This window comes from Bos mutus, chromosome 8 (genome assembly GCF_027580195.1).
Source record: "Bos mutus isolate GX-2022 chromosome 8, NWIPB_WYAK_1.1, whole genome shotgun sequence".
Taxonomy (NCBI): domain Eukaryota; kingdom Metazoa; phylum Chordata; class Mammalia; order Artiodactyla; family Bovidae; genus Bos; species Bos mutus.
The window spans coordinates 51,136,016-51,424,373 of NC_091624.1; the positions used below are offsets into that span (position 1 = coordinate 51,136,016).

At 47.4% G+C, this 288,358-nt stretch overlaps 2 protein-coding genes across 3 annotated transcripts in view; one reads left to right on the forward strand and one right to left on the reverse strand.

Annotated features, from left to right (window-relative positions):
• ZCCHC7 (zinc finger CCHC-type containing 7) overlaps positions 1-5,961 on the reverse strand; it is a 257,650-nt gene extending 251,689 nt beyond the window's left edge. The window contains exons 1-2 of one of the 2 annotated variants that reach the window (XM_070375637.1): positions 5,843-5,961; positions 1-76 (exon numbers count right to left, since the gene is read on the reverse strand). The exon at positions 1-76 is cut by the window's left edge and continues 556 nt beyond it. In XM_070375637.1, the coding sequence (XP_070231738.1) occupies positions 1-54 (54 nt within the window). In that variant the 5' untranslated portion in view covers positions 55-76; positions 5,843-5,961. Of the gene's footprint in view, positions 77-5,838 lie in introns of both variants that reach the window. The other variant, XM_005911148.2, reaches the window with a different exon arrangement.
• Positions 5,962-44,411: 38,450 nt separating this feature from the next.
• Positions 44,412-224,928, forward strand: PAX5 (paired box 5). The gene is made up of 10 exons (XM_070375639.1): positions 44,412-45,513; positions 51,226-51,391; positions 56,461-56,658; positions 64,617-64,681; positions 68,198-68,326; positions 104,614-104,789; positions 144,977-145,106; positions 181,080-181,181; positions 211,051-211,137; positions 218,112-224,928. Exons 1-10 carry the CDS (start codon positions 45,471-45,473, stop codon positions 218,189-218,191), a joined length of 1,176 nt encoding a protein of 391 aa, XP_070231740.1. The 5' UTR covers positions 44,412-45,470; the 3' UTR covers positions 218,192-224,928.
• The last annotated feature ends 63,430 nt before the right edge of the window (positions 224,929-288,358 follow it).

The following is a 288,358-nucleotide window of genomic DNA, read 5'->3' on the forward strand; positions in this document are numbered from 1 at the left end:
ACGATAAAGCTCATCTTCATATGCTTCTATGGTCTCATAACCACCAAACATCATGGAAAGTCAGTAAACCTTGATGCTGTAAAAAAGAAAGTCACACAAAGAATATATTTTAACAGCTCGGATCATGCCTGTTTAGTCCATAACGATACCACCTCTTAGATCTAACTTTTGTGAAGGTCATCAGTTTTCTCAATGACATATTAAAAAAGATCCTTCTCTTAGGGTAGTACCATTTTTCAAAGCTTTCTAAATTCTGTTATGACCCACTCTAATGATGCCCATCCCTCCCAAATGAAAATTACTACTAACAACAGAGTTACAATTATATAATATTAATGGAAATGTCATATTTCACAAGTATGTTAGAAAGAAAAAACAGGCTGAGATCCACTGTTTCAGGCATCCATCATTTTTTTCCAAAATACTAAAAATCACAAAAATATTTTAGATCATTCTCACTACTATTCCATCCATTTATCAACTTTTCCCTGGTTCTGTATCCATCTTTTCGGGTGTACATTCTCACAGGAATATTACTTCAATTATAACTGAAATCTACAAAAGACATAATTATCTTATTTACTGCCTTGGTATATATTTTTATTCTCAATTAAAAAATTAATCCTATGGCTTCCTGATCTTTGGCCAAAAGAATACATAAAAATACCTAATAGGGAGTTCCCTGGCAATCCAGTGGTTAGGATTTGGCTCTTTCACTACCGTAGGCTCAGGTTCAATCCCTGGTGGGGGAACTAAGACCCCACAAGCCACACGGTGCAGCTAAAAATTTTAAAAATATGATAAACCTTAGTTTGTTTCTGTGCTACCTATAAAGATATGTATGAAATACAAACTAATCAAAGACCTAAAATTGAGGTAAAACTCAGCTTTAGGAGCACTTTACTTTCCTACTGTGGCTCAGATGGTGGCTCAGATGGTAGACTTCCCTGGTGGCGCATATGGTAAAGCATCTGCCTACAATGCGGGAGACCTGGGTTCAATCCCTGGGTCAGGAAGACCCCCTGGAGAAGGAAATAGCAACCCACTCCAGTAGTCTTGCCTGGAAAATCCCATGGACAGAGGAGCCTGGTAGGCTACAGTCCATGGGGTTGCAAAGAGTCGGACACAACTGAACGATTTCACTTTACTTTCCTACTGTAAGTATGTTAAAACCTGCTCATCTCTCATTTCAGTTTAAATATTATTAATACTTCTTCATAGAAGCTTTCCTTGACCCACCAGGCTAAATTGTCTCGCCTTTAAAGGTTTCCACATCATTTCAAAACATTCACATTTCTAATTACTAATACAATGTAAATTTCCCATAAGCACAGAGCACACACCCCAGGAGGGCAGGAACTATATTGCTAAGTCGTTTTAGTCGTGTCCGACTCTGTGCAACCCCATAGACGGCAGCCCATGGCTCCCCCGTCCCTGGGATTCTCCAGGCAAGAACACTGGAGTGGGCTGCCATTTCCTTCTCCAATGCATGAAAGTAAAAAGTGAAAGTGAAGTTGCTCAGTCGTGTCCGACTCTTAGTGACCCCATGGACTGCAGCCTACCAGGCTCCTCTGTCCATGGGATTTTCCAGGCAAGAGTACTGGAGTGGGGTGCCATTGCCTTCTCCACTATATGCACTTTATTCAACAACGGATCCCCAAGGCCACACGGAGTAACTGGCATTTATCAAGGTTTCTATCAATGGCTGTTGACTAATGAATGAATATATGAATAATATCATCAGGAATTTGTTTAAAAGCGCTAATAAATCTAATATGTGCCTTGTGCTAGTGCTCAGTCGATCAGTCGTGTCTGCCTCTTTGCAGCCCCATGGACTGTAGCCTGCCAGGTTCCTCTGTCCACAGGATTTTCCAGGCAAGTATATTGGAGTGGGTTGCCATGCCCTCCTGCAGGGGATCTTCCCAACCCAGGGATCAAACCTGCGTCTGCTGCACTGACAGGCAGATTGTTTGCCACTGAGCCACCTGGGAAGCCCTTAATATGTGTCTAAAATATGAACATTATGATGAGATGAATTTTGTAGTTGTCTCCGACTATTCCAAAGATTCTCATATTATCAACCAAAAATCTACACAGATGTTTTGATTAGGTACTAATGGAACACTGATCAAAAAGAAAGTGCTGGAAAAAAAAACCCTTTTTGTTAAAAAATCATGGACAGTCTAGAGAACAATTAATAATGATAATTTATCCTTTCTACTCTGCTTTTAGCTACAAAGTATTTATAAAGACTAGTTGTTTTCTTAGCTCTCTGCCCAAAATGTTAGGGTACTTCTGGTGATACAACCTGCTGATTCCAAGAATCAAATGAACAAGAGGCAAAAATGTACTACACCCATGCTGGAGTTTCTTGTTTTACAGAAACAAACAAACTTTTGCTGTACACTTTAAACCTTTACAATGTTGTGTGCCAATTATATCTCAATAAAGCTGGGGTGGGGGGAGGATGATCAAAAGTTCTGAGTCAACAATACTATATGACATATTTGAAGGCTAATCAGAGTGTAAATCTTACACATTCTAATCACACACAAAAAAGGCAAATATGTGAGGTGATGGATGTGTTTGTTAATTAACCTTAATGCAGTAATCATTTCACAATATATACATACATCAAATCACTATGTTGTACACTTTAAACATACACAATGTTATTTGTCAATTCATCTCAGTAAAGTTGGGGGTACCCATCTCTCTATGCCTTTTTTTTTTCCTTCTAAAAGGTACAATATATCTGTTCCCTTCTTGCACTGTCCTTCAGGTTGCTATGCTGTTGTTGTCATACAAGTTGAATGTGGCTGTCTGAATGATAATACTCATAGCATTTATCAGTTTATATTGAAATGTTAGCCTCAGAGGAATTCAAATAAAAGATGAATCCTTTCCTTTTTATTTAATAGGTAAATTAATTCTAAAAGAAGTCAAAGGAATTATGCTTCCTTCAAAATCCTCACTGGATCCATCCTGAGGATCCAGTGTGGACTTAAGATAAAACATAATTCCAGTGCAGCACAGAAAAAATTAAAGAGCTAAATTACAGAGTTATAAATTTGTACTACTCTGGAGCCATCCCAAAGGAAAGGGATTAAGAATAAATAGAGCCATAGGCACACCTGTGAATGTATGCCAAAAATAAACTACAAAAATAAAATAAAAACAGACTTCCTTGGGTCTAAGGGTTTATCTCTTTCCCTGAAATGTAGAAAATGAATTTAACAATTTAGCCCCTATGGCATTTAAGAGGATTTTGTACCTTCTGTACTGAAAACTGTGCTCAGCATAACCTGCTCTTCTATTTATGTAGCTTATATTTGCCAGAGTAAAGGTTTGCCTGAGGCTGTGTTGGTTTATGTTACTACCTTAATTACACTCAAATGCATTAATTTTCTTTTTTTATGTATACTCAGAGGACAAATATGAAAAAATATACATGTCTCTAACTTTTAATTTAGAAGGACTTCTCAGCTTTTTTATTATTGTACACAATTCTCAAGCATATTTAACTAGATAACAAAGGCCCTATGAGAGTCACAAAATTTTAAATCTGGAAGAGACTTTTCAGAGAATCTCATACAATCTTCTCAATTTATGTATAAGGAAACTTAGGTCCAAAGAAATAAAGAGGCCTATCCAAAGTTATTTACCTGGTTAAGAAACACATTTCCCTGATTCTCAACCAAATGTTCACTAACATTAAAAAATTAACAACTTCAAATAAAGATTAAAAAAAAAAAATTCCTTCAAAGCTATATATGCATTGGTTTTAACACCTAAATTTATCTCACAAATATCCACTTTATTTCCCAGTAGAGTTTAAAAACTATGAAAGAGGCATTTTAACTGGAAAGAAAAGCATACATTATCAGTTTACTATCCAAGAACATCCCAAGTTTGTATTCAGACAATAAATAGCAATGCCACAACCAAAAAAGATGGCTCTTACATAAGAGAGAAACTGCAAAGCCTCTCGCCTTTCAAAAGTAGGAGCAGTATTCATTCACTGAAATTTTTTAAACTAGACAACTTAAAGCTTATTTAAGCTTTCAGATTTTACTATACAATCTTTAAAACCAACATTTCTACTCTTACAGTCTACTAACTGGTCACTTCTTTGGAAGGAATGATGCTAAAGCTGAAACTCCAGTACTTTGGCCACCTCATGCAAAGAGTTGACTCATTGGAAAAGACTCTGATGCTGGGAGGGATTGGGGGCAGGAGGAGAAGGGGACGACAGAGGATGAGATGGCTGGATGGCACCACTGACTTGATGGATGTGAGTCTGAGTGAACTCCGGGAGTTGGTGATGGACAGGGAGGCCTGGCGTGTGCGATTCATGGGGTCTCAAAAGAGTCGGACGTGACTGAGCAACTGAACTGAACTGGTCACTTCAGTCTTATTTCTTTTCAAAGAACTTTTAGCCTGTGTTTCTTTCTGATGAGACAGTTATCCATCTCAAGGAAATTTAAATGAAATTCACATCTTGATTTTAAGCCTAGCTTTCATTAGAACATGATTAACAGTTTAATTTTAACTTAAAATTTCTGACTTACTCTTAGTGAGCTATCCTGACAGTGACAGATTTGAAACACTACTGACTCTAGTGTTATATTTTCTGTCCACTCTTCAAATAAGATTTTCACTAGGAAGTAAATCAAACTGAGATAGAGAATCCAAATGTGGGAAACAATGGTCACAAAAAAAGTCAGAATACAAGATGTTGGTAGGAGAAAATAATGCTTAATTTATTCAGACAAGTCCAGCTGTTCCTGAGATAAAGTCTTTACAGGATAACTAATTTTATCACAACACTTCCTTCACCCTCAGCCTTTTTCCTTTTGCTACACAGTTATCTTAATCTTTGAAGCTATTTTACAAGCCTCACTTTCATGTCTTCCTTGGTTAATTCCCCACTCTCAGATTCTCTTGAAAGCAGCCATAGTGAGCTGTCCTCAAAGCACAATACTGTCTGAAATATACACAGCCTAAATATTTAAAACCCAAAGAGTTTTGGAAGAGACCTGAAAGTCATTAAATTGAACGCTCTCATTTTATACATAGAGAAACAGGCTCTGAGAAGCTTATTTATTCATTGAGCCTAAAAGATCTCCTAATTCAATCCTGTAATCTGAAATTAAGGTAAATACACGCTAAAAAGATTTCTAAGAATTTTCGACTCGCCAGCGCCGAGTTGGTGGTGGAGCCGCCCCCGGAACTCAGGCCTACTGCCTCTCACTCAGCCAGTTTTCCCACAACACCTGCAGCTCCTAAAGTTTAAGTTAACTGCCGGCTCCCAGGATGTGAAGGATAAAAGGAAGGCATCAGCGAGCACAGCGCAGGTCTCCTTGTTTCACATGCGGGAAGGGGCCCAATCCTCGAAATTTTTCTGTCCCAACAGCTGCAGCTGTTGCTTCTGACAGCTGAGGTTGGATTTGGTCCAAGACTGTTCGGTTCTCAAACGCCGACCTCTCTTCACGTTTAACTGACAGACCCGCTTTCCTAAAAGAGGAATCTCGGGGTTGTGGAGGTAAAGTAGGCAGAAACGCCACTCCCCACCAAGGCCACGGGCGCTCAGCCATTTCTGAACCACAGCCTCAGGCCTCGGAGCGGCAGAGAAGCGGACACCACAGCGGGTCCGCGGAGTCGCGTGGGGCAGAGATCGACTGAGAGGCCACGAGACGAGCCCCGCCACGAGTGAGGGAAGAACAGGGACACGGAGGCCGGCGAAGAGACACGCGCTAGTTCCACAGCCTAGTGGGGAGGCGGAGGGCGGGCAGGGGGCACCCCGGCCATGGACACCTTGGGGTCCGTCACACATACTCACTGCCGCGGCTGCGACCAGGAAGCACCAACCAGGAACCAAAACGCGTAGAGGGACGGGGAGGGGCGAAGACAAATGAGGTAAGGAAACGGCGTCCGCGCGGACCCACGAGGAGGGAAGGCACTTCCGGTGAAAACAGAGCTCCTGGAAGTCGTCTTCTGTCCCCGCCCACTCCTCGCCACCAGTAGACGTGCGTAACAACTATTAACCCTTTGCCTTCCCCGCATATAGTCTTTTATTTGTTTGCCTTTGTTTGCTCAGGACTTGCCTGAGCACGTGAAAGAAACGGCTTCTTTCACAAGTATCTAGGCTGAATCTGTGTTAGGGAATAGCATGTTTGAATGACCTGCACAGGTGATATGCTACTTACCGAGCCAAATGGGGGAGAGTTAGCACTTTCCTTGCTGGAGATAAACACTACATCTCCCATGATGCTCCAGGGCGAGGTTTAGGCCAGGTTCCGCCTTCTCCCAGATCTCGGGGGACACCCTCCTTGTGCCACGTGGCGCGGGAGCGGACGGAGAGCCAGGTGCTGGACGAGCCAGGTACAGCAGGAGGCTTGGCTGACGGATCCGGGGAACCTCAGACAGGGAAAAGCCTCTTTGAGAGCGCCTGGCTTCTAGATCCTTCTCTCTTGAGCCAGGTGATCTTAGGCAAGCCCCTTCCATGTCTAAGTTGAAGTTGAACTTAGTTTACACTGGAGCGCTTTCGGCTCTTTTTTATACTATAATAGAAGACAACATTTAATTCTTTGCGAACCCTTAAGAACTGCATGCTTGCTAAAGATTGAAGTCAGTACTGGTCCTTTGGAAGCCTCAGGCAGCTACAGATTGTGTTGGGAGTCCCTGACTTCAGGTTCCTCTTCTCGCAAATTATTTTCATTATAAACTCACTGTCCATCTTTATCAATTCGTTGGCCCTTGACAACAGGCTTGAAAGATAATCTTTAACATTGATTAGTTTTGCCAACATTTATTTGAACATATAAAGGAATCCTAAAGGAAATCAGTCCTGAATATTCATTGGAAGGACTGATGCTGAAGCTGATGAAACTCCAATACTTTGGCCACCTGATGCGAAGAACTGACTCATTTGAAAAGACCCTGATGCTGGGAAAGATCGAAGGCGAGAGGAGAAGGGGACGACAGAGGATGAGATGGTTGGATGGCATCACCAACTCAATGGACATGAGTTTGAGTAAGCTTCAGGAGTTGGTGATGGACAGGGAAGTCTGGTGTGCTGCAGTCCATGGGGTTGCAAAGAGTCGGACATGACTCTTTGCAACCCCATATGATGTTGAACATATGTTAAGAGCCAGACAGTGTTAGCAATTGCAGATATAATAGTAAAATTTTTAAAAATCTCTGGTCTAATAGAGCTAGAGTCTACCAAAGAAGCAGAATACAAATAGTTAATTATAGTCAGAGTTTGATCTGGAAAATAATTAGAAATGTTAGTTAACATTATGGTAAGTGCTAGGAAGGAAGACAGGATACAGTGAAAAGATAAAATTGGAGGACCCACCCATTTTGCAGGAAGCCCAGGTAGTGCGGTGGTAAAGATTCCACCTGCCAGTGCAGGAGATGCAGGAGACAGGGGTTCAATCCCTGGGTGGGGAAGATCCCCTGGAATAGGAAATGGCATCCTGCTCTAGTATTCTTGCCTGGAAAATTCCATGGACAGAGTGACCTGGCTGGACTTGCCTGAGCACACGTGCATACACACACACACACAGATTTTGCAGAGGAGGAAACAGGCCAAGAAATGGGCCACAGAAATTACTAGATTGTTAGGTAATGTGTATTTGTGTGGGAAAAAAAATGTTCTCTTTTAAAAAACAATATACTGAGCTTTTATCAAGTGTTAGTCTTATGTCTATAAATTTACTACATATAAACTTTGAAATTTTAACAACTATTTGAGGTTGAGAGTTTTAAAAAAGGAAACAGATTCAGAGGCTAAGTAACTTGCCCAAGGCCACAAAGTTAAGAAATGTTCCTATTTACTGTGCCCAGTTCTCCCACTATTACTCCTGCACTCAACAAAGATTTGGTATGTTCATACGCTTAAAAATGCTTCAATTACTCCTGGCAGGTTATGTCATAAAACCTAGAGTTCTTTGGATAGCATGAAGAACACTTCATGAGCTGACATCTGCCTACTTCTTCACTGCCAAGCTGAAGACTGGGCAGTTGCTGCAACAACACTATGTTCTATCCTACCTTTGCCTTTACAGAGAGCACCCCTACAGCCTATAAAGTCCACCCTACTCTGCTGAACACTGGGTCTTCAGGGAAACTTTCCAACTCAGACAGAACAAACATGCCTTCCCTGGGCTTCCCTACACTTTGGAGAAAGCTCCATCAAGGCAGTTGTGTTTCTCTTAAAATTGTCTCCTAACTGGAGGATGGGCTCCCAGAAAACAGAAATAGATGTTTTGTCTTTGTATCTTCACCAGCTAACATAGTGCTTGACAGAAAACACTCAGCAATGGTGTTAAAGGAATATGGATATGGATCCAGCTGTTGGTTCAGTGGGAAACCTTGTCATGACTCCAAATAACTGGAATGCAGTGTAGTGCTCCATGATACTAAGATGATATAAAGAGCTACAGGGAGCCCAGGGATGTGGAGATTTCTAACCAACGAGAGTAGTGTATATATACACACAGCCTGCCTTTACATGGTGAGATCTCATTTAGATGGCTCATTAGAAATCATGAGAATTAGTCTCCTATTGTGATGGGGAAACTGAAACCAACAAGGGAAGAGATCTGCTGAGAGTCACCTGGCAGAGGCAGAACTGTATGTGTCATCCAGGTCTCTGAGGCTCTCCCCACACATAGTATTTCTCTTTCTACCTCACACTGTCTCTGGTCCACACCTCTTGAGATCACAGGTGGCAGCATGCATGAATATCCTGGAGCCTCTCTTACAGAGAATGTTCTAAAGAATCCATTTATTTGAGAAAGGAAGCACCTGCTTTCCCCAGGGCAATGGCAGTACTCCATCAACAGTGAGCAGCTAAACTGGGGTAACCAGGACATGGCAGAAAGCTGCTACAAAGGGCAGGCAAGGTGGGGGGATATAGGGGGAAATGGGTGAGGGACCAGGACATGGCAGAAAGCTGCTGCAGAGGGCAGGCAAGTTGGGGGGATATAGGGGGAAATAGGTGAGGGACCAGGACATGGCAGACAGCTGCTGCAGAGGGCAGGCAAGATCGGGGATATAGGGGAGCAGGATCTGGGTAAGTGACTTGTCCTTACCCTTCCATTGCAGACAGAGGTGCTACCTCCTTTATTTTCTTCTAGTACCTAGAACCTCTGAAAAATCACTAATCATTTTGACCTTTTACCAGTTGCCTTTCCATTCCTATCCTTTCATGGAAAGTCTACCATGTAACAGGCCCTTGTGAGCCACTTAGGTGTATTGTTTCTCAGATATATTGTAAGGGAGTATTAGCCCATTTCATTAGTGTGGAAACTGTGAGTTGGTGAGGTCATGTTACTTCCTCTAAATTGCACAGCTGGGATTCAAACTCAAGTCTTGTGTCAATCCAAAACCTATGGTCTTTTTCTATACCCAAAGCTGCCATTCAAAACTAAACTCCTCAAGGGTGAAAATTGTGATGAACTGCTCCTGTCTTCCCAGCACTTAACCCAAGGCAGAGTACCCAGAGATAGCAAGTTCCCAGAGATCGCTTGTGGATGAGTGGATTCAGTGTGGAATGTTTGCCAAATGAAGACCTGGGTGCAGTTTGAACAGTGTTATGAAACAGCAAAGGAGGGAGCAGCTGACTGCCTAGGGTAAGTAAAGAAGCCTCCTTCTGCAGAGGAGGGGGCCAAGTAAGTGGTTAGTAAAACAAGTCCAACATCCTAACTGCAAAGAACACCAACAGGCCATTCACAGAAGAAATCCAAAAGGCTGTGAACTATAATCAGAGGTATTCAGCATCACTAATAATCAGAAAAATGCAAATGACCTCATACACTGTGGATAGAAATACCAATTGGAAAAGCCTTTTAAGGGAGCTAGTTGACAGGATCCATCAAAATTGTGAACTATGTTCTTAAATATATGTAGAAAGATTGTGATAGAAAGAAAGGAAAACAACATAAATACTCATCAAAGGTTTAGTTGTTTGGTCGTGTCCAACTCTTATGACCCCATGGTCTACAGGCTCCACTGTCCATGGGATTCTCCAAGGCAAGAATACTGGAGTGATTTGTCATTTCCTTCTCCAGGGGATCTTCCCAACCCAGGGATTGAACCCGGGTCTCTTGTGTTGCAGGCAGACTCTTTACCAACTGAGTCTTAGGGCATGAAATAAACAAGGATATAGCTATACTATTTTTTTTTTTTTATATTATGCTGCTTTTAAAAGAACGTGATAAATCTGAATATACTTACGTAGAAAGATCTCCAAGACATACAGTTAAGTGAAATAGACAAATTGCAGAGCAGTAGGTATATTATGAGGAGAAGGCAATGGCAACCCACTCCAGTACTCTTGCCTGGGAAATTCCATGGACAGAGGAGCCTGGTAGGTTACAGTCCATGGGGTCGCAAAGAGTCGGACACGACTGAGCGACTTCACTTTCACTTTTCACTTTCATGCACCGAAGAAGGAAATAGCAACCCACTCCAGTATTCTTGCCTGGAGAATCCCAGGGATGGGAGCCTGGTGGGCTGCTGTCTATGGGGTGACACAGAGTCGGACAGACTGAAGTGACTTAGCAGCAGCAGCAGCAGGTATATTATGAACTCATTTTTGTTATAGTTTATAAAGATTCTGTGTGGCTATATATAGATATGTCTTTATATAAATGCCTAGAGAAAATACTAGATGGATGCCAATCTATAACAGTGATTACTGACTTCTGAAGAAGGGAGTGGGAGTGGAAGGGAAGAAAGAGGGGCTTTCACTTAAAGTGAGAGAGAGATGTAATTCACTGGGAAGAACACATCACTTCTGTGGTACTCCTACCAAAGCGCATAAGCTGAATATAATCATGAGGAAACTGTGAGACAAAAACAAATGGAGAGATATTCTACAAAATACTTGACCCTTCAAACATTTCATAAATGTCAGTGTCATAAAAACAATGACAGAGAACTATCCTGCATTAAAGGAAAATAAAAGAGACATGATACATAATAAATTCAATGTGTGATCTGGGACTTTCTTTTGCCATAAAGGATATTATTGGGACAATTGGCAAAATCCAAATAAAGCTAGATTTGATGACACTGCTGTGTAGCTGTTTCTTCTGATTTTTTTTTTTTTCTGGATTTGGGCCCCATACCCCACAGTCCATTATATTTGTATTATAGTTATGTAAGAGAATGTGTGTGCTCAGTCACATCCGATTCGTTGTGACCACATGGACAATAGCCCACCAGGCTCCTCTGTCTGTGGGATTATCCTGGCAAGAATCCAGGTGTGGGTTGCCATTTCCTCCTCTGGGAGATCTTCCTGACCCAGAGATGAAACGCTCGTCTCTTATGTTTCCTGCATTGGTAGGCAGCTTCTTTACCAGTGAGCCATCTGGCAATCCCTGTGTAAGAGAATGTCCTTGTCTTTTTAGACTGTATAATCTGAAGTACTTGCAGGAAAGGACATCATGTCTGAAACTGATTCTCAAGTGATTCAGAAAAAAATTGTGTTGGAGGCAAAGGAAAGGAAGAGAGAAGGGAGAATGATAACACAAATGTGATAAAAAGTTAACATTTGGGGATTCTGGGTAAAAGGTATTTGAGAATTCTTTGTACTCATTTTGCAATTTATATTTAAGTCTAAAATTATGTCAAAATATAAAAGTAAAACTGAAAAGAAAAAGAGTTTACTAGATAGAGAAGGCAGGAGGATCTTCTGGCAAAGGAATAAAATAAGCAAAGAAAACTGGTAAGTGTGACTCTCACACTGAGAAACAATCAGTGACTCCCACTGTCTAGAACGTGGCATGACATGGGGAGATTGGGAGATGAGGGAGGGTAGGAATGATGAGCAACATAATCCCCAAATGGACCCAGTTCCCTGCTCCCTAAGATTAGAAAAGAAGATTAAGTCTTCTTTATGGGGGGCTTGCCTGGTGGTCCAGTGGTTAAGACTTCCAATGCAGGGGATGCAGGTTTGATCCCTGGTCAGGGAGCTAAGATCCTGCATGCCTCTCAGCCGAAAAACCAAAACATAAAACAGAAGCAATATTGTAACAAATTATACAAAGACTTTAAAAATGGTCCACATTAAAAAAAAAAGTACTTAAAAAAAAAAAGCCTTATTCAAGCCCTGAAAAAAGAAACTTGAGTTCTTATGGCTACCCTGTCATTTCATTGACAATTTCTCTTCATCCAGTGACTGTAGAATAAGAAACTCTAGAACAGTGGCTCAAAGGGACATCTAGGACAACAGGTCCATCGTTTTACAGAAGGGAAATCTAGGACCCAAAATGAAGTCAGAGTTTGCAAGTACCCAGTGAAAATGTTAGCGCTGGCTTCCAGTTCATAGTCCGTCATTCTTTCAGCTGCACCCAATTCTGAAAGGTTAAAGCAGAAATAGAGACTGGTAAGTGAAATGACTGAATGTTACCCTTTAAAGTTGGGATGTTTTTCATTTGCCAAAAATAATAGACAACGTCAGTACAGTTTTAAAATGTAATTATAGAAACTGTGTAACTTAAAGCCCAAATGGGAAGCGATATTAATTCAGGCTCCTAGTCTGAAGCAGCAATCAAGGTGATTCTCAGGAATTCTCAATGACATTGGTACCCATCTGGATTTGTTGAAAAGTTTAACATCCTTTTTTATTATTCATGATTTTTCAGTTCTTCAAATTGCAAGGTGACGGAGAGAGCACACAATTTTCATCCAGGCTATGAAATCATTCCTGAAAATTTAGACATTCATATCAATGGCTTTTAATTTTTCCTGGAGACTGCTTTTCCTTATAAAATCATGAAATTTTAAAAATATATACCATAAATCAAACTATGTAAGTAATAATAGTCTCACTATGTTAATATTCTAGGGATAGGGAGCTAGTATTTCAAGGATCTACTCTCATTCATTATTATTCCTAGTTGGATTTGTGCCTCAAGGCTTATATCTAAGTGACTGTATAATGAACATTGACTAGCAAGACTTTTGAGATCCTAAGCTATTTAAGAATCATCAGATTCCATAAAAGAAATCTCAAAGCATGTCATCAATAATATGAGGTTAGGGACTTCCCTGGTGGTCCAGTGGTTAAGACTCTGAGCCCCTACTGCAGGGGGCATGAGTTCAATCCCTGGTGAGAGAAGTTCTGTTATGGAGAATATACATGGAGAGTCTTTTGAGGGTCTTAGAAGAACGAAAGTAACATTAAGGTTTGAGGGATTTTAGTACTTTCATGCATTGGAGAAGGAAATGGCAACCCACTCCAGTGTTCTTGCCTGGAGAATCCCAGGGACGGGGGAGCCTGGTGGGCTGCCGTCTATGGGGTCGCACAGAGTCGGACACAACTGAAGCGACTTAGCAGCAGCAGCAGCAGCAGTGTGTTTTTAAGAGAGACCTGAGCATGTTTGTAGCTGTGGAAAAATAGAAAAGAAACTGGAAAGGCAGGGAAGACTTGAAAATGATCAATCCGGTGACCTGCCAAGGCAGACAGGAGAGGATTGGGATTGACAGTTTCTCAAACTTGTAATGTGCACACAAATCACTTGGGGATCTTGTTAAAATTCAGATTCTGATTTAGTAGGTCTGGGTGGGGCAGAAGATTTTCCATTTCTAACAAGATCCCCGGTGAAGCTGATGCTGCTGGTCTGTGAACCACACATCAGGTAGCAGACGGTTAGAGTTCTGAATTGTAATTGCGCGTTCATTTGTATTTCCCTCCTGACCCAGAAGTGGAATCCTTCCAGATAATCCCTATTGCCTAACACAGTACCTGTCATAGAAAAGTTTGTTGAAAGCATTGAATGTATGAAGATGTGCATCTGCCATTATCTGTAATTACGGAAAAATGAGGAGGAACCCTAAAAGTCCAATGACACAAGAATAGATAAGTAAATTTTAGCACAAGTATACTTTGGAATATCCTTAAGTAATTTAATTGGTCTTTGTGAAGCCTATATGATAATATGGGGAAATTTTTATGATAAAAAACTTAGAAAATGTGAATTTTTACTTATATGATAGCCACTGTATGAAATTATGCATTTGGGCAAGGTATTTGTTGATGTTATAAAAATTCAGGTGAAAAATAACTTTTACATATGAAAGAAATCCAACGTGGATATTCTAACTGTAGAAAATAAAAATAGATGAGTAACTCCTCCCACTGTTGTTTTGATTGGGTTTGTATATATGTTTAAATATATATGATATATTAACTTTTCTTTGTACAGTCATTCTTTTATTCTGACTTGAAAGCTTTCTTCCTTTGTCTCTTCTTTCCTTCCTTTTCGTTCCTTTACTTTTGCTTCCCCTCTCCCTCCCTCTTCTTAAGACATCTCTCCCTTAAGGAATTCCCATTCCCAGTGATATCTCATCAAAGGAGCACATGAATAGCTGACATTATGTAATGCTTTGACATGTGGCATTCCCAAGGCATTACCCCACCCCTGATGCAGAATAAGTTGTCAGAGCATGAAATTGGTATTTTTACATATTCTTAATGTACAGATGTCAGTCTGAAAACCATTCACTAGTATTATGATTACATTCTTTGTCTCATTTTCTTTCTATGCCAAGATCTGTTCTTGTGATTTCTTTTCTTCTGGGAGTTTCAAAGAGGGAAGACAAAACTTTAATAATCCAGCTTATTGATTCTGCCAAAAAGGTAAAAGTAAACTTTTAGGTCTCATTTTTGGCAATAATACTGCTGACACGCTAGCAAAGATGTAGCAAGAAAGACCAGATGCAAGCAGGAAATATTTCCAATCAGTGGCCCACTTGGTTCCTCAGTGTGTTACAAATCAAATCTACTTGCAGTTTACAAGCTTGTTAGTCTTTTAATCACAGAAATGAATGACCTAGGCTTATGGAAAAAATAGCATGTCTAAAAACAGGAAATATACAAGGTAAGAATGGAAGGGATTTAGGGACAGTCCTGATCATCTTCCATTATACTCAGTAATGCCCCTTCAGATCCCTGACTACAGGCATCCAGTGTCTGTTAACACCTTCAGTGATGGACATCTCACTACCTCACAAAGCAATCTGCTGCATACTTGGACAGCTGGTAAATGCTGTCTAGCATTCTTTTCCCCTTCTGATAACAGCACCAAGTTGCTTGGGGGAACAGCTACTTCTTTATGCCAAGTGGTTCTAACAGGATGTGGGTTTGCCCTCACATCCCTCCTGGCCTCTCCTCTGCCCTTCTTTGTATGGCAGAGAGGAGGGGACTAACCCCAGAAGTCCTTAGTCCCAGACTCCCATGTTAGCTGAGTTTTGGTGGGTCTGATCAATGGGAGGCATTGGCAGGAGATTGGAGGGGGAAGAAAGGGAGAAGCCAAGATATTTGTGTCCCCCTCTGTATAGGGAGAGATGGATTCAGAGTCCTGTACTGTAGCTGCATTTCTTCCATGGCTTAGATCCAACTCCCACTGCACAGACCCACCGTGGTCCACTGGGTGACCCCTCCAGCACCATCACCTCTCATCCCTTCAATTTAGAATTAGCAATAGCCTGCTAATATCTGGGTTGCTTCACTATTCTCATGAAGGCTCCTGAAGCCTTTCCATCCATTGTGTATAACCAATAAATTCCCTCTATTCAGAATACTTTCTGTTTCCTAGTTGGATACTATCTGATATGGTTTACATGTGACCAGGCCTGACAATCAGCTCCTATTTCCAGCCAAGTGGTTGGCTTGGTTCTGGGCATTGACCTATCAAAGTCCTTCTCTGAGGCTGTGTATATGCTTTTCAATGAGGTTCACTGAGATTGGGTAGAGTAGGAATTGAAGCTATGTCTGCAATGCCCAGCTGCACAGTGAGAGAACTAAGCTAGTACAAAGCCAGAACCAGCAAGGAGTGGTGAGACATCCAACAACACTCTCAAACTCTACCCTGAACTACCCATTTACATCAACTCAAATAGTCTCTTTTTTTCCTTAGGTTTCCTTGATTTGGGCTTCTGTGTCTTATTTTCCTTGATTTGGGGCTCACAGCCCCCAAGTAAACCTCACAGTGACAGACTTAGTTGGTAGAAAAATATTTGAGGAATATTCTACTTAGTTGGTAGAAAAAATATTTGAGGAATATTCTACTTAGTTGGTAGAAAAAATATTTGAGGAAGCTCAAATCTACTTCTCCATAGCCTCCCCCATCATCAGCCTGATTCTCAGTTCTGGGGAGTCCAATATTCTTGGCTCCTTCCCATCTATGCAGCTCTTCTGACCTCCAGCATGGGTCCAGGCCACCCTATTTTCCCCGCCCAGATCCCTCTTCCTTCCCAGTATCTGATGTCTCTCCTGGTTCCCGCTGCTTCTCACAGTCACTCTTCAGACCTGCTGCTGACTCATCCTTGCTGCTCTTCTCTGAGATGTGCAGTTGGCAGAAGATTCTGACTCCAGGAACTAGTCAGAAGGTCTCCTGACCTTCCCTGTCAAAGGGGCATTTGATGACTCTAAAGGCAGCCTTTGTGTTTCCCTCACCTTCCTCTTCGCAGGACCTCAGACCCCTCCGTTATGTCACAGAGAGGTCCCTGGGGAGAGATGAAACTGCCAGCTGAGCAGGGACCAGGCCACAAACGGCCTTGAATATCATGCTAAGGATTACTCTGATGAACCAGAGAAGCATAGAAAAGTCTTAAACAGCATCTTACTTTTCTTCATTGTAAGCCCACATCCCCAGCTATATCCTTTTCAGAGCATCAAAGGAATAAACATTCTCACTTCTGTCTTCTCCTGTCCTCTGCTTTCTATCTGATGCCTCTCATTGGCTGAACCAAAAAAAAAAGTACAAGGACAAGAAGGTCTGGTTGATGGCATCTACAGAGGTTGGCCTGTAAGGGCACCCAGCAGAGGCGAGGTTAGAGAGTGGGTCTGGAAGAACATCCATCTCTCTTGAAAACATGAAGCACCCTCTGAAAAAGGGTAAGAATCACAAATATAGAAAAGAGAGAGATTCTAGATATGAAATTCTGTCTAGAGCATTTGAACTGGGCCTTGAAGATCTTTGACAGGTGCAGATAAGAAAAGGATCCTCCAGGAAAAGGAAGCAGAAGTTCAGGAACCAAAAGCTCTAAGTATAGCATGGCCAGAGAGGAGGACAATAGACAAGAGAGAGGAGGAGTATATGTTTACTGGAGGGTGGCATCCAGAAGAAAGGTGGGATAGGCACAAAGGTAGATGGGGCTAGACTACAAGAGCCCAGACTCTGGAGCTGGATTCCTTGCTTCAAATCCCAGCTCAGCAATTTGCAATCTGTGACCCTGAGCATGTTACTTAACCTCTCTGCTTCAGTTTCCTTCTCTGTAAAATGAGGATGATGCTAGTATGTACATGATAATAAATGCTTTGCAAGATTGTTGTGAAGACTGAATGAATGAAAATATAGGAAGCACTTATATAGAATACGAGCTTCCCTGGTGGCTTAGCAGTAAAGAATCTGCCTGCAATGCAGGAGACACAGGAGATGCAGGTTCAAACCCTAGGTCAGAAAGATCCAGAAGGGAATAGCAACACACTCCAGTATTCTTGCCTGGAGAATTCCATGGACAGAAGAGGCTGGCGGGCTATACTCCATGGGGTCTCAAAGAGTTGGACACGACAGAGCAACTAACACTATATAGAATATAGAACAGAGCCTAGCAATACATGGGTGAGTGTTAAATATTAAGTGTTAGCTGCTGCTGCTGCTGCTGCTGCTGCTGCTGACATTATGAGGGCTACCTGCATTTAGTGCCTAGGGTACAGTTCCTAGAATAACCCAAGATCTCAGAATGTTCCTAATGCAACCCGTGCAACAGATTCTGCCTCCTCAGCATCACCTGGCTTGTTCACATACCCGTGAAGTAGTATGGAGTAAAGCCATCAAGAAAACTGCATTACCCACTCTTGTTTCAAGACAACCAGGTAGTAATTCATTGGAAAATGTTGAGGACACAGGCCTGGGGATCAGGAGACCCAGGTTCCAACCTGAGCTCCGCCGCTAATTCAGTAGGTGACCTTGGGCACGTCCCTTCCGCTCTCTGGACTTCAGTTTTTGACCCTCTGTAAAATGACGGGGGAGGATTATGATGATGTCTTAGGAGCTCTCTTCCAGCTCCATCATTCTGTGATTCTAAATCCCTTTATAACAAACTCTAGGAGAGGAGATTTGCTCTTGCAAATGGAGTGTAAAGTTAATCCTGCCTGTGCTGAGGCTAACTAATGTGCCTGTGTGGTTTATCCTACTTCATTAAACCCGGCCTCCCCACAGAGCAATGCACAAGGCAGCTCAGGCAGGTAACACTGAAGTGTTACTGAACTGGGGCTCTTCATGGAAAGTGATTTCCCCACTCTTTCTCAGGTTTATCAACACAAAGCCTGTAGCCCCCATTTTCCACACTGTTACTTTGCCACATGTGTGGATTCAGACCTGATCATAAGTATGGCAGATTGGGTCTTGAAACCACATTTGTGTGTGCCCACCTCACCCTGCCGCCACCAGCTGCAGGCAATGCCATCATTTTTCATGTGACGAAACCAGAGCTCAGACAAGCTATGGGACTTGCTGGTGAAGGCACAAGGGCTGATGTCTGAGGTAGGAAGGGAGGGCAGTGCTGCTGTTTGTAGAGTGAATGCTCACTAAGTAGTGGGGAAAAAAAAGGAAGGTAATTGGGAAGCTCTGAGGTTATGTCCCCAAGTGGAAAAACTTCCCCTAGGATCTTTATACTTTGTAAAAGATTCCCAAGTCACTTTTCCCTAAGAAGAACAGAGTCTTTTTCTTTTTTGAGAAAAGTATTTACTGAATTTGTTACAATATTGCTTACGTTTTATGTTTTAGTTTTTTGGCCACAAGGCATATGGGATCTTAGCTCTTTAACCAGGGATGGAACCCGAACTCCTGCATTGGAAGGTGAAGTCTTAACCACTGGACCAGCAGGGAAGCCCCAGCAGAGTCTTTTTCTAAGACATTCTAGATTGTCTCTTGAGGACAAAATTGAACAGTAACCATGTTGGACTCCCTCAGTTTTCCTTCTTTAATTGTGACAGATACTGAAAAATGTGCTTCCCTGGTGGCTCAGATGGTAAAGAATCTACCCACAATATGGGAGACTGGGTCCAGTCCCTGGGTTGGGAAGATCTCCTGGAGAAGGGAATGGCAACCCACTCCAATATTCTTGCCTGGAGAGTTCCATGGACAGAGGAGCCCGGTGGGCTACAGTCCATGGGGTCGCAGAGTTGACATGACTGACTGACTAACACACTGAAAAATACATAAAGAACATGTGTGTAGTTTAATGAATGAAGCAAATGCTGGTAACCCCTACTCCAGTCAGGAAATAAAGTATGACATTGGGTAAAAGAGGAAACACACAGAGTATACACCCAATATGATCCCATTCATATGAAGTTAGAAAACTGACAAAGAGCTCTGTTTGGGCAAAGGGACCAAGCTGTTAGCTCACTCCTATGCAGTCTGTAGATGTGACAAGCCTCCCTCCACCTCACTGAGCACGGACCCCACTGAGGACCAAGAGGCACTGAATGTTAGGGCTGGAGCCTAACATTCAGTGCCTCAGGTGACTTTCACTCACTCACCTGTTCATTTATTCCTCAGATGCTTTGTGGGTCTCACTATCAATACACAGGGGCATCTGGGCTGAGAATGGCGGAGAGTCTGCTGCTGCTGCTGCTAAGTCACTTCAGTCATGTCCAACTCTGTGTGACCCCATAGACGGCAGCCCACCAGGCTCCTCTGTCCTTGGGATTCTCCAGGCAAGAACGCTGGAGTGGGTTGCCATTTCCTTCTCCAATGCATGAAAGTGAAAAGTGAAAGTGAAGTCACTCAGTCGTGTCTGACTCTTCACGACCCCATGGACTGCAGCCTACCAGGCTCCTCCGTCTATGGGAGTTTCCAGGCAAGAGTACTGGAGTGGGTTGCTGCCTGGAGATATAGATCCTTCCACAAAGGAGAAAGAAAAGCTGAAATGAATTGGGTTTCAAATGGGGGGAAAACAATGAGGGACTTGGAAGTGCCAGGCTGTCAGCCCTCTTGGCTCTTATTCAGGAAAGTGCCAGATAGAGCAGAGCTTACCATGAGGGAGGGGCCAGAAGAGGTACTCTTGGCCTCAGAAAGAATGAGTAGGTTACTGCAGATGGCCGCAACCAGCCTTCATGCCAATCTCTGTTTTTGAAAGTGAACTAGATGGCAGTTTATATGCAGATGGAGATTCCCAATGGGGTCAGAAATTGGGCTCTGGAACATCAGAAAGGAAGGACCTTCTGACATTGCCTGGTTCAGAGACCTTGTTTTGTGAATGAAGAGACAGATTCAGAGTGTAGTGACGTTTGGGCCTTCATCTGTCAAAGAACTAGAATCCAGGTTCCTGGCACCATAAATGGTTCTTTTTCTTGGCTCAGATGAAAGCAACAGTATTTTCCAAGATGGGTTTTTAGAATCATGGGGTTTTATGGCCATGAAATCAGGAAGAAACAACCTAAGACCTGGAAAAGATCTTGGTAATCTGTCTAGTCCAGTGAGGATCAAACCAGACTAGTCATCAAATCACCTGAGAAACTTATTTTCTTAAGTCTTATTTAAATTTGTTACAATATTGCTTCTGTTTAATGTTTTAGTTTTTTTTAACAGTAAAGTATGCGGGAATCTTAGCTCCCTGACCAGGAATAGAACCTGTGTCCCCTGCACTGAAAAGCAAAGTCTTAACCACTGGACCACCAGGGAAGTCCCTGAGGAACTTATTTTTTAAAATACAGACCCTGGGACAGTGACCCTTAGAAACTGGAGTTTTAAAGGACTGGGATTTAGTGAAACAGCTTGGCCACCTGTGTTCTTTTAAAGACCCCCCCGCCCCCCAGTTGATTCTGATGGGACATTCACATGCCTAGAAAACTCTGTCCAATTGACAGAGGGAGAAACTGAGGCTCAGATTAGGGGAGGCAGAGTGACTGTCCAAGGTCACATCTCATTTCACCACGAACTCTTCAACTTTCCAGAGATAGCTGGTCCAGGCTGCATATGAGCGTATATATTAATAGCATTTCCCCTCCACTATTGTTTTCCTGGTTGACACCTTTTATTTTTTGCAGCAGCTTAAAAGATTCCTAGCCAAGCTGCAAGGCACTCAGATTTGTGCAGTGTTTACAATGACTTTGTTGTTCATTAAACAAATTTACCCAGACTAACCCAACATGAAAGAAATCATCATGTTTACAGTGAAATCCTGACACAAATACGTGTAACAAAGACAGACAAACACACATAAACCTGGATGCCAAGTGGGACATGATTTACTGCCGCATCCAATTTTTCTCATTAGAACTTGTTTTATTTGAACATGACTCAGTACCCCGTGTAAATGCGAGGTTGTTAATCTTATTACTATATGGAAAACAAATTAATTAGTATGCATGCTATTGGAGATGAGTTGTAAGGTTGGTGTTGGAAAGATTAGGAAAATACACTCATTACTCCAAATGATATCTGATATACATGTCTGATTCCACTTTAAGACTGGTTCTGATATATGGGCAACCAATATAGCTAATAAAAATGAAGCTTTTGTGCCTAGCATCTAAATGTTGATATTGGCCAGATACAGATATCCAGGGCTTCTTTGCTTTAAAACAAAGGTCAGTGTGATGAGTAACAGCTTGGCGCTATCCCTCAGCTGAGACTCTCCTGCCTCAGTTACCTTCCCAGGTTACAGCTCCTACCCCAAACCACACCTACCTGAGAGGGATCTTTTCTTTCTTCCACATGCCCACCACACTTTGTGTGTTTCTCGTGAGCAATTCCTACCTCTTTTAGGGATCATAATGAAGATACCTCATTTTTTCCAGGAATCTGTGTGCCCTTGAGGGTGGAGACTATATTCCAGTTGGAGATTCAAATATTGATCAGAACACCATGCTACAGAAACAAACAATGGGAAAGTTCTTTATGCACCAGCATGTGACACCAAGCTATATTGTTAAGTGTACACTGATGAACTACCTCTGGACGTATTCTGGGAACACTGATTGCCAGATTGGGATGGGACCTGAGTGGTTGAGGGAACAGATAAGAAGAGGCTCTTCCTCAGATTCCTTTTGTACCTTTGAAATTTGAGCCATGTGTATGTACTACTGAGTCGAAAAATATATAACAAATATTAAATTTATACATAAGATCTAGTAAAAAAAATATTTGCTCAAAAACCACCTAAAAAATCCCACCAAAATAAATAAATAAAAGCAAATGTCATTTGGAGTACTAAAGACTTTTAATTAATAAACTTGTTTTTTAACTCGATATTACCAGACTTATTTCACCATGGAGCTTCAAAAGAAACATAAGGTATCCAGTGTTTCCCAAATAGTTTTGACTCTGAAATAGTCACAGTATTACTAGCTCAGAAAACACAATGGACCCACTAATGTGCTGAGGCAACATTTTAAACCAGAAGGTAGAAAATGAGGTGGATACTGACTCTGCTGCCAACTCTGAATAAACCTGAGCAAGTCCTTTCTCCTCTCAGGGACTCAGCTTTGTCATCTCTAAAATAAGACAAATGGATGAGATTATCTCTGATGTTCCTTCAAGCTCTGAAGTTCAGAGTTTCTCTGGCAAGAATATACCAAAGATCTCCCCCAAAGTGAGCCCATGCTTTGAGTAGCAGTTGGAAGCAAGAAGGTCTATGATGCTTGCTTAAAAAGAAATTACAAATATGGGATTTCCCTGGAAGTGCAGTGGTTAAGACTCAGTCTGGTCCAGAAACTGAGATTCCTGCTACCAAGATTCCTGAAAGCCACGCAAAACAGCCAAAGGAGAAAAAAAAGTTGCAAATTTACTTGATGTGGATATATTTTCCCAGCTTCTCCAAAAACCCGAGGGAGTAATAAACACCCCAGGATGTGCCATGCAGTTATAAGAAACCAATCACAAAACTTTGATTCACTACAAATAATGATATCACAAAAATCTCGGCACTTCCACTAACTCACTGGGCAGTTCAATTCAGTCTCTCAGTTGTGTCCAACTCTTTTTGACCCCATGGACAGCAGCACGCCAGGCTTCTCTGTCCATCACCAACTCCTGGAGCTTGCTCAAACTCATGTCCATTGAGTTGGTGATGCCATCCAACCGTCTTATCCTTTGTCACCCCTTCTCCTCCTGCCTTCAATCTTTCTCAGCATCAGGGTCTTTTCCAATGAGTCAGTTCTTCACATCAAGTGGCCAAAGTATTGGAGCTTCAGCTTCAGTATCAGTCCTTCCAATGAATATTCAGGACTGATTTCCTTTAGGATGGACTGGTTTGATCTCCTTGCAGTCCAAGGCACTCGCAAGAATCTTCTCCAACACCACAGTTCAAAAGCATCAATTCTTCAGAGCTCAGCTTTCTTTATAGTCCAACTCTCACATCCATACATGCATACTGGAAAAACCATAGCTTTGACTAGATGGACCTTTGTCGGTAAAGTAATGTCTCTGCTTTTTAATATGCTGTCTAGGTTGGTCATAGCTTTTCTTCCAAGGAGCAAGCATCTTTTAATTTCATGGCTGCAGTTACCATCTGCAGTGATTTTGGAGCCCAAGAAAATAAAGAGCATCCTTTATTTTCTGGGGCTCACTGGGCATCCGTGGGCAAAACCAGGAATTGAGACTCAGTTTCCTCAGCTATAAAGTGGGTATAGAAGTAGCTCTGCTGCTTTCCTCACATTCTTGGCAAAGACATTTAATTTATGACAGCAATACAGATAAGAGAGTAGAGAACTGGTGACAGGTTTGTCAAACCATTTATTTAAGGGGTAAAATAAAATTGCTCCTTATCACATCATCTTTCATTTGTTAGTAGATTTCCTTTAGTTGAGGCAAGGGAATGGTATGAAATTATAGCACTCATCCATTATTGGAGGCAAAATAAATTTATAAAAGCCTTTTGCAAAGTGATTTTCCCATAGGTATCAAGAACCATGCAAAGGCCCTCTGACCTAGCAAATCTAGATCTGGGGATTTTAGGAGATTGAAAAAAAAAAAAGAGAAAGTGAGAGATATGAAGACATGCACTTTGGGATTATCTGTGATAGTGAAAATTTGAGTCTTCCTAAATACACAATACTAAGGAATGACATATCCATTTAAAATGGTATTAAGCAGCCATTAAAATAATTATTTTATGAAATATTATGAAAATGCTATTTTAAATGATAATTATGAAGACAATGTGGAATTATAATGATAAACTGTTAAGTGAGAAACCTGAATACAAAGCGGTAACTACACTAATAAATTACCTGTGTCAATTTAACTAGCATGTAAGTCAGGACAGAAGAGAAACACTGAGCAGTTCATTTGTTAGGATGGTAGGATTACGGATAATTTTCTGTCCTTTTAATTTCCTTTATTGTTGTAACATTGTGAACTAAATAAAAATCTTGAAAAAATACAATGAAAGCAACAGATAGTTACATTTTGTTGTATCCTTCATAAATCCTTTCACTGAAGAAAGGGATTAAATGTGGCTTACCATCACAAATTATAAAATAAGACCCGCATATTGCATTTCCTCTAGACCTTCCTACCCTTCTAAGAATAAATTAAAATATAAACAGTAGGGTTGATTTTTTTTTAATCCAAGATTATCTCATTATTCTACTTAAAACATATAGAGAAAGAAAATGCACTCTTTTTTTCTTTTGGATTAAAAGTTTCCCCAGCCAGTTTCAGATGTCTGTTCCTCTCTGTCTTGTCAACGGGGCCTGGGTTCCCCATTGTTACCTTATATATTTCTCAACCTGCCAGGCTTCCACTCAGATGGATAGAGAGTGGTGAAGAAGGTCCAGTCAGATCAAAGGGACCCCAACTGATCCTGCCTTGTGAAATGGTAGTGTAAATTTTTACCCAGGCTTTCCCCCAGGTGTGTTGTTAGGATCCCCTGAGATAAAGTGTTAGAAAGTCACCAAAGTACTTTATAAACCCTCAAAAACTGTGTCCAGGTACATCTTTTTAAGAGTCAGTGTGGCAGAGGGGTAGAATCTGGGTGAGGGTGAGTGGGGGAGGGAGGAGGACTGGGTTCTAGGGAAGCGGTGTAGTGTTAGCAGTTAAGAAATCTGGCTTTGGGAACTTCCCTGGTGGTACAGTAGGTAAGAATCCACTTGCCAATGCAGGGGACACAGGTTCAATCCTTCATCCAGGATGATTCCACATGCTGTGGAGCAACTCAGTCCATGCTCTAGAGCCCTCGAGCAGAAACTACCTGAAGCCCATGCGCCTAGAACCTGTGCTCCACAGGAAGAGAAGTCACTGCAAGAAGAAGACCAAGCACTGCAACTAGAGAGTAGCCCTGCTCACTGCAACTAGAGAAGGCTTGTGTGTAGCAACAAATACCCAGCGCAACAAAAAATTAATTAATTAAAATTTTTAAAAAAGAAATTTGGCTGTGAATTCAGAACTGGCTTTCAAATTCCAGCTCTGCCATCTCCTAACTCTGTGATCCTGGGCAAGTTTCTGTGTCTCTGAGCGTCAGAGTTCAGACTGGACCCAACTCATAGTGACAATGTATGTGAAACACAGTGACCTGTAAACAGTGAGCATTAAAGAAATGTCAGTTATGCTTATTAGTCCTGCCTCTCCCTCTAACTCAGTATGGCACCTTTGTCAGTTCTGTTTTCTTTGGGCCTTAATGCTTCCACCTGTCAAACAGGGGCAAGCTGCTGGATTCAATGGTCTTCCAGGGCTATCACAGGAACAGTGCTTTCATAGTGGTGGTTGTAACACTGTCCTTTTAAAGACAGACTTGGGTGGAATCTGTAGTCAATGGGAACACAGCTATGGGAATGGGATTCCAGAATGTTCTGCAGATTAGACTTTCAGGTCCATAATCCCACTCTTGCTTAACTCCTGAATATACTTACCCCAGATGACATCCCAAGACCACCACTTCTAGCTGGGATTACTTGTCCAGTCACATAGAAGAGACATTGAAACCCTCTCCCTAACACCCTGCACTGTCTAAGCAGATATTTTCCAAGAAAAGTTTATACCACCTTGTTTGTTCTTTCCTGAGGGCCACGACTAGGACCAGAGGACAAAAGGGCAGAACTAGGACCAGTGGACAGATGCTGCATGGAGGCCACTGCATGTTCAATGAAGGAAAGGACTTCCTGGCAGCCATTCCATTAATACCAGTTTCAAAAGGGGCTAGTAATCTCACTGTCCCTGGAGCTATTCAAGCTCAGGCTCAATGATTATTTACTGGGGTGCTATAGAGAGGAAGAACGCTCAAATTACTGCACAATTGCACTGATCTCACACGCTAGGAAAGTAATGCTCAAAATTCTCCAAGCCAAGCTTCAGCAATATGTGAACTGTGAACTTCCAGATGTTCAAGCTGGTTTTAGAAAAGGCAGAGGAACCAGAAATCAAATTGCCAACATCCACTGGATCATCGAAAAAGCAAGAGAGTTCCAGAAAAACATCTATTTCTGCTTTATTGACTATGCCAAAGCCTTTGACTGTGTGGATCACAATAAACTGTGGAAAATTCTGAAAGAAATGGGAATATCAGACCACCTGACCTGCCTCTTGAGAAACCTATATGCAGGTCAGGAAGCAACAGTTAGAACTGGACATGGAACAACAGACTGGTTCCAAATTGAGAAAGGAGTATGTCAAGGCTGTATATTGTCACCCTGCTTATTTAACTTCTATGCAGAGTACATCATGAGAAATGCTGGGCTGGAAGAAGCACAAGCTGGAATCAAGATTGCCGGGAGAAATATCAATAACCTCAGATATGCAGATGACACCACCTTTATGGCAGAAAGTGAAGAGGAACTAAAACACCTCTTGATGAAAGTGAAAGAGGAGAGTGAAAAAGTTAGCTTAAAACTCAACATTCAGAAAACGAAGATCATGGCATCTGGTCCCATCACTTCATGGGAAATAGATAGGGAAACAGTGGAAACAGTGTCAGACTTTATTTTTTGGGGCTCCAAAATCACGGCAGATGGTGACTGCAGCCATGAAATTAAAAGACGCTTACTCCTTGGAAGGAGGGTTATGACCAACCTAGATGGCATATTGAAAAGCAGAGACATTACTTTGTCAACAAAGGTCCGTCTAGTCAAGGCTATGGTTTTTCCAGTGGTCATGTATGGATGTGAGAGTTGGACTGTGAAGAAGGCTGAGCGCCAAAGAATTGATGCTTTTGAACTGTGGTGTTGGAGAAGACTCTTGAGAGTCCCTTGGACTGCAAGGAGATCCAACCAGTCCATTCTAAAGGAGATCAGTCCTGGGTGTTCTTTGGAAGAAATGATGCTAAAGCTGAAACTCCAATACTTTGACCACCTCATGTGAAGAGTTGACTCATTGGAAAAGACCCTGATGCTGGGAGGGATTGGGGACAGGAGGAGAAGGGGACGACAGAGGATGAGATGGCTAGATGGCATCACTGACTCGATGGACGTGAGGTTGAGTGAACTCCGGGAGTTGGTGATGGACAGAGAGGCCTGGGGTGCTACAATTCATGGGGTCACAAAGAGTCGGACACGACTGAGCAACTGAACTGAGAGAAGCCAGACTAAATACAACTCATACAATGTAATGTGGCTCACTACCCCAATTCCCTGTGCAATTAATGAATTATTTACTAATTTATTACTTAATTAATAATATATTAATTGATAAACTCCTAGTTGTACCATCTTACAGGTTCTGGCCTTTTTTGGCTTCTCTGTGAAAAGAATGCCCACTGGAGGACTCCTGGGGTTAGGGGTTAGTGGAGAATCAGATAGAATGCATGACTTATGTCTCATCTTTTCTGAATTTTCTTTCCCACAGAATGAAATTTTTTCTATAAAGCATAAGATACGTATGTGAATATGTGTGTGTGTGTGTGTGTGTACAGTAGAGTTCACCTCACTAATGTATTATTGACTGGATTATGTCTTTTCATTTTCCATCTAGAATCTAAGGTTTTCTTCCCTTTTCAGTTCCACCCAGCTGTGTTTTTTATCCCCCCAGAAATTCTACATCCAACACTGTCTTTTCAGAAATTTAGCAGCAATTTCATGACAGCTGTTAACCTATGGCTCTCAGATGTGCTTGAGTTGAATTTTTTGTTCTTTGCTTTCTCTCTTGAAGTGCCAGTAAAGGATACTTCGAAAAGAACTGCACAATTTTTCAACACATGAGTACTGTCGGCTTCTTCCTATACAAACCTTCACTCATCACTCCTGTCAAATACTGGGCCATCCACTCCTCTACCAAAGGAGAAATATATTTAGCCAACCAAAAAACATTTTCTTTGAACAGCCTTGGGGAATCTAAACCCATTGTAATAATACTTCATGAAACAAGTGCCCAGTTTCTTCACAACAGACCTGAGAAGTAGACTGAGTGAATGGCAATTAATCTCCCAATGGGGAGATTAATAGGGTAACAAACTGAGGGACAGAGGTAAAGCCATACTGTTAGGATATGGTATAGCAGGACCTAGACTTATGGAACACAGAGGCCCAGTCCACAGAGGATTTCCCCTTCACCACATTCATTCACTCCTGACTCACAAATGAGCATTTGACACTGTTCCTGTTATCAGGACAGAAAGTAAAAGGGCAAACTGCTACAATAGTGTGACAAAGGCATAGTGTGGGGCCCACTGAGAGCTTGCTATGTTCACTCATGGAGTGTATAAGGCAGATGCAGCAGCCCACAGAAGCAGGCAGCAGTGACCTGTGCTTAACCAGAAGGGCTCAACAGGAAAGAGAGTCTTGCAGAGATCAGAAGGAAATTCAGATGTTCCTGTGGGTGCCAACTGCAAATCTTAAGATTGCTCTCCTTGGGGACTGTGTTTCCTGAGTCAGTCTGAAGCTCAGTCCCATACCACTAAATCAGGCTCTCTGGAGTTGGGGCCCAAAGATCTGCACATGACTCCTTTCACACTGAAGTTTAGAAGCTACTGTCATCAGGGAACTGAGTGACTTACTGCCAGAAGAGCTGGGGTCCCAGAGGTAGAGCCCTGACTGTGAGAACTGGACACAGCATTCCATCTCAGACACACAGGGCCACAGACAGGAGAGAGATCAGGGCTGTGTGGCCTGAGCAGTGAGGGGTAACCACCAGCTGGAGCTTCATTTCCTAAGATGCATGAGGAACATACCAGGCTGATGTGGGATTTTGTTTGTTTTATTTTCTTTTTCCAGGCTGTTTTTTGTTTTTTAATGAATGCTGTAGATTTTCCCAGGGCAAAACATGGAAAACTGATAGAAATTAGGCTTTCCTGTGTTTCTCTTCTTGGTCCTAGAGCCTTTCTCCTATCTCTTCCTTTGATAGGTCCACTCCATATGGGAAGGAGAGAATCTGACAGTCTCAGGGAAGGTGTGGCAGAGGCTTGCCCACCTTACTCAGCGTCTTTGCCCCACTCCCCACACTTCACTGTGAATTCCTCCCCTCAGAATCATTTACCATTCCTATCACCCCTGAGCCCTTAGTCAACTCTTCTCATGTGGTTTCCATCGTTGTTTCATCCCTAAGTCGTGTCCGACTCTTTACAACCGTGTGGACTGTAGCCTGCCAGGCTCCTCTATCCATTGGATTTCCAGGCAAGAATACTGGAGTGGGTTGTCATTTCCTTTTCCAAACCGAACCTGGATTTCCTGAATTGGCAGGTGGATTCTTTACCAATGAACCACCAGGAAAACCAGCTCTTCTCATAGTATTTGACATACATTGGGTTGGCAAAAAAGCTTGTTCAGGTTTTTCTGTTACAGAGTTTGGAAAAACCCAAACTTACTGGCCAGCACAATATGTTGCTCTCCAGCAGTCTCACCTGCAAAATGGGGACATTAATTATGCTTCCTGTGTCATTACAGTACGTCTCCTACATTTGAATGAGTTCCATTCTGAGAACGCTTTCCTAAGTCCAGTTTGTTTGTAAGGCCAACAAAGTTAGCCTAAGTCCCCAACTATCCGCTATACAATCAGCTATGAAGGACTGTACTAGAACAGGTTGATAATAATTTTCACACAAATAATGCATAGTAAACAAACAAATAATAAAGAAAACATTTTTAATCTTACAGTACAGTATCTTGAAAAGTACAGTAGTACAGTAGCACAGCTGGGCACATTCGTGCAACTTGAAGGTCTGTCTGTATGTAGGGAACTTAATATATGTATCTAGCAAAGTCCTACTCACCCTTCAACACTCACAGAGGTCACGTCCCCAGCAGGGTCTCCTCTGGCCTCCCCCTTTCCAGAGTCTGGTTTGACCACCCTGATGGGATTTCCCACAGTCCCCTTTGGTGACATCCATCCACACACTCTTACAGTTTACGTAGAGGTCTGTCTCCTCTCTGGACAGGATCTGGGGCTCAAGTGACATCATGTTGGGGCTCTTGACAGGATTGGGCACTGCTTCCTGGCGTCACTGCCTAGAGACTCCCAGAGGGCACCTCTGTACGCATTCTAACCCTCCTTTCTGGCACTCCTGACAGTAGAGGGCACTGTATTGGCCCCTAAGATTGAGGGGACAGGGCACCCCAGGACCTTAGGCATCAAATTCTCCCATATGCATTAGGAGAGAGAGTGGAGGGCTATCCACTTGGAGTGTGTGGCCCTTCTGGACCTGGAAGCATGCTGCTACCCCCAACACCCACCCCCAACCCCTGCCCCCAGCAACCACTGTGCTGGCTGGAAACAGCTCCCTCTTGGGTGGCCAAAAGGGCTTGAGGGACAGAGCTTTCCTCTGGGTCTCCAAAAGCTGTCCTGGCTGGTACAGCCTGGGCACTGGGCCTGCACTGAGGGCCTCAGGGGGAAATAGAGGAACCAAGCATTTGCTAGACAGGCTTTGGACCTGGGACAAAACCCAGCTCCAAGCTTAATTAAAAAGAGTGCTTAATCCCTCCCCCAACAAATGCAGATCTCCCACAAAGGAGAACAGGAACACCAGTGGCCAGGAAGACCCGAAGCCTTACAAACAAGCACTTCGGGCTGAGTAGGGCAGCTCCTCTATGATCTAATACAATGACTATTGTCAAAGAGGGCTGTTTTTCCATGTTTTTGTATCCTTTTCTTCACATTTTCTTTTGCCACCTAATTTCATGCATCAGAGGTCAAAAGACAAAAGGTCAGGCTTGGTTTAGAGGCAGCAAACTCCCCACCACCAGGAACGTGTGTCCAAAGGAGTGCTTTGAGGCACCGCCTGGCGACACCGCAGGTTTCCATCCCTGCCTAATTCTCTTTTGTCACTTCATGGGGTACAGGAGTCTACATGCAAATTGCATGAGACATGAGACACCAACTGCAATACCAAACTAGGATAAAAATTGCCCCCCTTTCAGTTCACCAAGCTGGTTCTATCTCACACCTTATTTTTCAGAATTTGTACCTAACAGGAAGCCCATCTTTGAATTCTCTATCTGCCTATGCACAAAAGAAGCCCCCCATATTATATATATATTATAACTATTATATATATAAACATATGCTGATAATACAAAATCTGGATATATGTTACTTAATTTTTTTCTGGGAGAATTTATACAGATGTCGCCAGAAAATTACCAACACTTGTCCTAAAAATTGCTTTCATTGAAATTTTAGCAGCATTTTAGTATAAATAATTTAGTATGATTCTTTTCATATGAATAGTTTGTCCTAGACCCCCAATCTTTTCAATGCTCCATTTTGGATTCTTCACTACTAATAGTGGATTGTTAGTTTTCTTGTGTGATGTGTAGACACTTTTGTGAATACCAAGAATACAGCATCATGATTTGCCACTAGAAATATTTTCATGATTAAGGGGGAAAACAACTTTCTCATTCTATTCTATGTTCATAAGCTCCTCATACCAACTTGATATGCCAAATGACTTTCATCTGCCTGAAAATAAATTAGGGGACATCTTTAATTTTTCTTATTGCTGACAATTTTTTAGTCGACTGGCATTCAGTGTTGAAGGTTTGGCTCCCACCTCAAATACAAAGTAAAAGAGAATATAAGCACTTTTGGGAAGTGTCTCTGGAGGTTGCTAGACAATGGACTGGCTATCCTGCTCACTTCAAAGCCCCTTTGGACCTAAGCCTAGCTCCTTTCCCCCATCTTATTCTGGGTTGAGTCCTGGAGGAAGCTGCCAACAAATAACTAGTCAATTTGTTAAAAACAGGTAATCAGCAGCAAATCTGAAAGAATTCTAGAGCACACAGTTTTATTTCAGGCATGCTCTTAAATCCAGACTTTTTATCCTGCCGTCCGCTTTCTTCTCCATACAACATCCCCTCAAAAGAAATATAAAAATCAGTCCAAAACCTACCACAAGTACTCACTTGGCAATTTGCAAGGTCACCCTACAGGCTCCAGGGAAAACACCCCACTCTTGCTGTGATCCTCTGTCACAGCTCTGAAGTTATTACAGAAAAATGGAGAATGAAGCAAGCAAGAACATTAAAGCACCTACTTACAGGGGCTCTTCACCTCCATTTAACATTCTGATCTGTGTCCAAAAACTCTAAGAATCGTTTAACCCGTGCACGCACTCAAAATCGCTTGTGAAGTAGGCTCCTTTATGTTCCTGTACTTCATGGAATCAAATTATATCACATTAAAATGTTATTAGTTTAAAACATATTAAATAAATGCAAGTCCGGGTTGGGGCATGAATATTTAAAGCTCACATTACATTACACGGAGAAACAGCAGAAGAAAAAGGGGGTGGGGAAAGCTAACAGTTCATCGTATAAATATTGGTAGAAGTAAAACATCCTACATATAAATTTTCTTTGGCAAAATATGATTTTATTACTTACAAATGGTATTGTTAAATTTAAAAGGATATATAAGAAGAAATAAACTGATTTACACTGTTTTCAATCTGAAATAATCAGAGTGCCAGTAAATCTTTTCAGTGCCCCGTTTTGGGTTCTTAGGTAATACTAGAGGGTTGCTGGGACTTGTTGGCAAAATTTAAATGCAACTGACTCCCTGTTTTCCATATTCATATAATTGTGAATGTAATCACAGGATAGTGAATTTTATCTCAGAATTCTCCAAGAGTTGCCCTCAAATCGCGTCCCTGTACACAGCATTCACTTGACGTCTGCCATGTGTACCTGTGCGCTGGAAACCAGTCGTGGAACTGAACTGAGTCGATTTCAGTTGAAATGAACCCATTCAAATAACCCGAGTCTGCGCTGTTTGAGGCTTCTCTCAATAACACTTCTAATTAAAGAAAGAACGACAGTAAGGTAAAGCAAGAATAGCAATAACCCACTATGAGCCTCAGATTCCCTAAAGACAGCCCCAATCGGGTTTTCTAGCACTACGCCTGTGTTTCTGGGTGGCAAGCCGCTAGCACATGGTGTCCCAGCGAACCAGCAGCCAGAGTTCGAAGCCCTTTTTGTGCAGAGTACCCCAATGCCAGTAGGAATGGGTGCTTCAACCCAAACTATTCTTCAGCCCTTTTGCACCGCGGGCACCGCTGGAAAACCAGCATCGGCGGCTGGCCTGCGCTGCGCGTTTTTTGCGCTCTGCGGCCGGGGAGTTAGTTGCTAGTGAAGAGGCGCCCCTATTCACCCGGGCGCCGCCCCTGGGCAAGCCCCAAGTTTAGGCCGTACGGAACCTACTCGTCGGGATTTAGCGTCCACTCTCAATCCTGACACCATCCAGACCCAGCAAACGTAGCGGGGCGGGGCTGGGTATCAGCGGCGCCTCCTGCGGAAGGTGCGGTGCCACGTGCGCGCTGCACGGACCCCGAATCCCGCGAGTTCCGCAGTGGCCTCAGCCGCTCCCAGAACTGGGCCCCCAGCTTTAGGGCGGGGCCTCTTCCTAGCTTCTAGGCTGGTTGTCGATTCCCACCCGCCCTCAGGGTAGGCTCCAGCCCAGAGCCACAGGGCCGGAGTCGTTCCCCGCGGCTGCTCCCAGGGCTCGCGCAGAGAGAGGCCCATCGGCTGACCGCGGTGGGCCAACCTTTCCTGGAGTCCGGGCTGCGGGTCTCGGGGTGGCGCAGGGCCGGAAATCGAGCCTCAGTCTTGGCTCCACAAACCCTGGAGTCTTGGGTGTTTCTGGCCGCAGAGCAGAGCCTAGACTCCTCGCCTCCCGACGTCGGCCTCCCAGTCCCTGGGATGCAGCGTTTTAGCTGGAGGGAAGTTCGCTGTGTGCCTAGGCCAACCTCTTCTGCGACTCTTTTCCTGTCACTCTCTGTTCTCGGTTTCTGCTTTCTCCCTCTCACGGAATGCCAGTGCGCGCGGGGGGCCTTGGAGGACTCTCCGCACCAACCCCTTTCCTGGGTCTCCAATCTATCTTTCCGCACAGTCTTGTCTCTCCCTCTCCAGATTTCTTTCTCTATAGATTCTCCCCGCACTTCCTCGCCGGTCTGCCTCTCTAAATGTGCCTCTCCTTTTCTCCCCGGTGTAGCATTAAACAAATCCAGGTGTATCGAGGTTGAAGAAGTTCCGGCGACGTGGAAATAAAAACAAAAAACAAACAAACAAAAATCCTTATTCTGTCCTTGGGACATTTCCGGTCACTACAGTTTGGCTTCCCCTTGAGATGGTGCCAGCACTGATTCTGCCACGCAGGCCGCTGCTACCGAGGCGCGGGCTCGCTCGCTCTCTAGCTGAGTATGTGTATATTTGAGTGTGGATTTGTGTGTCGATGGTGAACTGGGGCAAGTTCTCCAAACCGAAAGCTGAGCGGAGTGGGGTTTCTAGGATTCTAGGGCTACGGGCAAGTGAGATCGGGGATTTTTCGGGGGCCCAGATGCCGATATGCGCCTAGAGTCGGAGCATCCGTAGCCCCTTGTCCAGTATATCTAGGGCCGCAGCGTCAATTCCGGGTCCCCCGAAGAGATTCGCCACCTTCTCCGCGGCAGGGAGCGGCCTTCGGTCCAACGCCGCGAGTGTCCCGGAGGTCCGAAGCAGGCTGGCCAGGCACAAGGGGAGGTCGATCAACAACGGATAGGGTGGGCAAGGGGATGGCGATTGGGCCTGGGTACCCCAAGTGGGGGGGGGGGGGCTGTGAATTATTCTGGGCACTGGTGCCACACGACCGGCGAGGTTACCAGTGAGGGCGGGCGCCCCCTCGGGAACGCACATTTGTTCCGCGTTGGTCTGGAGCGCTCAGAGTACAGCGCGGTGGTGCCGGGGTCAGGTATTGCCGAGCACCACGAATCCAAGGCTCTTGGTGCTTGGCTTAATCCTCTGCCCTTCCTGGATGAGGACAGGAATCAAGTAGTGACCAGTGTCCCCTCCCTAATCCAAAACCCCCCACAAAGCTAAACACACACGCAATACTCACCAAAGCATCCCACAAACACAAAAACTGAAGCCAACATACGAAAACATAAGCCAAAACCTTCATTAAACGCACTGCACATAAAAACAAAATCAAAATCGAAGAAAACGAAACACATACAAACACCAAATTCACCTAACGCAGAACACACAAACGACCCCCACTAGTACAAAATAAAAAAAAAAAAAAATCAAAACACCGCGCAGAATGAACAGCCTTTCAAACGACACACAATGACAGCCTACAAGGACAAAGTACAATACGCACACAAAAATCAAAACACAAGACAGAAAACAAAATCCACCCCAAAGACCAAGATTCACAGCGCAAAACCCGCTAAAATGAAATCCACGAAAAACCAACACACAAAACACCAGCAACAAAAGACTCTCAGATAATGAAAAGAAAACAAACAAAACCAAAACAAACCTTATAAATAGAAAAACAACAACAACAACCCAAACAACTCCCGTGCCCAGCCCAGGGTGAGATGTCAATTCCGGGAGGGCTTTAGATCTCCATGCGCAGAAGGCCGCTCCTCCCGGCTCAGCCTCCCGGCGCGGGCTAGGCGGGAGGGCGGGAAGCAGGGCCTGGGCCCGGTTGCCGAGGGAGAGTCCAGCGCTCGGAGGTGCCCAAAAATCTAGTCTCTGGGGCAGCGACCCGTACCCGTAGGCTGCAGGAAGAGGCGGCGCAGGGGGACTGCGCAGACTACTTGGGGGATGGGGGTGGGGGAGGGGGCCGCCGGGGAATCCACAGCCACGTTTCCGATTGTGGCGAAATCGGCTCAGTGGATAAGTAATGTCCGGTTCCCGCGCCCCCCGCCCCCCTTTTCTCGAGCTCCGGGCTCTTCCCCCTAGGTTGCGGCCCATCCTCGTGACCACCCCCTCCAAAAAACAAACAACACTCTCTCTGAGGACGACTCACTTTTGGAAACTGCATTGTCCGGCGGGCCAAGAGTCCTCCTGCGGATCTCTCCCCCGCCCGCAGAGAACCTTGCCCCTGTGACCACCCCGCAGCGGGGCCCCACGGGCTTCCAGTGGCCAAGCCAAGCAGCTGGACTCGGGACTGGGACTAGAAAGGGGAGGGAAGTCTTGAGCCCGGGCAGAAGAGAGCGGGCTGAACATGCCAAACCTCTGCCCGGTCTCTCGGGCTGATGTCCCCTATGAAATCAAGTCTTGGGGCTCCGGGACACCGCAACGGCTCGGGGCTGGAGGGCAAGGGGATTCCACTTATGGGCCGGGGTAAGATGTCCGGAACTCCCGACAACCCTCAGGACCTCCTGAGTTGGTTCTGCTCAGCGCCGGTTCTCCCAAGAGGAGGCCCGGATTTTATCTCCAACATTTCACAGCTTACCGTCTGTGCTCCCGTCCAGGATGGGACAGGGTGTGTAGTGGGGTGTTTTGGGGGTTCTGGCTCTGCCCTAGACTCAGCAATAGTATTACAGCTGCAGATTGGGTGGGAATGAAGTGGCTGAGAACTCTGGGGTGCGGGCGCCGCCCTAGGGGTGACTCTGAGGAAACTGGGACGCCTCTCTCTGCCTGGCAACACTGCTTGCCTCTAAAGCCTTTCCAAATTGCACCTACTTGGGAGGGTGGCTAATTTCTTAAAAAACAAAAACGTGGCCTGAACCCTCTTACATGGCGGGGTTTGCACCTAAAGGGGTCACCGGCCTCGCGCACCGAACAGAGGGCCACGACACCCAGACTCAGAGATTTGTAGAAGTTGCGGCCGCGAGGCCAGGGCTCCCGACTCGCCTATGGTCGGCCTCTTGCCGTTAGAGTGCAGGCTAGCGCCCGGCTCTGTTGAAGCCTTCCTTCCCTCCCCCACCAACCCCCTATAAAAGTCCAGGGCGGCACGGCGGCGGTACTGCTGCTCTCCCGGCCTCCTGCATTGCTCCGGCCCGACCCGGCCCGCCCCGTCTGGCCCGCTGAGCAGGCAGGGCCGAAGAACACGGACACCCTTTCCCAGTTCGGGGCCTGCAGTGCGGGGTGGCACGCTGGGGGCGCGGCGTGTCTGGGGACATCTTGTGATGTTGGCGAGAACAGGACATGATCTCACATGGCGAGAAGCTCTTTAGTTCCTTAATCATTTCACGGTGCCTTCGGACGCTTTTTTTCCACCTAAAACGTTTAGTTTCAGCTCAGTGATCAGCTACCCCAGCTCGGCGGGGGAGCGGAAGGCTTGAATTATTCCGACCTGTGAGCGGCCCCTGACACCAAAAAAAAAAAAAAAAAAAAGCACAAAAAAGTGGAAACTTTTTTTCCCTGTCCATTACATCAAGTTCTGAAAAATCAAAATGGATTTAGAGAAAAATTACCCGACTCCTCGGACCGGCAGGACAGGTAGGACCGCGATACGCGCTCTAGGCTTGCTAACTCAAGAGACCCAGCGGGGCGCTGGTCCTCAAACACTTCGGCCCTGGGGGAGGGGGTGCGCCTCATTTTCGCAAGGATTTTGACTGCGCGTCTGTCTGCGGCACGTTTCTCTTCAACAATCTGTTCACACACTTCTGATTCAGTTCAAGTGCTTGTGAGTTTGCGTGTGTTTTTCTCTCTTTCTGAAGTTTCATGTGGATGGATATCAGGGGGTCTGAAAATTTGGGTCTGTGTGTTTACATAGGGGCTCAGAATGTGCCTGAGTGACAATGACAATTTGTGTGTCCCTTTATATATATATATATGTACATATGTACATATATGTGTATGTAGAGGAAGTGTGTGTGTTGAATCTATGTGCATGTGTGTGTGTGTATTTATATTCATGAATCTGTTAGTATTTGTTTATGAGTTGCTGTTCCTGGGTACTGTTCTTTTGAGTATCCAAAATGTATGTCTATGTGTGGCTATATTTGTGTAAAATTTTGCTGAGTGTCTGTACATCTACTCCTTTGAGGGTCTGTGTTCACCTGTCACAATTCAAGTGATTCTGGAAGTGAGAATAAGATGGTTACACTAACGCCTCCATTTTTGGATGTCAGCCGCTGTTCACTGGGCATATACCAATGTATACAAAAGTGCCTGCCTCTAGACACAAAGATAGATCTGGGACCTGTGGGGGTCTGTTGTACTAAGCCTGCCATCAGTCAGGCTCAGGTTCCGTTCTGTTGCGAGAACAGGAGTAGAGGTGTGCAGCCCTTCAATGTGTGGGTACACTGCTTCACTCTTTAGGTACTATTGAGCCTACCATTTATACAAAAGGGTCTTCTGTTGCAGGCACAACCCTGGCAGATGAGAGGAGGCAGCCTACCTATAAGCTAGTTGTGACTTTTCTAGGGATCCCCAGCCTGCCTTAACTCTTACCTAGATGAGCCTCTGACACTGGGGTGTGTGTGTGCATGTCCGCATGCACACACACATGCTCAGGTTTTATCTTGTGGGTGCCAGGAAAAGAGTGAAAGTAGGTATGACCTGTGTGTCTAACTGGGGCACCCAGCTCTGAACCTGTATATGCACAGGCAGGCCTTTCTAGCACAGAGCCTGGTGTGCCTCCCACAGTTCCAGGCAGTGGGTAGCAGTGGGTGTTTATGTCGGAGAGGAAGTGGCAGGCTGCAGGAAGCTCCTGTCTGCCCTGAGGTAAAAGCCAGGTACGGGTGCCTCTTTCACTCATTAGGCCAAAAGTGCTAAACCCCCATCCAAACACACTTCTGGCCCTGACAGAACTCCATTCCCCATATCCCTGTGCTTCTGAGTCCCTACCTCCACCTTCCCTAAGTACGGGTCAAAAAGGCGGGAGGTGGGGGGTGAACTTGTATCTGGAAACCCAGAACAATTCCCTAGGCTCATATGTGTTTCCAAAATCATGACTGAAGAGAAGTGAGGGCAGAAATCTAAGAGGCAGGGAAATGAAGAAGGTTCCCCAGGGTGACGGCACAGGAAAGGGAACCTGGAAACCCCCTTTGCTCCACCCCAACTCTCCCCACTACTCCCTTAGGAGGTGAGACTCCAGAAGCATCTGCACTGGGGACTGGGGGGTGTGCATGTGTTGGGAGTGGGTCAAAAGCCTGAGAGGATGCTCGAGAGGGTCTGTGTGGCTGGCCTGGCTGCCTCTCTAGACAAGCTGTCTACAAAGACTGTAATTCATGGCGGTCGATGGGCTCTTTGATTAGTTCAATCGCCTGAATAATCGTTTAATCAATAAAGCATTTCCTTCCTCTTCAAGACAGGCCTGGGTGGGGCTGGGGACCGCAGGCCTGGCCAGTTTAAAAATCTGGGGAGCCACGCCCCTCTTCACCTTTCGGTTGGATGAGGGCCCTGCCTGGGAAAGGATGATATCTCAGGTAACACTACACTTGCACCTGTCTGCTCTGGCCCGCAGCACGGGTGGGGAATAAAAGATAGCTGAGAAACTGCCCAGGTTGGGGGCGTCCAGGTCTAGTTTGGAGATTTTTGCTTGGGTGTCTCTTCCTCCCAACTTCAAGGCTTTTTATGGGTCGCTTGATGGCCCTTTACGTCCTTCAGAACTGTATTCCATGCCTTCACTCAACCTCACTTTCCCCATCTGAACGATGGGGAAGGCATATCTGGTCTTCTAGCTTAAGTCCAAGATCTGGTGAGATCCTACCTGAACAAGGAGCCACTTAGGCATATTCTTGTCTAGCCTCTTCCTTGTGGTACCAAAAAAGGGAAAACTGAGGTCCAGAAAGGGGCAGGGACTTATTTGAGATCACACAGAAGGAAGTATGGAAGGAGTAGGACTAGAAGATAATTCTTCCGCCCTTAAACCTCTTATTCTTGCTTGAAAAGGCAATAGAGCCCCATGCGCCCCCCACCCCCCGCCCATGGAGAAAAATGACAATTAGGCAAGTTAGCTGAGGCGGGGGTTAAAGAATCCCAAGACCAGGGAGAGCAGGGTAGGCTGAACACTGCATTCGTGGACCTTGGCATCAATTCCCCTAGCTCTGGAATGAGCCTGGTGGGATAATACCCTCTACCCATGGATCTTCATCTTTCAGAACCTTGAAAGATCTCATCTCAGGGATTCTTTTCAGACACATGAGGAAGCTGAGCAGGAAGCACCTTTGGGATAAATAAAGGTAGTCCCAGAATTCTTGGCCTTTGAGGTATGGTGGTAATGATAAAACCTGACAAAGGCACTTTACATAGTTTTTGAAAAATATGATTTAATTCTCCCCTTTTTCTCCCACTTCAACCATTCTTACAAACAGACTTGGGCCAGGCAGAGTAGACCTCTGATCCAGGAGAAAGGAATCATGCAGGAAATGGCTCTGAACCAACTTGCTGTGTAACTTAGGGTCAGTTGCTTTCTCTCTTTGATGCTTTTAAAATGAGGATTAGAAGGGACCCACCAAGTTAGGATAGCATTGCTCAGGCATCTCTGGCTTTCTGGAATTGAGCAACCAATATGAGCCCTGTAGGCCTCGCTTTACCCAAAATAGGAACAGGGAGATGGGCTGGACTTGGGCTGCAGGAGTCGATCTTAGGCCCAGTGAGTGCTATAGCAGCCCCAACCCACAGGCACAACTGGGTGGCCCAGGAGAAAGCAGAAGAGAGGTGGGGAGGAAGAGTGTTCCGGGTACAGTCAGGTTTGTGTATGGAGACTGAGGTGGATGTTCCTCTGAAGGTGGTTTCTCAAACATTTTTCTGAATGGGCTTTCTTTCAATAGCAAAACTTTCAAAGGCAATTCGATTTACACAAATTAAATTTCTTTCTGGAAGTTTTCCTTTCCCCATCTCCTGCCTCCTTCGCTTAGTATAGGGCCTGGCCCTAAGTCGTGCCTGGGGAATGAAACTACAAGGCCGTTGCATACAGCAACGCCCTACCGCATTCAGCACAGCAGCTTAGAGACCAGCTCCCTGATAACTTGTCTCTCCTAGACCCAGACTTGTGAGCTGGGAAAGCTTTTGGAGGCAGGACTAGGAGCGGTGCTGGAATTGCTGTGTTATCCCAGGATAGTCAAGTAACTTTTCTGGGCCACCATTTGGTGGACTATAAGGCTGGGTTAGGGGGCCAGGATATCTGATGGTGCCTCTTGGTGTTAGAAGATCAGGGATGCTGGCCCACTCAGGCGGCTGTGAATAATCTCCTATCCGGAGGTACACGCCCTCCCCGCTGTGCACCACAAGGTGGAAAGTGGGCTGCTTTTGCAGCCCAGGTTAGGTTGCCCAACACCGTCCAGAAGCCCAAAAGCCTTCTGTGCAAAATGGAAATCTGACCCATTCCTGTTTGAGTGATATATTAATATGTGGTTCTATTCAACCCTGGCAGTGCTTTGGGGGGAGATTCAGTCCAAGCTGCCTGGTATCAGAAGGAAAACCGGTTTGTATTGACATATCCTATCTGGGTTCCCTCCTCCTCCACCACCCCCTGCCCCCCCAAAAAACAACTCTCCACATGCCAAGAGTGGCTCTGGAGAAACCCTTCTGAGAAAGAGGTTTCTGGTTCACAGCCTTTCCTCTATCCTGGACATGCTATGTGACCTTGGACAAGTAGCCTCTTGTCTTGGCCTCAGGTTTCATATCTATAAAATGGGGAAGACATAGCCTCACGGCCCTTTGAGCTGTAAGACTTCAGAATCTGAGTTTCTAGGCCTGAAATAGAGCAGAGCTGGAAGTGGAGGTGTCTCTGACTGCTTCCCTCAGGGCTTTCCCATACTCCCGCCTCTCTGGTGGCGGGGGGGGGGGGTGGTGCGGCGGGCAGAACTGCCGTGTCGAATTCTTAGTCCACTTTTGATCCATCAAGCGCCACCGGGTGGAGTGAACTCGGGAACCCTAACTCAATCCTGGTTTCTCTGTGTAGTTTTGATCTTCCAGCTCCTAGGCGAGGAGGGTGTGGTGGAAGATCAGGACAGGCTGGGTTCCGGACAAAGAAGAGATAATGTTGCCCCACCCCAGTGCCTACAGCAGCCTCCTGGGCTCCCAGAGGATTTCCTGGGTCTGTTTTCTGCAGCTGTGCCCTGGAGGGGTTGGGGACAGTGTCACTACTGGAAACTTATCTACCCTTCAGGAGCAGCTGGATCTGGGACAGGAACAGAAGATGGTTCTGAGGGCTGATCTGGTTCTGAGTGTGAGAAATTGGACAGAGGTAGAGAGAAGGGTGATGGCACCCCACTCCAGTACTCTTGCCTAGAAAATCCCATGAACAGAGGAGCCTGGTAGGCTGCAGTCCATGGGGTTGTGAAGAGTCAGACACGACTGAGTGACTTCACTTTCACTTTTCACTTTCCTGCATTGGAGAAGGAAATGGCAACCCACTCCAGTGTTCTTGCCTGGAGAATCCCAGGGGCGGGGGAGCCTGGTGGGCTGCCGTCTATGGGGTCGCACAGAATCAGACACGACTGAAGCGACTTAGCAGCAACAGCAGAGAGAAGGGTAACTGAAATAAAGAATGTCCTGGGAGTCCTCCCAGGGTCAACTGGTGCTCTGTCTTCCTTACAAGTCCAGATCCAGAGCAGACATCTCAGAGCCCTTGTTTCAGTGGATTTATGTGTAATATTAGAAGATCATTGCTTGTGAATTTGAAATAGTGGGTCTTGGATCAACTCCCACGAGCTGCTGGGCAAGGGGAGTCTTCAGTTACTCTTCCTGTCCTGGGTGCCAGCAAACGTAGGCACACACAGAACTGTTGCCTCCTGGGTGAAGAATGGCTATCACATGCTTCCATTTCAAAGTCCAGTTCCTTTGCCTGTGGTCCCAGGGCCTCACACTCCTGGGAAACTGATTCTTGCTGGTCAAAAACCTTGCCTTTCTGGACCAAAAAAGGTCTGCTAGAAATCCACCCATTTTTGTCTTAAAAACGACAAGCACTTCCCCAGGAGAGGAAAAGTCGGGTTTTCTCGACAACTGAAAGCTACAGTGTAATAACACGTTTAGCGCGCCTCTGCATGGCCCTTGCAGACTGAATACGCCTATTCGCCCACCCACCCGCTCCAGAGACTCTCATTAGCACTGGACGGGATAGGGTTTATTCAGGTCTTGCTGCGGAGGCAGATTTGCCCGTGCAGACAGAAGTCTTCAGCTGGGCGCATCATTAGCCCCCAAAGCATCTGGCAACTCCTGTCTGAGGCTGGAAAGAGAGACTCGGGGCTCAGTGCTTGGACTACGTTGTCCAAAGCCCCAGATGGACACCCCCCCACCCCCCGCAAAAGAGCATCCTGGTTACTAACTTTAAAGGATTGTGAGATGTTCCCCCAACCTCATGTCTCTCTGTATGGTTAGCTCAGAATTGAGAGTTCTTCAGTTAGAGCAGGGGAGGAGGGTGGACGATGAGGCAGCAGCGTCAGCGGCGCTTGATAAAATTATGAAATGTTTCCACTGGAAGGAGAGCCTTCATTAAAAACTAGGTAGGAGAGGGAAATGGCAACCCACTCCAGTGTTCTTGCCTGGAGAATCCCAGGGACGGGGGAGCCTGGCGGGCTGCCGTCTATGGGGTCGCACAGAGTCGAACACGACTGAAGCGACTTAGCAGCAGCAGCAGCTGCAGCAGCAGGACAACTCTTATTTTACAGACGAGGAAACTGAGGTCAGAGCGGAGCAGATGTGCACAAGCTACGTTTCCATTGCAAGTCTGATGGTGCTTAGATTGAAAGTTAGATCTCTACTGAGCTCCTTGTTTTCCTCCAACATCCGTTGTGTGTGTGTGTTTGTGCACGCGCGCGTGTTTTCTGGAGACTGTTTCCCCAACCACGCTCCCCACCCGCCATCCTCGCCTAGGCTGCCCTCAATCCCTCAGGGCATTTTAGGGTCCCAGTGCTGCGGCTGGGAGGTCAGGCTCCCGCCGGATCTGCTGCGGGACTCTCCTGGCGCTGTGTGGATCCCCGTCCCCTTCCCCCAATTTGCACTCCGCTAGGCCTTCGCCCCGCGCGTTTGTCAATGAACGTGGCGCCGCCGCCTGGGCCCCGCCCTCCATTCTCTCCCATTGCCCAGGTATCGGCTAATCAGGCGGAGCCCGCCGGTTGCTCAGCCAATGGGGTGGTGTCTCGGGTCAGAGCCGGCTGCCACTGCTCTGATTGGTTTGATGAAGCGTGATTGGCAGATTAGCCCCCGCCCCGCCCCCGCCCGGAGGGAGGCTGAGCCCCGGGCGGCGCTGTCCACACGCAGCGGGTCCTGAAAGCGGCTCCGGGGCGGCGCGGTGGCGCACTCTGCGCGCCGAGCAGGCGGAGGGCTAGCGCCGAAGGCGGAGGTGGTGGCAGCAGCGCTGGCAGTCAAAGCCGACAGAGGCTGCGTCTCAGCACCGGCAGTCCCGGCGGCTTTGGTCTAGGGAACCTCTCGGTCTCTTCTCTGTCCCTCGCTCTACGCCTGGGGTAGGCGCGGCGGCCGTCCCGGAAGAGGCAACTGAAAGACGTTCGAACCAGACCACCCCCCCACCCCACCCCCGAGAGAAAGCGGCGGAAGCTCGAAGAGTTGGTGGGTGCGAGACAAATACTCCGACGAGGACGAGACTGTTGCTGTTGTCCCCATTCGTGGTCCCGGCGATGAGGGAGCAGCCGGGCCCGCGGGAACTTTGAAAGCGTTGGGTCCCAGGGTGTGAGGGCTGCAGGCTCCCGGGGACTCCGGAGTCTTGGCCCCAGCGTCAGTGGCGTAAGCGTCTCAGAACCCGCCCGGACCCCAGCGCCGCCAGAGAGGAAGTTCTTTGCAACTTCGTCGGAGACGTCGGAGAGCCGAGAGGAGAGAAGCTGAAGCGGCACGTCCGAGCCCAGAGACTCAACGCAGCAGAGAGAGAAAGGATCCGGTGGAGACAGAGGGATCGAGAAGAGACTCCAGAGGCAGCGAAGCCGCGGAACCAGCCTGGCCGCCCGCGGGCCTCGCTGCGCCCCGAGTGAAGTCAAGGGCTGTGTGTCCCACAGGCCTCCTTAGAGCCGCTCCTACCGGCGGCCGGGCGGGGGGGCTCCAGGCGGTCCCGGAGGCGGGCCCCTGAACTATGCCCCCGAAGCTGCGGGTGCTTTAGTCGTAGCTACCCCGGGCCGGGTGCGGAGCCGCCGCCTGAGCCAGCCCGGGAGGGAAGCCACCGGGAGTTGGGTGAACAGCTCCGGGCCGGACTGCACTAGCGCCGTTTCCCGCCTCTAGGCGCAGATCTCGGCGATCTCCGGCAGAGCGGTTCTGAGAGAGGCTCCGAAGCTCCAGCAGTGTTTTCTGAACCCAGCTCGCACAGTTCCCGGCCTGGCGGCGCGGCTCCGTAGCCTCGCTGGGCAGCCCCTTGGCGCCGGGAGGCGGCAGCGTGGGCCGGCCTGCAGTCTGGAGCGCCCCGATGGAAATACACTGTAAGCACGACCCGTTTGCATCCATGCATAGTAAGTAGGCGGCGAGCTCGCTTCTCTCACTCTCCCGCCGGGATAGGGTTGGTGGTTCCAGACCGCGGGGCAGGTACTAAGGATGGGAGGACCCAGGACTTCTGTGGCCGCGCTGTCAAGTTTGTAAAGTGCGAGGCTCCCAGGCAGGGGATGTGGAGCAAAGCGCGTGGTCGACCCGGCCAGGAGCACCTGGCACCGGGAATCCCGCCTCCAGCAACCGGTAGTGTACGCAGCCAGTTGCATCTTTTCCGGGGCTCAGGCAGCAACATCGCAGTGTGCCGGGAGAATCGGGACTCGGACCTGGAGAGAGCTTTGGGCCGGGCCAGTTGGAGGGCATGAAGTTGTAGGGAGAGGTCACTCTGAGTCTCAGCGCCCCGCACCCTACACCCGATGGCGCCTTTTTCACCCGTAGGGCTGAGCAAGACTGGGGCTTGGAGAGAAAGTGGGGCCCCAGCAGTGCCTCTGGGCTTGTATGTCTGGAGGAAGAGGTTGCGAGCTAAGCGAGAACACCAGGTCCAGAGCTCCAAAGGCATTCTGGAGGTGAGGAGTGGGATTTGAAAAATCAACGAAGTAGCGGACCCTGAGCTGAGCTTCTGCTTAGAAGCCGCCAGTTCATGCAGAGACCCTTAAAGACACTATCAAGTCCTTCTGTGCAGGACGCTTGCCTCATGATGGCTTCTCCCCTTAAAAACAAAACAAAACAAAACAAAATAGAAGAAGAAGCCAATTAGTCACCATTCAGGCGCCCTCGTCTTCTGAAAGACACCGCGTGTGTAGGAGACGGGGAAGGGTCATTTTGGGCGCAGGCGAGGCCAGCCGCTGCCTGACCCGTCGGGATCTGCAGTTCACCCACTAGCACAGCCTCCTGTGAGATGAGCGCTCCTCTCACGGTGAGTTAACGCCGGATTAGATTCGGAAATTTCGAGGAAATTCCAAGTGGAACGAATCGTATTTTCCTTCAGAGCTGCTGTGGAGCTGGGAGCAAGACGCCAGGCTTCGGCAGCATTCAGCCGGGTGCCCAGCTCCGGCCCCCACGGGCCGCAGGTCAGGGAGTTGCTTCCGCGCCGGGAGCCTTCAGACAGCGCCGGATCCTGCTTACCTAGCCTTAGGTCCCCTATTTAACAAAGGCAGCCGAGACCCGGCTGGAGAGAAGGCGAGCTTCCCGGTGAAGATGTCCGTTCCTGCCCCGGAGGCCGAATGGCCTGATAGGCAGGGAAATGCTGATCTAGGCTGTGGGGACTGGCTACGGGCAAATCAGTTTCTCTTTGTGTCCAATTTCCCGAGTCCGAGGTCATTCACCAAAGCCGTGGGGAGATTTTCGAAGAGAAGCCGCTAGCTAGGATCCCAGCCTAAATAACTCCTCACCGCTTGGGGCCTATGCCAAAACGGTTTCCAGTCCGTAGTGACCCCAGCGCCCCCAGCAGCCGTCTCCTGTACAGACTTAGCCGGGCTCTGGGGAAGCTCTGATCTCGCAGACTGAGCCAGGAAAGCAAAGGAGTTTCTGTCAATACTCTGAGATGTGACCAAGCCTTTAGCTCGGTCAAGGAGCGATTTGAGGACAAAATGGGGAGGGCTGCTCTTGCGCTTCTGTCGTTGCCTGTGGGAATCTACTCTTCCCTTCTGCACAGAGCCTGGCTGCCCAGAGGTTGTGCCCAGGCGCTCGGACAGATAGCATCAAGACCTGGTGGTCTCAAGGCCGTGCATGGGGGTAAAGAAGGTAGCTTCTTCTAGGTGTGGGTTAGCCAACCACTAATGCCCCTCTCTATCCCTCCTCCTCCGGGCTCTCATCTGCCCATTCCTTCGGAAGTGCTCCCTCCTCCCATTTTCAATTTTCCCTGCAGCACGGTGGGGGCTGGGCCCCAGCCCGCTTAGCTTCCAGAGCTGTCTTCTCTGAAAGTGCCCTTGATCCTGATTTCCAAAGCTATTTGTTTCCATAACATAGGCTCCACTTTCGAGCCCCAATTTTTTTTTTAGTTTGAGTAGAGGGGTGCGTAGTAGATCCTGAGAGGTTGCCTGGTAAGTAGGGGCTCAGACCTACTTGTCTTTCTTCCTCACTCTGGTCAGTTTCTTACCACCCCAACTCCTTTCCCCTCTCGCCCACTGAAGCTGGCTGGCTTCCGTGGATAGCTGGTATAGGGGGAGGGGCAGGCACTGCCAGGGTGTGGGCTTCTGAGTTTTTTTGTCCCCACCCCCAGCTATGGTTACCAGTTACAAAGCACTTTTATAGCCAGTCTCCTAACCAACTGTCTTCTAAACTTTCAGCTACATCCATTTTACAGAGAACGATACTGAGGTCAGAGAGACAAAAGGACTGACAGGAAATTCCCAGGGACAGTGCTGGAGGCAGTCTTTTGAGGATTCACGAAAGGGGAAGAGAGGGACTCAGATTCCAGAGAGTAGGCAGTGGCCACCTGGATGGCTACACATAATTGCAAGGCACTGTCTGTCTAATTTAACTATGTCTGTATCCATGGCCCTACTGTCCATGTGTGCCAGCACCTATCAGTTCGAGAGTCCAGTAAGATTTCATTCCTGCCCTTTCCTGTGTTCCTGTTTGCATTTTTGTGTGTCCCCTTAATTATCTTCTCTGATATTAATAGGAGGAATTTCAATGACCCTGTGGATCCTGGAGTTCAATCTACCATTGAGTCAGCACAGACCCTTTCCCCAAGACCCTATGCCCAGACATGGTCATTGTGGGTGTGGACAGTGGGGACCCTGGTGGGTAGCATGTTCTTATCAAGGCCTGAGGAGCATCTGTGGAGGCCAGCCCCTTCCAGACCAGAGCCACAAAAGTCCCAAGGGCATCTGGTATTCATCCCTTCCCCCCTGCCCTCCCCTCCTCCAAACCCTGCTCTATGTGTCCTGTGGGGGCGGGGCTGTGATCCTCTTGTATCTGCGTGTCAGTTTCTTGGTCTTTGCCTTGATTTATTGCATCTGTCTCTGTGTCAGTGTCTCTCTGAAAATTCTACTTGGTCCTGAAAAGTGTAGCTGAGTCTGTGTCTCCCCCCAGCACCTCCCATGTGATGAACCCTCACTGTACTCCAGTGTGTTGGAAGTAGAGACTGGGACTTGGCTTCTCTGAGGAAGTGCAGGGTGGGAGCTGGGGTCCCAGAAAACAAAGGTCCCCCCTCCACAGATGTCCCTTTTTCTTCCAAATACCCCCTTGTTGGGCTTCCTCCATTTTTCTCTTCTTTCATCTTGCCTCCCCCTGTATACACTACATTCACCTTCCCCCCACCCCCTCTTTGCCCCATTCCAGCCAATCCATCCCTTTTTCTCCTTCTCCTAACCTGAGCTTCCCTTCCAGGCACTCTCCTTCCTGTCTCATCTCATCGAGTCTCTGATCTTTGTACACTTGCCCTCACACCACTTTTTCTGGTTTCTTTCTCCATCCTCTTGCCTCCCTTCTCTCGGGTTTCTGATTTTGCTTCTTTCCAATCTTGGAGTAAATGAGAGACATTGCCTACTCAGATGACACTTTTAATTTACCAACCCACCCCCCTTGACATGTTCTCTCAGAGGCAGAGAGGGCCTAGAGTTTTTGGGAGCCTTTCCAGGAAGTTGAGGGATGCAGGGGGTCTCCAGGTTATCCTGGGTCTGGTGTCAGCTGTGGATACAAGGATCAGAATCTACAAGAGCATTTGTAGCCTGACCTTTGTGGTTAAAACTAGAGGGTGTGGGGACTTGCTGTCACCTAGAGTGTCTCATCCTTGGGTTTTTCCCCATAATACAAATGGTCTCCAAAGATCACAAATGTCCTGCAGGACTGTTTTCGAAATTTAAATCCTCCAAAGATTGCTACCATGTTTTGGGCAGAAAATTTAAATTGCCAGTAGTATAGGGAACAAGCCATTGCAGATGCCCCCGGTGCCTGGACTAATAGATTGTCTCAAAAGTGTGCTAGGTGCTTTTAGCTTTCTTTTTGTCCTCTCAGTTTTTAATTTACTTGCTTCTTAAATCCAGCCTGTTATTGAAAGATCCATACAACCCTTTTTTATTAGGTGCTCCCAACCCCAGAACAAAGCTTTCTTAAGACCCTTCAAGGGTGGCTGTAGTCTTTCTGTTTTAGGTGAACTATGCAGTTGTGTTCCTAACTGTAAAATTCTGTTCAGGATGGTTTTCCTTTTTCTGATGTCTGGAGTGTTTTAGAACAATCTAAACTGATTAAAGCTCATTTTGAAAATCAGAGAAAAATTCAGCTTAGAACTCGAATTAAGTACTGTTATCTATAAAAAATTTTCCCCCCATGAAATTAGCCTGAGTTTGAAAATTTGGGGAAATGTTCAATTTGGACTCTCATGGGAAAATTCAGTGAATTGCTTTGGCAGTTTTTAGGAAATAGGTTATGTTATGGGTAGTTTTGTCCTCTATTTCAGATATTGTTCATGAACCTGGATAGTAGTTCAGTGGGGAATAGCTGAGATGAGGTGGCTATTTTATGTGTTGGAGTATATGTGTGTGTGTGTGTGTGTGTGTGTGTGTGACCTCTGAGATGCCCTGGCTTCCCTGGTACAACCCAGTCCCTGCAAAGTCCCAGGTTAGGAGATTGCCTCTTCTTGGTCTCTGAGCTGTCAGCAGCACTGGAAATTCTTGGACTTGGCTTCTGTCTTTTGACAGTCCTCAATGATGTCAGTTAGTGGCTGATTAACAGCTACAAGGTCGATGATGTTGCTACACTGGATCACTCTGTGTTTACTGGTTTGGCTCTTCATTTACTTGGATCTCTGTTTCCATCCAGATGAACCTTGATGTTTTTACAAGAATGGAGCTTATTGGGTGGAGGAGATACTTTCCCAGACTCTTTTTACTTAAAGTCCATCCCAGAACCCTTGTACAATCTGGGACTCAGAAGCCTCCTCCGGCTTCTTTATTTTCCCTGAACCAACATAAAGCTGCTTGTCAATTGCAAAACACTCCAAAAATTCCAGGGAAACTCCTTTATAACAAATTCTGATACAGTGGAGTGAAATGTGATCCTTTGACCTATTTCTTTTGTGTGCTCTGAGAGGGTACAGTGGTCAAGTCTGCATGTCAGCCTCACTTTATTTTTTTGCCATCTTGATTGAGGTATGAGCCTCACCTTCTTAAAGAAAGGATTTTTATCAAGGCAGTGGTTTGGGTTTGTCTGGGCAATCTGCAGATACTATTAAAAAAAAATTTTTTTTTTAATCCTTAGCTCTTGAATCAGATTGCTGATTTAAAAAACATTCCCCTGTCCCCGAGATCTAGGTTTATTAAAGCAATCCTTTTCACTTTTAGAGATATCTGTTAAAAGGGAAAGAGTTTTATTAAAAAAAAACTCTTTACATTTTATGTATTTTTAAATGTATTTTCTCCCTAGGATCTATCTTAGACCTCTGCATCGTGTATAATAATAAGTTCTGTCCCAAGCACAGATTGAGGTCTTCATATATTCCATTGTTTAAAAAAATTACAAAGAAAATGCTAGCAACTAAACGAAACACAGTATGAGGATGCTTACCATCATAGCCCAGTTGACTGGCTGAAGAAGGACAAAGGCTAAGGTTAATTTCAAAAAGCAGTCTGAGGTGTTCATGTAGCCTGTGTGATCAGACCCCAGGCTCAAGATAGCCAGCCCGCTGCCATTTCTGATCAGAGGGACTGTGGGTCCTCAAAGCGGCACTTCTTTTCCTTCACGACTGGTTCTAACCACCCTTTCCCTTGCCTTTTATTTCTGATCTGTTTCAGGACATGGAGGAGTGAATCAGCTTGGGGGGGTTTTTGTGAATGGACGGCCACTCCCGGATGTAGTCCGCCAAAGGATAGTGGAACTTGCTCATCAAGGCGTCAGGCCCTGTGACATCTCCAGGCAGCTTCGAGTCAGCCATGGTTGTGTCAGCAAAATTCTTGGCAGGTAAAGGCAGGAGCTTCAGGCTTCCCTTGATTTTTCAAATAATAACCTAAAACATGACCCAGCAGCTGTCCAATGTGGTAGTGTCATAGTGAGAATCATGGTGGCACTTCTTCCACATGCACAGTACTTTGGACTTTGCAGAGCCCTTTTGAGGCCATTCAATTCAAAGTAACCCCAGGAAACCTTTGTTGCAGAATGGATTGTCTCAGTTAGAAGGGGTAACATGTTTTCTGAAAGCCTGGTGAATTATTCCTAAGAACCCAGGAATAAGAGGTTCTTGGGAATTCCCCTATCTATATTTGGTGCCTGAGCAGGGCTGGGTGGAAAATCCACAAGTTATAAAATCACATAACCAGACTTCAATGTTTCATTTTAATGTTTTCAAAAAGCACATTCCATTTTTAAAAGTCAGCTGTCATTTTCAGTTCTGGGTTATCATCTAGCTTATTATTTTGGGCTGCAGTGTTTTCCTTCTATATGTTTTGTTTCCTTCATAGTGGCAGGCATCCTAAATATATATGAAATTTAGAGAGGAAACAAACAAACAAACAAACAAACACCAACTCTCAAATTAGACAGTTGAAAGTTGCCACTTGACCCTGCAATTTGCTGCAAGAAGAATACCAACAATGCCAATTCTCCCAAAGGGCTCTGTAGCCTCTTAACACACCTGTTTATTTTCTTGGGTGAGATGGTCCAAGAAAGCTTGTTTTGAGATGAGGAGACAAATTGTAGAGGGCAAAATGAGTGACTCAGATGCTTCCAGCCAATCAGCACTCAGGCTGGGAAGAGGCCTTAAGAATTCTGAGACCGTCTGCATCTCGCTGCACCCCAAAACCAAAGCGGCAAGTATGTTTCCAGGCAAGTGAAGTTGTTATAGGTCTGCCCTGGCAGTCAGGAACATTCTTGGGTTTAGCTGTCAGTACTCTCTCAGGATTTCTCTTGCAGGTCAGAAAACAGGCTTTGGCCTGTAGCTTGTGTTATAGTTTGAGAACAGATGGCTGAGTGGAAAATAAATATTTTGAAGTATGTCAGTGCCATTGTGACTTTCTGCTTACTCTTTCCCACCTGCTGGAATTTAAGACATTCTCTCGGATGGAGGGAATAACAGTTTTTAAACTTGAGAAGACTTGCTGGAGGCCAAGAGAAGTTTCAGGGCCAGGGGGTCTGGCAGCACCTTTAGAGACCATATCCCCCTGTTTATTCCTCATGCTCCCAACCATACCAGTTCATCCCAGCCATGGAGGCTGTGCGCATGGTATTCTTGTTAGAAAGTGATTTTAGGCAACAGGATGAGAACGAAAAAGGAAAAAAAAAAAAAACAACTAGAGGAGAGGGAGATAGAGAAAAGAGAAAGAAAAGAAACAGAAAAGAAATGGATTGATTCAAAAAGAGAGAAATAGAAAGAGAAATAAAGAAGATAGAAAGAGAAAGGAGAACGATATCTCAGAGCATTTCAGCATCAGACTTGGAGGGCCGAGGGATCTTCGATGTCTTCCTGGGAAGCCTTCTCATTGTATGGAGGTGGAGAGAGAGAAAAAGGAGGCCCTTTCTTTGTTTTTGCTGAGATGTCTTTGCTGAGCCGACATTTTGCTTGCTATTTGGAATCTTCTCAGAGCGAGATGCTGAGCCCTTCTCAGAGGGAACATCCAGATGCCGGGTCCTCATGTTCTGGTGCCCAGGAGCCCTCCACATCTTCCTTGGGGGACTAAAGGACACAGGGACCCTCCCAGGCCCAGCCAGCAGCCTCCCGCGGCCCGGAATAGATTTGTCACTAGGTAGAGTGGCACTCGGAAGTTATGCGCCGCTCCGGTGCCTGGCCGTTTAAGTTGTCAACAATAAATTGGAATTTCATAGCTCATTATTTTCATAACTAAGAACCACAGTGGACAAAATGTCACTCTAATTAGAACTGCCTTTTAAGAAACAAGTTCAGCCCTAAAACAGGGTGACTGGGAATTTCTGAACTGGGCTTGTTCCATCCACTGATTTTTTTTTTTTTTTTAATTTTTCGGTCACTGAAGAATTTGATGGGCACACACGGGGTGACAGATTGTGGAGAGCGTGTGGTGTGTGGTGGCCGTGGTTTTCAGAGGCTGCGTGGCGAGGCAGGCAGGGTCCCTGGGGCAGTCCGAGGCATCTCAGGAAGGTGGCGGTCTGCCAGGAGTGTGGCATTCAGTCCACAGAGCTCAAGGCTCTGGAGGGGCTCAGAGGGAGAGCCCAGTGGCATGTGAGACCCATTTACATCCATCCAGAAAGCTGGGCTGTTGTCTTCTTTCACTGAAGCCTGGCTGGGAGGTTCATGCCATTTGGAATTGGGTGGTATGTTACATAGTAATAAACACTCAGAGGATTTTAATCCACAACACATGCTCTTTCTGTTTTGCAAAGCTTTTTCTTAACCACTCTGCATTTCTGTCTTCATGATGGCACTGCAAGGCAGGCCAGGCAAACATCCTCCCCTTATTATACAAATGGGATAACTGAGGTCCAGAGAGGCTAAGTGAGTTGATCGGGGTCACACTGTGAATTAGTATCAGAGCCACTGACTGGCATCTGTACCTCTTGACTCTCAAACTAATGCTCCTTGCACCAAACCACACTGTGGGTTAGTGGCTATTGTTCGTCTTGTCGTGTATAAGTCCTGCGTGGCTGTTTTGCTGAGGTGAAAGGGTGGTTATTGAGATGAAAGGGTAGTCAGATCCTCACTTGACACAGTTGCCAGTTGGGGTTTTCTGGAGTGTCAGGGCTGGCTTCTAAGTGCCTGGACTATGCGTCAGACAAAAGGAAGACCTCCTGTGTCAGGATCATAGACTTGTACGGTTGGCAGTGCTCAAATGGGATGGAGAGAGAGTCCTGGGCACTGCCACCCCCAGCCATGCAAGTGGGGCGAGTACTGGGGGTGGTGAGGGCTACATCCTGCCACCCTCTCAGAGTTTCTGCATGGATTTTGCAGTCCCATTGGGCTAACATATTTTGAGCACGGGGTGTTCTATGTGTCAGAACGCCCATCCCAAGACAGTGCGTGTCCTAACAGACCCTCTGTGACTATAGATGGAGTGAATAAGAGACATGCACACGAAAATGGCTGGTAAACAGTAGAGCTGTCTGTAATTTCAAGGGATCTTTATTATTAGTACTAATGTCAATTAATTTTTATAACTAAAGCAGCAGCTTGTTCTAGTGAGAAGAGCACTGGATTCAGAGTCAGGTTTGAAAGCCTGGGACTGTTTCTAAGTTCCAAAAGGGGGTTAGGCAAGGATTTAATCTTCTGATCATCGGTTTTCCCTTTGATTACATAAAATCTTGCTGGCCTCTCAGGACTGTGAGAATCAAGATAATTCGAGGAAGACTCTGTAAACTTTAAGGCACTGCGCCTGAATAATGAGATGCTGTGTTGTAGTAACAGATAATTTTCTGTTGTAAAATTGAAAGGATCTGCTGAATCTGCCAAGATTGCTGTATGCTGTGATTTAGATACTTTTTAGACTTCTGGCAAAAAAAAGTTTTTTCTTGGATATTTCTAAAAACCTGTTTGTGACTAATAGACTTTTATCAATTATAGAAAGAGGGAGCATAGACTGAGTTTTGCTTTATGGTCCACAAATTTGTGCATGACAGTCTTCTCAATGGAAAATAAAATTTGTGCATCCATATCACTGTTCCCAAATGGTTTCTTCTGTTTCTAGGATATTCACTAACTTGGCCCTAACCAGACTTACCCAAGCTGAGAATTTCAGCATCTCTTTCAATGGAACCACTCATTGTCCTGTGTTATCTTTCCTACCCATCATAGACCCACCTTTGCTTATTGTAAACTCGTTAGGTTTAAATTTTTTCAGTCATCTCTAAAATGTCTTTTTTATTAAAAAAATTTTTTTCCCAAATACAAGATAATCTCCTTTTCAAGAGGAAGTCAAAAATTCCTCTGTAAATGTTGAGAGAGACATCCAGTGAAGGCTTAGATTCAGAAAAGAAATCAAGTAATTTTTTTCCCCTGAAATGATCTTTCATGGCTCTCTTCTCCCTGGTTTCGGTTTTACTGTAAAACCCTGACATCCTATTTGCGTTAACGAGGAAGAGCTGATAGCATGGAAATGTCCTTAGAAACAGCGATTTACCTCAGAGGAGGTCCCTGGAAGAGCTGCAGTGACTTGTGGTTGGTTGGTTTTTTTTTTGATTGCTTGCGTTTTGACTTATGTGTAACTCATATTGCCAGTTAATTCTGGAATCTGACATTCTTTTAAATTTTATGCCAGGGTTATTGTTTTTCTCTTATGGAAAAAGAAGTTAAGCAGGTGAGTCTGCTAGGGAATGGGAGAGCCAACGAAAGAAAGACACAAGGCAACTTTCTGGGGAAATTTTAGCTCAGAAGGCTGGGCCACAGTCCTGGTTTGGCCCTGGGTCTTGGGTGACCCTGGGCAAGCCAGGTAACCTCTATGGGTCTGTTTTATGTCTGTAGATGGAGGCCTGTTTGTATAATCATTCACGCATTCAGCCATTCAAAACTGAATGTTGTACTTTAGAAATTAAAAATTATGTGTTTTAGAGGTGTTGTGGGGATCAAATGGGAAAACCAATTGGAAAGTTTTCTGTGAATTATCAAGTGGTAGATAAATGTGACAATTAATTAATTAAGGCTGAGCATTCTGACTAGAACTATCCAATGGAAATGTAATGTAAGCCATGTAGGAGGTTTAAAGTTTTCTAGTCGTACATTAGAAAAGGAAAAAGTAACAGGTACAATTACTTTTAATTGTATACTTTATTTAATCCATATATTAAAAAGATGATCATTTCAACATATAACCAATGGAAAACACATTACTGAGATTTTGACTTTATTTTTGTACTAGTTTTTGAAAACCTGATATGTATTTGATGCTTAGAGGACATGTCAATTCAAACAGATCACTTTCCAAACGTTCAAAGGCCACATTCACGGCCAGTGGCTACATATGAGATAGCACAGATCTGGGCATTTCCTGGACAGAGTAGTCCATTATTTTGTTACCAATGTCCATTTTTCTGGTTTCTCATGGCTAAACTCCTTTCTCCTTGGGTCGTAGGTATTATGAGACAGGGAGCATCAAGCCTGGGGTAATTGGAGGATCCAAACCAAAGGTCGCCACACCCAAAGTGGTGGAAAAAATCGCTGAGTATAAACGCCAAAATCCCACCATGTTTGCCTGGGAGATCAGGGACCGGCTGCTGGCGGAACGGGTGTGTGACAATGACACAGTGCCCAGCGTCAGTTCCATCAACAGGTGAGTGGCTAGTGCCTTTGGGAAGCTGAGGGTCTGGGTGGGGTGGAAATGCCAGTGGCTATGCACGTGCCTTTCCTGAAGATCTGGTCTCTCCTTTCACCAAGTCCCCACAGGCATTATCAGTCAGGAGGGATGTGCACAGGGCTGGATGGGTCTCTCTATCACTCTTCTCTCCAAAGTAGGCGGAAGTCCTAAGCCCAGGGAGAGGAGGCTATGCCAGCACCCGGCTGCTGCAAATTTTTCTGACTCCGGTGTCATTTCCATTACTCCCTCCACTACCTGTCTCTGCATGTGGAGCACTCAACAATGAAATGTCCTGTTAGGTCTTCACAAACGTTGCTTCCTTGCAAGCCAGTCCCCAAGGTTAGCACTGGCCCACCTCAGAGCTTCCCAGGAGGAAAATCTTTGCCTCCAGTTTGGGCAGAGGTTGAGACACTGAGTGTGGGGAACAGAGCCTGGACTTGCAGTTGGGAGATTTCAGCTCCCTTCAGATTTGTCAGGCCTGCCACAAACTCAGAGTGTGACCTTGACAAGGCTCTTATCTCTCTGAGAGCCCAGGATTTGGTGGTACTGATATGGGTCTGTGATTTCCAAGAGTGACATCCAGGATGCTAAGATGTTGTGCAGTTAGGGGGTTGCCTTCTCCTCGGTTGCCCTGAATCTCACCCTTGGACAGAAAGAACCAGAGAGATGCCTTAAGTACCAGGCAGAGGATCTTCTTGGGAGGGCTTTCTTTTATCCAGTCTGGTCCAGAATACATCCAACGGAGCTTTCAGAACTGAATTCCTGAAAGAATGTTTTCTATTGTAGGAGGTGTGGTCTCAACTCCATTGAAACCCGTAGAGTCAAGGATGTAGTTGTGAGATGACAGAAATGATGGTTCTCTAAACCCCACAAAGAAAAACGAAGCCAGCAGACTGAAAACCTGAATAGTTCCCATTTCTCCAAGGTCATGCCCTGCTCTTGTCAGTGCAGAGCCTGCCTGGGCACAGGGGACCCCTGCAGCAAAATGAGGTGGTCAAACCAGACTATTTCTAAGATCCCCTCTGGTCCTGACAGTTGTTGATTCCATGATGACTCAAATGCACAGAATCACCGTGTGAATGTTCATGTTGGTATTTAGAGTCCTGCTATCTCATAAACCATTAGCCTGATTTTTTTCTCTCAGCAAACTTTACTTTGGCTCTGACATCCCCCAAGGTACCACGAAGAGCGAGAGGAATCAGACATACGATCTATCTCTTAGTTTCTGTTCTAGAGGGGCTCCTTGTCCAGGAAGGGGTTCTAGCTTTCACTGAGGGGTCTGGACAGCCTGACAAAGGCACAAAATTGCTGGAGAGGGAGCAATTATTGTGGTGGGTTTGCCGTGCCATATGGTGCTAAGTCGCTTCAGTCACTGTCCGACTTTTTGGGACCCTGTGGATGGACTGTGGCCTGCCAGGATCCTCTGTCCTTGGGATTCTTCAGACAAGAATACTGGAGTAGGTTTTTAGGGGGCTTGTGGGGGAATAACTCCAGTTCTTTCTGGAGGGGGTCTGTATGCTTTTAGAGTCCCCTACTTCCAGCTCTTGGAAAGTTTTCCATGACACAAGGCAACGTGACTTTTCCCCCTTACCTGTGCCTTCAAAAACCTTAACATGGAGTGAGGCGTGAGCTGCTCAGAGTGGTGAAGGAACAGAGCAGTTTCCATAAAACTGGTGGTCAGGCTCTGGGGACCCAGAGACTTTTCAATCTAGGTTACACAGGTGGTTTCAAAGATAACTCAGGTGGCCCGTGGAGGTCATAAACTCCAGTGCCGACGTGGAGCCAGGCGGGTGGTGCCATGGGGGCAGTGGCTCAGGTATAAGGCAGCCAGAAAGGTTGGGTCTGTACAAACTAGGAACACAAGCTGTATTGAAGGGGCAGTTGTCTCTCGGTTCCAACTGAAAGCCGCTGGGCATGTGGGCCCGGTGGTAGCCCGATTTTTTCCGTTCTTAAAGAGAATCCAAAAAAAAAGAGAAGAGAATCCAGAAACTAGCCCTTGTTTGTGTGTGTGTGTGTGTGTGTGTGTGTGTGTATGAAATCGCTATACCTTTAAACAGTGGCAACTAATGTCAATGAGAAAATGCCTTTGCAGGACAAGCACAAATCATTTGCTGGCCCTAGCTTCTATCTTCTGTCATCCTGGAAGGAAAACTGTTTTTTGAATGTCCTTGAGAAAAATAAAACTAGCACATCAAACCAGTGATAGTGAACTTTACAAACTACCTCTCCCCAGTTATGGTAAAGAACTAATATTTCCTTATAAAATAAGTTTATTTAAATAAAAAAGTACGTTATTTGAAAGAAGCATATAAAGCAAACCGAGCACAGTGATTACAGATGTGCTGAAGGTTGTGAAGGGGGTACTTGAAGGAGTGTCCAGGGAAATCACAGCTCAGCTGGTGCTTTGTATCCCGAGTGGTGCTGTGGGGGGCGTCAGGCTGCTAGTTGCTGGGCCATGGCTAGCCTCAGGGCTCCCCATGGTGTCCCAGCCCACATGGTGGCCCAGTGGCCCCACTGGCTGTGCCTCTAAGGGGCTTCCACATCTGTAATCTCCGACAACCTCAAGGCTTAACTCTCTTGTGACAAGTATAGAAACTAAGGCCCAGGATCTATTCACAGTGCACAGGAGTGCACAGGAACTATGACTTTGAGCTTGATGTGGGGTGGAGCCCAGGTCCCCTGATGGGAAGAAAAGGGCTGTTTCTTTCCTCCACTCCCGGGTAGGACTCTGCCAGTGCAGAACTGAGAACTGAGGAACTGTGAGGAGAGAGACAAGGAGAAGCAGTCATCCCCACTGCCTTCCCACTCCCTTCCCCAGCTTTGCAGCCTGGATGCTTTGCTGCCTGTCTGTAGGCTTCCTCTGTGATCTATAGCCTTTTCCTGTGCTTCTTTCTGGGGCTCCTCCTGGGAGCACTCTCTGGCTCCTCACCACATTCTTCAATGAGAGCTCTTTGGTGTCTTTAGCAACAGACCGTGCAATGCAAATAAACTAAGGGCGGCAGGTGGGGAGGGGGGTGGCAGTCTTGTGTCTTGTGTGACTGCTTTCCCCTACCCACACCCTCACAAAGCCTGAGCCATCCCAGTACACAGTTTTATTTTCCATATAAAGATCCCACTGCATTCTAACAGATGCAGCTTCTAAGTAACTGTCTTGCAAATGTTGTGTAAGAGGTCCGTAGCTCCCTCTCCCAGCCCCTGCTTCCCTGGGAGGTAATGTCTCTCACTGCTCCACTACTTCAAACAACTAGGGAGGGAGGGGGTGGCTGGATCAGTAGCTATTCTGGGGGCCACAGTGCCTTCTCCCCGCCCACCAGAAGTGTGTGAACTCCTGCTGCCTTCTGGGGATTCTGCCTGGGAAGCTATGACTGACTGGGGTGAAGCAACACTGAACCAGTTGTGCTGGGATTGTGGGAGATTTCCTGGGACACAAACCATCATGTTTGTGTGACTTCTTAAGGACAAATACATGCTGGGATGCTCACAACCTGCAGGAAGGACGCTTGGAACCCAACCTGAGACAGTTGGAGGAGACTCTCCTAGAGCTGAGCCCAATGCCGGGGGTGAGGGGATGGATGGAGTCTTCCTTCTTTGTTTGTTCCAGTCCCATGGCTCTAAACTGAGCAGCACTCCCAGCCTAGAGGGGCAGCCCTATTTAGCTCCAGCCGTGGTTGTCCTGTGAGAATGTGGGGCCAGTATTCTGGGTGTTCTGATTTTTCAGGAGAAGCTAGAAATTCATGTATTCATGTAAAGCTCCCAACTTACCAATATTGACAACTAATTCAAATGAAAATAAATGTACTCTGCAGGCCAAACGCACCTAGTCCAGCGATGGGTGTGGCCTGGGGATGACCCTTTATAAACTCTATTCTTCAGCCTAACTTGGGCAGCAAGTTCATCCCTTTCCTCTTTCTTCTCCATGTCAGTTGCAGGCCTGCCTGTCACCTGTGGGCTCTCTGCAGCTTGGCTGCTGTCTTGAAGCTTGGACCCTTAGTTTTTGCATTCTTAGTATAGATGATGGCCCAAGATTCTTTCTGCACCTATGCACCAATGGCAGTTTGATCAGTGCAGTAAACATGGGTATTTCTTCAGCCCTATAACTTCATTTCTTCTTTTAAGGCAACACGATTTTCTTTCAGTGGAATTTTGTATGTGGTGGTGGGGGCGGGGTGGTGGCTGGGGGTGATAGTGACAAGACTTAGCCTTTCCAAGCAGTGAGGGTGATGTTGAAATGGGACCCTTGCCAATGTCTGTAATATCTAAAGCTGCTCAGACTTGGAATCTTTGGATTCTAGATGGACTTTGAATCCAGCTAGGCTTTATGTGTTATGTAGGAAGTATTTAGTCCCTCTGCTAAAGTCCCACCTCCTTTGAATGTGGCTCAAAGAAAAGTGCCCAGGCATGGGAGCTGATTTGCCATGTGACCTTGGGCAGGCCATTTGAACACTCTGGGCTTTAGTTTCCTTATTTGTAGGAATTCTTTGATTGTTGAGCTTCCTCCCCCATTGGACCATCTAGAATGATCCTATGGCATTCAAGGTCAGGCAAAGTAAAGTAAAGGCTATACCTCTTAGTACTGACTGTCAATTAGCCCCAATTGTCTCTGGTTTAGAAAAGTCCAGAGTGTGACTCTTATGGTGATGAGTCCTGATGTTAATTTTTTGTTTTTTAAGAATCACTCTAATTCAATTACAGTGTTGTTCTTCCAACTCCCATTTCTTCTCCGTGGAAGATGATGCTCTTTGTTCTCTTTCTGGCAGCTGCTGCAGGCAGATGGGCAGAATCTCTGTCTCTGGAGATACCTTTGAAGGGTTCCCTACAGTTCAGGTCCCCCTGTAAAAGACAGCCCTGCCACAGCCTTAAAATAGGGTGTGGGGATGGCTACCTCCCCTCCCCAGCTCCCAAGGGGATCCCATGTGTTTTTAAGGCATTTGTGGAAAATATGAACCTTTTAAGGTTGAAGCTAGTCATTAATCTTTATGAAGATACCAATGAAAATAACAACAGCTAACATTTATCGAGAATTTACTATGCAGCAACCACTGGTCTAAGTACTTAATTAATTCTCATAATAACCCTATGAGGCAAGAATGATTCTTAGTCTCTTTTTTGCAGATGAAAAAATTGAGGTAGAGAGGTTAAGAAACTTGCCCAAGGTCGTGCAGCTGGCAGATTGTAAAACTGGTGTTCAAACTCTAGAAGTCTGGGTCTGGGACCTGCTTACCCCACTGCAGCTGCTGCTCAATGATTTATAACAACTGATTATGTTTTACCAACAATTTATAACTATTTTTAAAGAAAAATAAGGAAAATATAATTTTCTTTGCTTATGTACAAATTTAATGGAAAACAATGCTTTCAAAATTAGGACCTTATGCTGGACTTCAATGGGAAATAGTTGCAATATATTTTACTATATGTTTGTATATATATAAATCAAAATATAGATAAATATAGTTAAATCTTGCATCTCCATATATATTCACACATCTAGTGATATATATATAGACACAGACACATGTATACACAGAGAAGGTGACATACACAGACATCCCCAAATTAGGTCAGGTGCTAGCTTAATTCCTGTAGAGTCTAAAAAACTGCCTCACTCCTAGGTCTTTGTTAACACATTCCCTGTTTGCTTAGTCAAAATAAGTGGTTTGAATATTGGAGAAAACAAATAAGCAAACACTGTGAGGATATTTGAGGCAAAACATTGCTGACTCAACAGAAAACAGCAAAAGGCCCTCTGCAGAGCTCAGGTGGCCTGGGCTTCAGAGATCCCATGGCTGGGCTGTGGTGTGAACAGAAACATCCATTCCAGGCTGTCAGCTGAGGATGCTGAGTGCCTTGCATGCCCAGCGTTGAGCTGTGCGATCACAGAGAGCAGGGGCCAAGGCCTGATGAATTTTAGAAGAGGCATCTGCCATTTTTCTTCTCCCTTTCCTGGTGCACAAGCTGGAGACCAGTGCAGCCTGAAACAAACTTCCATAAAGAATGTTCTGAAATGTGAAAAAGTTTCTTATATGAAGCTGAGTGAACAGAGCAGGACATAGAATTGTACACATGGTTTAATCCTGATTTAACTAAGAAAAAAATGGATATTTCCAAATGCACATGGGAAGGCGAGCATAAAGGAAATACACCAAAATGTGGTCTTAGATGTCTTCCTTATACTTGTCCAAATAGTCTACCATGAGCACAAAGGACTTTTATAATTAGGAAGCACTCTAGTAAATGTTCTTTAAAAGGTCACAGTTGGAGGCTGGGATAGAACTTTTCTAAAGAAGCTGAACATTTTATTACCATCCACCCTTCTCCTAAATGCCAGGGGAGGAATCTTCTTGCAGACCCCAAGTAACTTCTGGCCTGGCCCTGGTCAGCCGCTCCCTAGTGGCTCAGTTGGTAAAGAATCTGCCTGCAATCCAGGAGACGAGGGTTTGATCCCTGGCTCAGGAAGATCCCCTGGAGAACCCACTCTAGTATTCTTGTCTGGAGAATCCCAGGCAAGTCAATCCCTGACTCCTTTGCAACCCCATGGACTGTAGCCTGCCAGCTTCCTCTGTCCATGAAATTTTCCAGGCAAGAATAGTGGAGCAGGTTGCCATTTCCTCCTCCAGGGTATCTTTCCAACCCAGGGATCGAACCTGCTTCTCCTGTGTCTCCTGCACTGAACAGAGGAGCCTGGTGGGCTACAGTCCATGGGATTACCAAGGGTCAGACATGACTGTGCAACTAACTCACTTTCACTTCACTTTGTTCAGCTGCTTTACAATGCATTGGGTTCGGGGGTCTCATGAAGGCCTCACGTGTTGTCCCAGCTGGAAATTTACTAAAAGCCCAAGGTTCTGCTGAAGGGCATCAGAGCTGCCCGGTAGCAAAGGGAAGGTGCCGCTGCTATTGATCATTTTATACACTGGGCTTTATGATAAGATTTTTTTTCTAAAAAGGATGGATTAAAGTAAGCAAAGAGTGGTCTGTTCCAATCCCCTCATTGTATTGAGGCCCCCACAGTGGAATGGACTTGCCCAGGATTATAATCAAGTTTATGTTAGAACTAGAGCGAGGTCTCTGGGAAGACCATGCAGGACAACCCTGGCTCCAGCTCTGTAGAGCCTTTCCACTGTTTTGTGTAATTCAGTCTTCCTCTTAGCCAAGCCAAGCCAGAGTCAAAGTGGCAGCACTTTAACCCTTTCCAGTTTTGTAGCAACATTCACACTGCTCCCCTCACCCCCTTGATAATTTCTGATGTGTGTGTGTGTGTGCTCAGTAGCTCAGTCATATCTGACTCTTTTGTGATCCCATGGACTGTAGCCTGCCAGCCTCCTCTGTGCATGGAATTTTCCAGGCAAGAATAGTGGAGCAGGTTGCCATTTCCTCCTCTAGAGTATCTTCCCAACGCAGGGATTGAACCTGCGTCTCCTGTGTCTCCTGCATCGGCAGACAGATTCTTAACCACTGTGCCACCTGGCAGGGATGTTATTCTTCCTGTGGCTTTCTAAGGGAGAGAAACCAAAATGTGAGAGCTGCCAGGGGACAGGGAGGTCACCAGGTTCAGCGGCTTTATCCCACAAATGGAAGGTTGAGGTCCAGGGAAGGGAAGAAACTTTCTAACTTGCTCAGTGAGTTCCTGATGGAGCTGAAGCTGCTCCAAGAACAGGGTGACTATTTGTAATATTAACACACCAATCTCTTCCTACAGAAGAGGCAGTCGAGGCCCAAAGAAGGGTGCCAGTTACCCAAAGACACCCAGGGAGGTAGGGGTGGAGCTAGAACTAACCTATAATTTTTCCAAACCCCCAGTTCCAGACCTGGATTTATAATCTGTCCCCACTTCCACGACCCAACTTGATATGGGTTTCTGGCATTGCTACTTGAGATCTCTTCTCCACTGTGATGGTAAATAGCATTTTTTTGTTTTTCTCAATTGTTCACAGGATCATCCGGACAAAAGTACAGCAGCCACCCAACCAGCCGGTCCCAGCTTCCAGTCACAGCATAGGTAAGAAGAACTTTTAAAAAAAAATTTAAAAATCTAATGGGCTCCAAGTACTCAAAAGAACTTTTAATCATTCTTATGGACAGATAATTCTGCATAAAACACTTCGGCACACGTACTAATGCGCCTTCTTTGTCATTCTCCAAGGGCTGAACCTGGTAAATGAATTTTATAAATACTGCTAAAAGGTTTTGAATTTTACTGATTATTATGATAAATAGCTTTCACCATGAGACAGAAAATTGAAATCTAAGCCAAAAAAAAAAAATCCACTAATGGGGGTCTATAGAATGTCAGATAATTAAAGTAATAAATCAAGAAAGGGATACTTATTCATAACATTTTCTGCATCATTAGTCAGTAAGTAGTTTTGAATGTGTTTTTTTCTTCTACCAACCAGCCCTTCAACAATTCTTTGTGCACTTGCAGTCTTGAGTGAAGATGTGGCAAAACTTCCTAAACTTTCTTTCTCTCTCTCTTTTGCTTCGATCTCATTGCTCCATGAACTGTCAAGGGCTGCCACTGGGGTTTCTGACACTCACGGGTGAAGTCTGACAGTGACCAAGGAGGGGAGTTATATTTCCTATTACTCAGGAATTCAGAAGTTTCCCTTGCTTTCCCTTCCCTGCAAAGTTCCTGAGATGAAAGTGACGTGTTTCTACTCAAGGTGTATTATTTCTCCACCTGGGATAAGGGAAACACCTCTGGTTAGCTGGGAGAAAGTGTGAAGATCTCTGATTGCTTATGGTTGCCTCTTTGCATCAAAGTAAGACAGAATTCCTCCTTTACATAAAATAATTCTTCATTTAGTAATCCATCCAAAAAGCATTGGCTAAGTCCCTGCTATGCAACCTGTTGTGGAGACTAACATTATAAAGGGGGTAGGACAAAATCCCCCGTTCTCAAGGGCTTCTTGGTCTAGTGGGGACTATCACAAAGAGCCCAGGTTTTGACAGATGTTTTCAGACTTCCCTGGTGGCTCTGTGGTAGAATCCGCCTGCCAATGCAGTTTGATCCCTGAGTTGAGAAGAGCTCCCTCTGCACCGCTGCCCCCCCCCCAAAGGAAAAGGCTTCTGGCTCCAGTATTCTTGCCTGGGAAATCCCATGGACAGAGGAGCCTGATGGGCTACAGTCCATGGGATCACAAAGGGTCAGACATGACTTAGCGACTAAACAACAACAACAATTACAAAGAGAAGTTTGCAAATACTGAGATCAGGCTCAAAAAGAGAGTACAGGGTGCTGTGGGAACAGAAGAGAGGGATGGACCAGCTGTGCTGAGCTGGAGTGAAGAGGATTGAGGGAAGTTTCTGGGGAAATATCTGTGTCTGAGATTTCATTTGCAGCTTTAACTATTTCAGGTCCTATAGCAATGACTACTAAGGGTAACTGATAATATTCTTTCAATTGGGTTAGAGGAATAATTCCACTTGACAGTCAGTGGAATGCATAATCTCAGAAATTTGTATAAAAACCATATCTTATGTGTGTGCCGCCCCTAATAGTTTATAAACTTATCAAAGAGTGAGGAAATGGAAGCTTTAGAGAGATGAAATAACTAGCCCTCGGTCACATGGCCAGTAAGTAGAGAAGCCAGAATTGGAACCTGGGTCTTTTGAGCTAAGTGTGATCACAAAATATTGGAACCAATGTCATCAGCTCTGTTAGCAACATGGTGAACCTTGGTTACAAGCGGTTGTTGTTGTTTAAAGTATCAAATGACTTGTGATCTTCTTTCTTCCTCTGTTCTTTGCACCTTAACACAAAAAAGGTTGTGAGATTTGCATAAATCTATTTTGAGGCGCTTCTTCTGGTGAAGGAAAAGAGAAGTTAACGATTTCTACTTCTGTGTCTCCTAAGGAAGATCTAAAATCAAACTCAACTATGAGAAGAAAGCTCTGTTCCCCTTAGGTCTGGAGGGGCAAAAGCTGGATGTGCTCCAAGGAAAGCAACAAACAGCTTCTCAACGGATCACCTCCATCTCCAGTCCTTTCTTATGCTTTAGAGTCAAAAGCAGCTCCACCTGCCTCCAGCTAGTTACAGCCAAAGGAAATGTGCCTGAGATCGGTCTACAGGTTTTAATGAACCGAGAAAGAATTCCCACAGCCCAGAAATGGAAATTCAGCTGTACGGCTTGAGAGGCCCTTGATGACCGAAGGGTCTCCCTCTTAGATTCTGGGGCCAGGAGTTAATGTGAAACTTGCTGAAACCTCCCCTCCCCCATTCTTATTCTTAGGAACTTAAATATTAATACCTCAGTCACAGTAAATCATCGACCCACGTTTTGGGGCGGAAGAAATCTAGACTTTAAACCAGATGACCCAAGGCTGAGCCCTGGTGCTACTGCTTATTAGTGAGATGACCTTGAGCCAATCACTTTGCCGTATGGAGGCTCAGTTTCCTCACTTGATAAATGAGAATGAATAATAGCATTCAGTTATTGCAAGCATCAAACGAAAAGTACATTATTCATGTGAAGCATATTATTGTTTTTTCATTATTCATTAGTGAGGAGCAGATTACTACAGGGCTTAAGACTTTAGTTCTTGGGTTCCAGTCACTGCACTGTCTCATTAGCTGTGTGACCTTGGGCAAGTCACTTACCTTCTCTGAGCCTTGGTTCCTTTACCTTTCCAGTGACCTAACTTATAAGTTTGTTCTCAGAATCAAATATGATAATGCAAGAATGCCTGGGACAGAGTAAGTTCTCAGAAAAGATTAACATTATTATACATCAATGTATATAACATAGAGTATATTTATATATATATATAGAGAGAGAGACTTCCTTGGTAGCTCAGAGGGTAAAGCATCTGTCTACAATGCAGGAGACCCAGGTTTGATCCCTGGGACGGGAAGATCCCCTGGAGAAGGAAATGGCAACCCACTCCAGTACTCTTGCCTGGAAAATCCCATGGACAGAGGACAGAGGACAGACTGGTAGGCTACAGTCCATGGGGTCTTAAAGAGTTGGACACAACTGAACAATTTCACTTTCACTTTTAATATTATATAACTAATATTAAAATCCAGGTAAACTGGAAGGAGAATAAGACAGTGAGGAACTATTAAAAAAGAGACAGTCTTCATTAGGTGCTTTGCTGGCTATGTGTGTGAGTGTGCAGATATTTATGTCTGCGTGGATGGGTGGATGTGTAAATAGGCAGTGAGCCTGCCTAAGTAGTAAGTTGTTTTTTTTAGCACTGGCTGGCTGTGGGCTCCAGCTCCCCAGTTTCTCTGCTCCATCCCCCTGCTTCCTGCATCCTTGGATAGGCTGGGTTTGAGTTCCTTTCACCGCTGTCAGTTCTCTTGGGAGGGGGGCGCTCTTATCTTCCAGGTGTGGCTGCTGTTCTGGGGGAGGCATCCTTAGCACGCCCCCACCCTCTCCGCTCGGTCCACCAAGCTGGTGTTGGGGGAGTGCCTTTGTTTTTGCCGGATTGTTGGGGCCCAACCTTCCTCCTCCCGGGAGCCGCCCCCTAGCCTCCTGCGGGGCCCTGACCGTCCTCTTCCTCTGCGCAGTGTCCACGGGCTCCGTGACGCAGGTGTCCTCGGTGAGCACGGACTCGGCTGGCTCCTCCTACTCCATCAGCGGCATCCTGGGCATCACATCCCCCAGCGCCGACACCAACAAGCGCAAGAGAGACGAAGGTAAGAGACGCCGCGCACAGTCGGGGATGGACCCACCGGCTCTGAGGGATCTGTTTCCAGGCCCTTGGTCAGGGGCGGGAGCACAGATGACTGCTATGCGCTCCCCTTATCTGCAGAGCTCTGGAGGCGCCGGGCCCAGCCCCAACCTGACCCTGGGGGAAGGGGCTAAGCCTTCTGTGAGAGGACGAGGGGCCCGGCTGGGACTGGACTTCTCCCTGGCCTCCTCCCATCTTCACCCTTTGGAGGGAAAGGCAGTCCTGGCCTAACTCCATGGCCTGTGCTTTGCCACCTCTAAGAAGCCGGTCCCTTGGCAGATGTGATGCCCAAAGGCAGGGTGTGGGGGTATGAGCACAGCAGCAATGGCCCCTTTTGGGGGGACCCCTCAGGAGAGGAAGGATCTGGGCATAGTGAGAGGGGCACACCTCCTGTAGTAGGCTTATCGAGTGGGGTCTCTCCCAGGCCTTCAGCGTGGTGCTGGGAGAGGGGTGGTTGAGGAAGTGAATAATCTCATCTCTGCCCTTAGGGCCTGGAAGGAAGGAGTGCAGGGGCCTCCCAGGGATTAAATAGATGTCCATCTTCTGTGTTGGTTTTTCTCAACCTTCAGTATGCTGCCCAGGCCTCCAGAACTGGCTGCCTCTGTCCCAAACACTGGCCCACCTTAACCCTGATCTCCTTTCCCTGGATGGGCTGCCAGTTTGGGCTGACATTACTGGGTCTGAGAGGAGGAATGATCCCCTGGGAGTCTGTAAAACCTCCATCAGGAAAGGAAAGAAAAAAAAAAGGCCAGGGTCTAGGGCCTGAGAGCAGCGTGACAGAAATCTTGATTCAATTACTCAGTTCTTTGGCACAATTCCCCTTCTCAACTCCCTGTAAGGGGTGTATGTTCTGTGTGAGCACGTGCCTAAGTACTTAAGACTCATAACTAGAAAACTGAGTCGGCCCAGTGGTGGATCAGCGCCTGGTCCGTGTGTTCCAGGCCATGCAGGAGCTGGGCCCACGGCCTCTGTGTCGAGCTATGGAAGATGATCCATGGCTTTTGGAAACTGCTTCATCTCTTTCTCCCTGCTCCTGATGTCAACAGATGTCAGAAGTCTTTTACTTGGTGGTTTGCTGTGCCATGTTCCTGCAGGGGACAGTGGGCCTACCATCTCTGTTGGTTTATGGGGCTGATGGTGTCATCTTTTCATTGTCACCTGGACTCACTGCAGTTGTGCCGAAGCTGGAGCCTGCTGTGTTTGATCATGTGAAGGGGCGGGTATTTGAGGCTCCCTCAGAGGCCGAGGGATAGAGGCAGAGTTTTGAAGAGGAAAAAAGAAAAATTGAGTTTGATGTTACCATCAAACACACAGGTCCTGAATTGGGGAGATTGTGTCACTGTGTTTGCTGAGTGCGCTAATGGCTTTCGGTCTCTGGGGAGTGGTTGCTCTAGCCTCCCAAGCTGCTTGAGAAAGTATAGAATGGTCAAGATGTGGATACTGTTTGTCTACACTGCCCTGTGCTGGGCAGATCCTTCCTGAAGGCTGTGACCCAAAGTATTGACCTTGAAGAGGGACAGTGACAAGTTGTGATGTGTCCAGATGGGGATAACCTCATGAAGAAGTATTTGGAGGAATACCTTAGGGCTCTAAGGATGTGTTGGTACCAAGAAGAGGAGAATGAGCAGGGCTGGATTGTTGCTTTCAAATATTTGGAGGGCTGACATGGAAGGCAAAAGGAATGAGACTCTGCTGTTTAGCCTCAAAGGCCAGTGTGAGGCAGATGCAGAAGAGATTTCAGCTCAGAGTACAAGTCTGCAAATATGAGAGTGGTCTAAGGCAAAAAGGGGCTGCCTCAGGAAGTAGTGAGTGCCCCATTACCAGAAGTATGTTAGTAGAGCCTCGGTGGCCGTTTGCTGGGCTGCTGTGTAAGAGTATCAAGAATCAGATGCAGGGTTTGATGATCTTTCAGATCCTCAGTTTTGGAATTTATGATTGAGCCCTGATCCCCAGAAAAACTTGGGAGGTGATCCTGTCTGTGGTCTGGGGCTAAGGGAGAATGAGTTGATGGTCCTGAAAGCTTACAGGATTATAAAGATTGAGAGACCAAACAACAAGTAGAGCCCCCACCCACTCCCTGCCCTGCATCACTGAGGGTGGTTGTGGTTGGGCAGAGAGGTGGCTGGAAGTGCCCTTGCTTATATCAGCAAACTGCCTGGGAGGAGTATAGTGAGGTGCTCCCCACTGTCCTTTCCATCCTCCTCCTATAGCTCTCTGAATCCTTGCATTGGATTTAGGAGGAATTGAGAGGTGGAGATTGCCACCCCTTTTTTATAGGGGAGGAAACCAAGGCCCCATGGAGTTCCATGATGTTGGCAAAGCCACAGAGCTGGTATGGCCAGGGGGTTGGGTGGGCTGAGGAGTGGAGAGAGCCCCTGAGGCTTCAGCTTCCTGGGCTGGACCAAGCCTGGGGATGGTATGAGGAGGGTTTCAAGCAAAAGGGCATGGTCAGCAGGTTGGATGCTGCCAAGAGTGTGGTGAGAAAGTAACAATCAGTCACTGGGGAAACACAGGGGAAATGCTAGTGAACTGGGTTCTGGCCCATTGAGGCTGTGGGTCGTAACACCATTTTCCTCAGGAGCACTCAGCAGACTGAGTGAAGGACCATGGGGCGAGACAGGCAATAAAGGGCCAAAGGAAGACAGCTGAGGGTCCTCATCCCATTTTTCAGATGGGTGACTGAGGCTGTACACAGAGGAGTGGCTTGCTCAACTCTGGTTCACAGTGTCCTCCCACTTGGACTTGGATTTTACCCTGTGGGCATTTCCTGGCTCTGCGCTCCTGCTCAGGGTTCAAGGCAGGGGTGGGTGATGGGAGAGTTCCATTACAGAGGACCTGGCCTCTAGACCTGGCAGGCTGGTGGGCAATAGTGGTAACCTAAAGTCCCTGTGACAGGCACTGTGTGGGGTGATGCTGTGATGGGAGGATGCCACCAGAGCAGAATGGCAGGGCAGGGGAGGGCTGACATTGACCCAAAGGATCTGGGAAGGGTTCTCATAGAAGTGGTACTTTATGAAGGGAAAAATATTTTGCATGGCTGTTTTCAAACTTAAATGAATTAAAATCAAATAAAATGAAAATGTATTTCCTCAGTTGCACTTAGCCACATTTCAGTGGCTCAATAGCCACATGTCCCCAGTGGCTTCTGTACTGAATGACATGGCTTGAATACAAGTGCTTGGCACATTGTCGTTGTTTAGTTGCAAAGTCATGTCCAACTCTGCGATCCCACAGACTGTGGCCTGCCAGGCTCCTCTGTCCATGGGATTTCCCAGGCAAGAGTACTGGAGTGGGTTGCCATTTCCTTCTCCAGGGGATCTTCCCGACCCAGGGACTGAACCCATGTCTCCTGCATTGGCAGGCAGATTCTTTACCACTGAGCCACCACGGACACCCTGCTTGGCACATAGTAGGTGCTCAGTAAACAGTCCTTGGTAGAATGGATTGGTCATGTGCCTGTAGAGGGTTCACAGTTAGTGAAGATGGTTGTGGTTGGGGGGGGAGTCTCTAGTCTCCTCAACCAGGAATGTTTCTGTTGGTTATTTTTGTCTTCCATGGAAAGCTCAATTTGAGCAAAAAATTCTTTAGCAAAAACAAATAAGTTAGAATACTATTAGACCAGGGGATTGCCAAGGGCCCTTTTAGCCTAGAAATTCTAGGACTCTTCCTGGGGCATTTACCTCCAAGACCAGCCTTGGGGACGTGGCCACTGTGTCCAAATCTCAGATGAACGGTTCTGCGGCTGAGGCAGTAGAGAAGGTCCATGGGGCCTCTGAGGGCAGAGCTGGGATTGGTTAAAGGAAGCTACAGGGAGGCAGATCATGGCTCAGTGCAAGGAATGGCTTTCAGACAAGAGCCAGTCTGGTTAGAAGAGCCAAGGTTAAAAGCTTCAGCTTGGATAGGTAGCGAGCTCCCCATCACTGGAGGCATGAACAGGGTTGGGGCAGAAGAGCCAAAGAAAGCATTCTGGTTTGGACTCCGTGACTTTTGAGGCCTGTTACAATCTGGGTGGCAAGTGCTTCTCTGACTGCCTGGCATTCCAAATTGGTTCTGCCTACTTGTTTTCCCTCCTGCTGTCTGACTCTGCGTCCGTCATCATGTGGGCTTGACTGGCTGGGGCCGCATCACCTGTTTCTATCCCCAGCCTGGCCTCCTGGCACAGGGACCCATGCACAGAGGGCTCAGGAGGCTTGTGAATGGCTGAGAGTCAGGCTAGGGTGCTGCCCAGGCGGAGGGGCAGCTTCATCTCTGGATTGGGCTGTCCTGAGGGCGTCCGTGGAGAAAGCTGTGGCCTGGACCTGAGGAATCCTGCTGGGTGAGGGGGACAGAGCCCGGGGCAGTGCCTCCCTTCCCGGAAGGCCCCAATGAGGTGGTGGTGGGCTGGACTTGGCAGAGCGGGCAGAGCTGTGAATAGCGGCCATGGGTGAAAGGGCAGCCCCAGACCCTCTGTTCCTTCCTGGGCCTTTGATCTCTGGTGGGGCCTCCTTCCGCTGTCTCCAGGGCCCCCATTCAGGTCCCCTCGACCTCCCCCTCCCCTCATCCCCCCAGTTTGAAAGGCCCTGAACACACCGAGGTCAGCCGAGTGCGAATCCCTTTCACTAGCTCAGGAAGCTGGCCAGTCCAGCACTGGTGTGGACGTGGGGGCTGGAAGCTTCTTGTGGGGCGGTAGGGGGTACACTGCAGGTGGAGTTGCTGGGCCCTGGGCTGCCTTCTGGGGACAGAGGGCACAGGGAGAGGCCTGTCCTTTTGAAAAGATGCCAAGTCTAGCAGGACCCTCACGGGGAGTTCTAGGGGCATGTAGCAGGGAGCGGAGGCTCCTGTCATGACTGTGTCCATCCCTTCTGACTCATCTCTGTCTTTGTGTCTCTCCCTGTGTCTTTTGTTTGGGCCTCGCTGCCTCTGTTTATGTCCTGTTTAAGGGACTTCCTCTGTGTCCCCTTCTGTCTCGTTTCAGCTCTCACTCTCTTCTTTTTCTCATATTCACTCTCTTCTCTCTTTCACCCTCACACTCACTCACCTTCTTTTCTTGTATGAGCTCTCTCACCAGCTCTTCTCTCTCCTTCTCCAGGGCCAACAGCCTCAGCTCAGACCTCCGTGGGAGCCATACTGGGGAGGGAAGGGGTTTCAGAAGTTCACAGACCACGAAGGGCCCCGGGGACCCTCTGACTTCAGCGCAGGCCCCGGCCTTCTTCTCCTTTACTGACGCTCAGACACTGTTGCTCCTGGGCTTGGGACTGAAGGCTGGAGCAGAAGGTTCAGAGACTCTGCTCAGATTCCCAGCAGGGAATGAGATGTGTGGAAAACCTTGGGATTTCTGAGTTGTAGGCACCCTTGTGACACCACCATTCCAGAGATTGGTGATCTCTGGAGAGCCCCGCCCCTGCCTCAATAAAAAAGACGAGGTGTTAAGGCCAGGCCCCAGGCTCACAGGCCAGGGACCAGCTAGTTTGAGGACTCCCTGTGGTGAAATCTTTGGCAAGTACTTAATTCTCTGAGCCTACATTTTGTTATCTGTAAAAGTAGAGGGGGCACACATTTTGTGTGTTATTGTGAGGATAAAATGAAATCATTCCAGCAAAGGGTTTATAGCTCCAGGGCCTGGTGGAAGTTAAGATTTCAATAAATGGCCACTGAGGGAGACTGGGTCTTTGAGGGCGTGTGAGGCCGGTCACAGGCTGAGGGCAAGCAGGTTCCATCCGCAGTTCTATTTGGCAGCTGAAACTGGCTGACCTGCCCCCACCGACTTCCTGTTTGTAACTGTCTTTCCCTCTGGGCACCAAGACTGAACAACAGCGCCCCCAGGTGTCAGCTGCAAAGGAAAGGGCCACTCATTTTCCTTTGCTTCCTTTTCTTTCCAGACCTTTAGCCCCCTTGATGGAAGAATAAAAGGGTTAAGCCTCAGTCTTCCATGAAGTGAGGCCTTGGATATACAAGACAGTGGAGACCTCCAGGATGGAGGGAAGAAGGCAGAACACCTGGGCCTGGGATGGCTGGGCTTCCACGGGTTTGGGGTCACCAGCCCTTGTCAGAGCTGGAAGGCCCTTGGAGAGCACCTGGGACATGTCACCCTAGTCATCATTCAGATGGGAAAACAGGCTTGAAGAGGAGAAGGGGTCTGACCAGGTCACACAGTAAAAACTCAGGAAACCTAGAGGGACAGAATGGACTCCTGAGAACATCCTTGGTACCCTACTGCCGTTTGATGGGCCAAATCTTAGTTTATCTCCCCTTTCCTCCATTAGTTGGAGGAAAGCTCAGCCCATTAGCTGCCCCCACCGTTGAAAGCCATCAGCAGCCCTGACCTGACCCCATTAGCCTATCACTCCTGGGCCTCAACTCTTGACAACGAGCTCTGACCTTCCCTCCCTGGTCTCCCGTTCCTCCTCCTCATCCCTCTGGTGCTTCTCTGAGCTCTTCTGTCTCTGGGCCATTATCCAGACAAGGCCCTCCACCTGATATGCTGTCCTTAAGGCTGTCCTGTTGACCTGGCCTGGTTTCCAGAGTCAATCCAGTCCCTGGGGGATTTTTCAATGGGTCACTGGTGCTTCACCACTGGCTGAGGCCCTTGGATTCATCCAGACCAGCATGCCACTTTGGAGACCAGACAGACTGCAGAAAGAGAAGGAAATGACCACCCCTTTGTCTTGGCCTCTCCTGGGGCTTCAGCAGGGCAGGTTCCCTCCTTGCCCTTCACAAGGTATCCCCCTCATGTACCCTCAAGCTGGCCATGCAGGGGGCCCTTCCCCGAGTGCTCTTTTTGTCTGGGCAGGGGCCTGGACCAACATGTTTGCTCAGAGAGCATCACTTTGAACACAACTGCCAGCCTGCTAGTTATGCTTTACTTGGCTTGTCCTGTATTTAAAATGATTTTGAATTAGTTACTGACATTTAAAAACAAGGATATTTCCCATAGGGTGTCTGGCTTTTCTTGGGAAAAAAAAAATCAGGTCTGGCAACACTGGGCAGGCTTTTCCACACGGCAGCAATGGTCAGGGGCTCCTGGGCCTGGGGTCCTCAGACTGCTCCCTATTCACCTTGCTCATGATATTTGTGCTCTATTTTTCTCTACCTGAATGCCTTTGACCTTCTGGAGTCCTATTTTGGATTCTGCAGAACAAGTCTGGTTGAGTCCAGCCTACGGCAGCTAAAGTCTGTGGGAGGCAGGGCACTGACGAAGCTGGGTGGGGCTGTGCATGTGTGTGTATGCGCGTGTGCATGTGGTCAGGAAACTGGCCACCTCTCAGGCCAGAGGTGGGTGAGGTAGGAGAGGCAGTAGGGCAGGGCCAAGAAGTTCCACCCCCTTGGCAGCTCAGAACAGTGAGATTGGGGTCATCAGCCCACATCTGCCAGGTAGGGTAGTCCAGGCACAGGGAGGTGCTTAGTGGCAGTGATGCTAAGGACCCATCTTCCAGCCTGGCTGGCCACTTTCCTGTCCTTGCGGCCTTGCAGTCATTGGCACCTCAGCTGAGCCCCAGGCGGACAAGTGTCTGAAGTTTCCTTGGTAAAGCAGGGGATTTGAGGCCAGGTGGTCAATTAGAGGGGCTCCTTGGGCCTTTCCCTGGTGCGTGGGGTCTGTCCCTTGGGTGTAGGGGTCAGGTTTCAGTTCCTCCTGGCCCCTGGATCCCCGAGTTTCACTTTGATTCAGTGAGTGAGAGCCCTCGTGAGAGCCGACACCACTGAACACCCTCCCCCAAACCCTGTTTGCACACCTGCTTTACCCAAGCTCCCCCTCCCCCCACCAGCTTTTCCCACGGGGCTGTGCACTGGTGTCCCAGGGAGCCCTGGGGGATGTAAAGGGCAGGGGGGCACAGTGTGAGTCAGCTCTGGGGTCAACCAGAAGGAGATGTGTGGGTCAGCAGTTTAGGGGACAGTAGAGGAGATGGTCTCATTCATGGCAGGCAGGCTCCCTGCTGGGGCCGTCTGGAGTCCAGGGTGGTGTGAGTTTGGCTTTCTTCCCCACCCCACATGCCCTGGTCCCCTACGAAGCAGAGGATCTATGGTTCGTGCTCTCTGCCTTTGGAATATGGTTAATCCTTGGCCGCACAATCTGCAGTTCCGGATTTCAAAGAGCTCCAACTACCAGAGGCTCATGAGACAGGGGAGGGACCCTGGAGGAGGGAGCCTGGGGCTCTGCGTTCCAGTCCTCATTCTGTGGCTAACTTGCTGGTGACTTTGGGGAAATCCCTGTCTCTCTTTGGGCCTCAGTTTCCTCATCTAAAACATGGGATCAAGGTTCTCTTCGGTACCAAGATTCTGAGCTTCTGGTCCCATCTCGAGTCCTCTTGGCCTTATTTCAGACAAGTGGTTCTCAAACTTTCAGTCTTGGAACCTCTTTCAACTCTTAAAGACGTTCAAGGACCCCAAAGAGCTTTTGAATTTATGTGGCTTAATTAAAATGGACAAAGTTTTAAAATATTTATTAATTCATTAAAAATGGCAGTAATAAACAAGTAACATAAAAACATGTTGTTTGAAATAAGAAAGAATTATATTTCCCAAACCAAAACATTTAAAACGACACTGCTTTATGATTTTTGCAAATCTCTTTAGTATCTGTCTTAACAGAGGACAGCTGGATTCTCATAGCTGCTTCTGTATCCAATCTGTTGTGGTATCACACATCTTAGAGCCTCTGGAAAAGTATCAGAGTGAAGAAGGTCGATAACAACTTTGTATTTTTATAGAAATAGCTTTGAACTCACAAACCCTTTGAAAGGGTCTTGGGGATCACTGAAAGTGTCCCTGGCCTAGACTTTGAGAATCTCTGCTTCAGGCTGCTGCAGACTCTGAGCTTATTTATCATTTGTACAGAGAGGGAGGACAGTTAAGTGATTTTTATTAAAAGAAAGGTGCCATCAGTTTCTCCTGTTCTTTTTTCCTGAATGCAGTGGGAACCATGGTGGCACGCCTCTGAGCTGGGGGAATGGAGTGACAAGATTTGCTGGGCTTTGGAAATTGTCCTCTAGCAGATGGGAATGTGCAGGGCATCTGGGTCCTCTCCCAACCTTGAACTTCCACAGAAAGGCACAGCTGTGGAGGCTTTCACTTCCAGCGGATTATCTATAGGGTTTGAGGTCTAATCTCTGTCCATCAGGCTTCCTTCAGGGCCAACAGCAGCTACCTAGTGCTCTCCAAGGGCCCGGGAAGTGGATGTTTGGGGAGCTAACTGCATCTCCCCATCCCAGCTGAGCTCTGTACCCCATTCAGGGCAGACCCTAGACATAGTTTTGGTGGGAAAAACCACAGCAAATAATGTTGATTAGGAATGAAACAAAATAACATGAAATAAAGAAATAAATTTGGTATTTATCTTGCCTCCTAGCCTTTGAGGAAAAGCAGGTATGAAAGACAATTGAAAAAAAGGGAGACTTTTTTTTCATTCCACCGGGGCTTCTGAGTTTCTGCAGAATGCCAGTGTGTGTGTGTGTGTGTGTGTGTGTGTGTGTGTAATTTCACTTTGAAATTTCCAATTTTCATTGGCACAAGTTTATCATTTGTATTATGCCTTCCTTGGGCTAATGGACTAAAATGGACGTGAGGGAGAAAAAGAGAATTTCCCAAAGTCACTTAGGAAGAATTGAAAAATGCCAGAAGAGATATGCTTGTAGTGAGATGAGCTGATCTGTGAGAGGAAACAGAAAGGCACAGCTCCTTCAGAGACTAGAAAAGAGCAAGATGAAAAGCAACAAGGGGGTCAGACACTTCCCAGTGCCAGCCACCAGGTGGCACCATCGACCCAAGACAGCTTAGTTGCTGTCTAGGGTTAGGGACAAGAGGGGTGACAGGGCAGTGTGTACTGACCATTTGTGAGCTTGGTATGCTTGTAATTCGGTGGAGGGCAGCAGTGCCTAGGCATTTGGACCATTTGTCTGAGTTTCACTTATCTGCTAGCATTTAATCAGGGAAGGGGGAGCCTGGGACATTGCTGTTGGGGGTCAATCTTGTCCTTCCTCACCTCCATGGTGGAGATGTCTTGATGCAAACCTTTTTGGGGAGTCCAGTCCTCGGTTCTAAGCTTTTACTTGCTGGCTGTGTGACCTTGGGCAAGTCACTTCTCTCTAGTCTTGTTTTCCTTGTGTTAAAATGAGATTTGGACAGATGAGCTGAGGGATCTTTTGGGCTCTAACATTCGGTGGTGTGCCAGAGAAAGCATTGGAGCTGGAGTTGCATTCAGGATAGTTCTCCATTGGCTGTGTGATCTTGGGCAGCTCACCTCCTGTCTGTGGGGATAATAGTAACATCTGCCTCACAGCCCATTAGCCAATTGGAAAATGCTTTGACATTTTTTTGGTGCTGTAGGAGAGGGAGGGGTTGCTATTTATTATTTTTCTTGGCAACTTAAGTTAGCCAGAAGCAGGCCTCCATCCTCACTACTCAGAAAGTTTGCACCTCTGCCTGTGACCACAAACCAGTCCTTACAGTAGGTGTTTTCTCAATGTCACTGCATCTCTGGCCTAACTATCTCATGAAACTGCTGATTTCTCTCAGTTCTCACTGCCACTGTCTTGGTCAAAGCACCATCTCCTTTCCTTTGGATTATTGCTGTAGCCTCCTAGCGGGTCCCCACCTCCAATGTCACTGACTTCTCCAAACAACCCACCTCCTGAATAGCAGCCCCAGGGGCACTTCTGAAATACAGTTCTGATCAGTGACTCGCCTGAAGAGTTTTCACTCTTCAAATCTGCCCACTGTTCTCAGAAATCATCCAAACTTCTTAACAAGGCTGCTAGACCTTCTGTGGTCAGATCCACGCCCATCTCATGAGCCCTGTTCCTCTCCACCCTCCTTTTTTCCTGCTCACCCCAGTCATACCAAACCTCTTTCCATCCCTTGAATACCACCTGTTCTTTCCTGCTTGCAGCCTAAGGGTCACATGCATGGGTGGTAGAGCCAGGCAACCAGGGTCCTGGTGCTGACTCCACCAGTATCTACTTGTGTGACTTTGGGCAGGTTCTTGAACTTCAGTTTCCCTCTTTGAAAAACAAGGGCACCCATTGTGCCATGATTGGGTGGTTATGTGGACTGAATGAGCTAATGCACGCCAGGTGCCTGGGAGGACCCGTATGCATGATATGTGCTCAGTAAAGGACACCTTTTGTGACAATGCTGTTCCCACCACCTGGAAACTGCCCCCTCCCCCACCCTACCATTTACCCAGCTGAGGGCCCACAACTTCAGGATCCAGCTCATGTCACTTCCTAAAAGTGAAGGCTTCCCGGGGCTTACTCCTAACTGTCAGCTCCCCTGGCCCCATCTGCAGCACACAGAACCTGCCTGTTGACAAAAATACCACATTTGTCACTCATCTGTCTTCCCTGTGAGACTGTGAGCCCTGTGGGGACGGGAATAGTGTCTGTAGTGGTCACCATTGTGGCCCTAGTGCCCAGCACAGGGCTGGTTCTTGGTAACAAATATGTATCGAATAGGGACTCTGCATGTCATAGAAGCCTGGAGCCCATCTGGTCAGGGGTTGCAGGCTGTTGGGGAGAACCCAGAGCCCTGCACACCAGACGTCTTCCTTTTACCCCTGCCTGACTCCAATGCCTCGATCCTCAGGTGCTGCCTGGTTCCATAGAAAGGACTTCATGACAACCATTCAAAATGGGGAGGGAGCTCCCCTGTGATTTAAACACACAGGTGTGTGTGCGCACACGTACAAATATGCACAGATCTCCATGCTGGTGTTTAGGGCCCTTGTTCTGCCTGCCTTACCTGAGCATATGCCCCAGGTATATATAGATCACAGCCTCAAATGGGAACTGTAACTCTAATGGCTAGTTCTTATTTAGGGTTTGCCATATACATTCCTTTTATTTATTTACTTTTTTGGCCACGTGGCATGTGGGATCTTAGTCCCCCCACCAGGAACTGAACCTCCGCCCCCTGCATTTGAAGCAGAGTCTTAACCACTGGAACACCAGGGAAGTCCCTGCCATTTGTATTTTAAACTATTGATGCGTTTGATACTCACTGCCACTGTACCAGGTGAAACTGTTATCACCCCCATTTTATAGAGTTTCAGAGAGATTCAGGAACTTACCCACGGTCACACAGCTCCCCAAAGGCACTACTGGGATGGCCCCTGGGTAGCTGGCTCCAGAGTAGCCTTACCTGCCACCCCGGTCTGCCTCTCACAGAGTGTCACTCAGGATGGCCTCAGGGGGAATGTCCTTAGCTCTCTCCAACAGGGGATTTCGAGCCCACCTTTTGTTTCAGTTATTCTGTCCCATCGCCCTACCAGGCTGAGCTCAGGGGAACCTCTGCACAGAGCCTGCTTCCTCACTCAGATACTCAGTCTTTTCTCACGCTTCTCCTGACACTGCTGTGCACAGTTCTTGTGACATCTTCAAGTTGGTCACCTTCCAGTGCAGTTGGCTGATCACATGTGGACTTTACACCACAGCAGAGAAGCACCGTGGGTAGACTGAAGTTCGAGCCCAGCCTTGCCTCTCAGTAGCTGTGCAAGCTTTGACAAGGGCCTGAACGTCTCTGAGCTTCAGTTTCCTCATCTGTTAAAAGGAGATAATGATTCCTGCATTTCCTGGTAATAAAAAAATGTTACCTATAGTATTTTGATCAGCTCTGGCACATGGCAAATTTTAAAAATAGCAGTTCCCATTATTTTTATCATCAGAGAAGAGTTTTAACCCTGAATCCAGATTCCTCAAAAAAGACTGTGTTGAGAACTTTCTCAATTCCTAGCTCTTGTTTTTCTCTCAATCTCTTTTTTTTTTTTTTTTGCCACACCTTGCAGCTTGTGGGATCTTAGTTCCCCAAGCAGGAATGGAACCCAGGCCACCGCAGTGAAAGCACTGAGTCCTAAGCACTGGACTGCCAGGGAATTCCCATCTTTCTCTCTTTTTCAGATGATTATTTCATTTATATTGCTAAGTCTAATCATCTCATCAGGCCAGGATGAGAAGAAAAAGATATATGCACCAGAATTTGCAACGGCAGAATTTTAGCTCTGCTTTGTCTCGGAAGTGAACAATTCGAGTTGTAGCTGAGGGCAGCTTGCAGTGGCAGGATGAACAGGTCACAGGGTGGAGAGGCCTGGGTTCCTGGCTGCAGTTTGCCACTAACTTGCTGTGTGATCTCAGTCAGATCCCTGCCCTCTGGATCTTCCACTTGGATGCAAAGAGCCGCCGCAGATAACCCTTCCATCTCCAGATCTTGCCTCCTCCCTCCTGCCTGCTGCTCCCCCTCCCTCCTCCTCCATCTTCTCTCTCTTCGTTTCCTTTCTGTCTGAGACACAAATGCCATCCAGCACTTTTGAATGGTACTTTTGTTCTGCTAACATCTCTTTTCTGAAAAGAACGATTGGTCAGGTTTGTATCTTTTAAACGCTGGCACATTTTATCAGTTAAGAACCTGCATACTCGCTCCCAAGGCAGAGCTTGTAGGAGGCAGACAGAAACAGCCAAGGAGGAAGGTGGGGAGCGGGGTTATGGGAGACAGTGGAGGAAAACCCACCAAATCGCTCTGAGGGCCTAACATTTGGTCCTTCCAGAAAATGCCTTTTTTCCTGGGAGCCCCCCTTTCTGGCTCTTCCCACGAGCCTAAGCATTTTCCAGCCTGACTCCCCTCTATAGCTTCCCACAGAGTGGGGAGAGGTGGAGGAGCGGGGCCTTGTGCCTGAGTCACTTTTGCTCCAGGTCTCCTGGAGGAAGGGCCAGGAGCACGGGATTGGGAATTGCAAGGCCTTGGCTTTGAGTGTTGGTGATCCTGGGCAAGCCATGCCCAGCCTGTCAAAGAGAGAGCTGAATTCCTTCCTCAAAGTCTTGTGTCAACTCAGGAGTGTCGTGTGAGAAGGTGCTTATAAACCGTCAAGCTCCATGTAGGTATGAGTATAGTTGTTAAGTAGTTCATCCCAGGTGACCTTGGACAAATTCCTTAACTTCTCCAAGGATCAGTTTACCCATCTGTAAAATGGGGACTCTAACCCTTAGGTCATACAATTATTGTAAGAATTTCATATGGATGTAGAACAACTGGCAAGAAGAACTGTTCTTGGCAGTGGCGGGTTCCCAGGTCTAGGCGAGAGCCCTATCTCTTTCCCTTTCTTATTTCTTCACGGCGCCTTCCCCGTGAGGACAGCGCACAATAACGAAGCCACAAATTTCTGAAGTCTGGCTGCCCGTTCTGAAACCCAGTCGACCTCTTCCCTAGCCTGTAACCTCTTCCCTAAGCCTCAATCCTCTTGCCTGTAAAAGAGGGATGATTATACCTAGTTAAGAGGGCTGTTGAGAAGACCGGCCTGTGCCTTGCCTGGCTCGGCGCGAGTGAATGCTCGTGATTCTGCTGACCTCCGCACACCCGGACTCAGGGCCCCCGGCCGCCTTCTCCTTCAGGCCTCCTTGGCCGGCGACGAAAGCCAGGCCCGAGCGGAGCGGACGGGATTTGCTCAAGGTCGCACCGGAGTCATGTGCCAGGATCTTTGATGAATATTCCGTGCCACTCCGCGAAATCAAGCCTCTACAAGAGGCCGAGGGCCTGGGGGAGGAGAGAAGCCAGACGCTCCTCCGCCGCCGGGTGTCGGGGCGCCAAGTCGGCCCAGAACGGAGAGGGGACACCTTGCAGGAGTGCATGGTGTTTGCCTGCGCCGGGCGGCCGGAGAAAGAAACGCAGCCGCGGTCAGAACTCGGCGCAAAAAAGAAGGGAGCGCGCGGCGCCCTCGGCCAGGAGGCCCGCCTGGCCTCCGCCGAGCATTTGCAATTTAATTGACATTTGGCGGCAGGAAGCCAATCAGTATAAGTCAATTGACGTGCGGAGATAAAACTAATAGGCGGCCGGCGCTCCCCCAGCCGGCGCGGCCTCGGCGGGGCCGCGGGCACAGCGTGGCGGCCGCGGCGCCGCGGGCCGGGCCCCGGCAGGTACCGGCGCTGGCGCGTGTCTCGGCCCGCGAGGGGGCGGCGGGCGGCCCGCTGATTGCCGCGCAGCCCACGGCGGCCGGGAGAGGCCCGTAATGAATGACTTTATTTGTCGGGGCCCTGCTGAGAACAATTGAGTTTGTTATGGTAACAACGGATGCCAGCTTTTTGGGCCCCGGGGAGTGCGGGCGCGGCGGCAGCCGGGAGCCGGGCAGCGGAGCAGAGGATGCGCGCGGAGGCAAGGGACACCGGTGGCGGGGGACCGGCCCGCCGAGTGCCAGGAGCCCAGGGGACGCTGTGCACCCCGAGCCGGCGGAGGAGAGGCAGGGCTGCCGGGGCGCCTTGGATCGGTGCTGGGGTGGACGATGCCCACCGCTGTCGCCTTGGACCACAGTGCAGATTTGGGCTGGGCTGAGGGTTCATAAATCCCTTCCTCTCTTGTTGGACTGGCCCGTCCTCCTGGTGTCCCGGTGGTCTCTTCTTCCCTCTGCTTCTGGGTGTGAGGGGACTTCTGATCTTGTGGAGTCATAACCTGGCATAAATTTTTTGTCTTTTGCTCCATTGGAAAAGTAGAAAAAGATACAAAGACATCGCTGCTGCTAGGGAGCATGGCTTGACAAATTCGGGACTGCGTTTCAGCACACCACATGCCGTGATGCTGTCTCTGTGCCCTCTGCTCTGGAGAGTGCCTTCATTCCATCTCTGTCCTGCCTGCGTCCCCATTCTTTGTGGCATGGCACCTCCCACAGGAAGCCCTCCTATCCCCACAAAGAAGGATGCTAGCCACATGGCTGCCTCTGAGCCCCAGCAGCTTTCTCCTGCCTCCTCCATTGGTTGGTGAGTTCATGCGCAGGGCCACTTCCAGTTCATTCCAGTGGCTCTCTCAGTTTGGCTCTCTCCCCAGCTTGGGGACTGGCAGGGTACGGATGTGAAAGAGTGGATATGGGGAGGTATTTCTTTTTTCTCTTCAATCTCTTGCTTTCCCTCTAGTTAGAGAACCAAAGGATTCCTTTTCCTCCCTCCTCCTGACACCCCTCTCCCCCCGGAACAGTTCTCTTTTCAGACACACTATCACTCATTCATTCACTCAACAAATATTTACTGAGAACCACCCACGTGTCCGATATTCTGATATGAAACGCCCTTGACCTCAGGAAATTTACCTGGCAGTGAGAAAAGACAGTGCAATGCACATGATAAATACGTGTCAGGTGCCTACTGTGTGCTGAGTAGGGGCCTGAATTCCTTGAGGTGGCACAGGCTTCAGAAGGCTTGCTGAGGACTTTCCCCTCTGTCATTGCATTTAGTGATCCCTGGTGCCACCCTGTGACAACCAACCTCATCCACAATGTACAGACTGATGCTTAGCATGTTTAAGAAGCAGCACAATGTTGCGGAAGGAGTCTAGATTGGAAATCTAACACTAGTTTGCTGTGTGAACTCTGTCCATTTCTTCCCCTCTCTGGGCCTCAGTGTCCTCCTCTGTGAAATGGGGGAGCTGGAATTGATGGTCTCTGAGGACCAGTTGAGTGTGAGTGGTCCACAGGGGAGATGGAGCCAGGACCCAGGTCTCTGCTCCCAGCCCCCTCTTGCAGTGTAATTGGTGCTGCTGACATTGAGACTGAAGCACTCACTGTGTGACAGACACCGAGTGTAACACCAGCTTTAAGAAAGTGTAGGTACTATTACTGTTGCCCTTTGGTAGATGGAAAAGATGAGAGGTTAAATAATCAGTCTAGGGTCATGCAGCTAGTAAGTTGCAGGGCTGGGGTTCAAACCCAAGCAGTCTGATTTTAGAGCCTGTGAGTTTACCCGCTCTGTTAGTGGCAGAGGTAGCATATAACCCCAGCCCCCAGCAACTCCTCTCCTGCTCTCACTCCTTACCTAGTTCTACCTCCTGTTTTCCGAGCTCCAAAGCTCATTCTGCATGTTTGCAGGGCAGCAGGAGCACTGATTTGTCAAGGTGTCTTTTCTCCCCTGGCTTTCTGCTCTTTGCCTTGATGCCGATGACCGAGAAAAGACCGGGCAGGAGAGAGAAGCTGCTGCGGAAGCTGGGTCCCGTCTTGACCGTCCTAGCTAGATTATTCTATCTGGAATTTAGTTTTTAAAAAGGAAAGGGGGAATCCAGTGATGTCTTTTAGGAACAAACTCTTACTATTCATGCCTAAAGTACCTTTATTTATAGTCAGTTTTGGCATCTGTCTTCCTGTTCCTGAAAAAGGGTCTGGAGAGCTCTTTCTCTCCCTATAGCTCTCCCTTTTCAGAAAGACAGGGTGACAGTCTTGAGATAGTTTTAGTGGACAGAACTGAAGGGGCCTTGAACTCAGTGAGTTTGAATCCTGTCAATTCTATCTAGCCTCTCTAAAACAAATATTTCTGTAGTGCTTCCTTTGCTATACTAAGATGACATTTAGAGAAAATATAACCTGCCTAGACACATAATTTAAAAATCAATACAATGCTCCAATTGTAACAAAAAGGGGAAAGAAAAATAAAATCAGAGTAAAATGATGTATTTCATTATGTAAATGCTCAGAAGACATAATAAAGTAGTCAGTTGCTTGCACTTATGCGTAGAATCACCATGAATACGGCAGCTACAAATGTGGACAGCTGTGTTTTCTGGCAATACAAATGCCTCTGGTGGTGTTGCCATCAGCAAACTGATTTTCTGACATTGTGAACATCTTGATAAAATTCCAACCAAACCAAAGCATAATCTTCCCTCAATTTATGTGAGGGTTGTATTCCTGGAAAATTCAGTGTAAATTGAAACACCAAGTTTGTGTATATATAAGTAAAATAGAGCTAGGTTCATGGCTCAAGTATTTATAAAGAGAGTTCTCACCAACCTGTAAGTATTATTCCAAAGGTGTGTGGGATGTAGGGCAGTCCCTCACTGGACTGGACTGGGCTTGGGAGCACCCCAGGCTCCACCCACTAAATGCCTTAACTCTTCCCCAAATAACAGCAATTCACCGATTTTCAGAATCTCCTCTGATTTGATCACCCTTGTTGAGATCCACCGCAACAAATGAGTTCTTTTCTGGGGTCTCTTCCTTTGGGAAGTTCTGTGACTACTTGAAAAAGCAAAATCTGCATATATCCTGCATTTTGTGTACAAGACCTTGTGCTGGGGGGTCAGAGAGCATGGCCTGCTGTGTATCTGGGGCTTCTTCATGGGTGCCGGGCTCCTTCATGGGTGCCAAGCTCCCAGTTGGTGAGAGTCCCACCCACAGCTTATCACTGTCTGGGATACCCTCTGCCTCCTCTCTCATGCCCCCAAGTCCAAATCCTGGTTCAAATGCCAACTGTTTCCTCCAAGAGGGTTTCCCTGATAGCTCAGCTGGTAAAGAATCTGCCTGCAATGCAGGAGACCCTGGTCCGATTCCTGGGTCGGAAAGATACACTGGAGAAGGGATAGGCTACCCATTCCAGTATTCTGGCCTGGAGAATTCCATGGACTGTATAGTCCATGGGGTCACAAACAGTCAGACACAATTGAGCGACTGTCACTTTCCTCCAGGAAGTCTTTCCTGATCCCTCTCCCTGAACCCCAACACCAGAGAGATTCTCATCTCTGGGCCCCACTACCTGCTCTTCGGGGCTCCTGTAGTGTACTTTCCCCTGCTTGAATCATAATTCCCCCTCTCTAGGCTACCCCCTCTGCCAGGGAATGGGCTCCCCTGACAGGGCTATGCTTGGGATCGAAGCACCAGCAAAAGAGGAAGGAATACTTGAACCAAGGGATGCAGCTTAGCCAGGTGCTCCTCTCTGTACACACCTTGTCCTTTTTAATTAGGCAAATGGCTTCTTTTTTCCTATCCTCACTCCCTGTCCTCATTGCCTGACGGGGTGCTTGCTATGCAGATGACACTGTCTTATTTGGGGTCCCCCCGGCTTGCTTTCTCTGACCCAGCGCTGCAGGCTTGGCAGAATTTATTGACTCTCATTGCACATATAGCTGGCAAGTGGCAGAGCCAGAGCTGGCACTCAGTACACCACCATCTTTGTCATTTAAACTCTTTCAAGGCTGGGCCTCCCCGCTGGGGAGTTGTTCATCTATTTTTTGGCTCCTGACTCAGAGCCAGGCACTGTGGCCTCAGTGATGGGCAAGGCCTGGTGGCCCCCTTTGTTTTCCCTGAGGGAGTTCTGTCTCCCAAGCCCCAGACCAGGCAGGGAAAGGGGCACCATCAGATGCCCACAGGGAGGGGGTGAGTACTCTTTCCTAGCAGGAGGTCACCAAGGAGTAGCTGTCTCCTTTGTACCTGTGTTTTTTTTTTTTTTTTCACTTTCAATGAAATGTCCACTTGTATCTATTCACTCCACAAGTGTTTATTGTGTGCTGCCATGTGCTAGACACTATTCTAGGTGTGGGGACACAGCAATGAATGAAATAGACAAAAACCTCTGCCCTCATGAGTAACATTCTAATGAGGGGGGAAAGAGTAAAGAAATAAGGAAAACAAGGAATTCCCTGGAGGTCCAGTGGTTAGGACTGTGCATTTTCACTGCTGAGGGCACAGGTTCAATCCCTGGTCAGGGAACTAAGATCATGCAAGCCTCTCAATGTGGAAAAAAAAAAAAAAGGAAAATAAACAGCATGTTGTTAAGTGCTCTGGAGGACCACAAAGCTGAGTAAGGAAATAGAGAATGAAGCAGGGCTGGGTAGGGTACATGCTGGTTTGTGGAGGGTGGTCATAATGATGAGATGTCATTTGAGCCAAGACTTTAGAGGCAGGAGAAGGGAGCCAAACAGATATTGGGAGAGGAATGTTCCAGAGAGAGAAAACAGCACATGCCAAGGTCTGAGTGAGGCAGGGGTGAGCTTGGTGATTGAGGGACAGCAAGGAGGCCGGTGTGGCCAGAGCAGAGGAAGGGGGAGCAGAGTGGAAAGAGGGGACATCAGGAAGGTGAGCTGCAGGGCAGGGGATCCTGGTGCAACAGGGACTTGTAAGTCGTGGACTTTACTCCAGTGAGATGGGATAGAAGTGGAGGGCAATCCAGAGCATCTCACAGGGCAGTTCAGAGGTGCATTCTGTACTCCACCACCAGTGAGTCCCTAACTCCAGTCCACTTTCCCTTTTCATTGTCTCCTGAACCTGCTCTTGAACCTGTGTAGCCATTCCTGCCATTTCCACCATGGGCTCTCTCCTGGGTGAGGGCCTCCATCTGGCCTCTGGGCCTCTTCTCATCCCCCTCCAAAGAGGTGTCTACTCTGTGGCCACATCAGACCACATGAGCCACTCCACCCTACAAGGGTTGTATGTCTGAACTGAATTGTAAGTGTACTGATGTAATTAGACAAGGGCCTGACTATTTGGAACACAGACTGAGGGATTGGGGTTGCAGGGATTGGGGTTACTGGAAGATGCACTGTGGGAGGAGGGGGTGCAGCATGCTGCAGTGGGAGGCCCAGAAGCCCTTCCCGCGACCCTCAGCAAGCCCCTCATCTCAGTGCCATCTCTGGCCTCAGCAATGGCTCCCCCCAGAGGCGCCTGCTTTATTTATTGCTTCTCCAAAGCTCCCCGTGGGCAGAGGAAAGTCCATTAGTGTGTTTGCAGACTGCCGGCTCTAAGCAGATGCAAGGCTTATTTGCAAACTGTCATGGCCCTGGCCTCCTCCAGAGACCCGCACGCTGGGTTTAGCCTTGTGGCTTCAAGAGCCACCTCCCCCAGGCAGACAGCTGGGTGGAGCCCCCGTCCCCTCTTTCCCAAAGCACAACATCTTGGTTTGCAGTTGGGAAAATTAAATCAAATGCCACAAAGGAACCAAAGCAGCGCATTGGGCTATGTTGACAGTGGAGAGTGAAATTCTCTCTGTTGACAGGAGCTCACTGGCTTGGCATGGATCAGGGGAAGTGTTAAGAGAAAGCATGAAGAGTTCAGGGCTCGGGATCCAGGTTTGAGTCCTGATTGGGCTGCTGTCTTGTTGACTTTGGAAAACAGTTTATTGCCCTCTTGGTCTCAGTTTCTAAGCTAAGAGGATTCCCCAACAGATCTTAGAATCCATCCGCAACTCTAAAATGCTCTGAGCCTAATTTTGAGGATGTTTCCTTCATCTAGGTAGCCAGGGACAGAGCGGTGTACCCCAAATGACTCAGCAGTTCTGAAATTCCCTGGAAGTTAGACTCAGTGGGGTAAGAGGCACTCAGGTGCTGAGACATCAGGACTCGCAGGCTCAACTGGCCCGATAGCTCTGCTGTGTGACTTTGGGCAAGCCATGTCCCCTCTCTGAACCCATTTTCTTGTCTGTAAATGAGAATGATAATCTCTTGCTCACCTCCTTGAGGCTACGGTGAGAATCAGAGAAGCTGATGGATGGATGTGAAAGGTCGGCATGAATGTGTACTTGAGGAGTGGCAATTGTTATTATTAATTTAATTGTTGTTACCATTTCCGCATGTGCCTTACTCTGGGTGCACACACTTGCCAAGATAATACAAGAACATGCCTCCGGTGAGTACAGAGCCTGAGCACATCAGTTTAGCTATGTAAAAGGCAATGATGGTGTTTCCGTGCAGAATGAAGAGCTCCTCTTATAATTTGTGCTTGTTCAGTTCCACACCATCATAAATCCACCCCTGATGTGTGCATTTCGGGTGGAAAAACATACCACAGATTTACACAAAAGCCTCTCGAGTTCTTTTCAGCTGGGACAGGAGATGACACACGTTGGCAGACAGAGGCTGATCTCTGTGTATCCAAGAGTAGTCGAGCCAGTCTGAGTATATCTAACAGGTCAAGCTCTGAAATGAAGAAGCAATAAGCCAGTGAAATGGTACTATCACCGAAACATGATTGATCAATTGAATTCTATCAGAGACAGTGGACAGTGAGATTAACTCAGGCCTGATAGGTTCAATGAGTTAAAGCATGATGTTCATTTCAGCTTCATTTCACCAGTCTTTGCTTGTGAAATTGGTCAATCAATAGAGGTTGAAGATCATATATATATATATATTGGGGACCATCTTATGGGGAATATAATCTCAGTAGTTGGCTCCTGGCTGGGGCTGCCTGCCTCAGGTAATGGAGACAGAACAGGGACTCCATCAGCCCCATCGAAATGGCCTGATATCTCCTCCAAATGAAAAGTATTTTTGGATCTCTGATGATTTATCTTTTTTTCCTCCCTATCACTTTGATCTATGACAAAACCCATACCCATCTTGGAGAAATATAGTGATTTCTCCTGAAAACATTTGTGCAATGATCAAATAGATACACTCCACAATATGAACCTTCTTTTTAGTTATATTGTCCTTGGAAAAAAATAAAGACAATAATTTAAAAACTCAAATGGGGGTAATGCAAAGATATCAGAGTAAATATGATTTTTAAACCCTTTTATTTATTTATTTCTGCACAGTGGGATGTGGGGGACAGACTGCTGTGTTCATGAATGCTGAAAAAGGTATGCATACATGAGAAGTCCTTCCAGGTATAATTAAAACGAAGCCTTTAGCATTCTTTGATCTCATTTGAAAGCACAATTCACAGAAACAAATCACCCTTGTGCTCCTAGTAATATTTCATTTGCTTTGGAATAGTTTCACTGTGGTGGTTAACATCGTTCCTAATTAGTGTGCCTATCTCTCTGTAAGGTGGAGTAATTAGGTACTACTATATGAGGTAATGGACTTGGACAGTACGGATTAGAGAGAACAGACTTGTCCTGGGGCAGTGAACAAGGTATTACTTCCTTCTTGTCTGTGCTTGGAGGTCATCTTGATTCATTTAAGCACAAAGAAATCCATCGCTTCATCCCAACACCAGGAGAGCTTCAATAATGTGTTTGTACTGTTTGTACCTCAGAGTATGTATTAGGCTCTGGATAATGGTATGGAGTGGCTAAACAGGGAGAACCCCCCTGCCCTCTTTCTGCCCACTACACCTACTGAGTTATAGCCATCCCCATGCACCAGGCTTTTTTGTGCCTCTGGGCCTTTGCATGTGCTGTGCCTTCTGGTTGGAATGTACTTCTTCCCTGTCCCTTTCTTTAGCCAACTCCTTCCCACTTATCCCTAAGACTCAGGCTTTGTCTTTTCCAGGGGTACTTTCTGGATCACACCTGCTCCCCAGTCTGCATTAAGTGGAGCAGTTTAGCGTAGAGTTAGGTGCAGACTCTGGAGCCAGACTGCTTGGGTTTTGATTCCATCTCCTCCATCTCCCAGCTGTGTGACCTTGGGCAAGGTGATTAACCTCCCTGTGCCTCAGTTTCCTCATCTGTAAAGTAGGAGGGGCAGTAACAAACTTGACATCACTGGGTTGTTGTGTGGATTAAATAGATAAGGTGTTTAGAATAGTTCCTGGCACAGAGTAAGCTCTGTATGAGGACTGACTACTTCCGTCTAGCTCCCAGGGCTGCCTCTGCTTCTCAGGCTTACTTCTGTCTTTGGCTGTTTCAGGGCTCTGGACTTACCTTAGTACATTGGAATTTTTCACTTGTCTGTATCCCCCACTTGAAGGCAAGGGTTAAAACGTCCCTCTCTAGCTCAGGTACCAAGTGCAGGACCAGACACTCTGCAGGAATTTGGTGCAGGTAGCTTAGGAACGAATGGATTGTGAGGCTTGGAATGGGAGTCAGGGGCCTCATGTCTTCCTAGGCTCAGCTCCCCTTAGACCTGCCTTCTGGCCCCAAACCGAGTGTGGAATCATTGGCCCTTTGGAGTCTTTCCCTCCCTGACAGCCTGTGACTTACTGGTTAACACACACCACAATCAAATTCACTGTGGTCGAACCTGAACGTATTTAGCAATTTTACAATTTTGCGTTTTCCTTCTCCGAGAAGAAAGATTGAGTGAAACTAATGGCTGAATAATGGTCGTTCCAATGGAATTTTCCTCCATGCCGCTCTGATTTTTCTCAGCGTGTGGCCCTGGTTTAGGATGGCATTTATAAAATCACCCGGAACATCGATGTTGGTTCTGGGCTGCCGGGAGACCTTTCCGGTCCTGCTGCCCTGATTCCCAGCACAGGGCCTGGCTCATAGTATAGATGCTCTCAAGATATGGCTGACTGATGCTAGTCGTCTGGGGCTGGAATCCTATCCCCTTATCCCAGCACCTTGTTCCTTTCCCTTAATTGAGGTCTGGCTCTGATAGTCCCTCTTCTAGGACCCACGTCTGGGTTATTAGTCATCTTAGAGTCACCCTAAGCATTCAAAACACCATGCAGAAAATAGAAGCGCTATGAAGCATCTGCCTGCAATGCGGGAGACCCAGGTTCATTTCCTGGGTGAGGAAGATCCCCTGGGAAGGAAATGGCAATCCACTCCAGCACTCTTGCCTGGAAAATCCCATGGACGGAGGAGCCTGATAGGCTACAGTCCATGGGGTCGCAAAGAGTCGGACACGACTGAGCGACTCACTTTCACTTTCTTTCATGAATTATTTTGAGTGGAAGAATTAATGGCATTTTGTTGTTGTGAGCACATACACTATACGACTTGCTGTGTTTTCCTTTTGGTGTGTGTTGCCAGGAAGCTTAGTGCTCAACTGAGTTTTGGTAGTTTATTATCCTCTTGTTTAAAATTTTGTGAACTGCCTCGGCTCTTTCTTAGAACGTAGAACATGAACTCTTAGTTGGTTCACTCTTTCCTTCTTCGGGATCACTGATATAATGGAGGTCACTCCCAGAGGTTTTCTCCCGAGTTCTCCAATGATGCTAGAGACTATCCCATTACTGAGTTCCCCTGAACCATTCGGCCTTCATCCCCTCAAGTCTTCCCAGGTCACTCATTCAGTCAATAAACATTAATCAGCATCTCCCTTGTTTGTGGTGAGTCAGACATGGGCTCAGTCCTCAGAGAGCTTATACTCTGAGCAGGGAAGGAAAGAAATACAGGCATACCTTGGAGACATTTCGGGTTTGGTTCCATAACCACTGCAGTAAATCAACTTGAAATAAATGGAGTCAACACACTTTTTTGGTTTTCCTGTGCATATAAAAGTTATGTTTATACTATACTGTGGTCTATTAAGTCTGCAGTAGCACTGTGTCTAAAAACAGATGTACATACCTTAATTAAACAATACTTTATTGCTAAAAATGCTAACTACCATCTAAGTCTTCAGTGCCTCGTAATCTTTTTGCTGGTAGAGGGTTTGAACTATTGCGAGAATTACCAAAATGTGACACGGGACACGAAGTGAGCAAATGCTGCTGGGAAAAAAAGGCACTGATAGACTGGTTTGCTGCAGGGTTGCCACAAACCTTCAATTTGTTAAAAAAAAAAAAAAGGCAATTATCTGCAAAGCACAATAAAGCAATGCTTAATAAAACAAGGTATGCTGAAGTAATCCTAGAAATAGCTTGTGTTTATTGAGCACTTTTTATGTACCAGGAGCTATGCTAAGCATTTAACATATATCCTTATTCAATTCTTTCATCAATTCCATGTACCATTATGTATTATCCCATTTTATGTATGAGAAAATGAGGATTAGAGATTAAAGTTGCTCAAGTATCACAGGCTTTTAAGAGATGGAGTGAGGATTTGAACCTACCCTGTGGGCTGTGCCACATCCATCACAGTGGCCAGCTTCATTTTAAGATCTTTAAAAGGTGTACAAGTGCCCTGCCATGTGACCTTGTTGTGACCTTGTGAAAGTTACTTGCTATCTCTGCCAGTTTCCTCAGCAGTCAAGTGGAGATTCCAAGAAGATGGATCTCACAAAGTGGATTGTAAAGGGGTGAAATCCAGCATAACAGTGGTAGCCCGTGCAACTTGCTGAGGAGAGTTAGAAGATAGTGTGATTAGTTTAGTCTTTGTGCTTCCGAGAGGAGGTGGCTTTTAGACGAGCCTTTGGTGGGCTGGGGTGAAGGGTGAGTTGGCAGAAGGAACAGTGAACGGGGGGACATGGACTCTTGGGGAATGAGGAGTAGCCTGCTTGGATGGTGTTGGGGAAGATCCTGACTGGAGGGGCAGATCGTGGAGGCTAGGAGGGCTGGGCATTGTCCTGTGGCAGCCTTGGAAAGGTTTTCCTGGTGAAAATGATGCAGATAGCAGCTAATGCTGTTTGGACACTAACTTCATGTTAGTGTGTCACTGAGATTATTTCATTTATTCCTTATAAAACGCCAGAGATGGTCCTGCTTACCACTGTTCTGTTTACCGTGTCCTGCTTATGGGTTTACAGATGAAGAAACAGAGGGTTTTAGTCTTAGTTGACCCAAGGAGGGAAGTGGAGAGAGCACTGGATCTGCAGACAAGCGACTGAAGTACAAATCCCAGCTTAGTGACCTCAGCTACTCAACCTCTCTGAGCCTCAGTTTTCTCATCTGTAAAATGGGGTAAGAATATGCACCCTCGCCCCCCCAGATACTCTGAGGGTCAATGAAATTTAAAGATGTTAAGATAACTTGTCTAGGAGGCTGGCATGGAGCAGTGTTCCATCTAGTGTGAGACCAGGGATTAAAGAGCCTACGCCCCCATCACCTCTATCTTCAGACGTCTTCTCTTCCCTTCATCTTTGCTAGGGATACATAGTGTTCTCTCAGTGTATGCAGGGTCTTTTGCTGATGTAGCCCCAGAACAAATACGCTGTCCACCCTCACCTCCCCTTTGTAACCCATGGTCTTGTCTAGCATCTCCTGAAAATAAATTCTGGAGCCACTACTCCCCTCAGCAAGTTTCTCTTGCATCTGAAACAATTTCTGAATTTGGTTTGTTTCTGCTTTATGGATTGCTTTAAGAATTAGCTACAACAGGGAATTCCCTGTTGGTGCAGGGATTAGGACTCAGTGCTTTCACTGCTGGGGCCTGGTTTGATCACTGGTCAGGGAGTTAGGATCCTGCAAGCCATGTGGTGTGGTCAAAAAAAAAAAAAAGAAGAATTAACAATTAGCTATGACAGCTCTGATTGCTATCTCCCCATCTGGTGAAAACCACCCCAAACTCCCTGGACTCACTTGACTCAAGCTGGAAATGCCCCAGGTCATACCAGTTCGGTGTTCCTGACTGTGCTGGCTCCAGACTCCTGTGGCACATGACACACGAAGCCCTGGCTCTGTCTCCATCTTCACTGAGGGAGGCAGGGCTGTGAGCATGGTGGGTGCCAGAGTCCAGAAGCTGCAGACTGGCTAGATGTCACCCTCCTCGGAGCACTGCCAGCCGGACTGAGAGAGGACCTAAGAGCCTGGGGTGAGGGAAGGGCCCATTGTAGTGCCCAGAAGCATTAACGGTGGGATCTGGGAGTTATTTTCACAATTTCAAAAAAATGTAGCTCAGTGGGAAAACAAAGATTTCTCCTGTCTCTGACTTCCTCCTAGAAGCCCTCCCCAACCCCCATGTCCATCTCTAAACCAAATATTAGCAAAGAGAAAATCCCTTGGGTACCTTTGGCCATCATTTAGGGGTAGAATGAATATTGGGTTGTAGATTACTCCCTTACAAAGACTGCACAAACAACCAAAATGGAAAACACAACCAAAATGTAAAAATAGATGAATGCTCATTTAATACTATTTAGTACCCCACTCCAGTACTCTTGCCTGGCAAATCCCATGGACGGAGGAGCCTGGTAGGCTGCAGTCCATGGGGTCCCGAAGAGTCAGACACGACTGAGCGACTTCCCTTTCACTTTTCACTTTCATGCATTGGAGAAGGAAATGGCAACCCACTCTGGTGTTCTTGCCTGGAGAATCCCAGGGATGGGGGAGCCTGGTGGGCTGCCGTCTATGGGGTCGCACAGAGTCGGACACGACTAAAGTGACTTAGCAGCAGTAGACAAAATCTACATGGATTTTAAAGAAGAAAGTGGTTAGAAATGACTAACAGCCTCCTTAGTTTATTGGTGGGGCACCTAAGGCCAAGAGAGGGAGAGGAACTTGTCTAGACCCACCCAGCAAGTAAGGGCAGAGTCAGGGCTAGAACCCACGTGTGCTGGCTCGCTCCCAGCCCTTTTCTCACTGGGCCCTTCCACTGCCCTGCCATGCTGAGGATAAAGGAGGCTGTTTCAGAGCTCTGACTTGGGCTGGGCTCTGCAGGGAAATGGGGCTCAGAGAAAGGCCAGAGACTGACTCAATAGCTCCAGCCTCCTTTCCTGGGCTCCTGGGCTTCTGGCTGAGGCTGTATCCCAAAGCCCATGATGCCAGAGGAATTAGGAAGATTCCTGTTTGTTTTTTATTTTATTTCTTTTCTCCCAGGGAGCATCTGTGGGCATAAAGTATATGATGATTTTTAAAGAAACAAACCAGGACCCTCCAAGAAAAAATGCAAAACCCTTGAATCTGCTGTGCTCTAAAGAAAACGCAATGGGTTTATGATCTTTTAAGACACACAAGAGACAGCTTTCTCTTGACAGATGGGAATCTGAGGCTCTTTTGCTTCCTCCCTCTTTGCGTGACCAGACCCGATTGTGTAAAGCTTTTAGCTTCAAAGCCGGGTTGTGAATAACATTGGTTTAACCTGAAATTTAAAGCCAGCATTTCTTTGCTCCCCGAGACACAGCTTCCTGCCCCTTGCTCCCCTGAAGCTAGCTTCCAGAATGTTAATTCGACGAGCCATGGTTGACTAAGCCCAGCACTGGGTCTATTACATATTATTTGATTTGGAGTAGAAAAAAAGATTTAAAGATACCATGCCCCCTGTATACCTTTGTACTTTTGTCCATGTCTATCCATATATTTAAGCATACCATTCACATTGAAAATTCAGCTTTTCCTCCCCAGAATAAAATGGGTCTGAGTGCTTTTGGAGCCTGTCTTCAAGACCGCATTCTCCGGTGAAGTCAGATAGCATCTCTGGATGGGAAACACTACGAAAGTGTCCATTGGAGGCCTGGAGATTCAGACCAGTCCTTGTGGAGGGGGTGATTTTTCTGGTGTTCACTATTGTAGCTGTCTCTGTGCATATAGTCTGTTTGGCTCATGCTCACCCACTGTCTGTGGTACCCAGAGATAAGTCAGCCATGTCCCTGGCCTCTGAGAACCGTGAGTCTTTTTGTCAGAGTATTTGTCATGGTTGACACTTTCACCTTTCCTAGTCTGATTATTTTTCAGTTAACGTTTGCCTCTTCCACTGGGCATAACTCCACAAGGACAGGGCTGGGCCAGCTTTTGCTTATCACTGTTTGCCCTGCATTAGCCCAGCGCCTGCTCCCTTAGGTTGACTGAGGCAAGAATGAACAAATGAATGAGTGAATGAGGTCAGATGGAATGTGACATTTGCAGACCATATCTGCTAAGTGAAGGTAGTATTACTAATTTGTTCATTTATTCTGCAAATGTTCTTTTTGGAGAAGACAGAGATAAATTAACTGTGGTGTTTCTCCCCAAGGTAGCTAATAGTGCTGTCAGAGTGAAGAGCCTAGGGGCTTGACTTCTAAGACAAGGGAGAAAGTGGTGAGCTGGAAAAGTGACTAGGGCATGAAGGAAGACATGCTGGAGGAGGTGGCATGAGTACGCATGGTTAGTGTTTATCCTGGCAACTGGGCACATGCCATGAGGAGTGATCTACCTTCAGCATGGGCTCAGTGGATCACCTGTGGCTGACAGGCTGACTCTACATATCACCTCCAAATGAGTCCAAATGCAAAATTCATCTTGCCAGCTCCTAGTCTTTCCAAGGAGGATGGATGGAGGTTCGTGACATTGTATAGGAGACAGTGATCAAGACCATCCCCAAGAAAAAGAAATGCAAAAAGGTGAAATGGTTGTCTGAGGAGCCCTTGCAAATAGCTGAGAAAAGAAGAGATGCAAAAAGGAAAAATATACTCATTTGAATGCAGATGATTCTAATCCAAAGAATAGCAAGGAGAGATAAGGAGGCCTTCCTCAGTGGTCAGTGCAAAGAAATGAGGAAAACAATAGAATGGGAAAATCTATAGAGATCTCTTCAAGAAAATTAGAGATACCAAGGGAACATTTCATGCAAAGATGGGCTCAATAAAGGACAGAAATGGTATGGACCCAGCAGAAGCAGAAGATATTAAGAAGAGGTGGCAAGAATACACAGAAGAACTATACAAAAATGATCTTCATGACCTAGATAACCACGATGGTGTGATCACTCACCTAGAGCCAGACATCCTGGAATATGAAGTCAACTGGACTTTAGGAAGCATCACTACCTACAAAGCTAGTGGCGGTGATGGAATTCCAGTTGAGCTATTTCAAATCCTGAAAGATGATGCTGTGAAAGTGCTGCACTCAATATGTCAGCAATCTGGAACACTCAGCAGTGGCACAGGACTGGGAAAGGTCACTTTTCATTCCAATCCCAAAGAAAGGCAATGCCAAAGAATGTTGAAACTACCGCACAACTGAACTCATCTCACACGCTAGCAAAGTAACACTCAAAATTCTCCAAGCCAGGCTTCAACAGTATGTCAACTGTGAACTTCCAGATGTTCAAGCTGGATTTAGAAAAGGCAGGGGGACATTGCCAACATCCTCTGGATCATCGAAAAAGCAAGAGAGTTCCAGAAAAACATCTATCTGCTTTATTGATTACACCAAAGCCTTTGACTGTGTGAATCACCCACAAACTGTGGAATATTCTTCAAGAGACGGGAATACCAGACCACCTGACCTGCCTCCTGAGAAATCTGTATGCAGGTCAAGAAGCAACAGTTAGAACTGGACATGGAACAACAGACTGGTTCCAAATTGGGAAAGGAGTAGGTCATGGCTGTATATTGTCACCCTGTTTATTTAACTAATATGCAGAATACATCATACAAAATGCTGGGCTGGATGAAGCACAAGCTGGAATCCAGATTGCTGGGAGAAATATCAATAACCTCAGATATGCAGATGACACCACCCTTATGGAAGGAAGTGAAGAAGAACTAAAGAGCCTCTTGATGAAAGTCAAAGAGGAGAGTGAAAAAGTTGGCTTATAGCTCAACATTCAGAAAACTAAGATCATGGCATCCAGTCCCATCATTTCATGGCAAATAGATGGAGAAACAGTGGAAACAGTGACAGATTTTATTTTCTTGGGCTCCAAAATCACTGCAGATGGTGACTGCAGCTATGAAATTAAAAGACACTTGCTCCTTGGAAGAAAAGCTATGACCAACCTAGACAATGTATTAAAAAGCAGAGACATTACTTTGCTTACAAAGGTCCACCTAGTCAAAGCTATAGTTTTTCCAGTAGTCATGTATGGATGTGAGAGTTGGACTATAAAGAAAGCTGAGCGCTGAAGAATTGATGCTTTTGAACTGTGGTGTTGGAGAAGATTCTTGAGAGTGCCTTGGACTGCAAGATCAAACCAGTCCATCCTAAAGGAAATCAGTCCTGAATATTCATTGGAAGGACTGATGCTGAAGCTGAAGCTCCAATACTTTGGCCATCTGATTTGAAGAATGACTCATTCAGTTCTGAGTGGAAAAGACCTTGATGCTGGGAAAGATTGAAGGCAAGAGGAGAAGGGATCGACAGAGGATGAGATGGTGGCATCACCGACTCGTTGGACATGAGTTTGAGTGAGCTCCTGAAGTTGGTGATGGACAGGGAAGCCTGGTGTGCTGCAGTCCATGGGGTTGCAAAGAGTTGGACACGACTGAGCGACTGAACTGAACTGAGTCTTTCCAAACTTTGGGAGCAGGGGTTAGAAAGCACAGCCTGAACTAAAGGAACTAGCGATTCAGGCTCTGGAACTGAGAAATGTGAAGGGCGATTATTTCCCCAGCTCCTTTCTGTGGCTCCCCACCCCACTCCTCCTCTAGTGAGGCTCTGATTACCTCTGTGGCTTCTGTGGCCTCTGTGACCCAACCCCCGCCTGCCTGTCCAGAGTCTCCTGGGGTCTCTTCACCCCAACTTCCTCTGTCCCCTTCATCTCCACCTCTGCCTATTATATCCTCCCTTGCCCCTTTGCTCTTGCTGACATTTTGTCCTCTGCTTCCACTTCAAGCATGACTCCCTTTGGGAGGCGCTTACCTGGTGCAGAGTAAACTCTATGTCAGTATCTGTTAAATGAATGAATAAATGATTGTATGTTTAGGAGGGCCCCAGGCCTTCTTAAGGAAACCATAGACTTTTGGCATCTGTGCAAAGTGGCAGGTAGACTTCGCCTCCCTCCCACTGACATGCCCCACCTCGTGGCAGGAGTGGCCGGGAGAGAGGAAGCAGAGGCAGTGCTGGGGTGAATGACTGGACAGGTGGCTCTTCCCCGCCCAGTCTGTGTCTGGGTCACAGGACAGTCTGCACACTCTCCCAGGCTCAGCCCACGGTGCTGTGGCCGACTTTCAGAAGGCCAGAGCAGGACGTGGTGAGCCTTCTTTCTGGAAGACTTGGTGAGGCTGCCTGTGCTGCAGAATTAGTGGTGTCCTGGGCTCTGGGCCTCCGAGGACCCTGAGTGTGTGCACTTGATTTGGCATGTGTCCTGAGCCTTAACTCTGTGCCAGGCCCTCCTTGGTGACCACACAGTGACCTTGCCCACAGGAGCCCTCAGCTGAGCCACCCTCTCTGAGCTTCCTCAGTGGAGGCGAAGCTCTGGCTTTCCAGAGCTCTGAGCTGTGCACAGAGCCCCAGCCTGTGAAGCCCTTGGGAGAGGACAGGAGGGCAGCCTGGCTGCCAGGGAGTGACCTCCTCCAGAGGCCGAGGTGGGGGCATGTCTGGTGGGGCAGCCCAGTTGGGAGGGAAGAGGTGGGCTCAGCAGGGCGAGGCCTTGGCAGGAGTGGCCAGGAGCTGGCAGACAGGAAGGAGCCTTTATTAGGAGTTTGGAGCCTGGCAGGGAGGACAGGGGCTAGTGAGTTTATGTGGAATTGGTGGGCAGGGAGACGTCTCCTAAAGGTGGACGTGGTTACTCTGATGGGAAGAGACTCCTCAGTGGGAGCACTGGGGAACTCAGGCCAAGGTCATGCTTTGGCAAGAGTGCCTGGGGTCAGGATGACTCGCCAGAGCAACAGCTGAGGAGAAGCCAGCTGAGGCTTCTTCCCCCGTGTATGTATGTGTGTGTACACCTGTGCACACAAGGGCCACTTGATGAATGCCAGCCAGTGGAAAACACTGCTGGGCAGACACGTCTGAGCCAGGAGCTCCCACATACTGCTAGTCTTGGTGCCCTTGTGGGATAATCCCCCAGGGTTAGGCCATGATGGAAGAGGGGACTCTGAGGATGATGTCCCGTGGGCAGGAGTAAGGACCTGTCTCATGGAAGGCCAGTGTCACAGGCTTCTGGAGGAGGGCCTCAGGCTCCAGACTGGAAGACATGAGTCAGAGATCCCGCTAAGGAGCCCTCATGTTGGTGTGTCTGGTCTTTCCATCTATAGCCCAGCTTAGGTATCCTCTTGGGCCAGAATTGATCTGGGATCCATTTTCTCAGGGGTGTACTGAGCCACCTCTGAAGAGCCTTCCAGTAGAGGTTGCTGGGGCGCTCTGAGCTCTCTGCCTACACAGGGAATTGTAAAAGGCCAGCACTCATGTCAACACCCAAAGCTAGTGTCTTTGTTAAAATGTCAGAGCCTGTATTGTAGTTGCCCCCAGATAAGACATCTGGGGAACACTAACTTCGGGCAGTATCTCAGGGACATAGTATCCCACTGCTTCAAGCTCCTTGGTTTGGCTTCCTTCTTCACATGGGTGGGGCTTTGACCTGATGAATGAAGTTTAGGGCAGCAGCAGGCTGGTGGGGCAGGGGTGGAAGGGGGATTGGGGAGCCTCCTGTAAGGGCACCTGCCAGGGAGAAATCTGACACACGCTGGTTCCCCCTAGGGCTTCCCAGTGGCGTAAGCAGAGGCCTCTCCTCTGGGCTTGGCTACCAGCAGTGTTTCTGGGTGGCCCTGAATGAGCAACTTGGTTCCAGAGGGCCTTGGGGAATGATGGCCCTGGAGGCCATTCCTCACTGAAATTTTTCACCCACCTTATTTTCTCTTGTTTTGAATGGTTCAGACCCAAAGCTCACAAAATATATTTCAACCCATTTAATTTTTAATTGATAGTTTGTAACATTTTCTTTGAAATGTAGGCATCATCACAGATCCCAGGGACTGTGATAGTGTGAAGAGCTAACAATACAGAACCCATAGAGATTTAATCCTGTACTTTCTTTGTAATTTACATTTCTGAATAGGCAATACATTTAAAGTTCTGTAACAAAGCAAACAAAACAATCATGCTATGAAAAGTCTCCTTCCCCTTTGCCTCCATTTGTTTAGTTTCTACCTCCATAAATGGGTACCACTCTAAATATTTCTCATGTTGCCTTCCATATGGCTCCGTATGAGAGAAACACACACACACACACACACACACACACACACACACACATCAGTTCAGTTCAGTCCAGTCGCTCAGTTGTGTCCTACTCTTTGCAACCCCATTGACTGCAGCACGTTAGGCCTCCCTGACTATCACCAACTCTCAGAGCTTGCTCAAACTCATGTCCATCAAGTCAGTGATACCATCCAACCATCTCATCCTCTGTCGTCCCCTTCTTCTCCTGCCTTCTATCTTTCTCAGCATCAGGGTCTTTTCCAATGAGTCAGTTCTTCACATTAAGTGGCCAAAGTATTGGAGCTTCAGCTTCAGCATCAGTCCTTCCAATGAATATTCAGGACTGATTTCCTTTAGGACAGACTGGTTTGAACTCCTTGCAGTCCAAGGGACTCTCAAGAGTCTTCTCCAACACCACAGTTCAAAAGCATCAATTCTTCGGCGCTCAGCTTCCTTTATAGTCCAACTCTCACATCCATATGTGACTACTGGAAAAACCATAGCTTTGACTAGACAGACCTTTGTTGGGAAAGTAATGTCTCTGCTTTTAAATATGCTGTCTAGGTTGGTCATAACTTTTCTTCCAAGGAACAAGCATCTTTTAATTTCATGGCTGCAGTCACCATCTGCAGTGATTTTGGAGCCCAAGAAAATAAAGTCTGTCACTGTTTCCATTGTTTCTCCATCTATTTGCCATGAAGTGATGGAACCATGGTTCCACCACCATGATCTTAGTTTTCTGAATGTTGGATTTTAAGCCAGCTTTTTCACTCTCCTCTTTCACTTTCCTCAAGAGGCTTTTTAGCACTTCACTTCCTGCCATAAGGGTGGTGACATCTGCATATTTGAGGTTATTGATATTTCTCCCGGCAATCTTGATTCCAGTTTGTGCTTCATGCAGCTCGGCATTTCACATGATGTATTCTGCATATAAGTTAAAGTTAAATATATATATATATACACACACACAAACACAGTCATATATATATACACACACATACATACACACACAATGCATGTAAAGTCTTATTTTCTTCCTTTTTTACACAAAAGATTCTGTGCTGAATCTTATTTATTTATTTTTCATTTAATGATGTATCTTGAAAATCTTTCTGTATCACTTCACAGAGGAAGTCCTCTTTCCTTTTTGCTGCTGCACAGAATTCTACTGTGTGAGCATGCTATGACTTATTTAACCAGTTCCTAAAACAAATTCTTGGGTTGTTTCCCGTCTTTTGCTACTAGGACTTTGTATATGTATCTCTTCCTATATGTGTAAGTCTAACTGTAAAATAAATTCCCAGAGGTGCAATTGCTCTATCAAAGAGAACTTGCATTTGTGATCTTGATTTTGTTGTTCGGTCACTGAGTTGTGTCTGACTGTTTGCGACCTGATGGACTGCAGCATGCCAGGCTTCCCTGTCCTTCACCGTCTCCTGGAGTTTGCTCAAATTCCTGTCCATTGAGTTGGTGATGCTATCTAACCATAAGCTATGAGCCATGCTGTGCTAGGCTCAGGATGGGTCAGGATGGGTCATAGTGGAGTGTTCTGACAAAATGTGGACCACTGGAGGAGGGAATGGCAAAGCACTCCAGTATTCCTGTCACGAGAGCCCCACGTGATCTTGATAGATTTTATCAAATTGTCCACCATGGGTGTGTGACGAGTAGACTCCCATCAGAACTGTGTGAGAGCATGTGTTTCCCTACGGCCTTCCTAACACTGTGTTTTATTGGCTGGTCACATGATATGATGCCAAATGTCCCAGGTAAGGGCCCCAGCTCTGGGACAAAACTGATCCAAGGGAACCTTCAGTGCAGGAGAGGCAGTGGTGCCTGGTGATTAAGCCTCTGAGTCAACCTGAGTTCCAATCCTCAGGCAAATCAGTTTACTTTTTTAGGTCTCAATTTTCTCATCTGCAAAATGGGGGAAATAATACCATCTGCATTGGTTTTATTGTGAGGATTAACTGCAATGATGCATGCTTCACACAGGGCCTGGCGTGTGGCTGTGGGAAGCTGGCTCTGGCCTAACCAGTTGGGTGACCTTGGCAAAGAACCCCTCCCCATCTGAGCTCCTGTGTCCTCTCTCATCAGGGAAGGAGGTGGGCTTGTGTGTCTCCCAGACCCTCTTCCCAATCCAGGGTCTGGCCTGTCTTGCCCAGCAGCTTGTGGGACCCACACTCACCCCTCCTCTCTCATACTCATCAAAGGTATTCAGGAGTCTCCTGTGCCGAACGGCCACTCACTGCCAGGCAGAGATTTCCTCCGGAAGCAGATGCGGGGAGACCTGTTCACGCAACAGCAGCTGGAGGTGCTGGACCGCGTGTTTGAGAGGCAGCACTACTCGGACATCTTCACCACCGCAGAGCCCATCAAGCCCGAGCAGGTATGACCCCGACTTGCTGCCTCCGACATCCGCCACCCGTATGCAGGCCTGGGTGACGCACTCAAAGGCATCTGGCGGGGTGTGGGTGAGAGTGCCAGGTTTTACTCACAGCCATACTTGGCAAGTGGCGGCCTCCCAGGATGTCTGGAGGACGCATCTGGGGCTCTTGCGATTGCTGGCCCTGATGCCTGGTCTCTTGGGCCCAGCGGGGGTGTTCTGTGTCTGGTTGCTCTGCCATTGCTGAGTGGTGCTGTGCTTACCTGGGGCTCTTCACACAGGGTGGTGTAATGATCTCCTGAGCCACTTGAGGTGGTCTTGGGTCATTATCCTGTGAGTCAGGATGCAGGTGGAAATACGTAAGCATCGTATGGCCATAAACCCGGTGATGATGGCACTGGCGTGTCCCCCACCGTCAGCCCTCTTGTCACATTGCCCTGTCATGCTTTTAGAATTGAATCCAAGAGTCTGGAGATGAAGAAGTGTTTCACTGGACAGACTCACAGCTGCGTCATTTGCAAGAGAGGGAAGAAAGCAGGATGATCCCTTGCTAGCATCCCCCTGCTCTAACCTGGGCTGAGAAGCAGTCACTGCCTGTGGCTGCAGAGAACGGAGGGACCAGAAAGGCTCTGCCCAGGGAGAGGCTCTCAGGACCTGGATAAGGTTTCCCCTGAGTACCAGATTTGATTCAGGCGACTGTTTCCTGGTGCCCCGTATGTGACAAGCCCTGGGCTGGAGACCTCACAGGCACAGGTGGCTCAGACTTGACTCCTGCGTGCTGAGAGCTCCCATCCGCTGGGTGAGATGCAGGGGCCTGAGAGTAGTGACTTCCCCAGCACTTGCTGGCTGGTCCTGGTGGTGAAGACTAACCTGCTGAGCTTCCTCTGCAGGCTAATGAGAGGATGGCTGCTGAAGTTTTCCCAAAGAGTTGCCCCAAACAGTGTAGGCTGCAGGACAGGCTGCCATGGAGAGAGGAGGTGCCGGAGGGGACCTTGGACGGGGAGGAGTGAGCAAGGCTCCAGGGACCACCATACTGTGACAGTCTGGCTGTCTTTGTGTGGTTACTAGGAGGGCACTCACAGACCATCTAGCTACTTTGTTTTCAGATGGGGAAACTGGGCCTAGTGAGGCAAAGAGGCTTGGCCTAAGGTCACCCAACAAGTCTGGGCTTCCCTGGTGGTTCAGATGGTAAAGAATCTGCCTGCAGTTGCAGAAGACCTGAGTTCAATCCGAGGGTGGAGAAGTTTCCCTGGAGGAGAGAATGAATACCCACTCCAGTATTCTTGCCAGGAGAATTCCGTGGACAGAGGAGCCTGCCCATGGGGTCGCAAAGAGTCAGACATGACTGAGCGACTTTCATTCATGCACTCACTCACCCAACAAGTTATGTATTCACTTAACAAACACTGATGAGTGTTTATTATATGCAAGGCACAGAGCCAGTCACTAGGTACATAAGTGAACAAGACAGGCTTGGACCTGCCCTCAGGGAGACTGCAGATGTGTGGAAGAATCACAATAAAGAAGGATTACTCAGAGGGTCACGGATGACAGATGTGCTAGGCACTGAGGAGGAGACGTCTGAGGTTCTCTAAAGGCAGAAAGCAGGTGCTGATCCAACCTGGAGGCCACAGTGGCTTCCGCTGAGCCCTGAAGGGACCTGGTTGGGAGAACTGACTGGCAGAGGGAATAAGAGTATAAAGACCCTGAGGCCAGAGAAGTGTGGCAGGAGTGAGGAAGGAAAGAAAGTGTGGCTGAGCTTCAGGGAGGGGCTAGGGGAGGGTAGGAGAGGCTGGGTAGCCGGGCCTGGTCTCATAGACGGTGCTCAGCGTTTCCGTCTTTCTCCTGCAGTTGAGTGACACCTCCTCCAGGAATCACACGGTCATAGGTGCAGGTCAGAGCTAGTCTCACACACTCTAGGCCCTGGGCTCTAGGGAGAAGTGTCTGTTTCCATCACAGGCAGCCTGTCCCACTGCTCAGAGCCCTTCAGAGAGATGGCTGAAGCTGCATTCCATCTGACTCCATAAGGAGAAAGCAAAGGGACTCAGCTTGGAACCTTCCTTGGAGGAAGCCCACATTTCTCTCCAGAATCTGGGAGAAAAGTTATCTTGTAACCTTTGACAATATTACGAAATTTTAGAGCCAGTAGGGCTCTAAAAAGAAGCAAGCTATCAATCTCCTCATTTCTTAGAGGCCCACAGAAAAGATAGGGTTTGTCTGACCTCTGCACAAAATCTCTGGCATTTCTACTAAGCTCTTACTTACTTAATTCAGACATTAGGTGTCAGGGATCATGTTTCCCTCTGTGTTTCATGTGATTCTCATGGAAACACAGAATCTAATCCTAGTTCATTCAGCTTGGAATGCCCTAGAAGCCCAGGCAGACTATAGGGCTTCATGCTTTGGAGGAGTCCACCCATGTATCCATTTACTCACTTGCTCAGACGCTCATTTGCTCATTTATCCAGCATATATCTTACATGGTAGCTGTGACCCTGGCACAGTGCTGGGCACCCAGAGGCAGGAGGGCGGGATGAATCAGACGTCAGCTCAGCCCCCAGCCTCACAGGGGCAATGTGATGTGGATTCAGAACCTGCAAGGCGAGGGAGAAAGTTCTGTGGACCCTGATGAACAGAGACGTTGCCTCCGCAGGGGGCACAGGGAGGAAGGATGTTAGGGAGGAAGTGACACCAGGGGACAGGTCAACAGGGCTGTGTGGAGATGCGCCTTGAAGGAGAAACCCTGTTCCTAGCAGTCTGGCCTCGCAGTGTCCTTCAGAATGGCACGGACACGCTGCGGGCCTGACTCTGATTGTGTGGGCTCTGAGGCAGGGCCTGCCTGCGGGATAATGACTAACTCAGTGCTTTCTGGTTAATCTGCTTCACCTTCCCGTAATGGGCCGTAATGAGGAGAGATAGGAGGTGAGACCACGGGGCTGCAGGTATGCACAGAGGCACTGGACTATGAATGACGTACCCTCGCTCTGCACTCCCAGTCACTCTGGATAAATGTTGGCCGAGCAAGGGGCCACAGGCTGGGAAGGGACGCGTGTCAAGGGTACAGGTTTCTCATACCTGCGGGCAGCCTGGCCTCGTGAGCCCCAGTGGTCAGGAGGGGGCCCAGAGCTCTGGCCACCAAGACCGGCCCCTCTTCCAAATGTGAGCTGATCTGGTCTCCAGGGTCTAGTGGCAGCTCGCGGGGGAAGATGAACATTTACTGGCCTTGGAGTTGGGAGTGTCTGACTCCAGTCCAGCCTCTGTCCAGCTGGGCAAGTCACTTTTACTGCAGACCTCAGTTTCTGTACCTGGGACAGTAGAGAGTGTGATTTTGACATCAACCTAGCACAGCCCAGCAGTAGTGGCAGTGATCTTCCTGTCTATGCATGATCCTCTACAGTTTCCAGAGATCTTTCACATCCATCCTCTCATCCGACTCTCCATGTAAATGCCTGCTACACAGGCTGGGCAAGATTTGTGAGCCCATTTTACAGGCTGGAACATTTGTTTTCAGACCATTCACCCCCTTTTCAGGCTTCTGGGATTTGTCGAGGCTGCAGAGCTGGACTCTGACCTCAAGATCTTTTGTCTACCTTGGACAAGACAGATATATGGGCCTCCGTGTCCCCAAACAGTTCTAGGAGCCAGTTTTCTGATTTTCTGGTTTTCAGAACTGGCCTTTTGCAGCCAGAGTCCGCTGGTCATTCTTAGAACCCTCAGACTCTTGCCAGAGGCTTGGGTGGTCAAATCCTCCTTAATCTCCCTGCCTCCAACTGCCATGGGAAGAGCATACTTCTTCAGGGCCAGGATGGGGTCCTGCCTGTCACTTCCACAAGCTCAGAGTCCACCCTCACCTGGCTGCTCTTCCTGCCAAGATCTGTCCTGGGTGGAAGCATCCATGCTTCTTCCTTTTATATAGGAACTTAGTAAAACCTTGTCCCTGGGTAGAATGGGTTAATGTATACACACTCCTAGGACAATGAAACACTTCCTTTTCAAAATGGTTATTGAAAAGCAATTCTGTTTTTCCTTCATGTGGAGTGAGTAAAAATCACCTTGGAGGAGAAGAGAAAAAAAAAAAAGAAGCGCGGTCGGGTGGTATGTGCGTGTGTGTGTGTGTTTTGAACAGTGGAATGTGTTTCAGTAAAACTCACGTTGACGCTGTCATGGGTGCCACGCTGCTGGCGGGAGCTGGTCCCTCCTCCGGCCACGGCAGGAAGGCCACCCCCCGAGCACAGCCTGCCGTATTTACTCTCGGCAGACTATTAACCAACACTAGGCTATTAATCTGGCTTTTGAGCCTTCACTAAAGCCCATAAAAGCTCACAGTTGTCAAATGGAGTTCATTTTAATTTCCTTTCAATCACAGTAAATTATTCAGGTGATAAATCAGCTGGAGCAGCCTCCTGGCTGTAATAGAAACCCTAATTCCTGGCTAATTATCCAGCCCATTGCTGCCAACAGATCAATACGGGCGCAAAATGGAACGGGCCCAGGGCCCTCCCTCCCATTGGGCCAGAGACAGGAAGACAGCTGGGGAAGGGGGATGTGCTGCTGACCTCCCAGGAAGTTCAAAGGTCGCAGGGGGTTAAACTGGGAGAAGTCCTGTCCCTTGCTAACAGAGAAGCCACCAGGAATGCCTCCTGCTCCCATCAGCTGCTTTGGCCTCTGCTCAGTGGCATTTCTCCAGGCTGGTGGGCCTGGGGCTGAGTGTTGCCTGCTTTTATGGGCATCCTCTTCCTGGGAAGGGGTTGGTTTTGTGTTTCTGAGCAGGAGTGGGCTGGGTCATCAGCTGGGTCATCTCCCTAAGTCAGGAAAAGAGCTGGGGACTGTGAGGAAATGATGAGGTGGCAGACATGTTTTCTTTCTTCAGGGAATTCCGGGAGGAGAGCAGGTAGGGAGAGAAGCGGGACAGGAGACAGGTGTGCCAGGCTTAGAATGGGGAAAGGCTTCCTGGAGGAGGTGTCTTTCATGCTGTGCCTTGAGGGATGGGCAGAATGCAGCTCTGTGGAGAAGGTAGAGTAGGTTGAAGAGGGCATTCTAGGCAGAAGGAGCAGTACGGATGAAGGCGTAGAGGGTGGAAGTACAGCAGGGAACTGCAGGCCAGGCTAAGTGGTTGGAATATGGGCTGAGTGAAAGAAAGTCAGAGACACCAGAGCTGGAGAAGCAGGATGCACACCCCAAAGGGCTGGCAGGTGGCAGTGAGGAGGCCTGGCTTTGCTTTGGAGACAGTGGGTCCCAAAGAGCCCGGAGTCTGAGGCTTGGGCTAGTCTGCTGTCCTGGAAGCAAACTTCCATGGAGCTCCTGAATCTTGCGCTGGTCCTGCTGCACTGGTGGCTTTCTCTTCCTGAAGCTCATCCTTATATAATAGCCCTTGTGGTTTCCCACTGCTCAAAATCTAAATCCCAGCTTTTTATCTTCATCCCGGCCCTTCACCATCCCCATGGCCCTCTGCTTGCCTACACAATGCTCTGCTGGAGCCAGGCCTGACCCCTCACTGCTCCACATGGGTTGGGCTCCGCATATGCGAGGGGGCCGTGGACGATGGCTGTGTGTGTGTGTGTGTGTGTGAATGTATGCCCAAGTGTGGGAACCCCAGGGATGGCTCTGAGCTTGGAGTGAGGCAGGGACTTCAGTTATTATTCTTTCTTGGTGCTGTTATTCTCTAAACTCCTGCTCACAGTTTCCCTGGATGGAACATTCTTTCAGTCTGTTTCTAAATCTATGCTGTTCAGGCCCAGCAGGAGTCCTGCCTGCCCTGGGAGCCCTTCACTGACCCACTTAGTCCAGGCTGTCTTGCCTCTTGTTTGAGCTCATGAATGTACCGGGTTCTAATCATTACTGTTAATAATTGTTGTATTCATTGCTTACCAGGGATCTGGCTCTAGTCTGAGGAGAATTCTCCCAGCCCCATCTCATTACAAAGTCACAAAACTCCTATTATCCCCATTGTGCAGACAGGATGGCTGAGGCTTGGTGAGATCAGTTCAGTGACTTAGCCACAGGGACACAGTAAGTGTGGAGCCAAGTTGGAAGCCAGGTCCAGAGTTCACACTGGTAGCCACTGGATTCCCCACAGTTAAACACAATCAGGCTGCCCATGGACTCTTCCAGGCAGGCAGTGTCCTAGAGACACAGCCGGGGGGTCCAATCTACTCACCCTGGAGCTCTGCAGGAATCAGGAAGTGCTGGGGCTGCCGGCGAACCAACATGGTCTCTGGAGGCCTGAGCCGAAGTTGGGGCAGTGACTGTCCCCCTCTGCTCTGAACTAGCTGTGCTCCTCTCACTTTGCACTGCAGGGCTCTGCTCAGGGCCAGGCTCCTCCACTGCAGACAGAATAGAATTTATTCAGAAGACGAGGCTGAAAGTCATTCCTCGAACCAGGATTGAAAGAGACACGTGTACCCCAGTGTTCATTGAAGCACTGTTTACAATAGCTAGGACATGGAAGCAACCTAGATGTCCATCGGCAGACAGACGGATGGATGAGGAAGTTGTGGTACATATACACAATGGAATATTACCCAGATATAAAAAAGAACGCATTTGAGTCAGTTCTAATGAGGTGGATGAAACTGGAGCCTGTTTTACAGAGTGAAGTAAGTCAGAAAGAAAGAAAAACACCAATATAGTATATTAACACATATATATGGAATTTAGAAAGATGATAGTGACAATCCTATATGCAAGACAGCAAAAGAGACACAGATGTAAAGAACAGACTTTTGAACTCTGTGGGAGAAGGGAGGGTGGGATGATTTGAGAGAACTGCATTGAAACATGTATATTACTGTATGTAAAATAGATGGCCAGTCCCAGTTTGGTGCATGAAACAGGGCACTCAAAGCCAATGCACTGGGACAACCCAGAGGGATGGGATGGGGAGGGAGGTGGGAGGTGGGTTTGGGACAGGGGGACACGTGTACACCCGTGGCTGATTCATGTCAGTATATGGCAAAAACCACCACAATATTGTAAAGTAATTGACCTCCAATTAAAATAAATAAATTAATTTAAAAAAGAAAGCCTTTCCTTGAAGGGATGACTGGAGAAATTGGGACTGTTTGGTCTAAAGAAGGGAAGATTTAGGGGTGTGAGTGGGGAAGGAGACAGGCTTAAGAGAACTTTCTAATAGCCCAAGCTTTCTCATAGTGGAGTGGGCCTCCTTGTGAAGTAGTGAGCATCCCATCACTGGAGGCATAAAAGGAGAATCATATATTCTGTATTAGAAGTTTAAGAATCCACCGAGGACTTGATCAGTTAAAAGTCAGGGTCCTTCCAACTTGAGAGAATGATTCTAGCGTAAGAAGAGTGAGATGGTCTGATGGGAAGAGGGGAAGGGACAGGAAAGGCAACAGAAGGAGACCTTTCATGCTGCAGCGTGGCAGGGACACTGAGGGCAATTCCCTCAGGGTCCTCACTAGGGTAGGCAGAGAGGCCTGAGTCACAGGGGCTGTGACTCAGAGCCGCAAAGGACTGGAGGCTGCAAGGTCTTGGGAGACCATTGATGAGCCCAGCTCCTCCAGTGCATAGAACAGGGCTGGGGTTCCTGGTGAGACACCAGGACCAGGCATCTAGACACCAGGGGCTGCTGCTGTCCTCACCGCCCTCATGCAGCGCCCAGCGTCCTCTGCCCAGAGGTTCAGGGCCAGACCCCGAGGAGGTAGGCAGTGGAGAGGATGATTAAACAGACTTGTATCCTGCCCACAGGGGCCACCACCTGCAGGGAGTCTGGCAGAGTGTGAGGCATAATTGAAGATAAAGGAATTGCTCGCTAAAAAATCCCAACAACCTCTCACACAGCACTCTTGCTCACATCAACTATGAGACAGAGTATATACAGTATAGTCTTCATTTGGCAGATGAACAATTAAGTAACATGCCCCAAGTGATGTAGCTGGCAAGAAGCCACATTGTCCAATCTCTGCTTTTTGTGGGTGTAGACTGTCTTCTGAAGTCAACCCCCTGACCTCTGCAAGTGTAGATAGCTCCTGAATGCTCGACTGATTTCATTCAGCAAATATTTATGCAGCACCTGTTCTGTGCCAAGTACTGTGCTAAGTTCTGGGGTCCCAGCAGCCACAAAGACAGTTATGGTCCCCAGAATTTACCAATAGCAATGGAGAAACAGATTTTAACAAAATAATTATGCCAGCAAAAGCAGTGTACTATTACCAATAATTACAGAGGGTGACGAGCATGGAGAACAGACAGATTAGGGTGTGCTGAGAGGCAAGAGTGGGACCTCATTGAGATGGGAGGTCAGGAATGTCTGTCTGAGAATTGCACCTTTGAGCTCAAGGTAGGGAAGGGTGGTGGGAATAGTGTCTCAGGCAGAGGGAACAGCCAGCACTGTTCCACACAGCCAGAAGGTCTGAGGCTGGGAAGACTTTGGGCTTTCATGGTGGCCTGCTCTTAGACCAGTCACTTCTCTCTGGGTCATGGTTTCTGCCTTTGGGGTGGGAGGTTAGACTGACTCATCCTGAGATCTATTCTAGCTCTAACATTCTGTAAGAGATCAAACAAATTGGGAATTCATCTCTTATTTTTATTTTGACTTGTTTACATTTTTTTTCTTCCTGTCTGTTCTGCTCTTTTAAATGACAGGCAAATTCTGTGTGTGTGGGGTTTAAAGATTATAAGTGAATTGTCAAAGAGCTGCCAGTGCCTCGCTGGGTTGCTCTTTCATTCATTTATTCATTCATTCATCCAAGAAATTTTTACAGATGTGCCACGTTAGTGACATTGACCGCCTGCGCTGTGCTGTGTGGCATAGAGTAACAGCAGTAGATGCAACCTCAGTTCTCTGATGGGTTAAGAATAGTTGTCATTCAGTTTGCTCAGCTTTATTTCTTGTTGCAAATATGGGCGTGATGACACTTTTTAAAGCATCAGCAGAAGTCAGATGGCAATAGAAAATATCTTCAAATGTTAAGAGATAATAACAATTGACCTGTCTTCAGATAAATGATCATTTAATAGTGAAGGAACACATTTTCAGACAAAAAGAGAGTTTACCGCTAATACACTCTTGGTGAGCTGCTAAACAATGTACTTCAGTAACAAGGATATGAGAGACTTCTGGTTTGGGCTCTGATGTATAAAGAGCCTGGGAGTCACCACTTCCCTATTTGCAACAAGAAATAAAGCTGAGCAAACTGAATGACAACGACTATTCTCTCCCCATCAGAGAATTAAGGTTGTAGGGCAAGCAGCTACTGCAAAATTTGGAAAGACAATACAGAGAGTTACAGCTGAGATCTACCAGATTAACATAAAACCTCATGCTAAAGGCCTGTTTACCTCAGTTTCTGTACTCAGTACTGTTGCGTCCAGCTTTCAACAAAAAGTTAGGCAAGAAAAAAAAAAAAAAACGGACTGAAGAGATAAAGAAAGCATCAGAACCAGACTCAGCCATTAGAGTTTAGAATTTGACAGATGGCCCAGGTTTTAGAATCATTAGATAGGGATTTAAAAAAAGTATTTCTTTGGTTGCGTCAGGTCTTAATTGCATCACGCAGGATCTTTTGTTGAGGTGCACAGGCTCAGTTGTTGCAGTGTGTGGGCTTAATTGTTTTGTGGCATGTGAGATCTTAGTTCCCCAACCAGGGGTTAAACCCACATACCCTGCATTGCAAGGTGGATTCTTAACTCCTGGGCCACCAGGAAAGTCCCTAGAAAGGGAATTTAAAATAACTATGATTGATATGTTAAGGGATTTACTGGAAAAATGATACAGTATGAAAGAATATGTTGGCAATGTAAACAGAAAGATGGAAACTCTAAGAAACAATTGAAAAGAAATGCTAGAAAAATTTTAAAAAATACAGTGACAAAAATAAAGAAGACCTTTGGTGGGTGCATCCATAGACTGGACATAGTCAAGTAAGGCATCAGTAAACTTGAAGATGTGTCAATAGAAACTTCTCAAACTGAAATGTAAAATAAAAAAGAATGAAAGAGCAAAGGCACAAACCAAAAACTAGAATAGAACATGATACAAGAATTTGGGGACAATTTTCGAGAGGAATAACATATGCATAATTGGAATACCAGAGGGAGAAGAGAAAATGAAGAAGTATTTGAAGTGTTAGTTGCTCAGTCATGTCCGACTCTTTTTGTGACCCCATGGACTGTAGCCTACCAGGTTCCTCTGTCCATGGAATTCTCCAGGCAAGAATACTGGAGTGGGTAGCTATTCCCTTCTCTAGGGGATCTTCCCAACTGAGGGATTGAAGCTGGGTCTCCTGCATTGCAGGTGAATTTTTTACCATCTGAACTCACCAACCTAGAATTGTACCCCCAAAATGAAGGAAAAATGAGGAAAAGTAGTAATGGCCAAGAATTTTCAAATATTAATGTCAGATAATCAAACCACAGATGTGGGAAATTCAGAAAATGTCAAGCAGTAGGTGAAAATACCACAATATCTAGACCTGCACATATCATATTCAAACATCAGAAAACATAAGATGAAGAAAAACCTTGAAAGAAGCCAGAGGGACAAAAACCACCTTACTTAAAGAGGAACAAGGAAAAGAATCAGAGTGGATTTCATGTCAGAAACCATGCAAACAGGAAGAGAGTGGAATGAAATATTTTAAGTACTGAAACGAAAACCTACCAACCTAGAACTCTATACCTTGGGAAATTGTCCGCCCAAAGTAAAGGAAAAATGAAGATTTTCTGTCAAACAAAAATGGAGTGAATTCATGACCAGCAGACCTGTCTTGCCAGAAATGTTAAAAAAAAAATAATTCTTTAGAGAGAAAGAAAATAATATAGGTCAGAAACTCAGATCTGCAAAAAAAAAGAAAAAAAAGAGGGGTGTCAGAGAAGGAATAAATGAAGATAAAAATTCTTTGATTTTTCTTAGTTTTAATTGCTCTAAAAGGAAATTGCTTAAAGCAAAAATATCACAATGTATCCGTATGATTATAACATATGGATGAGTGAAATGAATGGCAGTCAGGTCACGAGGGACAGAAAGAATTGAGAGTTGGGAATGCTCTGTTAGAAGGGACTTTACTACAATTTAAGAAGCACAATGTTATTTGAAGGTTAATTTAGATTAGTTGTAAATGTATATTGAAAATTCTAGGGCAATGACCAAAACTATCTTTTTGACTTAAAAATGTTTTAAAAATTGTGATGAAAACACATAATACAAAAATTACCCTCTTAACCATATTTAAGTATATAGTTCAGTAGTGCTAAGCAGACAAAATGGACTCATATGACATATTTAATTAAACCCAGAAAAGGAAGAAGAAAATCAGGGAAAAAAAGAAATAAAAAGCAAGTTCAATAATTAGAAAACAATTACAAACGTGGTAGATATTAATCCAATTATATCAATAATTGCTTTCGATATTAATGGTCTAAGAAACCCATTAAAAGAAAGGAACTGTCAGAGTACATTAAAAATAGTTCACAAGACCCAACTATTAATATATATTGCCTATGAGAAGGATCTGAAATACAGAAAGAAGGAATAAGATTTAAGTCCCAATTAAGAAGTAATGATAAATAATGGATATACAAAGGATTATTTAAATAACTATTGACTGTAAGCGTCAGCTTCCCTGGTGGCTCAGTGGTAAAGAAAATGCCTGCCAATGCAGAGAACACAGGTTCAATCCCTGGGTCGGGAAAACCCCCTGGAGAAGGAAATGGCTACCCACTCCAATATTCTTACCTGCAAAATCCCATAGACAGAAGAGCCTGGCAGGCTATGGTCCTTGGGGTTGCAAAAGAGTCGGTCACAACTTAGTAACTAAACAACAACAATAAAAATAATGGCTGGTTTGGGGGATTTAAAAACAAAGTAAAAAAAGAAAATAATAATATATAAGGTTGGGAGTAGGCTACTCTGAGTTGAAAATTCTAAGACCCTTGTATTACTCAGCTGGAGGACAAATATATTAAACTGTGAATCTGGTTATGTCAGGGATGCAGGTAAACAAATTAAAGGTCATCATTAAAGGCCTAACAATGGAATGTATAACTTCTAAACCAGAGGAGGCAAGGAGATATATATAGTATCAGTGAGTCCAAGAGAAAACAGAGGAGAGGAAGGAAAAAGCAAAGAAGGTTGGACCATTACAAATACAAAATTAGATAGTAGATGGTAGAAATAAATAAAAATATTTGAGCAGTCCCAATAAATATAAATAGATTGAATTTGCTAGATAATACAGAGGATATGAAAAATAACTAAAACTCAGAAATATGCTGCTTATAGGAATAACCTAAAACAAAATGGTACTGGAAGGCTGCAAGTAAGGAGCTAGGAAAACTAAATAAAATATGATAGAGTACTATCCCTCTCAGATGAAATTAAAGCCCAATGTATCCTTAAAGACAAAGAGGACCATTACTCAATGATAAGAAAATTCACAGGAAAATATAAAAATCCTGAACCTGTATATTCTAAGCAATAGAATCTCAAAACATATAAAGCAAAAAGTATCAATGAACAAACGGAAAAATCCTATAATATTTTCTGGAGACTTTACCATACCCCTCTTATTAATGGATAGATCAAATTGACAAAAAATTAGCAGAGACATTTGTAAGTTTTGCACAACATAATTAACAAGTTAGATCAAATAGATGAATGGAAACCAACAATTTGAGAGTATACATGCTTTTCAAACACCCACAAAGAGCACACAGAAATGGACTGTGTGCTGCTTGTGAAAACGAATGTCAGCAATACCCCAAATCCACATCATAGACCATGTGCTTTGATTGCAGTGCACTGAAATTACAAATTAATAGTCCAAAGCAAATTATGGTTTCCAGTCTTCTGTAGTTTGAAAGGTAAAAATCAAAAGCAATTTTCTGGAAAAAAAAAATCCCTGGGTCAGAAAAGAAATCCTAATGGAAATTACAAAATATTAGACTTGAACAACCAAAAACAAAAACACAGCACTGCGTATAAAAACTTGCACAATAAAGCCGAAGGGGTACTTAGAGGGAAATGGATAACTTTAAATGCATTAATTTAATATAGACGGTAAAAGAGTAATGGGTTAAATGTAAACATTCAATTCAAGAAGTTAGAAAAGGTGCCACAGATCAGATTCAATTTGGTAAAACAGAAGTAACACATGTATGTTGCAAAAAGATTCAAGCAACACAGAATCATGCCAAATAGAAATGAAAGATCCTCTTCCTATTTGTTGCCTAATATGTCTCAGAGTGCCAGTGTTAACTAATGAAAGAAGAGTTTCTGGGCCTGTATGTATGCGTGTAACAGTTATAGCGATAGCTGCTGCTGCTGCTACTGCTACTAAGTCACTTCAGTCATGTCCGACTCTGTGCGACCCCATAGACAGCAGCCCACCAGGCTTCCCCGTCCCTGGGATTCTCCAGGCAAGAACACTGGAATGGGTTGCCATTTCCTTCTCCAACGCATGAAAGTGAAAAGTCAAAGTGAAGTCTTTGACTATAGCAATAGCAGGAGTGGGCATACCTCAGTGTAGGGATGGTTCAGTGGTTTCATAAATAATAACTTCATAGTTATAAAAGTAAGATTTCAGAAAACCAAGCAAGGGGTCATGAAGATTAACAAAGCACTTGTGAGAAAGATCTAAGGGTTTTAGTTGTCTGTGAACCTAGTCATGTGGCTGCCAGTGAATGTAAACTATTCTGTGTTGGTCAGGCCACATCTGTAACATGGGGTTCCAGGTAAGTGCCTCCCCTTAAGAACGATGTTGACTAACTGGAAGATGACCAGAGGAGGTGAACAGGTTGCAGAAGGGATTACACCTCTAACATTGCTAAGCACTTAGTGTGTGCCAGGAATCTGTGCTGAACTCTTTGTGAAGCTCTTTACTTGATGCTCTATGGAGTAAGTCGTGTGAAATTATTCCCATTTTACAGATGAGGAAACTGAGTGGATAGAGGACAACTTGTTCTACTTATGTAGAAACATTTAGAGCCAGATCTTGAAGCCAGCCAATCAGAGTTCAGGGCCTGTGCCTCGAACCACCATTTATCCAACTTACACCACCACCAAACCTGTCTTGTGAGGCACTTGTGGAAGAACTGGAACTTGCCTGGAAAAGGGAAAACTCACTGGATACACTGGAGAAGGCAATGGCAACCCACTCCAGTACTCTTGCCTGGAAAATCTCATGGACAGGGGAGCCTGGTGGGCTGCAGTCCATGGGGTCGCAAAGAGTCGGACACGACTCAGCGACTTCATTTCACTCACTTCACTCATTTCATACATTATCACTGGAGAAGGAAATGGCAACCCACTCCAGTATTCTTGCCTGGGGAATCCCATGGATGGAGTGGCCTGGCGGGCCATGGTCCATGGGGTCGCAGAGAGTTGGACACGACTGAAGTGACTGAGCATGCTCTGGATACACAAGAGTAGAATCAGATCTCAGAGGGGCTCCCATGGAGGAGAAGCAGACACATTTGTGGCTCCAGTCGGCAGACCTGGGACCTAGTGGGAATTAGAGAGAGGCAGCTTTCAACCCAGTCAAAAGATACTTTCCAAACAGGCAGAACTGCACACATGTGGATTGGCTCTGGGTTTCCTGTCACTGGGAGTGTCTGGCCTAGGCAGTGTGGCCTCTTGGGAAGAAGGCTGAGGGAAGTCTTCAAGCTTTGGAGGAGAGGGGTTTGAAAGAAATGACCACTAGGGTCTCTGCCAGTTCTGAGCTTTGGCACCCTGTGATAGATGGGGTTGTCTTTTCTCTCTTCTCTTTTGGAAAAAGAAGATGGATTTATTGACCCTTTCCTGGTGTCTTGGCTGTGAAACAATGAATTTACTGAAGACTATCACATAGACCAACTGAGTGTCATTGCCTTTAAAAGGATATGGACAATTCCAGGGGCTTCCCTGTGACTCAGACAGTAAAGAATCTGCCTGCAATGCAGACGGCCCCAGGTTTGATCTCTGGGTTGGCAAGATCCCCTGGAGGAGGCATGGCAACCCACTCCAGTATTCATGCTTGGGAAATCCCATGGACAGAGGATACGGTCCATTGGGTCGCAAAGACTCCGACGTGACTGAGCAACTAACACTTTCACTTCCCAGGGGCACTAGTGGTAAAGAACCTGCCTGCTGATGTAGGAGATGTATGAGATGCAGGTTCGATCCCTGGATCAGGAAACTGCCCTGGAGGAGGGCATGGCAACCCACTCTGGTATTCTTGCCTGGAAAATCCCATGGACAGAGGAGCCTGGTGGGCTATGGTTCGTAGGGTCACAAAGAGTCGGACATGACTGAAGTGACTAAGCATGCTTGGACAATTCCAGGGTTGGGGTAAGGGAATTGGTGATGGGATAATTGTTTTTGGCCACCAAAAGGGCAGATAACTGCATCCACCTGTTGTAATTTCTACAGGTTTCTGACAAGAGCTGGCTCATCAGCATGAGGATGTGAAAGGAAGATGATGAGAGGCTGTACTCAGCAGCAGCTTAGGGGGTGAGGTCTTGGAGGCAGACTGGTTCTAAATGACAGGATAAGGTCCTTCCTGTGGCCATCCATGGAGCTGGGCAGGGGGATGGAGAGCAAGACCAATAGAGTCAGAGAGGATGCTCAATGAGGTCAAGGGCAGGTGAAGATGACAGTGGGAAGGCCCCAAGAAGGACCTCACAGCCCATTATGTTACTTTTGAGCCTGGGGAGATGGGGTCATGTGTGATGGCAGGTTTACCTCCAGGACCTGTGTGATTCTTTCTTTATTCCTGGACCTGAGCTTGCTGGGTGCTATCACTTAGACAGACATGAGCTTTTCTTCCTTTGTGTGCAAAGTTACTGGTTAAACTCACTTGACTTTACCACTGCTTTAACCTCAGTTTTCTCATATCATGGGATAATAATAGTTCTTGTGTCATTTGGGCTGTACAGATTAAACAAGATGAACATAGAAAAGGGTTCAGCAGAGCATCCAGTTCATAAGAGACACTAGATTAATGTTACTTCTATGACTGTTGTTGTTATTATCGGAGCGTTCGTCACAGCTGAGATTCCACAGAGTAGAGAAGCAGGGCCATGGTGGGAAAGAAGCCAGGCTGGATAGATAGGAGGGGGCTGTGAGAGGAGGCACAGAGCGGGGAATGTCGGGGGGGAGGGGTGACAGACAGACCAGACACAGAGGCAGAACGTCTGGCTTAGGACTTGCTGGGAACTTTCTCCTCCCCAGGCATTCCCTGCTTTTGCCATTTGCCCAGCTACAGATTACACAGGCAAATGAGCTTAGGCTTTGAGGGGAAAATCCTATTAATGTAATCAAAATAACAATTTGTATCACTTTTAGAACTTCTGCCTGAGGAGCTGAGAAATCTCCATAACAAATTAATAATTCTAGGGTTGTGTTAGAAGAACCTTCCCTTAGAAACAAGCAAATTCATATTTCCCTTTTGGTACCACAGAGGACAGGAATTCTCCAGAATCCTAGATCAGATTTGAAGGGTGAACAGGATATTCCAACCCAGACTGGGATACTTCTGAGCTTGCGAATGTCCCTCCTGACAGGAGGACTGGGACAGCTGCTGCCTGCGACCATGCTCTTGGGGGCGCCTGCCATGCCCCGTTGTGCTAAGCCTGTCTGGAGGCTCAGGCAGCACTGCACTGGTCACCTGTACTGGCCACAGGTAAGGTGCTTCAGAGTCAGGGCTCTGCAATTCACCTGGTTCTGGAACCTGGCACCTGTACCAACTGGGTGTGTGATCCTGAGCAAGTTGCCCGACCTCACTGAGCCTCAGTTTTCCCATCACAAGAGGAAGATGAGGTTGCTGGTGTGCCTCAAACAGAGTTAGCGTGAGGACAGAACAGGAGGCTCGTGTGTGTAAGGTCTTGGACAATTCTTGGAACATGGGAACCCTCAATAGATGTATTTATCCTTATTATTGACATCTCAGAGAATGCCTGAATGATGCAGACAAGGCTCGTGGGGGCTGCACAGGAAGCAGGTGGGGAGGAAGATGAGTAAGACAGTGCTGGGAGAAGAGGAAGAGCCTTGTGCATGTATAGTCTGGGGAAGGGGGAGAAGTTTCAGGTGGCCAGAACATGCAGGCTGGATTTGATGATTTTGAAAAGCCCATCTTAAAACACATACACACACACTGCAGCATAATCAAATGCAGTATAATATAGCTTCCCAGGTGTCACAGTGGTAAAGAATCCACCTGCCAACACAGGAGACACAAGTTCCATCCCTGGGTCAAGAAGATCTCCTGGAGGAGGAAATGGCAACCCACTCCAGTATTCTTGCCTGGAGAATACCCATGGTCAGAGGAGCCTGGCAGGCTACAGTCCATGGGGTTGCAAAAAGTTGGACATGACTGAACAACTGAGCAGACACACGTATAATAATAATACAATATCTGGACAGTGCATGTGGTTCAATACTTTGTATTATCTCATTTAACTCTCATAACAAACCCTTCCAACTTGGTATTGATTTTCCTCATTTAAAAGATGAGGAAATTGAAGGGATGCTCCTTGATATGCAACAAGGCTTAAAATGTTTACATTCCATTTGGCTGGGAAGACACGTGCAGGAGGTTTGGTTATAGTGAGGTTTTTTTACATCTTTTCAACTTCAGCACTTCTCACTTTTGGGTGTTGGGGATAAGGATTGGTGGCGGGGCTGCACCTGGAGCTATGGGGAAGGGAGCATTGCTCCCCTGTGGGATACTCCTTTAGGAGATGGTGTATTAATTTTTACAGATTGTTTTCAACTCATCCCCTTATGAACAGCACCTGGGTGTTAAATTATAGCCTATGGAGTAAATCTGGAGAAAGCCTGTGCTCTCTCTGCCCTGGGGACAGCCCTGTAGATTCTCTGGCTACTAATCTTTTTCTGGGCTTCTGATCCTCTTTGGAAGGGATAGGTAACGATTTCCCTCCTGTTCTGGCTCTCGGCATAGCTGACATCATTTATTCTTTGTGGTTTGAAAGGTTAGGAACTGACACGCAGAAAGTAGGCTGTGGGGCTTTCAGATTCTCTGGGGACTTGCTTATTGGTAACTAGATTCTCAAGTGTCTCCTGGGGACATCTCACAGCTCATGTGACTTCTTAATATCCTAAATGGACTTTAACCCCAAAGAGCCTGGTGAGCCTGTGCCCAATATCACCAATACCTTGTTTTCCCTTCTGTTATCCAGTTGACTCATTTTATTCCTTTAGCAGGCCTGTGAAGTGGGGACTTTTATTATCTTAATTAAAAAAATTTTTTATGTGGACCATTTTTCAAGTGTTTATTGAATTTACTACAATATTGCTTCTTCTTTTTTTTTTAACGTTTTGGTCTTTTGGCCATGGGGCATACGGGATCTTAGTTCTCCAACCAGGGATCGAGGCTGCACCCCGTGCATTGGAAGGCGAAGTCTTAACCACTGGATTGCCAGAGAAGTCCCTGTTCTTATAATTTTATAGATGAGGAAACTGAGGAAGAAGATGACTCATTAAGTTTCCCAAGGCCTTGCAGCCCATGGTGGTGCTGAGATTATAGACAGGCTCTTCTATTTCACTCAAGAGTGACCTAAACAGTTGGACCAGCTGATCTAAATTTTTCAGTAAGAAAGGCTGTGGGCCAATTATGCTAAAAAAAAGTTACTGTTTTTAGGACCTGTTTCCCATATTCGAACAGATTTGTAAATAGCAATCCCTTTTCACAAGCTACTTTGGTTTTCTTGAAACAGATTTCATCCCAGAAGGTATTAGAAGTGGCATTGATCAAAGCTAGTTGTCCAAAGGGAGTTTTGTTTCTTTTGTGTTTTAATGACAGAGATGGGAGGGGCTATATCTGCCCCGAATACCTTCTGGGACATAACCCTTGTGACAGCGCTAAATGGAGAACTCTGGGGTCTCCATCATCTCTATATCGGTGTGTTGAAGTGGACCCAAAACAATTTTCTAAGGAAGTTCTTGTCCCTGTGGCAGGCCGCTCTTCTGCCCGTCTCTGAAGCTTCAGCCCCAGGTTCCTACCAGGCCCTTCAGTTTTCTCAAGAGGATGTCAACTCCCAAGCGGGGCTATACTGAGCTGCGGGCATAGAGGAGCTTCCCTCCTGCCACTTGTTAAAATCAAAAAGCTTCCCACTGTTATTCGGCTCAGAGGGAAAAGTATTTAGGGGAGGGCCAGATGTGGTCCCTTCTCTAGCAAGTTCCTGAGTCTCTAGCCCCAGTCTTGACTTTGAGGGTGTGGATTGTGTTGTATTTGAGAGTGTGGGCTCTGGAACCAAACTGCCTGGGTCCAGTCCCGGCTCTGTCATCTACCAGCTGCATGGCCTTGGGCAGGTTCCTTGGCCTTGCTAAACCTCAGTTTTTTCATCTACAAAATGAGAATGATGAGTACTTGCTTTATAGGACTATGTGAGGTTTCACACGGCTCCCTGTGCAGTGCAGAGCCCACTCAAACGTGGTCTCTGGTGGCTCCAGTTGACTATCATTGGTTCTGTGCTATACTTGCCTCTTGCTTTCCTTTCTGCCTTTCCCCGCCTCCTTGTATTCTTTTTTTTTTTTTTCTGCCCCATTGTGAGCTGCCTTAAACCTTTGCTGAAAAGTGATGAGGTATGAAAGAACAAGTGAAAGAATAAAGTTAATACAATAATCGCTAATAGGCACACTTGTCTGAACGTTTGTTTATTCTTCCCAAAGTCTTTCATGTATCTTTTCTGATTTTATTATGAAAATTCTCTTGCAGTATTATTTTACTTTGCATCCTTATACAGAGATCCCTAGGCCTTCTTTTTGGGTATTACATAGCTTGCAAAGATGTGGCTTTTGTGTATATGTGTGAATGTCAAACTAATCCATAAATCCTCAGCATTGTCTTCAGTAGAGTTGAAGTAAGTGAGTAAGATCAGCTTTATCTTACCAAGAAGTTCTGAATTTCAAAAGAAATGTTGGGTGTAAAACTCCAAACTCATGTTAAAACTCCAGGCTCATGTTCTGGAGGCTGAGTTTAGACATTTAAAATGAAAGATAGGAAAGGATGGGAAATGGATTGGAGCTGACACCTGTGGGATGCTAGGAGCCAGCCAGCAGACATTGGGGAGGATCTGGGCACCTGAGACACCCCTGCTTCTCTGCCAGCGCTTCCCGCCTGGAACCACACCCACCTCAGGCAATGTCACTGGAGAGGTATATTCATTCAGTCATCCTGCAGACAGACCAGAGAGCCACCAGACAAGGTGAGCCCATTCATGTCACAGGGAATGGGAAAACAAGGGTGTGAAGCAGTTGAGGTGGTGGTGGTGCAACTGAGCTGAAGAAGAATATGTGGGTCTAGCTGAGTTGGGGTGAGCGTTAGAGGAGAGTAAGTCCAAGGACAGAAGAGGTTCTGGATGGGGGAACTGAGGGCTGGATACACAGGAGGCTGCTGGGAGAGAAGGATCTCTGTTGAGTGGCCAGGACCGAGTCTTTGCATCCTTCCTGGGGTAGAATTGGCTGTGCTGAAGGTAGCTGACCTGCCATGAGAGCCTCCTTGCCCGTTGGCCATGGCCTTTCATGGCCAACTGGTACTCCTGTGTCCCCATTGCACTTTGGGGAAAAACCAGCTTCCACTACTGCTAGCAGCATCTCTGCTAAGAGTTCTGCCTCCAACACTAACATTTGTAGCTGCATGGTCCAAGTTACAGTTCTATTAATTGTCTGGTCATGGGAAATTCACTTCATCTCCTTGTGCCTTAGTCTCTGCATCTGCACAAAGGAAGAGTAAAAAATGACAGTACCTCTCCAAGTTGGCGCAAACTGCAACATAAAAGCTGTCTAAGCATCTAAGCACAACCCTGGCAACCTAGCAGGGGTGTGTACATGTACCCATGCTGGATCTTCTTCAGGGCCCACCCAGCACATCAGCAGAGGTTTCTGTCCGTGGAAGGTGCTGAGCAGTTTCTTGACTGCTTTCCTACCTGTGACCTTGTATGATTCCTCTTCACACTTTTGGAATACAAAGGGCAGACAGTCTTATTCCCATCTTGTCAGTGAAACAGTTGAGAGCCAGAAAATGGAACTTGTTTCTTTCCTGCTCGAACTGCAAGTGCTACTTTTCCTGAAACCTGAGCTCTGATTTGGGCCAGCCTACTTCCCTGCAGTGTCCCCTTGAGTAAGTTTCTTCCCACATCAAGCCTCAACTTCCCATATCAAGCCTCAACTTCCCACTGAAAACTGAGGAAAGAGGATACCCCACATCCCTTCTAGCTCAGATGCTCTCTGCAGCTGCAGGTCTGATGCAGGAGGACCTCAGTCCTTCCCTGAGCTGAGGAGTGGGGCCAAGGTTTTAGACACACAGGCGGACACAGGAGTCCCAGGAGTTCATGCATCCAGCCGCCAGTTGCTGAGTTTGTTGCCCAGAGACTCGTGCCAGGCAGGCTGGGTGATGCAGAGGTATGCAGGTCACCCTTTAAGACAGATGGGGGCCTGAGGGGCCCATGGGCAGAGCCATGAGGCAGCATGTGCTCATTGCCACTTACCTGACCAACACTTTTTATTTTATTCGAAAAGAAGTTTGTAGATAGTACATGCAAGTGGTAAAAATTTCAGACAATACGAAACGTATATGGATACAGTAAAGTCTCCTCCTGGCTCCTTTTCTCGCTGCCACCTAGTTCCCCTCTCGGGAGGCAGCTACTGTTAGCAGTTTCTTCTCTGTTCTTTAGAGATTTACATACAATACTTTGATGAGGGTAAGATATATTTGTGTATTTATGTAGATGTGTGTGTGTATATATATATATATATATAGTCCTCCCCTCTCATTGTTCCATCTTTGTTCTTTTCCATTAACAAATATTTACGATGATTGTTCTGTATGGATAGACTGCTGCTTCACTCTTTTCAGCAGCTACATAGTATTCCATTATGTGGGGTATCATACGTTATTTAACAAGGCTTCTGTTGGTGGCTTCCAACCTTTTCATTTTTCAAAAAAAGTCTGCAGTGGGAATTCCCTGGAGGTCCAGTGGTTAGGACTTCATGTTTCCACTGCAGGGGACATGGGTTTGATCCCTGGTCATGCCTAGTTAGGGAACTAAGATCTGGCAAGCCTCAGGGTGTGGCCAAAATAAATGAATAAAAATTTTTTTAAATTTTTTAAGAGGTTGCAGTGAGCATCATTGTCCATATGAGACTGTATCTGTAGGATAAACTCCCAGAAGTGGAATGGCTGGATCAGTGTGTGTGCCTTGTGAATTTTGAAAGATAGACACCTTGCTCTTCAAAGACATTTCTCTCTGAAATGAGACTTGTTTTTCCCAACAGCTCCCTCCAAGTGGAGGATCAACCCCTTGAATCATTGCTAATCTAACAGATGAAAAAGGGTACATTATGGCTCTTTAATGGGCTCTTCTCTTATTATGAATGAAGTCTGGCTGCTTCTCCTTTTTTTATTTTTACATATATCTTTTTTTGGAGCAATTTTAAATTTACAGAAAAGTTGCAAAGATAGTATAGAAAGTTCCCACATACTTCTCACCCAGTTTCCCCTATTGTTAACGTCATGTAACCACGATCCACTTGTCAAAACTAAGAAACTTACGTTGGTACAACACTAATAACTAAACTCCAGACTTTATTTGGCTCTGAGTGGTTTTCTTATTTTGGCAAGGGTGAGGTCAGTGTGTAAGCTGAAGTTGGCATTTTAGGTGCCAGAGCCACCTACCCCCCAAGAGACTGTTGGGGTCTGAAATTTACATCTTTCCCCATATAGCACAGCACACAGCCCAGGCCTCCCAGTCTGCCAAGGCAGACTGGATGGAGAAATTACATCATATTGTTTCTCTCAGTTCCTTTGGGTGAAGAGTGTGGTTACTGTTAAATCACTTGGTTGGCCCCTTGTTGCTGTTCCATCCTCCTGTATTCCAGTGGAGGGAATAGGGTGAGCCAGGCCATTAGAGGTATGGAACTCCATCAGCTTTAAAAATCCCAATGACACAAGTAGTACTTGTCTTCCAGTAAAATTAGGACATTACAGATAAGACTTAAACTGTTAATAACAGTTCCAATCTCAGTCCCTTCTTCTACCTCCCAGAGGCAACGCTGTGGTTGCCTTAGGTGCCTTAGGGTGTATCCTGTCAGGACTTTTCTGGAAACCATAAACTTTTGAGGGTGCTGCCAGGGATGGCTGGAGATGACAGGGGCAGGTGTAGAGACCTCTCCCCCATGTTCTTTGCTTGGACTCGTGAGGAATGTTAATATTCATCCTTCTTGTGCAGACAGCGTGTTATACTAACAAGGCGCTTCACAGCGCTGCCTTGTTTTAGAGCTGTCATAGCAGCTCTGGGTGGTAGGTAGGGGTCATTTTATCATGCTCTTCTTGGACAGATCAGAGGTAGCTGAGGCCCACAGCTGGTAAGAAGCAGAGCTGTACCTAAATTCTCTCCTGTTGTTTCTTGAAGAATAATAGTAGTAGTTGTACCAATAATAACAATGGCAAAGCTTCATCAAGCACGGGTTACTTTGCTCACATTATCTCATTTAACCCTCAGAACACTGTGAGCTGAGTACAGTCATCCCTTGGTATCCTATCCCCAGGACATTGGATCCAGATTGCCTTCAGATACCAAGATCCAGGGACACTCAAGTCCCTTGCAGTTGGTCTTCTGTATCGATGGATGCAGGACTCACAGATAAGGAGGGCTGCTTGTACAGGTATTATGCTGTCTAGCAGATGAGGAAGTTGGGGCTTAGAGGGGAGAGGCAGCCAGTCTGAGATGCATGGAGCTGGGATTCTCCTCCAGTTGTGTCTGCCTCCAGAACCTGCAGGCGCACACTCTGCTCTGTTCACCATCCCTCATCTGTGCCTTTCTAGTAGCCCACAGCTGCCTTGCAATACAGCTTAGAGTTTATTGGACATTTTCACTCTGTCACTCACAGATCAGCGGTACCTATGCTTCTATGCCCCATCCTTTCTTAATTCCTCTGGGTCTGTGTCTCCATTTATCTCACCTTAACCTATTTTCAGGCTCTTCTCATCCACTCCCTACCTGAGCCAAGGACTGTCTCCACTCATTGCATGACTTTTGGGTATTTCCTGAGCACCTGCTCAGGAAAAAATTGCCAATCACTGCCCTCATGGAGCTTCCATTCTGCTAGAACAAAGATAGGCCTGGGCTTCTCCAGGTCCAAAGCCAATTCTCCCCACACTGGGCTCTGTGCATCCTGCCCTCTACAGTTTACTGGGACAGTGGTGCATCCTGTGTCCCCCTCCTCCTGTCACTCTGGGATGTCACTGTGGGCTCTGGGCAGGGCCCTGGCTGCTCCCAGGGATCGTGCGCAGGCGTGATTTACCGCACCTCCCCGCACCACATGTCTTTAAAATTACAGTGCCCATTTCCTGCTGAAATAATTTCCACAAAGAGTGGCTCCTATTACTGCAAGAGGCGTGCACACGTCATGATTTATTATTATTTATGGTCCCAAGGCCTTGTTTATGCAAGACGGGTTAGGTGCGTGCGATAGAAATGCCATTATGCAAATGACATTGAATGTCCTTACGGCGCCTAAATAATTTTTGTGTTGGACGATTAAACCTCATCTGTTATTGATATGGGCTGCAGTCGGGCTATTACAGAGTCCCAACAGTACTTACTCCCAGTAATGGGAAAATTGAGAGAGAGAGACCAGCACAATTGCCTCAAGTGGGCCGTGATGGTCTGGAAGGAGTAGAACATCTCGGAGGTCCACGCTGAGGGAGCCCGCAGACTCCTCGGATAAATAAGGAAGGCTGCGCCCGGCAATAAATTAAGCCTCGGGTTTGAGTGGGTGCCTTGAAGGATTTGTGGCCTTCCAGTAGCGTGATTTAGCTATTTGATTTAGCCAGGGGGCTAGGCAGCCCCACCCCGAATTCCAGGGAAGCCCGTGAGCAGGGAGCTGCCAGCGTGGAGGGGAGGGCACAGGAGGAGGGTGACTGCCCCATGACGGGGCATTCAGTCTGCCGTGCCAACCTCTCGCTGCCTGCTGCATGGCCCCTGCGCATAACCGCCTGCCTTCCAGAGTGCGTGCGCGTTCTCTCTCTCTTGCTCTTTCTCTCTCTCTTTTTTTTTTGACACAGCTGTGAAGTCCCATTTTGATCAGTGTTGATAGCTTATGAATTCCAAAATTGACAAAATTTACAGAAAAATGAGGATAATCCATCTTCCTTAGCAGCCTGTCAGGAGCTGGCCATACTTCATAATCTCCAATTACAGATGCTATTTTCCGACATTTACATGCAGATATTAGAACCAAATGAAAATGAGAAACAAAAAGAGAATGGAAATGCAGCTATTTATATGTATAAAAGACAAACAGGTAAATTCGAGACATTTAGATTGGATTTGGGGTCCCTTTAGGAGGCTTGGAAAGAGACAGCTTTGAGCACGTGGGGTTTCAGAATAAAATGGTAAGACGCGGGGCCTCTCCAGGCCTGTCCGTGGTCTGGCAGATTGGGTTAAAAAACGGTTCAAGTCTGCTGGCTCAGCTGGGGACGCTTGACTTGGGTGGGGGCTCGTGGGACACCCCTCCCCCAGGGTTTTAGGGAGTCCCCTAGGAAGCACCCAGAGCTCATTCTAAGCCATCAAGTACTCATACATTTCACAAATGAGTGGGTTTAGAATCTTCAGCATTTGTTTTTTAAAATGGTGAGCATGTGTTGGAGTGGGGGGTGGGGGAGTAGGCAGGAAATGCCACTGGAGTCAGCTCCCTCTCTGAGGCAAATTTCAAAAAGTTGGCATCTTCTGGTGACCAATTCATAAAGTCCCCCTGAGCAAAAGATGCAGGAGGATACCACTGTCTGTCAGAGGGCTCTGGCCAGGTGCACAGAGGGTTGTACCAATAAACTTTAAAAATGCGATATAAATAATAAAATTAATGGAGAGAGAAGGAGTTCTGATATATGGATCACCCACTTCCTTCTCAGCTAATCTGGCGAGAGAGGAGGGCCTGGGAGGAGGCTTTGTAATGAAAATGTTCTTCCCATAAAATTGAAGGGAGAACAGCCTTGTTGCCCTCGCAGCTGTATGTGGCACTGGCTTCTGGAAAGCTGGGGATATTAATTAGCAGTGCTTTGGATTAAACTCTTCCAACCATGTCGGATGGTATAATTTTTTTTTTCTCTTTGTGAGCTTGACATGGATGGCAGGGAAGAGTCTGCCTGGGTTTTCCCAGCTTCCTGTTATTACTGAACTTTTCTTTTTATGTGGGGGGGATCAAACCTCTTCCTCTCCTGGAAATGAAAATGAGAGATTTCAGGGTTTTCCTGGGCAGTTGGGCAGAGAGAGGGTGTTCTGTTGGAGCAGGCAGAGGAGGTTGAGAGGGTTAGATGGGGAGATGGGAACATCTCTGCCTTTGGCTTGAAAGCTTTTGTTTATTTGTGGGAAGCCTCTTTCTAGCCAGCAATTTTATATTATTTGAAGTTTGATTTGTGGTTGAGAGGTGAAGAAAATAAAACCAGGAGGCTAAATTTAACGTATGTACGTGTGTGTGTGTGTGTGTGTGTATCTGAGAGAGAAAGGAATTGTTAAAAACCAAGCTCAAACCAAGCCTTCAGAAGTATGTTTGTTTACATGTCCAGTCTCAAGGCCAATGGCTTGCTTGCTTAAATAAATTGTAGGTATTAGCACAAAGAATGGTTATTATGCTTTCTTTCCAGGTATGAAATGCAAGATTCATGAAATTAACACATGACTGCAAAATGCAAACATATTTCTAATAATTAAAAACAAAGGCTCTTAAGTTAATCTTCGTAAAGAGGCGAATAAACAGAAACACCATTGTTATTGTGCTAGTTTTGTCTCTATTATTTACATAATAGTATTAATTTACACAGAAAAGCTTCAGCCTAAGCCTAGTGTCTCCTTCCTTTTGTTTCTCATTTTTCTAAAACCAGAATGTATCCTTCAGTCAAGAACACAGCACCTGAACCAAGCAGTCTGATGCCTGATTTTTGTCTTCATAGTGCAATGTTACGTTTTTGTTTCTTTCTATTTCCCACTCATATGAAGATTATTTGCCAACGCCAACATCAGTCTGCGCACGGCTGTCCTCTGAGTTTATCATTTAGGCTGCCCTCTGAAACGAAGTGGGGAGAGAAAAGGATGAAGTTCCTACCATTGCTGGCTGAACCCACCTGGAAACATTTCATACTGGAGGTCATTCTTGAGCCAGGATGAGAATGGGTGGAGAGACAAGATTGGAGGAGAGGAAAGGAAAAGGTGCTCGGGGAGGAGGAATGGGCTTGTCACAGGTGGAGTTTCATGAAGCCTGTGAAGATGCTTCTGGATTGGCAGTCGGTCACCCTGTCCTGGGCCCTGTGGCATCGTGGGGAAGAACACAGACTGTGGGATCCAACAGGACCTGAGTCTAACCCCACGTGCAGCTCCCTCCGCTCTCTGTTCTCAGCTTTCCCATCCAGACCAGGATTGGGTTGATGAAGGTGGTGTCTAGTGGAGTTCAGCATCTCAGGCTTGGAGTAGCCCTGCTGTGGGGTGATTCAGGCACATTATTTTGGTCCCTTGTGCCTCAATTTCATCCTCTGTAAACTGGGAGTAATAATATTTACCCATAGGGTCATTATAAGGGTTAAATAAATTAATGGGTTTTAACACCTAGAGGGCATCCTAGTGGCTCAGCGGTAAAGAATCCTCCTGCAATGCAGGAGACCCAGGTTCGATCCCTGGATTGGGAAGATCCCCTGGACGAGGGCATGGCAACCCACTTCAGTATTCTTGCCTGGAGAGTCTCATGGACAGAGGAGCCTGGTGGGCTACAGCCCATAGGGTCACAAAGAGTCAGACACAACCGAGCATGCACGCACGCTTACACACGCTAACACCTAGAACAGTATCTGATGTGTAGGAAGCATCCAACAAATATGAGTACTCCTGACTTATCCTGTGTCTGAGGGTTTCGGTCAGAGATGCTAGAATCGTCTGAGGTGGAGTCTGAATTAGCTGTGAGAGGCCTGGTTCTCTCAGCCTTCTTTTTCCGGCGTTTCTGTTGGCGGTGTCTGTTTGGCTGTAGCAGACCTTGGTGACAGAGGGAATGCCCTCCCGAGACTGCCTTTTGCCTTTTCAAAATGTTGCCTGATAGAAGGTTCTTCCTCATGGGGAACAGAAGGGGCAGAGAGATGACCTTTGACCTGAGGAGTGTGTCTTTGTGTGTGTGTGTGTGTGTGTGCGCGCGCGCACGCGCATGCATGTCACCGCTCAGCAGTGGCAGGGCAGTGGTGGTAGGGAAGGGCATCCAAGCTCCCCTCCCGGCCTCCACCCTATTAATCTTGCACCACAGAGGGAAGTCTTTTGTTTCTTTACAGCCACAGGGATAGCCTTTCTGTCTTCCTGCATTTGGGAAATAAATCCAAAAGAAAGTGAACTATGAGCATCCTGGGATGTCCCCCACTCCTGTGCCAGGTACTTAAGGATGGAGGACATCCCTTTGCATGCCCCCTTTCAGGCCCCTTGGTAGCCAAGAGGCATTCCTTTGGTGGTAGTGAGCCTCCCTGCCCTTCTCCCTTCCCTGTAGCAGGATGGGACAGCCGGGCTCCACCATGAAACTGCCTGGAAGAAGTTGGTGGAATTTGGCTGCTCTGAGATAGAGCTCTGTTTTTGGAAATCTTCCTCCTCTTTGCTACATCAGGATCTGGATGGCAGAGTCTGAGAAGACCCTGGCAATTCCCAAGGAGGGAGTCCTCCTCTCCCTCCTCCACACAGTTCCCTCCCACTGCGTCTTCTTATCATTCAGGAAGCCTTGGCTTCTGGGTTCTGGCTCTTGTCCTCCAGAAGTGGAGCTCTTGTCATTTCTTCTTTTGCATTTGGGAGGACAAGAGCCAGAATGCTCCAAGCCCAGGGCCTTCTCTCCCTGCTCATCTCACAGGTTTCCTGAAGTTCAGGGTGGACCCCAGAATCTTTTGTTCCTTCCCTCTCTCCCTTGCTCAGCTTCATTCAGGATACGTCTCCCCAGCCTACTGGCCCAAATCAGACTGCCCAGAGGTGCCTCCTCATCTCAGAGGGAGAGCAGATACAATGTCAAATGACTGGGATCAAGTTCACTCGCTCAGTTGTGTCCAACTCTTTGCAACTCCATGGACTGCAGCATGTCAGGCTTCCTTGTCCATCACCAACTCTAGGAGCTTGCTCAAACTCATGTCCACTGAGTTGTTGATGCCATCCAATCATCCTCTGTCGTCCCCTTCTCCTCCTGCCCTCAATCTTTCCCAGCATCAGCGTCTTTTCCAATGAGTCAGTTCTTTGCATCAAGTGGCCAAAGTATTGGAGCTTCAGTTTCAGCATCAGTCCTTCCAGTGAATATTCAGGACTGATTTCCTTTAGGATGGACTGGTTTGATCTCCTTGCTGTCCAAGAGACTTCCAAGATTCTTCTCCGACACCACAGTTCAAAAGCATCAGTTCTTCATCTCAGCTTTCTTTATAGTCTAACTCTCACATCCATTCATGACTGCTGGAAAAACCATAGCCTTGACTAGATGGACCTCTGTTGGCAAAGTAATGTCTCTGCTTTTTAATATGCTGTCTAGGTTGGTCATAACTTTCCTTCGAAGGAGTAAGCATCTTTTAATTTCATGGCTGCAGTCACCATCTGCAGTGATTCTGGAGCCCAAGAAAATAAAGTCTGACACTGTTGCCACTGTTTCCCATCTATTTGCCAGGAAGTGATGGGACCAGATGCCATTATCTTAGTTTTCTGAATGTTGAGCTTTAAAGCAACTTCTTCACTCTCCTCTTTCACTTTAATCAAAAGGCTCTTTAGTTCTTCTTCACTTTCTGCCGTAAGGGTGGTGTTGTCTGCATATCTGAGGTTATTGATATTTCTCCCGGCAATCTTGATTCCAGCTTGTGCTTCATCCAGCCCAGCGTTTCTCATGATGTACTCTGAATATAAGTTAAATAAGCAGGGTGACAATATTCAGCCTTGACATACTCCTTTCCCGATTTGGAACCAGTCTGTTGTTCCGTGTCCAGTTCTAAATGTTGCTTCCTGACCTGCACACAGGTTTCTCAAGAGGCTGCTCAGGTGGTCTGGAACTCCCATCTCTTTCAGAATTTTCCACAGTTTATTGTGATCCATATAGTCAAAGGCTTTGGCATAGTCAATAAAGCAGAAATAGATGTTTTTTAATTTCACGGCTGCAGTCACCACCTGCAGTGATTTTGGAGCTTAAGAAAATAAAGTGTGTCACTGTTTCCATTGTTTCCCTATCTATTTGCCAGGAAGTGATGGGACCGGATGCCATGATCTTACTTTTTTGAATGTTGAGTTTTAAGCCAGCTTTTTCACTCTCCCCTTTCACTTTCATCAAGAGGTGATAAATATTGCAAACACAGGGTGGTGAAAATCCTGGGGCAATTCAGAGAAGAAAATGATTTATTTCAACCAAAAAGACTTAGGGAAGAGACGGCATTGAAACTGGGCCTTAGAGAACAATGATTTGGACTGGGATGAGGATGGAAAACAGAGTGAACAGAGGCACTGAGTGGAGTGACTGGGGTGCTCAGGAATTAGTACAAGTGCGGTGTGGCTGGAGTTGTGGGTAGTTTCAGAAGTAGGTAGATCTGAGTTGAAATTGGAAAAGCAGGTTGGGATTTGGATTGGGGTCTGTATGGTTTGGGTCAACATTACCTGGAGGCAGTGAGGAGCCAGGGAGGGTTTACAAGCACAGAGCGCTCCCTTACAAATAGCATACTGGTTAGGGATAGGAGAAAATGAATACTTCAAAACAATCCTATGCAAAATCACTTTCCATTTCACATGAGCTTGTGGTGAGTTCTGCATTGACTGTGAGAACAGCATGAGTTAACCAGGCGATGGGGTGACAAGAAAAGCAGAAGCAAGCTGCTTATGCTGTGAGAGGACATTCGTTGGAACTGGGGTCCCAGAAAGCACACTGAAGACCAATAGAGAGCACACTGAAGACCAGCGTGGGGAGGCCTTAGCACTTTGTGGTAGCCAGAGCTGTGTGGCCACCAAGCGGCTGCCTCAGGAAGTAGGGAGTTTCCTGTCACCAGTGAGTTTTGAGCATCAGCTGAAGATCAACCTCCATAACCCCTGAGCTCCCTTGGGTCCTGAGATTTGGTTCACTAAGATTCTCTAGGGCTTCTCTGATGGCTTAGCAGGTAAGGAATCCTCCTACAATGCCGAAGATGGAGGAGCTGCGGATTCTATCCCTGGGCCGGAGGAAATGGCAACCCACTCCAGTATTCTTGCCTGAAAAATCCCATGGACAGAGGAGCCTGGTGGGCTCCAGTCCATAGGATCACAAAGAGCTGGACATGATTGAGCAACTGGGCAGACACACACACACACACACAAGTTTCTCTAAGTGGCCATGGTGGGAGAAGGGGGCCTCCAGATGAGTCAGTGCTAGAAATTTCTCTGGGACAGAAACCAGAATATCTGATTTCATTCTCCTCCCTGGGCTTTCCCTCCTGTGCCCACCACCTGTGTGTCTGGGAATGGGCTGGAGTGACGCCTGGCATGCTGTAAATGGAATAGGGAGAGATGAGTCAGTTAAACCTTGCAAATCTCTTCTTGGAAGCCCCTTGATTCTACTGCAGACCATGTTGACCAAGTCATGGACACAATTCTGGAGAACCACATGAATAATGAGCATGTCTCATTCATGCCTAGGGTACTTTCTGATGAATCAAAGCATTTTTCTGTCACTTACTGTCTCAGTGACCCTGGGAAGCACCTTGGATGCTGTTGGCAGAGCCAGGCCATGGTACCTGTCCCAGTTCATTTGGATCCACAGGCATTTATGTCACATCTGTTCAGAGCTGGGCATTGGGCCAGGAACTGCTGTCACAAAGATAAAGGAGACACAGCCCTATTCTCATGAAATTCACACTGTGGTTGGGGAATGAGGGCCCTTAAATAATGAAGTATACAATACAGAGTGTTAAGTGCAGCTGTAGGGATGTGCATGCACTTTAGGGTTCTAGGAACACAAGAGGGGAAGTCCAGGAGGGCTTCCTGGAAGAGTGAGGCCATTCAGAATTCTTAGCAGTTCTTCCCCTCTGATAATACTGGCAGTAGCACTTTGTAGATTATGGAGCACTTTTGCAGGCATCATTCATCATCCCTCCTTTCAGCAAAAATGTCTTTTGCAAGTTTGATTCATCTTCCATTTGGTTTAGTGGAGATGGAATGCTCGAAGTTTATTGTTTTTTGTGTTTCTTTTTTTCTTTTTTAAAATTAAACTTGTTAGTTTGAAATAATTATAGGTTTACATGCAGTGCTAAAGAAATAATGCAGAGGGATCCCATATACCCTTATCCAGTTTCCTCCAATGATAACATCTGGTAAAATCACACTGGGATATCAATGTTGATAAACTCACTGGGATACTGGCCATGAAGACTAAAAAAAACGAGAGCAAAAAGACCTGCCCTCAGGAGTTGACATTCTTATCACTTCCTGTATGCCTGGTCATAACCCTGTGCGGTAGGTCATGTATCCCCACGTTGAAGATGAGAGAAGGAGCCGAGAATTGAGGTGCCTGGCCTGGCTCCACAATGCACGAACCTTGCCTGTGGCAGACGTGAGCCCTGTCCTCCGGTCCTCCTGTCCGCAGAACTGGCGGGTTTCTCAGCCGCACTCCTGCCTGTCATCAGGCCAGGCCCTGGGGACTCGCCTCCCCTACTCCAGCTTCCGTCCTTCTCTGGGTAGGTGCGTAGTTGAGCAGGTGTCTGGTCCCTCAGGTGGGGGACTGGTTGGCCTGGCTCTGGCCCATCTCCCAAGGGCCGCCTCACGCCCAGCGGTGAACCTGGAGGACTCAGCAGGTGATGGGGAAGCCTTGTGCTGGCCCAGGTGGCCAGCTGAGGCAGCAGCCCCGCAGCCTGCCCCCCTGCACTGGCCTGCTTCGCGCTGCCCTCCTTCTCACGTGTCTGTGTTTCTTTTCTCCTCCATGCTATGGCAGTGGTGCCCCGTGCTGATGAGACAATACTTGGTGCAGCCCCAGGCAGTCCTTTTCCAGGTAATTTCCTAGGGACCCAAGTGACACCAAGCACACACCTCCCTGGCGCGCCGCCTCGAGTCCCTGCTACGAGTCCATGGCCTTCCCTGCTGCCTAGTGTCCGAAGTGCGGCCCCTTTCCTTATCCTTCGGATCTTCACAGTCTCCTCGGCAGGCAGGGGGCAGAGGGCTAGACTTAAATCTCATTAATGAGGAAAATAAGGCTCAGAGAACTGGCCCAGCTTGCCTGAGGTCACACAGGTGAGACAGAGGCAGGGCTGGGGCAGGAACCCTGTGTTATTGCTCCTAGTTCACTGTTCTTTCTACTATGGGATCAATGGCTTTATTTTATGCAGATAAAAATTAGCTAAGGAAGTCCATTCCCCTCCCACATCAGTTTTTCCAGGTTAGAAAAGATAACCCTGAACATCCTTCTGACTCAGACATTTGAGAGTGCAAGACTGTCATTTGGAGCATGGTATCTGAGAAGAGGTGCATACCTGGTGGGACTTGAACTTGAGGCCTCCTAGGGGTCTGTGGCAGTAGGTGGAGAAGTTTGGTTTTTTTTCTCAATAGATATTTTATCAATCAAGATGCAAATACTAAAAATGTGGAACCCACTCATTTAAACCATGCTTGACAAATGATTGCCTATCCTTTTTTAACTTTTTATTTTATACTAATGTATAGTTGATTAACAGTGTTGTGTTATTGACTATATACCAATGCAAAATCAGCAGTTCAGTCGCTCAGTCATGTCCGACTCTTTGTGACCCCATGGACTGCAGCACGCCAGGCTTCCCTGTCCATCAAAAGAAAAGGTTTAAAAAAATAAATTAAGTCACACGAAGAGAGACTTTTCCGATTAAAAAAAAATATTGTGTTAATTTCAGGTGTACAGCAGAGTGATTCAGTCATACATATTTATTCTTTTTCAAGTTCTTTTCCCATTTAGGTTGTTACATTATATTGAGCGGAATTCCCTGTGCTCAAGGATAGGGTGGGTCCTTGTTGGTTATGCATTTTAAATATAGCAATGTGTACATGTCAATCTCAAACTCCCAATCTATCCTTCCACCCCACCCTTCCCACCTTGGTGACCATAAATTCATTCTCTAAATCTGTGAGTCTGTTTCTGTTTTGTGAATAAATTCATTTGTATCAGTTTTTCAGATTCCACACATAAGTGATATACAGTAGTTATCTTTCTCTGTCTGACTTACTACACTCAGTGTGACAATTGGTAGGTCCACTCGTGTGGCTGCAAATGGCATTATTTTGTTCTTTTTAATGGCTGAATAATATTCCATTGTATGTACGTACCACATCCTCTTTATTCATTTGTTTGTCGATAGACACTTAGATTGCTTCTATGTCTTGGCTGTTGTAAACAGTGCTGCAACGAACACTAGGAGGCATGTACCCTTTCAAACTTTTTCTCCAGATACATGCCCAGGAGGGAGATTGCTGGGTCATAGGGTAACTCTATTTTTAGTTTTTTAAGGAACCTCCATACTGTTCTTCACAGTGGCCATACCAATTTACATTCCCACCAACAGTGTAGGAGGTTCCCCTTCTCTTTATACCTTCTCCAGCATTTATTGTTTGTAGATTTTTGATGATGGCCATTCTAACTGGTGTGAGGTGATGTCTGATTGTAGTTTTGATTTGCATTTCTCTAATAATGAGCGACGTTGAACATCTTTTCATGTAAGTAGGCAGAGAAGCTTTTACCCCAGTTGGCTCCATTGGAGTGGACCCTCTGGGACTTGCCATTGTTATTCAGTCTCTAAGGCATGTCTGACTCTTTGCAACCCCGTGGACTTTAACACGCCAGGCTTCCCTGTCCTTCACTATCTCCTGGAGTTTGCTTAAACTCACGTCCATTGAGTCAGTGATGCCATCCAACCATCCCATCCTCTGTCACTCCCTTCTCCTCCTGCCCTCAATCTTTCCCAGCATCAGGATCTTTTCCAGTGAGTCAGCTCTTTGCATGAGGTGGCCAAAGTATTGGAGCATCAGCATCAGTCCTTCCAATGAATATTCAGGGTTGATTTCTTTTAGGATTGACTTGTTTGATCTTCTTGCAGTCCAAGGGACTCTCAAGAGTCTCCCGGCACCACAGTTCAAAAGTATCAATTCTTTGGCACTCAGCCTTTATGGTCCAACTCTCACATGACTATTGGAAAAACCATAACTTTAACTATATGGACCTGTGACTTGCTGACCTCAGGTTATTTTCTTTCCTGGGTCATAGTCAAGAACAGAACCAAGGAGCCCTAATGGGAAGGGAACAGAAGCACAAAATCCACAAAAAGAACTCCAAAAACTTGTAAAAGTAGGAATGTGGGACACAGCCGTTACCTGCAGATGTTGGTGGCTTGACAGCCAGTGGAGGGAGGGGGTGGGGGCTGCTGGTACACCCAAGGGCATAGGCGCACCAATACAGCCCCACTCTTCAGCCCTTGGCTGTCCAAATGACTATGAGATGTGGAAATAGATGCCACTGTGACCAGGAAAAGAGGCACCAATCATGGGTTCCCTCTTTTCTTGTCTTTCTCTCGCCTGATCGTCCCTCCCATCTTTCTTTTTCTGTCATTCTTTCTACCTCTCCCAGCTTCCACTTTCAAAAAGGACTTGAAGTATCCTGCAAAATAAACAATGACTTATATCGACGTTAGCTAAGGCTGAAAAAGTTCAGAAATTATGCAGAGGAAAGGCTAAGATCATTCTACAAGGTGCCAGCATTGATACATTTGTGGTGACTAAGCTCTGAATTTGACTAAGCTTCCTGGCAACCAAGGCAAAGAAGGATATGTAGGGTTTCCAATGTCCCTGTAGTAATTTTTTTGGGGGGGGGATGGGTGGGTAATGAATTGTAGAAGACATTGACATGGAATTTGAATGTTCTAATGGGAGTGTCTCTAGAAGATTTTTTTTTTTTACATTTTTTGTTTGGTTGTTTTCTTTTATTGCCTCTAATCAGTGTTGAATGCCTGATATTCTGTCCCAGAACAATGAAATCACTTCCTCAGGGACTACACCACAGGGTAGACAAGGACGTTGTCTTCTGGTCACCTGACTTGATGAGGGGTAGAGGTGGGAGGTTAGCATATTATTTCCTGCTCTTGTTTAAACCCTCTACAGTTAATGTTTGGATTTTGTGGTGAATATCATGCTCCTGGATCATGCATTCATTCATTCATTCAACAAACGCTTAGGGGGCTCTCAGGCTATTTCCTGCTCTGTGCTCTCAAGGCAACCTGGAGGGAGATAGACAAACAGCCATTATACATGGTGGGAAGTATAATAGAGGTCTGTGCAAAATGACACCAATTATGGAAACATAGACAAGGGAATCTTGATTTCTTTGTAGGAATGTGGGGTCCAGGAATGGCTGCACCAAGGAGATGACATTTGAACTGGGTCTTGTGAGTTTAAGTGGCTGAATGAGGTGAACTTTCCAGGCAGAGGTAGGACAGTTCCTGGAGTGACTGAGGAGTAGCCAGTGAAGCGAGGGTCCAGGGACCCCAGGAGATGGGGGAGAAGGCAGTTGCCTCAAAAAATCACAGGCAGCTCAGTGGGACAGAGAATGGTGAGAAATTGGGGCATAATTACAAAGCAAATGAAATGACGGCATCCCCTGGCTCATGCAGGAGCAGAGCAGGAGCTATAGAACCCCACCAAAGGAGAGGGATTGGGCTCAAGCCCTGTAAGCAAGAGGTGTGGGAGGCATGCGTGGCAAAGGGCAGTGACAGCTGGTTTGTGAATCCAGCTGTCTTCTCAGCCCCAGCTCTTTAGGGAAATTCATTGCACCTTCTGGCAACCACTGGTGCTTGAGAAACTGGATTTTTGGATCTCCCATTGCATGTCTTACACAAGTTGAAGATTCTGTGTCTGGAAGAGATGATTCAAACCCAATTGCTGAAGTGACTAAACAAACCTTGATACTGAATTTAATGACTAAAACACAATCAAATAACAAAAAGCCTCTTCCATGTGGATATTAAATATGTTAAGAGGCAGGATTGGCCATTGTCCGATCATTTTCTTAAACCTGGGTTGGCTATGCTTCCTTGGGAATTAGAGGCTTTCCCTTGTGGACGCAGCTGCCTAGCCCGGAGTCTAGGAAGGGGCAGACCTGGTAGTGGGGTGGGGAGGGGCACAGGGGTGCTACTCTTAGCCAAGATACTGCCTGGCTCTCCTGAGGATAAGGGTCACTCATTCATTTGTTCATCCAGTGTTCACTGTGCAGGCTCTTCAGAGTCGAATCCCAGCTTGTCTACTTTTTCATCTGGACCTCTTCCTCCTGCAACTATCGACGTGCCTTGTTTTTGGATCACTCCCATCTCACTTCTGAGCTTTCTTTCAGCTCTACTCAGCTTGGGGGTCAGGGATTGCTCAGGTCCAGGATAAATAGCAGCTTGCCCAAGAAACATTTCTTTACCACTTCCTGTGCCGTGTCAATGAATGGCTCTGTGCCTTTGTCCTTGTTGGATGGAGCTTCAGGACCACGTGTCTTTTCCCTTGAGATCTGTGGATGAAGGGCAGAGAGTATGTTTGGTCCTCATGTGCCATCTTGCATACACAAAAAAGCTCAGTAAACACTAAGCATGCACTATGCTCAGACCTCTACTAGGACACAGGAACCTAGGGAGGTGATAGGCGCTGTCCCCATCCCAGGGTCTCATAAACCGCAGAGACCCTCACAGAGACAATTTGACCTCCTGGTTTTGCACGTGGCAATACACTGAAGGAGGGCCTCCAATGAGCTTTACATCCTAATTTTTTAAGCAAATTAGGAGGCTAATGCATGAACAAGTCCCATTCTGTGCTGGATAAAGTCTGGACAGTGACCTTTTCTCAATAGCTTCCGCTGCCTGGAATGAAGACTGCTGGGTGAGACCTACAGCCAGAAATATATTGTCCTCTCTACCTAGTACACACGTATCCACTTACAAAGAAACAAAGAATGATGAAGCAGGATTTACTTTTTCTATGTGAGAGACTTTTCTGTTCTAGTCGACTCTGTTTTCCATTGTAAAGGTTAGTACTAGCACAGTGATTTCCTACCTGTTGAAGGGTTAGGACACAGTATGAAAATCACTAGGGTAATTGTCAAGATTTTGGAGTCGGATGGACCCAGGTTTGCATCCTGGCTCTGGCACCTAGAAGCTGTATGACATTAGGCAAACACTTTCCTCCTACGTCAGAAGTCTCAGTTTCTTCATCTGTACCATAGGAATAATGTAGACCCTACTACATGGGGTAAGTGTGAGGATTAAATGGGATAACACAGATAAAAGCTCCGGGCATAGAGCAAGTGATTGATAACTGTGAGCTTTGACACAGTTGTGAATATTATGGTTCTTATTGTCCTGGTGCCACTCTGGACTCCTGCTTCCTGGGGTGTGGTAGTCAGAAAGGACTTCCTGGAGGAAGAGGCACTGAAGCAAGGCAGCAGGTTGGCCAGGAATCACTACTGTCCTCACAGTGACCAGGAGCTCTGTGTGAGCATCCCAGGGGCATACATTTTCTTTTCTATGAAGGGCAGACTTGTTCCCAAGTCTGGACCATGTTAGATGCTTTTGCCTTTCACATTTAGGTCTCTAATCCACCCAGAATTGATTTTTGTGTCTGGTGTAAAGTAAAGATCCAATTTCTTTTTTCCCTCCTTGTTTCTGAATGGATAACTGGTTCCCCTGCACTGTTTATTAGAGTCTCATCCTTCCCTGCTGATTTGTACATCACCTCTCTCATATATCAAGGTTCCATACATGCACAAATCAGTTTCTGGACTCGATTCTGTTTCATTGGTCGATTTATCCATGCCTGTGCCAGTCCCATACTGTCTTAATTACTGCAGCTCTATAGTGATTCCTGATGTCAGGGACGCCTGTCACCATCTTGTCCTTCTCCTGTAGAAGCCCCTGGGCTGGCTCTGGGCCTGTGCTCTTCTCTGCACATTGCAGAATCAGCCTCTGCTGGAGACAGGTGCAAAGTCCCGGGAGCTCTGGGCAAGAATTCATCTCAGGGTGCCTGGGCCTGCAGTACTCCTGGATGCACAGCTGCCACCCACCGTGCTCAGCATTTGAGCTGCCCTGGAACTACTTTCTAATTCATTTGCAGAGAAAAGCACCAGGGATATGCCTGAGTCTTCATCCCCTCTGCCTGCCACTTGCCCAGTGACTCCTCTGGTTTCCCTCCCAGTAACTCAATCCTCATCACCCTACCCAGAAAGCCTGCAAACTCCTTTCAGAAGACTTCTTGTTTCCTTGTCTAAGGACATAACCCTGGACAGACAGAAAGGCATCATCCATTGGCAATGCCAGGGTGATGGAGGAGACTCCCTGCACCAGAGCTTGGCACAGCCAAATACTCTGGCTTGGGTATCTGCGAATAATGTCTTTACCTGAAGATAGGCCTGGGATTGAAGTGGGGAACGGGAGGGAAAGACCTGTCACTCTTGCTGTAGTTTTTCCTGGAGTGGGAAGACCCATGTCGGCAGCTTCACAACCTTTCCAGAGACCATTCTGACAGTGGTGCCAAGGAAATGACACATCACAAGCTCTGGTTTCATGCAATGGCTTAAAGAAAAGAGCATGATTGTGTACATGATTGGAGTGGACTTGGTAAATCAGTTTTCAGCATAGTGGTGTTTACATGCTTCCAGAATTCAAAAACATTTGCTTTGATATGATGGTTTTGGGGTGAGAGTTCATGGTGAACCATCCCCTGTTGACCCTGGGCAAAGCCCTCCTCTCCTTGGGTCTCAGTTTCCTCCTCTGTGAAATGAGGGTTTCAACTAGTTGATGACCCAAATTCCCTTTAACCCTCGTTTTTGTGATTCTACGCTTGCAGGTTTAAGAGCACAGAAATGAGAAACTTTCCTTTCCAGCCTCTTGGCTACAAGATTCATGTTTCTGCCTTGGTTATAGATGCTTTCCTCCTTGCATAGAGGAGGTTGGTTGTCCCTGGCTGGCTGGGGCTGAGGGAAGGGAACCTGCAGCCATAAAGAAGCAAGGTTTGAATTCTCGTGAAGCTGCACTGAATCTTATCCACCTCCTCACTTGGGGAGACGTCCTGATTCTGGACACCTGTCTTGGTCTGTCGAGCTGAATGTGTCCTCTCAATACTGGGGATCTGTGAGCCCCCCAGGAGCCTTGGTGCTGGTATGGGCTAGCTGGCTGAGCCCAAAACGTGGCAGTGGTATTTGGCTGGAGTGCTTTGGAACCTCCGTGCTGAGACATCTGTCTTGTTTCCTCTTTCAGACTGCCGATTATTCCACCATGGCCTCGCTGGCAGGAGGGCTGGATGACATGAAGGCCAACCTGACCAGTCCCACCCCCGCTGACATCGGGAGCAGCGTACCTGGGCCACAGTCCTATCCCATTGTGACAGGTGAGGGCACCTGGGGTGTGGTGGGGCAAGGGGCAAGTGGCAGGGAGAGAGAGAAAGTATGTGATGGCGAAAATGGCTTCTTGGTGCTTTGGGGCTTGACAGGGGCCATCTTTCTTTTAATGAGGTTATGAGGTTCTGGAACAGGTTGGGGGACTGAGACATGGCTGTAGATGCTCTGGTAGAGCCAGAGGAGAGCAGGTAGCAAATGGGCAGTGGGCTGGGGCTGGATGGAGCAGGGAAGCCTCGCATCAAGGGGCTGGGTGATTTCAGGGCCCCTGGGACTGGGACTGAAGTGTTCAGAATGGCTGGGATTTAGCTGTCTGGGAGAAAGGCAGTCCTGGTGGGCCTCAGCCCATAGGGTGAGTGGGATTCCTGGTAGATCGCTGCCAGGAGTTTCAGGTTTCCAGGTGGAGTCAAGAAGGACAGGAGGTTTAGACTACTTTTCTTAAAGACCAGTTGCTTGAACTGTCAGTGTGAAGATGAAGCGTGTGGGCACTAGAGGCATGTTGCTGGATTTGAACTTGTGGTAGCTGCGTATTCTTGAGGAAGTTAAATAAGAATTCTGGCCTAACAGATGGTTTTTTCATCTGTAAAATTGTGCTAGCACCCACCCCACGGTGTTGCTGTGAGAATTAAATGCTGCAAACACATGAGCTGCTTAGACTCTGATCTAGCGCACACAAGCTCCCAATATGGCATGATTATTACTCCTTGTGAGGTGGCTGGTCACATCAGGCTTACCGCTAGGTAAGGGGCTGGACCAGAAGGGTGGAACAGGCAGACACTCCGCCCTACTCCAACAGCACTGGGCTAATACGGATGGACAGACTTAGCCAACAACTCCGGGAAGATGTCTGACTGAACAGGCAAGAGGCAGTCTTGGGTATTGAACAGACAGTGGGGGGCTGGGGGCACTTGGATGAGAGCCTAAGATAGTGGGATGTCCCTGTAGGCTGGTACACGAGACCCAGGAAGCAGTGACAGAGACAAGGGGTTCTTAGAAATGTGAGTGGGCTGTGGTTGCATCAGGGCTGGATCTGGGTTAGAACTTTAGGGAAAGAGCTGGATGAGGCAGGCTGTCTACCAGCTTCATGGAGGCTCCTAGGCAGGGCAGGCCCAGCTCTGAGACTGGAGCTCGTGGGGCTCAGGTGAGAGTAGCCAGGGCTCTTTGTGCAGATCTGGGTACTATGTGGAGATCAGTTAAGAGGCAAGAGTGACTTGGTCCCCTGTCTGCCTGAAATGGGGCCAGAGCCTGGAGGGCAACTGAGCCTGCAAGGGATGGAGTGTCAGTAACGGAGCAAGATCTATGGAGTACCTCAGTCAGAATGAACTGAGGTTCATTCTTTTACTAACACCACAGGTGTCCCATGAATCCTCCCCCTTGGGGTCATTAGGGTCTGTGACAAGATCTCTGACAGCATCCCCATTTTACAGATGCAGAAACCAAGTCTCAGGGAGAGAGGTATAAAGGGGAAGGGAGAGAGGTAGAGCCAGCCATCACAGTCTCCTGGGTGCTTATTCTTTTCAAAGGAGTACAAATAATTGGATAGGTAGGGGTGATAAAGTAGAGAGAAGCCTGGACTAGTTAATAATAATAGTAAGTCACTTTATCTAGTAGTTATGGAGTTCCAGACACTCTGTAAGGTGAACTCGTTTTACCCTTGGAGGAGGCCCGGGAGGTGGGTACTATTATATCAGATCCATTTCTTAAAAGGCCTGGGGCAATTAAGTAGCTTGCCAGAAATCACAGCTAGTGAGCAGCAGAGATAAAATTGAAGACCCGGCGGGTACGGTCGGCCACTCTACCACACAGATAACCTGGGGCTAATCCTAGCGCCCTCACTTCCTTGCTGTGACTTTGGTCCTGGTCTCTCAGGGCCCTTGTGAGGATCACGTGAGATCCCTGCAGGGCCTGCTCTGCAGATGGAGGGTTTGTTATTGGGTTTGGGGTTCATGGGTTTAGGCAGATCACAGGAAGACATATTCTACCATCTGCACAAGCCGATTTAGATGGAAAGTAATCTAGTAAACGTTGAGACTGTGGTTGTATTTCTGAGACTCTTATCTATTGATGTGGCAACCTGGTGGTCAGTTGCCCAAAGGGCTAACCTAACCCACAGATTAGAACCATATCTGAAAACATATATGGTTAGTTGGACCCACGTAGGACTTTTTATAAATTTGAGTCAACATTAAAAATTTTTTAATCTGTATCTCTGGCTCTTTTGAAAAATCAGATCTGGCCACACTGGGTGGTATTCCTACATGGTCGTGGAAGGTGAAGGATAAGTGGCAGCAGCCCCTCAAGACAGGGCCTCCACCCACCTGCTTTCTCATTATCTTACAAGCCTAATCTGGAAAGGAATTTGAGTTGAAAACCCTTGATGCAGAAAGTCAGTGCTAGCTAAAAGCTAGCTGGGTGCTTTAGCTGTTCAGGGTCTGCAGAAGGCCAGTCTGGATGTGAGCTGAATCTTTAGGTTAAACCCTTGACCAAAGATTTGTTTGTATTTTGATCTGTCTATTTTAAAGTCACATCATAGAGCAGAAAATGAATACAAATATAAATATCTCCATACCTAAGTCACCTAATGTTGAACTATTAAAATTATTCTAATTATAAATATAACACATATACAATAGTATAATATTATAAATTATACCATTATATTTATACCATTACATATTATATATTATATATAATATATATTATATTATACCATTATAATTTATAACCATTAGCTTTCTTGTAAGTAAACAATAGCTAGCTAGAAAAATAAAATAGGGGAAAATATTAACAACAGCACTAAAAGAAAAAAAAGAAAAAAAGAGAATGCTGAGGAATAAACTTAACATTAAAACTCCACTAAAAGAAATGGTATGGACCTAACAGAAGCAGAAGATATTAAGAAGAGATGGCAAGAATACACAGAAGAACTGTACAAAAAAATCTTCACGACCCAGATAATCACAATGGTGTGATCACTGACCTAGAGCCAGACATCCTGGAGTGTGAAGTCAAGTGGGCCTTAGAAAGCATCACTACTAACAAAGCTAGTGGAGGTGATGGAATTCCAGTTGAGCTATTCCAAATCCTGAAAGATGATGCTGTGAAAGTGCTGCACTCAATATGCCAGCAAATTTGGAAAACTCAGCAGTGGCCACAGGACTGGAAAAGGTCAGTTTTCATTCCAATCCCAAAGAAAGGCAATGCCAAAGAATGCTCAAACTACCGCACAATTGCACTCATCTCACACACTAGTAAAGTAATGATCAAAATTCTCCAAGCCAGGCTTCAGCAAAATGTGAACCATGAACTTCCTGATGTTCAAGCTGGTTTTAGAAAAAGCAGAGGAACCAGAGATCAAATTGCCAACATCCGCTGGATCATAGAAAAAGCAAGAGAGTTCCAGAAAAACATCTATTTCTGCTTTATTGACTATGCCAAAGACTTTGACTGTGTGGATCACAATAAACTGTGGAAAATTCTGAATGAGATGGGAATACCAGACCACCTGATCTGCCTCTTGAGAAATTTGTATGCAGGTCAGGAAGCAACAGTTAGAATTGAACATGGAACAACAGACTGGTTCCAAATAGGAAAAGGAGTTCGTCAAGGCTGTATATTGTCACCCTGTTTATTTAACTTATATACAGAGTACATCATGAGAAACGCTGGACTGGAAGAAACACAAGCTGGAATCTAGATTGCCGGGAGAAATATCAATAACCTCAGATATGCAGATGACACCACCCTCATGGCAGAAAGTGAAGAGGAACTCAAAAGCCTCTTGATGAAAGTGAAAGTGGAGAGTGAAAAAGTTGGCTTAAAGCTCAACATTCAGAAAACGAAGATCATGGCATCCGGTCCCACCACTTCATGGGAAATAGATGGGGAAACATTGGAAACAGTGTCAGACTTTATTTTTCTGGGCTCCAAAATCACTACAGATGATGACTGCAGCCATGAAATTAAAAGACACTTACTCCTTGGAAGGAAAGTTATGACCAACCTAGATAGCATATTCAAAAGCAGAGACATTACTTTTCCGACAAAGGTCCGTCTAGTCAAGGCTATGGTTTTTCCTGTGGTCATGTATGGATGTGAGAGTTGGACTGTGAAGAAGGCTGAGCGCCGAAGAATTGATGCTTTTGAACTGTGGTGTTGGAGAAGACTCTTGAGAGTCCCTTGGACTGCAAGGAGATCCAACCAGTCCATTCTGAAGGAGATCAGCCCTGGGATTTCTTTGGAAGGAATGATGCTAAAGCTGAAACTCCAGTACTTTGGCCACCTCATGCGAAGAATTGACTCATTGGAAAAGACTCTGATGCTGGGAGGGATTGGGGGCAAGAGGAGAAGGGGATGACAGAGGATGAGATGGCTGGATGGCATCGCTGACTCAATGGACTTGAGTCTGAGTGAACTCCGGGAGTTGGTGATGGACAGGGAGGCCTGGCGTGCTGCGATTCATGGGGTCACAAAGAGTCGGACACGACTGAGCGACTGATCTGATCTGATCTGAAAGGGTATAAAAGAGTAAATGGAGGGACTTCCCTGGTGGTTCAGTGACTAAGACTCTTTGCTCCCAATACAGGGAGCTTGGGTTCAATCCCTGGTCAGGGAACTAGATCCCACTTACCACAACAAAGGTAGAAGGTCCTGCATGCTGCAGCTAAGACCCAGTGCAGCCTGAATAAATAAATATTTAAAAAAATAAATAAATGGAGAGCTACAGCTTGTTCTTAGATAGGAAGACTCAACACCATGAAGATGTCAGTTCCCCTATTCTATTAATTCAAAGCATTTTCAATCAAAATGCCAACAGAACTTAAGACTTGCCAAAATGACACTAATATTAGACAAACAAACACTCAAGGGTAGCTAGAAAAATTCTGAAATAAAGTGAATGAAACAGCATATTTTAAAATTTTATGATAAATTTACAACAATTAAAACTACTAACTGAAAATGAAGCAAATAGACAAATGGAAAAGCATACAGAGTTCAGATCATTTGTCATTGCACCATGTGCTCAGTCATGTCTAACTCTGGGTGTTTATAGATACAGCATTTCATATCAGTAGAGGAAATATAAATCATTCAGTTAACGGTGTTGGGACGATTGGCCTGTTGGATCCATACCTCACTCTCTATATCAAAATAAATTTCAAGTTGATCAAAACTTTAAATTTAAAGAATGAGGCCATAATGAAGCTAGGAAAAAAACACAAGGGAAATATTTTAATAACCTTAGAGTGGGAAAGGCCTTTTAAAATTTGTTCCAAATACAAAAGACAAAGAAAAATCATATAAATTACTGCTTAAAATATAAATGTTTCATATGTATGTAAAAACATTCAAAAGACAAAGAATAAAAAATTTTTAAGTGAAACACAGGTGACAAAAAGCTAATTTCCTTAATATATATTAAGAGGTTTTTAGAAACAAAAGAGAAAAAAATCAATAGAAAAAAATGGGTAAAGCAAATGCACAGGAAAAATGCAGATGTCCCATGGCATATAAGAAGATATGCACTGTATTCATAATTTTAAAGCTACAAATTAAAATAAACATGAGACTCTAATAAAACCTATCAGCTTATCAAAGACTGAAATGTTTCTTGAGGCCCAACTGGAGAGGTTTTGAAATAGATATTTTCATACACTGTTATAGGCATATAAATCAGTGCAGTGTTTTTTGGAAAGAAACTTGTCAGTAACTTTCAAAATTTTAAGTGGACATACCTGCCATCTAATCCAGAACTTTTATATTCACTTTAAGAACTTTATTTCACAGATATTTTCACACAGATACACAGTGATGCCTAAATCTATATAATAGTGACAGAGTTATTTATCATGAAAAACAAATGGAAAAAACTCAGTGTTTATCACTAGGAGGTGGTTTAATAAATTATGGCTCCTTCACACAATAAACTACTCTGCAACATTAAAAAGAATTAAGTAGAGCTATCTGTGCTGACATGAATGTGTTCAAGATATACGTTTAAGTAAATAAACAATTTTGCAGAATAATGTGTTTAGTATGATCCCATTAGTGGAAAAATATAAAGGACACACACACAAAGGCATGGACACACGTATGCAGAGCAGATGCCTATGTATGATGATTGGAGGGGGCGCTGCTCGGCCCCTTCTCCTGCTCAGTGGGCACTGTGGTGCTGTGCTGAGACCGGGGTTCTCTGCTCAGTCCCACCCGGTGTCCCCTGACAGTAGCAAATATTCATGGTGCCCCTTTACTCTCCTGAAATTAAGTTCATAAAAAATATAGCCTATCTTTATTTTATTTCAAATAAAATAAAAATAATGCTCAACTATTAGATAAAGGATATGAGAGTTGGACCATAAGAAGTCTGAGTGCCAAAGAATTGATGCTTTTGAACTGTGGTGTTGGAGAAGCCTCTTGAGAGTCCTGTGGACTGCAAGGAGATCCAACCAGTCCATCCTAAAGGAAATCAGTCCTGAATATTCATTGGAAGGGCAGATGCTGAAGGTGAAGCTCCAATACTTTGGCTACCAGATGCGAAGAGCTGACTCATTGGAAAAGACCCTGATTCCGGGAAAGATTGAAGGCAGGAGGAGGAGGGGACAATAGAGGATGAGATGATTGGATGGCATCACCAACTTAATGGACATGAGTTTGAGCAAGCGCCAGCAGTTGGTGATGGAGAGGAAAGCCTGGCATGCTGCAGTCCATGGGATCGCAAAGAGCTGGACACAACTGAGCGACTGAACTGAACTAATTAGATAAAGGAGAAACAACTGAAATTGCTTTTAATTAATTGCTATGTACTTTGATAAGTAAATACTCTTGCATGTCTAAACTGCAAGACATAAAGGAGTAGCCCAGGGCTTGCCTGGTGCACAGAATCACCGTGAACTCAGCAACAAACCTGAACACAGACTTACTGTGTCTGACATACTGTGAGCAGGAATTTACGAATAGGTGAGGAACTCTTGGCAAAGTTCCAAGTAAAAGAAAGTAGGAGCTTTACTCGATTTACACGGTAGTTGCATTCCTAGAAAATTCAGTGTATATTAAGACCATGGAAACTGCAAGTCCACATTTATATGTAAATGAAGTTCCATTCTAGATTTAAATAATTATAAGCAGATTTCTCACCTCCATGTATGTTGGGCAGGACAGGACAATCATGCAGAATGAAAGGCAGATTCTTCATTGTGTGGGACTGTTCCACACCAAATCAATCATGCCTGTCAAGTGGATAAAAGCCCCCACAAATTTTCAAAACATCCTCTAGGGGAAAGTGACGCCCCACCGAGAGCTGTTAGAACACCTGGAAGGAATGCCCCTGAAAGCTGTTAGGGTGGGACTCCATGTCACCACGTGGTGTTAATTTAATTCCACCTACCCTCGTGGATGTGTTGACAGTTCTGAGCTCCTCGGGGAAGAGCTGAGTCTTCCAGCCTCACCCTCACCTTCTCCCCTCCTCACAAGGCCCAGAGTGCAGTGGGTGCTCAGCTGGACGGCCAGCCTGGGATCTAGGAGGTGGGTGGACTCTGTTCTCCTCCACTCAAGTCCTCACACTCCAGGCCACCCAGGGACGATCTCATTAGAGAAGGAGTCCATGTCTCTCCATCATTTTATGCCATATAAAATATTAAGTTAAACTGCTCCACCAGCTGGGGCCACATTTCAGAAACGGCTCACCATTTGCAAAGCAGTGACATGACCTGCCCATTCCTGCATCATCAGCAGTTTGGGTCCTGATTGGGGCTAGTTATCTACAGGTGTATCCTTGGGTCACAGGCTTGATGACGAAACAGCCACTGTCCGTACCTGCCAGGGAGGACAGCGGGTGGATGCCAGCAAAGGACCCGGCAGTGTTTCCTCACTTTGCCTGAGAGAACAAAGGAATGGGGCCAGCCTACGTCCTTGCTGGCACCTTCCCCTGAGGACCATCGCTTTGCATCTGCGGTTGGAATGGCAGGATGAGACTGAGAGAGGTGTCTTCTGGTTAAACAACTTTGAGAAACACCTGCCTGGTGAATGACCCAGGCCCTAGGGTCTGGGGCTTCCCTTGACGCATCCCCTCTAAGTAGGAGAGACCATACAGGGACCAGTGGATGAGCACCCACAAAGACAGACAGATGCTCCAAATCACCAAACCACCAGCTCTGATTTGCTGGTATCCCCCAGGCTCAATGTTTAGACCCCCAGTATCCCAAACTTGGTACTTGAAAGAAAGGATTGTAAGTCTATCTTCTGCCTTTCTCATGTGAACAGAAGCTGAGGGCTGAGGAAAGAGCACTTAGACCCAGGAGTCAGCCTGGGTTTAAGCCTGGACTTTACTACCTGACTGTCCTGTTATTGTTTAGTCACTGAACTGTGTCCGATTCTTTTGCAGTTCCATAGACTGTAGCCCACCAGGCTCCTCTGTCCATGGGATTTCCCAGGCAAGAATACTGGAGTGGTTATCATTTCCCCCTCCAGGGGTCTTCGCCACCCAGGGATCAAACCTAACTGTCCTATCCTTCAGCAAATAGGTTGTCCTCTTTGAGCCTCAGTTTTCCTATCTGTGAAACGGGGATGACAATTCCTGGCCCACCTGCCACAAAGGCCATTGTGAGGATATAAGGAGAGTGAATGGAAAAGATTTGAGAGCCACTAAGGGGCCATATGAGTGTGTGTGGGCAGGAAAAGGGATCTGGAGGTCTGCGACCCAATATTGGCTTTTTCTAGTCTTCTTCAGAACAAACATCCTGACCACAGATGTGCAGGTGGGAGGGTCCTGCAGGGCAACTGCTCACTTCATGGCTGGAGAGACCCAGGTCCAGAGGGCAGAGGTGACCTGCTCAAGGCCACATCCAGTGAGTTAGAGCTGGAACTGGGGTTCATCCAAGGCCATGGCTTCCACAGCCTGCTGCCAATATGTGGTTCGATGGACTAAAACCAAAAAAATCCCAGTTTAAATTTCCAGAAGGCATATCTTTTAGCATTTAATTGAAAATGTCAACAGCAAAGCCAGACTGTCTGCTCTTGAAAGCCAGCTTCTCTGACCTGGGGCACGTTACTAGCCTCCGTGTCCAAGGTCCCTATCTGTAAAATGGGGCCCAAGATAGTACTCCCTGCAGGAAGCCTGTGAGCATGGTCCATGCAGTCTTAGCCTGATTCTTGGCTACGTAAACACTTAATGAATGGCAGCTATTAATACGTTCCTGGGCTCTTGTACCAAAAAGTCTGGCGAGGTGCCACGTTGCTCTGAATGACCTCTCTGTGGGGAACACCTCCTTTGACCTGTGTTTTATGAGCCTTTATGTGGTTCAATCAGACCCAACTACATATTTCTTCACTCAAAGTGAAATCGTAATAAAAAATAAAAGCAAAAATACAAAGAATGCCTCATGTATCTAGGCTGCCAAAAGGTGCTGGAAAAGTGACAATAAAAGCTATAATACAGCATGATACTCCGTAACCAGGTGTTCAGCCATTAAGCTTTCCTCCAAGTTGTTTGCCTTGGAAGGGCAGCTTAATATTAATACTTACTGTATATCGGGCTATCTCTCGGGGCTTGGCTGGTAGTACCATCGAGGCCTTGGTGGATAGTCCCTCCTCTCGCTGAGCTTACCTGCCGGTGAGAGCCAGACAATTCACAGCAAACACAGAAAAAAGATATACAAGGTAATTTCATACTGGCAGTGAAAGAAGTGCTGGTGTCTGGGTCTGAGTTCATAGCACAGAAGAAAGAAGACAGGAAGAGAGGGAAACTGGGGTTGGGGGCAGTGACAAGAGGGATGGGAGATGAAGTAGAGCCTCTAAAAAGGTGGCTTTTGATCTGAGACCCCAGCCAGGAGAAGCCTTGCGAAGGTTTGTGGAAAAGCCATCTGGATAGAAGATACAGCCCTGGGAAATGCCTTTCAATAAATGACTGAGTGAATTAGGTGCTGAGAGGGTGGGGCCATAGCTCAGTTCTTTCTCTGCTGCCAGTTGGGCCCAACTCATAATCAGGCCTCAGGGACTCTGGAAACTTTGAGGTTGGGTTACCCTGACACATCACCCAGCCCTGGGATCTATTGTGTATCAGTACTTGGTTACCTCTAGTGACAGGGATTTTACTACCTCAAAGGCAAAGAATCTTCAACAGGACTTCTCTGAGGCTGTTGTCCATTGAAGTCATTCCCTTCCCCGTCGGCAAGCCAGAGCCAAGGTGCTGGCCAAGTACAGGCTGGTGTTTGTTCTGTGAACTCAGACGCAGACCGGCATTCTATGCTCTCGTGGTCCAGCCCAAATAGTGTTTTTTAAACTTAAAAAACATCAGAGCTCACATTTTACAAATCAGAGGAGAACAGCCCCAGTGTCCATGAGTAGGGGACTGTTCAATAAAGAAGAGCTCATGGGTACGGAGTACTGTGTGGCTGCAGGGAAGGAGGAAGCACTTTATGTCCCAATTGAGAAGGCCTTGGAGATACATTATGAAAAAAAGCACGAATAGTGCATACGGAATGCTACCTTTTGTGCAAAGAAGGGGAGGGGCCATGGGAATTCGTATTTGTATTTGTGTACATAACATACAGAAATTCTGGAAGAATACTCAATAACCCTGTTTGGGCGTAGTCTGTGAGGTGGGTGTAGGAAGTGGACCTTTGGCTGAAATATTATCTACGTTTTTAATTTTTTGAACCCTGGATAGAGGAACCTGGCAGGCTACAGTCCATAGGGTCACAAAGAGTCAGCCACGACTGAAGTGACTTAGCACGCATATATTAATTTATCTTTGTCAAAAAATTAAATTTAAAAGTGCCTTTAAACTAGGATATTTAGCATAAAGGCTAAAATGTTTAACTTCCTTTTTGTTTTTGAAAATCTGGAAGCCTGTCCACCAGAATCCACATTCCCATGGCCACAGGTGGGTAGAGTTTAGAAGGGGCTTTCCCCTGCCTGAACCACGCTTCCCTGTTCGTCCCAATCTCTACCTGGTCAACTTCGCTCGCTCTCCTTGCCTGCTGGCTCCAGTGAATTTTAGACCTGCCCCAGCCCCTCTTTCTTGTCTCCTCTGACACCTATCCCTGCTCAGCAGAAAACCCCTTTGGTAGGCCAGAAAGGGCTGACCTCAGGCTGTCCAGCCAGCCTTGCCTGTTGCAAACTCCAGGCCTTTGCTCACGCTGCTCTTCTGCCTGCCTGAAGTGGCTTTCCCCAAATAACAGCTCAGTGTATAAGCCATCCATTAGTGGGGGAAAGGTTGTCCAGAATGTGAGACAGCTCAGCATTTCAGCCCAGTGCAGCGATGTCACACTCTGTCCAGACTAAATGTTGTGAACCTGCTTCAGGGAATGACAATCCAGAGAGAAAACTCGGCACCCAAATTGGAATTTCCCCAGGAAAACAAGGCTATTTACACTCCAGAAAGATTCAAGATGAATCCAACTGGAGATTACAGTGTTTGTTAAATAGATTCACTGTTATAGATTCTAGAGAAACCTAGAATTTTGGAATCTCGGTGTTTGGAAGGATAGTCAGAGGTTCAGAGAAGCCAGAGAGGTCTGATCATTTTATTAATAAAGTCCAAATGAAATTCAAGAATCTCTGTAATTAAAATGCACATCAAAGGAAAATATGATTTGCTTTCAGGTTAGCGCAATGTTCCTAAGAACTGTTTGTTGAATAAATGAATTAATATTTGTGTAAAGAGCAGTGTCAATTAAAAAAATAATTTCAGTGGAAAGTACTCCAGTTGTTTCTGACCTTGTATTTTGTAGGATAAAAATAAACAAAGCTGGATGGCCGTCCTGGTAATACACTCATAGATTTTTGCACTTGCAGGCAGCTTGGAAGCCGACCTTTCCAAATAGCCTTCAAGAAAGTCTCTGGGCCTCCAGCCTTTCCGCCGACCCTGCCGTGATCCATCTTCTTAAAATAGCGATTTCATTAGCTTGTCCTCCTGGTCAGAGATCTCCACCGCCAGACCATTATCTGCAGGAGAAAACACACCAAACTGTAGCTCCTGACAATTAGCGGAGCGGTTACCATTTATCATTCATTCATTCTCTCATTCACTCACTCACCTCTCCGTCAAACCCCAGCTCCTTCAGGTTCCTTAGTGAGGCTTGGTCTTGCAGCTCTAGTGTCTCTGCTCTCGGCATACTCATAATCTGATGAGGGAGGTAAATGTGGATACATGTACAAGGCAAAACAAAACAAACAGGAAAGAGAAATACCAGGGAGGAACCAGCACGTCTGAAGATGTGGAGGAGGGAACTATTGCTTCCTTTGTGGGGTTTGGGAATATTTTGTGGAGGAGTCCATGTGGAAGCTGCTTTGGAGGAACCATGAACTCTTGGTTTCTCTGCTCTGAAGCTTGGTCTAATCTCTTGCAACACCCTCAGTTTTCCTAATCCCTTTTAAAACAGGAAGGAGTACTTGCTCATTGTAAAATAAATAAATGTATGTAGCGACATGTTACTATATCAGCTCACCAAGTTCTTAGATTGTTCTGCTGTCAGCAGAGTTGATGGTTTGGTAGATGTCCTTCCAGAACTTTTTCTTTGCATAAAAAACTGTATCGGGTTATACATATATAGATCATTTCCTCCAAATGGGTTTTTACTCTTCATACTGTTGGTCAGTTTTTAAAAATTTTGATTTCCTGTTTTATGGACACCTAACACGTCAGTAGGTCCAGAACTTCCATCCTTTCTAATGTTCTAGATGGACCATCATGAACTCTCTCTAGCAGTATGGGCTAGAGAATTCCTCCCTCAGGGCTCAGGACTGGATCCCTCTCGGTATTTGATACCTGGGCTGCAGACAGAGTAAGACGGGGTACAGGAAGGGAAGTGGGCAGGGAACCTAGGTATCCACAGATGGCCCAGGGCTGTCAGCTTAAAAAGACAGCAGACTGGGGGCCTGGCTGCTGCCTCCCACGTGCCCAGGGCTGGGTCGAGAGAAGGTGTGGCTGCTCGAAGCTCATCAGGGGAAGCCACGGGGAGGCAAGCTTTAGTTGAGTGCAAAGAATTTTTTAACAGAGCTTTCTGAAAATGGAATAGGCTCCCTCCGGAGATAATCACAGTGATAGCTAATGTTTATTGAGCATTTGTTATGTGCTTTGGTTCATTTCATCTATGAAACTAGGTACTATTTTTGTCCCTACTAACAGTTAAAAGAAATTGCCTGAGTTCACACTGCAGTAAGAAGGCAATGGCATCCCATTCCAGTACTGTTGGCTGGAAAATCCCATGGATGGGGAGCCTGGAAGGCTGCAGTCCATGGGATCGCTGAGGGTCGGACACGACTGTGCGACTTCACTTTCACTTTTCACTTTCATGCATCAGAGAAGGAAATGGCAACCCACTCCAGTGTTCTTGCCTGGAGAATCCCAGGGACAGGGGAGCCTGGTGGGCTGCTGTCTATGGGGTCGCACAGAGTCGGACACGACTGAAGTGACTTAGCAGTAGCAAGTAGCAGAGCCGGCTTTCTCTAACCCCTGTACTGTACTGCCTCTGTTTGGTAATAAGCTCCTTGTCATCAGAGATATCCAACCAGAGCTCTCTCACATTCCCCCATAGCACAGTTAGACTGGCGGCCCTGGGGTCTGTGGAAGCTGATAAAACTCAGAATCTCTTGTACAGACTCTGGAGCTAGACTACCTATCTTCGGATATCAGCTCTTCTCTCACTTATGAGTTGGTGACCTCAGTTGCAACTGAGCATGCCTCAGTTTGCTCATCTATGAAATTGGAATAGGAACTTGTCACATGGATTAAATGAGTTAATACTTCAGAAGCACTTAAAACTCTGCCTGGAACATAACTGCTAAATAAGTGTTGTTTTTAAACATCTGGAGCTCATGAAAGCAGCTCAGTTCAGAGAGCTTGGTTTAGGGGTCCTCCACAGCCAGGGGATGAGGAGCTTGCCAGAGATGGGATGTGTCCAGCATGGAGCAGCCCTGATGGCTCCCTCTCCTGATACTCCACTGACCTCCTGCATTAGTTTCCAATTGCTGCTGTAACAAATCACCACAAACATCATAGCTTAAAACAACACAAATTTATTATCTTAACACTCTAGGGGTCAGAAGTCTTAAAATCAAGGTGTCAGCAGGACTCATTCCCTCAGAGGCTCTAGGGAAGAATCCATTTCCTTGCCCTTTCCAGCTTCTCCAGGCCGCCCATGTTGTCTGGCTCATGGCCCATTCCTCTGTCTTCAAAGCAAGCAGGGTATCATCTTGTCTTCTTTACCTCTGTTTCTGTTGTCACATCTCTCTGTGACTCTGACCCCCCTGCCTTCCCGTATAGGGACTTGGTGATTATACTGAGCTCATCTGAATAATCCAGGATCATCTCCACATCTCAAAATCCTTGATTTAATTACACACCTGCAAAGTCCCATTTTCTCTGTAAGGTGACATAGCACAGGCACTGGGGGGCCATGATTCTGTCTGCCACACCTCCCCAGTGCCCACTATCAAGGTCTCCTTGAGGACTCCACATCCCCTTGTACCCTGGGAGAACCATCCCCTGGGAGGGGGGTCAGCACCTCTTTTGATGCTTCTGCCTGACCTCTCCTCACCACCTCTGTGAGCACTGGCTGGTCCTCACTGTATCTCCACCATCTGCCCCAGTATTGTGACAAGCATGCCTTCCCCAGAGCCCTGGGGTCAAGAGACTGCAATATTGATGCTGGTGAGTCATTAGAGATCGTTAGCACAACTCCCTCATGGAGAAGATGGAGACACGGAGGACTCAAGTTCTCCCCACATGAGACATTTCCAGAACCCACATCCCTTGGTTCCTCCCTCTGTTCCAGGCTCGGCTTTCCAGAACAGAATGTATCGCCTCTCCTATCCTCATTTCTCTATCTGACTGGTCCTTTGCCATCTATCTGCCTCATCCATGCCTGATAGAACCCTTCTTTTTATCACCTTCCTACTCAACTTCCCAGTCCTGACTCTAAGCCTTTGCTTCGCTGGTTCCTCTGCTTAGGATGCTTCTGTCATTTGCCCAGAGGTGGCAGTAGTCTTCTGTGAAAGGAAGAACAATGGGCTGCCTTGAATCAAGATCACAAATCTTCATACCAGCTCTTCCATAAATAACTCCTTGGTGACTTTGGGACACGCTTTCTCTCTCTGAGCCTCAGTTTTCACATCTGCCCAATGGGAATTATAGTCCTGGCTTCTCCTCCCCTTGCAGGACTTCAGTGAAGCACATGTGAGCTGTAAGGAGCTATACCTCTTCTTTTAACCGGACTGTGCTGGGTGCTCAGGCCCTGTGTCCCAGCAGGGGTTGAGTGTGAGCTGGTGCAGAGCTTTGCCTATGAATGGCTCTCATGACACCTGTTGAGGGACTGAGGAACCAGCAGGCCTACCAATCTCTGTCTATGTGACTTCAGGGAATGTCCCCAGGGAGCCATCCTCAAGCACCACCTCCTTCAGAAAGCCCTCCCCAGTTGCCCCACAGGCAGAGTGATAATCCCCTCTGTGGGCCCTGGATCATTACACCTGTTATCCCATTGTGCTTTGACTTATGATTCTTTGTATCCAGCCTAACTTTATCCTTACACTGTGAGGGTCTGGATTGTCTTCTGTCTAGCGTGGAGCATGGAACATTATAGGTACTCTGGAAGTGTTTATTGAATGAATGAGTGGATAGATGGATAAATGGATGGATGAACAAATGAGCTGTCTAATATGATTAGTTGTTACTAATCACCCCAAGGGCTTCTCCGGTGGCTCAGCAGTAAAGAATCTGCCTGCAATGCAGGAGACACAGGAGACTCTGGTTCAAACCCTGGGTTGGGAAGATCCCCTGAAGGAGGGCATGGCAACCCACTCCAGTATTCTAACTGGGAAAATCCCATGGACAGAGGAGTCTGGTGTGTTACACCATGGGGTTGCAAAGAGTCGGACAGGACTGAAGCAACTGAGCACTCACACAATCACCCCAAACCCTATCCATCTATATTACTATCAAGGTTATTGACATAATTCACACACACACACACACACACATCTTTGAGGAGCAAAAGGGGCATTTGAATGCAAGATATTATTACAATTATTATTTCCCTCCAAATGCATTAGCTTCAGCTGGTTTGCAGCCCTTTTTATCTGCCAGTGTTCACAGCCCAGAAAAAATATCTCTTAATTTCTCTCTATTAGCTTTTATTTTCATTACCTGAGAGGCTATGGAACTTCTACTCCCACCCTTATGTCTTCTATAAATGTTTGGTAAGGCTGGTTTTGGCACAAATCCTTAGGGGCACCTGCTGCCCATCTGAACTTGCCCATCCGGAGAACTGTTTGCCTTTCCAGACCCATTGGCTCCTTCTGTCACATGCCCACTTCAAGGATAGGGTGGTCTGTAGCCCTGTTTGAGGGGTTGGCATCTGGAGTGCAGACTAAGGTAAGAGCTCCTCCTCCAGAGCTGATCTCAATCCTGGATAAGATCCACTCAGTCAAGAGTCACTAGCAGGAATGACCACTAGTACTTGCTTCCCACTCACTAGGCAATGGGCATTATTCTAAGCACTTTACATACCTTAACTTGACTTGTCTATAAAACAACTCCATGAGAAGTTTTGTTATCCCTATTTTACTGATGCAAAAACTGAGCCATAGAGAAGCACAGGAGTTTACTCAAGGTCACATATATCCTAAGTAATGGAGCCAGATTTCAAACACAAACTGTCAGATTCCAGAGGTCACAGTGACCACTGGGCCACGCTGCTCCTTACCAAGCTGCTGTGTCAGGGGCAGGCAGGCCACCTGACCAAAGGAGGTCAGATTCGGCACCCAGTTTAGAAAACAGGCCGCAAGGCTGATGCATCGATCAGGGCCAAGCACTGGGGTTGGGACTGACATGGCTGGTCTCCATCCTGAATGCTATCTGGATGAAAGGCATTGGGCTGACTCACCTCCACCAACTGGCACCTTGTAAGGCAGCCTGTACCCAGACAGACCTCAGCAGCCTCAGCACATAGTAGGTGCTCAGGGAAGGGCTGTCGAATGGATGGGGAGACAACAGCAGGTATTATCAGTCCTTCTTCTCCGGAAACTTATGCTGGATTTGAGGTGTTTGGAGGGTCCAGGGGAAGGGCAGGGTGGCAGAGGGTGCCCTGAGGGCCTCTGAGCAGTGTCTCTTTCCCACCTGGCCCCGGAGTGTTACAGTATCTTTCACAATCAGTAGCGTCAGTCCTGGGTAGTTATTCCAAAGGTGTTGCCTAAAACAAGACCCCAGCTACCATGAATAGCCATCTGTGCCAATATAGGTATAGATTACAAAAGATAACTGTGGTTTTATTATCTCTAAACCTCACTTGTATAATGAGGGTGATGGAGTCAAATGCTCCCATAGATCTCAGCCTGGAGCCATGGAGCCCAAAGTTGGGCTCCTTGTCCTTCCTCCTCTAGTCCTGCAGCCTGTGTCAGCTGTCTCACACTGCAGGGCTCCCAGGGTCTGATCCAAGGGCTGGGCCTCTGGGCTGCCTGGAGCTTGCCCAGCGGCTGCCCAGCTCCTCTGTGGGCTGAGCGTGCCTCCGGCAGGGACCAGCCCTACCCATGCCCCCCGCCCCCAGAGGAATCCCTTCTTTGACCTTTGTAATTATTCCTGTTCAATCTTCCTTCGTGTTTTTTCCTCCCCCTTTTGGAGGTGCTCGACTCCTGCGTTCCCTCCAGTGTATTAAGGATGTGAGTGAAATTGATGACTGGGATGTCTCGGGTCTTTATGATGATGAATGACTTTCACTGCCAAAGCTTTTATTGTCTGTGATTTGGGAAGAAGGGGGAACTGATATATCAAGGCTCCCTGTCACACCATTTAATACAGTTATAAATCCTGACGTCACTAACTGGTGGTCAGGAGCTGGAGAATTCCACCGGCCGCTGCTTTGCCGAGCCTTTATGGATTTTTTTCCCTCTCTCTCCTTTCTTTGCTTGACTGTCACAATTGTGTTTTGAGGGTCGGGGGATGGGAACAGCTGGATGGTGAGTTTAAAAATCCCAAGGGTAATCTGGTCCAGGGAAGAAAGTGGGAGGCCTCCCCACTCTAAAGGAAGGGGAAATGGCAGGCGAGCATCACTCTAAGGTGAGCAAGAAATTGTTCAATGAAACCAAATCCTAAAAGTATGCTAATATCTTTTTGCTTATGGACTACATTTTACAATTCGCTTACTGATTTTGCAGCTGTTATTTTCCAATTTTCCTTCCATCCTTTGGGGGTGGGGTTGTGACAGACTTGAACCCCACTTTTCAGAAGAAGAAACTGAGGCTCAGCAAGGTGAAGCAACTTGGCCAAGGTTGTGCCACAGCAGGCAGATGCAGAGGGCAACTCCCTGGATGAAGGAACTGAGCCTCAGCATTAGCAGTTTGGGGCAATGGAGTCAGATGAAGACGACAGGAAGAAGAGCTGGTTTAGATACCTTGTGGTCCCCCAGGAATGCTCAAGTGGGAACATCCAGAAGGTGATGGAGGAGGCATCAGGGCTGGGAATACCAATTTGGAATGGGCATGGTGGAGATGGATCCACCTGGTGAAGATGCATAGACACAAAGTCTTGAGAGAAGCAGAGCTCTAGGAAGAAACTGGAGAACAAGGATGGCTGGGGAGAAGAAGTCACAGAGAAGTCTAGTAAAAGGTGACTGGTGGAGGACAAAGCACAGCATGAATGCTCTCCATCTCGGAGCCTGGAACAACCATAACTCTGAGGTGGGAACAACAGAATTCTCTCTGGCTGCTTAAGTAGAGAAGATGTTAGGATTCTCAGGAGGCCACAGAACCAGGCTTGGAGGCTTCACAGCTGGGAATCACATCTGAACCACGTCTGAGCAGCTGAACCACACTTGAAATACCTCATAAATGGTTCTGTGGAAACACCACCTCCTGGCCTGTGGACATAAAACCCTCAGCTCATGCTGCTGTCCCTGGACACCAGACATCACCACAGGACCTTTATCCCCACAGGCACCTATTTCTTTGTGTCACTTGCCTCTGAATTAACGACTCACATGCGTGTCTGCTTGATGGAGCCAAGATGGCATCTGCTCTTGAGCTGCAAGGGAGGCTGGGAGATCAAGCTTCTAACTTCTGCCATGAGGACACTAAACTCTTAAGGTGGAAAATTGCCAAAACAAAAGAAGGGTGTTCATGGTGTCAGGTGGACAAAGATGTTTGAAGAATTAGGAACTGAGAGAAGAGACCCAAGCTAGCAGGGCTGAGAGCACCATGGCTTTGGAGATAGGAGGGTCTCGTTCTTTGGGTCATTTATTGACTGCAGTCAACCCCTTCCATAGGATTTGAGGCATCATTAAATTCAGACCCAGGGACGTCTGCACATAGGCCAGAAACCCCCTGAAGAAAGGGGGAAATGGGTGTATGGAGTCCAGAAATGCCCTAGTGAGAGGCAGCAATGGGACCTGGAGCCTGGGGGTGGGGCTGGGCTGTCTCTTCAGGATTTGATGACTTTTGCTGAGTAACTGGACTGAAGAGTAGCAGGGAGGGAAGACGTGACGACCCAGTGGTCTGGTCCCAGCCCTAAGGAGTCCTGGGAGGTAGCAGGAGGCACTTCTCTTTCTTAGAACTTGGGTAACTCTGAGCTTTGCTGGTGGCTTTTCTCCAGTGAGGATGATGGAAAATTATCACCCATTGGTCTCAAAGTCTCCTTTTCTTAAGGGCACAAGATCCCCAGAACCTGACACAGGGCTGGGTCTAGAAGAAAGGCTTGGAAAGGTTTTCTTTTAAAAAGTATTTTATTATTTATTTATTTTTGGCTACTTTGAGTCTTCATTGCTTTACGCAGTGGCATGTCTTGTTGCAGAGTACGAGCTCTAGGTGCTTGGGCTTCATTGCTCTGCAGCATGTGCCTTCTTCCAGGACCAGGGATCAAACCCATATCCTTTCCAGTAGCAGGTGAATTCTTATCCATTGTGCTACCAGGGAATTCCCCAGAAAGGTTTTCTGGATAAATGAATGAATGAACGGACCAGTAAGCTTTTCTTTGGCCCCCACTAAGCACTGTGCCACCTTTCTAGGAAGACATGAATGAATGGGCCAATGTTCCTGCCCTGGAAGGGTTCAGTCTTGTGTCTTCTGCAGACAGCCATCCTGGGCAGCCTGACGAGAGCTATAACGTGGAGCAGGCACAGGGGTTCTGAGAGGACTAACGGGTGGGCAAGGCAAGGATCTGAGGAGGTTTTCCACAGGAGGTGATGTTGGTGGAGTTTTCCCAGAGCTGCCAAGGCATAGCAGCAACATGTGCTGAGGTTTGGAGGCAAATTGGGGGGAAGCAAGATATTTGGGGCTAGAGTTGGAGTGGGGGCTGGGGGCGCCACTACTTTAGCAGGAATGGAAGGCAGTGAGGAGTCTGAACTTGATCCCGAGGTGGTGGGAATGGGGGGTGCAGGGTCTGTCTGCAGAGGGTCTGGGATGCTGGAGGTGGTGGAGCCAGGCAGGGAGACAGTTGAGGGGTGGGTGGTGACTAGAGTCCACACTGGGGCCTGAGCTGGCTGTGGATGTGGAGGGGCTGTGACTTGGTGATGTCTCTCCTAATGACCACGCAGGGGCACTGGTGGGAGAGGCTGGGCTGTGGGTGCCAGGATGCCCAGGATGGGCCTTCTGGCCCAGGGGTGCCCTCATTATGCCACTCAGGATGGTGGAAAGACGTGTGCAGCAGTTGAGACGTGGGCTGCCTCCTGCTGGTGTGCAGAGCGCAGACAAACCACATGAGATCCCATCTTGCGCATAATGTGCATCCGAGGACAAAATTAGATTGAGAAGTAAATGGAGCCGAAAATTTCTAAAGCATTTCCCATCAAGAAGCTGTTTGATTGCATGTTTTAATTCTCTGAGTCCTCCTGCCCAGTGAGGTTCATTTTGGTGGGGATGGTTGGAACAGAAGGAGCTTGTGATGGGAGGGGGAGCTTGGGGACCTGGGGCCTGGGCAGGAGGGAGGGAGGAGGCCTTTGACCACATGCTGGTCCTGAGTCCAGACTCCCCGATGACCTGGTTGAGACCTCAAACAGCTCTGTGAAATGGGTGTTATATCCATTTTGTAGACAAGGAACCTGAGTGGCAGAAATTAGGGAACCTGCTGAGACTACATGAAGAGTGCTGGGTTGGCAGGGGTGGCATGCACTGACCCACGGGATTTTAAAACTCAAGCTGGTGCCACGTCGGGTTGCATGCTTGAATGTTTCCATTTTTCACCAGAAAGCTAGACTTTCCCTCCTTCTCATTCTCGTTTCCTCCATCTCTCCTTCCTCCATTCTCAAAGCCTAGGAATCCTGGCGGACAGGGCAAAGGGTAACATCCCCATTCTCCAGATTTGGAAAGTGAGGCTCACAGAGGTGCAATCGTTTGTTGGTAGCGCAGAGAGAAGCCAGTGGCAAATTCTCGGAATTCTGATTCTTGTGTGTGTTCCCCTACCTGGTCCTGTCTGGCAGGCTCAATAAATACAAAGATGTGACAAAAAACACACACACACACACACACACACATACATGCAAGTGCACACTTGCATGGCAAGTTTAGATCCAGGTGGACTTGTTCACCAGTGCCCACCCCTGTTTGGATCACGGAGCTGAGGGGTTGTAGGGCCCAGGCCTGACTCTCCGTGGAGCTCTGGGCCTTACCCTCAAAGGGACTTTTTCATTTACCTGCCAATAGTGATATTCCAACAATTGTTAAGTTTTAGTTTGTGTCAAGAAAATTTTGTTCAGATAAGATCTTCCTGGGAAGCATTTATGTAAATAGTTAGAATCGAGGTTCAGTGGTTGAGGGGTGGCCATCCTAGAGGCCCCCAGTGCCCCAGGGAGCCCCAGGGAACATGGCCGGAACCCCTCCTGGTCGACCTTTCATGTCCTTTGGATGCTGGTGCTCACCAATGCTGATGCTCCCCAAAGTTCCAGAGTGGCCTTTGAGACTGTGTGAAGGCTACTCACAGAACTCGTGTGTTCTCTCCTCAGCCTGGCTCTTAATCCCACCTCTGGGACCCTGGCTCTCCCTCCTTACACCTCAGCTGCCCACCCACCTTACCCCAACTTCTGCCAGTTCCTGAGGATACTCATACCAGTCTCAAGCACGTTGCCCCTCGAAGCTCATTCATGGTGATGGGACCCACCGGTACTGCCCACCCTGCCCTGGCTCAGCCTGAGCCCTGCTCCCGGTGTCCCTGGAGGAACCCTACTTACTGAGGCTCAGTTCCACTGCTGCTGCCTCCATGAAGCCTTCACTGTGACTGCAGGAACTGAATCTCGGGTCTGCCGTTTGCTACCTGTGGGACCTTGGGCAGGACTCTGAGCCTCTCTGAGCCTGTTTGCCAGCTGTGGGCACTGAGATGGTGAATAACTGTCAAATTGAACCCAGGCTCCGCTGGCCCTTGGCATTTGTCCCCTCGTGATGCTCTGGCTCTGTAGGGCCCCTCCTGTATTGCAGTCTCCCTTCTGTGATCCTGATGGCCCAGGAGAGGGGCAGGGCATGGGCGATACCAGAACCGGCAGAGGCTTACGAATAAGAGTCAGAGCTACGCTTTGCTTCTCAGAGGCCCTGGTACCTGACTTGGCCTTTCTGTGGGAGGGGAGGGCTGGGCAGGGATGGGCTGGCATGTCAGCAGCCCGCGGCCCCAGCAGCGCGATTTAATGCGTGTTCTCTGCAGCACATTAATTTGCCTTGCACCCTGGGAGGTGCCTCTGTGGGGTGGGCTTGGTTTTCCCGGGCAAGCACCGCACCTGCTCAGCCTCCTCTTGTGTCGGCTTCATCCGCAGCGATTTCTAATCTCAGCCTCGCTGTGTGTTTTGGAGGGAGGGGGCGTCATCTGGATGGGCTCTGTTGTTTCTGGGCCCGGATCTCATGACATCCTCCAGGGCTGTTACCTTCTAGGCCAGGAGGCGATGGGCCAAGGCACTGCTTTAGGGTTTGTGGCTGGCCTCTATCCCTTCACAGTAGATCAGAAGCTGATTGGAGGCTTTTCTGGCTGTAACACGCACCTATTGACTATTTCTTAAAATAAATGGGCTGTCAGCCAGATGTGGAAGGAGCCCGAGAACCCAGAAATACATCTTCCTCACTTCTCTACCATTGTCTAAGCTCCTCCAGGTGGGTGACCTGGGAGGGAAACTCTGGGCTCACAAATGATAATGTTCAGACAGGGGAGGACCTGTCTGAAGTCCCTGTAAGGAAGTGGAAGGGCATTCTGACATCCAGTCCAGGGCCCTCCTACTCGGTCCTTTAGCCCTGACCTCACCCTTTAGCTGGAGAGGTCCAGTAAGTGCCTCTCACCATCCTTGACTATATTTCAAACCCATCCTAGATTTGGTACTTGGTGGTTAAGAGCACAGGTTGCCTGGTTTCTAATCCTGCCCCCACAGCCCCTTCCTGGACCATTTTCTGCCTGTGCAACCTTGGGCCAGTTACTTAACCTCTCTCAGCTTCAGTGGCCTCCTCTGAATATTGGAGGGAACAACAGTCATAGCTGGGAACACATGTATGGGCTGGGCACCTTTCTAAGGGCCTCACGTATACTAACTCTTTAGTTCTTTTAAACAGTCTTAGAAGGCGGTGTTACCATTAGCCCCATTTTATAGATGAGCAAACTCAAGTGGAATCTTGCCCAAGGTTACAAAAGAACTAATAAGGAGCAGAGCTGGGATTTGAATCCAGTAGTCTGCTCCCAGAGCCGGTGCACTTAACCTCTAGGTTCATCCTCTCAATGTCAACAACAGCAATAATACTAATTTCTACAATGTAGGATTATTTTGATGATTAAATGAGACAAGGGCATAAAACACGTAGAAGAGTGCCTGGCAAATAGAGCTCAGCAGAGCTCCAGCCATCGTATGTGAATTTACCCACTCGCGAGTATGCCCAGAGGTGCCCCCTAACTACCACGCCATGCTGCACCCTTTTACAAAGATGTAATGTCCCCTGGCACCCCACTCCAGTACTCTTGCCTGGAAAATCCCATGGACAGAGGAGCCTGGTGGGCTGCAGTCCATGGGGTCGCGAAGAGTCGGACACGACTGAGTGACTTCACTTTCACTTTTCACTTTCATGCACTGGAGAAGGAAATGGCAACCCACTTTTCACTTTCATGCATTGGGGAAGGAAATGGCAACCACTCCAGTGTTCTTGCCTGGAGAATCCCAGGGACAGAGGAGCCTGGTGGGCTGCCGTCTATGGGGTCGCACAGAGTCGGACACGACTGAAGCGACTTAGCATTAGCATTAGCAATGTCCCCTAGTCTGGAAGGTCGCCTCCAGGGAACTCTATGCTTTCTGTGTTTCTTAACCCATTCCACTTTCTATTTAGGAATCATATAGTTTATGTGTAAACCAATTCTTGAGAAGGAAGACATTCCCAACCATTATGTTGGGGAAGTATCTTCTGCCTTAGCAGCCTGGAGGTGGGCAAACGTGATGAGAATACTGTCAGCCTTGAGTTGGGGGGAGACTGGTAAACTTCCAAGTTTCAGTCCAGCCATGGGACACCATGGTTCTGACACAGTGGGAGGCAAGATTACATTTTCAATATTCTCCAGCCAGCTTGGGTGGGCGGATACCATAACCAGGAGTGGAAGTGTGGCGGGTTTCCATCAACAATCCAGTCTCCTGGTGGTCTTCTCCATTACCATACACCATACCAGTGTTCTCCAAGGACCCATCCTGAACTGAGATGGACAATTGGGCTTTTCTCCATCTGCTACCTATGATTATATAGGTCCCAAGCCGACTTTCAAAGCACTGGTTTGTAATATGGGCTTCTCAGATAAGAGATGCAGATAATCATGCTGGAGAGACAGAAGTTCACCCTTCTCCAGTGACAGCACCCAGGTTCGTCTCTGAACTCGCATCGCTAAACCTCTCCTGCTGCAGCACCAAAGCCTCTGGAGGTCTGTAAGAAGGCGGCTTGCCCTCCACCAGGCACCCCAGACTGTTGAAGTCTGGGCTTCTTATGTCGGATTATATTGTTTTCCTGTCTCCATCCTTGCTGCTCACCTGTCACCTGTCACGTCTCCTAACATCAGTTTGCCTGGCTCCGGAAGTCTCTCTCCCCCTTCTTATTTTGCTGTTTTCAATCTGCTGGCAGCTGGGAAGCCAGACCACTGAGCTCATTGAAACTGTGTGCCAGTGAGGACCTGGCCTGCCAGACCTGGTGCCCCAGGGGCTCTAGGGACAGCCTTTGGGCCCACCTTTTGGCAACTTACAGCCAGATTGTCAGGGCTGAGCTTGTCTGATGGCACATTTCGGGTGGGCGGGACATCACTGCGAGGCTGAGTGCTGGCTTGGGGGAGGGCTGGTGTGATCATAAGCTGTGGACATGTGCTTGGACAAGGTGCTCCTGGCATCATAATGCTGTCTTTGAAAGCGGGGAGTGCCCACCGTGACAGTTCTGGCCCAGGAGCTGCTGAGGTGTGAGCAGGGGTGGGGTGGGGTGTGGGGGTAGGGGAGTTATGCATTTCGTGCATCTTAGATTCATTATTACCTCCCCTTCAAGGCTGTCAGTGGGCCCCTTGGGGCACAGACAGTGTCTGGTTCTTAAGAAAACGTTAATTTTAAATCAAAAAGTTAATTTTGAACAAAAAGTAATACATGCATGTGGTTAAATATTCAAACCATACAGAAAAATATAAAATGAAAAATAGTTGTCCTTTCCCCAACCTCAGCCCTCCCATCCATAATCCTCACCGCAAAGTTAACCATGTCTTGTGTATACTTTCGGTAACATTTTTATGTGTCCGTCAGCAGATAGATTTATCTATTTTTTACTAAGTGTAAGTAAGTGCTAGTCACTCAGTCATGTCTGACTCTTTGCGACCCCATGGACTGCAGCCTACCAGGCTCCTCTGTCCATGAGATTTTCCAGGCAAGGTTACTGGAGTGGGTTGCCATTTCCTTCTCCAGGGGATCTTCCCAACCCAGGGATTGAATCCGGGTCTCCTGCACTGCAGGCAGATTCTTTAGTGACTGAGCTACAAGGGAAGCCCTTGGATTGTCTCCATCCCTCCCTTCCCATTAAATGTGAATCTTGGTGTACTTTCCTGTGTATTTTCATAGGTAAAGTCCTAGAAGTAGAATTTCAGGTCAAAAAGAAGGTGTGTTTTATATTTTGCAATTCAACTACTGAAGCAAGTGCAGGGACAGGGGTGGTAAAGGCATAGACTCGCATTAGATGGCCTCGGTTTGCCTCCAAACACCACCATCTTATCTTCAAACTGGGGGTTATCAAAGTTTGTATCTCCCTGAGTGGGAGTGTGACACATTAAGTTTGACACTTAAATGAAATAATGCATACAAACACTTTGAATGGTGCCTGGCACTTGGTAAGAGCTGAATAAGCAATCACTGTTATTGTTGTGGGTATTATTATCATTATTGTCTCCCCCAGGTCCTCTGGTGCTAGAACTCAATACATGAATGAATGATAATACATGAATGAATGAGTGGACAAATGAGTGAGTGAAGACCTAAGCTTGCCCACAGTGGCCCTCATCGTGCTCTTGCTGTAAATAATGGCTTCCATCTGTCCCTGGAGCAGCGCGTGTCCTGGCAGGGATGCTCAGAGCCATGAGCATGGCAGAGCCGCTCTGCAGCCTTGCTCATTAGAACCCTGCCTTTGTAAGTTTATTACATTGGATCAACAGTTGCTAGTGGAGGAAGATCATGTCATAAATGTACATGGAAATATTGACTGAGCCCCAGTGTCTGCTCTAAAATGCCAGGCAGATGAAATTCAAACATTCCCTTGCAATTAAAACACAGTCCTTGGAGTCTGAAAGTTCCCAGTGATTCCAGGGCAGTAGACAGAGTCTGTTGGAATGAAAGAAGGGGGAGGGTTGAAGCTGTGAAGTAAACAGAGCCTTATGAATGAATTCTCCGAGTTGTCTTCCTGCTCACAAATCCAGATTAGATCTTTAGCCCCGGCAATGAGAGGAGGGTCAGTCAGAAATTGTCAAAAGTGGGGATTCAGTAATTTGGGGAAAAGAAATTGAGGGTTATTATTTCTCAGTAAATAGCATCACCTAAACTAATGGCTAATAAACCTGTCGTTAGGAGATGGCCAGGTCTGCCTTAATGACTGGATGGGCCCATCTGCAATTAGCCTGTCCACTCTGTGTGGGACACGACTGAAGTGACTTAGGACACATGCTGTGTGCTGCCTCACGGCAGCCTTTCCCCCTCTAGGTTGAATGCTCCCTGTCTGCACTCCCGGCTCAACATCCTTTGCCTGTGGCAGGTCCGAACAAAGGGAGGCTCCAGAGCAGGGAGCAACCCCCATTCAAACTGTCACACGTTTCAAACGCCGGCTGGAACAAAGATACCTGGTGGTGTATGCACATGTGTAGGCACACACCAGGGTTTGTGTAGCAGGGTTAATCCCCTTTCCAGGTCCTGGCTGCCGGTTTGCTCCTCTCTCCCTCCCCTAAGGTAGCAATTGTTTACTGTCACCGGCTTTGTTATTGGTTGAAAACCTTCAATTCATCTCACTCAGGGTTGGTTGACTTTTTCCTGTAACGAGCGAGAAAGTGTAAATTTTTAAAGAATTAAGAACATAACTCATGTACAAATATAGAATGAGCACATGTGAAGATTTTATTCAACTCGTAAATTAATGAGTGAACCTATAAAAAGATAAAAGTGGTTCCAAGAACACTTGAGAACAGGGTTTATATCGTCCATGTAGAAAGGCATTTTTTAAAAATGTTGGAATAAAATTGCTAGATTAGATACAGAATTGGTTAATGTCCTATGGGGCAATAAGCCCAAACCTTTGGCGTTGTCTTTTCTACTTGAGAGAAATCTGCACATTCACGTGTAACGTCCCCATTTCTGGGCTCTAATCAAGCAGTAAAGAATCATCAAACACAGGTACATTCTCTTAGAGGTATGATCCCTGGGTATGACAGTTAACAGTGCCCCATGACGTGAAAAGGCTATGATTCCCACCTTTATGACCTTTTCTTTTAAAGTTTTAATAATGTTTCTTAACATGCAGAAGGGTTTCTCATGGTTCTATGACTCTGAGGAAGAGCTTTCTGAGAAAATGTCATAGAAGTGAGAGTGTCTGCAGTTCTGGTTAAATTATTGAACCAAGACAGAATCGGAAGTGTTAGCTTCAGAGCCCTCCCCCGGGGTCAGCCCTCACTGAGTTTCTGTGTGATTCCAAGTTGTCCTTCAGTGTGAGCCTAGAGGATCAGGGGCTGGATGCCGTTTCTTCCATTTCTCTGGAAGAAACGGCCACAGAGGGTGTGCCAGGAACAGGGCAGGGGACTGAGATGAGATTGCTAGAAAACAGAGCAAAGGGAAGAACAGTCTGACCTGGGCAGTTCGGGCCAGGGAGGACAGGGCACCAGGTAATGGAGAGTTAGGAGGGGCTTGGGGACTGACTGGGCTCAAGGGAGGAAGGGTGTCTGGGAAGCCAGCGTGGCTGGGAGGTTGGGGCTGTCACCCATGAAAAAAGATGGCAGGAGGTTCCGACGGCCCCAGGGAGCTGGTTGTGGTCATGCCGCAGGTCTCAGGAGTCACCTCCTGCAGGGCTTTCCCTCCATCCCCTGACCCGTTCTGCCCTGCCTGGTGGCTACCTCTTTGGTAGTTACCTGGACACCCAGGCTGGGCTCTTGTCCTTAAAAGGCCTGGCGGGTGATGAAACTGGTGGAGTGGTGGTATGGGATGGTTCAGATAGGACTCGAGAGCTTCGAGAATGAGAAAGGTTGAAAATTGGCCATGGGGGCAAAACGTGGTCTTTGGATACATTTTCTTTGGCCCTCAGTGTATATTTTACAAACTGGAGTTGAGTCAACATTCACATAGACAGGAGATTCCCAAATGAAATGAATCCAGAGTTCCAACTTCTGAAAACTAGCCACCACTGAGTAGAAGCTGTTCTCCAAGCCAGGTGCCTAGTCGCCCGTGGGAACGTTTGACGAGGTGGCCTTGGCAATAAAGTGCAGGTTGACAGCCCTCATCTCCTGCCGTAAGATCCTTTCCTGAAGACAGGAAAACAAGACTGGTGCTTACCTTCCTTTCACCAGGATTTAATCCAGGGGCTCCAGGGCGCCTGATACTGTGGGCAGGAGTGCTATGGCGAGGTGGGCATCTCGATAGCAGCTGGCACCAGCCTCCACTTCCATCAACATGGGCTAAAATGAGGCCTCTGAGCTGTAGAATGTTAAAACAGAAAAAAAATCCCCAGAGGCTATCTGTTCCCACTACTTGAGTGTTCTAATAGGAAAACGAAGGCCCAGAGAGGTGGTCGAACTTACCTAAGGTCACACACACACAAGTCACCATTGCCTCTGCCTGGGGTGTTCAGACTTCCTGAGCATTAACAGTCCCTGGTGGATATGATTGCCAGTTTGCAAAGGACTTAGCTTTCTCTGGTCATCTCTGCTATGTTCCTTATAGCTTGGACTTTGTGGTGGAGACTCCCTGCCTCTGGGGAGAACCTCCAACCCAGGGCTGTCTAGGCAGCCAGACCCTTTCTGGCCATGGAGCCCTCACCAGCCTCTTGCTCCCATCTCATTCACAATAACTCATGGCTTCTCAGTGGCTCACTTTCTTCTTTTTCTTGCTCACACTCACATTTGGGCAGATAGAGGGGGAGTTTGGTTGGTGCTCTGTGGTATTCAAAGTGAAGGCTTTGCGTACTGTCAGGGTAATGAATTCTGTAAGGGTTTGAAGTGAGGGGCTGGGAGGATCTCCATGTCATGTGTCTGGGAGTGACAACCCCCAGTGGTTAATTACTGCCACACGATGAGAATGGAGCTGGTAGCAAAATGAGATAAGTTCATTATGAGCTAAATTTGAAGTTAATTGGATTCACATTTCCCCCCATTAGTGTACGTAGAGAGAGCCTACATAGAAATGGGCCATATATGAAAAAGAAAAAGTTGCATCCAAGCAAAAAACAGATAAATGAGGCCTGGTTATCTTGTGGCTTTCACGGTGAAGGGCTTTCTGAGACGTTGGTGAGATGGGAACCAAAGTTCCTTTCAGATGGTAGAACCAATGTCTTTTGATTAATTTTCACCTTGGCAGGTATTTTCTAAGCACCTACTGTGTGCCCTGCAAGTGCAGGGGAGGGAGGGTGGGAGCAGCTCTTGCAATCTGGGGACCCCCAGTTTAGGGATGGGGAAAGAACAAGTGCCCTGTGTCTTGGGGGAGTGTGGGGGATCTGGTGCCAGAATGCCTGGGTGTGGCCGTGCCTCTCTCACTAGCTGTGAGACCCCGGGCAGGTGCCTAACCTCTTGTGTTTTAGTGCCACATCTGTAGAATGGGAATAATATTATTGGACCTATGGAGTGAGGATTAAATGAGTTAATATCTATAAAACACAGTGAACAGTGTTCAGAACTCTGCCTAGTGTTAGAACAGGGCCTAAAATACAGTAAGTGCTGCAAAAATGTTAGCGATCATGATCATCAGCTGTATGACCTTGGGCACATACATCAGCTGCTTGGAGTCTTCATCTCTTCATCTGTAGAATGGGGATGATAACAGCACCCACCTTCTGGGGTTGTTGACTGAGATAAGCCATGTGGAGTACTGGCCCAAAGCCTGGCTCATGGGAACCTTGATCAGATCAGATCAGATCAGTCGCTCAGTCGTGTCCGACTCTTTGCGACCCCATGAATCGCAGCACGCCAGGCCTCCCTGTCCATCACCAACTCCCGGAGTTCAGTGATGCCATCCAGCCATCTCATCCTCTGTCGCCCCTTCTCCTCTTGCCCCCAATCCCTCCCAGCATCAGAGTCTTTTCCAATGAGTCAATTCTTCGCATGAGGTGGCCAAAGTACTGGAGTTTCAGCTTTAGCATCATTCCTTCCAAAGAAATCCCAGGGCTGATCTCCTTCAGAATGGACTGGTTGGATCTCCTTGCAGTCCAAGGGACTCTCAAGAGTCTTCTCCAACACCACAGTTCAAAAGCATCAATTCTTCGGCTCTCAACCTTCTTCACAGTCCAACTCTCACATCCATACATGACCACAGGAAAAACCATAGCCTTGACTAGATGGACCTTTGTCAGAAAAGTAATGTCTCTGCTTTTGAATATGCTATCTAGGTTGGTCATAACTTTCCTTTCAAGGAGTAAGCATCTTTTAATTTCATGGCTGCAGTCACCATCTGTAGTGATTTTGGAGCCCAGAAAAATAAAGTCTGACACTGTTTCCAATGTTTCCCCATCTATTTCCCATGAAGTGATGGGACCGGATGCCATGATCTTCGTTTTCTGAATGTTGAGCTTTAAGCCAACTTTTTCACTCTCCACTTTCACTTTCATCAAGAGGCTTTTGAGTTCCTCTTCACTTTCTGCCATGAGGGTGGTGTCATCTGCATGTCTGAGGTTATTGATATTTCTTCCGGCAATCTAGATTCCAGCTTGTGTTTCTTCCAGTCCAGCGTTTCTCATGATGTACTCTGCATATAAGTTAAATAAGCAGGGTGACAATATTCAGCCTTGACGTACTCCTTTTCCTATTTGGAACCAGTCTGTTGTTCCATGTCCAGTTATAACTGTTGCTTCCTGACCTGCGCACAGATTTCTCAAGAGGCAGCTCAGGTGGTCTGGAATTCCCATCTCATTCAGAATTTTCCACAGTTTATTGTTATCCACATAGTCAAAGTCTTTGGCATAGTCAATAAAGCAGAAATAGATGTTTTTCTGGAACGCTCTTGCTTTTTCCTTGAAGGAAGCTTTTATTCTATTCGTTGACCAGTCACCCAACAAATAACAGTTTTATGTTGCTGAGTTTTGCCCATTTTTCTATGAGATTTTTGGTCTTTTCCCTTTGATTCTTATGAGATTTTGATTCTTATGAGATTTTAATATATAGGGATAGTAGCCATTTATCTATGGTATGTGCTGCAAATAATTTCCTCCAGTCCACCATTTATCATTTGACTTTGCTTATATTGTTCTGGGCTTCCCTGGTGGCTCAGCGGTAAAGATTCTGCCTGCAGTGCAGGTAGCGGCAGGAGACATGGGTTCAATCCCTGGGTTGGGAAGATCCCCTGGAGGAGGGCGTGGCAACCCACTCCAGTATTCTTGCCTGGGAAATCCCATGGACAGAGGAGCCTGGCGGGCCACGCCCATAGGGTCACAAAGAGTTGGACATGAGTGAAGCAACTTGGCACACACATATTGTTTTTTACCAGGCAAGAGGTTTTTGGTCTATTTTATTAAGTAATTCAATTTATTAATCTTTTCTTTTGTTGTATATTTTTTCCATAAAGACAAATTTATTTGGTTTAAGAAACAGTTTAATATTATGTCCTTCCTACATTTTTGGTGTCAAATGACTTTTTCTTTTTCAAGATGATGGTGATGATAGATGGCAATAATAAAACATAACAGTACTATTGAGACATAATTCACATACCATAAAATTCACCCATATAAGGTATACAATTCAATGGTTTTTTAGCACACTCACAAAGTCATGCAACCATCACCAGGACCAATTTTAGAACATTGTATCATCCCCGCAGAAAGACCTCATATCCATTAGCAGTTACTCTCTTTCCCCCTATTCCCCACTCCCAGCCTAAGGCAACCAGTAATCTACTTTTTCTCTTTATAGGTTTGCCTATTCTGTACATTTTATATTAATAGAATCATACAGTATGTAGTCATTTGTGATGGGCTTCTTTCAAGTTCACCCATGTTGTAGCGTGTATCAGTACTTCATTCCTTTTTATTGCTAAGTATTATGTTGTATGAATATACACCGTTTTCGGTATCCATTCATCAGTTGATGGATATCTGAATTGTTTCTACTCTTTTGGCTATTATGAATAATGTTTTTGTTTTTGTTTAAAATCCCTTTGTGCGGCCCGAGGGCAACGGTGGTGGCGGTGCCCCCGGCTCTCGGTTCTCCGCTCCGCGCCCGCCTCGTCCGGCCTGCCGCTCGCGCTCGGCTCCTCCTATGAATAATGTTGATTGAAGCATACATGTACACATTTTGAGTGGACACGTTTTCATTTCTCTTGGGAAACGCTGTAATGCTATGCTTAACTTTTTGAGGAACCTCTAGACTTTCCTAAAGTGGCTGCCGATTTTATATTCCCACCCACAGTGTATAAGGGTTCCAATTTTCCACATCTTTTCTAACATTGTCAAAACCTATCTTTTTTATTAGAGACATCCTAGTGGGTGTGACGTGGTATTTCATTGTGGTTTTGATTTGCATTTCCCTGATAGGGAATTGGCCATTTTTGTATATCTTTTTCAGACAAATGTGTTTTCAAGTCCTTTGCCCATTTTTACACTGGGTTGTTTGTCTTTTTATTATTGAGCCATAAGTGTTCTTTAATTTTAGCCAATGCCTTTTCCATAGCTTTTGATATAATCATATCAAATATGTTAATTTAAATATGTTAATGTGAATTTTTGACGTATTAATGTGAATTCCCAACCAGTTTTAATACTGAAGCAACCTTGCATCCCTGGAATAAAGCTTACTTGGTCATGGTGTACTATTCTTTATCTATATTGCTTCATCAATGAGATAGTAGACTTTTTTTGCCTACATATTAATAAATTGTGAGACCAGCCATTAGTTTTCATTTTTGAGTGACTTTGTTAAATTTTTATATCAGGATTTTGCCACCTTGGCAAAATGAACATTTTCTTAGCTTTATGTATCCTGGATCAGCTTAATAATAGAAGTGTGTGTTCCTTGAAATTTTAAAAGAACTTTCCAAAGACAAAAACAAATGCCCCCAAAACTACATGGACAAGGTACCTTATTTTTTAAAAATAACTTTAAACAACCTTTTCTGATACGATTGGGCTGTTAACATTTTCTACCTCTTCTTAAATTAATTTTGGTAATTCATGTTTTCCTAGAAAATTGTGCCTGTTGACAAGATTTCCACGTTTGGCAGCATAGAGCATCCATGCATGTTTCTATGTTTTTTAAATGTCATCTTTTCCATATCCCTGGCTGTATCTTCTCATTCCTTATCTTGATGTTTGTGCCTTCTTTTTTGAGTCTTATCCTTGGTTTGTCTGTCTCATTGGTCTTTTCAAATAACAACTCTTGGTTGTATTTATTATTTATTATTGTGTGTTTTTATTATTGTGTCTACTCTTCTGGTTCCTAATTCATTATTTTCTGCTTTTCTTTATCGATTCCTTCCTCCTCCTTTCCCTAGGTTCATTTTATTGCTTTTTTATCTAGCTTCTTGAGTTGAGTGCCTTGGCGAGGCACTGCATTTCTGTTTTAGGATCAGGGTTTAAAGTGTGTGTAACAGCAGCAGAAACTGTTGAGGTTCGGATGTGACCGAAAGGACAACCCCTGATGAAAAAAGAACCAAAGCCCAGGAATTAGGAGAGCTGGACTCCAGTCCCAGCCTTGCCTGAAATGAGGAGAGTGTCGTGGGCAAATCCCTTCCCTTCTCAGGACCCTCTTAGCCATCTGAGGCAGATGGGTGGGGCATGGATCTCCTGGGGCTTGGCTCCAGGACCCCCTGTACAGCAGGTAGCCTCCTACCAGGGTAACGCCTCCATCTTCCAGGAGGCAGATCTGGCCTCCCTCCCCCACTGTGGTCCTTGCTTTCATTCCAACACATATATTACGAAAACTGTGTAGTTGAATTTCTTTCTGCATGATGGAGTAAGGCTGGTGACAGTGTGGCCTAAAGGCAGGGCTCAGCCTACTGTCCCAGCTGAGAAACGGGGGCACAGAAGCCCAGCCCCGCACATGGGCAAGGCAGTAGAATAGAGTGACTAAACCCATGGTCTTTGCCACTGGATTGCTTGGCTTCAAATCCTTACTGTGCAACCTTGGACAAATTACTTGACCTTTCTGTTTCATTATCCTATAAAGTGGGGAATGTATCAGTACCTTACCTCATAGTGTTGTTGAGGGTTAAATGAGTTAATGATTTAAAAGACTGGAAACAGAGCCTGGTGTTTACAATTCCTACATAAGCCTTTGTGGTGTGTTGTCACCAGGAGTGTGAGCCTGGGCCCAGGGCTGGGGGGGTGCTCCACCTGGAGCACTTTCCGGTAGGGAAGCTGACCTGTTAGAACAGCCCCAGCCTGGGCTGTCTCTACACATCTCAGAGTCTGACAGCAGGGCCATCCCTTTCTTTTAGGGGCAACTACCAATTCCTCCCCCAAGGGTGGGGTCTCATCCTCAGAGCTCAACAGGTAACCACTGAACAGTCCCATCTTCCGTGGTCTGGATTGTTGCTCTTACACATGAGCACCTTAGTACATACGTGTGATTATCAATGTTTGGAGAGCTATAGGCCCACTCTTTACCTGAGCGCCAAACCTCAGGGTCCTTTCAGAGTTCTACTGCTTTGGGGTTTTCTTCCACTTGGCCTGGAACCCAGACCATTCGCATTTATTCACGGAGACCTACTAGGTGCTGAGCCCTGTGGTGGAGGTAGGTTTTCTGGGTGTTGAATGAGGTGTCACCCCTGCCCTTAGGAGCTGGCAGCCTGCGATGAGGGGAACACGTGCATGCTGGACGTCTGCTCCCAATGGCCGAGGCCTCAACCTCTATGTCCCAGAACAGTGTCTGGTGTCAGGAGGTGCTTCCTGCACCATTACTGAATGAATGATAAGATCTTGGTCCAAAGAGAAAAAAGTCAGTAAGGACCAGACTTGGGTCTGAGGCAGGCAGAGCCCTGCCCACTGTGGGTGGCTGGGAGATGGCTGAGCTGGTCTTGGAAGATGGTGTTGCTGGGCCATGTGCAGAAGGCCCAGCAGAAGCAACGGTGTGTTAACGGAGAAGTTCCAAGCCCTTCTTGAGGAGCAGAGAGCAAGGGATGTGGTCAGAGCTCTGGTTTCCTAGGGATCCAACCGAGCCATCCTTGCTTCCTGCTGGTGGAGCCTGGCTGGAGGGGTGGGCGAGTACGTGTGTGTGTGTGTGTGCACACACATGCACACTGGCATCAAGCATCCAGACATGACAACTGTGCAGATGTTGGGGGAACTGTGGACAGGAGCAGCTGGCCGTGGGGATGCTCACCCTGTGATTTGTTGCTTTGACTCCTCAGGCCGCGACTTGGCGAGCACGACCCTCCCTGGGTACCCTCCGCACGTGCCCCCCACCGGACAGGGCAGCTACTCGGCGCCGACGCTGACGGGGATGGTACCTGGTGAGTCTGCTCTGTCTGCGTCTTTGCAGCAGGAGGCATTTGGGGTTCATGGGGGGCATCCCTCCCGACATGGTCCCAGTGACCTCTCTGCTTCTGAGGAGTGAACCTGAAAAAATGAGGCTGAGCTCTGCCTTCTTGGCCTCTTTGTCAACCAGCGGCAGCACCTGGGAGGATGTCAGAGTCAGGGGGTCCTTGACTGTCCCTCAGACGCCCCTCTCTGGCTACACAGGGAGCCTGAATGCAGAGGGGCATGGGACCTGACTGAAGGTCGGAGAGGGGCCGTGTGCGTGCTAAGTTGCTTCAGTCGTGTCAGACACTTCGCGACTGCCTGGATGGTAGCCCGCTATGCTCCTCTGTCCATGGCTTTCTCCAGGCGAGAATACTGGAGTGGGTTGCCATGCAAGAGGAGCTGGGGAGTCGTAAGCTGCCCAGCAAGTAGGAGGCAGAGCCACAATAGAAGCCCTGACTCAGCATGAACCACCCTGAGGCCCAGGCAGGAGGGCCCCTGCCCAAACAGCCCTAAACCCTTCCTGCTTCTTGCCAGCCCACATCACCGACGTGCACACCCTGGGGTCCAGGGTTGATTCTTTGTGGGCAATGTGAACAAAGTGTGGACGTGAAGCCTGGGTGTCCACACCTGCATTCAAGGCCGGTGAAGACAAGCAGGCCGGGCCTGGGGAAGGAAGCCGGGCGGATCAGGGCTCAGGTGGGCTTTCCCCATGCAGTCAGGGCCGGGCACAGGCTCTGAGAAGACCCAGAATTCTAAATTCGCTCCTGGCCTTCCAGGTTATTACGGAGACTATTTAACAAGGTAGGAGGACAGAGCATATTTCATTTAACGGTTTGTTAGCTTGATTTATGACTTTTAAATATGAGACATATGGGAAATGGCCTCCGTGTGTACTCTTGCCCTGGGCCTTGCCAACGCTGGGGAGGCCTGCCAGATCCATGCCTGCAAAGGCTTTGCCTTTTCTGCCTCCAGGAGGGGTCATGGCAGAGCCACCGTGTTCAGGGCAAGAGAGGGAGGCGGCGGGACACACACCCTCCTGCCTGTCTCCACCCCCACTGTCTCCCAGCCTTTAGCAAGTTAGGATTGTCCAGTAACTTCGTGGCTGTGGGTCACTTTGTCAAGTGCAAAGTGCTTGCCTAGGAGCCTTTGGTGTTACAGCCTGTGAGGTGGGCAGGGTCCCCAGGGTCAGAAGGAGGCTAGTGAGACTCAGAAAAGTTAGGGAACTGCCCACAGCTGCAGAGCTTGGAGGTGGGAGGTCTTGAATCCAGGTCTTCTGCCTCCAGTTCAGCACTCCTGCCCTCTGCCACCCTGTGCACCCTCAGTCTGTCGATGCATGCTTCACAGTGATGGCAGAGGGGGAGGTGGCAGCCCCAGGTCCAGTCCTGAGGGCATGTGGGTGGGCGAAGCAGGGCCACTACGGTGGCCCTGCCAGTCCCTGCTGCCAACTCCAAAGAGGCCGAGTTCAGAGCAGCGGCTGAACTTGCCCAAGTTTATCCAGACAGAGGTGCCCTCCAGCCCCTGGGATTCCTCCAATCCTAATTACCAGGCTCGGATACAAACGGCCGGGGGTTTTAGCAGAGCCCCCAGCAGGTACCATTAATGGTGGCAGCAGGAGCCACAGGGCTGCACAAGAGCGCAGCCTAACGAAGCCTACCAGCAGCCACTGGACAGGGGCGGCCACGGAGCCTGCCAGGACTCTGCAGAGAGGGAGGGCACATGGAGAGGGGGAAGGAAGACATGCGTTTTGGGCAGGGAAGCCCCACGTCTCTCTCTGCAGCCTCCCTCCCTCCCTTCTGTTTTCCTTCTCTTCCTGCTTTCTCTTCTCACGCAGCCCCAGCACTCATTCAGCACCAGACCTGGTTTTACGGCTGCGACTCCACGCTTAACAAGCAGGTCCTTAGCTCCTGTTCCCATTGTCCACAGCAGCATCACATCTCTGGGACTCTGTCTCCAACAGGATTTCCAGATGCATTCTTGGATGGTTTCATGGAGGCAGTGCTGGCCCACACTCGTGGTCTTTGCTGGAACTGCCCAGATCTAGCCCACCTTTTAGCACAGCGGGTCCTCTGCCTTACTCGTCTTCCGCACCCCTCATAGCCCATAACACAGAATAGGTCCTTTTATGTGAGTGTCTGGCTAAAGGCAGGAGGGAGGGAAAATTAATACTGCGTATGAGTTTCTTATGGCTGCTATAACAAGTTAGCACAAACTTGGTGACTTAAGACAGTGGGAAAATTTCTCTCACAGTCCTGGAGCCCAGAAGGCTGAAGTCAATATCACTATATGAAACAGTCCTCCCTTCCAACCTGGAAGTGAATCCCAAGGGAAACTGAAATCTTCTGAGCTGTTTTTCCTACCTAGATTCTGGGAAGGGCTTACCTGGTGGCTCAAATAGTAAAGAATCCACCTGTAATGTGGGAGACCTGGGCTTGATCTCTGGGTTGGGACGATCCCCTAGAGGAGGGCATGGCAACCCACTCCAGTATTCTTGCCTGGAGAATCCCCATGGATAGAGGAGCCTGGCAGGCTACAGTCCGTGGGGTTGCAGAGTCAGACACGACTAAGTGACTTAGCACAGCACAGCACAGGTTCTGGGAAACATTTGACTGCCATCTCTTCCATTATAAGAGAGACTTCCGTAGGTGAAGTTTTCTTTTAGAATACATTGAAAAGGGATTATGTCCGGGGTACACTTGGGCAGTTGAATTTTGGGGTCTGGAAAAATAGTATGTTTTTCCATACGAACCATGGTCTTGGTGGCTTAGACTCCTGTTTATTTCGAATTTGGTTCTGCTGTTGGGGTTGTCCATCCTCTCTGATTTCAGGATGTGTTCACATATGCAGATCAGGGCTACTTGGTCTGCTCGAGCATTTGTAGATTCAGTTCCTGTGGCTCTGCCGACCCCACACAGCCCTTGTCTAATTAGTTATGTTGAACAAAGCAAACACGGCACATCACATCAGCTCAGCATGGAAACAGTTTTCAGATTTTATTTTCATCAAGTTCCAGCAAATGCCAAAAGTTTTGCACCAAAGATTCCATAGTATCTTGAGTAGTGTAACTAGTTGATTCCTGCCTGAAGGTATTTGCACAACCTAACGGATATTGACATGGCATTTGAAAAACTCTTAAAAATTCTAGGCTGAGGGAAAGATGGGGGCGTTCACTGCCCTTTGGCTTCAGTGAATCTAAGAAGCAAGGTAACTAACTGTCTTTGAGATGAACTCACCTTGCCCCCACACCCCTTACTGGACTCCTCTTTGGGGGTTTCAGGCCAGAGTGCCAGGAAATCCTGACCATGTTGTGTTTACCTCCCCTGGGCTGCAGCAGACAAGCAGCTGTTTGACGAAGGCCCTAGAAGGAGCCTGGTGGGCTCTCTGTCCTGGAAGCTCTGCTCACTGTAGATGAGTGTGCATCACCTCTAGATGCCATTCATTGAAATCGCTCAACTGATGGCTTTCTTGAAGAAGTGGGAGGTGATGATGAGGTTGGAGTGGACCCCTGAGGCCGATGAGGTGGTGTGGGCAGGCACCGCGTCCTGGACTCCAGTGGGAGGGATGGAGGCACCTACTTCCCCTCACAGGGGCGATTCCTCTGCTTAGCGCACTCAGCCCGCTCTAGTACTCCCACTGCCACTGGCCCAGACTGCCTGGCTCCCTCTCACTCCCGCGTTTTCACCTAAGGCTTCACCAAACATGTGTTAGTTTCCTCTTGCTGCTATGACAAGTCACTGCAAATTAGCGACTGACTTAAAGCAACAGTAATTTCTCATTTTATGGTTCTGGAGGTTGGGAATCCAAACTGGGTCTCCCTAGGCTGAAGTCTAGGTGTCAGCGGAGCTGGGTGCCTTCTGGAGGTCACCCAGGGAGAATCGTCTCCTGCCTTCCTCAGCTTGTAAATGCTCCACATCCCTGGCCTGAGTCTTTATCATGCCGCCATCTTCCAGGTTCAGAGAAGGCGATGGCACCCCACTCCAGTACTCTTGCCTGGAAAATCCCATGGACGGAGGAGCCTGGTAGGCTGCAGTCCATGCGGTCGCTAAGAGTCGGACACGACTGAGTGACTTCACTTTCACTTTTCACTTTCATGCATTGGAGGAGGAAATGGCAACCCACTCCAGTGTTCTTGCCTGGAGAATCCCAGGGGCGGGGGAGCCTGGTGGGCTGCCGTCTATGGGGTCGCACAGAGTCAGACACGACTGAAGCGACTTAGCAGCAGCAGCAACATCTTCCAGGTTTGCTCTCTCCTGCTCCCTCTTCCTCTTAGAAAGACCCTTGTGGTTTTAATGGACTCACCTGCTTAATCCAGGATAATCTCCTTATCTTCAGGTCAGCTAATTAGCAACCTTCATTCCCCTTTGCCATACAACCCGAGTGGTCATGAGTTCCAGGGATTAGGGTGCAGATATCTTTGTGGAGGGAAGTGTTATTCAGGGGGAAGTGTTATTCTGCCCACCACACCATCTAAATCAAGACCCCCATCACACCCTTCTCAAGGCATTCTGTTCTTTTCATTCATTATTTAAGCACATTTGGAGGGATTTAATTTAATTAGTTTATTCCTTCCTTGTCCAGTTCTCCCCAGGTCTGTAGAGTACTCGAGGGTTATATAGCACACAAGTCTCGGTCTATCTTGTTCATCTCTGTGTCCCTGCTTCCTGGCAGAGTGCCTGGCTCATAGTAGCACTCAGGCAATGCTGCTGCTAAGTCGCTTCAGTCGTGTCCAATTCTGTGCAACCCCATGGACGGCAGCCTACCAGGCTCCCCCGCCCCTGGGATTCTCCAGGCAAGAACACTGGAGTGGGTTGCCATTTCCTTCTCCAATGCATGAAAGTGAAACGTGAAAGTGAAGTCACTCAGTCGTGTCCGACTCTTCGCGACCCCATGGACTGCAGCCTACCAGGCTCCTCCGCCCATGGGATTTTCCAGGCAAGAGTACTGGAGTGGGGTGCCATTGTCTTCTCCCCAGGCAATAGTAGCTGCCATACAAAAGGCAGTGGGGATGGGGGTGGGGGTGGGGGTGGTTGGGGCTAGGCTGCCTGGGAGAGCTCAGCTCAGTACTGCAACAGTGCAGCCACGGAGGCTGAGCTGCCCTGAGGGCCTGCAGTGGCAGCCACGTGGTGAAGCAAGGATGCTGGTGGTTGAGAGCATGGGCCTGGAGCCAGGCTGCCTGGTTTTGCATCACCCTCCTGCTTCTCACCAGCTGTGTGACTTGGAGCAAGTTATATAACTTCTCTGGATCCTTGTTTCCTCCTCATCTATAAAATGGGGATGATGATAATAAGAATGAGGATTAAATGATGTACAGTTGGCCCTCTGGATCTATGGCTTCAGCATCCATGGATTCAACCAACCATGGATAGAAAATAGTCAGAAAATAGTCCAGAAAATTGCAAAAAGCAAAACTTGAATGTTAGCAACTGTTTACATAGCACTTGCATTGGATTATCAATTTATCAAGAGATGATTTAAAGTATACAGGAGGTTCATGTAGGTTGTATGCAAATATTATATCATATTATATAAGGAACTTGAACATCAGTGGATTGTGATGTCCACGGGGGTCCTGGTCCCTAACCCTGGCAGATACCTAGGGATGAGTGTCATATATGTAAAAACTCTTAGAATTTTTCCTGGCACATATTAAGTGCAATGTAAGTGTTATTTATTATTATAATTATTATTTACAATTGCTGTTGCTTATACTGGGGTATGAGCTGGGTGTGGTGGTGAGGAGAGAAGCCTAGCAGGCATGCCTAAAGCTGGCCTTGCCCAGCTGGCATCAAGTCAAGAGCTCTCCAGCAGAGCCCACGTCCCTTGGAACCCGTGGATCAATGGGAGATCCAAGTTAGAAAAGAATCCAGTCACAAGCAAAAGTGCTGCTAAGCAGGAGCAGGGTAGACTCTGAATGCCTGGAAAAAATGGAGAGACACCTGGGGTTGGTCCAAATGAGAAAGATGTCCTGGTAAAGAGGGCCAGAAGCTGGGCTGTAAGCAGAATATCCTTGGCCGTCTGAAGAGGAGTGGGGCAGGGGGTTGAGAGTGGGTCCAGCTCAGCGACTGGAGTGGGTTCATATCGGGTGGAGTATGGCCCAGCCAGCCCAGCTGGGTAAGTGGAGTTGACAGGAAGAGAAGCTGGTTAAGGAAGAGGCCAGTGGGCAACAAGGTTAGGATTTGAACTTGTCAGCTTTTGGAACTCTGCACAGCTACATAGGCATGGCCGAGATCTGTGGATGGGAGTCAGAGGGACACCTTTGTCGGCCTTGTGTAGAGACCTTTCCCCCAAACCAGAACTGAAAGCATGAGAATGGGCAGGCTTGGGAGGGGCCGGCAGAAGCCAGGGAGGACTTGGTGGAGAGGCTAGAGCATCTTGTGAGATTGGATCAGTGCTCCCTTCTCAAGCGCCTCCCTGGCCCAAGCATCAGCATGTTTGCTTAGGGAATGAATAGCCTTTGTTCTTAGCTCTTATGACCTCTTCACCAGAGCTTCTGTGGGTCCTGTGGCCTGGGCACTTTCTAAGCTCCCTCCTTACCTTTCCAAGGCAGTCCTGGAACTCCACGCACACCTGTTGCTTGTCCCTGACTCTTTGCTGCCCTCTAGTGGCCTCCAGTCACTCTGCCACACCAGGAACATAGACCCTGGGGAACAGCAGACGCAGCCTGGATGAAATGGCAGGTAGCCCTTCATTTGTCCTTTCATTCATTCTCAGATATTTCCTGGGAAACACCGGGTGCTGGCTCTGGGCTAGGTGTGATGTTACAGACACAACCCCTGCCCTCAGGGAGCTCACAGTCTAGTTGGTGAGTTGTTGTTTAGTTGCTAAATTGTGTCCAGCTCTTTTGTGACTCCGTGGACCATAGCCCGCCAGGCTTCTCTGTCCATGGCATTTCCCAGGCAAGAATACTAGAGTGGGTTACCAATTCCTTCTCCAAGGGATCTTCCTGACCCAGGGATAGAACCTGCATCTCCTGCATTGGCAGGCGATTCTTTACCACTGAGCCACCAGGGAAGCAAAATATAAGAAGCGACTTTACTTCTGGCAGCCTGATGAAGTTGTGAGATGTTGTTGTTGTTTAGTTGCTAAGTTGTGTCCAGCTCTTTGCAACCCCATGGGCTGCAGCCCAACAGGCTCACTGATCATTCCCGCAAGCTATGTTTAGAGCTAAAATCTAGGAATGTGCTGAGGAAATGCAGGAGAGAGGCTGCTAGGTCTGCTGGGGGCGCTGGGGCAGGTGAGAGAAATCAGGGAAGGCTTCCTGGAGAAGGTCATCTGAGCTTCACCTCGAAGGGTAGTTTGCCAGTCTGAGAAGTTGGAGGGGCATTGCTGCGTAAGGGACTATGTGTAAGAAGAGCCAGAGCCTCAATTCCTAGAAATCTCTGGGATGTGAAGAGCTGCAAACAGCAGCCTTGACAGATGGCAGGCTTGTCCCAGGCAGATCTGAATGTGAGTTGGAGGGGAGGCTCCTGTGCCTTCAAGGCATGGAGAATGAGGGGTCTGGAGTGGCCTGATCTGAGCAGTGCCTGTGACTAAAGCCCCATGTGAACCCTGCGTAGAAGTAATGCTGGGACTGGGGAGAAACTCCATGTGGGTTTGTGAGTGCTTTGCCACATTGGGGAAGAACAGAGTTGCAGAAGCAAAGGCTCAGAGATGAAAAGCATGCTGGTGCACGAAGGTCCAACTGGAATCCAGGAGGCCTGGGTTTTGATTCTAGCTGTCAGACCCTCACGGTGTGACCTTAGAATGCGGCCTCCGGATTTTCTACTCTCTCAAAGCAGGAGGTAGGGGGCAAGGAGATTGAATTAGATGCTCCATAGGGGGCTTTCTGGTCCTGCCACACAAGGGCTTCTAAATCTGCTGATATCACCCCTCTGCTGAACTGGAGGGTTCCTGAGCCAGCCACCACTGTTCCACGTGGGCAGCAATTTCCCTTCAGGTCTGGGGCTGGGACATGCTAAGGCAATGGCCTTAGGCTTTCACGTGTAATCAGGTAAATCACTTCCAAGGGGTGGAGTTGAAGGAGAAGGGAGCCTCGAGCTGTGCTAATCCCTTACGGCTGTCACTGTGTCCTCTAGCCCTGATGTGACAGGCGAGGATGGCCCTCAGGGGCTCCACACCTGGAATGAGTGCTTCGCTGGGGGCAGGAAGAGTGAATATCAAGGTTCTGAGACATGCTTTACTTGTGTACATATCAGAATCCTTCCAAAATCCAGAATGAGTCGACCAGGGCCATCTTCATTTCTTCCTTTGATCCACTGGCATCTACAGCCCCTGTCTCCGAAACTTCATCAGCTATTGGCCCTCAGCTGGACGGGCCGCCACCACTAAGCCTGTGGGTCACTCCATCCAGGACTCTTCTCCCCAGAGAACTTTTGGCAACGCCCAGAGCTTCTGGGGGGCAGGGAGAGCAGTGGGGCTCTGCCCTCTCAAAGGAAAATGCTTTTGAGTGAAGCCAAACTGCCTCTGCCGCTAAGTTAATTTCAGCAACAAACCTCGCCCCCAGCCGCATGGTGCTTCAGTCTATAAGAGAGCCACACCTGTCACCCCCAGTGGCAATTTGAAGGCACCTTTGAGGTTGGAATGTTTATCCCCATTTCAGAGGTAAGCAAGCTGAGCTCAGAGAGGTGCCGTGGCCAGCCAGGCTGCACAGCCAGTCACGGGGAGCAGCTGGGCCCGACGCCTGGAATTCTGGTCCCGACTTCACCCAGCCCCTAGTGCCCGTGGAAAGTGGGCCCGGGGAAAAGCTTTGGTTTCCTTGGCGCTCCCTTAGGGGTGTGGATGGCCTTCCTGACCCAGAGGTCTTTTACGGGCCTGAAGAAGGCTTTCCCAAGCGGGGACACCAGGCAACCACACTTCAGACTCTGGTACATTTCCTTCTACTCCTATCTTCACCTGCCCACATGCCGCCCATGCTCCTGGGCCCCAGTCGGGTGCGCCCTCTAAGAGGATGCCTACACCCCACCTGCTCCAGGGGCACATCTCTCCCCTGAGCACTGCCAGGGCACTGCCCAGCTTCTGCCTCGCCCACGGCTGGAGTGACTGGGCTCGCCCAGCTCCTGGATGCTCCACTGGAATCCTCCCACTATCCAGTCCCTGCACACAGTAGGCGCCCCACAGATATGAGGGGGTGGAGAATTTGTTTGAATCGGGCACATGCCCCTCCCGATCTTGTCCAGCCTGGGCTTGGAGCCTGACTGTGTAATTAAACAGAGCTTCAGCTCAACTTACACGCCCCTGCTTGCTCTTCCAATATTTGCTCTGGCTCCTTGCTGGAAGACGCTGAGACAATGGCCCTTGTTACCCTCTGTTTGAGTTATTTATTTTTTTCACTTTTCCCTCCTTCCCCTCTCGGGGGACTCGCCTCTCGCCCTCATCCCTCATGTTTTCCCTTTCACTTGACTGTCACTCTCATTGTCCTCCTGGGGCCAGGAACGCAGGGTGACAGGCAAGGGGAGCCCAACCGGGCTGGGGAGGCTGGAAATATAGTCATTAATGGGACCTGAGAAGCCCAGATGTCCTCCCTGAATGCGGGTAATTTGTTTTTAATGAAAAACCACGCGGTGACCCTGAACAAATGAATTTTCTTTATAAGGAGTCTATGTGCAACGGCACAAATAAAGGATCTGAATCAGGAAGACTTAGATCCAGAGCTGAGAGAAAGAGAGAGGGAAGGAGTGGGAAGGAGAGCAAGGGACATAAAGGAGGAGGGGAAGGGAATGTTCAGATGACGACTGTGTTATCACGTCCTTTTGTCTGAAGCTCAGTCCCGGGTCATGCGTGCCTTGGGCATTGTCCTGCCAAAGCAGGATGCGTGACAGTTGTGACCATTTCGAGGTCTTGTTCACAACAATGCAAAGAATATGAACCACCATCTGGACAGATGTTTACAAAGTGCAGTTCTTGTGTGTGATCTCAGCAGGTCCCCTCCATAGCATCAGGAAGGCACGGTTTTTAGCCCCATTTCACAGAGATGAAAACTGAGGCTGAGGAATGGTGATTTGCCTAAGGTCACACAGCTAGCCAGTGGTTGGGTCCAGATGACAAGCGAAGGGCTTTGCCAGTTTGGAGTTTGACTGTTAGAAGCACAGCGCTCCCTCTGCGGGACCCAAGAGAAGGGGGCCACTCTGAGATAAGGGGAGGTCCTGGGTCTGCACTGAGAAGTCTTGGATTGAAGGAAAGCCTCATGGCCCCAGAACTTTGTGACTGCAGATTTTCTGAGTACTTTTCAGGGCGGGAGGAGGGGGCATTCCTGGAAAGAGAACTCCCCGGAAAGGAGCCAGAGTCACTTGCAGAAGTGGCTGCAGGGGGATTGGAATCTGGAGAGCAGCCGTGTCCCACCACCCACCACCCAGGACCCTTGGGGGGCGTCCAGAGCAGGTGCCTGGGGGCAGCAACAGAGGTGCTGGTTCAGCAGAAGCCCCAGCCGAGGGCCCGCCAGCACGTGCAGCACTGCAGGCAGCTAGCAGGGATCTAGGGTGGGCTGTGTCTGTGTGATGTGAGGAGGCCTCCTCTAACACGTGCCTTGCAGAGGGCTGGGGTGGCCTTTATACACTCTGTAGCTACTTCTCCCTTCGCCAGGGATGGACTGGCCAGACTGACCTTAGAAACCAGCCCAGGAGTATGAAGATGAGGTCAAAGAAAGGACTTGCTCAAGGTCACACAGCCAGTCAAGGCTTTTTTTTTTTTTTCCTGGAGCCACAGCCTGTCCTTTTGTCCCCACTGGGCTAGGGGGACATAACCCCCCACACCCTCTACGTCTTCAAAGCGACAAAAAAAGAAGCATTTTGTCCCGACTTCATGCAGGCCCAGCCTTCCTGGGGTGGTCCCTGGCTGACCTGGCTTCTAGAACAACTTGAAGCACAGGTCCCCCACCCATCCACCCACCCCAGCCTTGTCCTGTCCCTCTTGAGCATGGACCCTCCCCAGGCCCTACCTGGTCAGCTACAGGAGCATCTCCTGGATGCAGGCCGAGCTGTCCCCAAGTTGGTCAGAGCTTCAGCCTGAGACCTTGGTGAGGCCTCACTCCTCCTGCCCTCAGTCTTTCCCCCAGAGTCAGGCGCCTGGACAAAAAGAAATGATTGTGGTTTTTTTTTTTTTTTTCCTGCATTTGGCTGCCCTCTGGAAGTTGTGACCCAATTAGAAAATTAGACAAATTGAAAAATCTGGCCACTACCCTAGCTGAGTTTATAGTCTCAGCTCACATTTAGGTCTCTGCCTCCCAAACACCCTCTCGGAGAGCCCAACCGCCCAGGCTTCCTTGGCCACCTGGAGCAGATTCCGTGCCACTCTCCTCTGTAATTGACAATTTATTCCTCACTGACTTCCAAAATGGACTTGAGGCAGCTTCCTGATCTTTCAGTAACATCAGCCCGAACCTGAAATCCCTGTATAAAATCGGAGGACTGAGAGTAGGTCACAGACAGAGGTCTGGGAGGGAACCAGCTGGCCCCTCCCACGAGTGGACTGGTTTTTAACAGGGTCTCACCATCCAGCTTCGTGCCCGCCCTGCCCTGTGGCTGGAGCTACTCAAACTGCGCTGCTGAGAGTGGGGAGCTCACTTTCTTGGAAAAGGCTTCTGTCTGGATGCATTCCGGAGCGTGCTTCCAAAAACGTACTTTTAATCAAAAAGAAGATCATCAGAAAAACTAGGACAAATTGTGATTCTAGCAGTGGACAGTTGTAAATGCCAGGAGGGGTTGCCAGTTGGCAAATAAACTCTGGTGAGGTCTTGGATTAATTATACCACCAGTGAGCTGATGCGGTGGGGTCTTTCTTAACTGTCCTCATTTCTAGAATTAGTTCTGGTCTTCCTCCCTCCCTTCCTTCCTTCTCTCCCTTCCTCCCTAACCTTCTCCCTTCCCTTGTTCTCGCCTCTCTTTCCTTCCTGCCTTCCTCCTTCCTTCACTCATTCATTCATCAGACAGTCCCTGATCTCCTCCTGGGTGCTGAGCCCACTTCACAGAGTGAACAGAGAAATCATTGAATTTCTCAAGACCTCGGAGCAACCATGAGGAGAATCACCCATATTACCTGCTCAGAATGGAAAGAAACCAGCTTGAAAGCGGTGGGTTCGTGGGACTGCCAGGCCCAGGGACCCCCAGGAGACAGGAGGGTGAGGTCTTGGGGCTGCTGGGCTGGACCAGAGATGGGAAGGGATCCCTGGCCCAAGACCAGCTCGCTCTGGGCCTCCCCCGAGAGGCTCTGAGGGAAGCCTGGTCCCCCAGAACCTCTGTCCCTGAAGCGGGTGCCAGGCTCTTGTGTACAAACAGGGGTTCGGTATTTAGGAGTGGGGAGGAGCAGGGAGCTGCCCTGAATGGCTGCCCGCTTTGGAAATTTCTATGCATTTGTAATAACAAAATTACCATAATTTGCTCGTTAACGCAGCTAGATCAGTCAAGCATTGTTCCAGGCGGGCAGGGAGGCCGCGGCGCCTCTCTCTGTGCACTCTCCACCCCCCAGCCAGCCTGCCAGCCCGTTAGAGCTCTGGAAATTAGCATGCAAATGGTCCTAATTCGGTGGGCGAGCTGTCAGGCAGCCTCTCCGGCCTCGTCTCTGTGAAGGCCCTGACAGCCCGGCTTCGGCGCCGGCCCACCCTCCTCGCTCCAGCCAGGAGGGGCTCCGAGGGGCACCTCCAGACTGACAGCTTGGCGGCCTCCCTCCCTCCGTCAGCGCCATCAGGCCTGGCGGCAGGCTCCCCGGGGAGCAGGCAGGGCTGCCACCATGCCGGCCAGCGGGAGGAAGCGAGGGAGCGGGTGGAAGGGCTGCTGGCGGAGGCTGGTCGGTGCTCAGGTCCAGTGGCAGCCTTGGCTGGATGGGGCAGCATGAGGGTGGAGTGGGGCCCCCTGACCGGGGCAGGTTGGGGCCCAGGGACCCTCACGGTGGGTGGTTTCTGAGAGCAGGCCCCACGGGAACCCTGGGGCACTCTCTCCACCTGCACACCCACTGGAGCAAGTCAAATCCCGCCTCGTTATCCCTTCTTTGTCTCCCGAGCCTGACTGAACATCCCTCTCAGCCTCCCCGTGCCTGGAACAACTCTGTCCTCATCTGAGTGTGCGACTCCTCCAGCTGCGAGGGAGACCTGGGGGAGGCCGAGAAGGTGTGGGGCGTAGGCCGGATGCCCTGGCCTGGCACTGGCTCCCTTGGCCTCAGTCGGTTCTGCCTCCAGTCACTGTCCCGCCTTTGCATCTTTTATAGTCTTCCTCCAGGGGCTGTGGTGAGGATGAGAGGAGAAGGCCCCGCTTTCTAGAAGTTAACTAGCATCTAGTGAGAATGTCTATGAGCAGGTCATTTCCCAGCCTGCTGGCCCTTCACAACAGCCCCATCAGGTTGGTGTTGATGGTACCGCATTTCCTAGAGGAGGAAGCTGAGACCTCAGCTTACACAGAGTAACTTGCCCAAGTGGCAGGGCCAGGATAGAGTCCAGTCTTGATTGCTCAGATCCTCTTAGCAAGAGAAAAAGCAGGACCCTGAGAGTCAGACCATACTTCTGTCTCAACGGTGAAAGGTATAATGATACCCTTATAGGCAATCTGTGCCTCTTATGGTGCTTGGCACATCCTCAATACTAGATAAATGTGGGCTGAAAGGAGAGAACCCCAGTAGCCCAGGTTTGACAGTCATTTGGGATTTGCTATATCCATCCTTATGGTCCTCTTCTGACCTGTGAGAGCAGAGTGAAGAAGCAACAGCTGGAGAGAGAGGGGACACCACGGAGCTGACCTTGAGGTTTTCCCCAGCTTGTGTCTCAGGACCTTCCTCCTTCCTCCCCATGAGTGGAGGCAGCCTCACTCCAAGGTTCAGGCTTTGGCAGGTGGAGAGCAGGCTGAATCTCAGTCTGCACACGCCCAATCAGCTGGCTGTTCTTGTGCAGTGAGCAACCTACTCATCCCTACATGGCTGCCCTGCCCCCTTTGTATATTTTAAGGGAATCTTAGTGGAACTCTTTAGACTTCAGATAAACGAAGAGATGAGAGAGACCTTGAGAAATTCAAAACCCCAGCTGGCTGTCTGAGCCAGCCAAAGGAGGCTCATGAGCCTGAGCGTCTGTGGCATCACAGCACCACCCAGCACAGAGCCTGCCATGGGCAGATGCTCAGCGAAGGTTTGAGAAGCCACACTGAATAATGTGTGGACCAAGAGAGGAAGTAAACACACAAACATGTGCAGGGGTGAACTAAAAGCCATCTATCCCGCTCACCTCAGACCAAACACCTTCAGTCGCGGGTGGCTTTTCCTTTCCACCTACTCTTTGGTTTGTTATTTGGGGGCTATGGTGTGAGCCTGAGGGAGCTTTAGGTCTCTAGGTAATGACCTCTCAGTAGCTACTGTTGGGCTACTCAGAACATACCTTGGAGAAGACTAGCTCCCCCCACCCACAACCACAGAATCCCATGCTAGAAGGGCAGCTCAGGCCTTCATTCCCACGCCAGAGGGCCATGCTGGGCACTTCTGCAGTTCCCTGGATGAGCCAGGATGGATGCTTGCAAACTTCATTTCTGCTGGAGGAAGAATTGCCCAGGCTCCCCCTAGTGGAGAATTGGGACACATCGCCCTCTTGTGTGTGGCATTGCTGGTGCGGGCAGGACGGAGCAGGATGGGACAGGACCATCCGTTTACCCACAGTTGGCCCATCCACACACTCATTGAATTCTCACCACAACCCTGTGGGTGCGCTTCTGGCTATTTTGTTTTAGGCTCGGTGAGAGGAATGGGCTGGCCCGGGGCCATGCTGAGTCAAGACTAGAGTCCAGGCAGTCCATATTGGCCTCACCCTATGAATGTCCTTGGCCTCAGCCAGCTGACCATCTGCTTTCATGACCACAATGCCTGGCCCTTCCAACCTCGTAGCTTGAAGCTCCATGTGGCCAGAGGTGCCCACTCTGTGGGTGGGCCCGTCTTTCAGCAGATGTTGCAGTATCCTCCTTACTGGTCTCCCCAGGGCCACCCTTACCCCCTTGAGTCCATTTTCACCAGAGCAGCCAGGGTGAGCCATTTCAGTCTGAGTCTGGTCGTGTCCCTCTTTTGCTGTCTCAGAGTAGAGGCTGACATTCTCACAAGATCTTCCCCTTCCTACTTCCCTCCTTGAACTCATCTCTACCTGCCCCTCCCTCGATTTTCCTCTCCAGCCTCACAGACCTCCTCTCTGCTCCTCCAACATGCCACCCACACTCCAGCCTCAGGACCTTTGCACTTGCCATTCCTTCTGCACAGACTGCCCTTCCCATAGATATTCACGGGTCTGACTCTCACGTCCTTCACCTCTTTATTTGAAAGTCACCTTCTTGGTGAAGCCATCCCCAGCCCCTATATCATCTCCTTATGTTTTCTTCTTAACGCATAATGTATGCTTTATTTTTTTTCCTATTTAGTGTCTGTTTATGTCACTAGACGGAGAAGGCAATGGCACCCCACTCCAGTACTCTTGCCTGGAAAATCCCATGGACGGAGGAGCCTGGTAGGCTCCAGTCTATGGGGTCACTAAGAGTTGGACACGACTGAGTGACTTCACTTTCACTTTTCGCTTTCATGCATTGGAGAAGGAAATGGCAACCCACTCCAGTATTCTTGCCTGGAGAATCCCAGGGACGGGGGAGCCAAGTGGGCTGCCGTCTATGGGGTCGCACAGAGTCAGACACGACTGAAGCGACTTAGCAGCAGCAGCAGCAGCTATGTCACTAGAATATAAGTACCCTGAGGGCAGGAATGTTTGTTTTGTTCATGGCTATATCCTCAGTGTCTAGAGCAGTACCTGGTATTTAGCAAGCACTCAGCTAACACCTGTTGAATGAGTAGGCAGATGAAACATTGTCTGCTGTATGCCCAGCGTCAACATAGATACACACTGGGTCTCCCCAGCACACCTGGGGGTTCCCCCCTGCAGCTCATCCTGCATTTGTACCCTTAGGAAGCTTCTTCACTCTTCCTTCCTGGGCCCCCAAAGACATCTTCCTTCCCCCTCGTAGGTCCCTCCCCACTAAGCTGCCTCTCAGCTAGGTCTGTGGGCTGGTCACAGAGGACACGGGTGAAAGTGTCAGTCAAATTTAGGAAAGAAGAGGTCTCCATTCGCACAGCCAACTGCAGGGCTGACTTTCTTACCCATGAGGAAACAGGCCTGGACTGGGGAAGACTAAGTTTGTGATAGAGGTGGGACTTCACTGGGACTCCTGCCTCTGGTCCAGCCTTGACCGTTGTGAGAATACGCCTGAGGGCTGTCCTGATTCAGCTCCCTTCACAGGACAAGTGCTTCAGCAAGCTTGCTAAGTACTGGTAGCAGCTGCCCAACCACCTGCCTGCAGTCCACCCACACCAGCCGGCCCCTCTTAGCGGTCAGCTATTGGCAGTTAGCCTTCTTAGAGGTCGGCTTTCTTAGGGGCCAAGTTTCAAGAGGCCTGGGGACTAGACACAGTGTGCCTCTGAGGACCCTGGGAAACTCCTTAATGTGAGTGAGTGCTTCTCAAACTTGACTGCACACAAACCATGTGGGCATCATCTTCCAGAGCAGATTTGGTTCAGTAACACTAGACTGGAGCCCAAGATCCTGCATTTCTAACAAAATCCACTACTCGCTGAGGAGCTAGTACCTGTCCTCTGCTTCTCAAACTCACTGTACGAGGACTCACCTCAGGAGTTGGGACCAATCCTGAAACCTGGTCCCACCCAGAGACTCTGATTGAACTACTTTGGGTGTGTCTTGGTCATGTGGCTTTCCTAAAGCTCCCTGCTACTGCTACTGCTAAGTCATTTCAGTTGTGTCTGACTCTGTGCGACCCCGTAGACGGCAGCCCACCAGGCTCCCCCATCCCTGGGATTCTCCAGGCAAGAACACTGGAGTGGGTTGCCATTTCCTTCTCCAATGCATGAAAGTGAAAAGTGAAAGGGAAGTCACTCAGTCGTGTCCGACTCTTCGTAACCCCATGGACTGCAGCCTACCAGGCTCCTTCCTCCATCCATGGGATTTTCCAGGCAAGAATACTGGAGTGGGGTGCCATTGCCTTCTCTCTAAAGCTCCCTAGATGATCTAAGAGGCAGCAAGGTTTGAGAACATGGACCCAGATCATGTACATCACTTCTGCCCTCTGGCACCTCTCCACTCAGGGAGAGCCCTACAGCGTAAAGAGGAAGGGACTTGTTGACACAGTGAGGAAGGGAGAGGAACCCGGAGGCTACATCCACTCCATAGGCCTTAGGAGAGGGCACCCCGAGGATTGAATGGGGACACAGCTATTAAAGGAGAGGCACTGAGCCCAGCAGTGGAGAGAGATGGAGACCACAGGGCCCTTACGGGCAGGGGAACACCTATGAGAGCTGAAGCAGCTGAGTGGCCCCATGGAGCCCCGCTTTTGGCTTTGTTCTTGACCCTGACTCTGATAGAAAAAATACCCTGTCCCCTCTTTAGCCCAGTCTGCCTCTCTCCCTGTATCTGTGCACTGGTCCCCAGCCACGCAGGACTCGAGTAATCGATGTGTGTGTTGCCCCTTCCCGTGGACTGCGAGCTCTCAGTTGGCAGGGACCGCGTGTGATTCATCTCCGCTCCAGCCCCAGGTCTTGCGCTCTGGGGGCGCAAAAGGTGTGTGGAATTGAGTGCGATCCTCCTCGGGGCGCACCAGGGCTCCGGGCGACCGTGCTGCAAGTTCCCCGCGCACAGCAAAGCCGGCGCATCGTGGTAGTAATTGTGGAGGTAAATCTTGTCTGGTCTCCTCGCAAACACTTGGTGAGGCATTCCATAAATATGTCAGCAGAAGCATTAAAATTTGATGGCAGGCAGCGCGGGTCGGCACCAGCACTGTGACTTCCCGGCAAGGTGTGACACCGTCACCTCCTCTCATTAGTCAGCAGCAGGACGCTCGGGCCTCCGCGCTGAGCCAGGCCCAGCTGGGGGCAGGCGGTTCTTCCAAGGACGACCCCTGGCTGCTCTGAGGGACAGGCCAAGGTCTCGGCCACAGGAAAGTAACTCAGAGCTTTGGGCTGACGTGGGCTGAGAGAAGCATCCCAGGAGGCTCTGGTAATGTGTGGGGAGGTGAGAGGGCCTCTGAGCTGCCAGGGGCTGGGGCTGGTTTCTGAGTCTGGGAGCTGGTGATTGAGGCTTGAGGCTTGTTTCAGCTTTATAGGCAGCCTGGTGGAAATTGTCTATTTTCTCGGGAAAAAAAGACCTCACAGAACACTCTCAAGGGGCATGGGGTTGGACCCATCGTTTAAGCAAGCAGAAGGACAACTGAGCAGGAGTCAGGGGAGAGAAAATGCTCCCTAGTGCAGAGAGAATGGAAACCAATCTAGTCTACCTCTCACCCACCATGGTTCATTTGGGGAAACCGAGGCTAAGTGAACTTGAAAGGGACAGGTCCAAGGTTGCACAGTGGTAGGGACAGAATGAAATTGAGGCCCTGACTCCTAGTTCAAGGCTTTCCCTACAACCAAAATTTGGAGCACTTGTTGAAATATGAGAAAATCATCTGGAAATATAATTTTCATTCAAAACAAGTCCCGGTGTATCCATTTTTTTCATCTGTCACACCAAGCATGTGTTATGTGCCAAGACCTGAGTTAAACATCAAAGAATAGACCCTCGTGTCTGTAGAACACTTTTTGGTTCACAGAAGACTTTGAAATGTGTTGATATTGTTATTTAGTCCTGTGTAATGTTGTAATGCCACATTGCAAATAAGGAACTCAGGTTCAGAGATGTAAAGTGACTTCTCAAGGCCACTCACCTAAGTAGTTGAGGGGCTTTGACAAGTACTGACCAGCTCCTAGCCTGAGGTCTTCCCCATTGCCTCAGTTACCAACACAGAATGGCAGCCAAAGCTGCTCTTACTACCTGTGCAGATTATCAGTGCCTGCCTGTTTATAATAATTTACCAAAGCAGCGATGTGGTTTGGAGTTGTTCAGGGGTTTCGGGGTTTATCAGTTAGTGTGCCTCTTTGGCAGTTGCCTTGATGGGGAGTTGAAACAGATAAGAGCCAGGTCTCTGTGGCCCATTCCACACCAGGACGCATTGTATCCTGTAGAACCGCCTTCTATCTGAGAGGAGTTGGAGACTGCCTTGCCCCTCAGGGTCCCTTCCGTGGGGACAGGGGCAGTACACTATGACTCTTCAGAAAGCAGCCAGGGCTAGTGGAACAGATTTCAGTAACCTGTTAAATGATGCAGCTTCCATGTCCTTTAAAGTCCAGATCACAGCCGCTTCTTACAAGAAGCTTTCCTGGATGCCCCAGCCAGGATAAATGATAACTTCTGCTCTGCTTCTAAGTCCTCCTCACTGTTAACTGATGCCTGCATGTCTAGTTCTGGGTCTGAGGAATCCTCTCAGATGCTGGGAGTGCCGTGAGGACTGGGGCCTGGGCACCATCCACTGAGTGTGGAGAGGCGGTCCAGCGCAGAGCTCTGAATGGGGTAGGGACAGTTTGAATGCTGAGTGGAATGGATATACAGAATTCTCATGAACTTATTAGACATCCATCACAGATATGTGAGCTGGATTTTCTCAGGAATACAGTTCAATACTACTCCAGCTGAATTCTGTAGAACCTGCAGTCTGGCAGTTTAGGCTTGGGATGGGGGCTTTTAGTCACATCCTGGTCACTCAAAGAAAGTCTCCAGGTAGAATCTAGATGCAGCATCTTCTGATGGCCAAATGAGTACTAAGGAAAAGAAACCTCCATTTTCCAGCCCTGCGGTGCTTGGAATGCAATCTGGTCCTGTTTTCTGAACTGTAACTATCAATGGGTTTGACTCCTTCCTTTTAAAAAAATTTTTCTTTGCTCTTTGGGGGTGATCCAACCTTAGTGCTATCATCATGTGACACAGAGGCCCAGAGAGGCCTGGTGGAGGTCCTAGCCCTTCAGGAGGGCACCCATCCAGTGTTCCTTTCCACCTGTGGGACCTGCACCAGGCCCCTGCAGCAGACATAGCCCACAGCTCTTTTCTGTGTGTTTTGCTGTCTGTCTCTGTCTCTGTGTCATGCATCAGGGTTCTATCCAAGATCAAAGACCAGTGTTTCATGACCTGTTTCTGTTGACACTGAAAGCACCTGGCTCAAGGAACGGTTGTAGGGCATGCGCAATGCTCATCCAGCAAGTATTAGTACTATGGGTGGGGCCGGAGCAGGGGGAGGGCAGCAGGGGCGGCTGCGGTCTGTCAGTCACACGTGGTCAGTCCTCAAGGAGGAGCCACAAACTTAACAACAGCAGAAGCCAGAGTCTGGACAACCATCCTGAGTCTAGACAGGAAGTGCACCCAGCCATAGCCAGGGTTGGAGGCTTAGGGGAAAGTGAAAGTGAAAGTGAAGTCGAAGTCGTTCAGTTGTGTCCGACTCTTTGCAACCCAGTGGGCTGTAGCCTACCAGGCTCCTCCATCCATGGGATTCTCCAGGCAAGAATACTGGAGTGGGTTTCCATTTCCTTCTCCAGGGGATCTTCCCAACCCAGGGATCGAACCTGTGTCTCCTGCATTGCAGGCAGACGCTTTAACCTCTGAGCCACCAGGGAAGTGAGGATCATCAATCCAGAAAGGCTACCTGGAAGAGGTGGTATTTGAGCCAGCTTTTGATAAGATGGGGGACTGGACATGAGAAGCAGGAGGAAGGTGGCGTTTCAGATGAAGAGCGGTGGGGCAGTGGGAGATATGGCTGGGAAACTCTCTGGGACAGACCCTGCAGGGCCTTGAATCCCATCTGAGAATCCTGAGCATTACCTTGCAGCTTGGTCCTCACACATGTGCTGTGGGCACTGCCAGGTAAGGGCACACTGGAAACTAAGGACTCCACTGTTCTTTACACATACTCACAAATCAGGGGTTGTCTTACGCCCTAGTGAAACACTGTTTTCATATGCATTGTTGGCTTAAATGAGAACATTGGGACAGAATTTTGGAATAATACCACAGCAAGAGAACAGATTAAAATGGAACCAGACCTGCTCAATATGAGTCATAGCATAGCCATGGGTCACACATGGAAATACCTACAGGGGCCAGGCACATCACAGAAAGAGAGGAAGTCAGCCTTGGGAATAAGACAGTTGTAAATCGCTTGTTCTATAGCTGATGACAACACTTGCCCCTTCAAAACACTGGGCAGCCAGGGAAGAAATAATACAGCGTGGAAAATAAACAAACAAATGAAAACCAAGCAGCACTGGTCAGAGCAGCAGCTGTTTCTGCTGGCCCCACGTGGCTCAGGAAGCCCACTTCTTGCCTCTGATGGGCAGCCAGCTAGTGGGGTCTGCGCAGGCCCCATGGTCCATGTTGGAGGCACTGAAATGTGACTGTTGTGCTGTTTCCCCTGAGTTCCCTGAAGGCTTCCAGTATTCAGGGTCTGTGGTTGTAGATAACAGGAAGGGGGCTGAAGGCATGCAGCCTCCTCTGTACAGGGGACCAAGGCCGGGGGCAGGACCCTGCCTCTGCCCTGGCCTGCAGCTCTGTCTCACTGCGCCCTGGCCAGCACCACTGTCCAGCTATGATGTCCACAGCTCCCTAGAGAAGCGGAAACGAGACATTCTACATTCTCCCCCTCACTCTCGCCCTCTGCCTCGGTTTTTCTCCTCTCTTGGTTTTTCTGAAGGCCTTCGTGGCTGGCCTTGCTGGTGGGAGAAGAGGTTTTTTCCAGGGACGGATCGATGCTCTGTGTGCTGGGCTGTCTGGGTTGACAGGGCTGACCTTTACCAAGCTTGCTTGGGTTTTCCTTTCTCTGTTGGAAGCCCAGGAAGGTCTGGCTCTGGAGAGAGGATGGTTGAGAAACCTCGGCCTTCATGGGGACTAGGGTGGGAACGGGTGTAGTGAAAGTGGGAAAGAGGAGGATCTGAGTGATGAAAGCCCTTTGAGGTCAGCTATTTAAATCCCTCCCATACACGCCACCTATACAGATGAGAAAACTGAGTCTGGGTGAAAAGAAAAACTTGATCAAGGTCACTCAGAGACTTGACAGAGCCCTAGAATCTTGTGTGTGTGTGGGCATACGTGTATATGTGGATATGTGTGTGTTATACATATTGTATGTATACTCGTATGTATATGTAATAATATATATGTGTGTGTGTTATGATAATATGTGGTATATTATATAATGTAATTATATAAATAATATGTAGTATATTTGCAAGGCTGACAATGCCATGTTGGGTGCTATGATCAGGATCACTCTGGCCATAGACAGGGTTGTATATGTCCAGGTACCCACTGACCCCGAGCCACAGTGTATCACGCAGTTCTACAAAACCGCAGAGAGCAACTGGAGAAATCTCACAGGCCCTTTTCAAATCCTTCCTTCCTCTTCCTCTGCAAAGATTTTCTTTCAAAGCCCAGTCTGAATCCTTCAGAAATAGAACTTGGCAGTGAAGTCACTTTGAAAGACTTTCCGTATGTTAATTACAGGCAGCCAAGGTCTGGAGCAGAGGTGGGAGCCCACCATCTGCAGATGGGGTCGGCCCCTGGCGCGCTCTGCAAATCCCCATCATCTGGCAGGTGTCGTTCTGGGTTAATTAAGAGCTACACTGAGCCCGTTTACCTGTCACTTCAGAGAATTTTAGGAAACTTCGACTTTCTTGCCATCTCTGAGCTTTTAACGAAGGGTAAACTGAAAACATTTCTGATTCTGATGGTTTTTCCTGGCCCTGGCATCTTCAGGGCAGTTGCATTCCGTGCCTTTTCTTGTGGCCTCCTCTAAACTTTTAATTTCAATCAATCCTTTCTAGTTACCTCATTTTTTTTTTTTCCAACAGCCAACTCTTCTATGTTTGGAAGACAGTGCTGTTTTGGGAAAATCCGCCATTTATCCTAAATTTCTTAAACCTCTGCTTTCTTTCTGGGTCTTTGAAGGGAGAACATCCATTCCTCAGCTTGATTCTGTTTAGTACAATAGCTTTGCAAGGGCTTTTGATTTGCCGGTTAGGGGCCTTTCAGCGATCAGGGTTTGGGTTGTCAATGCTAATCGTAGAGCTCCGTATTCATGGGGGAATGACTCAGTCAGATCACCAAGTAACTGGGTTCTCAGCCGGTCAAAAGACCCCCTTCTCTGGCGGAAGAGAACTTTCCTTCTCTGGGGTGAAGTTTAAGGTTCTGTATCTCGATAGAGGTTTGGATGACATATGTGTATGTATTTGTCAAAACACAGTGATAGTATATTTAAGACTTGTGCATTTCATTATGTGTATACTTTATATCAAAAGAAAAAACTTTTAAACAAGTAATGAATTTCGGTTAATTATATGCATGCTGAAGTACTTAGGGGAAAGTGTATTGATGTTTCCAATTTACTTTGAAATACACAAAAGATAAGATGAATGAAAGGCTGGAGGGAGACAGAGTTGATAGGCAAGTGTAAGAAAATATTGATGATGGAATTAGGTAGTGGGTACACAGTGTTCACGATAAAATTCTTTCAACTTTGCTCTGTGTTTGAAAATTCTCAGGCATACCAGAGCGGGGGAATGGGGAGGAGAGGGCTGGCTGTCCCAGTGAAGCTCTCCCTGGGATGGTGGAAGCCCGAGGACCTAGGAATAGGCAAGTGTCCTGATCCTGCTGTGGCCCTGCCTGGCCATGTGGCCCTGGGGAGGGGAGGCTGAAGGAAATTATCTTTCAAGTTCGTCTGGTCCATATGATCTGGAATGATGAGTCCCAGCAGAGGTTGGGCAGGTTTAATGTAAGATAAATTTGTGGTGTAGAGACAGGGTGATGGCCAGGTTTACTTTGCATTACTTCTGGGAAGAAGTGGGTTGCTGGGGGGTGGGTGGGAACGAGGGGAGTGATTGCTAGTTCCTCAGATACCCAGTGAGAGGCCAAGTCCCTCACCCAGCATTCTCTGCTCTAACATCTTGGGTGGGTTATCCTAAGATGGAGTACCACGCCCTCTGGACACTTCCTAACTTCACCCAGACATGCCCACCTGCGGTTCCGGCTTCCTGATGTTGCGGAATTCTTGGGCTCTGTGATCCATACTGTTCTTGGATCTTTCCAAGTCTTTCACCTCAACACCACCGGCTGCCCAAATGTGGCACTCAGCTGCTTCCTCTGATTTCCACGTGGGGAGAAAACACCAGCCCAGTCATATAGGCATTTGAGCATGTAGTAGGCTTTATGTCCCGATGTGGATGGCTTAAAATGGGAGTTAGACGTCTACTTCTTTTTTTCAATATTTTATTTATTTATTTGTCTGTGCTGGGTCTTAGTCGTGGCACTCGGAGTCTTCAGTCCTCCTTGCAGCATGATCGCTTTATTATGGCATGCGAAATCTTAGTTGCGGTATGTGGGACCTAGTTCCCTGTCCAGGGATCAAACCCGGGCCCCCTCACTGGAGTGCAGAGTCAGCCAGTGGACCACCAGGGAAGTCCCCTAGACGCTCACTTCTTGAATGTTCTCCACCCCCACGGCATCTCCTTTTGTCTCCCCGCTCCCTCTTGATAACAGAACCTCCCCCAGTTCAGGTCCTGGCGTTCTCTCACGCACCGACCTTGAGCCCTCTCCAGCCTCACTCCTGAACCCTGCTCTGGGCCTCCTTTTGCACATCCAAGAACTCAGCAATAAAAATAAATAAAGCTATAAAATTCCTTTTAGGGACTGATTCAGTCTTTAGAGGAGGGCTTTTCCTCTCCCCTCTCTCCCCGGCTTCCCCAGTCTCCTTGGCAGGGGAAAAGGTAATTCTGTGCTTCCAACAATATTACCTCATTTACCTCTCACCAGTCCTATGATGTAGGTTTTTATTAGGCCCATATTCACGATGAGAAGAACCCAAAGAGGTTCTGTTGCTTCCCTAAGGCCACTATAGAGCATGGAGGCAAGCTCCCTCTGAGCCCTGCCACACTAAGCCCACACCCAGCCTCTGGGCAGCCCCCTCCCCTGCCCGTCCCCACTTTCCTAGCACAGTGTGGGGGCCCAGCTCCCAGGGCAGATCCCAGGCCTTGTCTCAGAAAGTCCAGTCTTGCTTTCTCCTCAGGACTGCTCACTCCTGGGGGTGCTGGAGATGAAGGAGATCATGACGCATGTTTCGTTGTTGAGAGTTCTTGGGGGCTTCTGGGGGTGCACCTGCAGACGGCCCAGGAGCCATCTCCGAGGAGGGCCTGTGTGCTGTGAATTCCTCAGATGGAGGTCTGGCTGCCTGCTGAGTGACAGCTGCTGGGCAGGGGCCAGCACCCCCACTGGGCATCACAGGAACTTTTCTGTTAATGCATAAAGAAAAGGTTGCCGAGTTTAAATGGGCTGGTATTTATGAGAGATGCCCAAAGCATGGATCAGTTAGCAAAAGGAGGTAAGAGCCCCATGGTGTCCTTGGTCATAAGAGAAGTGTCATGGTGAGAGCTCTGTCTTGGGCCATCTGGCCGCTCCTCCCTGACCCCAAACATGAGCCAGAAGTGGGACTCTCACGTTCTGCCTTCTCAATCTCACTCCTGCCGTTGAGGAACGTCATTCTGTGCCTGTGGACGTTCCCCTCTCCTGTTCCTGTGGGTTGCGGCCACAGCTTCTCCCTGACCACGGGCTCACCTCTTCCAGCCTGTCCTCCAGGTCCTGGTACTGACAAGTCTGAAGGCCTCTCCAGTCCCAGCCCTAAAGGAAGAAAAGCACGATGTTTCTGCTTTTCAGCTCTGCTCCGTGGGCTGCCTCTGCTGGGGCCTTGTGAAGACCTGGCTGTGCTGGGGGCACATTCTGACCCCTCAACTCCAGACTTCTGCTTGTGCCCGGAATGCCCTGTCTCCCTCCACACATCAAACCCCTACCCCTCCTGCTCATATGCTCCTCTCCCCGCAGAAAGCATCCCTAGTGTTTTCCTGGAACTTCTCATGGCTGGACCAGACTCGCTTTTCTAAGCTACAGTCCTAAGATTTAAAGGAAAGAAGGTGAATGCTCCTCGGGTGCTGTGATGGTGGTGAATTTAAGCAAGGGAGACACAGCAGGAGATTGAAACCTCTAGTCCCAAAGGAAGTCATCATCTGGTGGAGCCCACAGAGCCTCAAGGAGGGGGCCTCCCTCCCTGCTGGGAGCACCATGACACCTGAGAAGTGAAATTCAGGCTCAGAAGACAGGAAGGGTCTTTGGACATCACTGGGTCTCACCTGCCCTTGTACAAACGGAAGACAGAGGCCCCGGGGTGGGAAGGCGGTGTCATGGTGTCACATGGGCAGAGGGCCCTGGGCTGGGAGTCAGGAAGCTGGACTTGGACTTTCCCCCCACCCTAGACAAGTCCCCCCACCTTCCTGAGCCTCCATTTGCTCGTATAAAATACAGACAGATGCACCCATCTTGGGAACGTCACAGGACTCTCAGGAAAGTTAAATGAGATTCTAGATGTGGAGGAAGCCTTGGTAGCTGATGTCAGGTCGTGGTCCTCGTGGCTGACATTTGCTGAGCAGTCACTGCATGCCAGACACTGTGTATCATCAGTCTCTGCAATGACCATGGGCAGTGGGATCTATTCATTGTCCCGACTACTGAGGAGAAAACAGGCACAGAGAGCATCCTGCTGACCGTCAACCTGTTGAGCTAGGAATAGGCAGATGCAGGATCTGGGCTGCAGCAGTCTGGCTCCAGAACCCTTGCTCTCAGCTTCTGTGCCAGACTGACTGAGGCCCACTGGGTTCAGTGGCATCATGTGGGCTCGAGTCTGGGTGGCCTTCTTCTCCCCAGCCATCTTTCTGGCTGAGCTAGGCCAGGTCTACCAACAGGCATCTTCCTCGGCAACTGAGGACCTGCCCCACCCCCACCCCACCCCCACATCTCATGGGTGAGGACTGCCCACGCCTTGCCAGCTGCCTGTGGAGCACTTCATCCAGAGGCCCCAGCATATGGCTGGACCAGCCCTGAGGTCGACCTCTTGCCCTGGAGATGGTCAAGCTCCCTTTACCCAGAGGGTGCACTCTCACAGGGCATCTCACAGGACAGTGGCCCACTGAGGGTACCACCACACCGCTGCTCTAAACACATCAGGCGGGGTGGGTCCCTGGAAGTTCATTTCTTCCACCAGGGAGCAGGACAGCATGGTGGATGAAACCTGGGCAATGGATCAAATAAACTGGCTTGAATCTTGGCACACAGTAGGTGCTCAAGAAACCCCTGGCTATTGGTGTTAATAATGGAAGCCATGAGAGTCATCTCTGGTAGACGGAGGAGTTCCCACACTTTCGTTCATTTAACAAATGGTTTTCAGGGCCTGCTAGACATGGGGATGCGAGCATACACTCCCTGGCCCCAGGGAGCTTACCTCCTAGTGGAGGACATAGAATTAACAAGAAAGATAAGCACAATTAGTAAGATATGTTAGCTTGTGATCAGTTCTATGGAGAAACGTTAAGCAGGGAAAGTGGAAGGTGTTTCCATGGGAATTGCAATGTTTAGAAGTGACTTTGGAGTAGAGCCTGGAAGGAGGTGAGGGAGAGAGCTGTGCAGACAAGAGCATGGTGTTACAGTGGAGATGGCGAGCTACTTGTGGTTCTCGGAGCACTGACTGTCTGCTGTGGACAGGGTGTTACACGGGGGGTGGGTGGCATGTGGGTGCTGAGAGGAGTCACACACTGACCTGAAGACAGACACTCCCATGTCACAGGGCAAATCTGGTGTTGGGCACAGCAGGAGATGGAGTACACCCCAGGACGGGGTCGAGGGGGGCTTCCCAGAGGAAGAGGTATCTGAGTGAGATTCTAGAAGGTCAGGCAGGTGGGGACGTGGTCCAGGATGCTGAGCAACACTGACTTAGGCACATCCTCTAGAGGAGTTGGAACTGTTTATGGCCTGTTGCCAATCTGGGGACAAAGTTGGGGGGAGGGTGCAGAATGGATAACGGACACAGCTAACTAAGTAGCTCCAGTTGAACAGGCCCAAGACTTGTACTTTGAGGGGCTGGAGATCAAGGAGGCTTCCTGGAAGAGGTGGCCTTGGAGCTGGGCCTCAGATGGGCCCGGTGCTGCTAGATGGAGTTGCCGAGACAGCCTTAGCCGGTATAGCCCAATGCCCTGGGCCAGGCGCGGTGCTGTCAGGAAGCGCCTCTGATGGGGCAGCCCTGAGGGTGCCCAGAGCCCCGGGGGAAGTGCGGCTGTTCCCCTTCTCCAGGCAGCTCGGTCTCTCTGCTCCCCTACCTGACCCCCCAGGAGGAGGAGGAGGTGCCGTGGCGCTGATGGATACGCCGGGGGCTGAGCTGCCGCGGCCCCGCACTGTCACCATGCTCTCCCTCGTTCGCCGGAACCTGACACCCTGACCACTGAGGCATAAAAAACAGAGAATTGGAAAGCTCAGCCTGTCAGGCTGGGAGTGGCCCCCAGAGAGGCCCAAGGAGGGGCACACGTGTGCGTGTGTGTGTGTGTGTGCGCGCGCACACGCACACATTCTGCCTGTGGTTGCTGGTGGAAGCGGGGAGGAGGCCAGCTGGGCCTGAGGGCTGGGAGCGGCTGGCTCTCAGCCCTGCTGTTTTGTTCCCACTGCACCTGGTGGAGCCCCAGGGGCCCTAAGATGTCGGCTGAGGCCTCCCAGGGAAGAGCAGTGCTCCAAGTCCTGACTTGGGGCTGGTGGCCCTTCTAGAGGCTCCTGCCTTTCGGCCCTTTGGCATCTAAAAAGAGTCCATGGAAGCATGGATGGTGCTGAGGGTGGTCTCATGGGGCTGAGAGACTCCTGTCTCCACTGCTAGGGAGGGGCCCTATGCTCTGTAACTAGTGGCCTAAAAAGCCACTCAATAGCCAGCTGCCCATACAACCTGCTAACAGGCACAGGGGCCCCTGTGCCCCCAGAAGCCCCAGTGGCAGGGAGCCGACAGGCGGGGCCTGTCCTGTTACAGAGCCAAGGGGGCAAGGTTTGAAGGCAGGGATTCTGGGCTCCTTTCCTGTGACTGCCCAGTGGTCAAGAGGCCCCCTGCGGCTGGAAGGGAGGGAAGTGCCAAAGGCAAGCATCATGGCTCCACAAGCCGCTGGGCAGGAGTGAACCGTCCTCAAGCTCCATTCTGCCCCCCACACCCAGTGCTGTCCCACCTGGCGCGGCTTGCAGCTCCTGCTCCTCCCCCCAGGCCCAGAGGCCCCAACCCCGTGCTCTTCTGTGTTCCTCCAGCCCTTTGGCTAGTCCCTTCATGTCAGCAAAGTGCCATCCACCTCCTCCTGGCAGAGGGTCTGAGTTTATGTCTCATCTTCCCGGAGAGAGGCCTGGGGAGCAGCCACCTCCGGATTCACAGCCCAGAGGGCTAGACCAGAGTTGGGTCATCTTTGGCCTTCCAGTCCAGAGCCAGAAAACACATGGGGAGTGGCACTGCCTCCACACTGTGTCCTGGGGTGACCTCGGTCAGGGCTGAGGTCTGAGAAACAAGCAGTCTGGGCCTTTGGGCTTGGGTTGGGTGATTCCAGGCTGTATTGTGAGAGACCCTGGGCCTCAGTTTTCTCATGTGCAAAATGGGCCAGCTACCCCAGGGAACACCTGGCACGTGGTAATTCAATGGTACATGTGTGAGAGACTGGTATTCACTCCCAGAATAAGAAAAGGTTCTAAGGGGAAATGTGTGCATGGGTCCTAATTCACTTCAGTCATGTCTGACTCTTTGCGACCCATGGACTGTAGCCCACCAGGCTCCTCTGTTCATGGGATTCTCCAGGCAAGAATACTGGAGTGGGTTGCCGTGCCCTCCTCCAGAGGATCTTCCTGACCCAGGGATCGAACCTGTGTCTCTTGCCTCTCCTGCACTGGGAGGTGGATCCTTCACCACTAATGTCACCTGGCATCCACTCCTATGAATAAAGCTCTAAGGACAATGCCAGTGACAGCTGTCCACTTGGTGAGGGGGCGGACCGGACTTGCCTTTATTGGTTACACAAAGCACCCACAGTTTGTGAGGGAGACAAGTGCCGGTGGCATTTTCTGAACCTGACTTGACATTCGGTTCCTATTTCTCTCCCACCCACCACATGCAGGGAGTGATTTTTCCGGGAGCCCCTACAGCCACCCTCAGTATCCCTCGTACAACGACTCCTGGAGGTTCCCCAACCCGGGGCTGCTCGGTGAGTACTGGCGGAGGCCTTGCGGGGCCCCTGGGCCATCGGCTGCCCATCAGGGCCTCACTGGACCAGGGTCCCTTAACATCATTAGGCCTGGTCACTGAGGGGGTGGGTAGCTCCCCCCAGACACTGGCAACATGGGAGTTTGTGCTGGAGCTTCAGGACAGCAAATACCACCCCAGCCTTGCTTGTGCCATCAGCCCTCCCCCTGTGTTATAGTGGGTGACGGGAGATGGCACAGAAGGGGAACAGATTTTAAAAGGCCATTGAGAAAGGAAGAGAAAAGTAGGAAAAGTGCCTGCCTACGAGTAACATATTTCTTAAGGATCATTGAATAGGTTGGTGATAAATCTCTAAATAAGGGCAGCCAGGGACCAATTTGGGTTGTTTGGAAGTGGCTGTCTTGATAAGGACTCTGAGGCAAGGATATTGATTAGTGATGTCTGCTGTGGATACCACTGGAAACTGGTTGCTCTGTGTCTGAAGGTCTTCTGCCAAGTTGTGCTATGCCGAGCTCAGTTGGTGCCCAGCCTCTGCCCAGGCCTTAGACTGCAGATGGTCAATGGCTGGGGCCAGCATGATCTGTGTGCATCATCAAAGATATTTGAGCCACCCCACAGGGCTATCTTGGAAGGCCAAGGAGAGCCCGTTATTTTGTTTCAGTGAACTTACATGAGTGAGTCTGAGTTGGAGCTGATGGTTTTGGAGCATGAGGCAAGGGTCCCCCTCACAGATGTCAGTCACCCTGGGGTTGGAGCTAGCCCATCAGCCTCCAGGCAGCAACATGGATCCCTCCCCAGCAATCAGCTGAGTAATTTCCACTAAGGTCAGATGTGGAAGGGCCTCTGAGACCATCCAGGTTTGTCTGCACAGCTTAGCAAGGCTTACTTAAGTTAGAACCTGTTAATTCCCGGGATCCTCTGAATTATTTAAGGACTGAGAACCATAGACTTCATCAAAAAGTCAAGAACCTAATGTCTTCAAACTCAAGTTGCTAGGCATGGGTCTGCAAAGGAGGCCATGAAGTCACAGCCTTGGCCCCTTCCCTGACCTGCTTTGGTGATGAGGACAGACAATGAGGCAGACGCTGTACATTCTTGGCTGCCGATCTTCCATGCGTTTGAGCTTTGGACTGCCCAAAGCATTTTGAAAGTTTATCATGCAAAACTTCTGGTGAAATAAGGAACAATGCCAGCTAGTGCTCCAGACCTGTGCCTGCAGATTTCATTATATAGAAGACCAGGCTCTTACCTTTTATGACTTCCTGCAGGAGCTGAATCTGTGGACTGATGGCTTAGACTTCTTTTTTGGGTTTGGTAAAAATTACTTCTAAGTATTGAACCAGGTCTCTGCCTACCTTATGCTTTTCCTTAAACAAGCCCCCCTGAGAGGTCTGGGTTCTGAGTTGGCCCAGTTGTCAGTCTCAGGAGGCAAACGCTGACCCTGAACCAGAGTCTTTCAGCAAGGATGGGGTCGGGGAGGTGGGTCTGGAGCCTGAGCTAGGGAGCTGCTCCCTGCAAATCGACCTTGTACAGGGCTCTGGTCCCAGCACTACTGAGAGACCCACAGGGGATGTGGCACAAAGGAGGCCTGGGTCAGACTGTAGGAGGAATTCCTTGTGATGGGGACGTGACACCAGTGAGGCCATGTTGACCTAGGATCTCCATGTATGGCCGTGCACTGCCCAAGGGGACAAGTCGAGGCTGAAATCAAGCTCATGCATGGACAGAGCCCTGAGCCCCAGCACAGGGATATGACTGCCTTTTTCTAATTTTTTGAGGTGTCCAATAGGCTCATTTGCCTGCAAGTTCCAGAATGAAAGAAGTGAGAAAGGAGCTGCTTGGGCAAGCGCAGCCATGGGATAGAGTAGGAGGAGAGGGACCTTGAATGCCAGACTGAGAAGTCTGCACCTGATTGTGTGGGCAGCTAGCAGCCCAGGTGAAGTCGCTCAGTTGTGTCCAACTCTTCGAGACCCCATGGACTGTAGCCTACCAGGCTCCTCCCTCCATGGGATTCTCCAGGCAAGAGTACTGGAGTGGGTTGCCATTTCCTTCTCCAGGGGATCTCCTGACCCAGGGATCAAACCCAGGTCTCCTGCATTCCAGGCAGACGCTTTCACCTCTGAGCCAAAGGGAGGGTGGGGCTAGACCACATCCGAGGCCTTTGCTTCTCAAGATAGAGTGAAATCCAGTTGACATGCACAATTATACATGTGGGCGGTATGTCTGGTATGGAAAAGTTTGGCCTCTGTCCTAAGGAGCTCATAGGCTGGGGGTGAGAGAGCCTTAGGCTGGAGTGCCGCGATGAGAAAGCCTGTGCTAGGATGTGCCTAGTGCCTTGAGGGGTGCCAGAACCAGTGTGGAGAAGAGAAAAGGAATCAAAATTCTGCTCATCCAAATGAGCACTTGCTAACTGTTCAGGTACTGGGCAAAACCCTTCATGTGGGTTTTTATCTTACCCTCATTTTATCCTATCAAATATCCTATCCCCTAGACAGCGCATAGGATTATCTTTACCAATGAAGAGAGGGAGGCTCAGAAAGGTTAATTAACTTACTTGAGGTCACACAGCATGCAGGTAGCAGAATGAGGACTCAAACTCAGGTCACCCTGATTCTAGAGCCTGTATTAATAATCAGTGTGTGATGTGGTACTTTTACTCTTCTGACCAATTCAGTCTGAACAGAACTACAACCAGAAAAAGAGGCTTATCTCTCCATAGGAACAAGTCTGAGTCCCAAATAACTCGGTCCTTGTATGCCATGAGAACAGTGCTGGTCTATTTTTGAAAGCTGGGTTACTTAACCTATCAGGCTTTTAGTTGCAAACAACAGACTCCACTCTCACTACTTTAAGCAGAAAGTGAATTTATTATGGAATACTGGGGGCTTCCAGAATCTCTAGGAGGATCAAAGAGATAGGTATGGTACTGACAGCCGGGAACACCACCGGGGCTGCTCTAGCATAAACACCCCTGCTGTTGGCACCTACGAGCAGCCCACTTTGTGTTGCTGCTTCAACCAGGGTGTTTGAGAGCTTTGTGTTGCCACCACCCAGAGCTGGGTGCCTCCGCACCCAGTCCCAGCAGGGGCTCATACCACAGAAAATTCTGGAAACACAAGAAACGTTTAAACAATATCGGGCTGTTACAAACATGAGAAATGGCCCTGCACTGCCCAAGTCTGTAGCCTGGGGAGTCTTAGTCAGGTCATCAACCAAGCAGGGCCTCAGTTGCCTCAGGTGTAAAGTGAAGATAATGGCCACCAGCAGCATCATTCAAGCGCGAGCAGGTCATGATGCTCTCCTGAGGCCCCAAATGCAGTGATTGCACTCTCCTGAAGACGAGGGAGACTCCAGGTTTGTTCTGCCACGCATGCATGCTATCCGACTCTTTGCAACCCCATGGACTCTTTTGTCCATGGAATGCTCCAGGCAAGAATACTGGAGGAGATTGCCATGTCCTCCTCTAGGGGATCTTCCCAACCCAGGGATCAAACCCATGCCTCTTACATCTCCTGCATTGGCTGGCAGGTTCTTTACCACTAGCGCCACCTGGGAAACCCTGCCATATGTTGCTCTGCCATAAGTTGTAAGTAAGTTCCAGGCCTGTTCCCCTCTACCAGCCTTCCCTGCCCCCAGTGTCTTCAGGGCTTCAGCTGGAGGAAACCCACCGGGCTAGAGAAGTAGAGCTACTATTTCTGCTACTTAGGCAGGGAATCAGGGGGAATCTGCTCCAAGGCTTTTCTGTGCCACAGCGGGAGCTATGGAAACAGGAAAGACTCTCACACACCCTGCCCACACCTCAGCCGGTCTGGTGGAAGGGAGCCTTGTTCAGGGACACACCGCCAAAGAGACGACAAGTGATGCCATCTATTGAGGCTCTCTTCTCGCTCCTTCCTGGGAGCTGCCCGCAGGCTACGCACGCCAGGCCCAGCCAGGAAGGCCGGGATCTGGCATCCCGTTGGGGCCCCAGGCAGGCGGGGTGGCGGGCTGGCGGCAGGAAGAAAGGCCGCTGCGGTCAATTAGGATTAGAACCAGAGCGCCTGTGGCCGCTGTAAAGGGATTAGAGAACGAGTAGGAGCCCGGAATGACTGTGTCAAGAAGTAAATTGATGATAATGTGAATTAGAGAGGAAAAATGACAGAAGAAAGGACAAGTTTATTCTAGATGGAGGTCTAATGGGCACCAGGAAGACAGAGCGCTTTGTGAGGTGATGTTTTCATTTCTCATGGTAAATGTAGGCGTTCTTTGATTTTGCCAGAGGGCCCTCACACTGGGGCTGCTGGACGGCCTGGCCAAGAGATTAGACTCTGAGAGGGGAGAGAGTCAGAGCCCAGGGTGAGAGCTGACTCCAGGGAAACTCAGGGGACCGAGCCAGGATTTCCTGTCCCTCATTTGTGTGGGCAGCCCCTGTGATTTTCCTGATTCTGTGCCATGCCTGGGCCTGTGGGACTGGCCCTTACCTCACACACACACACACACACACACACACACACACACACCCCTCTCACCTGGGCCCTAAAGGGAGGATGCAAGGCTGGTATTGCAGATGCTTCTGGCTCCATTGCACAGAAGAGAGAGCAGAGAAGGCTGACAGACATCTGAGGCAAGAGTCCAATCAAGGAGGTGACAGGGGGCGGCAGAAAAACCCATCTTTCGGAATATTCCAGAATACTCCGTGCCTTCCAGCACTGACTGCTCCCCCACTAGCACTACTGCCTGAGCCACACTGCCTTCCTGGGGGCCAGGAGGGAGAATTATATCCACTAATTAGGGCTGGTAGCACAGGTCAATCCTGTCCTCTTGATTCCATACTAGCAGGGTGACCATGGGCAAACCTCTTATTCTCTCTGTGCCTCAGTTTCCTTATCTGCTAAATGGGGGCAATACTACTGCCTACCTGATAGAACTGTTGTGGAAATTAAAAGAGTTAAAGGATACACAGGGCTTAGAAAAGTGTCAATTTCCAAAGCACCTTCACATCTTTACCTCGTGGGTGCCCTCATACAGCCCCCTGTGACCTCCTTTTACAAATGAGAAATCTGAGGCTCAAGGAGTGAAGCCACTGGTCCAGGGTCACTCAGCCAAGAGTGATAGAGCCTGAATGGCAATCTCCAGGCCTTGGTGCCCAGTCATGGAATCTGGGAGAATTGCCAGGACTGGTTTAGATTTGGGTGAGATTTCAGAATGAGCCACCTCCCCCAAGGAATTAAGAAGCTTACTGTTCCTACCCCAGCAGACACATGGTCTACAGTGGCTGGCAGGACCCCAGCTGCTAGCCACTTGGATAAACACGGCTCTCCAACATGACTGTATATGCAGTGAATTGCATCATGGCCGAAAGAGTCCTAATCCAGGACTGACAACCAGAATTCCAGGCCAAGCTCTGTGGCTTCGGGCACATGACTTCCGTTTGTTGAGCCTCAGCTCCACCACCACCACCCTCACCCGTAAAAGGAGGGGATGGCCCAGTGTCTCTAACTTCCATGGCTCTGAGAATCTGCTTGTCCCCCTGAGAATCCCCAGACTCTTTCATACCTGGGGAGAAGTTTGAGCACAGGGCAGGGCTCCTGGAGGCCTCATCCAAAGCATGTCATCCAAAGAGAGCAGCCCAGAGACAGTGGGAAGAACCCAGCATCAAAACAGGAGGCCCCACACTGGCTCTGGCCTGAGGTCACAGGAAGCAGGGCTATACCCTTCCCTCCTCCCATGTATTCACATACCCAAACTTTCACATCCTCCAAGTTCAACCCAACCTGCTTCCTCTAGGAAAAGCCTGACTCTGCCAGAACAATCTTGCATTCCCAGAGCTCTGTTCTCAGAGCTCTGATCCCCTCTTGATTCTGAGCATTGGCCTGCATTTGTTCATTATTGCCCAGCACTGCAGCCAGTGGGGTCGGAAAAATGAATGAATGAATGGGCAGGGTCTTTACTATTGTTGGTTCACTCGGTGCCATTGCTCATTTTCTCGGCCAACCCAGATGAGCACGTACCACACGCTGGGCTGCAGGCTGGGGGCTGACAGTGAACACTGAGCAAAGCAGAACCCAGCCCCTCTGTGGGACTCTCCATCCAGGTGAAGGGGGGAGAAGAAGAGAAGGAAGTGATCAGAGGATGTGGTCCAGCCTGCAACAGGGCGTAGGCTCAGGAAAGGGGGTGTCCCAGAGGAGGAGACAGGGACTCGGGGACTTGAAGGAGGCAGCACTATGCAGCAGACAGGGAAGCGGGTGTGAAGTGCAGCCAAGATGTTCCAGGCAGGAGGCAGGGCATGGAAAAGGCACAGAGGCATGGGAGTATGATAAAATGGGCTAACTCTACCTGCCCCATGGGTTTAAATGAGACAAGAGGTATAAAGGACGTGACAGGGTGGGATGCAAGTGCTCCACCCGCTGTAGCTGCCATCAGCACTCTGGTATATTTGAGAGGGTTGTGGAATTGGATTCTGCAGGAGTGGGGTGCCTGAGTGTGAGCAGGAGGGTGGTGGTGTGGAAGAAAGTTCAGAGGTTGGCAGGGCTAGGTCACCAAGCTTCCACAGGCCTAAGAAGTGATGACTTTTCATTTTCCTGGTCAGAAATTGGCACACTTTTCCTGTAAAGGACCTGCTAGTGAATATGTTAGGCTTCGCAGGCCATGTGGTCTCTGTTGTAATACTCAGCTCTGCAGCAGCAGCGTGAGAGCACCACAGACACAACAGGGCAAGGCCAGGTCCCAGGAAAACACGAATTACTGTATCAGGCCTGGGGGATCGGCCCCAGTCTGCCCACCCCAGCTCTAGCTGGTGAGGAGGCCCTGAAACCTATAAGCAGGCAGTGCCTTGAGGAGGGACCAAGATGTTGGTGAGAGGGGACAGTGGTCTGGACTGGGAGAGGAAGAGGAAGGGACAGAGGTAGGGGACGCTGGTGGAAAGGGGACCCCAGGTACGGAGCTCGGGGCACGAGGTCTCCCTCCAACCTCTGTGGCCTCTCCTGTCTCTTTCAGGCTCCCCGTACTATTACAGCGCTGCTGCCGCCAGAGGAGCCGCTCCGCCCACAGCTGCCACTGCCTACGACCGCCACTGACCCCCAGAGCCAGGCAGGCGCCAAGCATTTCTGACACATATCACTGAAGGCCATAGCCTCCCAGCCCCCTCCAAACACAGCCAGAGGGGCCCAATGAGACCACCCCCCCCCAGCAACCCCCTACTCGCCAGAAACTCCCTCCCCCATTTCCTGCCAGGGACTCCGGGGTCTCTGATAGAGCTATTGGACTTCTAGACACCTGTCCATTTCTAAGAGTCAGCTTATGAGCTTCTCCCGGTGGTGAGTGCAAACCAACAGACTGTTCTGCAGACAACCACAGCCCCAGCGCAGCCTGCCAGCACCCCACCCCACCCCCACACCCCGAGCTGTCTGACCATCCGCCCATCTGCCTGCCCCAAGCCTGGAAGGAAAAGTTTGCTTTCGTTGCTTCAACAGCACCCATGTAAATACCTTCTTGCTTTTTTTGTGGGCCCGAGGATCCAGCTGAGCAGACTGCCCACCCGTTTTGCATCCAGCATTCCGGAGGTGTCACAGGAGGACTTGGACCTGTGCACAGAGCCACCCTTCTGTCCTGAGTGCCCCCGAAGGTGGGTTTGGAGCTGCCCTTGAGACTAAGGATGCCCACCTCCCGACCCCAGCCTCTGCTCATGCTACTTCTTTAATATCTGGACTAAGAGTCTCATTGGGTTGGTTTTGCTCTAAGCACTCCCCTCCCCTCAAGACCCTGCCCTGGCTTCCTGCCCCCATTTCCCTGGGCCCAATGCAGTGCAAGCAGCTCTTTTCTGTATCAAAGGACTCAAAAGAGAACCGTCTAGGAGATTCCTCAGCTACTGTTTTAAAATGAGATGGCATCCAAGATACCAATTACATTGTGGACTTGGAGCGTTAGGGCCGGACGAGACCCAGAAGATGATGGTCCAAGGCGGAGCACGAGGCTCTCCAGACGCCCTGGCCCTGGACCACTGAACTGAACTGGGATGTGTTTACTAAGGTGCGCCCAGGCTCAAATCACACTGGACACCCACCATGGACACTTCTCCCACCTTCCAAGACGCCAGAGAGTGGATTCAGGGCAAGCCTGTCCCTGCCACGTAGACAGTGATTAACAAAAAGGACTTTGTCTGGACCAAGGACCACAAACACCTACAGCAGTCAGCCAGAACTTCCTGAGCAGCCCCTCTCCGTCTCATGGAGCCTACTATGCAGCTGGGAACCAAGGTGCTCGGGTAGGGGCCAAGGCCTGCTTTGCGTAGTGGGTACCTACCTGCTGACACAAGGGGGTGTGATGGTCAGGCCATGGCCAAGGGCCTTGGGAGCCTGGAGTGGGAGTTGGGAGAACTCACTGTGGGCTGAAGTGGTCAGAAAAAGCGACCTGGGAAGATCTGGGGAGCAGAGGAAAGCTTCCTAAAATGGGACAGGCAGTGAGGAACTGGTGTGTGAACTGGGAGTGGTTTTGAAATGGAGGTACCAGGGGCCACCATCTCTTTGCCTTGGGCCTCAATTCCTTGCATACTATCTCTTGCCAACTCAGAACAGCCAGGTAGAGGCGTCATCCAAATCTGGACTGAATGACAGCCCTGACAGTGGACTTGGCCATCTCCTGTGACAATGTGCCTGATGTCTGCATGTCACCAAGCTGGCAAGGAGCTGGGGTGGAGAGAGCCCATGCTTGACGTCATCAGGCCCAAGAGGTCTTGTCCTGGCTGTACCTTTGCCTGCCTTGCTATGGGTCCTCAGGCAAGACCCTTCCCCTCTCTGAGCCTCGGCTGCCTTGGTACAGCAGGAGTCCCCTGCAGGACTACCTGACAGCTCTCCCTCCCTTACTTCCTCTCCCCGGTTGCTGGGGCTGTGACAGGGGCATCTGGGGCAGGCCCTCCACTTCTGAGCAAGAAGACTGGGGCACCTGAGTCCTGCTAACATTTGGACCAAATTAAAAAAAAAAAAAGAACACCTAGAGGGGTGAAAATCAGCTTTGAGGAAGGCGTAAGTCAGCTCCCCTCAGGAGAAACTGAGGCCTAGCTCGGGGAGACCTAGGATCAGGCAGGGAGACAGAGCAGACCTCCTCTGACCACCACCAAGTATCCCCACCACCACAATACCCCTATAAAGTGGTAGAATAGAAGAGGAAACTGAGGCTCGACAAGGTGGAGTCTAGTCGACTACTGAAGATGAGGCTTGGGCTCAGCCCCCTGACTCTTGGCTTGTAGTGATCCTCCCTTCCCTGGGGCGAGAAGTTGATGGTGAGGGCAGCAGGAGATGGTTCTGGGCCACCTCCTCAGATGATGTATCCTGGGGCCAAGGAAGAACCGCCAAGGTTAGAACTGCCAAGGAAGCCCAGTCCCCAGGGCAGAGCTGGCCCCAGTGGGCTCACCGCAGGCACACCCACCATCCTGAAACCTGCTATGCAAAGAAAGGAGGCATCTTGGGCCAGAGCCCACCTCCAGGAGCCCAGATGAACCGGCTCGCACCTCCATCTGCCAGGCAAGGTAGGAGCAGGTATGTCACCTGGACTTTCCCGCCTTCCCTCCCTTCCAGAGAAAGTGGCGGAGTCTGGGGTCTGCAGCACAGGCCTCTTGGCCTCTGGCACCCACATCCCTGGATTCTGATGCTCCTATGGTCTCAGGCTGTTGGGAGGAGGCCACCTTTCCCTGAACTGGCTACCTAAGCACACACTATCCTTCCTCATCAAAGCCCACCTGGCCCCAAGTGTACCCCTCTCCCCATCCTGTTCCTCCTCCTGGCCTGTGATGAGCTCCCTCCATGCCTTTCCTCTCTCCTCTGGAGTCCTCAGATTGAATTTGTATTGATTAGACATTACTTGGTTCCTGGGCTGCCAGGCAGAAGCACAAGCGCACATGGAAGCACACGCATGTTCCCGCACACGTACCTGATCTCACCCACTGAGCTCCCATGCTGCCTGCAGAGCTGCCTAGGAGCTGGAGTAGAAGGTTCCAAAGGACACACGCCATTGAGTAGATGCCAGAGAATTCTGAATGGAAAACACAAGGCCAGGGCTTTCACCAGCATTGTGGCAGGAGGCCTGGGGTGTTGCTCCGTGGGCCTTCAGCCCTGCGTTCCAGCCCTTTTTGAAAAGGACATTGTAGATTTTACAAAAAATTTTCATATCATTAGTCTATCTGCAACCTAGAAAAATCTGATGACATATCAAATCCACATCCCTTTCCCAAGGCGCCTTAGTTAGGGTTCACCCTTTTATTACTGATGTTTGTATGGTGCTTTGCAATCCTTGACCATCCATCCCATGGGGCAAAGATCACAATGCCCATTTTATAGATGGGAAAACAGAGAGGCTCACATGGCAAGACAGAGGTGAAGAGAATGCTCAGATTTCCTGGCTTCATTCTCTCTCCAGGTTCGTGCTCCTGTCATGGGAATGTTTGGCTTAGAAACACCCTTCAGTCTCCTAGAAACCCCAAGGCCTGCAGTGAGGAAAGAAAAAACAGTGACTCAGAGGCTGGTTTGGTGGAGGGGCCAGGGTGTTGGTGACTTTGCTGGTCCAACTTGATTCCCATTAACACTGACAAAATGCAAGGTCTTTGCCAGACCCACACCAACACTTCTGAGGCTTTACCCCTACTCCTTCCCTGCTGTGCCTGAGACTCAGCAGGTGTGGGAGCTCACCCAAGGCCTGACAGGGCCTGCACGTGCGCCCGGCTCTGACTCACAGGGTCCTGGGCTCCAGTGTCAGGAGAGATGTCCCCACACTCCTCTCTTCTTTGTCCTCCTTATGGAACAGACTTCAAACCTGGCTGTGACAATATGCGGTAGTCCCAGATTTGGGCCATCAGGGGTGCCCACAGCCTTGGGAAGCAACCATCACCATCTCAAGGGCCCTAGAGCAGCTAGGGCTGGGCAGGTGGGGTGACCATGTCACTTCTCCAGGGCACAGGCATCCTAGGTGGTGGGTGCTTGCCCTACCCAATGGCAGTCAAGTGTGAGATCTTTAAAATGTTCTGTCAGCCAAAAAAAAGTCTGGGTGAAATTTGACCCATGGATCACCAGCTTGTGACCCCCCAGTCTTTGATCAATGCCTCCCTTCTTCTTCACCTCCTGTCCTTCATTGCAGATGAAGGACATCGAGGGAGATGGGAGTTCAGAGAGGCAAGAGAGGAGGTTCAGCAAGTCAGTGTCAGGAACAGGCACTCCCAAGACTTACCCTCTCCTTCCCACACTCCCGGCTTTCGAAGGCTGTGTGGGCTTTGCAGGTGGGCGGGGTAGACCATGGGATGTGGTCGGGATAGGGGACTGTTGGCTTTGAGGGGAGGTCAGTGCTGCCAGGGTCTTTCACAGGTCCAGGGAAGCACACCAGATGTGGCCACAGGGGCACTAAGGATGAAATCTCTTTATGAGAAGTTACATCCCTGAGCTAATGCCCTGCCGTGGCGGCCTCTGGCTCCAGCCACCCTCTTTTGGGTGACATTTCAGTTAGAATTTAGCTCCAAGTCATGGAGAGCAAATGTTGAAAACAAACCAGGCACTCCTGACAAATCCCTAGAAATGAGCTATGTCTGAGACACAACCGCCACAAGGGTGAAGCAGAATCCAGGTCCCTGGACTGGCCGGGCCAGGCTAGAGTGGGTGGATCCACAGCCCTGCAGGCGAGGCCGGCTCCCTGGCGTCCTTGCTAAGAGGCGGCCCTGCAGCCTTGGCCTCACCAACCCAGGAGCCCACCACTGATGGTTTCCAGGCACGCACACTGGTGCTCCTAAAGAATGTATTCCTTTAGTTCTTTGGGCCTCGGAGAGGTCCAAGGCAAGCGCATTTCGTAAGAGATAACAAAATACATTACTGAAAAGTTGGACAGTCAGGCCATGACTCCTAGCCTGCATTCTGCCCCACCTCCCTGCAGCCCCTTCGGCCCCTTGTCCCTTGTTGTCCCCGGAACTCAGGATTCCCTCTTGCATATTCATGGTGGAGCTGCGGTGTTGATCCACCTTCCCCACTGTCAGCAAGGCTGTGCCTCCAAATGGCGGCCAGGTCCCAGGGGGCCGACGGGGAGCGAGTCCCGTACCTGCCCGCTCTCCTGACGAGGGGGCTGCAGCTTCTCTGACAGGGCACTTCTTGCCGGGAGCAGGCAGGCACCAGCTGATCTTTCATCCGCTGTAATTTCTCAACACAGGGTCCAGTTCCTGGACTCCACCCCCCCCCAATCAAAGGGGACCTCGGGGTGACATCCCTACCATTCTAGAGTTTCAATCCACATGTTCCCAGGGGTTCTGTTTAGCTCACCTCCAAGGGTAAACAGAACTACCATTCAGTAAGTCTGTTCTTCCCACATCTTAAGACTCCTGAGCCACACGAGGAGAAAATGCAGCTGTTTATTTATTGAGGGAATCTTGATGAATTCTAAAAGGGGGTTGGTCTCAGGTGGTATATTTGGCCTCTGGGCCAGACGGAAAGGGCAGGAATTCTGCCCCTCAGCTTTGACAACTCTGAGCATGGCGGGGAGGGACTACTTGGGAGTTTGGTGCCCTCCTCCCTGACTCTGAGGACCAGCTGGAGGAGGCCCACCTGCAGCCTCACTCATCCCAACCTGGGCCCACCCACTCCTGCAGCCACAGGACTGCTCTTAACCCCACAGTCACCACGCTCGTGGCCACATCCCTCAACTTCTCCAAAAGCACCGTAAACAACAAGTGATTTTGGATGACGGATTGTTGATTTACAAACAGTGCATTTCCCTTGGAGTGGAACAGAAAGGAAACCATTTAATGGCTCCCTTATTTTCAAGCATGAATACATTTTAATGAAACTATTTTATTGTATTTGAGGAAATGGAGAGTTGAACATTCCAACCAATCAATAGCCAATTAATTGCTATAAAGCTAAAAAAGAAAATAAATAAGTCCTGAGTCTATTTTCAACACCCTGCAAAGCTCAGAGCCTCCAAATCTGGCCTTCCCCTTCATACGTGCCCATGTGAGTGTACACACGCGCACACACACACTCGCACCCAGACACCTCAGACGTACTTGAAACTCAGAGGAAGCACTGAGTCTTCTCATGCCAGTTCTTGCCTGCTCTTCTTGCCTTTGGTCAGAGGAGGCGAGCAGACCTGGCAGTAGCCTGTCCTGGGGCTCAGGAAGAGGCAGGCCCGCGCCCTGGATCCAAGCTGCCAGCACAGTGTGGGGTTGTGGGCAGTGAGACCCCACTTCTTGGGCCCAGCCTTTGGGCCTCCAAGTTTGGGCCGAGGGTGGAAATCTGACTCGGGTTTTGCCCTGACTCTTGCTGGAAGACGCTGCCCTGGTTTTTCAGTCTCTAGTGGCCTTGGACATTGAGTATTTGTAGAAATGCAGATTACATTGCAAATGGAACTCATTGCCAGGCAGACACATGGATTTTTGCTTTTCATTCTTTGAGACAGTTGACTGTCTTAGGGACTGACCTTCCAGCATCAAAAAAATACATATCTACTGTTACTGCCAAAGTTTGTGATGCCTGCATAGACGCTTACTTGTAAAAAAAAAAAAAAGTACAAAAAAAGAACAAAAAAAACCCACAAAAAACAAACAAAAAATACCACAATTGAATTGCCTTTGAAAATGGGAGATGATGTCTCCAACAGATTGAAAAAAAAATGCTTCTTAAAAATGTGTATGTTTTGTATTCTTTTTTTCTAGTAGAAAATAATTGACTTGAAATATTGGTGTTTTTTTTTCCTTAGTGATGTGTGTTGCTTTTGTGTGTAATAATATTTGAATGTAATTACAGCAGTGCCGATTTGCCAAAGATGTCAGACATATTTTTCTTTTGTTGGGAGGAGGGCAGGGGCTGGGGGTGGGACTGGGGAAAAAAGAGGGGTGGGATTTTGGTTAATTTTTTACATTTTTTTCTCATTGAACCTGGAATTTGTGGTTTTATTCTAAGTTAAATGGTTGACCGCAACACCTTTATTTTAGATTAGTTGGAGAAACTTGCAATAAGATTGGCGTAGTTTCAATATCTGTGTGTCTTCTCATGAGTGTTACTTGTGAAGAATTGATTTTATGTAACCTTTATGTGAGATAATTATTTGTAAATATTTGCCATAATTTTATTGGTTCCTAAAATAAAAGTAATTTTTTAAGTTCAGAAAAAGCATTTGATCTCATTCATTTTTACAACTTCCTAAATGGTCTTTGATAGCTTTAACAAAGCTCATCGGAGTTGTGGGGAGTTTTATTGGCTCTCCTGATAAATTCGGGGTCAAAACAAATCTGTGCAACTTGAATGATGTGCTGGCGCTTTGGATTGGGTCCTGGGCAAGGGCGGGAGAGGCAGAGTCCCCACCCTTGAGAGGTTCCAGGCAAACTGCCAGCCCCTGGGCCAGTGGGGAGTAATGGTTAAACCCCTGGATTTGACTTGTGATGGGGATCTTTGGCTGAGTTCTGTAATCTCAATTTCCTTAGCTCCAAAATGATCAGTAACACCAGCCTCATTCATTCATTCAGCGGAGTGGTTGAGCATCTCTTCTGTCCCTAGCACTGGAAAACTTGGCAAACAAGGACCCTGCTAATGTGAAGCTTATTATCTAGGGGTTCTTGTGAAAGTGAACATGCATGTATGCTCAGTAATGGTGTGTGCATGCACACACACTCTTAACCTTCAACCAGGCTGGATTTTTAAGTTGCCTAGAACCTAAGCAGTCTGGGCACGCCCCACACCCCGCTAATGTGCAACAGAGTTCAGAAGCTGCATGTACCAGGAGGCTTTGTCTTTGGGCTCAAAAGCCACAGGCCATATCTGGCCAGAGCTCAGGGCCTAAGAATCCACAGTCCTTCCATGGGGAAGGTGCCGTGTCTCTAGGCCTTCAGAGTTGAGTGCTTTGGCTGCACGGGAGCCTGGGGTGGCTTTCCATCAGGGGGCAGGGCAGCTGCAGCCTGAGCCCTGCCCCTGCTGGGCAGTGTCAGTCTGCAAGGGCAGGCAGGGACCGCTGCGCCCCTTGGCACAGTGTGTGCGACACGGTAATTGCCAGAGATGGAGTGGGTGAGTGACCGCGTGGGGGCCATGGGCTGCGACTCATTCATATTTAATAAAGCTGGCTGAGCAGCCTCCATTCATTTCGGCAATGGATGGTGACAAAGGTGATTCCTGAGGGAGAGAGAGATGCTACATGGAGAACTGGCCCAGCTCCTTTCTCCCCAACACTCAGGACTTAGAGGCACAAACTTCAAAGGGAAGCAGCGGTATTTGGGAACTGAAGGTTGGGTTCCAAACCTAAGGGAACCAGTGAGGCAGAGCCATGCTGCTGTCCCTGAGGCTGCAGCCCTTGTCCCGCTCTCTGGGGACAGAGTCCTCATGCCTGCCCTCCTCATGGGGCACCAGTATCTGCAGTAACCAGGGCATGTGGAGCCCCCATACAATGCAGGATGGCGGGCTTGGGCCAGACCTCCTGTAGAGTGAAAGTGTTAGTTGCTCAGTCGTGTCCAGCTTTTTGTGATTCCACAGACTGTAGCCTGCCAGGCTCTTCTGTCCATGGAATTCTCCAGGTGAGAATATTAGAGTAGGTAGCCATTTGCTTCTCCAGGGAATCTTCCCAACCCAGATCTCCTGTGTTGCAGGCAGACTCTTTACCATCTGAGCTATAGGGAAGCCCTACCAGCTTCCAGTAAGGAGGGTAGAAACGCCACCCTGAACACATTCTGGTCCAGCAGCTCCTCTGCCCTCAGCAACCATGACAAAGAGGGGCAGAACAGATGCCTGAGACCTGCCATGTGAGGCTCAAGCCTTGTACCCATTTGTTCTTCAAACCTCCACTGGCGCCAAGCCCCATGCTGGATGCTGGGGACAGAGGTGATCTGTCAAGGGATAGGGTCACACTAGGGCCATGAAAAAGGTGGAAGCATAAAGGCACCTAAGAGCCCAGCCTGGAGTCTCAGCTGCAGTTCTTAAGGGTCAGTTTGGTGATGTGAGCTGTCTCTTAACTTCTAGAAGCCACAGTTTTTCATCTGTATAATGGGTATTATACATGATAATGTTTACTTGGAAGATGTTATGAGGGGTTATGCATTGTGTGAGATTTTTTTCTGAATGATGGATGTGAGTTTTGTCAAGATACTGCCTCTGCCATAAAGAAATCAAAATTTTACCATGCAAAGGTCAAACTCTAGCTAGAAGTTTCTCTGAGCCAGGCTTAGTATTAGATGCAGGAGGATGGTTGCTGCAGACTGAATATTTGTTCCCCCTACTCCCCAAACTCATATATTGAAATTTACTCCCCTAACAGACTGAATATTTGTTCCCCCAACCCCCCAAATTCAGATATTGAAACTTACTCCCCTATATGATGGTGTATGGAGGTAGGACTTTTGGGAGGTGCTTAAGTCATGGGAATGGAGCTCTCATGAATGGGATTAGTGCCCTAATAAAGGAGACTCCCTTCTACTATATGATGGCATAGGAAATATGTACTCACTTAACACTGAATCTGCCAAGGCCTTGATTTTGAACTTCTCAACCTCCAGAACTGGGAAATAAATGTTTGTAATTTAAGCCACCCGGTCTGTGACTCTTTGTGGTTGTTGTTGTTACAATAGCCCAAACAGCCCAAGAGGTGAAGTGTGAAAATGAATCAACAAGGAGCCTGCCATGTGGGGCAGGTGATGTGCACATTTTAATTCCAGGCAATGTAACCAATGTCACCTCTGGTGGGGCAGACAGAACATTTATCTAGGCTCAGAGGGGGGATTCCATTCATTTGGGGGAAGAGTGATCAGGAAAGGCTTCCTGGAAGAGATGATTTTTTGAGCTGAGCTGTGATGGGTAGTCAGGATCCCAATAAGAAATTTTAGAGACGGTAGGAAGGAAAGGCATCCCAGGCAGTGGGAAGAGTGAACAAAGCTCCAGAGGTAAGAATCTGGAGTGTGACTTTATAAAGACAGAAAAGTCTCAAAGGGAAAAATAGAAATACTTGACTGCTTCTCAGACTTCCCTGGTGGTCCAGTGATAAAGAATCTGCCTGGACACAGATTTTCTCGCTGCCGCAGGAAGATTCCACATGCTGCAGAGCAACCAAGCCCAAGCGCCCTAGATACTGAAGCCTGAGCGCCCTAGAGCCCGTGCTCCCCAACAAGAGAAGCTACTTCGGGGAGAAGCCCAAGCACCGCAGTGAGAGGAAGTCCACTCCAAGCAATGAAGACCCAGGGCAGCCAAAATAAAATTCACAAATTAATTTAAAATGTTTGACTGTTTCTCTTTTTTCACCTTTATATGTACAGTTTTTTTCCACAGAAAAGACAAATAACCTGTGGGGGAATACCTACAAAATGTGAATAGGTGCAACGCCCTTAATATATGGAAATGCTGTATGCAATTACATGAAAAATACTACTATCACAAAGAAAAGTAGGTAAAGGACATGCATGAAAGTGTAAGTGAAAGTGAAGTTGCTCAGTCGTGTCTGACTCTTTGCGACCCCATGGACTGTAGCCTACCAGGCTCCTCTATCCATGGGATTTTCCAGGCAAGAGTACAGGAGTGAGCCGCCATCTCCTTCTCCAGGGGATCTTCCCAACCCAGGGATTGAACCCAGGTCTCCTGCATTATAGACAGATGCTTTACCGCCTGAGTCAAAAAGGACATGCAGAGATCATTCATAAATGAAGAAATACTAAATATTAGTAAATGTCCAACTCAAGATTAGAAACATGGTTCAACTTCACAAAGATCTTTTTTAAATACCCAATTTGGGCAAGGGTATGAGGAAATGGACATTCCTCCAGGCTGCCGCTGCGCTGTCCAACAGGACCAGGCCACAGCTGCCTGTTGATGGCTAGGCCTGGGTGCTGGCCTTGGGGACACCCAGAGGAGCAGGGACTCTAAAAGAGCACAGCGGTGGTCTTGCACTTGGGCCTGCCCACTCCCACTTCCTGACATTTAAAGCCCAGGTCAAGTGGGATTCATGGTGTTTCAAACCCAACAGTGTCATGTGGAAGGGCATGGGCAGCAGAGGTTCCCACATTATCCACAAACATGTGTAAATATCGCGACGGCTAGTAATGTAACCAAGAAAATCACTTCCCGTTGTTTCCCCTTCAGTGATATTTTCTGCTTGGCTGAGTTTGCTTAGCACACTGGAAAGGCCAACTCATCAGTTCTTGTTGTTAATCAAGAGCAGTAATTGTCTGAGTTCAAACCCTCCTGACTTAGACTCTGCTGAATAGGATAACAAGTTCCAAAAATGCTAAGTAGTAGTTTCTATAAATGGGTCTTTTTAATAGGGAAGGCCCCTGAAGAGGGTTTGGAAAGAAAATCTTCCTGGGAAGTGGAATTAAAACACTGTGCATACTTTATAGAGCATGGCAGATAAACTTCTGAAACTCCTAGAAGTTCTTAAAGCATGGACAGTGGGATGCAAACTCATTTCCTCAATTACTGTATAAACTTGTGTACTGGTTGAGGCAACACTAGCTGATGTAACAAACATCCCATAAATTTCAATGTTTTAACAACATAGCCGTCTGTTTTTCACTTACACAGTGGTTGGGTATACCTGATAGGCAGGCAGCCTTCCACAAGGCGACTCAGGGATCCAGCCTCCTTTTATCTTTTGGCTCTGCCACATGTGATTTCCAAGGTTATCTCATTTATCTGCATCCAGCCTGCACAGAAGGAAGGATCATGAGGATTATACCTTGGGAGGTTTTCCTTTCCATTCACATTCAATTTCCCAGAACCCAGTGGCCACACCCAGCTGCAAAGGAGGCTGAGAAATGCAGTCTTGCTGTCCACTGAAGAAGAGGAAATGGGCCTGGGGACAGATAGCCAGGCTGTATCTATATAATGCATAAATTTCAGAGAATTTTAACCTCAGCTTCACCCAATTCTTTTCTACCAACTCCAGAGAGATGAAGGATGAAGAAGCTGAGGCTGAAGTAAAAGAATGGCTGAGAATGTCCTACCCAGCTCCCTGCTCCTACCCTTTGCCCTAACCTCAGTTGAACTCAAGCTGACCCCAGGCTTGAAGAACAAGCATATTCCCTGCCCGAAGAACTGAAGGAGTCCCATGGCTTCTCATCAGTAACTGAGCTTCTGGTCCACTCTGATCTTGTGCCCTGCTTCTAAATACAAGACCCTTTGAATTCAGCTGTGAACCGTGATACCTACTAGCATTTATTGAGCACTAACTGTCTCCCAGGCACTGATGCTTAGTGGACTTTTTCCTGTTGTCCAAAAGTTACCTAATCAAAGCCCAAAGTCAAAACTAAAAGTTCATGGAGCTTCTAAGAGTGGAGTCCAGCCACCTTCTACAGTGCTGAGAGGTGACAATTCAGAGAATGGACCTGACTGTTCAGTAACCCCCACCTCTCATTCACCACCATAACTATAAGAAAACAGAGAGGAAGTGGTGGGGAGCTTGGGGAAAATGCAAGTTTAGGAGACCTATGGACAGAGCTGCTGCTTCCTCTCTCCACAGTCGAGGGAAAATGGCTTTAAGAGCATCCCCTGGAAGTTTGGAGGTTTCTTCCAGGAGAAATTGGGGATGTCTCTTCCTGTGTGGGTATCTTCTTAGCCAGCAGATCTGCTCATCTGCCCTTATGTGTACATGTCTCAACTCGCCACACCTTGATGCAGCCAAAAGTTAAATCCCAGAAAAACTAAAATTCCAGGAAAAAGCATAAATCAGCTGGGGTGACTGGGAACTGCTGTCAGGATCTGCATTTTAAAGTGAAATGTCCAGTGCTTTCTCCTTCCTTCAGCCAGTATCAATGCTCCTTGGTCCATGCTTGCTTGGGGCAGGAGGAAAACAAGTTGTACGTGTGTACATACACATATCTCTTCATTTGAAATGTTTTCAACAGGAGGATCTAGTTTTTTAAAATAAAATTTCCCCTTGAAAAAGTCCAATGTTTTCTTGGCAAAGCTAGAAAGAATATGATCTTTTTTTAAACTTTGTTAAGTACTTATTTTACTGCCTATAATTGACTAGCAATGAATGACTGAAAAATCCAGAGGAACAGTAGCTTATACAAGACATAAGATTTACTCTGTCTCACATATGGAGTCTGGTAACTTGGCGGCAGCAGGCCCACAAGGACAAGACTCAGACATTGCTGGCCCTCCCTGGGCTGCGTCCCTCAGTCCCAAGGTCCAAGATGACAGCACCAGCATTCCAGGAAGCAGGACAGAGGAAACAAAGAAACGAGAACCAGTTGTCTCTTCAGAGGCAGGCACCTGACACTTCTGCTTACATCCCATTGGCCAGAACTGAGTCACGTGACAACATCTAGCTGCAAAGGAGCCTGGAGAAGGTGATCTTTATTTGAGTGGCCCTGGAAATGGCAACCCACTCCAGTGTTCTTGCCTGGAGAATCCCATGGACGGAGGAGCCTGGTGGGCTACAGTCCATGGGGTCACAAAGAGTCGGACATGACTGAGCAACTTAAAAAAAAAAAAATTTGTCCAGGTACAAAGTCTATTACTATGGGCAAAAAAGAGGGTGGCTGTTGGAACATGAGCAGCAGTTTCTGCCACACCACCATGTCTCCATTGCCTGTCCCACACTGCTTGGTGCAAAGAAGAGACTCATCCGTTTACTATTTATTCAGCCCATTGTTATTGAATAAATGTTTGTTTAACTGAATTGCAGGGAGACGGAAGATAGGGTGGACTTAGGTGCAGATGGCAGAGGACCCAGACCTACTTCAGAAATTCAGGAGGGATCAGCTAAGAACCCTCCTCCCAAGAGAGAACTGTCATCTTCCTGCCTAATTCCTTGTCAGAGGGCTTCCCACATGGCACTAGTGGTAAAGAACCCACTGCAGTCCATACAGTTGCAGAGTCAGACACAAATGAAGCGACTTAGCACACATGTACATACACGAGCCCGTGTCAGAAGGTCCTCACCTGGGGTTCAGGGTCTCCGACTGCACAGCGGGGTAGGGGACATATAGCTGAACCACCTGCTCTCCAGGCCTTCCCTCTAAAAAACCTCGCTGAGTCTGCAGTTCCCAATGAATCAAGGGCAAGAGACCAAGCACTGACCAGAGGGACTCAGAGTCAATAAGAGATCAAAGATACGGAAGGCTCCTTCCCTGTGATGATCTTCATCCCTCAAAAGCCCCTTGGCACTGGATCCTGTCCAGAGGAGCCTGGTGGGCTATAGTCCATGGGGTCACAAAGAGGCGGACACGACTGAGCGACTAACACTTTCACTGGATCCTGCTTAGCCAACCAGCTGGATCTCAGTCAGCACTAGTGCCCTCCCCACGGCTAGGAAGAAAGTGGAGGATGAAATTGCAGAACTCTGGCCACAATGAGGCATCTGTCATTGGAAATTACCCCCAAGCCAAAGAAGGGCCAGGCTGCCAATGGCAGCAGACTGCCTGTCAGCAGGTGGTTTCCAGCGGGAACTATTAAACATGGTGGCTTCAGGGTCCATGAGGGACAAACTGGGGCGGGCAGAGCGAGGCTTCTGCAAAGAGAAGCCCGACTGTCTGATCCAGGAAACTTTTTTCTGAGGAAGAATGATGCTTGGGTGAGAGTTCACCCAAGGATGTCATTTTTTTTTTTTTTTTTTCAGTCTTCAAATGGTTTTAGGGACATTGCACAGCAAATCCACCAAAAACATGGAGCTTTTCAAGAAGTCTTGGGACATTTCATCAAGATTAACAAAATAGCTTTGGGGAAAGAAAAACCGGATGTGGGCATAAACGGACACTACTCTGAATAATATATAGTAACAGTATCTACTTCTCTGGGGATTGGGAGTTAACTGCTTTAGTCAATATTTGATCCTTATTGGGAAGAGGTCTTTGAGAGAAAGAAGTCAAGCATTGGAAGAGCTCCAAGACTACTTGGAGGTCTGAAATCAATCATGTGAGCTTCAGTGGAGAAACAGACCTGGCTATCAATTCAGAGGAGTAGAAGACAGCCCCAGGAGCTGCATGGTGATCAGAGCTATTGGAGACTCCCCAGAAGAAAGAAATTTTTAGTGGAGAGTATACCTATGGAGGGTTTCCCAGGTGGTGCTAGTGGTAAAGAAGCTGCCTGCCAACGCAGGAGACATAAGAGAAATGGGTTCCATCCCTAGGTCAGGAAAATCCCTTGGCAGAGGGCATGGCAACCTTCTCCAGTATTCTTGCCTGGAGAATCCCATGGACAGAGGAGCCTGGAGGGCTACAGTCCATACGGTTGCAAAGAGTCGGACATGACTGAAGTGACTTCACATGCACGCACACATACCTATGGAATGTTTGTCTAATCACAGCCCTGGGGTGTGCGGACACGGTCACAGCAACTCTAAAACAGAGAGGATGAGAGGCCAGTTAATGCCTGCTGATGGTGGTCCAGGAGCATCCTTCAGTCCCGGCCAGCCAGCAGTTCTTCTGCCAGGATACTAGAATTTCCATCCAACTTCCTCAGCCATTCCGAGCCTGGTGAGGGTTTTGATTTTCTATCTGAAAATGTGTGGCTTGAAAAATGTGTGTTGGGTACACTGTCACAGAACAAATAGAATTGGGATTTATGTTTCACAACTTCCATGGTTGGTTTGAGGTTTTTCCTACTTGTCTTCGACAGTCCTATCACATTTCTGACAGTGATATTTTTTTTCTTTCTGGGAAGTTGAGGAGAGGCAGAGGGCAGGTTTTTCCCCTTTATCTGCTAAGCCTGGCTTGGGAGTGTGTGTGTACCATTTATGAACCCATGCATATATGTCTCTTGTTGAGAGAATATTTGCATGTATGTGCCCAAAGTGTGGGTGTGTAGAGTTCTAGGCTCCAGTGTGTGTGTATGTTTATATGCTGCTGCTGCTGCTGCTAAGTCGCTTCAGTCGTGTCCGACTCTGTGCGACCCCATAGACGGCAGCCCACCAGGCTCCCCTGTCCCTGGGATTCTCCAGGCAAGAACACTGGAGTGGGTTGCCATTGCCTTGTCTGGTTTATATGCTAAATGTGGTCATATGTGTTTGGATATGTTTCTGAGATTGTGGTGGTCATGGTAGGTGTCTGTATCTACAATGCTAACAATTAGCCAACAAGACATTATTCTAAGTCAGTGTCATTAATGACCAAACATTTATACTAACAGCGTCACACACTGATGTGCACTGAGTCTGCCAGAAGCTGAAGAGAGGGATTGTTCCCTGAGCCCACATTCCAGTGTTTTCAATTAATTTCACATGTGTGTTTGCCAATGTGGTACTTCAATTAAACAGGTGAAGAAAATACTCCAGATTATTAATCAAGGTCTATTTCACTTTGTGCTACAGAGTCTTCATCAGGAAATGCTGTTAAACATGACATCAATCCCAACAGTTTAATTCCTTTTTCATTATTAAAGCAGATTTACAATTTTGGAGTCAGGGTGTTGGTGTGGATATTTTTTTTTTCCCGATAGAAAATTCATCTGTATCCTAGAATCAGCTTGTAGCTCAATGTAAATTCAGTGTAGAATTTAGTCAGTTATTAAGTGGATTTAAGTGGCTGAACCCTGGTGTAATCTGACCAGCAATGCATGAAGGAAGGAGTTGGAGGTGTAAAAAATGTCAAATAGCTTTTTCAGATGCATTAAACTATTAATAAAGATAAAACGATCTTTATGTTTGGGGTTTAGAACATCTCTTTTATGATATCGAGAAGCCACTTTGATTCACGATTCGTTGGCTTCAAGGTCTGGTGTCATTATTCAGAAGGTGTCAGGAAGAAAACGGAGACAAGCACCTCGGCAGGGAAAAGAGGTGGAAAAAGACACCAAGCTTAAGGCCAGCTGGGCTGGGTAGAGAGAGGTGCCAGTGAAGACACGAGGTAAAGGCAGCAGCTGATGGTGTCCCTGCCCTGTGGAGTCCTCTGGAGGAGTCCACTTGGTCCTGAGATGTGCCTTCCTGTGGCCCTTCCGGGGTGTCCTGGCCCCCATCCAGAGGGGCCAACCTGAGGGAGTGTGGGGGCAGCACATGGGATTCTCCATACCCTTGTCTGTCCCCTAACCCACCAGCCCATCTCTTTCCTCTACCCTGCCCTGCATCCTAGGAGGTGGTCACTGTGGCCCACATCACACAGAACCCTGGCCCCTGGGAGGCACCAGCCAGAGCCTAGGGGGAGAGAAGAGTGACTTCATCAGAGAATTCGGCCTCCGCTCCTTCCTCACCTCACCCCAGGTCTGCATGGCTGCCTTTAGAGTTACATCCTTCTACAGCCCCTCTTCCATGGTTCCAGCTCTTTCTCTGGGTTCTGGCAATGACACTGGTCCACCCCACCTTCCCTCAGTCCAGGGTCGTAAGATCCCCACTGAGGCTTGCCATCCACATCAGTCTCCTCTGTGATGTTCACACCTCTGCATAGAGTCTCATCACTAAACTCTTCCAGGTAGAACTCTAAGTGGGCTGACCATGTTCTCCTGGGAGCTGAAGGATTCAGAGGAGTCTTCCGATGAGAATTAGACTCTGACCCTTCCAGAACACATCAGCAGAGTGCAGAAGAGGGGAGCCAGGAAGAAAGAGCCCTGGCAGAACACAGTTGTGTGAGGAACACCAGCACATGAGAGGGGCTTTTCATATAGAGTGTGTTCCAGTTGCTTTTCCTACAAAGCCAGTTGTGCACGTTCCGTGCTAGGCAGGCCCAGCCCTCATGGAGTTTACAGTCCAGTGGGGATGAAAATAAACAGACTGACCCCATGTATTTAGCACTATTGAAGGGAGGTTCAGGGCTCTGAGACCCACAAAGGAGGAGAAGCCCTGGGCAGAGGACTGGGGGAGTGGAGATGTGCTAGAGGAAGGAATTTCTAAACTGAGAATCTGAAAGATAAGAGAGATGCTGAGGAAAGGAGCTGGAAGAGGGGCACAGGGGCACAGAGTGGTTCTCCTGGTAGAGAAAACAGCACAAAACCCCCGAGAGCGAGAGCGGGGGCATTTGACAGCTGCCAGGGACGCAGGGATACACTTTGCATCCACCAGGGTTGGTGGCGGGGGTGGGGGGGGGCACACAGCACTGGAGGGTGGGCAGTGGTGGAACCCCACACCCTCCTCTCCCCACCCCTTCCCAAGCCCTACCTAGGGGCTCTGCCCTATTCTGTGAGGGGCAGAATGTAGCCCCTCTGAGGCTACAAGAGGGCCTCTGGAGCAGAGTGTAGACAGCCAGGTTCACATTTTGAAAAGGACCCTTAGTCTCCCAGGTGAGAGATAGAAATGACTAGAAGCTGGGGGACTCCCTCAGAGGAACCAAGGTGAGAAAAGTAGGCCAACACCATCTAATTCAAAACCCTCCTTTCCAGACAGGGACACGAGGCCCAGAGAAGGACAGACCTCCCTCAGGTCACACAGGGAGACAGCGTCCAGCATCCAGGCTGCAGAAATCAGAACCGGAGAAAGAAGCCAAGTCTGGAAAGCCCCTCATCCCCAGAAGAAGACCCCTTAGGAGGGGGTTTTGGGAGACAGGCTCTGAGGCCCTGGCCTTCCCGTATATCCTTGCCTAGGGGTGGCTGGTCTTTAGATCAGAGGGGCCCTGCTCTGACCCTCACCTGGGGGCACCCCTGGGCATCTCTGCCCAGCGCCAGGGGCTCAGCACATGTGACTGGCGCTTCCCACCGAAATCATGTGAATATTAAGCTAATCAAACCCGGGCCTGGGAGGGAATGGGGCTGGGAAGGTGGCCCTAACGAGCAGCGGCGTGTCACTCCCTCCAGCCTGCGCATCTTGCGCTGTCCCATTTGTCTGGCTGTAATCTACATTTCAAATGATTACATGGGAAGCTGAAGTGGTAGTGACAAGGATAAACGAAGCTTGTTAAACTAATAGCTGCACTAATGCCCAAATATGTGAACTTCCCGACGCAGGCCGCATCCCAGCCTGGCGGAGCTGTCAGCGCAGCTCCCCCGGGCTCCGCCGCCAGCCGCGGCCACATGATGAATGGCCCTGTCGACCAAACTCATCCGGGGCCCAATTAAACAGGCAGAAATGAACTGGAGCCGTCAGGCAACCGGGGGAGGGGGGAGGCTGAGCCAGACACGGGGGTTGGGGGGGGGGGTGTAGTTAAACCTTACACAGACGGGGAGAAGCAGAGAGAGAGAGACAGGACAAGGGGCTGGGAGAGAGAGCGCGCAGAGACCCGAGAAAGGGAGAGGTGGCCACAAAGAGAAGAGACGCCGGGGTGGGAGGGGAGGAGAGAGACAGAGACGCCTAGAGACCTGGAGGGCAGAAACCGGCACGCAGAGAACGCACACAGAGAGAGGCGGAGGGGTGGAGAGACAGGAAGGGAGATAACACCCAGGATGACGGCACCGCAGGGAGGGCAGAGGGCTGGGTGGGGGAGGGGCTGGGTGGGGGAGGGGCGGGCCGAGAGAAAAGTGGGTGAGAAGGACGCGCGTCCCAGGCAAGTCAAGGCAGCTCTGCGGCGGCAGCGGGGGAAGTCGTTCTGTCAGAAAATGGTCATTTAATGGTTTGCCGAGCCCGCGACAGATATGTCATCTGAGTCGGCTCCGCGGCAGTCCCAGGGCATTTCATTTATTAATTACCAGCTTCCAGCCGGCTCCTTCCGTCCCCTGCCTCGTGCCCATCAGCAGCTCAGCCCCGGGCCGGGCCAGACGCCCCGCAGGCGCCTCGCCCCATTTTCCAGAGGCAACGGCCAAGGCCAGAGTTCCGCACTGAGCAGGCTCAGGATCCAGGGCTCCGGCCACCCACAGAGGGTCCAGCCTTCATGCCCCGCGCCTGCCCCCCAACCTCTCCCCACCCGCGCTGGGCCGTACTTCCGGGAGCAAGGAGAGGCGAGCCAGGCCTTGTGACCCCGCCACCTAAAGGAAACGGGGGAGGCCTAGAGGGACACCCTCTTATTTTACCACACATTACACTTTCTAATTCACAAATATAAACGTGTATTGCTTGCATAATAATTTTGTCTTTTCTTTCCTTTTATTTCAACTCATTTTTATAGCCATCTGATCCATTCTTTTCCCCTCTCAGCAGTTCCTAAGCTTTTAAAATTTGGACTCAAGGAGCTAGCCTCTATTTTTAAGGCTCCTCTCTTTTGGCTCCTTCCTTACTCATGAGAGGGCTTCCCTGGTGGCTTAGATGGTAAGGAATCCCCCTGCAATGCAGGTGACCTGGGTTCCATCCCTGGGTTGGAAAGATTCCCTGGGGAAGAAATGGCAACTCACTCCAGTATTCTTGCCTGGATAATCCTGTGGACAGAGGAAGTTGGCAGGCTACAGCTCGTGGGGTCGAGAAGAGTCAGACACGACTGAGTGATTAACAGTTTCATACTTTTCACTTTACCCATGAGAAATGCTTCACCTGGAATGTTTAGTAAAACAGAAACCCACATTCATCTATTGTGTTGTTGTAAGCCCTCCTTTCCTGTCTTGCACACCTGTGCACCTGCTTGTGCTCCTTCTCCTCCCTCCCCCCGCCCCGCCCCCTCCACCAGCCTCTACCTGCCTTCTGAGCCCTTCTGGAGCTGCCATTGAGAAATGGAAAATATAGGAGCATCTCCCTGTCCCCAGAGAGTCCGGGACCCTCCAAGAGATCTCACAGAGGAAGGACAGTAAAATCCCTGCTCCACATAGAATGCCTGTTCAGAAATTGCGACTGTAGTTGGAGCAGACTAGTTCTCTCAGTAGCCCAGGATAGGTAAATCATTGCTGAGGAAGAGGTGGGGGAATCAGGGGGTTTGTCTGAACCTCCTGTCTCCACTACTATCCCCAAAGTCTCCAGATGGCTCCCCACAAATTTCACATGCCCCACATCTACAAGTGAACTTTACATCCTTGTCCAAAGCTGTGTCCCGGGGTTCCCATCCCACCAACAGCATCTGCTGCCTCTCCTCCCATTGGGTGCTATCCTACATCTGCTGGGTCACCAAATGCCACTCAACCAGCCTTTTGGTCTTCCCACCTGTCTCCCCATCAACTCCACATCCATCATCCCCCTTGGGTTCAGGTTCCTGATGAGCCTCACTGTCCTCCACACTACATCCCGGGGGCCTTCCTCAGGGCTAACCTTCCCCCTTGCTCAATGTCCTTCAGAGGCGTCCCCTTGCCTTTGAGGCAGAGTTCAGACTCCTTTTCAGGAGTCTGAAAAGAAGGAGTCTTCCTTTAAGGTCCTGCCATCTTTGCTGCTCATCTTCTGCCTCTGCTACTTGCTCAAGGATCCAGCCATTCTGACTTTTTCTTTCCCCATATGGTGACTAGGATGCTCCTCTGTACCACTGGCACCTGTAGGGAGGTGTCACAGGCAAATTGGACCCTTGAAGGGTCTGAGGAGGAGCATGAGCCCCACATTACAGATGTGTGCAGAGACTGGAGGAATGCTCTCCTGGCTGTCATGGGGGGAGCTCCAGCACACGACGGGGTCTTGGCTTAGGGACCTTTCAGATCTTCCAGCCCAGGGTCTCTGTGACTCTGCGAATTGGCTTCTTAGAAACCACAGCTGGTGAATGCCCTCTTTGTAGCTCCCTGTCAGCAGAGCCACAACCAGGCATTTCAGGAATACTGAACTTTAGTTCATTCTTAACCCCAGCATAAGCCACACGCTCTTCAGTTCTCAGAGAGAAGCTGGTGGGGGCGGACCTCACATGCTCCCTGTGGGTCATCTTGTACTTGTGGGAGCAATGAGTGTCCTGCAAAGTGATTTAACTCAGAGAGAGTGGATCTTGCAGCAGGGGGCTATAGTCCATGAGTCTACCAGCAGATATCACCCCTCTTATTGTAGAGAGAGGACTTGTCTAAGATCAGAGTGAGCTGGGGCAAGCTCAGAGCCAGAGACCAATCACCTGACTTCCCTCCAAGGCTCTTCCCTCAAAATTAAAGAGCCATCTCTTGGAGGAGCAACTAGACTTCTACTGAAAACAGAATTCCACAGCTTTAATTAATCTTGTCATCCACACCTGTCTTCAAAAGTTCATTTAATAGCCCAAACGTGGAAACAAGCTAAATGTTCATCGAGAGAGGAATGGATAAAGAAGATGCCTGGTGTGTGTGTGCGTGTGTGTGTGTGTGTGTGTGCGACACACACACACACACAATGGAATACTCAGTTCAGTTCAGTTGAGTTCAGTCGCTCAGTCGTGTCCGACTCTTCGCGACCCCATGAATCGCAGCACGCCAGGACTCCCTGTCCATCACCAACTCCCAGAGTTCACTCAGACTCACGTCCGAGTCAGTGATGCCATCCAGCCATCTCATCCTCTGTCGTCCCCTTCTCCTCCTGCCCCCAATCCCTCCTACTCAGCCATAAAAAAAAAAACATAATAATGCCATTTGCAACAACATAGATGCCACTAGAGGTTATCATACTAAATGAAGTCAGAAAGAGAAAGACAAATACCATATGATATCACTTATATGTGGAATCTTACATGTGGCACAAATCTATAAAACAGAAATAAACTCATAGACATAGAGAACAGACTTGCAGTTGCCAAGGGGGAGGACAGTAGGAGAGGGAAGGACTGGGAGAGTGGGATTAGCAGATGTAAATTATTAATATAGGATGGATGAAAAACAAGGTCTTACTGTATAGCACAGGGAATTATATTCAATATCCTATGATAAACCATAATGGTAAAGAATATTTTAAAAAGACCTTTACTCTGGTGGTCCAGTAGTAAAGAATCCACCTGCCAGTGCAGGGTACACGGGTTTGATCCCTGGTCTGAGACGATTCCACGTGCCTAAGCCTGTGGCCCACAACTACTAGGTGTGCGCTGTGGAGGCTATGCTCTGCAACAAGAGGAGTCACCGATGAGAAACTTGTGCACTGCAACTAGAGAGTAGCCCCCACTTGAGGCGACTAGAGAGAGCCTGCATGCAGCAATGAAGATTGTGCTGACGGCCAAACTAGATAAATAAATGAAAGTTAAGAAAGAGTAATGTCCAGATTTTAAAAAGCTCTTTTAAAAATATGTATATAATAAAATTATTATTATTATTCTCTCCTTGAATGACCTGGCCTCCCAACTTGCTAGGATGAATACAAACACTCTTCCATGGGTCACTTGCCTTACAGTGGACAGCCTGAGAAACAGACCATAATGACTCTGGGTTATTTTTGTCAACTCAGTTTTGCTTCCACTGGGGCTCTGCTCTCCTTCACTGTGTGTGATTTGGCTGGGGCTGCCAGTCGGTCTCCAGACAGGCCTGACCAACCATAGTACCTCTTCCCTCTGGCAGCAGCGATCGGTCCAAGAGATGGGCATGTGACTTAGCAGGACCAATCTGAATGCTTCCCTGTGATTTATATACTGACTCCCAGAAACTCCCTGTTTGTGCTGCAATGTAAGGCTAGAACTTTCAAGAGTTCTTTTCTTGACCTGCATTAAAGGAAGCCCAACTATAATGGGAGATAACGAGGCCAATAATACAGATGGAAACAAATGCAAGAGATGGAGCAAGAAAGAACATCCTGATGACTTGGTTTAAGCCCTGGATTCAGCCATCCTGAAGACAGTGTCATCGCCTGTAGGTATGCAGTCTCATAGCTCAATTAATCCTCTTTAGTTATTTTAGACTGAGTTGGGATTCTTTCCCTTGCACCTTAAAGGGTCCTAAAACTAATAAAAGGTCCTTTCTCATATCAGCCTGTTTCACACACAGCTCTCTGCTCTGGGCCATTTTGGGTACAATGCTCACACACACATTTTCTTGCCACTAAGGAAGTAAGTGCCAGCTATAGGACCCTGTGTCCCTTATTCCCTACCTTTCTTGTACATGTGGTTTCTTCTTGTGGGCAGAGGAGAACTGACCACTGAAACCTTTCTCTGAGCTCCAGGAGGCCAGAAGCTCTGAGATCCTTTTGGACTACATACAGTGGAGAACGAAGGAGCCTCTCATCTAAATTTTCTGATCACATCACTCTCCTGTTCCAAAACCTTCAGTGACTCTGCCACAGTGGGGAAGTCCAAACTCCTTAGCCTGGCATTCAAGGCTGTTCACAGTCTACCCTAGAGTCCTCATCCCCTACTATGTTCTACCTTTGGCAGCCTTCCTCATTAGCCTAGTAACAATGAAACTTGTTCTGGGACCTCCTCTAGCGTGTTATCTGCCTCTCATTTATGGCCCATCATTTAGTCTTTCTCACATCAAATTAAATTTTCTCTGCTGCCTGACTTGTTCCCCTCCCCTATACTGCCCTCAGACCAAGTAACTCTTAATTTACCTTTTAGGTCTAAACTCAGAGGTCAGTTGCTCAAAGAAAACTTCCTTCGCTGACACCTACTGATAAACTCTGTTCCCCTTAGTTTTGTGTGCTCACAGAACTCTAAAATCTTCTTTAACTTTGTTTATCATATTAAAATATTTACTAATGTAATGATTTGATCAATGCCTGTTTCCTCCTTCTAGAACATATGCTCCTATAAGAGCCATGACTTTGTTTTGTACCTAAAATGGTACCTAGAACATCAATCGACATTAGTTGAATTAGTATTAGTAGAATCAATGACTGAATGGGTGAATGAATGAATGAATGAATGTCTCCTTTAGCTCCCCACTAACTGGGAGCTCACTGGGATCAAGAAATATATCAATAATGTTTGCATTCCTCCTAGTTCCTAGCATATGGTCAACACTAAGTGGTCAGTGAACACGAATTTAATGATCAGTAGATGCATAGTTTATGGGAGTTCCTGAACTCTGCCCATAGGTATACATAAGCTAGGAACCTAGGGTCTCAATACAATCTGGGCCAAGATGAAAAAATATTATTTCTCGCAGAGAACATTCTCTAATCTAGGTACACTAGAGCTGCAGAAATGGCTGAAACAAGGCCCTCTGCCTTTGGGGAACATATAGTACAGTTGTCCTGGGTCAGTTGTTCTGATCCATCACCTCTCCAATGGGGTATGACATCATTCTCAAGTTTTATTGCTACAAGATGAGTTTTACTCAACTCCTCAGTAAACAAATAGTATTACACAAGTGTCATGCACACACATGCAAATCCAGAATAAACAATAACCCCCAGCGTGTTGGAGTGTTTTACAGGGTGGCCATGGAAAAGCAAGCCAGGAGCCAGCTTTAAAAACAATATTTATTACAATTGGCATAGCAATGGAGAAAATTGCCACTTAGATAGGATTTTACATTTTGCAAAGTGTTTTGTGATCAGCTCAATTTCTCCCAACAATTCTCGAGGACAAGTTGTTTTTGTCACTCCCATTTGCAGGCAATGAGATGCTAGTGGGGAAAAGTGACAGAAAATGCTGCGCTTCTATTTTACAAAGCAGAGCCTGAAAGGAGAACTCTGACTTAACTGAATCAACTAAATACTGTTTGAATGCCTACTATGTGCTGGGTGCTGGGCACTGGGGATCTGATTATACACAAGATCTGAGTAAGATTCTAAGTTCTGATTCACTGCTGGTTTCTCTGGGAATATATAGCCTTTGTCTCACTTAGAGAAGAAAAACAATATGTTCTTTTACATTGCTTCTACCTAATATTTTGCTTAGCCACCTCTCTTTGAAAACTTCATGCAAGTTGTATTCATCAGAATAAGCTAGATAATGCTGTTGTAACAAATTATCCCCAAACCTCAGTGTCTTAAAACAACAAATTTTACTTCTACCTCAAGCCATATGTCCATTATGGGTCAGAAGTAAGGGCTCTGTTAATTGTAGATATTCAGAGATACAAGAAGATGGAGTAACTTTCATCCTAAGCATCACTGGTTAATGTATGAGGAAATTGGTTATGCTAGAGGAAAAAGAGTTCTGGAGACTCTTGAATCAGTAGTAGTTCAAGGTCCTGGTGCAGAAGTAAAACGTATCATTTCAGCACTCACTTATTGGCTGAAAGCAGTCACATGGCCCTACCTAACTAAAAGATGTCTGGGAAGTGCAATGTCAGTTTGTGCCCAGAGGTGGGAAAACCGAAAGTACTTAGCAAACAGCACTAATAACTACTATGCAAGTTAAATTTCATGCCATGCCAAGAATTAAAAAAAAAAGTAAAGCCAAATCTTTTAGTTTCTTCTTAGGTCTGGAAAAATACCAACTCTGTAGATAGAAGGGTTTTTACAACTGATTATTTGTGCTTTTTATGAAGAAAGGCAAAACAAAACAAACAAACAAAAACGAGTCCTGTGCAAAGGCTGACTTTTACCAGAAGTGAAGTGAAAGTGCTAGTTTCTGACTCTGTGTGACCCCCATGGACTGTAGCCCACCAGGCTCCTCTGTCCGTGGAATTCTCCAAACAAGAAAACTGGAGTGAGAGACTTCCCTGGGGGTCCAGTGGCTAAGACTCCACACTCCCAGTGCAGGGAGCCTGGGTTCGATCCCTGGTCAGGGAACTAGATCCCTCATGGCACAGCTAAGGCCTGGCACAGCAAAATAAATAAGTTAAATAAATAAATACTTAAAAAAAAAAAACAACTGGAGTGGGTAGCCATCCCCTTCTCCAAGGAATCTTCCCAACCCAGGGATCGAACCCAGGTCTCCCACATTTCAGGCAGATTCTTTTATTGTCCTGGTGGCTCAGAGGTTAAAGCATCTACCTGGAATGTGGGAGACCTGGGTTCGATCCCTGGGTCGGGAATATCCCCTGGAGAAGAAATGGCAACCCACTCCAGTACTCTTGCCTGGAGAATCTCATGGAGGGGGGAGCCTGGTAGGCTACAGTGCATGGGGTCACAGAGTCGGACATGACTGAGTGACTTCACTTTCACTTTCTTTTATTGTCTGAGCCACCAGGGAAGCCCAACTTTTACCAAAAGCAAGATGCATTAAAGGGAAAATTCTAGCTCGTGCAATAAGATAAGAAAAATAAATAAAAAGCATGCAGAGTGCAAAAGAAGAACTAATATGTCTCTATTTGCAGATGCATGGCTGTGTATATAGGAGATCCTAAAGAATCTATAAAGAAAAAAAAGCTGCTAGAACTAATAAAAGAATTTAGGATATCACAATATACATAAAAATCAATTGTACTTCTATACATTAGAAGTGAATAACTAGAAAATGATATTAAAAATAAACATATTTTACAATAACATTTCAAAAGATCAAACACTTAAGGATAAATTTAACAAAACACGTGAAAGTCCTTTACAAATAAACTTTAAAACTATAACAATACTGAGAGAAATTAAAAAGACCTAAATAAATTCAGTAAATTAACACTTGAATGAAAAGAATCATAGTTTAGAAGACTAATAGGAATATTATTACAATGTCAATTTTCTTCAGTTGATCTGAAGATCCAATGTAATCCCAATCAAGATGATTCTGAATTTTATTTGGAAAGGCAAAGGACTGACAATAGCCAAAATAATCTTGAAAATGAGTTACAAAATGAAAAGACTCCAACCAGATTTTAAGACATACTATAAAACTATAAAAACCCAAATAGTGTGATTTTGGTGAAAGTATAGACATAAAAAAATTTGGAAACAGAATAGAGGATCTAGACATGGGTCAACACATATATTGTCACTTGAGGAAAGGAAAATGTCTTTGACAGGTGGTTTTGGAGGAACTGGACACCCATATGAAAAACGAAGCATCTTGACCCCATCTCACATCATACATAAAAATAAATTCTAAATGTGTTAAAAACCTCAAAATGAAAACAGAAAACCACAGGAGAATATCTTTATGAACAAAGACTTCTTAGAAAGGACACAGAAAGCATAAAAAAGTTTAAAAGTGAGAAAATGAATTTGATCAAAAGTAAAACTTGTGTTCATCAAAAAATTGCCATCAAGAAAATAAATAGGTAAGCCATAGTTCAGTTGGTAAAGAATCTGCCTGCAATGCAGTTGGTAAAGAATTGACCCCTGTTTAATTCCTGGGTGGGAAGATCTGCCGGAGAAGGGATAGGCTACCCACTCCAGTATTCTTGGGCTTCTCAGCTGGTAAAGAATGAGCTTGCAATGCAGGAGACCTGGGTTCGATCCCTGGGTTGGAAAGATCCCCTGGAGAAGGGAACAGCTACCCACTCTGGCCTGGAGAATTCCATGGTCTGTATAGTCCATGGGGTCACAAAGGGTCAGACATGACTGAGCGACTTTCACTTTCTTTCAAGCCATAGAATGACAAGAAGATATTCTCAACAAGCTTATCTGATAAAAGATATATCCAGAATATATAAACTCCTATAACCCAATAATAAAGACAAGCAGCACAATTAAAAAAAAAAATAGACAAGACCTGAGTAGAGACTTCACAAAAAAGATATACATATGGCTGGTGAGTACTTTAAAAAGTCATTTAACATCATTAGTCATCAGGAAAATACAAATCAAACTCGCAGTGAGATATTACTATACACTGTCTAGAATGGCTAAAATGATAAAGGTTGACAACACCAGATGCCGGAGATGGACAGCAATAGTGACTTGCACAGTTTGGAGTGTAATATGGAACAACCACTTTTGAAAAATGTATTTTGCAGTTTCTCCAAATGTTTAACGTATATCTACGCCATGACTTATGGTATTCATCCAGGAGAAATTAAAACATATGTCTGTAAAAGGCTACATCAAGAATTGTCATAGAAATTTTATAATAATCGTCAAAAACTAGAAACAACCTAAATATTTATTAACAGGAGAATGAATTGGTAAGCTGGTGTATAGTCATACAGTGGAATACAGCTCAATAACACAAAGGAACAAGCTACATATAGATATAACAACATGGATGAATCTCAAAAATATTATGATGAAAGCCAGACACAAAAAGTGTATAATATATGATCCCACTTTTTCTAGAATAAGCACAACTGATCTATGGTAATAGAACTCAGATTAATTCTTGCCTAGAAATGTTTTGTCTTGATGTGCATTCATGAAAACTGATGGCATGGTACACTTAAGATCTAAGATCAAGGGAAAGAAGACACACTGTCGGGGTCTAGCTCCACAAGAGAAAAAATTGTTCTAAACACTCTTTTTCCCCAGAGCCTTCTGCTCCCCAGAGTCCAGTGAAGAAGAGATGGCTGATCACATTCCCATTCCACAGACTGGGAGATTAAGGCCAGGGGAGGTCACACAACTCGTCACACACAGTGACAGAGCCAGGGCAAGAGCCCAATGCTCTTGCTTGTTCACTTTGTCTGTCCCCAGTGAGTAGCATCTGGGAAAGCAATACGGCCCAGTGGGTAAGTGTGGAGACGCTGGGGTCACACAGACCTGGGTTAGTGTCTCCACCACTAGCTGGGCGACTCTGGGTTGCTGAAGCTTTCTGGGCTTTAGTTTTCTCATCTGTAAAATGGGAATGGTAACCATAGTAGCTATCTCATCAGATGGATGTAAGGACAGATCGAGAGGACGCAGGTGGAACAGCACCACCTCTGGCCACCGTAAGCGCTCAGCAAACAGTGCTTATTATTGGTCACCCTGGAGACCCAGCCGGTGGCACAGCACCCAGCACCAATGGCTTGACACAACCGTGAGTTTACATCTTGCGGGATGAAAAACATCTGGATCGTGTGCAGTGTTTGCCACCCCAAGGAGGACTGGAGGCCTAATTAAAATTGCTACTCTGTTTGCATTATCAAATGTCAGAGCTTTTTTTTTTCTTCCCACAGAGCAAAGATTTTTCTTATCAAAAATCTATTCACTAAAATGCTAATGATCATCAGTGATTAGAAACTGCTGCTCAAATTTTGAAAGTTCCCAGTGGGCCTCTCAGACATGGCTTGTAACCTGTCAGTTGAAGAAATGTTCTCAACAAATCAAACTTTGCTGTATATGTTTAAAAAAAAAAAAAAGGATTTTATTTCCTTAACGCTTCACTGTGCGGGTCTAGGAGGGGCTTTTGAGTTAAGTGACAGAGACCACATTATTAGTTGTGGAGTCAGTTCTAATAGAAGTCTCTCAAGGCAAGATATTCTCAGATAGGCCCCCAAACTGCTTACTAAAGTCTGTCAAGCTTATCTTAATTTCAATAAGAATTTAGCTTGCCGAAGAGAAGCACAGTGAGCAATTTGCTTATATTATTTTTTGTCCTTCCGCTTCATTTTCTTCTTCCCCTGCCTTCTTCTTCAGGAGGAAGCATCGACAAGGCTGTGGGCTTCCACAGGCAGCCAAGCATCCTGGTGTCACCAGCTGCCTCTGTGGTCAGACTCCAATGGGCCCGCTGGCCTCCAGGGCTGGCTGCACACAACCCCAGCAGAGCCAGTGAAGCGACAATGCAGTGGGTGGGTTCCTCCTGGGCTCTTGGTTGCCCTGCCACGTATGGGCAGTCAGATGCTGGAGGCCTTGCCTCTCACAGTACCCCTACACTGCTTGCGTGGCCTCTTGGCCTCTCTAGGTTTGGGCAGTTTCCAGGGTATAGACTGGACTGTGCGGAACAGTCTCTGTGGACACAATTAGACGTCTGGTACCCATGTACCCATTAACTAGAAGCCAGCCCAGCTGGAGGGCGTGAAGTCAAAGGCTCATGGTGCTCAGTGGTGTTTAGAACACAGATTCGAGTCAGATAGGCTCGGGTTTGGTCTCGGCTCCCCCACTCTCTCATTCATACAACAAATATGCACTGAACACCCATCAGTGCATTGTGCTGGGAGCTGGTGATAGAGCAGTGAACCAAACAGATACTGTGTTGTCCTTGCTCTCCTGAACCTTACAATTTGGTGGAGGAGACAATAAGCAATTAGGCAAATAAAGAAACGGAGCAATTACAGACTCATTAGTGTTTCAAAGCAAATAAACAGACTTGTGATTGATAGACCTTAAAGTCTTTTTCCTGAACCAATAGCATAGGTATCACCTGGGAACTTTTTAGAAATGCAGATTCCCAAGATCCACCCCAGCTATACTGACTCAGAACTTTCTGGATGGAGCCCAGCAATCTGTGTCTAAAGCCCACTGAGTGACTCTGGTCCAGGCTCAAGTTTAAAGATCCGGATGTAGAATGTTGGGGTGAGGGAGGGGCCTCTTGATTGAGGGTGGTCAAGAGGCTGGTCTTTGGAAGAAATGCTCAAGGCTCAGGCCACAAGGATGAAGAGGAGCCAGAGGAAAAGCATCCCTGGCTGTGTACACTTGGGCCTCAGTCTTCTCATCTGTGACTTGGGAATCACGATAGTGCTACTACCACAGAGTTGTGATGGGGCTTCCCAGGTGGCTCAACGGTAAAGCACCTGCCTGCCAATGCAGGACATACAAGAGATTCGGGTTGGATCCCTGGGTCAGGAAGATCCGCTGGAGGAGGAAATGGCAACCCACTCCAGTATTCTTATCTGGAGAAGTCCATGGACAGGGGAGCTACAGTCCACGGGGTCGCAAGGAGTCAGACACGACTGAGCAACTAAGCATGAACCATGAGCATTGTGATGAAGATTCAGCAGGTAAAGGCTAGACTTTGCCAAAATGTAAGCTCGAAACTGAGACAACATCGTCAAGCAATTAGACTCCAAGTTCAAAAAATAATAAATAAATACTTATCTTGAAAAAAAAAATGTAAAGGCATCATCAGTGATGACATTTATCATTTAGACTGTGATACCACCAGGCCCCAGTTCTTGGGCCACTACTCTAAGAAGGTGGCAAGGTCTCTTAGAAGCCTGCAGGCCAGCCCAGGTCCCATCCCCCCTGGGGACCATCTGGGGGACCATCTGCTCTGAAGCAGCAAAGGAGTCGAGGCCATAGGTGGGAGACACAAAGCCTGGAGGTGGCTGCATTCTAGGGGAAGACTGGACAGTTCCCACCTAGAGCCCCACCCATAACCCCACTGCCTTTTCTCTATTTGCAAGAGCAACTCTGAAGTAGTAGGGCTTCCGTGCACTTAAGCAGCACAGACACTAGTAGGTCTTCCCAACAAAATGAAGCAGGACACTTGGTTGAAAATCAGAGAAGTCCCCTCATCCAGCCAGACAGTAGCTGTGCCTGGGATCTTGCCTGAGCCTATTAGATGCGCAATCTCTGACCTTGGGGGCTTGGGACCTCATGGAGGATATGAAACATAAGCAGCTATTGGAAATACCAGGTAGAAAGCACTATCAGGGAGGTGTTGGGTGTTCAGAGGGAGATTGATTCCTGCTGGGGGACTGGGGACACCTTCCTGGATGTACCTTCCCTTGGGGACATCCATCATTTCTTGCAGGAGCTTCCAAGTCTAAAGAGCTTATTATTCCCTCCTGTACCACTTTGCTCTTGGGACTGTAAATCAAAAATTCCATCTCAGAGAAATCCTTGATTCTTGAGCAGAGGAGAGAGAGAGACTCGAAGTTGGTTTAATCTCCTTGACAGCCTGTTTGAAGGACAAGATGTCTTGAGAGCCCCCACCATGTTTTAGAACTGGGAAGTCCTTAGGGAATATCTAAACCAATAGTCCCATCATAGAGATGAAGAACTGAGGCCAGAGAAGGAAGGGTAGTTGGCAAGGCTACATGTTGATTCATGGCAGTGCTGGGGCTGGCATCCTGGCCCTGTGCCCTCTACCCCCATGAGAGTAAGAGCTGAGGAGAGAGGGGGTTTGCCTACAAGCACTGGTCTGAACTTGCTACCAGGAACTCCTGGTTCTTTTGTATTAGGTCCTTTTTACTCATCAGTAACCACCAATTTTTTGTCCTTGCATCCAGAACTTATGTCCCACCCCAAGTAGAACTGCCTCATGCCCCAGGGGACCCGGACAATAGCCCAGAAGCCGAGGCGGGGACCACATCGCATCCATGTGGTTCCTTCCAGTTTTACTCTGTTTCATAGCCTGTGACCACTTCCTTCCCCTTGCCCTGGGCTTCAGCCCCAAGGGCCTGGTCCTTTTTTTTGGAGGGGGTCACTCAGTTTCTACTGCCAACTTGTCTCCTCCCTCCTGACTCCAAGGCTCATCTGTCCTTTGTTCCTGTCAGTCTCCCCTGCCCACAGCACCTGCATCAGCTAGGTCCTTGGCCTTTGCCTAGCTCTCCTGGCCCAATGAACAAGCGAGCTGTCCCCCGCTCCCAACCTCCAACAACTTCTCATTCTCTAAGGATTGCACCAAGAAGAATAAAACCCTACAGAGCATCAAGAAAAACTACCAAATTGAGCATTGCTATAAAAGTCAGCTAAATTAATAAAGCTAGAAAAGGAAAACATAAAAATGTAGGTTTGACTAATGAAAATTACACTGCTTAGAGTCAATGAAGTGAACTTAGGTTAATTGATCATCCAGGTAACAACAATTATTTGCATCATTATCATGTGTCAGAGTAGCTTTGCTGTGAGCTTAATTTGATGATACCACTGAGCTCTGGTAAAGTATCCTGGGCTTTCATATGTACCACTCATGGAGCTTTGTCATCTGCTCCCAATGTTAAGTACAGGAGGGATACATTAGTTTAATACTTTTTGCCATACTCAGATGTCATGACTGTTGTAATGTTCATAAAATTGTTATGTCAAAGGATCACACAGGCCATCTAAGTCAACCTCAAGCCCAAGGAAGGAATAGCACCTATCACTCCCTAGGAGAGGTCATCCAGTCTTTCCTTGAGGGGTTCTGGTGATGGGAGCTTACTGATACTGGCAGTGTTCGTTGCTCAGTCGTGTCTGACTCTTTGTGACCCCATGGACTATAGTCCGCCATACTCCTCTGTCCATGGAATTCTCCAGGCAGGAATACTGGAGAGGATTGACATTCCCTTCTCCAGGGGATCTTCCCAATCCAGGGATAGAACTTGGGTCTCCTGCATTGCAGGTGGATTCTTTACCATCTGAACCATGCAAGCCCAATAGGACTTACTGCCTATAAGGAATTCTGTTTGATCTTTAAACCACGTGAGTTGAGGAAGATCTTTCTTAGATGGAGTCCAAATCTGCCTCTTTGTGGCTTATACCATCAATCCTGGTTCTGTTGATCTAGAAGTTAGTGAAAAACCTCCATATCATTGTCCTCCACATGCCGGTCCCTATGAGAGCTAAAGACATCAAGATTTCTAGACTCCAGGAAACAGAAAGTATAGTGATGAAGAGCCTCAATCTGGGTTTAAGTACTGATTCTAGCACCTACTGGCTAGGGTAACATTGAGAGAATTGCATAATCTCTCTAGCCCTAGGTTTCCTCAACCGTAAAATGGGGATAATATTATCTGTCTTGCAGGCTATTGAGAGGACCAATGAGCTAATACATGTAGGCATGGAAGACCGTGCCTGGCACATAACAAGCTCCATATACATGTTAGCTACCATTATTTTTTTAGTTTCAGAGACAAAATACTCTCCATTTAGTCACCACTTTCCCCTTAAAGATGATTAAAGATGACTTCATATGGAAGCAAGTGAGAGTCCTGAGTTTCTCAGATCAGGTACAGGAAAGAATAGAGGGTTGTTATGAACATTGAATGAGTTGTTTCAAGTTAGGTACGCAGTGCAGTTGCTTAGTACATAGGCTCAGTAAATATTTGCAATTAGGATTATTGGTTCTTATTCAACTATTCTAAAATAGAGAAGAGAGATTGTTAGATGATACACATGTCTCAAATCTAACTGACTTTTGAATAACTTAGATGTGTACCTAAGTGAAATGTCTTAAATAAAGATTAGGCAAGTGTGCAGAAAACCGCTCTAATTACTCAGCTCATGCAGACACATTCCAGTCTTTGGAGACTCGCAAAGTCTCAGTTACCGTTTCCCCCAGGTATCGTGCTTCACGGTGATGAATGGGAACTGATTCTTGGAATAGAAATGCTATTTCCTCGGGGCCTCCAAGGCGCAGCAAAGGCATTAGGTCGGTGTTTGAAATGCATGGTCTTGGAGAGGAGGCCTGAGGCTGCCTCCGAGAACACCCAGCTCAGCCCGGAGACTCATGGAGGCAGGAAAGCCTTTCTCAAGCAGGAGTTCCAGGAGCACTAGGGGCTCCTGGGGTCCCAAACAAGGCCAGAACTCCAGCTCCAGCTGTTCCAGACACAGCAGCTTTTTCAGGGCAAATGAACCATGCTGTCTAGGAAAAGCAACAAATGCTTTCTTTATTTCCCTTTTGACCCAAAGGTTGTTTTTTTTTTTTTAACCCCAGCTCTCATTGTCTGAGTGCAACTAGACTTTTGTGTGCATTCTCTCATTAGGCTCATGATAACCACCTCAGGTTGGTAGTTTTGTTCCCATTTTACAGATAAGGAAACTGAGGCTCAGTGTATGTAAACTTTTCAGCACCATTCCAGTTCTCACTTCCCCACACCCTGTGAAGATAGACACAGCCAGACAAGCTCTAGCCAATGAAACCAGAGTGAAAGTGAGGCAACTCATTTAAGTGAGTTACAATGCTCTCTCCACAGTGCCTTAGTCACTGCAGAAGACATAATGAAAAGAAGCCTCCATCAATATGGTTTCTGTAGTTACTATTGATATTAAGGTACCTATGAAAGGTAGCATGAGCAAGAGATAAACCTCTGTCATTTACAACCACTTAGATTTCAGAGCTGTTTGTCACTGCAGCATACCCTAGACTACCTTGACTGATATATAAATAGTAAATAGTGTGCTTACAGTTAGACAGCCTCAAAACTGGAATAGGAAACTAGTCTGTCTAATTTCAAAGCTTATGCTCCAACCACTGCATGATCACACTGCCCCTTTCTTCCTGTCTGCCTGGTTCTCTGCCTCACTGCCTGCACATCCCAGGCTGCAGGAAGGATAACTGTGCTCCAAGGGTAAATTGTCCCACTCCACTCTGACTGGCTTCCCAGGTGGTGTTAGTGGTAAAGAACCTGCCTGCCAGTGCTGGAGATGTCAGAGATACGGGTTCAATTTCTGGGTCAGGAAGATCCCATGGAGGAAGGCATGGCAACCCACTCCAGTATTCTTGCCTGGAGAATCCCATGGACAGAGAAGCCTGGCAGGCTACAGTCCATAGGGTCACAAAGAGTCAGACCCAACTGAAGCGACCTAGCATGCATGCATGCCCTCTGACTGGCGGGAAGCACTTCCCTGCCCTCTGGAAAGTCTCCTGGGTCACACATGTTTGTTTGTTTGTTTTAACAAAGATGGGCTAGGTCCAAGATTGAGCGAGGGAATGAATGGAGTCCCCTCATACCATTCCCTGGCCACACTATCCTGTCTGTTGCTCCCTCCCATCCTGAGGGTTCCTTCCCCCTAAAACTCCAACCCCACTAGGTTCCTCACTTTAGTAAAACCATCTTATATCTTCCCACTGCCCTCAGGAGAAAGTCCTGGCACGCAAGGACACTAAGAGTCAGTTCCTGTTTCTTTTCCGGTTTTTACTCCTGTCTTTCCTCTGGTAGCTCAGCTGGTAAAGAATTCACCTGCAATGCAGCAGACCCTGGTTTGATTCCTGGGTTGGGAAGATCTGCTGGAGAAGGGATAGGCTACCCACTCCAGTGTTCTTGGGCTTCCCTGGTGGCTCAGCTGGTAAAGAATCTGCCTGCAATGTGGGAGACCTGGGTTCAATCCCTGGGTTGGGAAGATGCCCTGGAGAAGGGAAAGGCTACCCACTCCAGTATTCTGGCCTGGAGAATTTCATGGACTGTATAGTCCATGGGGTCACAAAGAGTCGGACATGACTGAGCAACTTTCACTTTCACTTTCCTCTGCACAAGACCCTGGTGCTGGCCACTGTCCCTAGGAAAGCTTATCACCCAGACCTCTGAGGCACAACCTATAGGAATCCCCTCCCCACTGACCCTTTCCATCTTCTTCTGCCAGTCACACACACATATATGAACACACACGCACACATGCAAACACGTCGGCTGCTCCTGCCTCCATCCCCCAGTCCCTCGTAACACCTCCCATCACTGCATGAATAGCTTTGTATCATCCTTGTCTATGCATGCTCTGTCTCGCCCCAGACTGAGGCTCTCAGGGCAGAGATCATAACTGACTTCTTTCTGCATCCCCAGAAAACCCCACAACGCCAGACCCAGAGTGGGGGCTTCTGACATTGCAGAAGAGGATGTTTAAATGGCAGCTATCCAAGGCCTGAGCTTCCACAGTGGACCAAAAGGGCATTTTTCTGTGTCCCCTCCACCTCCCTTGAACAAGATCCAGCTGAAACAAAAACAAACAAAACGTGCTCTTTCCTCTAAGCCCCAGACTGGTTCTCCCCCGGCGCGATGCTTTCGAACATCATCTGCTTTCCCACTTCAAGGTCTATCTATCATGTTCACCAGAATCTGTCCCCGCGGGGCTGCGGCATGAGAATCGTCAACATTTAACACAATCAGAGCTTGTTCCGTTGTGGGGAGGTGGGGGCGGGAGGCTGGCAGGGCTGAGCCCTGCTTGTCTTCTCGACTGAGCACAAACGCCTACAGACGGAATTCTCCCATGAGACCCTCCTCCTCCTTCCCTCTGTCCTCTTTGCCTTTTATCAAGGAGGTAAGGCAGGACCGATGCAAACCCTGGCCCCATCCAAGGGCTCACCTTTCCCACCCTGGCCATCTGTCCTGGCCTCATTTAAGTGTCCTTACCTACCCGTCACTCCGCAGCAGCCAGCGGCCAGGGAGGGAGTATAGGTCATTTACACTTCTTCGTGCCTTTTGTAGCAACTGTTGTACCTGAGCATTCAATTTCTATAAGAGCAGCTCATGGTGGAAAAACCCTAACTTAAAGAATCCCCGCGGAACTTCAGGTGGAAAGGCATGCACAGAAGTGGGGAGAGACAGGAGAGAGAAGATGGCAAGTGGATCTGTAAAGTTTTAAATAACATCTACGTTTAGGATCTCCTTTCCTGTAAGTTTCTAGCTTCAGCCCTTTATTTATGGGCCAGGGCAAAACTGACAAGTTGAGCGTTGGAGGTTCAGTTCATGATTTCACTATGGCAGTGTCCATGTCCCAAGAAAGGATACTTTTGTATTTGACCATGCCCAGGAGTATGCTCAGGGCAATCAGTTTAAGTGTTGTGAAACAGGTAAAAATGAAGAATCAAGAGAAACAGTGGCTGTTTCTCAGAATTCCCCTTCTTCTGCTCTTTGTCTTTCCTGGGTGGACATGCTGCCAATCTGCCTCAGCATTACTCCCATGTCACTGGGCTGTGGACAGGGTAGCCATCGATGTCCTTGTTGGCCCTCTGTCAGTGTCCCCCAACCTGGGACTGGCATACCTTTTCAAAGCTGCCCCTTGCAGGTGCCTGATTTGAGAGCACAGAAAAGAGCAAGGCAGTGATTAGCTGTGGACTATTCCCAACTCACCACAAAAACAACCAAGTTCCATTCATTCAGCTCCAGGCAGCACTGAACACCCCTGGGCCTTTGAGAAAGGGTGGCTTCCCCCAAATGACCTGGTAACAGGCTGGCTGATTGAGCTGAATTCATTTTTCCTCCTGAATACAGAGACAAGTACTTACAAATTGAATGAAATTGATGCAAGTGAAGTTATTCAATTTCCAGTGGCCTTACCCAGAGCCTTTAGCATGCTTCTCACAGTTAGTGGCAAATAATATTTGTTTTTTCCTGCACAAATGTAAAAGCATTTCCAGCACTCTGAAAGCCCCTCTTTTGGGTTATTTGCACTCAATTCCATTTCTGTAAGCATTGACTGAGGCATTACTAGCTGGTCCTGATGCTGGGCAATTGGCTCACATTTCAGAGTGCTTACTATGTGGCAGGTATTTTTACATGTATGCTCTCTTTTAATCCCTGCGAGAACCCCGTGAGGGCCATCTTACCCCCACTTTGCAGATGAGGAAACTGAGACTCAGAGAGGTGAGGTGGCTTGCCCAAGAACAAACAGCCAGTCAGAGGTGGACCTTTCTCCAAATTCATGTCTTTACATAAGGTCCCTTTCACTCATGAGACTGCAGTTCGGAGAATGGTGTTAGCCAGCTCCAACTTGACCTGATAACGAGTTGGCAAACCCCATTCCAGGTGCTAGCAGGAAACTTTTGTGAATGAATAAGTGAATAATTGAGTGAAGTGCTGCCACTGAGGACAAGGCTCTCTTATCCTCCTCCCTGATGCTCCATCATTCTGCTTCTCTGACCCTGCCCTCAAAGCCCTGTACCCATCCTCCCAAGTCACATCCCTCACCTCACAGCCACATGTAGTTTTCATAGACACATGGGAACCACACATCAATAGTCCCTTAAGGACAAAAACCTCTGAAGAACTGTCTTGACTATTTGGAGAGCTCGGTTCTGCATGTGTTGAATGGCACTGCCCAACCATGACCGTCTAGTTGGCATGGCAGTGCTCCACAGCCCTGGCAAGCTCCTCCGATTGTGACCTTGACCATCTTCTCAACAGTGTCAGGTGGCAGGAATCCTAGGAAGGATTCCCATTTGAACAAAGAGGGAACCAGACTCAAAGAGGGAGATGACAGCAGACCTAGGCTCAGGTTTCCTGATGCCCAGCCCACGGCTCATTCCTCTGCTCCCGACTCACCTTCTTCTCTGACTACCAAAATAATGGAGACTCATCCTCGACCCTGGTTTACAAGTAGGTTTTGTTTTGAATGAACAGGAAAGAGTTAATGATTGATTAGCAATGTCTGCTATGAGTGAGGAGAAGGAAATGGCAACCCACTCCAGTGTTCTTGCCTGGAGAATCCCAGAGACGGCGGGGCTTGGTGGGCTGCCGTCTATGGGGTCGCACAGAGTCGGACACGACTGCAGCGACCCAGCAGCAGCAGCAGTAGCTATGAGTGAAGATAAGAGTGACACCAGAGGTGGAGTATATTTATGGATCCTTCCCCAAACTAATGTGACTTTGTTTTCTTCAAAACATAACAGTTTTGAAATGACTTCCTTCTTCCTGTCTCCTGCTCAATAAAAATTTCTGACCTAATGGCCAGAACTTGGGAAATTTCACCTTAATGCTTACCTGGGAGGGAAGGGTTTGATAAACAATTTAACATAGGCTTCAGGATTGCAAGGGGAGTGTTTAATTTGCTCAAGAGACCCACTGTCCTTAAGGACTCCAGTCCATTAGCTTTTGTCCAACTAATGACAAGTGAGTTTTCTATATTCATTAAAGCAGACTTGGGATTTGGCTAGAGGGGCAGTGAACTGGAGAGGAAATAGCACTGGACTCAAGAGAAATGTTCTTGATTACTTGCTGTACGTTTTGAAAAAGAATAAAATGGTGTTTTCCTAAAATCCCTCTAAATCAAGCTTTTCCCTGATATGGGCAGGTGTACCTTCCACTGGAAACCTGGGGAATGCCCAAAGGAGCATTCAGGTCAGTGCAATCCAGCTCTGGTCATTTCACCAGCCACTACCCATCTGTTCCCATGGGGCTGTACTGGCAGAGACAGAGATGGGAGGGGCCCAGCTGCCCTCAGAGGGCCCACAGTCTAAGGGGGCACCTGCCGGTGAGAGCAGTGAGAGGCAGCACCTGCGAGTCACTGCCACTGATGTTCTGAGCTTCCCCTCTCCTGGCTTCAGAATTCCACTGATCTCAGCACAGCATTCGCAGGGATGCTGTGAGATGCTGGGAGTCTGGAAAAAGATGAAAGAGTTTCCCATGCATTTCCTGCTCTGCCCCTGCACTTCATTTCAGCCACCCTATGAATGATGGAGTTTGGGCTGCTTTCTGGTCCCCTGCTGGGAATAACTCCCCAAATGCCATGGAATAAGGTCAGAAGGCTTTTTAAGCAGCTGCTAGTCAAATGGAATCTCTCTGTCAATTAGGAAAGAGCCCTATTCTGGCAGAAGACCGACGGCTCACTCAAAATTGGTGATTGGAGAGAGTTTAGTGAAAAGATGGTTTCCCAAGGTGAGGCCAGAGTTAAGGAAAACCAGCAAAGGGTGGTGAAACACCTGAGCAGCAGAGGGGAGCCATTAACTACACGTAGGCCTGGAGGGACGTCAGGAGAAAGCGGTCACGGAAACCCACATGGGCCACGTCTCTAGTAAAGGGCGCCACATAACAGAGCACGTAGGCCTGGAGGGACTTCAGGAGAAAGCGGTCACGGAAACCCACACGGGCCACGTCTGTAGTAAAGGGTGCCACATAACAGAGCACGTAGACCTGGAGGGACGTCAGGAGAAAGCGGTCACGGAAACCCACACGGGCCACGTCTATGGTAAAGGGCACCACATAACAACAGAGAACCTTGACAGAGGGTCATGGCCACTGCCAAGCCAACAAAGAGGGAAATGAGGGAATAAATACCCCACCTCTCTGTCCATCAGCTGGCCTGTCTCCTTGCTGTTGCCTCCCGTTGGCTAAACAGGAAGCCAGAGAGTAGAAAGTCTGGTGGAGGTGGCCTCCAGGGCATAGAGAAGGGGAGGGGGCAGAGAGAAGAGCTGGGGGCAAACAGAGATGGCCAGCAAGTACCCCTTCCTCCAGACTTTTGCTGCCATCTGCCGGGGTGTCATGATAAACATTCTAAGCTATGATTACTGTGTGGATGGCCGCCCTAAGATGGTCTGTAGTAGCCTTGCTGTAATCAAACCTGATCCCAGGTTTCACTCTCCCCAGCATACAGTCCACACTCCAGCTCCCCAAACACCCTGAACAGAAGTCCTGACTCCCCAGCATTTGCCCACATGGCTCCCTCCTCTGCAATTTCCTCCCCACCTTCAGATACATCTAATCGAGACAGCACAGGGAAAATGCCACCTCCTCCCTGAAGCCTGCCCAATCCCACCAACTGGAAGCCACATCTGCTTCCTCAGGCACCTTCACAGAACCTCCCCGTACCTCTCCGTCAGCGAGTTAAAACCATGATGACTCACGAGCGGGCTGCTCTGTTCCGTTTTCAACTCCAGCTCTCTGTGCTTCTTCTGTCTCTTGTCTCTCGTCTCTCTTTGAGCTCCCCCTACCTCTCTCTCTCTGATCGCTCTCTTCTACACACCCTAGGCTCCTCTTAGGGAGTAGATAGTTCAGCTTGTTCATCCATGAATTCACCGAAGTCCCCTCAAACAGCCAACTCTGTCCCTGGAGAAAGCACCCAAGGCCATTGGCCACGTGCACAGTGATGCAGTAGAGGGGCCACAGGCTTCAGAGTCCAACAGGCAGGTGGGAATCCTGACTCCATCCCACTCAGCCTTTAGCTTTGGACAGATCACCTCACATATCTGAACCTGTCCTCCATCTAGCTATCTTCTCATGGGAATAATCATCTGTACCTCGGAGCTGCTGTGAGAATTCATGGAGTCTGTGTACATGGCACTCACTAAAGGATAGCGTCCCTTTTCACGTCCTGAAACTGGGTTTTCCTCAAGGGAACATCATGTCTTAACTCAGCCCGGCTCTCAGAGTGGGCCTGGCGCTCCAGGGATGGGTGGCATAGTGTACTGTTTAGGAGTGCATCTTCTGGGCAATCCCTGTGTGGCACTGGGCAAGTTACTTGGCCTCTCTGTGTTCTGTTTCCTCATCTTTAAAGCAAATAACAGTAAACGCGGAGGTGTTCCTAGCTAATATCCATGCAGGGCTTACTGGGAAACAGACACTGTTGCCTCCAAGAGGAAGCCTTACAAATCAGTGCACGATCTGTCATTCTCTTCCTCTGTCAAGAGACCAGCAGTGTTCCACATAATGGCTGTTCTCTCGGTCTCTGACCCTAGGGTGACAATAACAATAGCACAGACCAGTGCTCTTGCTGATCCAGGGGTGACTGAGGCCACTTTAAACCACTGAGATCTGGGAGGCACTTGTTACCACAGCATAACTTAGCTGATCCTGACTAATACCCATGCAATTTGTTATGGTCCCCATTTTATAGTGAGGAAGCAGCAGTGTCTGCGTCATGCACAAGCCTGAATATTACACAGGTTTGTTCATGTGAATTAGCCTGTGATAAGCCTTTATTAAATGCTAGCTATTATAGATGCAGACACGGGCACAGACACAAACATGGGCACTGCTCTGGGCCAGTAAGTGTTGCCAGGGGACAGCTCAGAGCAGCCCCAGACCATCTCGGCCGGGAAGGAAGGCCAGAGTCTCCATGAGCACGCTGCCGCTGCTCCACCACAGGCTAGAGCCTGGAAATCAGCAACCTCAGCAAATACCAACCCTCCTCTTGGTTCCTCCCGTCTGTCTGGCCATCGACCTTGACTCACTAGCAATTGCTCCTGGCTGCTTGTGAGCTGGCAGCCATGGATTTTCTTTCCTTCTGGGTTAAATTTCTGGCTATCAGTGCATGATTTTCTGTCACCTCCTGCTCACCTGCATCTGGCAGAGCCTGGGAGAGCTGGAAGGCTGAAGGGGGCTATAATAGCTGGGGAGGGGCACCAGGGGACCCTCAGGTACCTTCTCAGGCCCATATTCTCTGATCATGTCCTAATCATTTCTGAGTGACTAAGTGTAACACGGAGCATTACATTTGTACAATACTCCCCAGCTCAGATTGAAAACATTTTCCTTTTCTTTGTATACTCAACACTAACTGGCCCTTGGGGACTATTATAGGCTGACTTTGCTGCCCCAACCAACTCACAAATTTAGTAAAGACAGCAACAATAATGGCTGAGCTTTTGAATGTTTATTCTGTGCCAGACCTACGGTAGGCACTTTGCAAGTTTTATCCCTTTTCATCCTCCCCACAAGTATATGAGATAGGGGTTAGGTGCCATCATTTTATAGATGAAGAAATTGAGGCTCAGAGAGATTATAACAGGACCGAAGACACAGAAAATGATGAAGCCAGGATTCAAAGCCGGGTCAGTCTGGTTCCAGAGCCCCAGAGCAGAGAGGGAAGCTGGGCTCTGGTTTACTCCTCCTAAACAGCCTTGTAAGTAGGTCTTAGCATCCCCACAATGTAAATGATGTTGCTGAGGACCAGAGACAGATATACACAAGGTCACATGGCAAGCAGCAGCATCAAATCCCCCCTGTACAAGAATCACTAGCCATGGGAAGTGGAGACAACCCCATAATGTAGAAGGACACCACAGACCAGTAAGTGGGACCCAAACAGGGCTTTGAAGGGAACACTGAAGAGGGGTAATCAAGGGAGCCTTCCCAGAGGAGATGGCATTTGAATAAAGACAGGAGAGAAGACTGGTACAAAGGCTGTGTGCTATTATACTGGGGGTCCAAGGTTTGGGGATCAAGGTAGCCTGAGGCTAGGATTGTCTGCCCTGGTTGTAGGCTGCTAGGATAAGTACCCCACCCGCCCCCCCCCACCCGCCACCACCCCTGAGTAAATTTCTCCCTTTCAGTTGATACTCTGATCACTCCAATGGGAGGGAAAGTCTCGGTCACTCTGATTCCCTATTCCCAGACCATTGAGAGGATAGCCAGGCTAGAGTGGTAGTGCTGGTGGCCACCAAGGACACACACAGAGGACACCCCCATAAGGACCTGGACAAATTTTTGAGGCACGTCCAATTTCTTCACCACATCTAGATCTGTCTTTTTGCATTTGTAATTCCAGCTTCATTTATCTTATACCCACCTGTCCCCATCTGGAAGGAAATCGAGTGAAAGTAAGAAGGGAATAAAATAATAGGAACTTTTTAGCCTGCAGTAGTCATTAAATGCTCTCTTTGCCCATCAGACTGGTGTTTAAATAAAGGAGGGGTCTGGGGTGGGCAGAGGGCATTGTTAACAACTGCCTCAGTGTGGCAGCAGGAGACAAGAATAATAGACTTGGAGAATGTTTTCCCGATTATGCTGAAGTGGTGAAAAACAACGGGTCCCCAAATGGAAGTAATGGTGCTCAGAACCTCTCTGTGGATCCTGCAGGCAGCAGCTGAAACTGCCTTGCTTCTTTTCTAACAGGGCTGAATTAATTCAGGGACTGCACGACCCTTGTACTCCCATTTCGATTACAGACAGACCTAGTTTTTGCAGAACTCATTAACTAGCAAGTCTGCAGGGACCTGGGCTTCCAAGCCTTGCTGGACAGGCCCCCGAGCCAGGTTCCAAGGAATCCGGGTGCCCAGAGTGTGGGCAAGGCCTGTGCTGAAGGTTGGGACTCAGAGGGAAGCTCTTGCTGTTCCTGATGAGTCTGAAGATCAGTGCGCAGAGGAAGCAGGTGGCGCCTCAACTGCCTGCGTTTCACCAGCAGTCAGGCCGTGACCACCAGGACTCAGCACTGCAGGCAGCTGAACACTGACGATTTGAGTTCTGAATTTCCTGTAAAAGGTCACCCTCCAGTAAGAAGTTATCTTGTCAGCAGCAAGAGGGGGACACTGAAACCCCAAACGGGGACAAGCAGATGTGTTCCAACGCTGCCTGGTCCTCGGGTTCACCTCTAGGACTCCCTCCTCCAAGAAACCTAGAACCTCCCAACTGGTCAGAACCTCCCAGCTGGTCAGAACCTCCCAGCTGGTCAGAACCTCTCTCCTGTTTCTGTCCCTGTCTCAAGACATTCAGCCCTTCATACCTATGAAACAGGTATTCGCATTCATTTCTTAAAAAAAATTTTTTTTGGCCGCACCTCACAGCTTGTGGGACTTTAGTTCCCAGACCAGGGATCAAACCTGAGTCCCCTGCATTGGAAGGAGGAGCCTTAACCCCTGGATGGCTGGGGACGTCTCTCCATCCATTTCTCATCTCCCCGGATGAGCTATGAGGCCCCAGATAAGTTCTTTAACTCTTTGTATGCCCAGCCTTGGGCATCTCTGGTGGTTCAGTGGTTAAGAAAAAAAGTCTGCCTGCCAATGCAGGAGATGCGGGTTCAATCCCTGGGTTAGGAAGACCCCTTGGAGAAGGAAATGGCACCTCACTCTAGTGTTCTTGTCCGGGAAATGGACAGAGGAGACTGATAAGCCACAGTCCATGGGATGGCAAAGAGTCAGACACAGCTTAGTGACTAAACAACAACAATGCCCAGCCTCACACACAGCACGTTCCATGTTTGCTCACTGAATACAAAAACAAATAAATGAATAAAACGTGGCTGCAGACAAAAAAAAAGTAAAAGGAGTACAATATTTCATGCAAATGTTTCCCAAAGGATAACTCATACTAAAAGATGAATGAAGATAACACAGCTGAAGGATGACGTACTTACACATTCTAGGCAGGGTTAGAGCCATGTAGAGGCAGGCTCCCCGAAGGAGTAGCAGAGCATCACAGTTAACCCAGACTCTGGAGCCAGATTGTTTAGTCTATTTCCTAACTGTGAACTTAGCACTCTGTGGATTTGGCCAAGACAGCTATCTTGCTCTGCCTTAGTTAAAATGGAGGTGATAAAAAAGTACATATGTACTTCACAGGATTGTTATCTATGAGGTGCTTAAAGTGTGCTTAGCACAGAGTGATGAGCCATTACCCCACTCCTCTCTGACCCACCTGGAGCTGGATTTTCTGTGTCTCATTCTCTTGCACCACATACACCTCACTGCTCATCTCTGCAACCAAGCTGTGTTGGGTCTATGGAGACCCCTGTTGACCAAGATGTGGAACAGTTTGACCTCTGCAGTTTCAGCACCTCCATTATTTAACCCTGTGTGAGAATACAACATTCAGAAAACTAAGATCATGGCATCCGGTCCCATCACTTCATGGGAAATAGACGGGGAAACAGTGGAAACAGTGGCAGACTTTATTTTGGGGGCTCCAAAATCACTGCAGATTGTGATTGCAGCCATGAAATTAAAAGATGCTTACTCTTTGGAAGGAAAATTATGACAACCTAGACAGCATATTGAAAAGCAGAGACATTACTTTGCCAACAAAGGTCCATCTAGTCAAGGCTATGGTTTTTCCAGTGGTCATGTATGGATGTGAGAGTTGGACTGTGAAGAAAGCTGAGCGCTGAAGAATTGATGCTTTTTTTTTCTTTTTTAACTTTACAATATTGTATTGGTTTTGCCATATATCAACATGAATCCACCACAGGTATACACATGTTCCCCATCCTGAACCCTCCTCCCTCCTCCCTCCCCGTACCATCCCTCTGAGTTGTCCCAGTGCACCAGCCCCAAGCATCCAGTATCGTGCATTGAACCTGGACTGGTGACTCGTTTCATATATGATATTATACATGTTTCAATGTCATTCTCCCAAATCATCCCACCCTCTCCCTCTCCCACAGAGTCCAAAAGACTGTTCTATACATCAGTGTCTCTTTTGCTGTCTCGTATACAGGGTTATTGTTACCATCTTTCTAAATTCCATATATATGCGTTAGTATACTGTATTGGTGTTTTTCTTTCTGGCTTACTTCACTCTGTATAATAGGCTCCAGTTTCATCCACCTGATTAGAACTGATTCAAATGTATTCTTTTTAATGGCTGAGTAATACTCCATTGTGTATATGTACCACAGCTTTCTTATCCATTCATCTGCTGAAGGACATCTAGGTTGCTTCCATGTCCTGGCTATTATAAACAGTGCTGCGATGAACACTGGGGTACACGTGTCTCTTTCCCTTCTGGTTTCCTCAGTGTGTATGCCCAGCAGTGGGATTGCTGGGTCATAAGGCAGTTCTATTTCCAGTTTTTAAGGAATCTCCACACTGTTCTCCATAGTGGCTGTACTAGTTTGCATTCCCACCAACAGTGTAAGAGGGTTCCCTTTTCTCCACACCCTCTCCAGCATTTATTGCTTGTAGACTTTTGGATCGCAGCCATTCTGACTGGCGTGAAATAGTACCTCCTAGTGGTTTTGATTTGCATTTCTCTGATAATGAGTGATGTTGAGCATCTTTTCATGTGTTTGTTAGCCATCTGTATGTCTTCTTTGGAGAAATGTCTATTTAGTTCTTTGGCCCATTTTTTGATTGGGTCGTTTATTTTTCTGGAATTGAGCTGTAGGAGTTAGAATCGATGCTTTTGAACTGTGGTGTTAGAGAAGACTCTTGACAGTCCTCGGACTGGAAGAAGATCTAACCAGTCCATTCTAAAGGAGATCAGTCCTGGGTGTTCTTTGGAAGGACTGATGCTAAAGCTGAAACTCCAATACTTTGGCCACCTCATGCAAAAAGTTGACTCATTGGAAAAGACTCTGATGCTGGGAGGGATTGGGGGCAGGAGGAAAAGGGGATGACAGAGGATGAGATGGCTGGATGGCATCACCGACTCAATGGACATGAGTTTGAGTGAACTGCAGGAGTCAGTGATGGACAGGGAGGCCTGGCATGCTGCAGTTCATGGGGTTGCAAAGAGTCAGACACGACTGAGCAACTGAACTGAACTGAACTGACTGAGAATACTGTATATATCAACCACCCCCTTCTCCTCACCTCTTACTGCTCACAACTCAGTTTATGCCACTTCAGGTGCCCTCTGATACATAAACATGCATCCTCTCTATCTATCTTTTATTCAGTTAGTTTTGATTAAGCTTTTCCCTTTGTTTCTCCTAGCTTTTGTTCTCTCAATCCTGCCTTGTTTTGTTCTACCTGAGAGCACCAAGTGTATTGTGGCTGATGAACCTAACAGTAATGTTATGCTGCACTGTCCAATATAGTAACCACTAATCACAAGTAATTATTTACATTTAAAATTTAATTCATTAAAATGAAATAAAATTAAAAATCCAGTTCCTCTCATGCACTACCCACTTCAAGTGTTCGATAACTACATGTGGCTAGTGGTCACTGTATTGGATATAGAACATTTCCATTATTTGTAGAAAGTCCTATTATACATTGCTGCTCTATATTCCTTTAGATAAGAGAGAAATAAAAGTACAACTTCTAAAAGGAAGAGACACAATAATGAAAAATTTTTTCATATCTCTCTGTATATATGCATGACTGGCAAGGGGGTAGCCATCCTGTGTGAGGGCCTCACCTCCCCCTGCTCCCAGGTGACTGGACCAGGGGCTGACACCTTATATAAGTGGACCCAGCAGGTTCTCTCACCTAAGACTTTGGAATCAGGACCCCCAGGTGCTGACCAATTAGCACAGGGAATAGAAAGGACTTGGAGGCCTGAGGACTGAAGCTATTATTTTATCGAGGCCTCGATGGATCACATGTAACCAAACAAGCAGACAAGTCAATCTGCAGAGACAGAAAAATGAAATAGGAGTCTAAGAGATAAAAAATTAAGAAACCAAACATTCTACAGTGGAGGGCTAAGGGGGTAGCTGGTAAAGCAGTAAAAGTAGAGGCCTGAGGGCCAGTCCGTCTGTACTTTCTGTAACTGGGAGCCCTGCCAGTCCCCAGACTCCTTCCTTTGACCAGGGCTCCAAGTAGGTTTCCATACCTTGTCTTGCAATAGTTCCTGACCAGGTTCTTGGGATCTCAAAACAGGGCTCTGACAAGGTGATGGGTTAAGTTTGGCTTTACCACCCTGCCCCCAGGATTAATTTGTGTAAACGCTGTACGGTGGCCTGAGGGATGCAGTGGAGGAAACTGCACATGCAGGGACTCAGCGGTTGTTATTAAGCATGGCCTGGGTTTCTCCTGTGTGCCAGGTCCTGAATAAAGGACAGAGTGGTATCCATCCTCTTCCATTTCCAAATGCTAACCAGACTTCAGGGCTCTGCTTAGTGCCGCCACTGCCTGGAAGTCTTCCTGGGTACACACACACACACACACAGCACCCTCAGCTAGAAGTGAGATTTCTTCCTCCAGACCCAAGCACATGATGACTACTTTGGGTTGAATTACGTGATAAACATTTAGACTGTGTTTTGTTCTCCAGCATATCTAACCTGGCATGTGTGTTCATCCAAAGCTCTGGAGTATAAAATCAGGTTTCCAGAAGGCTCTGGAGTGCAGCTGGACATGACTCCTCACTTTGTAAAAGAGGACAAGTGCTGAGAGAAGTAGCTAAAAGAGGTAGGTACCTTCACTTTCTGCCTCCGCAATCCAGTTAACCTCATTTTACCTGGAAGTCATCCCAGTTACCCTGTTATAATACACATCTCCCTGCTCCCAATGCCCTCCCAGCTCTTTGAGATGTTATTCTGAGCAATGGTGGTGAAGGAGGGCATCCCAATAAAGAAGTAAGGAGAAGCCCCTGTTAGGTGTGGATGGCAGGTTTCTATGGAGATCGCCTGAGTGAGGGTTTGGGTCAGTTTCACTGGTTTGACTGACTGGCTTACTGAAGTGCTTGATGGATATAATGACCTGCATGTTTGGACCTCTCATGAGTAGAATTCAGGTATCTGTCCTGAACGTCCATGGAACAGCTGAGGGATGTTCATCATGACCTCCAAGAGGATGAGTTCTCCATCAGCTCTTTAGGTCTAAGCTGTCCTAATCAAGAACATCACACTCAAGGATCAAAAGTTCATCACCAAACAATTATAACAATTTTTGTTATTCTGGAGACCAGATCAACTTCTGATACCCAAGGCATACCCATTAGTCACTCAGTCATGTTCAACTCTTTGTGACCCCATGGACTGTAGCCCTCCAGGCTCCTCTGTCCATGGAATTCTCTAGGCAAGAATTCTGGAGTGGGTTGCCGTTTCCTCCTCCAGGGTTTCTTCCCAACCCAGGGATCAAACCTGTGTCTCCTGCATTGCGTACAGATTTCTTTACCATCTGAGCCACTAGCGAAGCCCCTACATGTAACCTATATTCCAATATCACTGAAACACTAATGCCGCTTAAATTTTGGTCCCCTTTTCTAGATCAGGGATGGTATGTGTGTTCCATTTCATCCATGCTTATTGTTTGGTGGCAGTTGCTTAAAGCCTGTGTTGAGAAGGATTCTGAGGCCCAGAGTAAAGTGCTAATGAATGACTTGGATTTCACACAGTGAAAGTTAGGACACTGAGGAAGATCACGCCAGGCAAAGGCTCAGCCACCTAGTTCATCCATGGGAACACCCACACCAAGGGAGCATTTGACTCCTGATCCAAAAATGACCACACACTTGAGTGTCCGGGTACCTTGCAGTGACAACAGCTGGGAAACTTGGCATGAGAGCATCTGGACCTGAGAGGCATGCTTTGAGGGCAGCAGTGGCCCAGAGGCCCCTGTCAGCTATGACGGGAGGGAACCCTGAGGAGAGATGCCTGAGGGGCACTTCAGCAAGGTCACTGTGATCCCCCCCTCCTGCTAGTGGCTCCCTCTTCTCACTCAGGGGGGCAAGCTCGTGCCGGCTTCATCAAGAAACTCAATGTTCATTAAGGCTGTGATTCCCAGCCTGGCAGGCAGTGCCAACGGGTGGTCCCCTAAGCCTCTCACATGTCTGTGTATCCATCCATTCCAGACACTGCCCAGGTCCCCAGACCAAAGGAAGCCCTGGGACGCAGCATGGTGGCCCTCCCCCAGAAGTCCCCTGTAGCAGGGGGTGGGGTGGGGGTCACTCTTACATCCGGCCCACAGCCCCACTGCGCTGTCCTCTCCCACCACTCCCTTACCTGCAGGCGGACACTTGACTCCAGGATTTGAATGAAATAAAAACTGACAGGGTGGAGCCATGTTCAGGGCTGAGCTACAAAGGCTTCACGCAATTATCTTTGTCAGAATTCATTTTGTCAGTGCCCCTCTCCTCTTCAGGTTGCACACTACTAATATCTTTGAAAAGTTTGAGGAGACAGAATAAAACGAGGGAAGGACTGTGAGCATCTCCAAATTTGGACAAACTGGACACAGAGCAGGCCAGGACAAAGTGTGTGAACCCAGAGGAGTAAAGGGAAGAGGAGCCTCCAGTGCTGCAGAAAGTCCCAGAACAAGCAGTGGGAAGGGACCTCACGGGCAACTTGTCCCTGTCAAGCCCCCACCCCCCAGTTCAGGGACAGGGGCTCTTCCTAGTTTCAAGCACAGTGACATGCCGGGGGGCACCCCCTGCAATGTCCCTTCAGCCTCTGGCCCAGAACAACCCAGGAAAGAGCAGTCTTGGTCTGGCACAGCCACACAGAGGTTATCCCCACTATTCCCCGTATCCCTCACATGTGTGTGCAGCCCCCGCCAATGGAGACTGTGAGCAAGTGACCCCAAAGTGATCAGCACAGCCAGTGCTTCTGCCCTGCCCTGCCGACCTGAGTGTCCACATCCACTGGCCTTGCCTTCTTGGAGGCCTGACAGGATCTTGAACTTAACACGTGGAGGGTGGGGCACCTGGTCTCCCCGAGCCATTCCCATACCTGGGCTTTCCTGTGTCAGGTAATTGCAACTCTGTCCCTTTGAGTTGCTCGCTCTAAATATCCTCAGAATCTTCCTTGCTTCCTTAATTTCTCCCAAACCCCACACTGAATTTGTTAGCAGGATCAGCTCTGCTTTGAAAATCCATTCAGGAAGGTTGATTCCTCCACTGTATCAACCTAGAGGGGTGGAATGGGAAGGGAGATGGGAGGGAGGTTCAAAAGGGAGGGGATATATGTATACCTATGGCTGATTCATGTTGAGTTTTGACAGAAAACAACAAAATTCTGTAAAGCAATTATCCTTCAGTAAAGAAATAAAAAAAAAATCCATTCGGAATCTGACCACTGCTCACACCACCACCACAGCCAGCCCATCTGGGCCCTCCAACCCTGGAAAGTGTGCTCCCTGTCCCTCCCTGCGGCCTCACAACGCAGTTTCCTTTCCAGGCAGCAGCCTGAGTGGCTCCTTAAAAGCCTAAGCCCAGTTATGTCACTCTTCTTCTCAAGCCCGCCAGCATCTCCCTGTGCCTCTCAGAGTAACAGCCAGGTCTTCTCCTCGGTCTACAAGATTTGGCCCCCAAACACCCCCCAGGAAAAAGGGGACCATCCCCTACCCATGGGGGCAGCACCAACCCACCACCCTCACCCCCTCCAGGACTGCCTCCGCTAAGAAAGCCCCCTCCCCTCGGGGCACTCCCCCTTCCCAGGGGGCCTGCCCCCAAGGCCTGGTCAATACAGGGCGAAGGTCCAGTGGTCTTGCCCCAGCTCAGGGCACCCGTGAAAGGTTAGGTCACCTCCACACCTCCCTGCACCGGAGGGCTCCCATGAGACTGTCACTGCTCACCTCCTGTTCTGTTTTGTCCTGTCTCCTCCCCTCCACTACTCCCTCCTACAGGTGTTGATCCCGAGCGCCCCTCCCAGTAAAACTTCTGCCCACAAATCTGCCTCAGAGTCTGCTTCCTGAGGAACCCAATCTGTGACAAAGATCCCGGGACACCTGGCCCCCTTTTCCTGTCTGACCTCAGTTCCTCACCCCTGCTCCCTCACGCCCTTTGCTCAGCCCCTGGCCTCCTTGCTCTTCCTTGAACACAGCAGACATGCTCCTGCCTCAGGGCCTCTGTCCTTGCTCTTCCCTCCACCTGGGAGCCTCTGCCCCTATATCCACACTCCCCCTTCAGGGCTTGACTCAAATATCACCTTCTCAAGGAGGCCCTTTCTGACCATCCTGTCTGCAAATGCAAAAGACCTGACACTTCCTATCTCCTTCCCTGCTTTGTTTTTTAAAAATATTTATTTATTTGGCCGCACAGATCTTAGTTGCAGCATGCAGGATCTAGTTCCCCAACCAGGGTTCGAACCTGGGTCCCCTGCCTTGGGAGTTCAGAGTCTTAGCTGCTGGGCCACCAGGGAAGTCACCTCCCCAACCTGCTTTGTTTTTCTTCTTAGTCCTTAACACTATCTGATGCACCATACACTGTGTTTTGTTCATTGTTTCCCTCAACTAGAGCATAATCTCCATGAAGGCAGGGATTTTTGTCTGTTTTGTTCAATGCGCCTAGAGCAGTGCCTGGCACGCAATAATATGTGTTGACAGATTTGACAAAATTCACTGTTGTGAAATCTAACCATCCATCCATTCTTCAAACATTTATTTCTCTGGACACATCAGACTAGGTATTGTCAGAAACTCACAAACACACACCACGATCCTCTCTCCACCCGTGGGTTTCTTGTCTGGGAAGAACTGGAACACTGGGCTGAGAGGACTCAGAGGAGCTGAAGATCCCTGCCAGGTGAGAATGGGCCACAGTGGGGGCTTTCTAGAAGAGGGGCTTGGCACCTTCCCTGGTAGGGAAAATGGATGGAGGACCTCCAGGCAGAGGGAGGGTGGGATTGAAGGTGTGGACCTGGGTTGGGTTGTTAAGGCCAGCTTGAAGAGGATAGAGCTTTGGGGAACAGTGGGAGAGATTCCTGGGAAGGTCAATAGGGTCAGCAGATGAAGATGTTGGACCTCTGCCCTGTGGACAATGGCAGACCACCCCCTACTCCCGGCCACTGCAACGTGTCTGGGCAAAAGACTAACATGATCATCAGTTCAGTTCAGTTCAGTCGCTCAGTCGTGTCTGACTCTTTGCGACCCCATGAATCGCAGCACGCCAGGCCTCCCTGTCCATCACCAACTCCTGGAGTTCACCCAGACTCATGTCCATCGAGTCAGTGTAATGTGATCATAAATGGTCCATTTCACAGGCTGACCGTGCAGTCATCCAAAGATAAAGGAGAAGACCCAGAAGGACCATCGCAAGCAGGTTGTGTGAAACGAACACCAGTGTGGGTGTCCAGAGAGCTGGGCTCCAGGCCCATGTCACTGCTAATTACACAGGCGATGTTTAGTCACACCAAACCATATTTCCTCCCGCTTGGAACCTGTCATCGAATCTCAGAACCACTGAGCTGCCAGGTGACCTCAGAGGTCACCCAGTCCAGGTGGGAAATCAATTTACTGAGCTGAGAGTGTTTTTAAAATGAAATGGAAGAGAAGGGCGATGTCAGAGTGCATCACTTGTGGTGAAGGTAAAATTGCTTTGTGAAACTTTTGTTAAGGGTTGTGTGTGTGTGTTGGTTCAAAATATAAATCCACCTCCGAGGGTCACAGTAATAAACATTTGAAAGTCACTGCTTCTGTCCCTTCCCTCCACACTGTGTGGACTGCCTTTACAGGATCCCCAATAAAATGTCTGGCCTCTCTTGCTCACCTCTGGGAGCAGAATGCTCCCCTCTTCCAAGGCAAAAGCCCCCTCCATTGTTGACTGCTCTGTGCATTGGGAGCATTTCTTCATCTCAAATTGTCTTTTGGACACAGATGTATAGAACAGTCTTTTGGAATCTGTGGGAGAGGAAGCGGGGGATGATTTGGGAGAATGGCATTAAAACATGTATAATATCATGTAAAACATGTGTAATATATAAGAAATGAATCGCCAGTCCAGGTTCGATGCAGGATACAGGAAGCTTGGGGCTGGTGCACTAGGATGACTCAGAGGGATGGTATGGGGAGGGAGGTGGAAGGGGGGTTCAGGATTGGGAACACGTGTACACTCATGGCGGATGCATGTTGATGTATGGCAAAACCAATACAATATTGTAAAGTAAAAATAATAATAATAATAAACATATAAAAAGATAAAAAAAATTTTCTCTTGTTCTCCTGCCCACTGGTCTTCCCTAGCTTTCTCCCCCAAATAAACCTAATCCCACCTTAGATAACAGCAGTAAGCAAGGTGAAAACAGCTCTACAAGCCTCCCAGGCGGTGCTAGGGGTAAGTTCAGTTCGGTTCAGTTCAGTCGCTTAGTCATTTCCAACTCTTCGTGACCCCATGGACGGCAGCACACCAGGCTTCCCTGTCCATAACCAACTCCCAGAGCTTACTTAAACTTATGTCCATCAAGTCAGTGATGTCTTCCAACCACCTCATCCTCTGTCATCCCCTTCTCCTCCCACCTTCAATCTTTTCCAGCATCAGGGTCTTTTCAAATAAGTCAGTTCTTCACATCAAGTGGCCAAAGTATTGGAGTTTCAGCTTCAGCATCAGTCCTTCCAATGAATATTCAGGACTGATTTCCTTTAGGATTGACTGGTTGGATCTCTTTGCAGTCCCAAGGGACTCTCAAGAGTCTTCTCCAACACCACAGTTCAAAAGCATCAATTCTTCGGTGCTCAGCTTTCTTTATAGTCCAACTGTCACATCCATCCATGGCTACTGGAAAAACCATAGCTTTGACTACATGGACATTTGTTGGCAAAGTAGTCTCTGCTTTTTAATATGCTGTCTAGGTGGTGTCATCTGCATATCTGAGGTTATTGATATTTCTCCCGGCAATCTTGATTTCAGCTTGTGCTTCTTCCAGCCCAGCGCTTCTCATGATGTACTCTGCATATAAGTTAAATAAGCAGGGTGACAATATACAGCCTTGACATACTCCTTTTCCTATTTGGAGCCAGTCTGTTGTTCCATGTCCAGTTCTAACTGTTGCTTCCTGATCTGCATATAGGTTTCTCAAACCCTTACAGCAGGAAGTGAAGAGGAACTAAAAAGCCTCTTGATGAAAGTGAAAGAGGAGCGTGAAAAAGTTGGTTTAAAGCTCAACATTCAGAAAAATAAGATCATGGCATCTGGTCCCATCACTTCACGGGAAATAGATGGGGAAACAGTGTCAGACTTTATTTTTTTTTGGCTCCAAAATCACGGCAGATGGTGATTGCAGCCATGAAATTAAAAGATGCTTACTCCTTGGAAGGAAAGTTATGATCAACCTAGATAGCATATTCAAAAGCAGAGACATTATTTTGCCAACAAAGGTCTGTCTAGTCAAGGCTATGGTTTTTCCAGTGATCATGTATGGTTGTGAGAGTTGGACTGTGAAGAAAGTTGAGCACCGAAGAATTGATGCTTTTGAACTGTGGTGTTAGAGAAGACTCTTGACAGTCGCTTGGACTGCAAGGAGATCTAACCAGTCCATTCTAAAGGAGATTAGTCCTGGGTGTTCATTGGAAGGACTGATGCTAAAGCTGAAACTCCAATACTTTGGCCACCTCATGCAAAGAGTTGACTCATTGGAAAAGACTCTGATGCTGGGAGGGATTGGGGGTAGGAGGAGAAGGGGATGACAGAGGATGAGACGGCTGGATGGCATCACTGACTCGATGGACATGAGTTTGAGTGAACTCTGGGAGTTGGTGATGGACAGGGAGACTTGGTGTGCTGCGATTCATGGGGTCGCAAAGAGTCGGACATGACTGAGCAACTGAATTGAGCTGAACAGAGGTTGGTTATGGAGAAGGAAATGGCAATCCACTCCAGTACTCTTGCCTGGAAAATTCCATGGATGGAGGAGCCTGGTAGGCTATAGTTCATGGGATCACAAAGAGTTGGACACGACTGAGCAACTTCACTGAACTTCACTGAGGTTGGTTATAGCTTTTCTTTCAAGGAGCAAGCATCTTTTAATTTAATGGTGGGGTAGAAGGACATGCGTTCATCTTCTCCTGCAAGAACTCCAAAACTACAACTAGCTGCTGAACAGTCGTTGACTGGAGAATGTTGGATCCCACCAAAAAAAGATACCCCACATCCAAGGACAAAGGAGAAGCCCCAGCAAGGCGGTAGGAGAGGCAAAATCACATTTAGAATCAAACTCCTTACCCACCAGAGATGCACAGAGGGCTCAAACAAACCTTGTGCACACCAGGACCCAGAGATCCCACAGAGACTGTGCCAGAACTGTGTTTGAGTGTCTCCTGTGAAGGTATGGGTCAGCAGTGGACTGCTGCAGGGGCAGGGGCTCTGGGTGTAGCAGACCTGGGTATGCCATAGGCCCTCATGGAGGAGGTCGCCATTAACCCTACCATAGAACCGCCAGAACTTACAGAGGACTGAGGAAACAGACTCTTGGAGGATACAAAGAGAACCTTGTGTGCACCAGGACCCAGAAGAAAGGAGCAGTGACCCCACAAGAGACTGATCCAGACTTGTCCCGTGAGTGTCCAGGAGTCTCCAGTGGAGGCGTGGGTCAACAGTGGCCTGCTGCAGGGTTGGGGGCACTGAGTGTGACAGTGTGTGCATGGGACCTTTTGAAGGAGGTCACCACTATCTTCATTACCTCCACAATACTTTTATTTTATTTTATTTTTTAACTTTACAATATTGCATTGGTTTTGCCATATATCAAAATGAATCCGCCACAGGTATACATGTGTCCCCATCCTGAACCCTCCTCCTTCCTCCCTCCCCATACCATCCCTCCGGGTCATCCCAGTGCACCAGTCCCAAGCATCCAGTATCGTGCATCGAACCTGGACTAGCGACTCGTTTCATATATGATATTATACATGTTTTAATGCCATTCTCCCAAATCATCCCACCCTCTCCCTCTCCCACAGAGTCCAAAAGACTGTTCTATATATCAGTGTCTCTTTTGCTGTCTCGTATACAGGGTTATTGTTACCATCTCTCTAAATTCCATATATGCGTTAGTATACTGTATTGGTGTTTTTCTTTCTGGCTTACTTCACTCTGTATAATAGGCTCCAGTTTCATCCACCTCATTAGAACTGATTCAAATGTATTCTTTTTAATGGCTGAGTAATAATCCATTGTGTATAAGTACCACAGCTTTCTTATCCATTTGTCTGCTGATGGGCATCTAGGTTGCCTCCATGTCCTGGCTATTATAAACAGTGCTGTGATGAACACTGGGGTACACGTGTCTCTTTCAGTTCTGGTTTCCTCAGTGTGTATGCCCAGCAGTGGGATTGCTGGGTCATAGGCAGTTCTATTTCCAGTTTTTTAAGGAATCTCCACACTGTTCTCCATAGTGGCTGTACTAGTTTGCATTCCCACCAACAGTGTAAGAGAGTTCCCTTTTCTCCACACCCTCTCCAGCATGTATTGCTTGTAGACTTTTGGATTGCAGCCATTCTGACTGGCGTGAAATGGTACCTCATAGTGGTTTTGATTTGCATTTCTCTGATAATGAGTGATATTGAGCATCTTTTCATGTGTTTGTTAGCCATCTGTATGTCTTCTTTGGAGAAATGTCTACTTAGTTCTTTGGCCCATTTTTTGATTGGGTCATTTATTTTTCTGGAATTGAGCTGCAGGAGTTGCTTGTATATTTTTGAGATTAGTTGTTTGTCAGTTGCTTCATTTGCTATTATTTTCTCCCATTCTGAAGGCTGTCTTTTCACCTTGCTTATAGTTTCCTTTGATGTGCAGAAGCTTTTAAGTTTAATTAGGTCCCATTTGTTTATTTTTGCTTTTATTTCCAATATTCTGGGAGGTGGGTCATAGAGGATCCTGCTGTGATATATGTCGGAGAGTGTTTTGCCTATGTTCTCCTCTAGGAGTTTTATAGTTTCTGGTCTTACGTTTAGATCTTTAATCCATTTTGAGTTTACTTTTGTGTATGGTGTTAGAAAGTGTTCTAGTTTCATTCTTTTACAAGTGGTTGACCAGTTTTCCCAGCACCACTTGTTAAAGAGATTGTCTTTAATCCATTGTATATTCTTGCCTCCTTTGTCAAAAATAAGGTGTCCATATGTGTGTGGATTTATCTCTGGGCTTTCTATTTTGTTCCATTGATCTATATTTCTGTCTTTGTGCCAGTATCATACTGTCTTGATGACTGTGGCTTTGTAGTAGAGCCTGAAGTCAGGCAGGTTGATTCCTCCAGTTCCATTTTTCTTTCTCAAGATTGCTTTGGCTATTCGAGGTTTTTTGTATTTCCATACAAATTGTGAAATTATTTGTTCTAGCTCTGTGAAGAATACCATTGTTAGCTTGATAGGGATTGCATTGAATCTATAAATTGCTTTGGGTAGTATACTCATTTTCACTATATTGATTCTTCCAATCCATGAACATGGTATATTTCTCCATCTATTAGTGTCCTCTTTGATTTCTTTCACCAGTGTTTTATAGTTTTCTATATATAGGTCTTTAGTTTCTTTAGGTAGATATATTCCTAAGTATTTTATTCTTTCCATTACAATGGTGAATGGAACTGTTTCCTTAATTTCTCTTTCTATTTTCTCATTATTAGTGTATAGGAATGCAAGGGATTTCTGTGTGTTGATTTTATATCCTGCAACTTTACTATAGTCATTGATTAGCTCTAGTAATTTTCTGGTGGAGTCTTTAGGGTTTTCTATGTAGAGGATCATGTCATCTGCAAACAGTGAGAGTTTTACTTCATCTTTTCCAATTTGGATTCCTTTTATTTCTTTTTCTGCTTTGATTGCTGTGACCAAAACTTCCAAAACTATGTTGAATAGTAATGGTGAAAGTGGGCACCCTTGTCTTGTTCCTGACTTTAGGGGAAATGCTTTCAATTTTTCACCATTGAGGATAATGTTTGCTGTGGGTTTGTCAAATATAGCTTTTATTATGTTGAGGTATGTTCCTTCTGATTGAAGGTCAGGAAGGGCAGTGGTGTGAATGTCGACATTCTAGGAATCAGCGAACTGAAATGGACTAGAATGGGTGAATTTAACTCAGATGACCATTATATCTACTACTGTGGGCAGGAATCCCTCAGAAGAAATGGAGTGGCCATCATGGTCAACAGAAGAATCTGAAATGCAGTACTTGGATGCAATCTCAAAAACGACAGAATGATCTCTGTTCGTTTCCAAGGCAAACCATTCAATATCACAGTAATCCAAGTCTATGCCCCGACCAGTAACGCTGAAGAAGCTGAAGTTGAACTGTTCTGTGAAGATCTACAAGACCTTTTAGAACTAACACCCAAAAAAGATGTCCTTTTCATTATAGGGGACTGGAATGCAAAAGTAGGAAGTCAAGAAACACCTGGAGTAACAGGCAAATTTGGCCTTGGAATACGGAATGAAGCAGAGCAAAGACTAATAGAGTTTTGCCAAGAGAACGCCTGGTCATAACAAACACCCTCTTCCAACAACACAAGAGAAGACTCTATACATGGACATCACCAGATGGTCAACACCGAAATCAGATTGATTATATTCTTTGCAGCCAAAGATGGAGAAGCTCTATACAGTCAGCAAAAACAAGACCAGGAGTTGACTGTGGCTCAGATCATGAACTCCTTATTGCCAAATTCAGACTGAAATTGAAGAAAGTAGGGAAAACCACTAGACCATTCAGGTATGACTAAATCAAATCCCTTAATATTATACAGTGGAAGTGAGAAATAGATTTAAGGGCCTAGATCTGATAGATAGAGTGCCTGATGAACTATGGAATGAGGTTCGTGACATTGTACAGGAGACAGGGATCAAGACCATTCCCATAGAAAAGAAATACAAAAAAGCAAAATGGCTGTCTGGGGAGGCCTTACAAATAGCTGTGAAAAGAAGAGAAGCAAAAAGCAAAGGAGAAAAGGAATGATATAAACATCCGAATGCAGAGTTCCAAAGAATAGCAAGAGATAAGAAAACCTTCTTCAGCGATCAATGCAAAGAAATAGAGGAAAACAACAGAATGGGAAAGACTAGGGATCTCTTCAAGAAAATCAGAGATACCAAAGGAACATTTCACGCAAAGATGAGCTCGATAAAGGACAGAAATGGTATGGACCTAACAGAAGCAGAAGATATCAAGAAGAGATGGCAAGAATACACAGAAGAACTGTACAAAAAAGATCTTCACGACCCAGATGATCACAATGGTGTGATCACTGACCTAGAGCCAGACATCCTGGAATGTGAAGTCAAGTGGGCCTTAGAAAGCATCACTACGAACAAAGCTAGTGGAGGTGATGGAATTCCAGTGGAGCTATTCCAAATCCTGAAAGATGATGCTGTGAACGTGCTGCACTCAATATGCCAGCAGATTTGGAAAACTCAGCAGTGGCCACAGGACTGGAAAAGGTCAGTTTTCATTCCAATCCCAAAGAAAGGCAATGCCAAAGAATGCTCAAACTACCACACAATTGCACTCATCTCACACGCTAGTAAAGCAATGCTCAAAATTCTCCAAGCCAGGCTTCAGCAATATGTGAACCGTGAACTTCCTGATGTTCAAGCTGGTTTTAGAAAAGGCAGAGGAACCAGAGATCAAATTGCCAACATCCGCTGGATCATGGAAAAAGCAAGAGAGTTCCAGAAAAACATCTATTTCTGCTTTATTGACTATGCCAAAGACTTTGACTGTGTGGATCACAATAATCTGTGGAAAATTCTGAAAGAGACGGGAATACCAGACCACCTGACCTGCCTCTTGAGAAATTTGTATGCAGGTCAGGAAGCAACAGTTAGAACTGGACATGGAACAACAGACTGGTTCCAAATAGGAAAAGGAGTTCGTCAAGGCTGTATATTGTCACCCTGTTTGTTTAACTTATATGCAGAGTACATCATGAGAAACACTGGACTGGAAGAAACACAAGCTGAAATCTAGATTGCCGGGAGAAATATCAATAACCTCAGATATGCAGGTGACACCACCCTTATGGCAGAAAGTGAAGAGGAACTCAAAAGCCTCTTGATGAAAGTGAAAGTGGAGAGTGAAAAAGTTGGCTTAAAGCTCAACTTTCAGAAAAATAAGATCATGGCATCCGGTCCCATCACTTCATGGGAAATAGATGGGGAAACAGTGGAAACAGTGTCAGACTTTATTTTTCTGGGCTCCAAAATCACTGCAGATGGTGAGTGCAGCCATGAAATTAAAAGACGCTTAGGCATACACACTGAGGAAACCAGAACTGAAAGAGACATGTGTACCCCAATGTTCATCGCAGCACTGTTTATAATAGCCAGGACATGGAAGCAACCTAGATGTCCATCAGCAGATGAATGGATAAGAAAGCTGTGGTACATATACACAATGGAGTATTACTCAGCCATTAAAAAGAATACATTTGAATCAGTTCTAATGAGGTGGATGAAACTGGAGCCTATTATACAGAGTGAAGTAAGCCAGAAAGAAAAACACCAATACGGTATACTAACACATATATATGGAATTTAGAAAGATGGTAACAATAACCCGGTGTACGAGACAGCAAAAGAGACACTGATGTACAGATCAGTCTTATGGACTCTGTGGGAGAGGGAGAGGGTGGGAAGATTTGGGAGAATGACATTGAAACATGTAAAATATCATGTAAGAAACGAGTTGCCAGTCCGGGTTCGATACACGATACTGGATGCTTGGGGCTGGTGCACTGGGACGACCCAGAGGGATGGTATGGGGAGGGAGGAGGGAGGAGGGTTCAGGATGGGGGACACATGTATACCTGTGGTGGATTCATTTTGATATTTGGCAAAACTAATACAATTATGTAAAGTTTAAAAATAAAATAAAATTAAAAAAATAAATAAAAGCACCAAAAAAAAAAAAAAAGACTCTTACTCCTTGGAAGGAAAGTTATGACCAACCTAGATAGCATATTCAAAAGCAGAGACATTACTTTGCCAACAAAGGTCCATCTAGTCAAGGCTATGGTTTTTCCTGTGGTCATGTATGGATGTGAGATTTGGACTGTGAAGAAGGCTGAGTGCCAAAGAATTGATGCTTTTGAAGTGTGGTGCTGGAGAAGACTCTTGAGAGTCCCTTGGACTGCAAGGAGATCCAACCAGTCCATTCTGAAGGAGATCAGCCCTGGGATTTCTTTGGAAGGAATGATGCTAAAGCTGAAACTCCAGTACTTTGGCCACCTCATGCGAAGAGTTGACTCATTGGAAAAGACTCTGATGCTGGGAGGGATTGGGGGCGGGAGGAGAAGGGGACGACAGAGGATGAGATGGCTGGATGGCATCACTGACTCGATGGACCTGAGTCTGAGTGAACTCCTGGAGTCAGTGATGGACAGGGAGGCCTGGCGTGCTGCGATTCATGGGGTCACAAAGAGTCGGACACAACTGAGCAACTGATCTGATCTGATGTTCCTTCTATTCATGCTTTCTGGAGAGTTTTTATCATAAATGGATGTTGAATTTTGTCAAAGGCTTTCTCTGCATCTATTGAGATAATCGTATGGTTTTTATTTTTCAATTTGTTAATGTGATGTATTACATTGATTGATTTGCGGATATTGAAGAATCCTTGCATCCCTGGGATAAAGCCCACTTGGTCATGGTGTATGATCTTTTTAATGTGTTGTTGGATTCTGATGGCTAGAATTTTGTTTGGATTTTTGCATCTATGTTCATCAGTGATATTGGCCTGTAGTTTTCTTTTTTTGTGGCATCTTTGTCAGGTTTTGGTATTAGGGTGATGTTGGCCTCATAGAATGAGTTTGGAAGTTTACCTTCCTCTGCAATTTTCTGGAAGAGTTTGAGCAGGATAGGTGTTAGCGCTTCTCTAAATTTTTGGTAGAATTCAGCTGTGAAGCCGTCTGGACCTGGGCTTTTGTTTGCTGGAAGATTTCTGATTACAGTTTCAATTTCTGTGCTTGTGATGGGTCTGTTAAGATTTTCTATTTCTTCCTGGTCCAGTTTTGGAAAATTGTACTTTTCTAAGAATTTGTCCATTTCTTCCACATTGTCCATTTTATTGATATATAATTGCTGATAGTAGTCTCTTATGATCCTTTATATTTCTGTGTTGTCTGTTGTGATCTCTCCATTTTCATTTCTGATTTTATTTATTTGATTTTTCTCCCTTTGTTTCTTGATAAGTCTGGCTAATGGTTTGTCAATTTTATTTATGCTTTCAAAGAACCAGCTTTTGGCTTTGTTAATTTTTGCTATGGTCTCTTTTGTTTCTTTTGCATTTATTTCTGCCCTAATTTTTAAGATTTCTTTCCTTCTACTAACCCTGGTGTTCTTCATTTCTTCCTTTTCTAGTTGCTTTAGGTGTAGAGTTAGGTTATTTATTTGACTTTTTTCTTGTTTCTTGAGGTATGCCTGTATTGCTATGAACTTTCCCCTTAGGACTGCTTTTACAGTGTCCCACAGGTTTTGGGTTGAGTGTTTTCATTTTCATTTGTTTCTATGCAAATTTTGATTTCTTTTTTGATTTCTTCTGTGATTTGTTGGTTATTCAGCAGCGTGTTGTTCAGCCTTCATATGTTGGAATTTTTAATAGTTTTTCTCCTGTAATTGAGATCTAATCTTACTGCATTGTGGTCAGAAAAGATGCTTGGAATGATTTCAATTTTTTTGAGTTTACCAAGGCTAGATTTATGGCCTAGGATGTGATCTATCCTGGAGAAAGTTCCATGTGCGCTTGAGGAAAAGGTGAAATTCATTGTTTTGGGATGAAATGTCCTATAGATATCAATTAGGTCTAACTGGTCTATTGTATCATTTAAAGTTTGTGTTTCCTTGTTAATTTTCTGTTTAGTTGATCTATCCATAGGTGTGAGTGGGGTATTAAAGTCTCCCACTATTATTGTGTTATTGTTAATTTCTCCTTTCATACTTGTTAGCATTTGTCTTACATATTGCGACGCTCCCGTGTTGGGTGCATATATATTTATAATTGTTATATCTTCTTCTTGGATTGATCCTTTGATCATTATGTAGTGATCTTCTTTGTCTCTTTTCACAGCCTTTGTTTTGAAGTCTATATTATCTGATATGAGTATTGCTACTCCTGCTTTCTTTTGGTCTCTATGTGTATGGAAAATCTTTTTCCAGCCCTTCACTTTCAGTCTGTATGTGTCCCCTGTTTTGAGGTGGGTCTCTTGTAGACAACATATGTAGGGGTCTTGTTTTTGTATCCATTCAGCCAGTCTTTGTCTTTTGGTTGGGGCATTCAACCCATTTACGTTTAAGGTAATTATTGATAAGTATGATCCCGTTGCCATTTACTTTATTGTTTTGGGTTTGAATTTATACACCCTTTTTGTGCTTCCTGTCTAGAGAATATCCTTTAGTATTTGTTGGAGAGCTGGTTTGGTGGTGCTGAATTCTCTCAGCTTTTGCTTGTCTGTAAAGCTTTTGATTTCTCCTTCATACTTGAGTGAGATCCTTGCTGGGTACAATAATCTGGGTTGTAGGTTATTTTCTTTTATCACTTTAAGTATGTCTTGCCATTCCTTCCTGGCTTGAAGAGTTTCTATTGAAAGATCAGCTGTTATCCTTATGGAAATTCCCTTGTGTGTTATTTGTTGTTTTTCCCTTGCTGCTTTTAATATTTGTTCTTTGTGTTTGATCTTTGTTAATTTGATTAATATGTGTCTTGGGGTGTTTCGCCTTGGGTTTATCTTGTTTGGGACTCTCTGGGTTTCTTGGACTTGGGTGATTATTTCCTTCCCCATTTTAGGGAAGTTTTCAACTATTATCTCCTCAAGTATTTTCTCCTTTTTCCTCTCTGATTCATTTATTTCTACCATTCTATCTTCTAATTCACTAATCCTATCTTCTGCCTCTGTTATTCTACTATTTGTTGCCTCCAGAGTGTTTTTGATCTCATTTATTGCATTATTCATTATATATTGACTCTTTTTTTATTTCTTCTAGGTTCTTGTTAAACCTTTCTTGCATCTTCTCAATCTTTGTCTCCAGGCTATTTATCTGTGATTCCATTTTGATTTCAAGATTTTGGATCAATGTCACTATCATTATTGGGAATTCTTTATCAGGTAGATTCCCTATCTCTTCCTCTTTTGTTTGGTTTGGTGGGCATTTATCCTGTTCCATTTACCTGCTGGGTATTCCTCTGTCTCTTCATCTTGTTTATATTGCTGAGTTTGGGGTGTCCTTTCCGTATTCTGGCAGTTTGTGGAGTTCTCTTTATTGCAGAATTTTCTCGCTGTGTGTGGGTTTGTACAGGTGGCTTGTCAAGGTTTCTTAGTTAGGAAGCTTGTGTCGGTGTTCTGGTGGGAGGACCTGGATTTGTTCTCTCTGGAGCCTCCACCATACTTTGGCCTGAGGTCAAACAATAGGAAGGGAACACAGCCCTGCCCATCAATGCAAAATTGGATTAAAGATTTATTGAGCATGGCCCCACCCATCAGAACAAGACCCAGTTTCCCCCTCAGTCAGTCTCTCCCATCAGAAAGCTTCCATAAACCTCTTATCCCTCTCCATTAGAGGGCAGACAGAGTGAAAACCACAATCACAGAAAACTGACCAAACTCATCACATGGACCAAAGCCTTGTCTAATTCAATGAAACTACGAGCCATGCCATGTAGGGCCACCCAAGATGGACGGGTCATGGTGGAGAGTTCTGACAAAATGTGGTCCACTGGAGAAGGAAATGGCAAACCACTTCAGTATTCTTGCCTTGAGAACCCCATGAACAGCATGAAAAGGCAAAAAGACAGGACACTGAAAGATGAACTCCCCATGTCGATAGGTGCTCAATATGGTACGGGAGATCAGTGGAGAAACAACTCCAGAAAGAATGAAGAGACAGAGCCAAAGCAAAAACAACACCCAGTTGTGGATGTGACTGGTGATGGAAGTAAAGTCCGATGCTGTAAAGAGCAATATTGCAAAGGAACCTGGAATATTATGAGCAATGAGATGCAAAGGAACCCTGAATCAAGGCAAATTGAAAGTGGTCAAATAGGAGATGACAAGTGAACATCGATATTTTAGAAATCAGTGAACTAAAATGGACTGGAATGGGTGAACTTAACTCAGATGACTATTATAGCTACTACTGTGGGCAAGAATCTCTTAGAAGAAATGAAGTGGCCATCATAGTAAACAAAAGAGTCCCAAATGCAGTACTTGGATGCAATCTCAAAAACAACAGAATGATCTCTGTTTGTTTCCAAGGCAAACCATTCAATATCACAGTAATTCAAAGCAGAGCAAAGACTAATAGAGTTTTGCCAAGAAAATGCACTGGTCATAACAAACACCTCTTCCAACAACACAAGAAGACTCTATACATGGACATCACCAGATGGTCAACACAAAATCAGATTGATTATATTCTTTGCAGCCAAAGATGGAGAAGCTCTATACAGTCAGCAAAAACAAGACCAGGAGCTGACTGTGGCTCAGATCATGAACTCCTTATTGCCAAATTCAGACTTAAATTGAAGAAAGTAGGAAAACCACTAGACCATTCAGGTATGACCTAAATCAAATCCCTTATGATTATACAGTGAAGTGAGAAATAGATTTAAGGGCCTAGATCTGATAGATAGAGTGCCTGATGAACTATGGAATGAGGTTCGTGACATTGTACAGGAGACAGGATCAAGACCATCCCCATGGAAAAGAAATACAAAAAAGCAAAATGGCTGTCTGGGAGGCCTTACAAATAGCTGTGAAAAGAAGAGAAGCAAAAAGCAAAGGAGAAAAGGAAAGATATAAACATCTGAATGCAGAGTTCCAAAGAATAGCAAGAAGAGATAAGAAAACCTTCTTCAGTGATCAATGCAAAGAAATAGAGGAAAACAACAGAATGGGAAAGACTAGGATCTCTTCAAGAAAATCAGAGATACAATATTCCAAATCCTGAAAGATGATGCTGTGAACGTGCTGCACTCAATATGCCAGCAGATTTGGAAAACTCAGCAGTGGCCACAGGACTGGAAAAGGTCAGTTTTCATTCCAATCCCAAAGAAAGGCAATGCCAAAGAATGCTCAAACTACCACACAATTGCACTCATCTCACACGCTAGTAAAGCAATGCTCAAAATTCTCAAGCCAGGCTTCAGCAATATGTGAACCGTGAACTTCCTGATGTTCAAGCTGCTGGTTTTAGAAAAGGCAGAGGAACCAGAGATCAAATTGCCAACATCCGCTGGATCATGGAAAAAGCAAGAGAGTTCCAGAAAAACATCTATTTCTGCTTTATTGACTATGCCAAAGACTTTGACTGTGTGGATCACAATAATCTGTGGAAAATTCTGAAAGAGACGGGAATACCAGACCACCTGACCTGCCTCTTGAGAAATTTGTATGCAGGTCAGGAAGCAACAGTTAGAACTGGACATGGAACAACAGACTGGTTCCAAATAGGAAAAGGAGGCGTCAAGGCTGTATATTGTCACCCTGTTTGTTTAACTTATATGCAGAGTACATCATGAGAAACACTGGACTGGAAGAAACACAAGCTGGAAATCTAGATTGCCGGGAGAAATATCAATAACCTCAGATATGCAGGTGACACCACCCTTATGGCAGAAAGTGAAGAGGAACTCAAAAGCCTCTTGATGAAAGTGAAAGTGGAGAGTGAAAAAGTTGGCTTAAAGCTCAACTTTCAGAAAAATAAGATCATGGCATCCGGTCCCATCACTTCATGGGAAATAGATGGGGAAACAGTGGAAACAGTGTCAGACTTTATTTTTCTGGGCTCCCAAAATCACTGCAGATGGTGAGTGCAGCCATGAAATTAAAAGACGCTTAGGCATACACACTGAGGAAACCAGAAGGAAAAAGAGACATGTGTACCCCAAATGTTCATCGCAGCACTGTTTATAATAGCCAGGACATGGAAGCAACCTAGATGTCCATCAGCAGATGAATGGATAAGAAAGCTGTGGTACATATACACAATGGAGTATTACTCAGCCATTAAAAAGAATACATTTGAATCAGTTCTAATGAGGTGGATGAAACTGGAGCCTATTATACAGAGTGAAGTAAGCCAGAAAGAAAAACACCAATACGGTATACTAACACATATATATGGAATTTAGAAAGATGGTAACAATAACCCGATTATGCAGAGACAGCAAAAAGAGACACTGATGTACAGATCAGTCTTATGGACTCTGTGGGAGAGGGAGAGGGTGGGAAGATTTGGGAGAATGACATTGAAACATGTAAAATATCATGTAAGAAACGAGTTGCCAGTCCGGGTTCGACACACGATACTGGATGCTTGGGGCTGGTGCACTGGGACGACCCAGAGGATGGTATGGGGAGGGAGGAGGAGGAGGGTTCAGGATGGGGACACATGTATACCTGTGGTGGATTCATTTTGATATTTGGCAAAACTAATACAATTATGTAAAGTTTAAAAATAAAATAAAATTAAAAAAATAAATAAAAGCACCAAAAAAAAAAAAAAAAAAGACTCTTACTCCTTGGAAGGAAAAAGTTATGACCAACCTAGATAGCATATTCAAAAGCAGAGACATTACTTTGCCAACAAAGGTCCATCTAGTCAAGGCTATGGTTTTTCCTGTGGTCATGTATGGATGTGAGATTTGGACTGTGAAGAAGGCTGAGTGCCAAAGAATTGATGCTTTTGAAGTGTGGTGCTGAGAAGACTCTTGAGAGTCCCTTGACTGCAAGGAGATCCAACCAGTCCATTCTGAAGGAGATCAGCCCTGGGATTTCTTTGGAAGGAATGATGCTAAAGCTGAAACTCCAGTACTTTGGCCACCTCATAAGAGTTGACTCATTGAAAAAGACTCTGATGCTGGGAGGATTGTGGGCGGGAGGAGAAGGGGACGACAGAGGATGAGATGGCTGGATGGCATCACTGACTCGATGGACCTGAGTCTGAGTGAACTCCTGGAGTCAGTGATGGACAGGGAGGCCTGGCGTGCTGCGATTCATGGGGTCACAAAGAATCCTTGCATCCTGGGATAAAGCCCACTTGGTCATGGTGTATGATCTTTTTAATGTGTTGTTGATTCTGATTGCTAGAATTTTGTTTGGATTTTTGCATCTATGTTCATCAGTGATATTGGCCTGTAGTTTTCTTTTTGTGGCATCTTTGTCAGGTTTTGGTATTAGGTGATGGTGGCCTCATAGAATGAGTTTGAAGTTTACCTTCCTCTGCAATTTTCTGGAAGAGTTTGAGCAGGATAGGTGTTAGCTCTTCTCTAAATTTTGGTAGAATTCAGCTGTGAAGCCGTCTGGACCTGGGCTTTTGTTTGCTGGAAGATTTCTGATTACAGTTTCAATTTCTGTGCTTGTGATGGGTCTGTTAAGATTTTCTATTTCTTCCTGGTCCAGTTTTGGAAAAATTGTACTTTTCTAAGAATTTGTCCATTTCTTCCACATTGTCCATTTTATTGATATATAATTGCTGATAGTAGTCTCTTATGATCCTTTATATTTCTGTGTTGTCTGTTGTGATCTCTCCATTTTCATTTCTGATTTTATTTATTTGA

Coding starts and splice junctions, on each gene's coding strand:
- PAX5 (XM_070375639.1), top strand. CDS start 45,471: ATGGAAATACACTGTAAGCACGACCCGTTTGCATCCATGCATA. Junction 45,514..51,225: donor CCCGTTTGCATCCATGCATA/GTAAGTAGGCGG, acceptor GATCTGTTTCAG/GACATGGAGGAGTGAATCAG. Junction 64,682..68,197: donor AGCTTCCAGTCACAGCATAG/GTAAGAAGAACT, acceptor TCCTCTGCGCAG/TGTCCACGGGCTCCGTGACG.